The sequence below is a fragment of the Manis javanica genome, chromosome 2, assembly GCF_040802235.1.
Source record: "Manis javanica isolate MJ-LG chromosome 2, MJ_LKY, whole genome shotgun sequence".
Taxonomy (NCBI): domain Eukaryota; kingdom Metazoa; phylum Chordata; class Mammalia; order Pholidota; family Manidae; genus Manis; species Manis javanica.
The window spans coordinates 143,410,200-143,677,097 of NC_133157.1; the positions used below are offsets into that span (position 1 = coordinate 143,410,200).

The 266,898-nt window shown below is 41.0% G+C and overlaps 4 protein-coding genes, 1 long non-coding RNA gene, 1 other non-coding gene and 1 pseudogene across 10 annotated transcripts; 4 read left to right on the forward strand and 3 right to left on the reverse strand.

Annotated features, from left to right (window-relative positions):
* Positions 1–5,546: 5,546 nt before the first annotated feature.
* On the forward strand, positions 5,547–6,680 carry MOS (MOS proto-oncogene, serine/threonine kinase). The gene has a single exon (XM_017658955.3). The coding sequence runs from the start codon at positions 5,601–5,603 to the stop codon at positions 6,678–6,680; it is 1,080 nt and encodes a 359-aa protein (XP_017514444.1). The 5' UTR covers positions 5,547–5,600.
* A 29,916-nt stretch (positions 6,681–36,596) lies between these two features.
* RPS20 (ribosomal protein S20) lies at positions 36,597–42,797 on the forward strand. 4 transcript variants are annotated; one of them, XR_012128179.1, is made up of 6 exons: positions 36,597–36,693; positions 38,538–38,662; positions 40,280–40,343; positions 41,091–41,495; positions 41,715–41,814; positions 42,582–42,797. XR_012128179.1 is itself a non-coding variant. In XM_017658953.3 (4 exons), the coding sequence occupies exons 1-4, from the start codon at positions 41,493–41,495 to the stop codon at positions 42,762–42,764; spliced, it is 360 nt and encodes a 119-aa protein (XP_017514442.1). In that variant the 5' UTR covers positions 41,339–41,492; the 3' UTR covers positions 42,765–42,797. The 4 variants fall into 4 exon arrangements, 1 of the variants encoding a protein (XP_017514442.1); XR_012128181.1 differs by having other exon boundaries at positions 36,631–36,693; positions 38,446–38,662; XR_012128180.1 differs by having other exon boundaries at positions 36,638–36,693; positions 38,516–38,662.
* Positions 41,954–42,017, forward strand: LOC118968594 (small nucleolar RNA U54). The gene has a single exon (XR_005056327.1). It is a non-coding gene; the product is annotated as a small nucleolar RNA U54 (small nucleolar RNA).
* Positions 42,798–49,208: 6,411 nt separating the features above from the next.
* LOC108396204 (nuclear receptor coactivator 7 pseudogene) lies at positions 49,209–71,954 on the reverse strand (annotated as a pseudogene).
* A 4,946-nt stretch (positions 71,955–76,900) lies between these two features.
* Positions 76,901–84,136, reverse strand: LOC140848092 (uncharacterized). Its single transcript, XM_073230375.1, has 2 exons — positions 83,707–84,136; positions 76,901–78,620 (listed from the first exon to the last, which is right to left on the reverse strand). The coding sequence occupies exon 2, from the start codon at positions 78,557–78,559 to the stop codon at positions 76,901–76,903; it is 1,659 nt and encodes a 552-aa protein (XP_073086476.1). The 5' UTR covers positions 78,560–78,620; positions 83,707–84,136.
* Positions 84,137–95,534: 11,398 nt separating this feature from the next.
* On the reverse strand, positions 95,535–216,081 carry LYN (LYN proto-oncogene, Src family tyrosine kinase). Of its 2 annotated transcripts, none has more exons than XM_073229536.1 (13): positions 215,853–216,081; positions 161,491–161,564; positions 158,433–158,478; positions 157,468–157,573; positions 155,893–155,991; positions 155,666–155,769; positions 155,014–155,163; positions 153,749–153,901; positions 142,364–142,546; positions 140,641–140,717; positions 111,131–111,284; positions 108,756–108,887; positions 95,535–100,080 (listed from the first exon to the last, which is right to left on the reverse strand). In XM_073229536.1, exons 2-13 carry the CDS (start codon positions 161,557–161,559, stop codon positions 99,878–99,880), a joined length of 1,476 nt encoding a protein of 491 aa, XP_073085637.1. In that variant the 5' UTR covers positions 161,560–161,564; positions 215,853–216,081; the 3' UTR covers positions 95,535–99,877. The 2 variants fall into 2 exon arrangements, with proteins under 2 accessions (XP_073085637.1, XP_073085636.1); XM_073229535.1 differs by having other exon boundaries at positions 161,428–161,564.
* Positions 216,082–243,165: 27,084 nt separating this feature from the next.
* Positions 243,166–265,456, forward strand: LOC108393910 (uncharacterized). The gene is made up of 3 exons (XR_001852330.3): positions 243,166–243,283; positions 243,359–243,518; positions 261,600–265,456. It is a non-coding gene; the product is annotated as an uncharacterized lncRNA (long non-coding RNA).
* The last annotated feature ends 1,442 nt before the right edge of the window (positions 265,457–266,898 follow it).

Consider the following 266,898-nt stretch of genomic DNA (forward strand, 5'->3'; position numbering starts at 1 on the left):
GAAAAAGATGAGGTTAAGTGATCTACCCAAGATCACCCAGCTGGTAAGTAGTATTAGTTCTAGGATTGGAATCCACACCGACCGCTCCAAAGCCCAAGCACTTCTCTGCCATGTTAACCTTCCCACTACAGTCCTACATACACCTTATGAGATTTTGTATCATAGTCACATAACCCTTACATATTCCTTTATTTTCATTTGTATTCTTTTTTAATTTTTTAAATTGAAGTGTCATTGATATACAATCTTATATTGGTTTCAAATATGCAACACGGTGGTTCAACAGTTACCCATATTATTAAATCTTCACCCCCTCTAGTGTGGTTACTATCTATCAACATAGAAAGATGTTACAAAGTCACTGATTATATTCTCCATACTGTACTACAATCCCCATGATCAACTTATATTATGATTGAGAATTTTTGTGCCCCTTCATCCCCCTCACCCTCCACACCCACCCCAACCCCTCCGCATGGTAACCATTAGTCACTTCTCAGTGTCTACAAGTCTACTGCTCTTTTGTTCCTTCTGTTTTGCTTTTATATTCCACAACTAAGTGAAATTAAATGGTGTTTCTCTTTCTCCTTCTGGTTTATTTCACTGAGCATAAAATCCTCTAGATTCATCCATGTTGTTGCAAATGGCAGGATTTCTTTTCCTTTTATGACTGAATAATATTCCATTGTGTATATGCACCACATCTTTATCCATTCATCTATTGATGGACACTTAAGGTTGCTTCCATATTTTGGCTCTTGTAAATATTGCAGCGATAAACATAGCTGTGCATATATCTTCTTAAAGCAGGGATTTTGTTTTCTTTGGGGAAACTCCTAGAAGTGGAATTACTGGGTAAAATGTTATTTCTAGTTTTAGTTTACTGAGGAAACTCCATACTGCTTTCCACAGTGGTTGTATGAATTTACATTCTCACCAACAGCGTAGGAGGGTTCCCTTTTCTCCACATCCTTACCAACTCTTGTTATTTTTTGTCTTTTGGGTAGTGGCCATTCTAACAGGTGTGAGGTGTTATCTCATTGTCTTGATTTACATTTCCCTGATTATTAGTGATGTAAAGCATCTTTTCATGTGCCTGTTGGCCATTTGTATTTCTTCTTTGGAGAAGTGTCTATTCAGGTTCTTCACCCATTTTTAAATCAGGTTATTTGGTTTTTTGCTGTTAAGGTGTATGAACTCTATATATTTTGGATGTTAATCCCTTCTTATATAAATCATCTACAAATATATTCTCCCATACTGCAGGTTGCCATTTTGTTCTGCTGGTGTCCTTTGCTATACAGACCATTTGTATTCTTATATTGAATTTTAAGAAAGCAATTTTTAAACAAAAAACATACTAGGTAATAAATACTACTATTGGCCAAAGTTGCATTTATGAATTGAAATGTATATAAATATAAAATTAACTCATTCTCTACTCATATAATTTTAGCCAAGACACAGTATCTCATTACTAACCCAAGGGATTAGTGATACCTGATGCAATAGGAGATTCTTTAATCTTTGTGTCCATGAAAACCTAAATGATAGTTGTAAAAATCAGAAATCAACAAAGTTTTCACAGAGAAATGATCCGCGGACCCATATATATCAACAGAAATAAAATATCTAAACAAATATTTTAGAGAAGTGGCAATTTGTTTGGACTTGCCTTCATCACCAGATCAAAATACATTGTCTTATTCTGTTGTGTTGGATGTCTGACTGACAGTGAGTAGAATTAAATGTAAGCAACCTCCCCCAAGTGCTTTAAGCCCTCCCAAATTTTGGTTTGGTTTAATTTCCATAAAATAAACCCGTAATTTAATAAATCTCCTTATGCCAAGATGAAATTTTGATGGAATCTTTGTCATCTGAAGAGGTAATAAAAAGTTTATCCCCTCAAAATGTAGAGGAAAGTTAATATATGTCAAGTAGTAAAATGTTATACCTGGATTTTGTGTGGGTGTTGTCAACTTTACAAAACATGTAATTTCTTGTGATCTCTCATCTAAAAATATTCACTTCCATGGCTAATTTTAAATCTGTTTCTTAAAGAGGTTCCCTCCATTTGTATAAGCATTAGGCTCCACAAAAGTTGGATCTGCCCTAGACCATGTTAGAAAAACTGAAGTAGCTCTCTATGCACCAACGTGATTAACAAATCGAAGATAAACTGCAAATTATAAAATTCAAATTTCAGAATAATATCAGCAGTATAATCCCACTTGTGTAAGAAGAAATGTTTTAATGTTTTTCAAATTTGGCTTTATCATCCTTTTATTTTGCTAAAGCATATGTATTCACTTACTAGTGTTTCAGTTATTTAAAAAAAAAAGGCAACAGTGAATCTTCTACCTTAATTCACGCTTGTAAAGAGCAGCACCATGCTTGAACGACGCCAACGCGCCTATTCCTGCCTAACGTCCCAAAATCGGGTTGTAACCTGAGATCACTGAGAAACGGTCCCCCGTGGTGGCGCCGTAGTCACGGCGCGCGTGCGCACACAGGGCCGCGGCCGTTCGGACGTGGTCGGCGCCCGCGGGGTTTCCTGCGTTGTTGGTAGGGCATTTTTATGCCTACCTAGAGATTCTGTGACGACTCTGAATTGACATGAAACGACAGTGAAATTCTGTGTATGCAAAAGGGCAAGGAAAGGAAGCAGCTCAGCGCACATTTGACCTTGGTAGCAGCCCCCCTGGGGGTGTCGGCCCGGCCCACGTGCTCCTGGGCGCCCTCAAAGCGCGGGGACTTCGCTGCGTCTCCGGCCCCGGAGTTCCGGGGCCCGTACGTCGCGCCCTGCAGCGGCGAAGTTGTGGGTCTTGCTGCCTAAACCGGAGCCGCTCCGCCTGGGTGGTTAGGCTGCCGGGCTTGCCCCGGACCACGCGCTAACCAGGCGATGGCGCGGAGACCAGAACTTCCCTCCAGCAGTCAGCGCTCCTCGAGCTCGTTAGAGGCAGTACAGTTAAGTGAGCTCTCCATCATATCTTGGGATAAGCGTGATGTTTGCGTGACACTTAAGTATTTCTTAATAGTCATGCTGCCTAAAAAGCTGAGAAAGTAAATCCTGAGAGCCTTTTTCCTCAGTCAGTAAGGCGCACAGGGTCTATTTTCTCTCCATTGCTTCCTGTGCAATTCTAGGGTAGATCGTGCCTACCCTGTTATCAACAAATTTTTATTCTTTGCCTTTATATGGGAATGACAAGGTTATTGCATTTTATCAGATTCGTGTTAACCCTCTCATTTTTAGTGTATAATAAGGCAACATGCTCCTATTTCCTTAACCTCAAAAATTTGAAGTGCAGCAGAAAGTACTCCAATTTTAAATTGGTTGTGCTTTATAATAAAATGAATTATTTCAGCTCTGGTAGGGTACATGCAAAATGATGTGACTTGTTATATAATCTTTAAGATAATAGCACCAATCATTCATTTTTCAAAGTCTAATTTTATTTAAAAATAAAATTCAAAGTCCGAGTTACATACCATATGAGATACTAATGAAAACATAGTACTCAGTACATTCACAAGCCCCGAGTTCATTATGTTGGTCATTTGCCAATCTGTACGTTTAAGCCAATACTGTCCAACAGCTCTGTTTCTTCTTGGTATAAACCCTTATACATTGTTTCTCATGAGTTTAATAAATAATAATTAGCATTTAAGTATTGTTTATAAGGCCCTAATCTACCTATTTGGAGCTGTTAATCCAGCAATCCTGAGGAAGGCAAGTTCTTTGTTCTGATGATGAGAAACAAAGGACAGTAAGAAACCCAAGCTATCTGGCCCTGAAGGCTGTTTTAAAATGGATATTCACATGATAACAAGTCACATCATTTTGCATTTCGTGTAATATTGAGGAGGTCAAGTCACTGTACTGCCCTTATTTGGCTAATACAAAGCACTCCTAATAACCATGTTAAAGTTTCAGAGCCCTAAATTATAATCCCAACTATGTGATGGCTATTGAATAAACTTTGCAATGAGACTTACTATAGAATACAGTTTTATTACTTTCTGATTCTACTATTTACTGTCATTTTTTTATATTTGGGGTTTGATATAACTGCACGGAACTGCTTTTCTACTAAAATATTTCATAGTTCACATTTTTAAGATTCTGTTTTGATTAATCTAAACAGGGCTCCCCTGTTTTTATTCCAAACTAAAAAAGTTTACTTTGATAATTATCCAAATTTCTTACATGCAAAGATTGAGGCTCAAACAGGTTAAATATTACACACAATATCACATACTAAGGCAAACAGGTAGTATAAAATAGAACTCCTATCCTAGGGCTCAATACATTTGAAATGACTTATGTAAATGCCTTATATATTAACATACCTTCTCAGAACCAGAATACACTTCATAAGCATAGACCTATTATCATAAAAATGTGGTTACATTATCACCTATGTGCTCTAAGTACAATAGATCTTTACCATTTTTTTAATGCAGATCCTAACATTTTCCATGTGTTTCTAAGTCAACAGGGTAATAGTGTCTTTTTTTCCAGAGATATGAAATGAAAATGAATTTTTTATTATAAAAAGTAGAAAGGAAGAACTTATGTTGGACAGCAAGACCCTGAATTGAAATTTCAACATTTGGTTCTCCACATTACATATAGGGACTAGTGAATCTGTGCCATTTTTATTTCTTTAGATTTTTCCTCCTAGGATTCCCTATTTGTTATTATTTGAAGCTCTGAACCATTTTTATTCTTTTTTTTTTCTCCCCCAACTCTGCTTTATTACTTCCGTACCTCATTTGCTGCCAAGTCGAGAATCTCTCTTGCAAGGGAGCTTACTGGATGGGCCCAACTGCCTGGGAAGGAAAGTTTGTTAGGAAGTCAGCATGTTGCTAAGAAGTCTTGCTAATTTGCTGTATAAACTGAATGGAATGTCAGAGAATTTTCCTTTCCCCATGAATTTAGGTTTATGCTTTTGACCTGTATCAATAATACTATTTGGATTGATTACTTTTTTTAATGCATATATGAATGTTTCACCTAATTAGCCCTAATAGGTTAAACAAATGTCAGCTGTTTGCATTTCAATTCTTTCTGCCAATAACTGCTGGATGTGATTTAATGCAGCTGCAGAATAACACTGACAATCATTATAGCCTGCAAAGTGTGAAATAATTTCATTGCATTGTTGTGGTCGTGTGGGAACTGATAATGTTCAGGGGATGAGACTTGGAGTGGGGGAAAGTGGGAGGGGGGAGGGGGAAGGGAAAACCAGTTTTATTATAATTAAAGAAATAGTGTATAAGAGAGATGAGTCCCGGGGCCGCTCGGAGCTGTTCATGCGGTGAACTCTCAGAGAGCTTGTTTTTATAAGAATTCGTTGTAAGTGTTGAAGAGAAATGCCTTCATCTGAAGGGGATTATTGGGCTTCATTCTAATTGTTTTCCCCATCTGATAAAAGCCCTTGCTGAGTACACAGCACAGATGTGGCTCATTTGGGGGAAATGAAGAGGAGAAAAAGCTAGGGTGGGGCAAGGAGAACTCAGTCAACTATGCTTCCGATCTTGGAGGGTTCTTTCCTTGTCACTTACCTGAGCCGCTGTGGGGCCCGCATTGAAGGGCAATGCCCTCACCCCTGCCACGGCGCCCCCACCTTCCCGGCGACTTCTCCCCGTCACTGGACTCGCGGCCCTGCAGCAGCCCCTCGGAACTCCCGGGGAAGGCAGGGAAGCTGTCCCTGGGCGGTACGCCTCCCAGGGCCCCGCGGCTGCCACCCCGGCTGGCCTGGTGTTCCATTGACTGGGAACAGGTGTGCCTACTGCAGAGGCTGGGGACCGGGGGCTTTGGCTCCGTGTACAAGGCGACTTACCACGGCGTTCCGGTGGCTATAAAGCAAGTGAACAAGTGCACCAAGAACCGGCTGGCTTCCCAGCGCAGTTTCTGGGCTGAGCTCAACATCGCAAGGCTTCGCCATGCCAACATCGTGCGGGTTGTGGCTGCCAGCACGTGCACGCCTGCAGGCTTCAACAGTCTAGGCACCATAATCATGGAGTTTGGTGGCAATGTCACCTTACACCAAGTCATATATGGTGCTGCCAGCTGCCCTGAGGAGGCGCAGGTGGAGGTGGTGAAGCCTCCCTGCTGTGCTGCCGAGCAATTAAATTTGGGGAAGTGTCTGAAGTATTCCCTAGATGTTGTGAATGGCCTGCTTTTCCTTCACTCACAAAGTATTGTGCACTTGGACCTGAAGCCGGCTAACATTTTGATCAGTGAGCAGGATGTCTGCAAAATTGGTGACTTTGGTTGTTCCGAGAAGCTGGAAGATTTGCTCTGCTCCCAGATTCCTCCTTACCCCCTAGGCGGCACCTACACCCACCGAGCTCCAGAGCTCCTGAAAGGAGAGATTGTAACACCCAAAGCTGACATCTATTCTTTTGCCATCACCCTCTGGCAAATGACTACCAAGGAGTTGCCCTACTCAGGGGAGCGTCAGTACGTGCTCTACGCTGTAGTGGCCTATAATATGCGACCGTCTCTTTCAGCAGCTGTCTTCACAGACTCCATTCCCGGGAAAAGACTTGAGAAGATCATCCAGGGCTGCTGGAGGGCCAGTGCTGTGCAGCGGCCGAGTGCAGAACTCCTTCTGGTTGACCTTAACTCTTTAAGAGCTGATTTGGCTGACTCTAAACCTGCATCAAGATAAACTTTGGTTTTTGTTTCTATTCATTTTTGAAGAAGTGAATGTGTAGAAGGAAAAAAAACATATTTGTAGGATAGATTTTTAGAAAATAAAGTTACTAAAAACTCTTTTAGTCTCAAATGTTTTTTCTAAGACAAACAGCAGAGCTGTAAACTAGTGGTCATCTTAATACTGTAACTAACATTCTTTTACGGTTATACGCTTTGCTTTTACAGCTTGTGTGCTTACTGTAACAGTCCTATAGTAGTCCATTTACTTAAGTTTGTTATTGATGAAATCAATTTTTCTAAACAGAACTGAATTGTAAAATGCCAAAATTTTCTACAAATTCAAATATGTTCTATACCCAGCACCTAACTCTAAACAGTCTGCTTGCGCCCATACCAAATAAGTAAAAACTTCTTGTGAAAATGATTTTTTTCCTGCTCCTCCCCCCTTCCAAAATATTCGTATTTACCATGACCTTCATACAGAAAACACAAATTGAGGTAAATTTATTTTTCAAGGAATAATATCTTAAACGATTTCTTATGATATTTTGAACTCATGCCTGCCATGAGTAGAAAAATTTTGCTAAAATGCCTCAAAACTGGATCTCTTTTCCCTGCTATTTGGACTCAGAAGTCAATGACAAAGATTATGAGATGTGAGGAAAAAAATAACACTGAGGAACTGTAATGTTTAACATTTGGAGGGAGGTGAGCAGACAAGTAGAATTAGATGGCCTGTTCTAGAAATCAAGGCAATGGCTGCTGGTACACAAGATTTAAAAGAACGAGATGACTGGATATTGTCATTATAAAAAGACTGACAACACTGACTTCTATCTAGCAACAGCAATTTCCATGAATGGTGGAGAGCAAGGCCATTACAGTGAACTAGACATCTATGGCAAAGGCTTGATGAGAAGCTGAATTTGGTCTGTTAAGGAAGAAAAAAGAAGCAGAAACCTTTAAAAAGGGTAAAGGTACAGAGAAATGTTTTGGATTTTTGGTTCGGTTGAGTTTTAGGATGAAGGGAGCGAATTTATTTGTTAGAGAAGCAAGAGGAGACAAAGGTAACTGGTAAAGTTTAAAAACCTGTGAAGGAAATCAAATGTAGTACCTAGGGATAGAGATCATAACCATGGAGAGAACAAGCATTTCTTCCTGGGCCGTGTGCAAAAAAGCCTGGCACAACCACCACTAAAGGTAAATTTTTGCATAGGAAAGAGAGAAACTGGGGAAGTTCACATCTGTGGACTTCTATTTTTCTTCTGTTAACAGTGATTGTTAACATGGTCTACAGAGTGAGACCATAGTTCAGAACTGTGCCTGAGAGAAGCAAAAGGGAGCTGTCCATGACTGTAAAATACTGGTACAGTGTTGCTAGCTCTGTCCATGTCACTTAGCAAAGCATCATATACCAATAAATAATTCCCTCCTCTGTTTATTGTAGCAATAGGAGTTCACCATGGCAAATCTCAGACAATGGATCAGAAAACATTACAATGGATCAGATTATTCCATTAAGTGTGTTAAGTGAGATTCTAAAGCCTGTGAAATAACTCACAGCAGACTGTCAGTGGGCTGCATGAGGATCCCCTAGTAACAGCATAAAAGTCCAGAATTCATGGCCAGAATGAACATGACCACAGCTTACATTCAGATCTTCCCTTCTCCTGGAAACCATACAGAGTAACAAAGAGAACAGGGAGGGGGAGCCTCGGAAACTCCATAGTCAATGAAACTAGGAGACATAGAAAATGTGTAGACTCCAAATGTATGTGGTGATGTGCAAATCCTGGACAGCCCATGTAAGAAGAGTAGGGGGAGCACCAGGGGATAGCTCAGGGAGGACCAAGAAACCTGTCAGGGGCAGATCACAGAAACCCTTGGCAAAAATAGATGTCCTGGTGCCCACTGTGAAGTGCAAAATTTGAAGAAGAAACTCCTGAGAACAGGGCTGAGATCTGAGCAAGCTGTTTACAATCATTCGCAGAGAAGAGGGAACAGAAGGTGTATAGGAGGGATAGTCTAGCTGTGGCAGAGCTCCGACAGTGGCAGCGAAAGGCGCCTTCTGAACATGAGAGGGGCACTCTGGGGGCGGGGTCTGGGAATGCAAGACAGGTGCAGAAGCCTCCTGAGCTGAGTTTGCTTGAAAAGAGAAAAAGGTATGGTTGCCTGGAGCAAGCCCCAGAAATGCCATATTTGTAGGAAATAATGATGGCCTTTTAGTTACAGAGAAAGGAAGCCTTTGAGATGTAGGAAGACTACTGCAGTGGGAGGTAGAGGAAGCTCATGGATTGTTTCATCTGTAATAGCTAAGAAGCACAGGAAATTATTAAAGTAGACAAATCAAGTTAGAGGTAAAGGCATATTTAACAGTACAAAGATAAGTACTGAACATACACTATTGACTTAAATTGGGGCAGAGGAGGGGAGGGAGAAAGGGGTACAAACTGTCAATGCTATTATTGTTCATAGAAGTAAGTTCATAAATGTTGTCTAGGATTAAGGAAATTATATATAGGTAAATAATAGAACAAAATACAGCAAATACCCTTTCTCAAAATCAGAGCTACCAAAACAAAAGAAAAAGGCAAAAGAGCCAAACATAGAATGAAAGACAACAATATAAACTATAGAAACAAAATAATATAAAGCATCAGCTTTAAGATCAAATATCTGTCATATCAATAAATACAAATGGCTTAACTCACCTATTAAAATCTCTTTGCTGTAAGATATACTACTTTTTAAAATATAGTCCTAAGTTTTTAAATAAAGTATGCACCAAAACATACCAAGTAAATGAAAACCAAAAGTAGGAGCCTCAATTTTATCAAAGACAAAATGGAATTGAAGCCAAAGAAGGATATTTGATAATGTTACAGAATACAATTCACAGTAGAGAAATAAGTCAGGAATAGCTGTGAACCAAGAACCAAATACCATAGTAACAATTTTCACAGACCAGAAATGACAAGCAAAGTGAAGCACTGTTTATAGCAGACTGATTTACTTCTCCCTGCTGAAAACTGATTAGATGGGCATGAAATTAGGGATGATGTTAAAGACTTTGACAAAATTAGTAGTATACATCTGGTGTTTACAAAAGCATTGAAGACCCTAAAGAAATAAATATAGCTGATTTTCAACCAACTGTGGAAAACTGATCTATGTATGAAGAAAAGCACAAATTCTAAAATCTAAATATAGTAGAGACAAATAAAATAGAAAATTAACAAAATTTTAAGAGCTCCTTTATCTGGACATTTTAAAACTCTTAAGTAACTGAGTGTCAAAAGAAAATGCAGATCAAAACTGCAGGAACTCTAGAGAGCAACAATAATGAAAACACTTATGTTAGAAGCCATGGGAAAACAAAGTCAAAGAAAACTTGTAGTCTCAAGTAGTAATATGAGTAAAAAAAGAATAAGAACAAATGAATTCAGCATATGAGTTAAAGTTAGGGAAAGAACAAAAAAACATTGGGGGATTTTTAAAACAGAAATTAAAGTAGATTTAATGGGTTGAATGAAGTAGAACAAGTAAATGAATTAATAAATACATAAAATAGTTAACTAAAAATCAACAAAACAGACAAACCAGTAGCTTGACCTAAAAGAAGTAAAAGCTCATATGCACAAAATTAGAAATAAAGGGTGAATAATGATCAAAAGAGGAAAATTGTTTAATATTTTTTTTAAGTTTAAAAATGTATTTCTAGTTAACATAGATTAAAATTGACTTCTCGGGGGTGTACAGTTCTATGAGTTTTAACACATATATGGATCTGTGTAACCACCATGGCAATCAGGATACTGGACAATTCCATCAGCTGCCGGACTCCTTGCACTGGCCCTTTGTAATCATCCCACCTCTACCCCTAGCCTCTGGCAACCACTGATCTGTTCTCCTTTGCTATAGTTTTGCCTGGGAAATTGTTTAATTTTTAGAGAAAACTCTGCATAGCTCTAATGAAATAAATTTGCACACCTGGAAGAATATACATAGTCTAGGAAACTATAACTTACCAAATCTGGTCCCAGTGAAGACAGAAAAATCTAAACAGTCCAATTTGTAAGAAATAGAAAAGGTCCAATCCTTTCCCGCCCTGCCTCAGAAGGCATAAGATCCCTGGTTCCACTGACATCCACCAAACCGTAAAGACCAGGTTGATGCCACAAAAAGTAGAAGGAAAACTTCCAAATTATCTTTAAGAATAACATTTACACTTAAGTCTGATAAAGATTGCCTTTAAAAAGAAACTACAAACCAGTCTTATTTTAACTATCAGAGTAAAGGCTCTAAATAAAATATTAGCAAACAGAATCCAACAATTTAAAAAATCATGCACATATTCATGATTAACAAACATGCACAATTAGTAATGTGGGCTTATTCCAAGATGCAAGGATGACTCAACACTAGGAAATCTATTAATTCATCATATCAATTGGTCAAAATTAAAAATAAGAATGTATACTGAGAAAACATTTGACAAAATTGAGTTTTCATTCCCAATTTTTAAAGAGACTAAAAAAGAGGAATCCTTAACATGATTTTTAAAAACAGTATACATACCAATGTTAATTTCTTTAGTTTTTATAAATGTATCATGGTTATATAAAATGTTGACATTAAGGAGAGCTAAGTGATGGGTATGCAAGAATTCTCTGTACTATCTTTGCAACTTTTCGTGTTTCTAAAATTATTATGAAACAAAAAGTTAAAAAGTTATAAAACACACACATATGCATTTCAACCCAGTAGCCATCACCTTAATAGGGAATCACTGGGAACATTCCCACTACAGTCAGGAAAAACATAAGAATGCCCACCACTGCCACTCCTACTATCTAACATTTTATTGCTCAGTGAAATTAGAAAAGAGAAGAACATCTAAGGTCTACAAGTTGTAAAGAAATATGGAAAATTAATTCTGTTTGTGGGTTTTATTTTCAGGATGTATAATGGAAAAAGAGAATTAATAGAAAAACTCGAGCACTGAGAAGATTGTGTAAGATAGCATGATACAAAATTAACGTGAAGTCAACAGACATCATCAATTAAGTAAACAAAAAAGTTACAATTTATAAAAGAAGAGGATTTCTTTTATAGTAGCAATGAAAAAGAAAATACTCTCTCTGACACATGCATAGCCTACATAGCTGCTGATACCCGCACCAGCAGATGGGATACTCGGCTAGTGTGGGAGGGACATTGGTTGTACACAAGAGGGTTGAAGAAGTACGCTTATTGAGAATAATGGGAGCCAAGTTTCATAATTGTTGGAGAATGGGTCAGCAAGTACAGAAAGCAGGAAATCTAGAATAAATCATATTTCATTGGATTGAAATTGGAAGCATCACTGTGAACTCATAGTTTTAATAGTGATAAATAGATACAGAAATAGACAAATGTGTATATGTACATACATGTATTTTCTAGCTCTGTCCTTTGAGAGGCCCTAAAATATGACATTTTGAAGCAGACTTAGCACCAGGTTTTAGTTTCTGAATTCTGTTATCTACAGCAGAAGGAAGTCAGAGCTTCTTGAAGAAATAACTGATTCCAGAGCAGGGAAAGCGAACTAACAATATCTCATGCCCCTAACAGGGAAGTGCTCCAGGAATGAGAGGGACATGTCAAAAGACACAGGAACTAACTCAACAGATCTCCTCTGGCCAAAGCTAAGACTATTTGAGCATTACAATAATAGAAAAAAAAATAGGAATGAAATAGGATATAAATAAATAAATAAAAGACAAAGGAAAGCTCTACCGTACAATAGAATGCAAATGGATATTAATTGCTAATAAGTATAAAATACTTATTAATTATCCTTATGGTGGAGAAATGCTGCTAATATTATCTTACAAATGATGTAGCTAGATAATAAACTATCTTAATCAAGTTAATATGTATCACCAGTAATGGGACAAATAGCCTTTATATGCCTTCTGATATGGTGCACTGAGAAAAACAGTACCACTTCTGTGGTATTCCTGGGAAAGATATATAACTATATAATCAGACTCAAGTCATAAGGAAACAGCATATGAACCCAAATTAGCCTGTGTACTTCAAAACTGTCTAGGTCATGGAAGACAAGGAAAGATTGAAGAATGTTGCCCTACAGAATGTACAGAAAAAGACTCAAACACATATGGGAATTTGGTTCCATGTAGAAGACATGATAAACTAATGCAATACATAACCCTAGATTGGACCACAGTCCTATAATAGACATGATTAGGACGACTGACACAATGTGAATGGCATCTCTGGATTAGATGGTAGTATTACGTGATAGTATATCAATTTCTTGATTTTGATAGTTATATTAGTTATATTGGAATGTTTCCTTGTCTTTTAGAAAATACTGAAGTACCTAAAATGTATTGAGTTACCAATGTCTGAACTTAATGTCAATTGATGCAGAATGAAAAATAATTATAAATATATGTAGAGAGAATGATAAGGTAAATGTGGCCAAATTTAACAATTGGAGAATCTTTACTGAATGAAAATTTGGGAGATCTTTGTATCATTCTTGCAACTTTTCTGCAAATTTGAAATTATTTCAAAATAAAGCAATTAAAGTCAAAAGAAAATACCCAGGTATAAGCTTTAAAAAAAGTGCAAAATATTTACAGGGAAAAGCTTAAAACACTCTTAAAAAAAGCATATAAGAGGCCTTAAATAAAACAAAATGAAATGACTCAATAAATGTGGCTATTCTTCCTAAATTAACTTTTAGATTTAAAACAATTCCAATTATATGTGTGTATGTATATCATATATATGTGTGTATACATATATACATATTATATATAGATATCCAAATTTATATTATATGTATCTCCAATTGGAAACCAGGCAAGCTGGCTCTAAAATTTGTATGGAAAATAAAGAAACAAAAAGAGCCAGGAAAATTCAGAAAGAGATAAGCTCAAGGGAGCACTAACCCTATCAAATATTTATATACTATATAAAACCTAAGTCATGAAAATATTATAGTATGATGTATAAAGTACAGAGACCATTGAAACAGAATAGAATGTCCAGAAAAAGACTCAAACACATGGGAATTTAGTATATAATAAAGATGGTATCTTAAATCAGTGGAGAAAAGAGGGACTTTTCAATGACTTATGTTGGGACACTTATGTGGCCAGCTGGAACAAAAATAAGATCTAGACCTCACAATATACACCAGGATACATTCTCAATGGGTCAAAATTTTAAACTTAAAAAATGAAGTCATGAGAAGTACTAAAAAAAAGAGTAAACTCCTTTATAACAGTAAAATGGAAAAGTCAAGAGCGATAAAAGAAACAATCTTCTCAACTACAAAAAGGGGGAACACTGCTGCATGAAAAAAAAGACAGCAGTATGAAAAAGTCAAAAGAGAAATAACAAATTGGGGTAACGTATCTGTACTTCAAATCACAGTAGTCAATTTCCCTAATATAAAAAGAGCTCTTAGAATTATATAAGAAAAAGAACTAAGGAAAATTGATTCACAGAAATGGAAACATGAATATCCTTAAATATATGATATGAGAATTGTTAGTTAAACTTACTCTGAGATACCATTTTCCATTATGGGAATTGAAAGCCAATCACCAAAATCTAAAAATGTGACAAAATGGGTGAGACCTGGGCAACCAGTTCCTCTCAAATATTGCTAGTGGAAGTACAAGTTTATATAAAGTTTATGGAAAGTAATTTGGTAATATCTATTAAAATTACAAAATCATTTACCCTGTAATCCAGTAATCCTACTTCTGGAAATTTATCCTGTTGATGTACTTATAGGTATATGAACAAATTTTTATTCACTGCAGCATTTTTGTAATGTAAAAGATTGGAAACAAGTCAAGTACTGGTTAGATTATAATAAGAACTGGTTAGATTACAAAACATCTGTATAAGAAAACACTATGCACAAGAGAAAAAAAGAATGAATAAGCCTTTTACTGTTACTGAAATCTGCATAATATATTTTTAAATTAAAAGCAAGGTGCAAGATAGTAACAAATGCAAATGAGTATACCTCGCACTATGCTTCCTTTTGTCAGAGAAGGAAGGGAAATAGGAATATATATTCATATTTGCTGTATTTGTGTAAGAACTCTCAAAGGAAAAACAAAACAAAATTAAAGTTAATATATACGGAGGAAAAGAGATGGATGAGACAAGAATAGTAATGAGAGTTATTGCTGCATATCTTTTATATTAATTTTGTCCTTGAACCATGTGAATGTATTACCTATTCAAAAATAATAAAATGTAGTAGAAAGAATATTTAAAAATAAGATCAATCTCAATTTGCACAATTTTGCCTTAAACCACTTTGCATCCTGTCTCCGAATTGCTCCTTTCTTCTGTACATAAACCTTGCCATTCCCTTCATCCAGCTTTCCTCAAGCCAACTAAATCACAGTAAACATACTTTGAATTGTGCAAATTTCTTTCTTTCTGACTTTTCTCAAGTTCAAAGCGGAGAGCAGCTGACTGGGTCATGGCCTTAAAGGAAAAAGACTACAATGCCCCAGACTAAGTTACATCCTTCTGATAAACTTCCCCATCACACTCCACATTTCCTACACAACACTTATCACTCTTGTATTACTATCTCCAGTGCTCAGAAAAAAATCATCATGATTACAAAATTATTGAGAGTATTATGTACCAGGGACTGTAAAATGTTTTAGATATCAAATGAAATCCCCACAACTACCCTATTTACTATGATTATTATTTCCTTTTTGAACATGAGGGGACAAAGACAGATTAAGAACTTGCCTAGGGTCACACAGCTAAGGGATAGGGCCAGAGCCCATGTCGGTAACTGTCCCACGCACCACCTGGAATGGTGGTAATGGCAGGGATACCCTGCTCTGAGCTTCCTTACTTCAAATGTTTAAACAATTTATTTTATCTAATTCGTAAAATTACTATTGAAGGCACTACTTGGGACAAGCATTTGAATAATGTAGTTGACAATGATTATTTAAAGGGAAGCATAAAAGGCATTTGAGAAATATAATGTGCTTATATATAGCTATAATAATGCAACATTGTGTGCTGGTCTAACCAAAGCTACAATGTAACAATGATGGAAAGATGGATGGAAGGGACGTGTGGCTCTAGGTTCTGGGGATAAGGGTGGGAAAGAAATGAAATCCTAATCTTCCAGAAAGTAGTCAATAAGTAATACTTAAAACTAAAAAAAAATTAAGAAAGGTCCACATAAGTCTGATATTTAGAGGTACAAACTTAGAAACCAAAACCAACAGCACAAGGGAGTTGCAAATAGTATAGCAAGACTCCTAGAGTTGATGTGGCATCCTGGAGCACCTCCCTTTTTTTGCAATAATTCTTTACAACAAGCTGACTCTTTAACTGATACTCATGTGTGAGTGATGAAAATTAAAATTACATTTTAGAAATAAAATGAGTATGTAGGTGCATCTCAAGAGGAGGAAGATAATAGGGATGTATTTGAATGTGCTCTTCTATTAAATGAATTTTTAGAAGCAAACAATATCAAAGTGATTAAATATTCTTTTTGATTACTTTGATACTTATGAATCAACTCATTATGTGAAACCCATACTTTTTTATAATAGAGTAGTAAAATAGTATAGGCTTGCTCAAAAGGGGAAAAGCATAAAAAGAGGAACAAGCCACCCATTCAGCTAAGGAAAGCAGAAGCAGCTGAAAAGGACTAAACTAGAGCAAGACAGCTTCCTGAACACTGTTGAGCAGAGCATCAAATTACCGACAGGAAAAATCTAAAGGTCTACGGAATAATAGAGCACAGCCAGAAATTTAAAAGGTAAGGAGGAAAAAACTTGACAGAATAGTGGCAGCCAATGCCAGAAGCAAGTCCCCCTACAGAAGAGTCAAGTTACAGAATTTCGCTGACTTCAGAACGGCAAGTAGATTTTCCCCCTTTCAGGAACTGTGAATCACAGAACACATTGTACAGTCAGTCTGACCAAACATTTGTCAAACATTAAGTAATCCTTACTTTAAGTCCTTCAGAAATGTTGATTCTGCCTCAATCTGAGGAATAAACCATTAAAAAGAAAAAAGAAAAATTACTTGTTTCCTCACCTATTTCTCAAATGAATGTCTTAAGGGTCACTCTAGTCTACTATGTGTCGATCAGATAACTATTATTGTCTGCTGGAGTGTATCTTTCCATAATTATTTCAGAATTTCCTGCTACTGTAACTTGAGTGAGAATAACCCACCACCAGGGTAATAATTCTGTTTCTGTGATAGTCAGTTGAATTCAGGCTGGAGTGTGCAGCTTGTGGATTGTTCAGCATCTCTTCTGGCTTTCTTGCTGGGCACACTGGGCGGTTCTGGTACTCAGTAGCACCTCCACTGGGGTATTAGGAGAGGAAGTGAAGGAGACACCGTCAACAGTTTATTTTTCCAACAAGTCTGCTATTCCGTATTGCCTCTAATTAGGTTCGAGGACCACTTTTAGATTTCATTCATTGTATTCTCCCTTCCTCGCTATTTTACAGATTCCTCCTTAGGCAATAAAAATTCAATTTTAAAGAGTTACGGGTTTTTTTTTAACTCTTTTAATGAGGGCCCTGGAGTCAGGTCAGTAGTTGGAACCTACAATTTCAGGCATCAGTGAGGGTGGTGGGAGCCCCTGATTGGGAATTTATTCCGAAAATTCACTAGGGCTAATTCCTCCCGATCCCTCCACCTCTCCCGATAGAAAAGAGTAAAAGGCAACCAGAAAATAACAGCTTCTCTTTAATTGAGGAGGAGATGTTGAAATGGAAAATAAATTTACGTGAAGAGAACGTCAGAGCAAAGTAGCCTAGGCTACCCTCGGGACTGAAGGGAAGATCCTCAGAGGTGTCTTCCAGGAAAACGACCAGTGCGGAGTGAAGGGATGTGTGAGCAACTGAAATCAGAACAACTGAAACGAAAGAGGCGCCAGGGGGCGCTCCCGGCTAACGGCTGGGGTAGTCTTTTCCCTGATTCTGCACATCTAGACGTCGGCAGAGATAACAGGGGCACCCGCTCCTGGGGAGAAGTCAGGACCCTAGTAAGGGGACAGGCAGCTAGTGTCTCCCAGCAGCGGGAAGGAGTGGAAAGCCCATCTTCCTAACTGTAGCTTGGGCTGCTGTAGCCCAAGAAAACAGAGGCTACGTTTGAGATTCTTCCATCTGACAAAGTCAAGGAAACCAGTCATGCTTCCTGTTTTCAAGGAGCTTTTAGCCTACCACCAATAGTTTTACTAAAACTATATATTTTTTTGAACAAATACTTAACATACCACATGCCAAAATTATTTCCAGATGGATTAAAGAGCATCTGTAAAACTGGAATAAAATAGAATCAAGTAGTTAAAATAAATTTGGAGGAGAAAGTGATTTCTAAGTTTTGTGAAATCAGTGAGAAAAACTACAAAGGAGATTGCCAGATTAATTACATAAAAATTATGACTTCTGAATTTTAAAATATTGGTAAATAAAATACAGACAATGGGATGAGAAAAATATTTAGTTAAAATGTGACTGGCAAAGGTTAATTTTTTTTTCTTCAAAGAACACATGCAAATAAAAATAAAAAATCGTCATGGAATAATAGATAAATAGACAAAAATCAATGAATGATAAAGAAACAAATTAGGAGACAAATATGAAAAATAGGGAAATGTTCTCATAAAAACTTGAAGAACTTCAAATTAAAAATAGGGGTGCCTTAAAAATACACATATGCAAAATTCAGATGGCCAACAGGCACATGAAAAGATGCTCCACATCGCTAATTATCAGGGAAATGCAAATTAAAACCACAATGAGACATCACCTCACACCAGTTAGGATGGCCAACATTGAAAAGACTAAGAACAACAAATGCTGATGAGGATGTAGAGAAAGGGGAACCTTCCTACACTGCGGGTAGGAATGTAAATTAGTTCAACCATTGTGGAAAGAAATATGGAGGTTCCTCAAAAAACTAAAAACAGAAACACCATTTGACCCAGGAATTCCACTCCTAAAAATTTACACAAAGAAAACAAGTTCTCAGATTCAAAAAGACATATGCACCCCTACATTTACTGCAGCACTATTTACAGTAGCCAAGATATGGAAGCAACCTAAGTGTTCATCAGTAGATGAATGAATAAAGAAGATGTGATACATATACACAATGGAATACTATTCAGCCATAAGAAGAAAACAAATTCTACCATTTGCAACAGCATGGATGGAGCTAGAGGGTATTATGATCAATGAAATAAGCCAGACAGAGAAAGACAAGTACCAAATGATTTCCCTCATTTGTAGAATGTAACAACAAAGCAAAACTGAAGGAACAAAACAGCAACAGACTCACAGACCCCAAGAAGGAACTAGTGGTTACCAAAGAGGAGGGGTGGAGGACTGTGGGTAGAGAGGGAGGGAGAGGGGATTGAGGGATATTATGATTAGTACACATGGTGTGTGGGGGGAATCACGGGGAAGACAGTGTAGCACAGAGGAGACAAGTAGTGACTCTGGCATCTTACTACACTGATGAACAGTGACATCAATGGGTTTTGGGGGGGACTTGGTAATATGGATGAATGTAGTAACCACAATGTTTTTCATGTGAAACCTTCATAGTATATATCAATGATATCTGAATAAAAAAATACACACATGCAGAAATTACAGGATTTTCCATATTGCTGGTGACAATACAGGTTACTGCAATTTTTTGGGAAGTAGTTGCAGTTTGGCAATTATATCAAGAATATCAAAAATATTTTATTCACTGACTCAGTAATCATGTTTCTGGAAATCCATCCTAGGAAATATCACAAAATAAGCATTTTAAGCAACAGAATGTTCAGTAAGAGCCAATTTGTTCTGGAGAAAATATCAAAAAAGGTAAATGTATAGAATGGTTAAATAAATTGCAGTATAACAGTTTGATTCAAAATGTTATGATTGTGAAAACAGAAATATCTATACTACATTGTTAAGTGAATGGGGAAGAGTACATAATTATATATCAGTTTGATTATACATTTTTAAAAGTCACCAAATAGTTCTTGAAACATACAGAGAAAAATAAAGTCTTGTTTGGGGCTGATTATCTAGGAGTACTGTGGATGTTTTCTGTCTTAATATTTTAAAACATTTTTTAATCAATTTCTAAAAATTTACAATATAAACACTTTTGTAAAAATATATGGCCACAACTTGCATTTCTATCCATTAACAATGAACAACCAGAAAAGGAAATTGAGAAAATAATTGCATTTAAAATATCATCAAAAAGAATAAAATACTTAGGAATAAATCTAATAAACAAGGTAAAAGATTTGTACCCTGAAAGCTACAAAACACTGTTAAGAGAAACTAAAGATGATACAACAAGAAAAGCATTTCATGTTTATGGATTGGAAGACTTTAATATTGTTAAGAATGTCCATACTACCCAAAGTCATCACAAATTCAATACAATCCCTATCAAAATCCCACTGAAAAATTTTCAGACAGGAAAATTCATCCTAAAATTCATATGGAATTTAAAGATTCCCTGAATAGCCAAAACAATTTTAAAAATGAAGAACAAAATTGAAGGTCTAACACTTACTGATTCAAAACATGTTACAATGCCACAGTAATCAAAACAGTGTGGTGCTGTCATGAAGACAGACAAATGGACCAATGGAATAGAATAGAGAGCCCAGAAATAAATCCTCACATATATGGTCAAATGATCTTTGACAAGGCTGTCAAGACCACTCAGTGGGGAAAAGATGGCCCTTTCAACAGATGGTTCTAGAAAAACTGGATATTCACATGCAAAAGAATAAAACTGGGCTCTTATCTTATACTATGTGCAAAAATTAAATCAAGATGGATTAAAGACCTAAAACTATAAAATTTCCAGAAGAAAACAGGAGAAAAACTTCATGTTACTGGACTTGGTGATATTTCTTGGATATGATGCCAAAGACACTGGAATGAAAATAAAAAAAGGACAAATGGGACTACATCAAACTTAAAGACATCTGCACACCAAAAGAAACAGAGTGAAAAGGTAATCTAGGAATGGGAGAAAATTTTGCAAATCACGTATCTGATAATGAAGTAATACCCACAATATGTAATAAACTCCTACAACTCAGCAACTAAAATCAAATAACCTGATTAAAAAATGGGCAAAGTACTTGAATAGACATTTCCTCCAAAGATAATAAATGACCAACATGTATATAAAGAGAAATGCAAATCAAAACCAAAATGTGATATCACCTACCACCCTATAGAGTGGGTGGGATGGTTACTATTTTTAAAAAAAGAAAAACAGAAAATAGCAAGTGTTGAGGATGTGGAGAAATTGGAAACCTTGTGCACTCTTGGTGGGATGGTAAAATGGTGCAGCCTCTGTAGAAAACAGTATGAATGCCCCCTCAAAATTTAAAAACTAGATCTACGGTATGATCAAACAATCCCACTTCTAGTAAATATCCAAAAGAATTGAAAGGAGGGTCTTGAACACAGATTTAAACAACCACATAAATTGCAGTATTAGTTACAATAGCCAGGAGGTGGAAACAAGCCATATATCTATTGGCAGATGAATGGGTAAACAAAATGTGATACATACATACAATGGACTATTATTCTGCCTTAAAAAGGAAAGAAATCCTGCAGTATGCTACAACATGTGTGAAGCTTATGGACATTATACGTAAAATAACCCAGTCATAAAGAGACAAATACTGTATGATTCCACTTATATGAAGTATTTAAAATCAAATTCATAAAACAGGAAGTAGAATGGTTATTACAAGGGGATGAAGGAGGAGACAAAAGGAAGTTGTTAATGGGAATAGTGTTTCAGATTTGCAAGAGGAAAAGTTCTGAAGATCCTTTCACAACAAGGTAAGTATATGTAACACTACTGAACTCTACACTTAATAGTTAAGATGGTAAATTTTGTTATTTTTTATCACAATAAAAAATGAAATAAATGGCTTATTAAATACTATCCATATGCTCCCATTTAAACTGAAAGTTTTTCAGTCATCTCCACTCCAAGCCACGTTAATACCATCTTGAAACATCTCATATCATACTTCACGACTTCCATTTTATGAAATCAGTGATCAATTCTCTGCCTTAATTGTTTTTTTAAAAATAGCTTTATTAAGATAATTCACATATAATACAATTCACCTATTTAAAGTAGATAATTAAATGGTTTCTAGTACATTCACAGAGTTGTGCAGCCATCATCATAATCAATGTTAGAATACTTTTATCACCCCCAAAAAATCTTTGTACCCCTTGGTAGTCACTCTACTTTCCTTCCCCTCCCCAACCCTTAGGTAACTTCTAACTTACTTTCTGTTTCTGTAGCATTGTTCAATCTTTAATTTCCTGTAAATGGAATCTTATACTATGTGGTCTTTTGTGACCAGTTTATTCACTTAGTCTCATGTTTTCAAGGTTCATTTCTTTGTCACATGGATCTGTACTTAATTCCATTTTATTGCAAAATTACATTTCATTGTATAAATATAACACATTATATCTACCTGTTCATCAGCTAATGGACTTTTGGGTTGTTTCCTTTTTTCTTTCTTTATGAATAATCTTGCTATGAACATTTGCATACAAGTTCTTGTGTAGATATGTTTTCATTTCTCTAGGGTATATACCTCGGAGTGGAATTGCTGTTTCATATGGGAACTATTTTTAACCTTTTAAGGAAATGAAAAACTTTTTCCAAAGCCCCAGAACCATTTTACATGCCTACCAGCAGTGTATGAGAGTTCTCAGTTTCTCCACATCTTTGCCTATATTTGTTATTAACTCTTTTTAAATTGTAATCATCCTAGTAGATGTGAAGTGGTATCTCATTATGGTTTTGATTTTAATTTCCTTGATGGCTAATTATGTTGAGCATCTCTTTATATGCTTATTCACATTCATATACCTTCTTTTAAGAAATTCCTATCCAGTTTTGTTGCTCATATTTTAATTGGGTTATCTGTCTTATTATTGAATTGTAAGAGTTTTTTTATATATTCAATATACATATCCCTTATCAGATATGAGTTGCAAATATTTTCTCACATCAGATGGTTGTCTTTCACTTTATGATAGAATCCTCTGCATTTTTTATGAAGTCCAGTTTATCTTTTTTTGTTGTTGAATATGCTTTTGTTGTCACAACTCTAAAACCATTGCCAAATCCAAGGTCACAAAGATTCATATTTTCTTCTAAGAGTTTTAAAGTTTCAGCTCTTACACTTAGGGCTTAGATTCATTTTGAATTAACTTTTTTACATGATATAAGGGAAAGGTCCATTTCATTCTTATGCATCTGAGTATCCAGTTGTACCAATGCTATTTATTAAAAGATTATTCCCTCCACCTATTGCACCCCTGTCAAAAATTTACTGTTTATGTATGTGAGGGCTTATGTCCAGACTCTCAATTCTATTCCATTAAGTTACATGTCAGTACCACACTGCTTTGGTTATTGTCGCAAGTATTAACATCAGGAAGTATGAGTTTTCTAACTTTGTTTTGTTTTTGCAAGATTGTCTTAGAATTTGCATATGAGTTCTAGGATAAGCTTGATGATTTCTGTAAAGAAACCAACTGGGATTTTGATAGGGATTGCACTGAATCTGTATATCAATTTAGGGAGCATCGATACTTTGACAATATTAAATATTTCAACCCATGAACATGGATATATTAGAACTTCTTTAATTACTTTCAACAATGTTTTGTAGTTTCCAGAGTACACATTTTTTACTTTTGTTAAATTTATTCCAAAGTATATTATCCTTTTCAATACTATTAGAAAAGAAATTATTTTCTCAATTTCATTTTTGGATTGTTCATTTCTTCAGTTTCAAAATACTATTGATTTTCATATATCGATCTTGAATCTTGCAGTCTTGCCAAGCTAATTTATTAGTTCTAGTAGATTTTTTTAGTATTTTTTCATATACAAGATAATGCCACCTGAAAATAAAATAGTTTTACTTCTCCCTTTCCAATCTGGATGAATTTTACTTTGTTTTCTTGTCCCATTGCCCTGGCTAGAACATCCAGCGCAATACTGAACAGAGACCATCAGGGTGGGCATCCTTATCGTGTCTCTGAACTTAGTTGGAGGGCTTTCAGCCTTTCGCCATTAATTAAGATGTTACCTGTGGGTTTTCCATAGAAGCCCGTATCCTGTTGAGGAAGTTCCCTTCCATTCCTAGTTTGTTGGGTGTTTTTATCATAAAGGGGTGTTGAGTTTTGTTAAATGCTTTTTCTCCTATGTCTATTGAAATGATCATGTGGTTTTTGTCCTTTATTCTAGTGATATAATGTAATAAGTACATTGATTGATTTTTGGATTCTGTCTTCAATCTTACCTGACTTCCAAGCAACATTAACACAGTTTGAGCATTCCCTCCTTTTTGAAATACTCTTTCTTCTCTTGACTTCATTATCTTATTTTTCTTACCCCATGGATTCCTTTTCCTCAGTCTCCTTCCAAATGCTGAATACCAGGGCTTTGGCCTGACTCCTCTTCACTTCTCTTTCTTCACACTCCTTATATGATTGCATCCAGTCCTATTTTCATCTCCATGCTCGTAGGCCCCCAATTTATATTTTCAGCCCTGATCTCTTCTTTAAGCTCAGAGCAAGATTCTACTGCCCCCTCCATGTCTTCATTTTCTATTGACAACTCAAGTTTAACTTAATCAAAACAAAGTGATCATTTTCCACTCCTTTCCAAATCTTCTTTAGCTCAGTTAATGTCTCCAAAATGCACCCTTTTGTTTAAGACAGTAACTAGAAGTCATATTAATTCTTCTTTGCCCTCCATCATTCAAATGCAATCCTTTTTACTTCAAAAATACAACCCAAATTCAATTATTTCTCATAATAGGCCTGGTCAAAGCCACTAATATCTCTTTTTTTGGTATTTTGGACAACTGGAAGAGTTCCCTAGTAGCTTGCTTTCTTATTGTCAGTTCTCTAGGAAGCAACCTTGTTTAGGTATTAAAAATCTAAATCACATCACACCACTTCCTAACTTAAAACTTCCATTGCCTTCCCATTCCTTCATAAGATCCAACATGATCTGGGTGTAAACAACCTTCAGAACAGACCTCTCACCCTTCTTCCTCATTAACCATGTCTAGATACCATCCTTCATTCCATCCTGTAATATGCCAAGCTTCTTCCTGCCTTAAGGAATGGCTAGATCTTTGTCATCATTCAGAATTCAGCTCAATTGTTTTCTACCTTGAATATTTTATTTTAAGAAGCAGCAATCACACCTCACTTCCCAGTCCTTCTCCAGTCTATACCACTTAACTTTAATTTTCTATAAATAAATATCACTATATGAAACATTTCTATTTATTTGCTTACCTCTCTAAAAACTAATCCATCTTCACCCACTACATAGTGTAATGAATGTAAGCTCCATGAGAGAAAACGTGGTCTCTACAGCATCTGACCTTAAAGAGTATCTGACACATAGAAGATGTTCAATTAACATTTGTTGAAGGAATGAATGGATGTGAGAGATAGAAAATATATAAAAGTTGAGTACCTTTCCTGAAATAGTTTTGAAAAAGAAATATATATTCATTCATTAAAAATAGATCTGAATATCTACTATGTACCAAGCATTTTCCTAGTAGTTGGGATTATAAAGCTGTTCAACTGTCTTTACCTTAGTTCAGACCCTTACCATTACTTTCCTTAAGTTCTAAAATAATCTCAAAATGTTTCTTATAAACATTTCAAATATATACAAAAGTAGGGACACCAGTAAAGTCAATTCTCAGACTTAACAATTGCCACAGAATTGCCAAATGTTTCATTTAGTTCTTCTTTTCTTTCCACTTTTTTATTTGCTGAAGTACCTTAAAGCAAACACAAAGACCATGTCATTCCATTCCCCATCCTTCAGTAAGCATCCCTAAAAATATGGGTGTTTTCCTACATAACCATAAGGCCATTGTCAGCTTTAATTAACAATACTTTCTTGCTAATAGCTAATAATCTGTCAACAAATTTCCTTAATTGCCACAAAAATTTGTTTTATGGTTGTTTTTGTTTGAACCAGAGTCCAAGTAAGGTGTACACATTGCCTTTAAGTGTTCTTTTAATCTAGAATGCCCCACCCACATTGTTTGTTTGTTTATTTGCAGAAACCAGGTCAGTTTTTCTATAGGATGCCTCACATATCAGATGTGCCTTTTGGCTTCCTTGTGGTATCTCTGTCATCCCTCACATTGTCTGTAAGTAGAATTTAGGTTTTGTTTTTGTTTTCTGGTGGGGGGGGAGAATTAGTGAAAATTCTTGGTATGGTTACATGAGTGTATACACATGTCAAAAAAAGCTGTACACTAAGATTTGTGCATTTTATTGGACGTACCTCAATTTTTAAAAAGTAGAGTTTAGTTTTAGAGCCTTGACTCAATTCGGGTTCAGCTTCTTGGGGAAGACTTCATATGTGGTACTGTGTACTTTACCCCAGGAAGAACACATTAGTTTTCCAACCTTTAAAGATGCTAAGATGGATCAATGTGTTCAGTAAAGTCTCTCCATTGTAAGAGAGATTCCTCTCAACTATTCTCTCATGTGATCGTTCCACCCATTAAGTGTTGCCTAATTCAATTATTTAATTAAGAATTGTAAAATGGTGGTATTCTAATTTTATCATTCCTATTCTATTTATTATTTGGAATTCCTCCATTAAGAAAGAACACTTCTATATAAAATAGGGCTATTTGATGGAATACAGTATATATAAGAAAATCAAGATAAGTGCTTAATTTTTTCCTTTAAATAGCCAATTTCAGAGTAAGGAGTTAGTGCCTAGTTACTAGGCATCCAATGAATGGAGCTATTAGAGTTCTTTTTTCTTTTTTTTTCTTCCTCTGTTGGTTCTTGTTCTCATTCTCTCTCTCTCTCTGTCCCTTTTAATATTACTGTAAATTTATTTGTTTTTGTATATTCAATATCAATTCTGGTCATTTTTTTTCTAATGCTCAAATGGTCTCATAACTAAATAAGGAAGCTTCCTCATACTGACTCATATTCTTTTCATATATCCATCTCTCTTCCTTGCTTCAAATGTCCCAAGCACAACTTGTAAATTCCTGTCCAGATCCAGAATAGGGCATTTCTCCAATAAGCCTGGGATTATTTTAGTGGGAATTTAGACACCACAACCCAGGCAATAGCTTTGCTCTTTGTTACTGGGTTGTCATTGCTTGGTCTCCTGTGTGGATAGAGCCAGGAAATGTGTATTTTTGAAAAATTTTAATAAGATAATTTAGTAAATATATGTATCTTACTATCTGGTGATTATAACCCAATAAAGCAATTAAAAACAAAAATAAAATTAATGCACAGCAATAGGCTCTATTTCAATCACTTTTTTAAGTTTCAACATTGGTAAGATAAAGTTAGCTGAGTTTTATGTGGAAAAGTATATAGCACATGGCACACTGCCAAACACTACTCAGATTTCAACAAATAACTGCTGATCAATTGTTCTCCATGTAAGATGTCTGTAAGAAATATCAAGAAACCCTAAGACTTTTTTTAAGTGAAATAAGTAAGTACGTGTGGAAAAAATAATTTGAATCCACCTGCCTTAAAATACCAGAATAAGTCTCAGAGGAATTAATGTAAACAGTGAAACCTCAGAAGCACCATAATAAAACCATTGGGATTTCAGAAAATGAGTTGTGATAAGGTAAGTATGACCCAAAGCCCAAAGCAATAAAAGAAGATTAATCAATTTGACAGCAAAAAATAAAATTTATGCATAGTAAAAGCCATCATGAACAAAAGTAGAAGACTGACTGACAAACTGAAATTATCTGCAACTCTAATCACAGATTAAGGGCTAATTTGCATAACACAGAGTTCCTACCAAATCATTGAGCTGAAGACTAATAACCTAATAGAAAAAATGGGTGCAGGATATGAACAGACAATTCATAGCAAAGGAAATACAAATAACTCTAAAATATATGAAATTTCCTTAATTCACTCATAGTTCCAGAAACATACATTTCCATGAATGTTAAAATGAATGGGTAAGTGTAAAATTGGTCAGTTTTACTAAATCTTGGTCCTTGTCCTTTTAACATTCTGTGTGGTTAAATGGGAGGTATACACAAAGTGCTCCCGCTGCATGCTGCAGAGTGCTGGTTGTTTCGAAGAAAAGCACTTTACAACTGAGTTGCAAGCTGAACAAGCCTCTTTTCTCATGGAACTTCATTTTTACTGGAAAAAATCAACTTGAAACACAGACTGTGATTATTCAGACATGAATATTTAGCAGACATTCCCTTGAAAATGAAGTGAGCCTGTCACTTCAAGGAAACAGCAGCCAATTGCCAATAATAACTTTTGAGCTTTCAGGCAAAAATTAGGACTTTGGAAAACTTGTATCTGCCACCATGAATTTCATACTTTCCCAATACTTAGGTACTTTTCTGACAAAATGAGTAGTGATGTTAATGTGACTTTCTTACATTATGTGATTTTTTTTAGTCAGTTAACCAATATTTTCCAAATAACCAATACATGATATTACAAAATCATGCATGAGTATAGGTACAATATCCATTCAAAGTACAAAGGAAACTCATATGGATTTAATGTAAGAGAATACAAAAAGGTCACTGAATAGTATCAGATTCACATTGTAATTCGGCTTTAAAAAATTACCACTTACCTGGTTTGGGTGTATTCAAGAAAAATATCCACAAATATCTGAATATGTTACTAAAATCCATCTTCCTTCTCTAATTATACATCTGTGCTCATGCAGATTTTCTACACTTCAACCAAAACAACATATTGTAACAGATTGAATGCAGAAGCAGATATGAAAATTAAGCTATCTTCTATTCAGCTAGACATAAAAGAGATTTATAAAAAAATGTAAAAACAATGTCACTCTTCTCACTAAACTTTTGTTATGGAAAACAGTTATTTTTGATAAAAATATATTAACAATGTTATTATTTTTAAATAATAAATGTTTGTAAATTTCCTTATTTTAGTCCTTAATTAGCAAATACCAAAAGACATAAGTCACATAAACAAAAGCTCCTTGGTTCCTCAATAATTTTTAAATATATAAAAAGTTCTTAAGACCAAAAAGTTTGAGAATCACTGTTCCAGAAAATTATAAATTGCCAACACTGTCCTCAGAAAAGAGATAAAAAAGTAAATCAATTACCATAGAAGAAATTAAAGTTTATAATTGCCTCTCAGTAAGACATATATTTTATCAAATCTTTAAAGCACACATCACCACACGACTACAAAACTCCTCCAGAGCATGAAGGAAAAGTTTCCAAATTTGTTTCTTTGATGTCAACATAAAGTGAAACATACACCCACACCCCCATCACCCCCACACACAGATCTTACAATCTTGTTTGTAATATGCTTTGTGAAGAGATTTATTCCAGAAATGCAAGAATGACTAAATATGAAATTTATTCACCATATTAATAGATTTAAAAAATCATACGAACGTCTGCTTAGTAATTGAAAAGGCATTTGATGAAATTCTAAACCCATTCAAAAATAAAATCATGAAATTAGTAAAGGAAACCATTGGGTAAGTTTTTAAAAATAATTTCAAAATGTGGAAGGTCTTTTTAGTAATTAATTTCTTAATAAGTTCCAATCCAGTAGGGGTATACACATGACAAAGTTTTCATTTTTCCTCTAATTACTAGTTTCAATGGCAGTGTGTCAAATCATCTTTTCCCATCCCTTAATAAAAATCTGGGAGTGCATTACTTTCAGTACCTTTAGGGTATTAAACTCAGACCAATTCAGTTTAAAACTCTAAACTGATCAAATTCAAAGCTTTCCCCTCCATTATCACCAGTTAGACCTGTACTTGAGTAGAGACCATAAAATAATCCAAAATGTTGCACTCTTGAGTGGAAGTTGGCACTGATAATAATTACACCTTGCTCATGAACTGAGGCTGTCTTGGCCAAATCAGATCAATGGCCACGTTAAGTCAAAGGACTTGAAATGGGGACAGGGGACATTCCTCTGCCATTCTAAGTTTCCTCCCCTATGGATTCTTGCTGGGGAGCAGGGTGGAGGGACAGAGTAGGCAGCAACTGTCTTGCATGCCTTGCAGTACGTTGGTGGTGACAAGATTACGTTTGGTTCTGCTTGTTTCATATTGCCAAAGGCAAAAGCCTTCAAAGTTAGAAAATCGCCTAGTTCAACAGACTACAAATGAGAAAACGGAGAACCATGCAGAAGAAATGACTCTTGTAAGGTGGCCTACCTTGCAATGAATGTAAGCATGTCCTCACAACCCCTGTCTAATGTCCCCTTTGCTGCCCTACAGCTGCTTTTTTTTAAATTAAGGTATCACTGATACAATCTTTTTTTCCTTCTTTTTATTAAGGTATCATCTTATGAAGATTTTACATAAGCAACACTGTGATTACAACATTCACCCATATTATCAAGTGCCCCCCCACACAATCCCTTGCAGTTACTGTTTATCAGCATAGTAAGATGCTAGAGAGTCATAATTTGTCTTCTGTGCTTTACTGCATTCCCCACAACCTACCTATATTGTGTATGCTAATCATAATGGCCGTTAATCCTCTTCTCCCTCCCTCCCCACAGACCCTCCCAATCCTTCCCTTTGGTAACCAACCACTAGTCCCTTCTTGGAGTCTGTGAGTGTGCTGCTGTTCTGTTCCTTCAGTTTTGCTTTGTTGTTATACTCCATAAATGAGGGAAATCATTTAGTACTTGTCTTTCTCTGCCTGGCTTATTTCACTGAGCTTAATATCCTCCAGCTCCTTCCATGTTGTTGCAACTGGTAGGATTTGTTCTCTTCTTATAACTGAATAATATTCCACTGTGTATATGTACCACTTCTTCTAGGTTTATAGTATTCTCTAATAATTATTTGTATTTCTGTGGTGTCCATAGTGATTTTTACTTTCATTTCTGATTTTGTTTATTTGTATACACCCTACTTTTTACTTGATAAGTCTGGCTATAGGTTTATCTATTTTGTTTATTTTTCTTGAAGAACTGGCTCCTGGTTTTATTGATTCTTTCTATTGTTTTATTCTTCTCAATTTTTTAAAATTTCTGCACTGATCTTTATTATGTCCCTCCTCCTACTGACTTTGGGCCTCATTTGTTCTTTTTTTTTAGTTTCATTAATTGTGAGTTTAGACAGTTCATTTGGGATTGTTCTTCTTTCTTGACATAAGCCTGTATTACAGTATACTTTCCTCTTAGAACTGGCTTCACTACATCCCACAGGTTTGGGGCTTTGATTTGTTGTTTTTATTTGTTATTTGATTTGTTGTTTTATATTGCTTGATCTCTGGTTTTATTTGGTCATTGATCCATTGATTACTTAGGAGCATGTTGTTAAGCCTTCATGTGTTTATGGGCTTTTTTGTTTTCTTTGCATAACTTATTTCTAGTTTCCTACCTTTGTGGTCCTAGAAGATGGTTGGCACAATGTCAATCTTTTTTAATTTATTGAGGTTCTTTTTGAGGCCTAGTATGTGATCTATTCTGGAAAACATTCCATGTACATTTGAGAAGAATGTGTATACTGTTGCTTTTGGGTGGCTTGTTCTGTTGATGTCTGTTAGGTCCATCTGTTCTAATGTGTTGTTCAGTACTTCTGTCTCCTTATTTATTTTCTGTCTAGTTGATCTGTTCTTTGGAGTGAGTGGTGTGTTGAAGTCTCCTACAATGAATGCATTGCATTCTATTTCCCCCTTTAATTCTGTTAGTATTTAGTTCACATGTTTAGGTGCTCCTATGTTGGGTGCATAGATATTTATAATGGTTATACATATCCTCTTGTTGGACTGACCCCTTTATCATTATGTAATGTCCTTTTTTGTCTCATTACTTTATTTGTTTTAAAATCTATTTTGTCTGATAAAATTTTTGCTACCCTGCTTTTTTCTCCCTATTGTTTGGATGAAATATCTTTTCCATCCCTTCACTTTTATTCTGTGTATGTCTTTAGGTTTGAAGTGATTCTCTTGTAGACAGCATATAGATGGGTCTTGTTTTTTTTATCTATTCTGTGACTCTATGTCTTTTGATTGGTACATTCAGTCCATTTACATTTAGGGTGATTATCAATAGATATGTACTTATTGCCACTGCAGGCTTTAGATCTGTGGTTACCAAAGGTTCAAGGGCAGCTTCCTTACTATCTAATAGTCTATCTTAACGTGCTTATCACACTAGTTCAAACACAATCTAAAGGTTCTTTTTTCCCCCTCCTGTCTTCTCCTTCTTCTTCCACTCTTTATATGTTAGATGTTATATTCTCTACTTTTTGTGTATCCCTTGACTGACATTGTGTGTAGTTGATTTAATTTTGCTTAGTAATTAATTGGTCTAGTTCCTTTACCATGGTTTTATTTTCTCTGGTGATAGCAATGTAGCCTAAGGAGCACCTCCATCTAGAGCAGTCTCTCCAAAATATACTGTAAAGACAGTTTGTGGAAGGTCAATTCCCTCAACTTTTGCTTATCTGGAAATTGTTTAATCCCTGATTCAAATTTAAATGATAATCTTGCTGGGTACAGTATCCTTGGTTCAAGGCCCTTCTGCTTCATTGCATTAAATATATCATGCCACTTGCTTCTGGCATGTAAGGTTTCTGCTGAGAAGTCTGATCATAGCCTGATGAGCTTTCCTTTATATGTATTCTTTTTTCTCTCTGTGATTAATTTAATACTCTGTCCTTGTCCTTGATTTTTGCCATTTTAATTAATATATGCCTTACTGTTGTCTTCCTTGGGTCCCTTGTATTGGGAGATCTCTATATTTCCATGACCTAAGAGACTATTTCCTTCCCCAGATTGGGGAAGTTTTCACCAAGTATTTCCTCAAAGACACTTTCTATCCCTTTTTCTCTCTCTTCTTCTTCTGGTACCCCTATAATGTGAGTGTTGTTCAATTTGGATTAGTCGCACAATTCTTTTATTATTATTTTCATTCCTAGAGATCCTTTTTTCTCTCTGCATCTTAGCTTCTTTGTTTTCCTGCTCTTTAATTTTTATTTCATTTACCATCTCCTCTACCTCATCTAATCTACACTTAAATCCCTCCATTGTATGTTTCATTTCAGATACTGTATTTTTCAAAGTTTCTATCTCTTTCTTAAAGTCTTTCCTGAGACATTGAATATTTTTCTGTAGTTCTGTGAGCATGTTTATGATTTTTACTTTGAAATCTTTATCAAGAAGATTGGTGAAAATTTTTTTTGCTGTTTCTATTTTCTAGTGTTTCCTATGGAATAATAACTTTGTGTAGACGGTGCCCTCTAGTGCCTAGCTCTACTCTCTGGTCCTGTGGAGCACCTGGAGCAATGGCAGGAGTTGTAAGTGAGCAGTGCCAGTATCTGCGGGAAGGAAAGAGCTCTTTACTGCTTCCCAACTTCAGTGCCTGCCTCCACTGCCAGGGCCAGTGGGCCGAGCATGCAGGGAGGAGTGTCTGTGTTATGCCCCATAGCTGCTCTAGGCAGCACCACCCTCTGGTTGGCCTGGTGCAATGGTGGGTGCAGCAGATTTGCAAGCCGGTGCTGGTTGGGAGGGAGAAGCAGCAGGCTGTGTATTGCAGTTGGGGCTGCATTTCAAGCCAAGTTAATGGATCATCTGAAGCTCCTGAAAATTCCCAATATGCTGAGCTGAATGTGCTGGGATGATTTTGCCCACCTGCCATTTCTCCTGAGCAGCAAGCTCTGTGTAATCCTTGCCCCTTTAGCAGCCCTCTAGCTGTTGGTAAATCTTTCAAAGTGCCCACCTTTCTTTTGTCCCAGAGCAGCTGTTTGTGCATACCTGTTCTCCACAAGGGGCTGGAATCTCAGTCTTTCCAAGTATTCTGCCTGTCTTTGCTTTCCAACCCCACTAATCTCCATGTAGTGTGGGTTCATGCTCCCAGAACAGATCTCCAGGGCTGGGTGTTCAGCAGTCCTGGGCTTCTACTCCCTCCCCACTACATTTCTGTTCCTCCATCCTGTGCACTGGGGTTGGGGGAAGGGCTTTGCTACTTTACCCTTTTCTGTGAGGTCTTCTCTTCCCCAGATGTAGGCAGTCTGTTCTGCAGCCTTTGGGTTGCTCTTTCAGGATTAGTTGATTTGTTGTATTTTCATGTTTTATATGGTTTTGGGATGAGGTTTCTGCCTCACTTCTCATGCCACTATATTTTTCCCCCAAATCCTACACCTGCTTCTTTTACATGTGTCTATCAGAGCCAGGACCAGGGTGAGGCTCAGGGGTACTTATCTCAGGTGGTACATTTAAGAAGTTACCAAAAACTCAGTCAGTAATCAAGAAAAATAATATTGAAGTGCAATATTCTTAAGGAGCAAAGTATCTCATGACAAACAATATCCACAATTTTAAACAATGGCAGCATAAGTGTTAATGACTTTTCCTTCTGCCTTAGGTACTAATAGCCATAGTACACATGGATTTAGATGTCTAGTATCCATCTCAGATTGACCATGTCTAAAACAGAACTCTCCTTCTCCATCCTCCACCTGTCCCTTCTCCAGGCTTCTCTGGCTCAGTGAATAGCCCAGGTCATCAGGCTCAAAAACCGAGAGTCATTCTCGATTCTTCCCTTTTCCTCTCTTGCTACATCCAAACCATCAGCAAATGATAAACAATTTACTTCCAAACTACATATCCAGTCTCCAGTTGCCTTTGTGTCTCAGGCTCCCACTCTCATACATACCACTAAGGTCATCTCTATCTGCCATAGCTTCCTAACTTCTTGTTTTCATTCTTGTCCTCTTATAAATACCTCTAAAACAGAAATCTGATCACATCCCTCCCCTGCCAAAAACCTTCGGGTGGTATATTGGACAGAATTGTGTTCCCCAAAAGACATGTCCCATCCTAACTCCCAATACCTCTGAGTGTGACCTTATTTGGAAATAGTCTTTGCAGATGTAATTAAGTCAGGGATCTTGGGATGAGATCATCCTAGATCTAGTGTGGTACCCAAATTCAGTGAGTCAAGTCCTTATAGGAGAAAGGAGAGGGAGATTGGACTCAGAGACACAGGAAGAAGGCTGTGTGAAGATGGATGCAGAGATTGAAATAATGAGTGTACAAGACAAGGACTGGTAGGGGAGAGGCATGGAATGGACTCTCCCTCAGAGCCTCCAGAAGGAACCAACCCCACCAACACCTTGATTTGGGACTTCTGGCCTCCTGAGCTATAAGCGGACAAATTTCTGTGTTTTAAGCCACCAAGTTTGTGGTAATGTTTTACAGGGGCCCTAGGAAGCTAACACAGGCACCTTTCTGTTGCACTTATAATGAAATCCAAGCTCCCGATCCCACTTTGCAAGGTACTACATGACCTGGCTCCTGCCATCTCCATTCACCTTCTCTTTCAACCACTGTGTCAGAGCTTCTTTGATCCTCAAACACAACGAGATTACTCCTACCCTAGGGACTTTGCTGCCCCAGCTTACTACAAGTTTGGCTTCTTCCTGTAATGCCATCTCTGCTCAGATGTCACCTCCTTAGTATATAGGAGGTTGTTCCCTTTAGCAACATGGATGAAAATGCCACATACTTTCCCAGCACCTTGGACATGGCCACATGATCTAAGCTGTGCCCATCAGATGTTGGCACAAGGAAACAAGGAACCATGTAGAAGCCCTTCTAGAAGGAGTCATGGCTGCAGCAGCATGTAGACCCAGTTTCCAGGGGCAGTAGGGGTAACAGCTTCAATACAATGTCCTGAAGCCACTCTTCAGCACAGCTGGGGTCAAAGGAGCCTGACAACCTCAGGGCTCAGCTGAGGGTCATGACTGGGGCATTGCTCCTGTGGCATATCTTCTAAGGCTGATTCTCCAGCCCTGCTACTTTCTTATGCCTCAAGGGATACAGAAGCAACATTTTAATCTGCCTCAAGGGACGCAGAAGCAGTTTCTATAGCTCTGCATCCAGGACACTTGACTGATGAGCCTCTTTGTAGGCCCTCCCTGACTACACAGCCTCTACACCCACCATCATGCTCCACCCACTCATGTGGTGGTATTTTCTTCATAGAATTTATCATTCTCTGCACCTCTTACTTGTTTCACAGTTATCTGTTTCTTCCACTCAAATGTATGCTCCATAGGGCAGGAATGAAGCATTGAGTTTTCCATTGCACTCTCAGTGCCTAGAATTCTGCATGGACACAGCAGTCAGCCTGGAAGTATCTGTCTAATGAAAGCCTTCATCAAAGAAGTAGGAAAAAACTGCTAAACTAAAAGTGGGTTTCAAACGATCAAGAGCTTAATTGTGGAGAATTAAGATCTTTCTGTGAATGTATGAATTTGACTCTCAAAGAACTTTAAGAAAGGCATTAATACTGCTCTAAGGTTATTCCTCAGCGCACAATGCCAGTCAGAGGTACCTGGAGATGAGCTGGTGGGATGAATTCTTGGAGCCTCTAGATTGTGGGGAAGCACAGCCTCTGCGTTGTTGACAGGGAAGCCATGTTTAATGAAGGCAATGAGAAGGAGCTCAAGGACAGGTATCTCTTACACAACCAGCCTGTAATTCTATGCTCCCTATAACAACATTAGCAAAGCAGTTTGGTATGTCTGATCACATATTGCCTCAGCTTGCCCTTTTGGGACTCCTTGAAGACCATTTTCATTTTATTTCATCAGGATAAAAATGTGTATATACAACTTAGGACAGTAATCCTCCTTACCTGACATCTTGCTTTCTGCGGTTTCAGTTGCCTGTGCTCACCTGCAGTCTAGAAGCAGATGATCCTGCTTCTGACATACCATCAGAAGGTCAGTCATAGCCTAGTGTTAGGTCACAATGCCTGCATCATTCACCTCACTACATGTGTTACCATCTCACATCATCACAGGAAGAAGGGTGAGTACAGGACAGTAAGGAACTGCAAAGAGACCACATTCATGTAAGTTTTACTATATTGCTATAATTGTTTTACTTTATTATTACTTACTGTTGTTAATTTCTTACTGTGCCTACTTATAAATTAAACTTTATCTTATGTATGTATGGAAAGGAAAAAATACAGTGTATGTAGGGTTTGGTACTATCTATGGTTTCAGACATCCACTTGGGGGCTTGGAATATATCCCCTGTGGATAAAGATAACTACTGTAGTTATCTATCGCTGGACAAGTTACCACACATTTAGCAGATTAAAACAACACATATTTGTATCTTAGTTTCTGTGGATCAGAAATCCAGGCTCAGCCTAGGAGGGTCCTCTGCTCAGTGTCTCTTATTAAAGCTACACTCAAGTTGTTGCCAGTGCTAAGGCCTCATCTAAAAGCTCAACCAAGGAGAGATCTGCTGCCAAAATCTCATGGTTGGTTGCTGGTCCTCACTGGCTATTGGCCACAGGCTGCCCTCATTTCCTTGCTGTGTGGGCCACTCGGTTCTGTGGCTTCCAGCAAGGCAGCCTGCTTCATCAGGATGAGCAGGGTAGAGACTGCTAGCAAGACACAAGTCAGAATCTTATTTAACCTATTATGTAAGTGACAACTCAGCACTTTTTCTAAATTCTAGTGTTTAGAAGCAAGTCACAGGTTCCTACACTTAAGAGGAGGGGATTCCACAAGGATATGAAAAACAGGCAGCAGGAATCACTGGGAACCAAGCCACAGGCTGTTCAACATAAAAAAGCAGTGTAGTACAATCAGTGGGTGGTGAAAGCTGGAAATGATATTATGTGACAAAAACAGACCAGTCATTTTTCAGGTTGTATTTCAAGAAACATTAGAATATCTATGCCTGCAGGCCTAAACACAGGAGGATAGGGACAAGGGGACTGTGAGGCCTCATGGATAAAACATTCAGCTCCACCCCTATAGAGAATTCCATGAACTCTACAGTTCAATATGATTGAAAATTACCAACCCAAATTAGGTTCCCTATGAATCAGCCTCAGTGAAAAGCTCTTACTGTGTCCCTAGTTTTGTCCCATTGCTTGCTTTTGGAACAATTTTAATGGATAAATAGAGTAAACTGGCCTTGGATATCTATGGAATTTTGAACTAAAAAATGAAAGACTTTTAAAAATGGATATTCTAGCTTATAATATATGGACATATATTAGTAGCTCAATACAATTTCTGATCTCAACCTAAGTGAAATATAGAAAGCCCTTTTTGTCATTTATTTAACATAAAATAATTTTATGCCTCTCAGATACAGTACCACTAGTAATGATAAAGACAAGGGCTAACACATACTGAGAAATAAGATGGTGTAGTGGCTGAGTGCCACAGATTAGGCTGCACATGTTAAATCACTGACTTCTCCTGTGACCTTGGGCAGGTCACTTAACCTCAGCTTCCTTATACATAAAATATGAATAACCGTACTTACCTCCCAAGGTTGATGTGAGGCTCAAACAACCTGATGTTAATATAGGTAGTGCACCTCCAACAGTGCTGGCTACTATCACATACCCAGTACTGGTCTAAGTCCTCACATGCCATCCTCATAAACCACAAGGAACTGGCTCCACATTTTGGTCCCCTGCTAGTACAACACAGGTAACCACCAAAGTTTTGTACTCTGGTTTTCATTATTAAATTACTTTAACTTAGTTGTATAAGGTAAAGAATTCTGTAAAAAAAAATGGTCTGAACAGACTCATTCCCGTTCATCTAACAATTTGCCTTTATTACTTCAGTTGTAAATATCCAGATATGTACCATGAAATGAGTGTTTTTTAACTGCTGTTAATTTCCTTTTGGAAGTAGTATGATGATACTGTCATTGCAGCAAAACACCAGTAGATGGCTGTCCACAGAAAGACAGAAATACCTGCAGTAAAAGCCCTTAAAAGATAATTTTAGAAGAACTACAAAAATTAGTAAAAGAAGGCTATGGATATAGATACTGAAAAAGTAAGTTTGTAATGGACTTAAGAATACTTTTAAATTTTAAAACAAAATGAGTGTTTAATTATATTTTTCACACTGAAATCTTCACTGTACTGCTGGAAGAAGAACCTATTTGGGCATAACCTTCCCGAAGTGTAATTTATTTAATACCAAAGTATTTTTAATATACTTATTCTTTGATAAATTTATCAAAGAATATCTAATAATTTATCTAAGACATTAAGAATGAGCTATATAGGAGTGGTGCTCAGCTGGGAGTGATTTTTTCCCCCAAGGACATTTGATGATGTCTGGAGATGCATTTAACTATTACAGCTGGAGGGGAGGCATCTAGTGGGTGAAGATCAGAGATGCTGCCAAACACCCTGCCGTGCAAAGAACAGCTCTGCCCCACCCCCCGACACTCCAAAAAAAGAATCATCCAGCCCCAAATGTCAATTGTGCTGAGACTGAGAAACCCTGATCTAGAAGCCTGTACTTCATGATATTGTTAGAGTAAAAAAATGGGAAAACATGCTAAGTGTCTAAAAATAGAGGACTAGTTCAATAAGTTGTGTATGAACTATCTATATAATTCAGTCATTAGAAGGGGTATCGCAGAAATGTATTTTTTGTGACAAAATATTCTGTGAATAAACTAGATTACTGGACTGTGTATAGAGTATGAGTCCATTTTTAAAAAGAGAAATACATATATCTGAAGGCATAACTAGGTTGTTTATCTCTGAATGGTGGCATACTACATTTTCTTCTTCTTTTTGGCTTATTGCTAATTCATACTTTTTCTCCAATGCATATCTACATCAAATATTAGAACACCATATTTTAAATAGAAATTTGCAGCTGTTAACTTTCAAGAGAAAACTGCAGCAAAGTATTTGAAGCTAAATGTCATAAACTTTAAAATGGTGATAGTTTTCTTTACAGTTGTCTAATATTATCTCAACCAGCTGTTTCCTTATTTCCAGTCACATCAACAATTTTTTTCCCCATATGTGCTGGGCAATATGTTGCCTTTTTCAATACTAAAATTGTTTTTCTATAGTCAAGGAAGTTAATTTGTTCACCATTTCCTTTTTTTAAGGGGAAAGCAAGACAAAGAATAGATAAACCAGATTTGTCATCAAAGAAAAACTCACAGATGTACTTTTCAAGCACTCTTTTGTTCCTGAGTATTAGTAGAACTTAACTACTATAAGCTTTTCCTGAAGATCATCTTCACCTTTAGTACTAATGCAGTGGTAGCTGCTCACATTCCAAAGAGCTTAAGTAGTTGCATTTTTGTCACTTTTTGCTGATAACCATACCAACAAGTTAAAGCCCTAAGTTATGAAGTCTCATTTAGGTTACAGCTAGTAAAAATAAGAATCCAAGCTTTTAGATTTTCTGCTGCAAATTATGCTAATATATTATTTACAGCCCATGAATGACATTTTAAGATAACTGAACAGGAAAAATCAACAAAATTTAATATTTAAATTAATTGTTAAAAAGCAGTAAAATCTAGTACATATTATTTGTGAGACAAAGAAGGCCAGCTATTAGCCATGCCCAATTATCACCAAATAAGGAAATCAATGTTAATATTTGATACAGTTTCAAGTATAAATTCCCTCCAAGGAACTTAAGAGAAAGGCTCAAGAAGAAGCCCTAACCGGAGGGTCAGAGCTCTGTCATTCACCAGGTAGGTGTGTCTGAGCAAATAACTCTTCTGCACTCAGTGGTTCACTTGTATAATGATGAAGTTCTGCACTCCTCTGTCCTGTATCAAAACCTGTCTCACCATTTCATTATACCTAACCCACTCAGTCATCTATAAGCATAGATGTCCTTGTTATTCTCCCTCTCCTGGCTACCCAGGTCGGTTGACCACTCTGTTTTTCCACTGTACTTGGTTCCATAATTTATTACTTAGAGAAGCTCAGTAATTAGAAAGATCTTGAAGGGTCTTATCCAGTATTATTTTATCCGAACAGAGGAGATAACATATTTTAGAATTAGGTAGATAGGCTGGGTAGGTCTCCAGGGTGGGCCTCCACATGCGCAGCATGCTGCAGGATCATCTGGACAGTGTGGCATTTTTGACCTCTTTCTCGGAAGGGGACATATCCAGGTTCAGGTGCTTGCCAGAAACAGACTGCAGATGCTTCTGCCGGTCTGGGAAGCCAGAAGATGAAATATCACGGAAGTATATTTCAGGCTATGAAAAATAACTGCCATAGTTTTAAAAATAGCATGCCCCGGTTATCAGTAATTTTTCCTAATATATCCACATGAGTTAAACTCAGCTATTCTGTGATCCACTTGCTCAGAAAATGAGTGATTCGTTTGTTTGGGAAGCAAATTTTGCATTGTAAAAACCGCTGGAGTCCTTCTGACTTTGCAGAAGCCAGGATAGGCGCACTAGGGAATAGAGTTTCTCCGGTTTTAGCCCAGGTCGCCATCCCCTTACTATCTCGGCCTGCTGGCCAGAGGACGGTGACGACTGCGCTGACGGAGACCCACCTCGAGGAGCTCCGACTCCTCCGGGCCGAAAGGAGGCGCCCGCAGCTGCGCCTTTCCCGCCAATTCCACGGTGCTCCGGCCTCTGTTCGCGCAGCCGCCTCTAGAGCCCGCGGGGCGATTCTTCTTCCGGGGCAGCGCGTAGAAGCGTGTGGAACCCGGATGCAGACGCGACGCAGCTATATAAGCGCCTCGCAGACCTGTCTCCTTTCTTTTTGAAGACGACGTGGTAGATGGTGTAGCGGAGATTTACTCCGCCCGCTCCTGCTCCTGACTCACCGCTGTTCACTCTTGCCGAGGAACAAGTCGGTCAGGAAGCCGCGCCGCAGCCATGGTGAGTCGGGGAGCAGTCCCGCTCGTGCAGGATGCGGCGGGACTCAGTCCGGGGGCGCGCGCTCCTGGGGTCTGATGAGGGGATGGGTGACGGCTGTAAGAGAACGAGGCTCACCTGGTCCGTAGACGGGCTGGCGTAGTTGTGGGACCCGGGAAGGAAGCTCGTCTCCGAAACCGACATTCAAAGTTTTCGCTGCTTTTCTCTTTTGTGTAATAATAGGCTTTTAAAGATACTGGAAAGACCCCCGTGGAACCGGAGGTGGCGATTCACCGAATTAGAATTACTCTGACCAGCCGCAACGTAAAGTCTTTGGAGAAGGGTCAGTACAGTAGTTTCGGGGTAAAATTTTGGACAAAAGGCGATAAACTTGTAACTTTAAAAAATTGATTTAAAATTGACAGATTGTTTATAGATTAAAAAAGCAAAGTAAGAATGACCCACACTTTGATTATCATAGTTGGCGATGAGGAGATAATGACTATTGAACCTGGTGATAGTTTTATACGCTATTCTGAGCCAACAGCAGTTCAAATTTATTAAGATGACTCTATTTTGAACGAACTGAGATGCTTTTATTTCCCTGTAGTATGCGCTGACTTGATAAGAGGTGCAAAGGAAAAGAACCTCAAAGTGAAAGGACCGGTTCGGATGCCTACCAAGGTAAAATAAGTCGCAGAGGCACGAAGTAGGAGTTGCTTACGGTTTTGGTATAGATTTGCCCTGTAGGGATAAAAAGTTCAGTTGCAGAAAGTTTTATCTAATGGTAATAATACAACAAACGCAAATGAAGATTACTGGTAGCATTTGGTTCCCGTTAAGTACCTGTTTTTCGAAGCAACTGTCAAGCCTTTTGCTGCTTTGTTTAGTGTGTAAGGCTATGGTGCTTTACAGATGCTGGCAACGGGGCGCTGTCCAGGCTGAGTGAAAATGGATTTTTCCTTATAAAATTATAGTTAACCTCAAAACTTGTTTATGTCATGAATGCCCTGGGAAATTTTCGTGTGGAATACTTAAGAACTGGTTTTCCACTTGGCTTGGGGATAAGCATAAAGCCGTGAATGTGGTTTCCTTTGTCTTTTGTTGCAGACTCTGAGAATCACTACAAGAAAAACACCTTGTGGTGAAGGTTCTAAGACTTGGGATCGTTTTCAGATGAGGATCCACAAGCGTCTCATTGACTTGCACAGTCCTTCTGAGATTGTTAAGCAGATTACTTCCATCAGTATTGAGCCAGGAGTCGAGGTTGAAGTCACCATTGCAGATGCTTAAATCAACCTTTTTAATAAATTGGTTATCAGTTAAGTTCTGTTGACTTTTATTCATAATACCTACAAATCTTAGATATTAGATGGGTAGTCTGTTTTTGTTCGATTTCCTGTAGGCCACTAAAGCTAAAGCATTTTATACTTGATATCACTTGAGAACAGAGTTCTATTAACTAAGCTGTATATGAGACCTTGCCATGGATGAATGTTAGTGTAGTGGTTCATAACTGGCTATATATTGGGGCTTTTCCGAAGCAATTATATGTCTGGGTCCTACCCCAGTAATTCTGATTTTTATTGATACAGGGTGGTACAAGTCTTAAGTTTTCTAGGGTGATCCCAATGTGTATAGTACTAGGTTGAGAAGAACCGAGTGCATTAGAGGGCAAGTAGCTAATTGGGAAAAGAGATGTTCCAGTTGTGGCTCTGCTAATAAATATGTCATTACTTTTTTTAGAGACAGGCTAAAGACTAAACTTGGCAAATTTTCAATGTTTTGAAAACCCTGGCCTTTATGGTAATCAGTTTTACAAATGTGTCTTGATAAGCCTTTAGATTAAAAGGTGGAAAATAAACAATCCCAGTACTTTTGTTGACATTTTAGGTTATATCTGTAGTATATTTTATGTATAGTCCTTGCAATTACTTTTTAACTGTTAAGCTCTGCTTGTGCTTTCTTGAGTACTCATTGTGTAAATCAGGAAATTGAGGTTTAACTTGCCAATGTCCTGGAGTTTGATAGTAGCATAGCTGAGATCTGAAAGGGTTCATGAATGGAATCCATCCTCTTGGTGCCCCATTGAGGTATTAAAGCTTTTACTACGAAATTGATAATCAGATGGACATCCTAAGTGCCTAGTTTTCAAGAGAAAACTTGCAGAAATGTCTGATAAAGACATCTTTATTACAAAATTCTCTTTGGAAAATTCATGTTAACATTTATTAATAGGATGCAAGTGCACACTTTTCATCTCCGTTTGGATCTAGGCCTTAACTTTTATGGATATGCGTCTGCAGACTTCAGTTAACCATCTATGTTCAAATTGACCTGAGCTCAGATTTTTCCTAATTGTATTCTAGACCACTTTACACAGCTTGAAGTTGACATGGCTAAAATGAAAATACAACCTCACAATAGCCGCCTCATTCTGTGTTCCCTTTCTCCATCCGTGGTCTGCCATGCAGCTACGGGATCACTGAAATACTGGAATCCTCATCCATCCCTTAGCCTTTTCCCTGCCACTCCTTTACAGTGTCCAAGTCTCTCGTTTTTTTTCTCTCAGCAGATGTCTCTAAAAAGCCAAATGTTGAACATAAGGGATTTGAGTGGAACTGAATGGAAAGAACTATGCCGAGGTGGCTGAACACAAAATCTGAAGTATTTTTAAAATACAAATGAACTATATAAAAAGTTTTTGAGGTTAACCATTCATAACAGCATTAAGCCAAATCAGAACACTAAAACCTAAGACTGTCCAAAAAACATACTATTTCGAAAAGAAATGGTATACAGTATTAGTGTTCAGTTAGGCTCCTGAAGCCAGCAGTAATCCACTCTTTCTACAGAAGCTGGTGTTCTTGGTTTAACTAGAAGTAGTCTGTGGAGGAATTACTAACCAAAAGACAGTAATCTGTCTTCTGACCCAAGTTTTAAGCATTTTGTACATTAGGGAGTGCTTAAGAGCTGCTTTAGTAGCAGTTAAGATCATCTTAGTGTCTGCTAATCTGTGGACCCCAGATAGAAGTATATACGCGCTTATTCTAATGACCTCTGTTGAGGTAAAAAGGCTTTGGCATACACTCAGTACCCTGAGAACTGGTTGAAAACAGCTTAATTTTATGAAAACTGCCTCTGTAAATAAGATGAAAAAGCAGCCTTGCAGCTTTCATGCAGTGTGAATTTTAATCGATGTGTGCCAGAAATGACTATGTTAACAATTGTAATTTTTCACATTCTAATAATTGGAGTTGTACTTGAGCTATAGGCAATACTTAGCCTGTAACAGCTAAAGTCCAGTGCTTAAAATTTTGAGAACTGCAGTTCTTTAAGCATTCAAAAATAATTACCTGGAAATAACTTTGCAGGGTCTTTGAATATTATTAGTAATGAACTAAAGGTAGGTTTAATAGTGTTAATGATGTGAATGGTCCTGAGAGTTGGAAGCCAGCTTGTATGGATTAGGGATGTAAAGAAAAGTTGAAAATGGGAGGCCTCTCCAGTCCTTCATTCCCTTTGGATTCACAATACTGCTTCTGTTTTAGAAATGGGAGCTAAGTGTAAGGCAGCAGAAACCACCATGGCTGCTTATTTCTGGATCATTTCTTCACCTGACATCACTAAGTGTGTATGTGCAGGCATTGTGGATAGAAAGTGAACAGGCAAGAGGTAGAAGAAGAAATTCCCAACCATATAGTCAGATATGCTCCAACCTCAAGTTACTTGGTTATGTGTGCTTGATAATGTATTTGACTTCTTTGAGTCCCATTTCTAATGTGCAAAATGAGGATACTTAGGTTACTGTGTGAAGGGCACGTGGGTGTTCCTTTGTTTCTCTGGGAGACATTTTTCAACCATACCAACACTGGCCTTACTAAAGGCATAGATTTCTCACAGTGACCTTGATTCCCACAGGTTAAGTTCACTGCTGGCTGATGGAGGTCAGATCACTTCAAAGGACACTGAGAAGTATACTTGAATCCCCAGAGGCATGGCCTTTCTAACTGCATCCTCCATCAAAAAAATGACCAAGTTTAACTATTGTGCAGAACCTGGCAAAACCAAAGGTTGATCTTTCAAAACTAAGAGGAGCTAAATTAACCATTTCCTTTATCCTAAGAAGAATGTATTTCATTTTCATAGCAAATTAGGCTCTTAGAATGGGAGAACAATCCTCTTACACATTTTGTTTATAAACTGCTTTTCCTTTTATGTAGAACCCACCCCAAAAGGTATTGATACTGTATTCTTCAGAACCTTTCATGTACATATAAGTGTAATTATCTTCTCTTCATCTAGCTGTACAAAATCTATACCTATTTTTTTAAATATAAAAAGACCAATAATAAACATTTTATAAATTTTATATCTCTGGGAAACATTTCTATATCTGCACATACCTAATTTGAGTATTGCATTGCATGAAGTCACCTTAGTTAAATCAGACCTTTGATGGTCTTAACAGTTCACAATTTTCTTGCTATTAAAAGCACTTTCAATAAATACATTGTTAATATGTCTGTTCACTTGTGCAACTATGGATGATCAATTTCTGGAAGTTAAATTTCTGAATTTTGGTTGTAGATATTTTTATATAGTGGCTGATAATAAATTAGGAAGTAATTTAAGAACAGTATGTGCATGTATGAATGTTTTTATAGGGTAAAATAAAAGGAGTAGATATTTCAGGTATAGGACAAGGGCATCAGAATTTTTAATTTTAAGATAAAATCAAGTTGATGCCTTTAAATGGTTGTGTCCACTTATATTCCTACCAATAGTGGAAATGCAGTAACATCCAAAGGACAAAAACAATCATGAGTTTAGCTCTTTCCTCCATTTCATTTTCTCTTCTAGGACTCCTATTAATTGGATGACCTGGAGGTCCTGTATGTTTCTTGGCTTGCTTTCTATCTATCCTCTCCTAGTCTTTATTATACAACGTAGGAAATGTCCTTGGCTTTCTCATCTAACACTTTCATTGATTTAATTTTTCATTTTGATAATTGCGGGGTTTTTTTAACTCCTGATTCTGGAAAATTTCAAACAGAAGTAGAAGAAGTAGTATAGTGAACCCACTCAGCTTTAAGAATTGTCAACTGATGCCAGTCTTATTTCATGTGTAACTCCGTCCTGTTCCCCAGCTAACCCTCAGATTATTTTGGTTAATCCCAGACATTTTATACACACATTTGTCAGTGTCTAACTTGAAAAGATGAAGACATTTTTGTTTTACAGTTCAGTAATGTTAATGTTCATATTGCTGTGCAACAGATTTCTAGAACTTTTCCTTCTTGCAGTAATACTGAAACTCCATCCACTGGACAAACAGCTCATTTTCCCTCCCCACAGCTTTTGGCAACCACATTCTAATTTCTGTTTCTATGAATATGACCACTTTAGCTACTTCATATAAGTGGAATCATACAGTATTTGTCTCTTTGTGGTTGGCTTATTTCATTTGGCATAATGTCCTTAAGGTTCATTCTTCTGCCATGTGACAAGATTCTCTTTTAAGGCTGAATAATCCATTGTATGTATATAGCACATTTCTTCATCCACTCATCCCTTTGTGGATATTTGGGTTGCTTTCACATTTTGACTTGTCAATAAGCTACAGTGCACACAGGACTACTTTGAGAACTTTGAGCTCCTGATTTCAGTTCTTTTGGGTGTATAGCCAGAAGTAGGATGGCTAGATAATATAGTATAACTTTTTGTTTTGATAAACCTCCATAATGTTTTCCACAGCAGCTGCACTGCACCATTTTACATTTCCACCAAGGGATGTACTTCACAGCCTCATCAATACTTATTTTCTGCATTTTTGATAGTAGCCATCCTAATGGATGTGAGGTGATACCGCATTGTGTTTTGATTTACCTTTCCTTAATGATAAGGGAAGTTGAGTGTTTATTCATATGCTTGTTGGCATTTTTTGGAAGTTTTTTGATTAAAGATTCAATCTCCTTACTAGTCTCTTCAGACTTTCTAATTTCTTTATAATTCAGTAGTAGTAGGTTGTTTATTTCTAGGAATTTGTCCATTCTATGTTATCTAATTTGTTGGTGTATAAGTCTTCATAGATTTCTCTTAAAATCTTTTTTATTTCTGTGGCATAAATTATAATGTCCCACATCTCATTTCTGATTTTAAGTATTTTCTTTTTTCTAGTTAATCCAGCGAAGGGTTTTCCAATTTTGATATTTTCAACAGTTCAACTCTAATTTTATTGATTATTAAATTGTTATTCTATTCTCTATTTTATCTCTTCTCTAATCTTTATTATTTTCTTTCCTCTGCTAAATTTGAGTTTCATTCTTCTTTTTCTAGTTGAGTTATAAAATTAGATTATTGATTTGAGATCTTCTACATTGTAAGTGTAAACATTTACAGTGATAATCTTCCCTCTTGATACTGCCTTCATTTCTTCCTATAAGTTTGTTTTATTTACATTTTTATTGGTTTCAGGATATTTTCCCCTTTGTGAATTTTTGACCCACTGGTTTTTCAAGTGTACTGTTTAATTTCCACATATTTGTGAATATTCCACTTTTTCTTTTGCTATTTTTTCTTTTTGCATTTGAAGTGACTTTATTTTCCCCTTTATACTTTCAAAAATATTTCCAAAATTTTCAGTGATATATCCTTTTTTTATTGAAGTGTAATTGATACACATCTTATTTTGGTTTCAAGTATACAACACAGTGGTTCAACAGTTGCCCGTATTATTAAATCCTCACCCCAACTAGTGCAGTTACTTTCTGTCAACAAAGATGTTACAGAATCATTGGCTGTACTACCAACCTGTGAGCAATTTATGTTAAGATTGAGAATTTTTGTGCCCTTTTATCCCCTTCATCCTCCTCACCCACCCACCCCAGCCTCTCTCGCATGATAACTACCAGTCACTTCTCATTGTCTATGACTCTGCTGCTGTTTTGTTCATTTTATTTTGTTTTGTTTTTAGAGTCCATAAATAAGTGAAGTCATATGGTATTTGTCATTCTTTACCAGGCTTATTTCACTTAGCATAATACCCTTTATGTCCATCCATGTCTCAAGTGGCAGGATTTATACCTTTTGTATGGCTGAATAATATTCCATTGTGTATATGTACCATTGATTCTTTACCCATTCATCTATTGATGGACACTTTCGTTGCTTCCATATCTTGGCTATTGTAAACAATGTGATAAATGTAGGGGTGCATATGTTTTCAAATCAGGGATTTTGTCTTCTTCAGGTAAATTCCTAAAAGTGGAATTACTGGATTGTATGTTATTTCTTTCAGTTTTTTTTTTTTTGAATGCATAAATTCTTTATTCAAAATATTGGGCTAGCACTGCATTACATATATTTAGTATCCATAAATGAAGGGCCACACATTTCTGATTGGACAATACTGTTTTAAATAGAGAACACAGCATGTGGATATGTTCTCACAAGTATAATATGGACTAAACTAGGCAGGAGTGAACTATATGCAAAATCGCCATTTGTTTGTTAATAGCATATGGTTGCAAATGGCATAAATGGCGAATGTGACCATCATGAGACATTACTGGTATCTCACACCAACACGTTATTTAACAAGCAGATTAAGGTTAAACTGCAAATATGCGGTTAACCAAGAATTCTCAATAGGAGAAACTGGGTGAACGCACACCCAAGTTACAGATTTAAGATTTTATATCATTTCTTTAAACTTGCTTGGAATGTGAGTGGAATAAAATCATTGTTGATCTGACAGGAGGCCACTTGGCAATTTGTTTTCTTTTATAGGTACTCTAAAATAAGAGAATAATCTAAAGGGAATATTCTGCCATCTTAAGGTTAACATTCTAGGACTGGTTTTATTTTTTTTAATGTAGGTATATAAATATTACTTATTAATAATTTTTCCTTTCAGAGAACACTAGGAATATAAAATTTATGATAGACCACTTCTTAGCTTTGGCTATTGAAAATTTTTTCCATTAGCAATCTTTGGCTTTCATGAAAGTTTGGCAATCAATAATGGTAACTTTTTAAGGAGGTTTTATTTTATTTTTTTTAAGAAAAGAGTTTTATGATGTGAAAATGGGTTGGTGTTAAAAAATAGGTTTTATTTTTTATTCCAATTTTTGTATGAATGCATTTCTTTGCATTGCTTTTTCTTAAATAAAATAATCTAGAAACCAAGACAATTGGGCTAATTTGACACTTTATTTGATATAAAATATGCAGAAACTAAAACACTCAGTCCATCTTAAAATAGAGGCTGTTCATTATGTAAAAACTTGGGGAAAATTATGCCAAAAACACTATGAAAATAAAGTTTTGTTATTAACACACAACTTTATAAGAAACAAAACATTTTCTTTTTCAAAGCAGGGCTTTTTCTAAGTCTAGGCTCATAAACGTGTCCATTCATGTAAAGATCAACTTAGGATGGTGAGAAATGGCTTATTCTTGTTTACACAATTATGTTAAGAGTGGGTAAAACTATTTTTAATGACTTTAAAGTCTTTTTAATGATTAAATGGAAGCTGGCCTATAATAGTAAAATCAATGAACAATGGTAAGGTGTTTTTAAAAATTCAGAATTATGCATACATATGCTGTGTAAGACCTATCACCCTAAACAGTCAGGGCAAAAAAAATTCAATATAAAACTATATCAAACAAGTAGGTTTGGTGCCAAAACAGCACAAAATGTATACATTTCTTTGTTTCAAGATTTGACACATTAAAAGAAAACTGCCAACACATTTCAGACAATATTAGAAATAATAAAACAGGTTTGAAAAAATTCATTCCCTTTGTGCTATGCACTCTCATTTTTTCTAAATGAGACTAACCTTTTCCATGGCAAACAACAGTATGCTGTACAATTTGGTAATGAAAATTATGTTGATAAATATACAGGGCATGTATATATTTCCACAGTATTTTTTTTCACAGTTACCAAAAATAAAAATTGCATTCAACTCATACATCTATATTCTGATTCCTCACTGCATGGACTGGAAGGAAGCAGAAGTATAAAGTGTTCCAACAATCTGGACTTCAGATTTCTTCTTCATTGTCTGCCGTCCACCTGTACCTTTCCGAATGTCTCTGCAATGTGATCATGCTCTGAGATGATGGCAGAAAGAAAGTATTATGGTAGGATGAGGCAGTCTGAGCTGGAGCTTCATCTTCCAGCCAGTTTTAGGAGGCCTGATTGAACCCAGTCTTTTAATGTTATATTTTAAGGCAGTCTGAATTTCACTCGAATGTCCATACCTCGAGGTCCTGAATTACGAAGTTTTCTTTTTTGGAAAGGATATCATTATTGAAAGTGCTGCAGGAGTTGCTTCGTCCATGGTATAAATCAGCATCTGGCCATAAACCAAATCGGCCCCCTCCACCTCCAAGCTCCAAAGAACTTATGTCTCCATTGATAAAGTATGAGTTTTCTCCACTCCACTTAAAGACCTTGAAGTTAGGGCTAAATGTGTAGAGGAAAGTTTCGCCTGTGCCATAATAGTGGTCACTAAACTTGAAAGGATGAGTTGCATATGCTCCAAAAATCTGATTATCCATATCTTTGATGACCAGTAGGACAGGACTGTCTAGTGATGCCGACTTCCGATAGAGTCTTCAAGCTGGTTCCATGCTCTAATGTGCTGTATGCAAGTCTCCATGGATACCCTTGCACCCTTGCTGGAAGGCGTCGGGCCAGCTGCTCAATGTGCATGTTCTCCAGGAGTGCACTGTGGGGCTGCAGGACTGGCAGGACCACCTCGTCATCATCTTCATAGTAGCTGCAGGTGCTCTTCCTGTGCTTGGCCTCAACGGTGATGATCTCACAGCTCTTGGTGGACGGCTCACTGAAGAAATTGTCGATCATATTCAGTTCTTCCTTTTCAACCACCACAAAGCCTTGCTCTTTGGCATCTTTCCCATAGACGTCAGGAGACCATTGAACAAAGAAGGTGTACAAGTGATCCACCCTCTCCCGAGGAACAGCAAACCAGTATTTTGGTTGCTTTTTTCGTTTGCCATACTGCTGAACCATGGCTGCAGTGTGAGTGGCAAAGGATTTTCTCATTGGTTTTCCTACTTTAATGCACAGAAACATGGGTGGAGTCTTGCTTTTCTCTTCTTTTGAAGGAAGTATATCTTCAATGGGTACCTGAATTCTCTTTAATAGCCGTAACTGAATTTCAGATTTATTATCCATTTTTGCACCCTCACAGCTGTTGTCCAACGTAGGTTCCGAAGAGAAGTCTAAAGATTCCTTACTCCTATTTTCTTCTATAGAAGAGGCCAGTTGCAGTGGGAGGGGTGCTCTGTCTTTCACCCACGTTTTATCTGGCTCTTTATTGCCCTCAGTTGGGGCATCACCTGCCTGGGGAAGAGAACTACTAAGGGTGATGTCTATTCCCACTTGCCCAATACTTCTGCCATCACTTAATTCTGCCTTCTTTTTGGGGCATCACCTGCCTGGGGAAGAGAACTACTAAGGGTGATGTCTATTCCCACTTGCCCAATACTTCTGCCATCACTTAATTCTGCCTTCTGCAAGTTTTTAGATAACGGTGGCCCTTCTTTGTTGTTATTAAGGTAATATTCAATCAGTTTAACTATCTAAATCTTCATGTATATGCAGTGTGTTTTCCACCTGGCTTTCTGGGGAACCAGACTGCTTGCCCACCTCTGGCATTATATCTTGCTTCTCACACGTTTCTAAATCCAGGGCCCCCCTTCAGTTCAGCATCACTCTCAGGTCCTGACAAATTCAGGGCCGACTGCACCTGCATTTCTGTGGCAGAGGCGACTATTTTGACTTAGCCTTCCTTAGCTCTTCCGTGTCAAGAGAAAGGCACTCCTTTGAGGGGTCTATTTTGTCTAGTCCACTATCAGTTTGAAAAAAAGTTCTTCCAAGTCAACGAAGTCATCATCTTCCCCTAAAAGGGAATTTTCTTTGGCTATAGATTCAAATGCAGTGTGAGTATCAGAAAGCTCCTTGCAGACCTTGGTCACTCTGGGAGAACCATCGGTTGCCTCAGTAAAGGATTCCAGTTTCTTTAAACTGCCTGACACAGAGCTGTCTGGGGGTTTCATATGTGTGTACTCTGTTGACTTCTCCGAAGTGCTTGTTGATTTGGAATCTGAAATGATGGTCCTCTCTCCATTCTGCTGCCGTTTTTCCTTGTTGAGAGATTTGAACTTACTGAATGGGTTGATATCCTTTTCTGAAGCCAGGTCTTCCCATTCTCCAGGCGATGGCAAGGCATCTTTGATCTTCATGTGGGAAATGTCATTGTAGAGGGCAATGGAAACGACCTCTTCCATGGGACAAATGAGGCCATACTCTTCACACCCATTTTCAATGACCAGGGGATCGGACTTATGAGGGTCAAACATGATGTTGTTAGGGGTGACAATCATGACGCCTCCGACCACACCCTTTCCATCAGTGAAGTATCGACAATTCATTTTTAAAAATTTTACCACGCCTGGCTCATCTTCAGACGTGAACGATAAGACTCTTTCAATGGGTTTTATTAATGCCTTTCTTGCTAAGTCAGCATCAGGCAATTTATCATATTCTGCATCTGAGGATGAAGGAGAGACAGTAGCACCAGGACTGGATGATAACTGTAAGGTACTGGAAGGAAAGTTGGCATCTGGCACAAAAAGGACCTGGCCTGGAACAATAGTATGTGTGAAAAGTTTATTCAGTTCTACTTATTGGGAGTGATGTTAAACTTCAGTGCTATGGAGTTCAGGGTGTCCTGGCTTCCAGCAGTGTATTCCATGGTACCGTGTGGCTTCTGAACCACCGTCTTCTTCTCTTTTTTATCATGTGCCTTGTTTTGATTGTCATCAATACTATAATATCTCTTTAGTTCTGTACGCCTGATCTCCTTTAACTGATTATTTTTTCTCTTTTTTTTCTCATCAGTAACATAGTCCTCTTCCCCAGCAATGTTACACTTCTCTTGTTTTAAAATGACTGTATTAGCATCTGCTTTTCCAGTATGAGCCCTTTAGCAGTAGCTGAGGCTGTCTCTGCATTTTGCTTAGCTTGTTTTTTCTTTTTCAATCTACAGGGCGGGGGCGCCGGCTCCTTGGGTCCGCGAGAAGGGGATCGTGCGCACGCATTTCTGGAAACGGTGGCCTCTGCTGCCCGGGGCGGGGCAGCGCATCCTCTGGGGTGGGCGGAAGGAGGGGTCGGGGGAGGACCGGGCGCCGAGGAGGAGCAGCGGCAGGAGGAGGAGCGCCGAGGCGAGCGGCCGCAGCCAAGACTCCTCAGGCCTCTCCCCAAGCTCGGCGCTTTGCCAGCCCTGCAGCTGCGTCCGCTGTCAGGGCATCGACCGCGGCAGATCACGGGCCGGCCGGAGGCGGGGAGCTGCGGGTGGCGCGATGCGGGGCAGGCGCCCGCCTCCAGCTCCGCCCAGCCCGCGCCACTCTCGGCGCCCCTCAGCCGCGGCGGGAGCCGGGGAGCTCGGCGGCCCTGCTTTGCGGCTTGGGCTGCAACCGCGGCATTCTCGCCGCCCGAGCGACCTCCGAGCTGGCAAGCTGGGCACCCTGCCACCCCCGGCTTCTTTTAGTTTTTTTAAGCACCCTCAATACTGCTTTCCACAGTGGTTGTGCCAATTTACATTCCCACCAACAGTGCAGGAGGGTTTCTTTTTCTCCACATTCTTGCCAATACTTACTATCTTGTCTTTTGGATAATGGCCATTTTTACTGGTGTGAAGTGATATTTCATTGTGGTTTTGATTTTCATTTCCCTTATGGTTAGTGATATGGAGTATCTTTTCATGTGCCTGTCAGACATGTGTATTTATTTGGAGAAATGTCTTTTCAGGTGTTCCACCCATTTTTAATTGGGTTATTTGTTTTTGATGTTGAGGTGTATGACTTTATGTATTTTGGGTATTAACCCTTATCAAATAAATTGTTTATAAATATATTCTTCCATACTGAAAATTGCCTTTTTTGTTTTGCTCATGGTGTCCTTTGCTGTACAGGTTTTTAATTTGATGTCCCACTTAATTTGTTTTTATTTTGTTTTCCTTGCCTGAGGAGATGTGTCCAGGAAAAAATTGCTCATGCTTATATGTTCAAGAGATTTTTGCCTTTTTTCTTCTAAGAGTTTTATGATTTCATATCTTAGATTTAGGTCTTTAATCCATTTCAAGTTTATTTTTGTGTATGGTGTAAAACAGTGATCAGTTTCATTCTCTTCAATGTAGTTGTCCAGTTTTCCCAACACCAGTTATTGAAGGGCTTTCTTTTTCCTATTTGTATATTCATGGCTTCTATATTGTATATTAATTGACCATATATGCATGGATATAGCTGGATTTTCTATTCTGTTCCATTAATCTATGGGTCTGCTCATGTGTAAGTACCATACTGTTTTGATTACTGTAGCTTTGTAATCCAGCTTGAAGTCAGGGTGCATAATCCCGCCCAGCTTTGTTCTTTCTCAGGATTGCTTTGGCTATTCGGGGTCTTTCATGGTTCCATACGAATTTTAGGATTACTTGCTCTAGTTCGTTGAAAAGCCATTGATATTTAGATATGGATTGCACTGAATCTGTAAATTGCTTTGGACAGAATGGCCATTTTGACAATATTAATTATTGTTATCCATGAGCATGGGATAGATTTCCATTTATTTGTGGCTTCTTTAATTTCTCTCATGAGTGTTTTGTAGTTTTCATAGTATAGGTCTTTCACCTCCTTGGTTAGGTTTATTCCTAGGTATTTTGTGCTTTTCGATGCAATTGTAAGTGGATTTGTTTTCCTGATTTCTCTTTCTGCTAGTTCATTGTTTGTATATAGAAATGCAACAGATTTCTGTGTATTAATTTTGTATCCTCAATTTTGCCGAATCCAGTTATTCTAATGTTTTTTGGCAGAGTCTTTAGAGTTTTCTGTACATAGTATCATGTCATCTGCAAATAGTGACACTTACTTCTTCCCTGCCAATTTGGATACCTTTTATCTCTTTATCTTGTCTGATTGCCATGCCTAGGACCTCTAGTACTATGTTGAATAAAAGTGGTGAGAGTGGACATGCTTGTCTTTTTCCTGCCAGCAAGGAGAAAGTAGTGCCCAGAGCTCGTTCCCACAGGCACCTCCCCAGGTGGGCTGAGATAGGGCCAAGGAAGCTAGGAAAGCCTCCCTCTGACTCCAGGCAGCAAAGTCTGATGCTGCTGGTGGAGCTTGCTGTATGGTCAGGTGGGCAGATGCACAGGGAAGCACCTTGGGGCTGAGCTGCCAGCAAGGGAAGAGTTTCTGGGGCTCCCTCTCACACCTGTCCACTTGGGCTGAGGGAGAACTGAGGAAGTTTCCACTGGCTCTTTCTCCTGCAGAGAGAGCTCTGTCCAACTTCACTTCTCTGGCACCCTTTGTGCTGCTGGTAAATCTTGAAAATGGTTGCTTCTGTTTTGGGTCTCAGCAGGACCTACAGAATGTGGTTGTCCACAGCAGCAGGAGTCTTAGCCTCCCAGAGTGCTCCAACTCTCCCTGGTGTCCAGCCCCATTAATCACCAAAGCCTGATGCAATGCGGACTTGTGATCCCAGAGCAGATATCTGTCAGGAGCCGGTCCGAACCGCCCATCTGATGGCACAGCGCAGACACCTGGAAAGAAGGAACCGCAAAGCGGACTTCTGTAAGGAATATCTCCTCTATCTCCCCTTATTATTATGTTGTTTGGAAATGTTGTTATTGGTCACTTACACACCTAAATTGAAAAACCAAATTTAATATAATAAAGTTGAACTTTAGGGGTCAGTCCAACAAGAGGATATAATGATTATAAATATTCACCCAACATAGAAGCACCTAAATATGCAAAACAAATACTAGCAGAATTAAAGGGGGAAATAGATCGTAATACATGCATTTTAGAAGACTTTAACATACAACTCACATCAATAGGCAAGATCCCCCTAATTCTTCCAGATGGTAAAGATACCTCAAGACAACTGCTGGGCATAGAAGCCACGGGGCATAAAGCTGCAAAGAAGTAAAAAAAAAAAAAAAGCTTTTCAAAGAACATTGCTTCTCTCTCACCAACTTAACATCTTCCTGTATGGCCCCAGAAGATGACTGGTTAGCCAGAGACAGGTAAGATTCCATGGGAGGAACGAACTAAGACAGGCACAGTCGCAGGGGGGCCATCAGGTGAACAGTAGGGGGTCAACAGGTGAGGCTTAGAACCTCATCCTCCCCAGTTTTGAGAGAAATCTGCACCCATGGCTGTTTTGTTGCCCTTGTCTCGCTTGGATCAATACCCAGTTTATAGGCATGGATCTTACAGTCTACACTTGCTTTTCTACTGCACTAAACTATTTTCCATCTTTATTTTACATCAAGATTTTAAAATCTTATGAAAAAGTAAACTGTTAAACAGCTTTCTATTAGAAACTAATCTTTATTACTTTTACCTACTACTTCAACATTTTGTTAAAAAATAATAGGAGGGGGATGTGGAGAAGATACTGGAATCAAGTATCAAGTTATAATAAATAAGAATTGTTTGAGTAGGTTCCAGTTCCCTTTCCCCGCCCAATTCGGCCTCATGAGTAATTTCTAAATGACTCCTAGATCTGTTGGGTCTCAGGGAATAAAAGAACAATAAAGGAAAGTCACCATGAATGATTGCATGTAAAAGGGCCTGGCATAATTACAGAGACTCTCCCAATAGAAAAGATTACTACTACAGATATTACTGTAAATGGTTTAAGGAAACTTTTAAGACAGACATGCCCCTGCTTACCCTCCTAGGAAGAGAAGTGGCCTGACTGGGTCCCTATGCCTTCTGATTCAGTGGTCATTATCCCCTTACCTCATACCCCCCAGATGGAACGCTTCCATCTCTACAAAACTGGGCACCTACCCAAGAGTGTACAGAGTCTTCAGTTCCCACAATTACAATCAACTTAGTCTTGCTACACTGCTTTAATGATACACCGTTTTGATGTTTTTCTTTAAATCTGCACGTAATGCTCTAGACCTAGAAAAATAGTTTTAGCTATATTTGTTAATCAGATGAATAGTAACCATGGCTATTTTAGAATCAATAATAAGGGAACTGCAAGTAGGGCCCAGGCCAACCAGGCAGTGAGGGAACAAGTCATGTTTGTTCCAAGACCGCCAGGGAAGCCAAGCAAGCATAAGTGCAAAAATTAATGATTGCTAAGATGCCAATAATCTAATCTTTACAGATTGACCTTTGTGTGTACATTTTTTCTGAAAGAATCAAATTATCTAATCTTTGTGACACTGCATACTCAAAACATACATAACGTTGCTAAACTTCAATAAAATAGGCCAGGCTCAGCTTTTGCTAGTGTCTGTGTCCTCATTCATTCCGTCAGTCGCCGATGCCGTCCATCCTTCAGGGACTCCTGGACTTGCTGGAGCTGGACTCTGGCAGATCTCCAGGGCCAGCTGTGCAGAGTTCCTGAGCACCTACCTGCTTTCCCTGTTGTGTTCCTCTTTCTCTTGCCTGTGGGCTAGGCTGGGGTAAGGGCTGGAGTCCTGATTCATATGGCTCTGCCACTTAACCCTTCTCTGTGTGGTCTCTTCACCAGGTGTAGGTGGCCTGTTCTGCAGTCTTCAGGTTGTTTTCAGGGTGAGTTGTATTTGCTGTTGTTGCTTCCTTTTTGTGTGTGTATGGAAGGAGGTTTCTGCCTTGCCATCCTAGTCCACCATCTTTTTTCCCCCATCTTGCTACTGATACTTGGTTTCATTTGATTGTAGTCAGAAAAAAATACTTGATATGCTTCCATTCTTAAATTTCTTAAGTCTTGTTTTGTGGCCTAATATGTTGTCTGTCCTGGAGAATGTCCATATGCTTGAGAAGAATGTATATTCCTCTGTATTTGAGTGGAGTGTTTGCTGTATGTTTGTTAGATCCACTTGGCCTACAGTGTGTTCAAGTCATCTTTTCCTTACTGATTTTCTTTTTGGATGTTCTGTTATTGAAAGTGGGCTCTTCTGCCACTATTTTTTTGTGGTCTATTACTCTCTTCAATTCTGTCAATGTTTATATCATAGATTTAAGTGTTCTGATGTTAGGTGCTTATATAGAAATGTTTTATCATCTTGGTCAGTTGGCCCTTTTTGTTATATGATGTCCTTCTGTGTCTGTTGTGATAGTTTTTGACTTAGCTAATATTTTTGTCTAATATTAGTATGAACACCCTTGTTCTCTTTTGGTTACTATTTGCATGGAATATCTCTTTCTGTCCTTTCATTTTCAGCCCAGATGTGTACTTATATCTAAAGCTGAATGTTTTGTGGATAGCATATAGTTGAATTTCACTGGGTTTTTTCAGTCCATTCAATCAATCTTTGTCTTTTGATTGCGAAGTTTAATCTGTTTACATTTAAAGTATAAACTAATAGTGAATGACCTTCTATTGCCATTCCATTGTTTTCTGTAGGCTTATAGTTAATCTCTTCTTGTCTCTTATAACTTTCCCTATGTTTTGTTGATTATTTTGTAGTGTTGTGCTTTGATTCTCTTCTCATTTCTTCTTGTGTATTTCCTGTAGACATTTTCTTTGTGGTTATTATGGGGATTGAATAAAACATCTTAAAGTCATAACAATCTGTTTTAAACTGATAACTGCCATCACATACAAAAACTCTATTAATTTACACCTCTGCCCTTCCCACTTTATATTATCAGTTTCCTCAACTACAGCTTTCATATTGTATATCCATTTAACATCAATTTATAGTTATTTTTATGCTTTTGCCTTTAAATTGTAAACAAGCATTAAAAGTGATTTATGCACCATTATAATATTACATGATTCTGTATTTGTCCATTCATTTCCCAGAAAGCTTTATATTTTCATACGGTTTTGTATTGCTGTCCAGTGTGTTCTTTCATTTCAGTTGAAGGAATCCCTTAAACATTTCTTGTAGGGCAGGTCTTGTGTTGATAAACTACCCCAGTTTCTGTTTTTAAACCTTAAATTTCCCTTCATTTTTGAAGGACAGTTTGCCAAGTAAAGTATTCTTGGTTAGCAAGTTTCTTCTTTCAGCATTTTAAATATATCATCTCCCTTCTGGCCTATAAGGTTTCTGCTGAAATATGTTAATCTTATAGATGCTTTCTTAGATATGACTAGTCACTTTTCTCTTGCTGATTTCAAGATTCTTTCTTCATACCATTTGACAGTTTGATGTGAGTCTCTAGATTTATCCCAGTTGGAGTTTGTAGTTTCTTGATTTTTTTTCCATTTCTTTCCTCAAAAGTGTAGTTTTCAGCCATGTTTCTTCCAATAAGCTCTCTGTGCCTTTCTCTCTGTCTCCTCCCAGAGCTCTCATGATGGCTACACTGGCCCCCTTGGTGGTGTCCCATTCATCTCAGGACTCTCTTCACTTTCCTTCTTTTTCCTTTTTGTTCCCCTTACCCAATAATTTCAAATGACTTGTCTTCAAGTTTGCTCAGTATTTCCTCTGCTTCATCAAGACTTGCCATTAAGTCTCCCCAGTGAATTTTCCCATTCAGTTATTGTATTCTTCAGCTCCAAAATTTCTGTTTAGTGATTTTTTATAGTTTCATTCTTTCTTTGATACTCTCATTTTGCTCATGCATTGTTTCCCTGATTTGGTTTAGTTTTCTATCTCTTTTATCTAACTGAGCATCTTTCAGATAGTTGCTTTGAATTCTTTAGTTCTCTAGGGTTGGCTTCAGGAGATTTATTTTGGTCATTTGATTGGGCTGTTTCCCTTTTCTTTATATGCTTTGTGATCTTTTACTGAGATTTGGGCATTTGAAAAAACAGCCATCTCTCCCAGTCTATATGGACTGACTTCATTCATACAGGTGAAGACCTTTACCAATCATCTCAGCTAGAGATATGGGGGACCTCTCAACCCTAGGATGCATCTTTAGGCTTGTGTATATGATTTCCTAGTGAAAGAGGTTTGCCTGTGTTTCTTTTCGGGACGCTGTAATCTTTTCCTCCCTCTGGTGTCTGTCTGTGGTACTGCAGACTCCCAGTTAAACTCCAAGAGAACATGCCTTTATTCTCAGTGGTCCCTAGTATGGCACCCGAGATGTACCACTTTTCCATCAGTGCTCTGAGTAAGAAAAGGCAACAAGTCCTTCAGGTATCCCCTAAAGAAGCCAGAACACTGGTCCTACGTTCCACTATTTTCTTTCCCTTCCAATAGAGAAGCTGGGACTTTTCTTCTGATCAAGCTATGCTGCACTGGAGAGGCAGAAAGGCTAAGGCAGACAAAACGCAAGAAACATTCTTATTACCCACTTCAATGTGACTCTTCTTGGCCTCCCACTGATCTGTTCCTGAAATCTTTTTTTTTTTTTTGGTATTATTAATCTACAATTACATGAGGAACATGATGTTTACTAGACTCCCCCCCATCACCAAGTCCCCCCCACATACCCCATCACAGTCACTGTCCATCAGCTTAGTAAGATGCTATAGAATCACTACTTGTCTTCTCTGTTGTACAGCCCTCCCCATGCCTGCCCAACATTGTACATGCTAATCATAATGCCCCCTTTCGCCCTCCCCCCACCCCCACTTATCCCGCCCTTCCCTCCCATCCTCCCCAGTCCTTTTCCCTTTGTTAACTGTTAATTCATTCTTGGGTTCTGTAAGTCTGCTGCTGTTTTGCTCCTTCAGTTGCTGAAATCTTTTAACTGATTTTTCAAGTTCTCACAAAGACAATATGGTTCAAATATTGTTAAATTGGTGGCCCTGTGATGGAATGAAGGTCTAGGGTTTCCTGTTACTCCATCTTGCTGATATTGCTCTAAGGACTCTTTTTGAAACATAATCAAAAGCATTATCATACATAAAAATAATATCTCAATATCCTTAAATATCCAGTAGTCTTCACATTTCCCTGTGTGTTTTTACTGCTTATTTGTTTGACTCAGGATATAACTGGTTGGTGTGTTTCTTAAATCTCAATCTAGTCATTCCTCTCCATCTAAGAAAGCATTTAAATACAGAAAGGCCTCACTTTGCACAGTAGCATGAGACCAAACAAAATGAATATACAAGCTGAAAACATGCAAAATGATATTAATAATCAATGGGAAAATAGCAGGAGTAGCAGTACTTATTTCAGGCAAAATAGAATTCAAAACAAAGAAAGTAACAAAAGACAAAAAAAGACATTACATACTGATAAAGGGGTCAGTCCAACAAGAGGATATAATGATTATAAATATTCACCCAACATAGAAGCACCTAAATATGCAAAACAAATACTAGCAGAATTAAAGGGGGAAATAGATCGTAATACATGCATTTTAGAAGACTTTAACATACAACTCACATCAATAGATCAACCAAACAGAAAATAAATAAGGAAGCAGAGGCATTGGATAATACATTAGATAAATGGACTTAACAAATATCTACAGAACATTCCACCCAAAAGCAGCAGGATACACATTTCTTTCAAGTGTATGTGGAACATTCTCCAGAACAAATCATATATTAGGCCACACAAACCTCAATATATTCAAAAATATTGAAATTGTATCAAGCAGTGGACCACAGTAGTATGAAACTAGAAGCAAGTTACACAAAGAAAACAAAACCTATAAACACATGGAGGCTAAATAACATGCTTCTAAACAATCAGTGGATCAATGAACAAATTTAAAAAATAATAATAATCAATGGGAAAAATTATGGTTGTTCCATGACCTGTAAAATTTTTGTAAAACATTAAAAGGTCTTTTAAGTTATAAATGTAAAGGGAAATGAAAAATAGTAAAACTAACATTTACTATACTGACATCTAAAGCATCAGTAATATTGAGAAAGTATTCTGTTTCTGTTAAAAGGAATCAAACCACCCAAACTCATCAATTGTAGTTTGAACAGTACTTGCCTTATTCTCATCACGTAACTTGTAGACAATTTTTTCTCTGCCTTAGCAAATGTCACATTTCTAACTTTGGATCAGCTTCCAATATTTTATCCTTGGTGCTTCCAGTGTCATGAAATATTTTTAGATTCTCTTTAATACATAATTTTTTTATAGTATCACTCCTTTGGGACATCTTCATCCTTTTCATCACAGTTGCTTTCCTTATGCATGTCAGTAAGTTTGCCTTCACTAAGTTCCTTTGGCTGCATATCTCCAGGGTCCCAAATATTGGGCCTGTCAACATGCCAGTGGTGCCCTATTTCTTCTGTAACCCCATTTATGTTTGATTCACATTATACTTCCAGCATTCTCATTTTTTGTTTTTTTTGTTGTGGTTTTGTCTTTGTTGGACAATTTTCTGTTCTAACTCTTCATTTTTGTGAAGTGCTGTGTAGGTTTATCACTGGGATATGAGGCAATACAACTACATGCTTTGCTGTCTTTGTCAGAACAAATAACAGAAGCACAGTGACCCAACACTGGGCTTTGAAAGAAATGACACAACTAATCATTGATCATTATGTGTGTGTAATTTACATAGTGATTTGTAGACTGAAGAGCTAGCCATGAAATTTGAACTTTATGTGATTACTCATAGTTAATATACTATGGTAACTGATCCTGGAACTCTGTGGTTGCAGGACTGCTGTTATTTACCTAAACTGTGATAACTAAAACCCATGCTTATCAGAACCTTGCAAAGTGAGGACTGCTTATTGGTCTTAGAACTGTCCTGGGTTTCTCAGGGGGCAGTAATCTATTAAATTTGGCTTTTCCCTTTGAAGCTACTATTTTGCCTTTATGTCTGAGAATCTGATTTTTTTTATTGGTAATTAAGATATTTAAGCTTTTCTTTAGGTACTGGTCTGGATTTTCCCCTTTTATGTAGATAGGCCTTGTTCTCCTCCATTAGGAGGATTTGCATGGACCGAAATTCCTTTAAGGGTGTACCAATAGAGAGCTGACTGTTGGGGAGCCATTACAATGGACACTGCTAAAATGAAGAGCAACAGTTGTCACAGTGACACCTCACCCAGAGGTTATTCAGCTTAGAGATGCATATAAGCTCCCTTTTGCTCTTAGTGAAGCTGGGGCTGTGGGGCAAGCTGATGGGCAGAGGTGTTCCCATGACACCCTCTTACGTTTAAGTTAAGCCCCCACGTGCAGCCTCCTCCTGACTCCTGCAATCTGCACCCAGACGGCTCCCGACCCCAAGCCACCAGAGCCCCAGGAAGAGCAGGCCCCAGCACCACACCCCATCAGAAGCAAGCTCTGGGTTGTGCTTCCTCCTCTCTGATGCTGCTTTCACCAGGCCTCCATCAACTTTCTGAATTCTAGAAAGTTGTTGAACTCACGAGTCTGTTTCTATTCTCTTTTTTTGTTACTGATAAATTCCTTGGTTTTCCTCTGTGATAATTTCAGTGAGGTCTCTAGGCAGAGATGAAGCAACTATCTTTGCTCAGTCTGCTACCATGAGCTGAGATTTAACTGGTTCTCAAAGTTTCTTGAGCATCTACTTTATGTAGATAACTCATCCAGGATACTTCGCATTATGAAGAGAAGAGGAGCATAGGACAAAGGTAAAGGGCTCCTGAGCCAGACAACCTGGGTTCCAAATTTGGCTCTGTTCTTTTCTAGCTGAGCCTTTGTGTATGTTACTTACACTCTAGTGTCTTAGTTTTCTCATCAATAAAATAATAATAATAATAGAAAACGCCTCGTGAAGTTGTTTGAAGATGAAATGAGTTAATAACCTTAATTTACTTAGGGCAGTGCTGGCATAGACTGAGTTATGTAAGTATTTGAAAATGAGTAAATTTGAATTTCAGGAAACATATCTGAAAATGTGGTACCTTGAATTTAACTCACTCATATTTGATAGAGTTCCCTAAACACAGGGAGGTTTAATTTTTTTTTTCTGCTTAGATATCAACTACGTTCAGTAGCAACAGCTTTTGCAGTGAAATACGTAGTCAACAAAAACTAAGTGTTTAAGTTGGAATGACTGTATCCCTGACAAGACTCACAGGCATCATAATCATAGTAGCAACTGAAGTGAATTCAGTTAAGTCCAATTAACAGAAGCAAGAGATACAACCTGGTAAAGGAAACTCAATGAAACAGATTCCAGACATGTTTCCTCTTATTTTTATTAATCATTGTATTCTCAAGATATTTTGGCCAAAGGTTAAGAAAAGTAAGAACTCTACCAATTTAAAACCCAACAAAAAGACCATAATAAAATATTTAGCAAAAGATTTAGCCCTAACAAAACTGCAATATTTTTTGAAAAGAACTGTTGACATTGTTTTCCTATAAGCATTTGTCAGGTGTTTTTAATCATATATTGTTCACTCTTTGTTCACTTATGATTTAGCACACGTATATTATCAAGTCTCAAGTGTGTTTTCATTTCTAAAAGAGTCAACACTGAGTGAATATTTTTCAAAGACAAATCCCATTAACTTTTGCTTTGAAGGAAATGAGGGAAAAACCAAAAAACAGAAAGCATTGTCTCTTAAAATGGAGGAAGGAGAAAGAAACCATACATTAAAAGCAGTAAACTTAATTTATCACAATTCAGTCGATTGTTGCCACAATGCCAGAAAATGATATTAACAAACACATATCCCTTAAAGATTCTTTTGTTTTTCCTTTGAAACAATCTCAAACTTGCATAACAGCTGCAAGAACAGTACAAAGGACTTTTTTGTCAACCATTTGGGTAAAAGTTGTCAACATGATTCCCCATCAACACTAAACACTTCAATGTGTATTTCCCACACACAAATACATTCTCCAACACAATCGTAAAACAACCATCCAAGTTAGGATATTCACATTGACGCATTTACCATCTCATCCTCACGTCTCATTCAGCTGACCTAATTCTGCCCTTTCCGGCACAGGGTCTGACGAGTTAGGCACCACTTTGAGTTAACAGGTCTCTTAAGTCTCCTTGTTGTCTGGAACAGTTCCTCGGGCTTCCTTTGACTTCCATGAATGTCACATTTGCAGATTGCATTCACTGTAATCTGGATGCCTTGTTCACCCATTCAGGCTGCAGCACCTCACTCAGGGCTGACTCCTGCAAGCATGCCCTCTTCCTCTATCAGTATCTTCCCACTTGGGTGTGATGCCCTGTGCGGGCTGCTATTTGCCTGCCACCACAGGGACACCCACCCCACCCTGCTCAGGCTCCCCACCCATGCAGGCACCCTCCTCACCCCACTGAGGCACTGGCACCCTGCACATGGGAGCACCCTCCACAGATACCCAGTTCACTCTGCCTGGGTGCTGACACCCCACAGGGCCATGATACCACCCCATTCCCTGTGTGAACTGTCACAGTCAGTGGCTGAATGGCTTATGAAAAGAGAGACAAGGGGGAAAAGAAGAGGATTTTCTTTATTTTTAAGGTTGAATTATATTCCATTGTATATATGCCACATTTTCTTTATCTCTTCGTTGATTAGTAGACACTTAGGTTGTTTCCACCTCTTGGCTACTGTGAATACAGCTGCTATGGACATGGATATGCAAATATCTCTTCAGGACCCTACTTTCAATTCTTTGGGATAAATTTCCAGAAGGATTGCTGGATCATAAGGTCCACCATCACTTGCTGCGTGGACTATTGCAACAACCTCCTTGCTAGTCTCCTTGCTTGCACTCTTGTCCCCACCTCCAAGGTCATTCTATTTTTTTTCATGGTTGGTAAAATTATCTTTCAAATAGTTAATCAGATCATGTCACTTTTCTGTTTAAACCTCTCCAAGAGAGACTTCTAGTTTCTGCTTGGGATGTAAGAACTGGAAGGAGCCATTCCCACACTTACAACAACATTAACAGCTGCTGCACAAACCTCAAGTTCATGTCTTTTCTGGAACCCGTCAGGGAGCTGAGGTCCTGAGGCAGCCACCTGGCCAATCTAAGGGGAGAAAGGTGCCTTCTGGGAGAGACAGGATGCGAGCACGTGGTTCCCCAAGGCAGGTGCGGCTGTTAAGAAGCAGCCAACATTTTTTGCCTTTTATAATTTCTAAGTTTCAGGAACATCTCAATTAGGGAATGTTATATTTTGAAACATAATTTTACAGATAACTGAAGTTTAACCCTTGAAATTCCAAAGCTTTTTGTCTTATCCATTCTCCATGGAACTCTTCTGAAATGTGCAATGCTTTCCTCTGCTTTCTTGGATTATCTGATTAGTAGGCTTTTATAGGCTAGAGGGTCACCGAATCTCAGGTGCTTTACTGTGCTATAAGATCGTCATATTTTCAAGGAACATTGCACCATGAAAGGCCATTGAATTCATTTAAAGAGACGCTGCTGTAGCTGTTCTCTTCCTTCAGGACAGCCTCTAAAGGCTGTATTTCCCAGTGACATACTCCCTAGTGGAAAAACTGCTCTTTATTACCGTAGCTCTCAGATGGGAAGTATCAGAAGACTAAGTAGGAGTGGAGCGTACTGGAACTCATCCAGGTCCCCTGTTGGTCTTGTACCCATACGGTTGTACTCACCTGTCCTTCCAAGGCTTTGAGAGCATTTCTGAGGGGCTACACACTCACCAACTCAACTGTGCAAGCCCATCCAGATTTAGTTATAGTGCTTCCTAGAACTCTGTATGGTATTGTACCATGAGCTCTTACTTGGTAAAGAGCTCTTTGCTTAGATATTTGAACCTCTAAAAATTTGTGGACAGACTCCAGTGAATACACTTTGAAGTTAGAGGCAAAATTTTATATGTACTTATGTCTGACTTTTCTGGAAAGAAGATCCAATACTTATAATCATATTTCAGAGGGAAGGAGATGGGCTAAGATGTTAACTCTCTAACTCCAAAGAAAAAGAAGTGATAAAGAATTACATGTGTTCATGTAACTCAGTTGGAGCCAAGCATCAGGTATAAGTAAATTCATAGAACGAAGAGGAAGGGTTACCTCTGTGGGATTCACTCCTGAGGCATATAGAAGGGTATATCACACTCAGGTTATAGTGCTCCTTATGCAATGTCCCACACTTGGCTTTTTCTTCACTTACATGTCATGGACATGATTTTATTTTTATGTTTATTCAACTATTCTAATCTTGTAATGATTGCATAGGATTCCATTGTATAGCTATACCACATTTTAATTATCAATTACCCCATTGATACATATCCAGATCTTTTATTATAGTTATTTTTTGTCATAAACAGTGCAGCACTCCATATTATTGTGCATATGACATTGCACAATGTGTGGCAGTGCCTTTTTGCTCATTCCTTTCCAACACAGGGTATTATTATCATTTGGGCATTTTCCAGAATGATAGGTGGAAACTGTGTCTTGTAACTTTTGCTCTTTATTCTCTTAAAGAGTTCCATATACTTATGGATTATTTATAGTTGCACTTCCATGAAATGTATGTTCACATCTGCCCTGATAAGTACATTATCTCTAGGGTGGTAAGTCTTATAAAAGTGAGAAGCCCAGAGTGTTATGGAAACAGCTCCCATTTACCAATGGTTTCCTACTCTACTAGTAGGATGATATCTCCCCTACTAGTAGGATGATCCTGGTCTAGATTGAACTACCCATGTCTCTATTTTTTCTTTTCAGTCATTTTTTGCAGGATCTGTTAAGAACAGCTGGAAATCAACAGAAAATTTAACTGCCAAAAGACTAACGATGCATTGATACACTAATATATATTAATATCCAAAATGACATTTCAGGAAGTAATAGGAACAGAGCAAATTAGGGAGCAAAAAGTTCTCTACCATAACCCCCAAACTGAGCATGAACTACTTATGTCTTATAGTGAAAACTTATAAAACTACAAAAGGGTTGTGATTTTTAAATACAAACTTTGGGGTTTTATTCCTTGAGTAATCTTCCTACAAGTCTTTAGAACTTAGTCTATTTCTTTTAATATTTTACTTGATTCATCAAGAGTATATTAAGAATTTGTTTCCATGAAAAAAGGGCTGAGATCTGTGTTACAGGCAATGCTTGGTCATTCATAGGTTTTTCTGTGAATTTCAAGATGGTTTCAGTTCAGTGGGTATTTGTTTTATTACCAGGGTGAACTGCCAGGACCCCAGTGACTCCTGAAGGCACAGGGACCCAGGGAGGCTCAGTTTAGCCCACAGGCAATTTATCCTCTAAAAACAAAGCAAACGGTCTTTCTGCCATATGATTCCTTTTATGTGAGATTTTAGAAAAGGCCAGGCTATGGTGACTGAAGGTAGACTGGCATTGCCAGGGGGCAGGGGTGCAAAGAAGCATGAGGGAACATGAGGGATGATGATAATGTTATACATCTTGACTGCGTTGGTGGTTAGATGACTGTGTAGGCAGGTCAAAACCCATTGAACTGCACATTTAAAATGACACTTCAGTAATTAGCTGATGAAAACAACAGCAACCCTCTGAGACACCCTCTCTTACAATGGGTGGGAGAGCTGAGAGCACAGGCTGAACCAGCTCCCTCCTTTCCTTCCTCCCCACGTGTCCTGCAGACCTCCTTCACTGGAGATGTGTGGCCCAATGACCTGGACATTGAGCCCCACTTAGGGGGGCCGATTGCTTCGCTTCTCTCTCTCTCCTTGAGGCTCCAAGGGTGCTGTGGGGTGTGTCAGCAATACAGCGTATAATGAAGGGAGTCTGGAATCTGCTCACTCTCATCTCCTGCCTGGGCCTTCTTGAGAACCAAGGGGCATCATACCAAACCCCTGGAGACCATTTCCCCATGTCCTTCCAAACACAAGTCGGTGTCATTCCTTCTTCCCCTTTGCCATTTTGCTATGACTGGGGACCACACATCAGGGCATCTACCGTGGTGCGGCCTGAGCCCTTGTGTGGAATGGTGGCATTAAACCAGCCCTCAACACTGCCTTGCCCTCTCTGCCAAAGCAGTTTATTTGAGAATGTCTCTTCAGTTCTCAGGAGGTTCCATAATGCACAGCACAATATGTCTTTATGTGATTTTACTAATCCCAGGGGCCCAGGATTGGCATGAAATTTATTACAGCAAATTTGAATCATTGCAACAACTTATTTACAGCTTTGAAGAGATTCCTGAGGCAGATTTTTGTACGTGAAAATTTAGTAAAACAGCCCCTTGTCATTAATCTGCCTGGGCAGTTGGGGTTGTGTTCATACCTGCAGTGATGTATCCTCCAGGCCTCTTTTAATTACAAATGTCAGTGACCTATCAATGGCACAGAAGGTCATTAAAATGTTTTAAATCTACTCAACCCTTAGAGGATATCTTTATAGTTATTATAGTTATATATGAAATTTTGCAAACTCTGAACGATTCCTGAAGTTGACTATGCAACAAACACCAGAATGGTGGCATGTGGTAGACTGAAGTCCTGCTTCATTCGGTCAACATGGAAATGTTTTTATTGTCCATAATTTATATTTATTTTTAATATAAACTTACAGCTCCATTATGAGATACCATTTCTCAGAGAAACTAAGTCCACCATCTGTTCTGATATTGAGAGAGGGGAGGTATAGCTGTTGAAACTTCAAGTTCTGAAGAGAACACAAAGGAAGGGCAGAAGCCGTTGGAGTTTGGACACTAGAGGACCAGACACCACTGGGTCAGGACTTTGTGATTTCTTATGGCATAATGTCTATTTCTCTATGACAATAAATCTTTAAAGTGGAATGGGCCTTATTTGCATCTTTGGAGAGAGCAGAAACTGATGAGAATCCTGTTTTGGAGGACAAAAAGCTCAGAGCAGAGACCCAGCAGCGGCTGCCGTTGAGAGGAAAGTGTCCTTGGGACCCTCAGTGAAGAAGAAAGGGGGCCGGTCTGGGCTCAGGTGCAGGGAGTAGAAAGTGTGCCTACATCATGGTCTGAGGGCTCATGGTTGCCTCGTGAGAGGGGACATCAGATTTCAGGTGGCAGGAGCCCCACCCAGACCTGCAATGTGCCTACTGGATGCCCCGCATTTCTGGCTTGTTAGTATCTTCAATGTCATTTTCTGAGATATGAAAAACAAAATCGTTTTGAGTGTCCATTCTGTGTCAGACACTGTGGCAAATGTCTTCACATGCATTGGCTCATTTACTCCCGCATATAACCTGAGGCCGATGGCATTACCCTCAGTTTACTGATGAGGTTTAACTAATGAAATCCAGTCACAATGTAACTGTCACACCTGCCCTCCATGGACAGTGATGGGGGGTCCACAGTGCACCGGGCCCCACGGTTTGCTCATATGTCTGGTCCTGGCAGGGCAGCTCCCCTGGCTCTGCCCACACGCCTCTGCTGTTGAGGAGCTGAACTCGACCCTCCTCACCCAAGGACACGCTCCTTACGAGAGCATCCTAGTCCAGCAAAAGATGATTCCTTCCAGTCCACTAAGACTGCAGCCCTCTCCTCTTCGAGTCCCAGCCAGTTTTCTGTTCTCTGCTGATGTTGGAGTTGGTGGTAGAGAGTCGCTTCTCAAGGTGCTTTGTCCAGACAGAACTGTCTCTCTTCGGCAGTCTTTTTTATTCCCTGTTTGCCTCCCCAGGTACCAATACCCTGATGCTAAGAGATCTTACGATGGTTGAAAGCCCTTAAATCTGTGAAAGTACAGAGCATTTAGGATACAGTCTCAAAAAGAAACGCAGCATGTCCCAAGCTTTTATTAGATGGATAACAGTAATTGCAACATTTTCTTTGTAATGTCCTAGAATTTGAGAAGAAAAAAAGCAAAATCTTCAGAATCATAAATAGTTGCCATAAAACAAAAGCCTGTCCATCGTTGATTGTTGTAAAACTCAGGCTCTCTTCTTCTGGGGCCTGGGGGGTCACGAAGGTGCTTTCCTGTAACAGAGGCAGAGTTCGTCTCCGTTGGACGTTTGCCCTGATCCTTGGCCGGCTTCAGCACAGGGAGGACAGCAACATGACTGCGTGGTGATGGTGCTGATAGGTTCATGCTATGAAAAGGAAACGGTTTCTGAAGGGCCTAAAACAATTGTGCCCAGTATATGCCCGCAGGGGAACACCCTAGTCCCTCATCCCGGGACTTCTCAGGCCTTCCTCCCAACTGCTCTGTGGCAGGCAGGGCACCTGTTTCTTGTGCGCATCCTCTTGGGCGGTTTCCCCCTTGCTTGGGGCCGCACAGGCAGAGGCTTGTGAATTACTCTTCTTGTTTCCATGTAGAATCTCAGCACAGATCAGAGCCATCGTAGGATCACACTGGTGACCTGTCCCAAATGCTTATTTTCTGCTCCTGTGTCATTACTTCCTCAGACAGCTTCACTTCCTGTTAGTTTCAACCACTGGGAAAAGAATTTGGCCTCTTTTCTTTACCAGGGGAAAGCCAGCTCTGTTCTACCTCGTGTGTGTTACCGTCAATAAGATGGGACCTGGAGAACAACAAAGCATGGCTGACCTGGGACTGCTGCACAGTGGAAAGGCACCTGGCTTGTGCCTCTCTGTAGCCGCGGTTCCAGGGCAGGAGCTGCGGTGAATTGGGGGGAGGCAGGTACACGCTTCCAGGTAGGAAGGGAACACAGTTCCTAGGATCCCCGTGTTCATCAACAGAATCCATCTTGTCCAAATTCTTGGACTGTGGCTTATTACCATGTAGTCCTCTTGAGGCTAAACCTTTCAGGAGAAAATATTCTATACATCTCTGCTGTGTGTTTTCCACTTCAGGACATTTTCTGTTTTCTTGATGTCACTGTTGTTTTCTAGTACCTGGATAGTTTTAATATTTCCAGGACAAAGACATCAATTAATAAGATGGGGTAAATTGTCAGCTGTCACATCATACCACCAATATATTATTATTTAAATTGGAAAGTAATTTGCTTGATTTCAGGAGAAATGGTAAGCCCCAAACTTAAGAGAAGTGAAAACACCAAACCAAAAAACTAGAACAAATTATAAGCTGTGTAAATTGTTATCAGTGCGTTTAAGCTCTCTACCAACTAAATCTTAGTGAAATCTGAAAAACAAAAACAAAACAAAAAAACAACCTTACCTGGAAGGTGATTTCTTAATAAAAGGACACACCTCTTAACTCAAGGTCGATGGGAACAGCACTTCAAGGGCCTCAGTGTGTCTTTGTGACCAGAAGAGTGAAGAAGTGTCGTCCACATTAACAGCTGGCATGGGTTTTTTGCCACCTCTACTTTACACCAAGTACAGAGGAAATTAGGGGGGAAAAGTAAAGTTTTTCCATTCATATTCTAGACAAACTATTACTTTGGTTATTCATGACTGAAAGGTGCCAATTATTTCAGCTGTTTCTTTTTATGACACATTTTGAAAAATCATCCAGGTTCAAAAACAATGATTAACTAATCATTTGAGTTTTTTCACTTAAGACATTTTAGGCCTTCATTGAGCCCATTTTTTCCTCTTTTACTGTTTATTCTTAATAAAGGTATAACTTTATGAATAACAACCTGATATTAAAATAAGTATGGACTTATTAAGCAAGGGGACTTGATGTAAGTGTTGAGTTAAATGTAAATAACACAATATTAACTTGTCAGTTTCCAGAGCTGACACTTGGAATTGAGATCCTGTCTTAGAAGTCTTATTTTATAACTTTTAAAAAGTGACTCTATTATTACACTTTTTTCTGTATTTAATTCCTGATAAAATCTCTTCGTACACATTAGTTTTGGACTGAATTTTTGAAAATAGAAATGGGGGTTTAATAAACAGAAAGATTCTAGGCTGAAATTATAAATGAAACCAGGTCATTTAAATTTAATTACTCGAGTCGCTCGAAATTACGCAAACTTTCTGGAGAAGTGAGGAATATGCTTTCGTTCATTGTTCTCAATTTTGAAGTAAGATTTAAGGTCATGTATAATGGTAGAAAGTAACCAGAACCATCCACCATGGTTCGTTTATTCCTCTATTCATTTACGTAACTGAACACGAGGTGGCGCTGTGCCCCGAGGGAATTAACCAAAATTGAAAATCAACTGTATTTTTAATTAAGTCTATTGTCAGGGGCCAGTTTGTTATTTCGTGTTTTCCACAAGTCTGATAAAAATATTCCCTTGTCTTTTTGTCCTTAATAAAGTTTTAACTTTATAAATAAGCATCTACACTTGAAACAAAAATGGACTCCCTGAATAATGTAACTGAGATGTTAGGTAGAGTAAATGACAGGATAGCACCTCTCACTTCACAGTACTGAGAACAGACTTGTGGAACTTGCAGACTTTTGTTTTTGTTGTTGTTAAAAACTTTATTTTTCTGACAGTTTTAGATTTACAGAAAAATTCCAAAGACAGCACAGCGAGTTCCCACGAACCCTGCATCCAGTTTCTCCTTTTATTAACATCGTAACATTATCAGTAGTCACAAATAATGAACTTACAGTGATACGTGATACGTTATTATTAATTGAAGTCGATACTTTATTCAGTTTTCCTGAGTTCTTACCTGATGTCCTTCCCTGTCCCAGGATCCCATCCAGATTACATTACATGTAGTTGTCCCGTCACCTTAGGCTCCTCTTGGGTGTGACAGTTTCTCACGTTGTCCTTGTTTCTGATGACCTTGATGGTCTTGAGGGTTACTGGTTGAGTGTATTATAAGATGCCCCTCCGTGGGGATGTGTCTGATGGTTTTCTAGTGACTGGAGTGTAGTCAGGCATCTGGGGAGGAAGACCCCACACCCTCATGTCACCTTAAAGGTACACACTATCAACACTATAAAATTCACCTTGATCCCCTGGCTGAGGTAGTGCTGGTCAGGTTACTCCACCCTAATTTGGCCCTTACCCTCCCTTTCTATACCATACTTTTTGGAAGGAAGTCACTGTGCGCAGTGACTTAAAGCGTGGGTGTTGGGCTTCACTCTTTGAAGGCAAAATATCTACATAGATCATTTGGAATTCTGCATGGGAAATTTTTCTTTTCTCCTCCATTTCCTTATTTATTGAATAATTTATTTATACCAGTGTGACTTCATGAATATCTATTTTACACTCTGGGTGATAATCCAATACTACTTTATTTTGTTCTGTGAATTGTTCCAGCTTTGGCCCTTGGGAGCTCTTTCAGTTGGCTCCTCTGTCGCTTTGACAACCCCTGCAATGTGGGTTTTTTTAAAAAAGCGACTTGTTTGCTTTTTTAGCAGATTTTCTTTGGTATACAAACGAGATTAAGCTCCATTATTCTGTAGCATTTCTCTTTTCCATTATTAAAGTAATATGCAATAATGAAAATTGAAAGATGAAAGAGAAAGAAAAAAAAACCCAGTTCAATCCTCATTATTTGAATGTGTTCTCCTGTTTTATTTTTTCTTTTCTTTTCCATTTTTATTATTTTGCATACTTTTTGACATTTCCTTTCTTAAAATATAGGTCTAATCATTCTTTTAAAATAATTTAATGTTCTGATTATTTAATAATACATCACAGACATATTCCTGCTTTATTACATATACAGTTGACCCTTAAACAACACAGGTTTGAACTGCACAGAGCCATTTATACATGGAATTTTTTCAACAGATATATTGGAAAACTTTTGAAGATCTGTGATAATTTGGAAAAACTCACAGATGAACTGCATAGCCTAGAAATATTTTTGAAAATTAAGAAAAAGGTATGTCATGAATGCATAAAACATGCCTAGATACTAATCTACGTTATCATTTACTGCCATGAAATCAATAGTAGGCTGTTAGTAGTTCACTTTTGGGGGAGTCCGAAGTTATATGTGGATTTTCCACTGTGTGGGTGTCAGTGTCCCAACCCCAAGTATTGTTCAAGGTCAACTGTATATCTTAACTCAATGTCAACTGTATATTGCCTAAAATGGTCTATATGGTTCAATTAACCTTTCCTTTGTAATTGACTTAAGTTGACCCTTAAGTATCTTCTGTGTGTTGCATGATTTTGGATGCATAGCAAGTGTTCACATACAGGGACTGAATCAATGGGTTATTTAGAGAGTTTAAATATCTTTTAATTATAGTGATGAAATAAGTACATTTGATCCTGAAAGTTGTTTAAGCATTCTACCTTATTTCACATATTTAAGATTTCTAGAAGTTTAGCTCAGTCCAATAAGAGCATCAATATTTTTGAAGCTCTTGACTCATAATTAAATTTTACAAACTGGGCAAACGGTATGAGGCTAACCCATGGAAAGAAAGGGAAAGATGTTGTCCAGACTCTGCAGATAAGCAAGGGGTCCCTCACTGAGAACTGAAACAGGATGAGCTGATTTAAGGGGAATAAGACACTTCATAGAAATGATGTTTAATTCAGAGCCTGGATGCTGCCCTTCTGGGCACACATTCTCACTGCTCTGCTGACACTCGGAGAGATGATGCAACTAGTTTAATTCACCTTAGTTTAATATAGGACAGAGGACAGGGATCCATGTCCTGGGCAGTCCTGGTCACCTGCTTTCCCCAAGAGGTCTCAGAAATGGGCAGAGTGACAAAATTCACATTTCTCCCTAAAATTTCTACTTTATTACACTACTGTGAGGTCCAAAATGTTCATTAAGAAATTAACAAAGATACCCAAAAACCTCAGAAAACACCAGAAGCTAGACTGCTAATTTGCTAGGAGGTGGTATATTAAAAGAATGAAAAGAGATTTCTTTCTGTCATTTTTTTGGTGGGCAGGGGGTTTGAAATTATTTTTCTCTCAAAGGAGAGAGACCAGTCCTTGTTTTGCATTACTTGGTGTAGTAACATGGGAGTTTCCTGGTGGGGTTTTACATTCACATTGTCGCGTGCCCTGTCCTCACCGGCAAGAACAGCATGCAACAACAGCAGGATTCTTCTGCAGAAAGCTTTATTCTTCAGCTCTTTGTGAAACAAATGAGTTGGGCAGGACCCAGAGGGGAAGGAGAGGCTTGCTTATATAGTTCTCATGCTCTGACCTGGTTGGTGCGGCTCCATATGCCTTATTAGCATAACCATTTGGTGGGTCTCATTGGTCCTTATGCCAAGGCGCAATTAGCATGTAGTTTAGTGGTGTGGGATGATTTGTCATTAGGAAGTTCGGGGCCTTCCGGCTGCCCTGCATTGGGCGCTATTTTCTGAGCGCGGCTGCCAACATCTCCCCCTTTTTTGTCTAACAGAAGCTCAAGGCGGAACTTGCCAGCAGAGGCGGAGACAGAGGCCTGACCTCCATCATACTTCCTGATGCCCCCTTTTTGGAGAGGGGTTCTGGGCATCTACCCCTATGCAGTCAGGCATGCCTCTCAGAGGGGTCCAAGACCTCTTGCAGTGCTTTGCCTCGCATCCTCTGGCTGGCGTTGGGACCGCTTGGTACAAAGGGTTTGGACCCTTTTTCTCAACCCTCTTGCACCATGAGCTTCTTAAAGAAAGCTGTGATTAAGCATTGAGGTACTCGGGCCTGGTGCAGTGCCACATGGGCTCAGGGTGCAAGAGCTACTTCAAGCTAAAGCCGAGCTTCCTTCTTAAGCATGTTGAGCCACACTTGGGGAGAGGCGCCAATGTCTATCGCCATTAGGGCTTGAGCAAGGATCACCTTGTCCTGCTTATGTTGGTTGCGGAGTCTGCATAACAACCAGAGTAAGAGCATGAGACCTCCAAGCAGGAATGCCCGCCCACTCCTTGACGTGGGAGAGAGCTCTGAGGAACCAGGAAGAGAGTCCTTCCGCTACGGAGATATCTAGACGGGTGGAGTTGATGTGGATAATTTCTCGCCGCAGCTCTTCTAGTGTCCCATCGAAGTCTTGGGACCAGTTTCCTGAAAGATACTGGGACAGGTCTTGTGACAGATTAGCTGCCCGTGTAAAATTTTTATATTGAATGCTAGTGATGCAGAGGGCACGATATTTCTGCTCACATCCCAATTGGGCCATTTGCCAGAGCACCTCCATTTGTTCCTCCACGAGATCTATGCGTTGATTGAGGATCATTATTCCTCCTTTCAGTTTGCCATCAAGTGTGGACTGTTGGTTCAGGGCAGAAGCTACTGAGGCTGCAAGGTTATTGAGCTCTGTAGCCGATTTGATGGAGGTGTCTAAAGCTATACCAGCGGCGGTGGCTGCGACCGCGGTCGCGGAGATCAGGAGCACTATGGCGGCTGTAACACCGAAATCGCGCCTTTCTCGAAACAGAGTCATGGTGTTAGGGGCGTCTACGGGAACAGGGACCCAACGGGGGATGCGGACTACCAAAGCATTGGTAAAGTTACGCGCATCCCAACACTGAGACAGAAAGCAGGTTTCATTGGAGCAGGAGTCAAAGCTACTATTGGATAAGATAAACAGAAATGGGGGGTATACGCATACTGGAGAAGGTGGAAAAAGGGAATTAGGTGACTCTGGACCTGATTTTGCTGAACACGTGTAGTTCTCGTTGTTATGGGTCATGATCATGTTCCAGTGTGCGCGCATGTGGTTATTCTCGCACCAAAAGGTGATATTTTTTACACCGATTCCCCCACCCTGGAGGGCAGAAAAGGGGGAGAGGTCGGTACACGAGCCATTGACTCCACACAGCATCCATTTATGGAAGGGGTTCATGCTCAGCTGCTGACGAAACTCGCCTTCGAGCACCTTTACTGGCCACCAAGCCTCATTGGCTGGCCGTCCCTCCATATCTGGGGAGATGGTAAACTCCTGCCTCTCAGTTGCCCACGTTACTACAGTTGACTGACAGTCAGTCCAGGGCCACAGCTCTCCCTCATAGTCGCCCACACAATGGGAGGCATATTTGGGTTGACGAGGCTTGTCGGTGGAATTGTTCCTGGGAGAGTGTACAAATGTGCCATTGATCCAGAGAACCATCTGGTGGATAGTCATGTTCTTATAGGACGGGCTCCCTTCCTTATTAGGCCCTTCAAATTTAGCTGACATAACGGGGAGGCTACTGGCCTCTAGAATTATGTCACTGAACCATCCGTATTTCCTCCGTTTCAGGGAGATACAGCCAGCTAGATTCTGAGTGGTGAAGCATAATGACCCATTAGTTACGAAGGATCGGTTTTCTCCCAGGGGAGCTACTAGGGTGTCTTTAACTAAGTAGGGCAAGTTCATACTAGCATTGGTGGTGAAAAAGCGGGGGAAAACGGCTGCATTGAAATGGACAGGCATAGGCTTAGGAAAGGCAGACAGGATTCCCCATCTCAATACTCCCTGAGTCGGGGTCTCCAGTGTCAGGAGCAGGGTCAGGAGGTACAGCGAAGTCATCTCCTTTGTTTAGGACTTTCCTCGTTAGGCGCTCCGGGATCCAGAAGGGATTTTCTTCACCCTGGGGGAAAACACACACAGCTCCCCTGGATCTGATTATGATTGGATCCGGGCCCTTCCATTGGTTAGATAACACGTCCTTCCATTTTACTAGTTCTTGTGGGTCTTTTGGCCACTGATTATGGCGATCCACTGCTGTATGGCCTTGAGCATCCAGATTCAAAAAATTTATAGTGAAAAGTGCTAGGGCTATGGCAGTTTTTGGCGTGGGGGGTATATCTTCAATTCCCCCTTTTTGTTTAAGTAAATAGGATTTGAGCATGCGGTTCGCGCGTTCCACAATCCCTTGACCCTGTGGGTTGTAGGGAAGGCCAGTGATATGTTTTATCTCTATGTGATGACAAAATTGAGCAAATTTTGTAGAGGTATAGGCTGGGCCATTGTCTGTTTTCAGAATCTGCGGTAACCCCCATGCGCTCCAAGCTTCAAGGCAGTGCTGGATGACATGGGAAGCTTTCTCTCCTGACAATGGGGAGGCAAAGATGACTCCTGAACAAGTATCCACGGATACATGTACATATTTCAGTTTCTTAAAAGACGAAATATGCGTCACATCCATTTGCCAAACTTGTAAAGGCCTAATACCTCTGGGGTTGATCCCCACATGAGGTGCGGGAAGGAAGCTGCAGCAGTGTTGGCAGCTAAGGACAATGTTCCTAGCTTCGGCCCTGGTTATGCTAAACCGCCTGCGCAGCATTTCGGCAGTGACATGAAACTGTGTGTGGAATTTTGAGGCTGTGGTGACAGGGTCTAGCAGGGGAAAGGCTATGCTTCTGGTTGTGAGGTCTGCCAGGTGGTTGCCTTGGGTCATAGGCCCGGGAAGGCCTGAATGTGCTCTGATATGAGTTATATACAAAGGAGATTGCCTATGAAGTAGTGCTGATTGTATCTGTTTGAACAAAGTGGCTACCGGGCTGGACGCTTTAATTAGCCCGGCCACTTCTAGAGATTTGACTGCATTAACTACATAACAGGAGTCAGACACAATATTTAAAGGTTCAGGAAAGATTTGTAGGACCTCTAAGACTATGCGACATTCCACTATTTGTGGAGTGTCAGGCGTGTAGCCTTTTGTCACAACTTTGCCATCATGGACATAGGCACCTGTGCCTGTCTTAGACCCGTCCGTGTAAACTGTTTTTCCATGAGGCAGCGGGGTTAGGCTAGTGACCCGAGGGAATACTAGGAGATGATTTTTGGCGAAGTTGATGAGGGGATGTTTAGGGAAATGATTATCAAAGGTTCCTGAGAAACTGTAAGCAAGTATGGCCCAATCATCGTTCATAGCACATAATACTTGTATTTGTTCTATGCTGTAAGGGGTTATAATTTTAGCTGGAGCCTCTCCGAAATGTGTCATGGAGGTTTTTACTCCTCTCAAAGCAAGTTTGGCCACGGCTGCTGGATAGTACTCTATTGTCCTAGCCTGAGAGGCTTGGGGATGAATCCAGATCAGTGGGCTGTGCTGCCATAAGACTGCTGTTGGCAGCTCTGGGGTGGGAAGGACACACAACTCAAAGGGTTCATTCGATTGCACTCTATTTAATTGTGCTGTCATCAAAGCCTGTTCTACTTTGCGAATGGCTTGTAATGCCTCAGGTGTGAGGGAGCGCGGTGACGTTAGTTGTGGGTCTCCTTCTAGGGTTTTAAATAGTGGAGTCAATTCAGTGGTGGGTATCTTTAAGTATGGGCGCAACCAATTAATATCCCCTAGGAGTTTTTGGAAGTCATTCAAATTTCGCAATTGATTATGTCTTATCTCAAGCTTTTGGGGGCAAATTACATCTGTGTAAATGGTTGCTCCTAGGAATTTGCTAACACTAGATTTTTGGACCTTCTCGCTTGCTATATTCAGTCTCTAATTTTCTAGGGATCTAGTGAGATCTATATATGCTTCTTCTATTTCCGCTGGTTGTGGGGAGCAAAGAAGGATGTCATCCATGTAATGGATGATCTTTAGCGTGGGATAGGTCTTACGAATTGGGTCTAGTGCTCGCTGAACGTACAGTTGACATATGGTGGGGCTATTTGCCATTCCTTGAGGGAGGACCTTCCACTGAAATCTGGCATCGGGTTGTTCATGGTTAATAGCTGGCAAAGTAAAAGCAAATCTTTCCCTGTCCTTGGAGCTTAGAGGTATAGAAAAGAAACAATCTTTAATATCTATTATGAGCACTTTCCATTTGGCAGAGGCTTCCATTTGGGTAAGGCAGAGAGGAGTGGCAGTCCCCGTTGTACGGGTCTAAGCATTCTCATTTGAGCATTTACTGCTCTCAGATCATGAAGCAACTTCCATGATTCTGACTTTTTCCTGATTACAAATATGGGTGTGTTCCATGGGGACACAGAGGGTTCTAGGTGTCCCACTTGGAGCTGCTCTTGCACTAAGCAATGAGCTGCTTCTAATTTTTCAGAGGATAGGGGCCACTGAGGAACCCATACGGCCTCCTCTGTGAGCCAAGGTATGGGCATGGCATCTTCAATGGCCCCTATGAAAAACCCAGGCCGTGACGGTCATTCTTTACTTTGGGCAGGATGGGCTCTATGTGTCCCTGTTGGTGTTTCCCCAGCCCCTTGCCAGGGATGTATCCCATGTCTATCATCATGCCTTGGGCGGGGGTGGAGTATTCATTAATGAGTTTGAGGCCTAAGTCTCTCATGACATCCCTCCCCCATAAATTGACCGGTAGAGGGAGTACATAAGGGGTGACTGTACCCTCTTGTCCTTCAGGGGCTCGCCATTTCAATGGTTTGGCACTAATTGAAGGGCTTGACTCATATCCTAAACCTTGTAATGAATGTGAGGATTGGGTCACAGGCCACTTGGAGGGCCACCAGGTTGCAGAGATAATACTTTTATCTGCTCCAGTGTCTAGGATTCCCTCAAAGCTCTTTCCCTCTATTTGAAGAGTTAATTTTGGTCTGTCTGCTAAATCTAATACTATGAAGGCTGAATCTCAGTCAGAGGAGCCGAAGCCCCTTTCTCCCCTCTCCGTGTTGGTAGCAGGATAATTGGCGTGGAGACTAGGTAAAACTAAGAGCTGGGCTATGCGGTCTCCCAGAGATATAGGGTAGATTCCTCTGGGAGCCGAACACATGATTTTTACCTGTCTTTCATAATCTTGATCTATAACTCCGGGATGAACTACCAGGCCTTTCAATGCAGCAGAAGAGCGCCCTAGGAGTAACCCAATGGTATTTGGTGGTAGGGGGCTTTTAAAGTCTGAAGGGATAGGCTGAACTCCCATCTGTGGAGTCAACACTATTCTGGTGGTGGCACGGATGTCCAATCCCGCGGAACCTGAAGTGGCTCTCCTTGGGGGGCCTGGTTGTTCCCGAATGACACTTGCGTGCTGGTTGCCCCATATATTTGCGGGCCCTGGTGACGGGGGCCCCTCTGGGCGTTTTTTGGCAACTCTAAGGGTTTCCCTTCTATATCTTTAATAGACCGGCACTCATTAGCCCAATGCCTGCCTTTCTTACACTTAGGGCACAACTCAGGGGTCTTTTGGGTTGTTTGTTCTGAAGCTGGGCTCCTACACTCTCTCTTTATATGTCCTAATTTCCCGCATTGAAAGCATTTGATACTTCTGTTAGTGATCCTGGCTTGTTTGTGGCTCTGTAATATGGCCGCGGCTAGGCCCGCATTGGTGAGTGGCCCTCCTATTTCTCTACAGGCTTTCAACCAGGCATGTATCCCTTTTTGTTTCCAGGGTGTTATCGCCTGTCTGCATTCCTTGGTACATTGTTCAAATACTAATTGCTCCACTAGGGGCATTGCTTGTTCCTGATCTCCAAATATTCTGCCTGCGGCCTCCATCATACGAGCGACAAAGTCAGAAAATGGCTCACTCAGCCCCTGAATAATTTTTGTCAAATTGCCTGATACTTCTCCTTTGTTGGTGAGGGCTTTCCATGCCTTGGCGGCGCACGTGTTTATTTGTGCGTATACCTGTAAGGGGAAGGCGGTCTGGTCAGCTACCCACTGTCCTTGGCCCGTCAGCATATCATATGACCACGCAGGCTGTCCTTCGGCCGCGTTTGCGCGTGCCTGGGTCATGCTGATATCATGCCACAATGCCTTCCATTCTATGTATTGCCCCATACTAGAAAGGCATGCCTTAGTTACATATTGCCAGTCTGCGGGTGTCATGGCTGTCTCTGTTAATCTCTCAACTTGTGCTATGGTATAGTTAGCACTGACTCCATAAGCCCGAACGGATTCTGCTAACTCCTTAACTTGTTTATGGCTCAGGGGCTGGTGAGAGCGTACGCCATTATCCTCAAATACAGGAAACATTTGTCTAATTGCCTGAAGAGTATCTGGGTGGCAAAAGGAGAGTGCGCCACTCACGTAAGGTGGCGGGGCAAAGGGCGTCGGGGGACACCCTGCTTTCATTTTTTCCTTGGTCCGCTTTTCAACTTTGCTGGTTCCCTTACTTCTACACTCTGCGGTTTTATTTTCTTCCCCTTCCTCTGCGGACGTTAATTCCTCCTCAGATTCCCTATTGGAGAGTTGGAGGTCCCTCAACTCTTTCCAGGGGTATTTACTATTTTCTCCGAGGCGATTGTCACTCGCTTCTCGGGGCTCTTTCGCTTTTGCCCTAGGCGGGCTTTCTCCCTCACTCTGAAGTTTCTTTACCTTCTTTTTTGTGGCCTTTTTTCGGCCGCGCGCGCTCTCTGTTTCCTGTTCCGTTTCTGACATGCTCTCTTGGATATCTGTCAATGCTCTCTGACCTTCTTTTATTACCTTTTCACATCTCTCATCTTGCAGACAAGCTCTAATCAGTTTCCAGAGGGGCCTGGTGCCTCCCCTCAGGCTACCCTCCTCCTCCTCTCTATCAAGATCTTTCCCCAGTTTGTCCCAGCTCGGGATTGAGAGGGACCCTGAACAAATGAACCAGGGGGCCACACGGTCTATCTCCTTCACAAAAGATCCTAAGACTTTGCTGGAGACCTTCAAGTTTCGCTCTTTGAGAGCTGTCTGCAGCGCCGTGACTAATGACGGTGCATTCCCCATGGTGCCTCCTTATTTACAGAGAACCATCAACCATCATCCTAAAAAGCAGGGGCCTCTCGGAACTTACCCCTCCGGGCTTTCTTCTGACCTGCAGTTCTGAATCCTCTCCAGATGTCTGAAGGGTCCTCCCTGTGCCAGTGATGTTCTGGTTCCCGGGATTCGGCACCACTTGTCGCGTGCCCTGTCCTCGCCGGCAAGAACAGCATGCAACAACAGCAGGATTCTTCTGCAGAAAGCTTTATTCTTCAGCTCTTTGTGAAACAAATGAGTTGGGCAGGACCCAGAGGGGAAGGAGAGGCTTGCTTATATAGTTCTCATGCTCTGACCTGGTTGGTGCGGCTCCATATGCCTTATTAGCATAACCATTTGGTGGGTCTCATTGGTCCTTATGCCAAGGCGCAATTAGCATGTAGTTTAGTGGTGTGGGATGATTTGTCATTAGGAAGTTTGGGGCCTTCCGGCTGCCCTGCATTGGGCGCTATTTTCTGAGCGCGGCTGCCAACATCACATTTTAAACCTTATGCACATTATTGCATGTTGATTTGGGGATGTGTATTTGGGGGAACCATCCCCAAATTCTCTCTGTGAGAAGCCTGAGGAATTTTCACTTCTTTTTCTGCCTGAGGTTTCCATCAAGTGAGAGAGCCCTGTGTTTAAATTCACAGCCCCTGTCCCAGAAATTTGTGTGCATGTGAATTCACTCCTTAAAGGACTGTTTGGCTACACTCTTGATTAAAATAAGGAGAAAAGTATTTATTCTTACTCAACCCTTTGAAGTTGAAGGTTTTAATCTAATTTTTAAGTTTTTCATACTCTTTATTTCCTACCACAGACTGAGCCGCTGTCTGCTGTATGGTTTGGACATTTTTAAAGCTGTTGACAGATGGGAAGCTGCTGAGGAGCTTGAGGACAACAGAAATCACTATGGGATGTGTTCCCTGGGCAGCTGTGGGGGGACGCGGGTGATGTGTGCCTAAGGTATTCTTTAATATGGAACACATGCCAACCAGGCCCATACCTAGCAGGTAATGATCAATATTAGCAAATTAAACAAATGAATAAATAGTTGATAGTTTATTATTATACATTTCCCATAGTCGGTTAATTCAGTCCTGTTTCCTATCTGTGAGTTCTGGTGTCTTTAGAAAAAAGAAATCATTTTAACTGACAACAACAATGAAAATACCACTGTCCCTGAGGAGTGTGACAAGAAATAAGGAGCATGTTCCATCTCCCAAAATAATTTTCTTTTTAAAAAGGAAAAGCTTGACATACTTACATATCCCTTGGAATAATGGCACTGTGGAAGGCGATTGCTGCTGAGGATAGTGACTCCCTGTGCGCGCATAGTAGTGGACATGTGTGTGCACATGACGGCGGCCGAAAACACATGCGCTCAGCGTGTGTTCCCATAAGAATGAAAGAGGACTCGGAGCTACTGTCATTGCTGTGGAGATCTCTTCCTAGTCTCCATTCTGCAGCTACTGTGACCCTCTGGCCTTAGCCCCTGATGGGGCCAGTGGGCAGTTACTCAGTACAGCTCTGTGATTCTGATGCTCCGCTCTGCTCCTTTCCATTTTTGGCTTAAAATTATCCTTATATTAGGCCCCACCCAGCCGTCAGCTGGAGACCACACCTTGCATGAGCCTCTATGTGCTGTATTTCCACTCACTACACTTGACTTCACAATGCACAGTCTGTTTGTACTCTGAATCTCTTGACACTCTTTCCCACTTACTACCACCAACACAGTCCACTGTTGACAGGGATGCATTTGGAAGTCATTTTCTCAGTTGAAATGCAACAGTCGTGTGCACCCAGCAGAGCAGGTCTTGAGCAAACTAAGGCTCCAGGAGGTTCAAATGGTCTTTAGGTTGGGCAAGTCAGTGTGCAGTCAGGCCAGGGCTAGGCCCGGCATGCTGGGTCCCTGTCCTGCAATGTGCAGCTGCCAGTGGGGCCTGAGGTGGTGAGCGGCTGTGGATAAAGTGAAGGTTCCTATAGCCAGGATCCTCACCTGAACCCAAACTACTTGATGATCTAAGTGGGCTGCTTCCACAGCCTAGGTTAGGCTACTGCTTCCACACTGGCAGGCAATAAGCTATTATTGACTGAATCACTATATCAAAAGTTCAGCCCAGTGCTCTGGGTGGAGGCAGAGACAAAGGAGGATTACAGATCTGCAGACTGTTGGATGCAGATGTAATTCTAGTGCTAGACCTATCACCAGGAGAACAAGCCAGTTAATAAACTCTTTCATATAAAGGTCATTCCATTGTCATTCTTCAGCCTCACTGAATTCATAGTGAACTTGCCCAAGGTAAGACAATTGGTGATGATGGCAGAATTCATTGTTGACCAAGGAAAAGGACAGGCTGCCCTTATGGGAGGGGTGCTTCAGTGGGCTGCCCCTGTGAATGGGGAGATAATTGATTGTCCCCAGTGAGTACATGATGAGGTGGCTTGCTGCCTAGGGGGCTGGGCAGGTGGAGGTGATACCTGAGGCAGTAGAGGTGGCTCTTGGTATAGTAAGTAAGTACTTTGAGAAACAGAGTGCCCATGAGGCAGTGGGGACTGTGAGTTGGCTGTTTCTCACTGTATTAAAAAAGTCTACAGATGAGAAGAACATGCTCCTGAAAGAGAACCAAGAAATGGCAGCATGAGAACACAAGCTGCGAACTGTTGTGGATTCATTGAAGATGATATGGCATTGATATGAGAGGAGGCAGCACAAGAATGCCATCTGCAAGGTGCCATTGAGGAGGTAAAAAATTTGTTGATGACTAAAATGGCATCACACAAAGTACTGTGGAAGAGGTAAAGGCCATGAAGGAAAAGGATGCACCCCTGCAAAAACCGCAAGAAGAGGCAGTGTGAGAACATCAGCTGCGAGGTCCAGTGAAGGAGGTAAAATATTCCTTACAGAATGAGACAGCAGCACTGCCAGGTGCTCTGAAGGAGGCAAAGGCCATGGAGGAGAAGGACATACTCTTGAGGGAAGTACAGGTGGAGGTGGCACAAGAATGCCAGCTGTGAGGCATTGAGGTGAAGGTAAGAGAGCTGCTGAAGACAGAGGTAGCACTGCTGTGAGGGACTGTAGTAAAGGTAACAGATGTAGCAGAGGAGGCACTTGGGGGAGGGGAGAGAAAGCTGCCAGCAGCCTCAGAAATGGAGGAGCTGGAGAAGGATGAAGGGCACCAACCCTTCTTCTATTGAAAGCATGCCCAGTGGTTGTAAAGAAAATAAAGACAGAACAACCAAGGGTTCCTCCAGGAGAGGGGCAGCCCCCTCCCCAGGTCATGGAGCACTCTGTGCTCCGTCCCTGTACTCAAGCTGAGCTGGTGGATTTGGGCTCCCGGTTTCAGCAGAAGCCCTTGGAGTCAATACCAGCTTGGCGCCTACATCTGTGAGATTAAGAGGTGGATGGAATTGTTCTGTCGGGATCAGAGATGGGAAAGCTGTCTTCTCTGACAGTGCAGCCTGCCTTGAGGCAGCGATTACAAAATGCACATCAGACCCCAGGGAGTCACTCCCTCCTTGATTGGCTTATGGCTGCACTTCGTGCTGTGTGGCCCAATCCGTGTGATCTGCCATCCTCCCCTGCTAGATGGCAGAACATATGCTGAGCTCCAACGGGTGTTATGGGAGCTAGTCATAGAAAATGCCATCTATAGTCCAGAGAATTATGACTTAGGTGAAAAGTCTTTTCTGTAGGGATAAGAAATTTTGTGCTTCAAATGGCTCCCACATCCCTCTTTGGGTCTCTAGTTGCCATTCTTGCCCCTCACTTAGGGCAGCCCATAAGCTAGGTTACCCATACAGTAGCAAACTTAGGAGAGGCTGAAACAATGGAAGCATGAAAAGAAATAAGGTCTGCTACTGAGAGCAAGAATTTAAAGGGCCCCATGAAGATAATGAGGACCCATATGTGGGTTGATTGAATATGGGCAGAAACAGACAGAAGGTAATTAGATGGGAAGTCCAATAGGATCTTACTAGAGCTATGGCAATGGCTGAAACCAGAGCAGCAGTTCCAGTCATTAAGAACAAATAGGCAGAGGCCAGAGCCAAAGTCAGAAGTCCAGCCTGTGTGTTTACAAGACTTCCTGCTGGACAGCAAGCCTACCTCACTTGAACCCACACAGGAAGATGATTGAGGAACATGGTTTGATTGAGGGGAAGATCGAGGTACCTGCCCTGAGAGACTGGGGGCGGGGGACTGGAGGTTACGTGTTGAAATATCTATACAGTGGTCTCCAGTGAACATATAACACTTCCTGGTTCCTGTGGACACAGGGGCTGAATGTTCTCTGATTTATGGCAACCCTGAGCAGTTTCCCAGGACCCACACTATTATAGGTGGATACAGGAGTAAGGCTACCAGAGTGAAACTTTGGGAATGTCCTTTGGGAATAGGGCATCTACCTCCAAATGAGTGTACTGTGTACATCTCTTCCAGCCCCAAATATATTATGGGAATTGATATCCTGCAGGGTCTATGGTTGCACACCACTGCAGATGAGTTCAGACTGACAGTACATGTGGTGAAGGCAGTTCTGAGGGGACATACTAGGCATCCGCTCTTAGCTTTCCCTGTGCCTCAGTGGATGACTAATACCAAACAATACAAATTGCCTGGAGGGCATAAAAAAATTGGAGAAACCCTCCAGGAACTGGAAAAGGTGGGTATTATAAAGCCCACCCATAGTCCTTTCAATTCCCCAGTATGGCCAGTTAAAAATGCCAGATGGCTTCTGGTATATGATAGTGGATTGCAGAGAATTGAAAAATGTCATACCTCCTATGAATGCTGCCATTCCCTCTATTGCAGACCTGATGGAAGGCATGAGCTAGGAGCATACCATTATGTGGTAGACCTTGCTAATGTCTTCTTTTCCATTGACAATGAGCAGGAAAGTCAGGAAGAGTTTGCCTTCACATGGGAAGGATGGCAATACACATTCACTGTACTTCCACAGGGATACCTCCACAGCCACACCATCTGTCATGGACTTGCAGCCCAGGACTTGGCAGCATGGAGAAACCGCCAACGGTGCAGCTGTACCATTATATTGATGATGTCATGCTCACATCTGATTCTCTTTCAGATCTAGAAGGTACAGCACCTAGACTGCTGCAACATCTATGGCAGAAAGGGTGGGCTGTGAACAGCACCAAGGTTCAGGGACCAGGTTTGTCAGTCAAATTCTTGGGGGTCATCTGGTTGGGTAAGACTAAAGTTATCCTGGAAGCAGTTATAAATTCCAGGCCTTTCCTACCCCTACAACTGTGGCATTGTTACAGGAGTTTTTGGGTCTTCAAGGCTGCTGAAGAGTGTTTATCCCTCACTTGGCACAAATTCTGAAGCCCTCATATTGGTTGGTACTAAAGGGCATCAGGTGGGACTGAGATGAGACATGTGCATCTGCCTTTACTATAGCAGAAGGGGCAGTCATGGCCGTGCAGACCTTGAATGTGATAGACCCATCAAGGCCCTGTGAGCTAAATGCTCATGTGACTGAAGACAGTTATGGCTGGGTCTCTGGCAGTGGCTTGAATGAACTCACCAACATACTGGATTCTGATCACAACTCTGGAAAGGGGCAGAGGTATGATACACCTTACAATTGGTTGCTATATATCACACCTTGCTGGCTACAGAACCCATCACTGGAATGACCCCAATAAAGGTAATACCATCTATCCCATCAAGGGGTGGGTATGAGATTAGACCCAAAACCAAGGAGTGGTGTGGCACAAATGCCTACACTGGCCAAGTGGGGTGCATACCTACATCAGTGTAGCACCCTTTCTAGAAGCCCCTTGAGTGAAAAACTCCAATGCTTATTGGGCCAATTACATATCCCAGTGAAAAGCAGGAAGAATTTACTTTAGAACCATTAGTAGCAGAGAGTCCTTATTGGGAAGGAAATGCCTCTGTACACAAAGATTCATGGTACACAGACTGCTCCAGCCATGGGCAGCCCCCAAAATGGAGGGCCATAGCTTTCCATCCTAACACTGAAACAATGTGGATGGAAGATGGTGAGGGGAAGAGCAGCCAATGGGCAGAGTTGTGGGCTGTGTGGCTTATGATCAGCCAGGAGCCCTCTGCACTGACAGCTGGGCTGTCTATGGGGGCGTGACCCTGTGGCTACCAACATGGTACCATGCCAACTGGATGGTTGGTCACTGACCACTTTGGAGGAAAGAACTGTGGCAAGACTTATGTGCCTCTGGTCAGACCAAGACAGTTACAGCATATCATGTGACAGGTCATTTGCCACTGCCATCCCCAGGAAATGATGAAGCAGATGAATTGTCCCAGGTACATTGGCCAGAAGGAAAGCCTGCCTCTGATGCAGCCCAATCATCATGTCAGCATTTGTTGCACATGGGCAAGAGACAATGTGGGCTGTAGCCTATTGGTGGGGCTTTCCTTTGACCTGTGAAGAAGTCAGCAGAGCCCGGCAGGAGTGCACTGTATACTCTAAAAAGGACTTACACCAATTTCCACAGCAAATGGGACAATAGTTAAGGGGCTAATACCCCTCATCAGGTAGCAGATAGATTATATTGGGCCTCTGCCCATGTCAGAAGGGTACCAATATGCCACAACTTGTATGGACACAGCTACTGGACTTCTGATTGCTTTTCCTACATGTTGTGCAGACCGATGACCAAAAGAGGCCTGGAGCATCTCTTTGCCACCTATGGCTTACCACAGGTAACTGAGAGTGATCAAGCACCCATTTTACTGGACATGCCCTGCAAGAATGGGTACAACAGTTGGGAATCTAATGGATGTTTCATGTGCCATACAGTCCTACTGTGGCAGGCATGATGGAGAGGTATAATGATTTGTTAAAATCTGGACTAAAGTCAGACACCAATAGTCTGCAGGGATGGTCAGTCCACTTATGGACAGTGCTATGGCATTTGAATGAGAGACCCCAAAAGGGAGCCCTGAGCCCCATAGACATGCTAATGCATATTGCTGCCTCCTGTATACAATTGCAAGTACAAACCAAGGAAGAATCACTGAAGCCAAGGGTTGGCCACCAGAACAATATCTTGTTGCCAGCACCAACTGCACTGAACAGTGGAGCCTCCATTGATGGACATGCCCCTGGACATTTCAACACATGGGCCAACAATGGGCTAGCTCTCCTGGCACCTTGGGGACAAGGCCTGGAAGCTGGCCTCCTGTATTCCTGGAGTAACAGCAGAGTGGCCCCCAAAGATCACAATAGTATGTCCTGAATAGCCAGAAGGTAGGAGCATCTTACCAGGGAGTTTTGTTATATCATTATGACCAGTGCATGCACCTCCAGTAACACTATATATAGACCCTTCAGTAATCCCATGGGGAGAGGAGTAAAGCTATGGTATCCTAGATCTGGATGGGACCCCTTCCTGCTACAGTCCTATCACAGGACTACTTTCTTGCATGCATCCTACCTGACGGACAAGATTTACCTATATTGGTGTCATTAAAACACGTGTCTTATCACCCTTAAGGTCTCTGTGGATTGGGCACACACCCTGGCAAAAAACTACTACTCACTGGGGTGCATGGAGCACTACTAAGTGTGAGTCATGAACTCAACTGAGTAGAACTGGTTTTAAATATGGCTGAAATAACCTCCTCAGGCTTGAGGATTATTATAATTTTTGTTATTAGGAACCTCCTCTGGCTTGAGGATTATTATAATTTTTGTTACCTGTATCAAAATCTTGTTGTTTCTTAATTTTTGTTATCATCTCTATGTTGTTATCCTCTGTTGATTTCTCATACAGGGACCATTATAAAAGACTGAGAGCATAAAGACTATGAGGTGAGAATCCTGGAGGGGTGGAGTGTGGATAAATTAAAGGTTCCTATAGCCAGGATCTTCATGTGAACCTAAACTACCAGATGATGTAACTGGCCTGCTGCTAGGCTACTGCTTCCACACAGGCAGGCAATTAGCTATTATTGACTGAGTCACTATATAAAAAGCTCAGTCCAGTGCTCTGGGTGGAGGCAGAGATGAAGGAGGATTACAGACCTGCAGACTGTTGGGTGCAGACGTAATTCTAGTGCTAGACCTGTCGCCAGGGGAACAAGCCGGTTAATAGACTCTTTCACCCCAAGAACATTCCACCATCATTCCTGTCTCACTGAATCCATAGTGAACGTGCCCAGGGCTGAAACCCATTGGCAAGACAGTGGGCCTTGATGTTTGTTTTAGGGGAACATGAACATCACAACTGTGCTGTATGGAGCTGGCACAGCATGAAGCCCACCAGTTGCCTTTTTAGCCCATACTGTTTCCTGAGAGACTGTTATGGGTGAATTGTGTCCCCCAAATCCATACATTGAGGGCCTAATCCCAGGAATTCAGAATGTGACAGTGGAGAAAGGAGGGTAACCACGTGAGGAAACAGGGAGAAGGTGGCCTCTGCAGACAAGGAGGGAGGCCTTCGGAGAAACCAATCTTGCCAACACCTTGATCTCAGACTCCCAGCCCCAGAATTATGAGAAATTTCTGTTGTGGTGCTGTTATGGCAGCCAGAGCAGGCCAGGGCCCTGAGCTGTAACACGTTAGTCTACATTCGCTACACCAGGAGCATCCCCGGGGGTGAGGCAGGAGCACCCGCCTGGAGGTGAGCAGGGCCCAGCCTCTAGCGTCCGGAGGCCCTGCGGCTCCACATCAGCGGCTTTGGCGGCTCTGAGCCCCACTGGGCTCCTCCCCAGCCAGTGCACAGGGACGGTGGCTGCACAGCGGGCAGAGCATCCACCCACCATCTCGTCCACACTCACTTCGGTGGCTCCCACCCCCACCTGCTGCCTTCACGGCTCTCTTCTGTCACCTGGGACACTGCCACTTGCCGGAATAGATGGAGCCATCAACTCGGCCCCCCCTCCAGAGCCCCATTTCTCTCCCTCCCTCCCTGCTTTCACCTCCTTCTCTTTAGCCCTCTGACCCTTTCTCCCCCCACTGTTCCCCACATTAGCTGGCACCAGGGGCGGGTCACCTTGGGATGCGATTCCCACACTCGGGGAGCTTAAGCTCCTCTGGTGCCCAAATCCCACCCTGCTTTGCCTTGTTTTTGTCCTCCTCCACCTGATGGAGGCCTTGGACACTGTATCTTAATCGTGTTTTGTTTTTGTCTACATTCTGATTCTTGGACATTGGGAGCTTGCTGAGCCTGCAGGGACTTACCCTCCAAGGCCAGCCAATTCCTAGAGAGCATGAAGGACTCCCCTGTGAGCATGCCTGTCACGTGCAACCCCTGCCACCTCTATCTGCTGTCACACTCAGGGCCACTCTCCCCCTGCCTAGTCCCCCAGGGCCAGGGGCCAGACCCCTAGGGACTCCCTGGCCTGCTGCTGACACTCACTGTAGCCATCCTGCACCTGCTCACCCGGCCTTGCCTCCTGCAGAACGCTGCCAGGGGTGGCCCAGGGTGGCTGAGGTGCACACTCTTCTCTTGAGAACTGTCACACTATCTTTTCAGTGGCTGTTCGTCTTCTTGTCTGTTGACCTTGCTGTAATTGAGTGACAGTGAAGCCTACACTGTCACACAGGGCTGCCAGCCTCATCCCCTGGGCCCTCCCTGGGTGCACACTCTTAGCCCACCTACTTACTGCCTTCGCCACCCTGTTTTGTCTTTCTTGCTGGCTCTGCTCTTCTCTTCCTGACTGCAGTCTCCCAATTTTTCTGTTTTCCACAGTATTCTCTTTCACCAGCCTCTCCTATATAATTTCACCAGACTGCTGCATTAATTGGCTAGGGCTGCTGCAAAGTACCACAAACTAGGTACCCACACAACAGAAATGTTTCATCTCACAGTCCAGACACCAGAAGTCCAGATAGCAAGGTGTCGGCCGGGGATTCCTCCCGAGGGGCTGAGGGAGAATCTGCTCCAGGCGGCTCTGCTCGCTTTGCGGCGGCGGTATTTCCCCGTCTCTGCAGGGAGCCTTCCTGCTGTGTGTGCGCTCTCTTGTCCTGATGTTCTTTTTGAACCAATTTGCTGGATTGAGGGGCCTGCCCATGATGTCACCTTAGCTTAACTAATTACACCTGTAACAACAACAACTCAGAGAAGGTCATTCTCTGAGTTACTGGAGGTCAGGACTGCAAACGATTCTGAGAGGATATAATTCAACCCATAATAGCTGCAGCTCCACAATCCAATTCCCCAGTTAAGTTTCTCAGGGTTAAAATTTGAGTACTTCCATAAACATCACAGATGGGGGGAGTTGTTAGAAAAACAACATGGATTTCTGCATCCCACCCCAGATCTAGAGAAACACAACCCCTGCGTGTCAGGCAAGGCCCTTGGATGGTCTGCTTCCACAGTGTTGCCCCTCCTACTGGGTCAAGCATAGTTGGGAGCTGGTTTCTCCTCCACAGACACTGCCATGATAGCCTCCTCTTGGTGTCCTATCTGCACATTCCTCACACTGCTCACGGATTGGACATCATCACATGCTTGTCTGACATTCCATTTTCTTAATCATCTTCATAAGCAGGCATCTTGATATCATGTCTTTATTTCACAAGCACCGATTGACTTAACTATGTGCCTGGCTCGTAAGGAAATTCTACTACTGCATTTATTCCCCATAACGACCCCACTTTGCAGCTGAGCAGTGAGCAGAGTCAGGGTGGGAAGGCATGTAATGTGGCTCCAGTTCATGGGGTGACAGCTGCGTGCTGGGCTTCCTGATGGAGGCTCTCAAGTGTGCAGTGCTGCCACCAGCTGGGTCTAACCGACTCACCTGCAACTGCTCACATGGGACTCCACGTTTTTGCCAAGATACAGCTTCATCCAGGTTGACGTGGAGTCTCAAGGGGTGTCCAGGACTAGGAATTCCCCTTGCCTTTGGGCCCTTCCCAGACTTTTTCCCCCAGAACCAGAAACTCAGAGGGGCCCAGTGATCTGTTATAACCAGGCTTCCCGGTGATTCTGACCCTCTCTCAAGTGCGAGAACCAGGCCCCAGTTCTACCAGCTGGGGCTCTGTCCTTTGTTGCCTCCCACAACTCTCTGCCCCTGCCTCTTCCATGCTGCACCCTGTCTCGGAAACTTCTCCCCACAGTCTCATTTTTGGCTACTAGCACCTTGTCCCCTTTCAAAGCCAGTCTTAAACGTTGCTTATTTATGAAGCCTTTTGTCTTCACCTCCACGCCTGCTCTTGCAACCAGCTCTGCGATCGCTCCTCAGAATGATCTTTGCATTTTGTACCTACTTTTTGTCTTTTATAGTAATTTTTGTGTTCTATCTGTATCATCACTATTCCTGTCCCCTTAAAGCAGGCAATTTGAGGATAACTGGCTGCGTCCCTCACACACCCACACCAATTCCTTTGCTCAGGGAAGTGTTCAATAAAGCATCGCACTGAACAACTACTATTAGCCATCTGAATATCTTATTTAAAGTCAAGAGCACTGAGGAAAAGGAGATTGAAAGTGATGTCCCACTTTGAAAAAAAAAGTGTCTTTGAAAGGATGATTCAAAATACAATTATTTGACAGAGCAAATGTTTTAAACTGATTTATCCTTCCACCAAAACATCCCTGCTGTGGCTTCCATGGACTGCTAGAGACTTCCACATTCTATGTGCCCACAGTTTTCATGCATACCCCACTGCCCACATCAAAGTGACTTTTCCAGGGTGGTCAAGATTTGAGAATTTGCCATCAAGCGCACAGAACTGAATGTGATGTTCCCGCCTGTTTGTTCGGATTTTCGTTTTATGAAAGAGCCTCTCTTTGGGGCCTTTTTGAGAGCTCCTGACCACTCCTGGGCTGCTTGAGCAGCGAGAGCGCATTGGTAGCTTTGTGGTCAGCTAAAACTGTTAGATATTTTTTCCCACTTGAACTGCTAAGTATCAGACCTCTCCAAGGTGTATTTGATCAGAGATTATTTTAATGACTGATTGTTTCAGAGATGCATAAATATTTTCAGCTTAGAACATGGCTGCATAAAATGGGTTTTATGCACAATCCTCATGCCGCCATCTGAGTGGATGCACCTCTGAGTCTCACACATTCTTCAAGCTCTTTGGGTCCAGATCCAGCCCCTTATCCACAATCCCAAAGTCTGGAAAACTCTTTAGGTCAAGTTTTTTAAAAAACTCATTTGATGGCCAAACTTGACCTGAAGCTATTTTTTAGGCTACATTCATTCCACTGAGTATGAATTCAGGCATTTTTCTGCAAAACATGTTTTATGTGATTAAAGGGTTATTCCCCCATGTTCACTGAAGGTAAAGCACCAAATAGTCAATATAGTCATTGCATTAACCTTTAGATAAAAAAAAACAAACTTGAAATAATAATAACACATCTGACCCTAACAGTAGTTGATGAGAGTAAGGATTTGTTGTCCAAGTCCAGCATAAGTACAATAAAAAAATTCACAGATTATTCCCGTCGTCGTGAATTGGTATCTGCATTTGGTGCTGTAAATGATGTCACCTTTGATTCTAGAGTTCTGTGTTAATATTGCACATTTGCCAATCCAGGTTATTTCTAATTTTTCCAATGACTTATAGAGACCACTAAGAATGCCTTTATGATTTCCATATTTTAGGGGAATACCAAAGATTACATGATTTTTGAGAACCCCATGTCATTTCTGGTACTCACTCTTACCTTAAGTATTTAGTCATATGAACACAGGAAATTAAATTGGATGGCTTTCCTCCTATACATCTATCAGATTAGCATTTTCTGAGATAAGATTTATCAGTTTAGTGCAACTTCATGTTACAAAATGAAGCATAAATGTTATCAAAGCGTTTTGTTCAGAATGCAGTCTCTGTAAATTGCTTTTTAAAAAAGTGAGTGGTGAGTCGAATTCTTGCATGACTTTTCTTCCTAAATTAATAGAAATTTTCCCTCACATCTGTGTGACCTCCAATAGAAACATTCTGTAAGTACTTCCTTTGCCCTGAGAACACCCCACTGCGTCAGGGAGATTCACTATAGAGTGACTTCTTTTATTTCACTAGGATGTAGCATGAAGTGAAGCCAGGTTTCTCCTTCTGTGGCCTTGAATGCAGCTGATTTCTCGGCTGTTAAATAGTGACAGAACTGTCCATACCTTCAAGGGGTGTTGTGTGACTCAGATGTAATTTTCATAAAATGCCAAAGCACAAAGAGGCCACTGAGCAAATGGTGGGTGTATGTGTATCTTTGTGTATTTGTAATCACCACTTACATCAGGAAAAATGGTTAAGTCCATCCTCACTTCATCTAAAGAGTTCAGTAGTCAAAATGTAGGACACAGAGAGCTGGAGTCCCAATTTAACTAGGCAGAAACAGAAAACAGGAGGTGTAATCTCATTTGAGCATGTTTTTGGATGAGAATGCAAGAAACTAACTGGTGGTAGAGTATGAGTTAAAATCATAAAGCCTGGGAGCTGAGCTATGGAGTTTTTGTTTTAATTCAAATGCTGGTGTTTCAGTACTGAGTACCTTTAGCAGCTGCTTCCCCAGATGTAGTTTGTTCATTCCAAGGGAAAGCCATCATTACAGGCAAAATTGGAAATGAGTTTATGCTTACAGCTCACTGCCCTTGATCTATCCCTCTGTGTAAGCAAGTAAGTATGGGGCCTCCTTTTATTGACCTCTTACACACTCTTCGGACAGGGTCAAGTCTCCTGCAGTAGAGTATCTCCTCCAAAAGAACACCTGGGCAATATACTTTCCAGTGGGGCTCTGACAGACCCCAGGGAAGCTGCTTGGAGGGCTGAGGGAGCACCAAGTGTTGCCTTCTACTAAGGACATCAGCGTCAGTTCTACAAGTTTTACTTCAGGTTCAGTGAGCTTCAGGTTCATAATGAGGGAAAAAGGAACATTTTCTCCTTCCTGCTCTTCTCCTACATCCTCTTTTGGGCAACAAGCCATCTGAGGAAAGAGAGGGTTGGTTTTCTTTTGAGCAGATAATTCTGCAAATGGGTCAAGCCTAGGTATAAAAAGTCACCAGGGAAGCTTTTCAAGTTTACTGATGTACATCCCACACTGCAGAATAACAAAGGCAGGACCTTGGGGGTGCGGATAGGCATTCTACTTTTCAAGTGCTCAATAATGACCTGGAACATGATGATGGAGGCCATTCTGCTCACCACTGGAGTCCCTGAGATTTACGCAAACCCCTATTCAGCCCCTCACTGTGCCCCTCAGTCATGAGGAGGCTGGAATCCTGCTGCCCAAGGAAGACTGTGCTCTCTGTCCACTGAGTCCTGTGTGGCTCGGGCACATGCTGAAAGGGGGTTGATGAGGTCTCAAGGCAATGAAGCAGACATCTGGAAGAAAGGCTCACATACCACTTGAGAGATCTGCATGTACAATGGAAAAGTAAGCAGAATTGAAAGAAGAAAAACAAAGTTTAGTAATTTCTAGAGACTTCTTTTTGCTTTAGGGATTCTTTATACTTTCTTTCCACGTAATATGTTGGGTCATATGTGGAATTCTGAAATAAAATGTGGACAGGTGTGTGTGTGTAGAAAACTTAACCACTGTGAATCAAGCAACCAGCTGTGCAGATATTATATGATGATGATATTCTATCTCTGTGAATATGGCAAATCAAGAATTTGTGAATCCAACTTGTGAATCAAGACTTTTAGAAAGGACATTAAAAAAATTTTTCACAGGAGAAGAAGTTAAAATTTAGGAAAAAGTAGGCTATCTCTTCCCCTCAGCACCCAACAGCTAGCCACACATACAAAATGAAATTTTAATGGTGCCTGCTATGCCTATTTGAAAATAAATCCTATGTGGTACCCAACAGGGATGCTCAGGTGTCCAAGCCATCAGCAACTCCATTCTCTAATCTGAACATGCTCAAAGGATGGGGGTAAACTTGTACACATTTTTAAAACAATGTAACTGTATGAAATCACCTCTCATTTTCCTGGTCTACACTCATTTATATGTTGACAACAACTGGAAATGTTGAACACAAGTAAAAAGCTTGAGATGTTACTGGGCCAGGTGTATTAAAATAAAATCAAAAAATAGAAATATTAGGTATATACACAACAGCATAAGTGAAACATGATGTGATATAGCATTTCCCAAAGTTACAGTAGAAAAAATTTAGTAAACGAAACCTCCTGTATCCCTTGCTAAAGTGGCTCATCTGAGCCTCCATAGTCACTCATTTTTCCTTCATATCCATGTATAGTCTCACACACATTCTTATTCAATTTAGAAAAGATCTGAATCACAAAAATAGCCCCAAATGTCATTTTTACTTTCTAGAGTACAACTAAAATTAACATTTGATCATTAAAATAATGTTCAAATCATATGAAGCGATAAAGGAAATTCCTATGTTTCTTAAGGCCCTGTAAATTTCTGCAGATTAGAATCTTATTGTTCTTCCAAACTAAATTGTCAAAAGTCTGTATACAGGAAATTGTGGAATTGAAGAGCTGGATTGTTAAAAATATTCCTTCTTAAGGTGGAGCAGTCCCTGAGGCTCTTCTCCTCTTCCTGGGAGGCCTGGGTGAGCCCGGCAGCCGGCGGGGAGGGTCCAGGACGCGCGGAACCCACTGCTCTGCGTGCGCACAAAAGACGCTACGACAGGAAGCAGACCAGACGAGTACTGCGGAGGCGGCTACACACTGGGGGCTCTGGGCATCTTAGTGGAAGGAAAATGCTTGACAGTCTTAAGGTTTTAGGGGGGAGGGGATATCAATGAAATCTGGGAAATATATTTTTAAGCTTCTGACTTCACCTGCAAAATCAAACACGTTGGGTTAGTAATTTCTTAACAAATAAGCCAAAGCATAGAGAAAATACAAAGGTGTGTCATACGCATCTCGTTATTTCGCTTTTGCAAATGAGTTTATTAGTTCTACTATTTGGGATTCATTGAGATGTACCTCTTGCCTTTCATGATGTCATAGAGCTCATCCGGGTCATTAAGATGACCTCTAAACCTTTGAGTTGCATATCGAATTGTAAACGAGAGGCCAATGTGGGTGCCTTTCGAATAGAACTGGTGTTTTCTCAGAAGACTATATCCCGACGTTGGTCTAGTAAAGCCGGACTGCCAGCTGGGAGTCGTCCAAGCCGCAAACCAGTGGGCGTCAGCCTATGAGAAGGGAACACTTTTCCACGTAGAAAGCGCTCTTCCTGAGTATTCCGGCCTCACACCTCGTGCGATCAGCAATCGCTGTTTTTTCCTCTTGAGGGAGGCCGCCATCCCTGCCCATGGCTCAGAGCCCGCCGCCCTAAGGCTGCTGCTGGTACTGCCCTTCCGTGGCCGTGTAGAAATCATCCAGGACGCTCTGCAAGTAATCGAACGTTGGCCTCTCTTCTGCCTTCTCTTTCCAGCACATTTTCATGATGTCATAGAGCTCATCCGGGCAGTTCTCCATGCGGGGCATCCTGTAGCCCTGGGACAGGGCGGTCATCACGTCCGCATTAGTTCTCCCTAAGACAGAGAAAACCACGGCATTTAGAAAGCTGCCTGAGGGTCAGGCACCTCTGTAGTCTGTTTGCACATCCTGTGTCTACTCTATAAAGCTTTCGCAAGACTTGGAGGCTCTTGTGGGCTCAAGACTGTCACCCCAAAAATTCCTATGTTGAAGTCATATCCCCCAGTACCTCAGAATATGACTTTATTTAGAGAAAAAGCCTTTAAAGAGGAAATCAAGGTGAAATGAGACCTGCAGGTGGGCCTTGACCCAATTTGACTGGCGTTTTTATAAAACATTAGGACGCAAAGAGCCGATGGGGATGTGTGGGCAGAGGCAAGGCCGTGTGCAGCTACAGCGAGAAGAGGCGTCTGCAAGCCAAGGAGAGGCTTCAGGAGAAACTGCGCCTGCCTGCACTGTAAGCTTCCAAGACAGTGAGAAAATACATTTCTGTTGTTTCAGCAGCTCAGTCTGGGGTATTTTGTTATGGCGGCCGTAAAAAACTGATACGGAGGCTAAGGAAATTTCTCTAAGCAAATTTTATAAATTTATAAATTAAAAACTATAAATTTTAGTATGAAGGGAATCAAGACAGCATTCAGTTTGCCAAACTGAAAACAGGCAAATGCGATAAGTAGAAGACAAAGTTCTCTTACTGTGAAAAATGGATACTGTGTATTTGTGACAAAATGACAAAAGGGCTTTGGACTTGACTAACAATTTTAACAAACTACTCAGGCCCAATCCTACCCCTTAATCTCAGTCTCCTTTGTAGGATTTTTTTTCAGCTTCTAACTGTAATACATATACAAAAAAAATCATTTCCACATACAGTATCTCATATCAATATCTTTAAAAAGTCAGTTTTTTGCTGTAAGTTGATTTAGAGAATTCAGGATCCTTAAATCAGCTAGACCAATTGATTATGTCCCATCATTAAACTGCCTCAGTCTTCAGTATGGGCCAGAGTCCAAGCTCACCCTGACTCTGGAATGTGTGTATTCTCAACATCCAGTGAGGGAACCAGGGTGCTGCTCACTATTCCCACTGCAAGAAGACTGGTAACAGAGGATGGTTTTTAATACAGTCAAATGTCTCAGAGTCGTTCAGAAGCTGAACTGTTGGTCTTTGATACTGAGCTTAGCTTTAAGGGAAAAGGATCATTTTAATAATATTCTCCTGCATTATTAAAAGGGGACAGAGAAATACACTCATTGAGCAGTTTTAGCAGTACTTAGGCACATCTGTTTTGCCTTTTTTATGGATATGTTATTCTGGAGGGATATGAGCTCCTCTAAAGAGGAGCTGTATTTCCTGCAGACTATATTTTCATGTAGAATATCTGCAATATCTGGTATATAAGGAACTCCATTCATTACAACCAATTTCCTTTCCATAGGCACAGATTTTACCACTAGTGGTCACTTGAAAAATCTAAAAGACAGCGAGAAGCTTTAGGGGAAACATCTCTTACTGGATTTGAGACAGGACCATTTGAATTTATTCTTTAATCAGTATTTTTCAAATTGTGGGTCACCATCCACTTACGATCAAATTAATTTTTTTAGGGAGCTACCAGTATTTTAAAAACATAAATTTTAACAGAATAAAATAGAAAAGATCAGCATGCACTGTGTATAGTGCAAGTTAGTGTGTTTTTGTGAACTTTGTTTTATATATGGAGTGGGTTTCTGTATATATCTTACTATGGGTCATGATCAGTGACCTTTGAACGTCTCTGCCCTTAACTATCCTTTTTTCCTCTAAAGGACACCATGACTGAAGGGCCCTGCCTGGATTTAAACCCCTGAAAGAAGATGAGATAATTTGTCTTGAAAGAGCCTTGGTTTTAAAATTGATTCAAGTGAACTTTATAATCATTAAGATCTCTTGAAAGTTGCTTGCATGGAGAGTTAATTTTGCTCAAGTCTACTTCTGAAACACCAGCTTTAAATATCTGTGTACCTGGAATGTTCTAACTGGAAGACTTCATTTGATTCTCATTGCTGGAAGCCAAGGGCCCAATTGGCAGTACCTTCTTTATTTGGGGTTCTAGTGTTCACAAATCATGTGGCTTCAGCACTGCTTTGGCCCTTGTAACTAGCCAAACTCACTTGAATACATTTTAGGAGAAACATCTGTGTTTACTTTTCCATGGGTGTTGGGTAAAGTTCTGGGATACTCATGGAAGGACTAATATCCAGGACGATAGACATAGCAGCCCACTTGCAAACTCAGTTAGGATTATTTCTTTCATTCTCTTCCTGGAGAACCTCCAGGTGTATAGAAGGTCATAATGTGCCCACAGAAGATCAGCCTTTCTAGGCAATCCCCCCACCGCCAGCCCTTCCTTCACTGGATTTTTTCTTCCTTGTTCTTACATGTTCTCCTGACTCTGAAGAGCTCTCAGCGACGGAGAGACAGTCCATGGGTGCTCCTTCCTGCCTGGGGAATTTGACTTAACAAGAGGAATTAAAAGAAGGAAATCTAATGCCTATCTTTTTATGTACAAGTAAACCAACAAACAAAATAAAGCTATTAAATGACAAGTCTTATGAAAGAAGAAAGAGGGTGGAGAGAGACCCTAGATTAAACCCAATACGTGGTAATGGGTCTGTGGGTAGGTTAAAGAAAGCAAACACCCATCAAGCTGGTGATCTTACAAGGAAGCAATTTCCTCTTCCATCCTTGATTCTTTCAGCAAGCATTTACTGAACACTTACTACAGGTCATGAGCTAGCACTAAGCTCTGAGAGATACAAGGATGACTAAGAGAGTCTTGTCCTCAAATGGCATACAGTCCAATGGGGAAGATGCCTTCAGGAGAGGGAGCTGGATGGGGAACATCTAGAATCGTTAGGAATTAGCAGACTAGAAGTAGGTGAAGAAGCACAGGAAAGAGAAAAATGCAGTACAGCAGAGACTGGAGAAGGAATAGGGGGTTAGCAACAGGAGATGGGAGAGCAGCAGTTGCAGAAACCATGGCCGTCTTGAAAGACAAGAGGCCCTCCATGTGCGTGTGAGGGAGGAGGTGCCAGCCACCAGGAGCTCACAGTCCCCCACCCAATGATACTTCTAAGAGGGCAAGTTATTATTTTTCTGCTTTGCGACGGAGGTGAGCATTCGCAGCAGAATGAGTTTCCTGATTCCGATTTCCACAGAGCGTTTAGGAGTGTAGATATATCTAACAAGAAACAGAAGCTCCGAAGTACAGAGAACAGACTGGTGGTTGACATGGGGGAAGCAGATTGAGGATGGGTGAAATAGGTGAAGAGGATAGAGATACAAATTTTGAACTATAAAATAAATTAGTTATGAGAATGAAAGTCCATCACAGAGAAAATAGTTAATAATATTGTAATAACTTGGCACAGTGACAGATGGTAGCTACACTTATCACAGTGAGCATTTAGTAATGTATGTAACTGTCAAATCACTACATTGTATACCTGAAGCCAATATAATACTGTATAACTCTATTTCAACAAAAAATTTTAACAAGAAACAGCCAGGTAAGACATGATACTTCAGAAAACCTTGTTATTTTCAAATCTCCTTTCTCTTTACAACAGCAAGGCAAATCAAGTCTAACTACAAACATTCCATTTTCTTTAGAAAATTCATATATAAATATTCTTGCTGTTTGCTTTTAACACAATGAAGTAAAGATCTTTTGCCCCATCTCCTTTTTCCCCTTCAATTCATCCAAAAGCAGAAAGAGAACAAGAAACAGAAATTTAAACCCCATCTTTGATGAAACCAAGACACCTGTCAGCCAGAGGCAGAAACTAGTCTGAGCCAAGAAGAGGAATGTGAAACCCGAGTGCCTGCAGGAGAGGGACACCAGCGACAGGAAGGATGGCACATCCCACCAAGCCCTGGGAAGGCACCAGGGAGTTCCCACACATACAAAGGAATGGATGAGGTCAGTGGCCACACACAGGATGGCACCCAGAGCCCGCCTGGCAGGTACCCCAGGTCATGCTGGAGAAACAAGGGAGAGAAGCTCCATGCTCAGCAGTGCCAGGCCCAGGAGGTGGAGGTACAGTGTGGAACAGGAGACTGCGAGTGAGGAGAAAGGCTGAGTGTCAAGGAGTCAGATGCTTCTGACACATACCACCACATGGGTGGACCTTGAGGACATCATGCAAGTGAAGAGTCACAAAAGGACAAATACCATAAGATTCCACTTATAGGAGGTGAAATTCATAGAAACAGAAAGTAAAAGAGAGGTTACTGGGGGCTGGGGGATTGGGGGAAAGGGAATTAGTGTCTAACAGGCACAGAGTTCCAGTTTGGGAAGATGAAAAAGTTCTGGAAACGGATGGTGGTGATGGCTGTACAGCACTGTGAGTGTACTTAATGCCATTGAATCATACACTTGAAAATGGTTAAAAATGGTACATTTTATTCTATTTCTATGTTAGCACAATAAAAAAATACAACAATACCAAAAAAGAGACATGCCCCCTCCCCAGTGCACCTCCAGAACGCTGATGGCCTGGCCAGTGCTCCGCATGCAGGGCCTGGACAATACTCCTCTGAAGGAACTAAATGGTCCCAGAGATCAGAGCTGAAGAGACCGACCCACGAGGGTGCTGACAAGGCAGCCTGGTGGTCCAGAGACCTTTGTTCCCACAAGACGTCTCATCAGAGGAAGGGGGCAAGGCAGGCCTTAGTGCAGTACAGGAGGGCAGAATGACACAGACAGTTGTCATGAGACTCAAGGGCTCACTCCAGGAAGTCCACCATCCTACCCACGAGGGAGTCAGAAAGAGAACAGAAAGTGGAGAGGAGGATCTTTTCAAAGAAGCAACAGACACCAATTTCCCAAAATTGAATGGCTATGAGTTTCCAAATAGAGGGCACAAGTACCCACATGACACAGAAACAACACACGGGGCACCCCAGGCGCACTGCCACGACGTAACAGGGATGAAGAGAGACCCTGGGTTCCTCCACAGGGAAAAGGAGATCTGAGACAGAGGACTGGATTCAGAAGCCATCAGCCTTTGGCCCAGCTGCTTAGGAAGCTGGATTCAGTACAGGATAATTTGTTTAAAATTCTAGGTGAAATATTTGGTGTATGGCATTCATAACATAAGTATATTTGAAAATCGTACTTATCTAGGGATTTCATTTTATTTAGGTCATGAGTCTCAAGAAAATGCCCTATTTGGGAATGCATTCTGTCTTCTAAGTATGAATTAGAAGCGGAATATTAACTTTGATGCCTTAAATTTCTGAGAGAATGAACCCAAAAGTCATGTACAGCAACAATCAGGAAAAACTCTCTTTTCTCATCCGGGGCTCACTTATTAGTGGAAACAGAGAATGCTTTAGGGAAACAATTCCTCATAGCTTTGGGTCTATGGGGGGCAAGATTTTAAAACACAACAAAAAATTGTTGAAATGGACTAACTATAACTGAAGACAAAGGATTTTTCAGATTTTCCAAGAATACGATTAATAGGTGCAAAGCTTTTCTCTAAAAAGTGTATTACGAAAAAGCCTTTTCCTGAATTGTATTTGGTGTGTACAGAAGTTTGTGATATTAGATGTGCCTGCTCAAAATATCTATTTCAATGAGTAGGACTGCCAATGGGAATGACACTCCCACATTATCCTACCACATATTTAGTATTTGATTACTAGAAACCTGATAAGTAACATACACTGACAAAATTGTATATTTCATTCTGATTCCCAAAAGTTTGTTCTGTAGTGGTGATAGCAGTTTTGGCTTCCAGCCAATACATGTATATGATACACCTTTAATTATATATGCATGGATATTCTTAGACTGATCAATCCACCAGAAATTGATAATATTGGTTGCCAATGGGCAGTTGTGTGGCTGAAGAATAGGGGTGGAAGATACACCTTTTACCATGTACCTCTTTGTATCTCTTGAATTTAGAATCACGTGACCAATACTTTTACTCAATAGTAAGTAAAATGTAAAAAACTTCATGTAAGAAATAATAGTATTACTATAATATTTAGAACTATGACTAACAAATACTAGAATAACCAAAATTCCTGTAAGTACATGCCTTTGAGGAACATTAGAAACTTAGGCCAGGGAGGGAAGTTTTCACTAGAAACCTTTTCATACTACCTGATTTTTTAATATTTTTTTAATTAAGGTATCATTGATAAACAATCTTATGAAGGTTTCACATGAGCAACATTGTGGTTACTACATTCACCCATATTATCAAGTCTCCCCCCAACACCCCATTATATTCACTGTCCATCAGCTCATACTACCTGATTTTTTAATGTGCATATATGTTACTTAGACAAGAATTAAAGTATTTAGTAAAAACATAACTTTAGAAAATTAGGAACTTCAGAAATTTATCAAGAAGAAAATATAACTCATTATCTCATTGCCCAAGAATAGTAACATTTTGGTGTATTATACTTTGTTGTCTATTTTTTCCCTTCGTAAAATGTGTTCACTTTATATGCGATCTTACTTCTTTTTTTTTTTTCCCCCTCCTTTCTGGTATTCCCTCTTTATTTTGCAAAGCTAGGTATATGCTTCTCAACAACTTTTAAAACAACATATCCAGAACTTTTCTAGGTAAAGAAAATATTTTCAGAGGATTCAGTTATCAGTGGGGTCTCTCCCATAAACAGTGTTATAACTGTGATGGAAATGGCAGGGTTTGGTTTGACAATTTCTAGGCCACCTGTGAATCAAGTCCTCTGGTAGTTAGAATTGTTTCATTCTGTTCACATCTCCAGATCAGGAATCGGTGCTAGTAGCTGGCATACACCTCTGGTGACTGGAAACCCTCATCAATTCAGAACCCCTGAAGGTATCCCAGCCCCCCAGTCCTTACAAAGACAAGGTAACTGGGAACAGAGGAGTCATTGCTTTATGGTGGGTCCTATTGTATATATGTATGTATATTCTCACCATTTTTCCTACTGGTTCTTTTATATCTTTGATGATTTTTTACCCTCAATATTTTCAAATGTGGGCACTGAGCACAGTGGGTAAAAGAGAGGCTGGGAGCACACAGACCCAGGGTTCAGCAGCAGCTCCGCAGGGAGCCAGTGGCACAGTTCCGGGCAGTCTCCTCCTGAGCCTCAGGGCCTCATCTCGTCATTGTGGAGCTTGTCATACTTATCACACAACATCATTTTGTGAGTTCAGTGTTTATTTGATCAGGTATCAGATTATACATATAATCTGAATATATAATCTTCACGTATGGATATATACATATCTATACAAAGATATGTGCTTGCCGCCCTCAGATATATTTTGAATGAAGGAATGATGGTATAGATTTTAATGGCAGATATCAGGATCGATCACGAAATATTTTCCCCATTTGACAGGAGTGTTATTCATTAACATAAGTGCCTAAAGAGAGTGGCAGTCAGAATATGAAATGCTGGCACAAGAAGGGTTTCATAGGACAGTCACCTCTCTGTGCAGGCACCCCCCAATGCACCCCCTCGGGGGAAGGCTTGCTTCCAAGCCCTCTGGCTTCTCCACAGCTCACCCCCAGTGAGGGTGACCAGAGCACCAAGACCACATCCGCCCAAAGCCTTCCAGAGCTTCCGTCTCACACAGAGCAAAATACTGAGCTCTTCCAGGCCCTCTAGGCTCCCGCATCCACTCCCCACAACACCACGGCCTCCTCCACCACGCTTGCCTCCTGCTTTCTCATCCACAGCATGGACACTAGCTGGAGAGTAAACAGGTGGGTCATTCATTCATCCATCCATTCACTCCGCACTTACTGAGGCCCAAACCAGGTGGGCTCTGGCTCGGAGTCCCCGCTGCTGCCCACATGGTCATGTAAAACTAGCAGCCCTCACCCTCCCACTCACTAACCCCTAAACCATTTCACACACATTCCACAGTGCTCCTCACCATCCTGCCATCTGTGGTCACTTTAGTGCCAGCCTCTCCCACTAAAATATTAGCTCTCAAGGGCAGAAGCTGTGACTGCTGCATTCAGGTGTCTTGAGAGTGCCTGCCGCCCTCAGATATATTTTGAATGAGGGAATGATTTAAACATTAAATTAAGTTAACTTTAAATTCACTTTATCCACTAGTTATGCAAAAAGACAAACATCAATAAGAATGTGCACATTCTTGCACATTCCTGCACAAACCTAGGATAGGAGGGCTGGCAGAATCTGGCTCCAAAGGTGTCCAGTGTTAGGAATTTGGAAATACAGAGTGATGTCCTCACATCTAGTAAAAGATCTAAAGGATCTTTCACTGGTAAACAGAGCTGGTTGTTTCCTGAAGAGATAGACTCCACTTTACACAAACCTCTGTTTCAAAACTAACCAAAAAGTGTCATAAATCCTCATTCCTGTGTCTGTTTCCTCCTCCATCAGGTGCACCGCTTAGAAGGGGCACCTGTGTCTAATATTCTAATTCAGCCTCATATCTGCAACACCTGTGATGGTGCCAGACACATTTTAGGCATTAAGCAGTGGAATTAATTAGCAAAGGAAAAGAATATGCACTCAATCAAATAAGAAGGCAGAGAAGCATCCAAGCATATTTTAGACTACTTTCCACTAAAGACAGTCAAAATCAAGTTCTAGCACAAATGGTTTATTCTTAGCTTTTTTTTTTTTTAATGCCTCATGCCATTTGGCTTTTTTCTCAGATATACCATTTGAATGGAAATAAGAAAGCAAATGGTACCTGGGTAGGGAATTTTCCCATAGGTGACGATTTCATACAGGAGAATTCCAAAGGACCACACATCAGACTTAATAGTGAAACATCCGAAGTTGATGGCCTCTGGAGCTGTCCACTTAATGGGGAATTTGGCACCTAAGGGCAAAGACACATGAATCTTACTTGGTCTCTGAGTTGAATGAAACAAAAATTCACAGGCATGTGACCCTTTCACTTTCCTTCTTTTTCAGAAAATTTTAACTTTATTTTGAACAGGTAACATACACATAGTACAAGATGGAGTGGTACAATATGTTATACTAAAAATGTTTGCATCACTCCTTTATTTTCCTTTTGGAGATTTCCCTTTTAAAAAGCAAAGTTTCTTGAGTACTTCCCAGAGATATCTTCAGTAGCCCACACTGTAAACATAAAAGATCATGTCACAGAATGTAAAAAGCATTTATTCTTAGCTTGTATGTTTATCCCCCAGCCCCAGCCTCTAAAGCATATATCTTTATGTTCAAATGTTCTCTAATGAACCCATACTGTGTTTATATAGAATACATATATCTGCTGATGTGTATATTCTTGTGGATCAATCTCTTTTATGTCCATACCAATGGGAATTTTAGATGCTCCTCCCATGTTTCATGTTTGCATTGATAGGAACAAACATTACTACACTTTTAGGAATTTGGTAGGATGATGGTCTGCCCGGAATGATAGTGATGGAACTAGGCTTCTCCTAAGGAGAAGGTGAGGCTGAGGACACTTAGCCACGTGGTCACATGAGAGGCAGACCCGGCGTCATCATGGGGAACCTACAGGGTCAGCTATCTCATGTGAGCCCCTCACTCGCAGTGGCACACGGGCCTTAACCCTGGAGCAAATCAGACAGCCTGCTGGGAGGGGCGGGGCCTGTACTGCTCAGCCTGGGTTTGAATCTCAGTTCTGCTGTTCCTGGCTTGGTGTGACTCTAGCAAGTCACTTACTGTCCTTGTGCCTAATTGGCGCCTCCATCTGTAACATGAGGAAATAACAGAACCTCTGCAGGTTGCTGTCAAGTTTTAAGTGGCCCATCAGTGTGCGTGACACTGAGTAAACAATAATAAAAGGTAAATATCATTACTGTTGCCCTGAGATGAGTAATTTAATCCAGAACCCCAGCTCCCTGCACTAAGTCACCTGTCTTGCATGAAAACAGTTATTTTTGTGACATTTCAGGCTTGTCAAACTACTTTGAGGCTAGTTGTCCTAGGTTTGAATCCTGGTTTTACCACTTACTATGGGACTTCAGAAGCTGCTGAACCTCCTCCCCATTTCCACATCTATAAGGTGGAGATAACAACAACAATACTACTACTCATTATCTAGGGTTACTGTAAAGACAGATGAGATAATGTACGGAAAGCACTTAGTGCCTGACACATTGCAAATAGTCCATTTTAGCGATTATTTTTTAACTACTTTTCCCCAAACTGTTCTCTGAATGCCTTCTTGCAGAGCATAATTAAGGCCAAAGATGAGTTATAACCTACTTAAGAGAACACAGGTTTGAGGCAGGAGGAGAACCACCTTAAACATGATGGACACAAGAGATGCTAAACAAATCAAAACGAAATTTTCAATCTCTTTGTCACCTTCATAAACCCTGTGGAATCTTCTGGAAACAACACTCATGTAGTTAAAAGGAAATAATCTTCGTTTAACAATTCTTAGGAATGTCAAGAAAGCACTTGGCTCTTTCAGACAAGAGAAGGCACTGCAAAGATTCTCAGCTTTTATGAGCGAGACCATCAGAATGCTCAGATCATAAGCAACGATGAGTCTCCAGCAGGAAAGGCCAGTGCAGCCCCGGACAGGGCCCAGCCACAGAGTGATGTGCCAGGGGCTGGGAGGTTTATGCCCCTCTGACTGCTTTTGGTTCAGGTGCTTAATATGCAAACTGAGGAAGTTAAGGAAGGCATCTTTGTAGCATTTATTTACTTCTCTGTGTGTGTTAACTTCCATGTTTTAATTTGTAATTAAAAGGCCAGAATATAGAATTATTGTTACAAATATTCTCTCTGCAGTTAAGGAAGGAATACTTCATTGGGTGAAAAGCTTTAACATACAAACAAAGAATCTTGATCTTACCAAATCTGTTTGTTTTGCTTTGTTTAACTGAATACAAACGATAGCATTCATAAACTTTATAAAAGTATCATGTGGAGCTAATCAAAGGAATAATTTTTTAAAAACACTTATTAGAACAGAACCACAAAACTATGGTACATTTTGATTATTTTACCAAATGAATTCTTTTTTAATGATTACTATTGTAATTACTTTGTTAAAACATACAAAAATGAAGCTAAACAATAACAGAACACCTGAAGATCATTCAGCCAACATACCTTCTCTTGCTGTGTACTCGTTATCTTCAATTACTCGAGCAAGGCCAAAATCTGCAATTTTGCACATGAATGACTCGGAGACCAAAACATTAGCTGCTCGTAGGTCTCGGTGAATGTAGTTCTTCCTCTCGATGTAGGCCATTCCCTCTGCGATCTGGAAACAGAAAAAGGCTCTTGTTCATAATATTCGGTAGGCTATCATTGTCATTGAGGAAAACCAAAAACATTTTATGAGTTACTGAAATCCTTCCATGTATATTATTCTGATCATTCAAGTTTTAAAAACAGTGGGTCACTCAGCCTCTTCAACCACTGGTGTTGGCAAAACTGTACAGCTACATGCAAGAGAATGAAACTGGGTTTTTGTTTAACCCCATACACAAAAGTAAACTTGAAAAGGATCAAAGACCTGAATCTAAGTCATGAAACCACAAAACTCTTAGAAGACAACATAGGCAAAAATCTCCTGAATATAAACATGAGCAACTTCTTCCTGAATGCCTCTCCTCGAGCAAGGGAAACAAAAACAAAAATGAACACATGGATATGGAGGTTCCTCAAAAAACTAAAAATAGAAATACCATTTGACCCGGGAATCCCACTCCTTGGAATTTACACAAAAATACAAGTTCTGAGATTCAAAAAGACATATGCACCCTTATGTTAATTGCAGCACTATTTACGATAGCCAAGACATGAAGCAACCTAAGTGTCCATCAGTAGATGAAGGGATAAAGAAGATGTGGTACATACACACAACAGAATACTATTCAGCCATAAGAAACAAATCCTACCATTTGCAACAACATGGATGGAGCTGGAGGAAATTATGCTCAGTGAAATAAGCCAGGCAGAGAAAGACAAGTACCAAATGATTTCCCTCATTTGTGGAGTATAACAATGAAGCAAAACAGCAGCAGATTCACAGTCTCCAAAAAGGGACTAATGGTTACCAAAGGCGAGGGGTGTGGGAGGGCAGTTGGGGAGGAAGGGAGAAGGGGATTGAGGGCTATTATGTTTAGTACACATGGTGTTGGGGGTCACAGGGAAGACAGTGTAGCACAGAGAAGGCAAATAGTGCATCTGTGGCATCTTACTGCACTGATGGACAATGACTGCAATGGGATTTGGGGGGAGTCGATAATATGGGTGTATGTAGTAACTACATTGTTTTTTCATGTGAAACCTTCATAAGAGTATGTATCAATAATGCATTAATAACAAAAAAGAAAAAGAAAAAAAGAAAAACAGTGCTTCACTTACAATTGCCATTTTGAGTCCTCTCTAAAATACCTGCACCCCAAATCTTCAACATGGTAATCACATCTCATCACAATATTTTAAATAGCTACATGTCTCAACATTTTCTAACATGTGGAGAATCTTCTTCAGACCCCACTAAGTTCTTGCACATAGATGTACAAATGTTATTACCTCAGTTTTTCAAGTGAAAAAATAGAGCTGGAGAAAGTGACATGCTAGCACAAATAAACTATTGTGGAATTGAGAACAGAAGGTCCTTGGTCTGCAGCATCTTTACTGGCAGGCTAGTCAACAGCCCATGGAGTCAGTTCCCCAGGTTCTCTCTGTACAGTCCCTCCAGGATGACCAGAAAGATTCACTGTCACAACAAAGCATGACAGCAGGAAAGAAAGATTTAAACAAAACAATAAGATGGGGGAGGTGAGACCACTACTCATTGCTTACTTGAAAATCAGTAGGTCTATAAGGAAATCAGAACCTGACTTTTAAGGAAAGTATCACTGAATTATAAAAATAAAGACCTGGAAGGAAGGAAGGAACCAAGTAGCTGTATCTGGTGAGCAGTAAGAGGAAGAACCCTGATTAGGATCATGTCACACAGGAAGGGATGCATTCTGCCGGACTCAACTGTGAAGGCCGGAGGCTCAGCCTGGAGGACCTGCTGACCCCTTCATCCACAGCAGCCTGCCTCAGTATTGCTAGTTCCAACTCTGGTTCCAGCCAGGCTGTGTTGCTTAGCAAAGCTTCAGCTTCTTATTACTGGATATGCTTCTCCCCAGCCTCTTCCTGGAAAGTCTTTCCTTTCTTGGCCAATCCCTGGGATCGCCTTCTGCCCAGAGGGCCTTCCCTGAACTCCTCTTGGATAATTTCTCTTCAGTCTAAGCCAGGCCTTAATGTCAGTCTGTACAAAAACCATTTGCACCTGCTGATCATAGCCTTGTCATTTTCATACTGTTTAAAGTACTTATTGTTGTCATGCCATCCAGACACCTCCAGAGCAAAAGCCACACCTTATCTTTTCTGTTCTAACTTGTACCTACTGGAACCTTCAAACTTGTCACCAAACCTCGTCTCAGAGCCACAGGAAGTTCTTTGGATATGTGCTGGGTTTTGTATACTACCAGAATACTATGTCATTGGCACACTGGAATTTGGCAGATAGTATTTCTGAGGTCACAAATCCTGGCATATAATATCAGTGCACTAGGCCAGTCAAGTCCGGTGAGCCCAGCAGTTTGCATCTGACACCAAGGAATGCCATCTTGAACAGAGAAAATCATAGATCAGAAAGAACAGAGGAGGTCATATTTTTTTCTTTAGTAGAAATGACAATATAACAATATACAACTGCTCTAATAACACGCGTGGCACTCGAGCAGTACAGGTAAAGTGGGCAAGACCCAGGCTGTGGGAGCCCAGCTAGGTGAACTGGGAGTCCACTTCCTGCCAGACAGCTTGATCAACCCTCATTCACGTAATAGCTTCTGCATACCTCGGCTGGAATACGTTAATCCTTCGTGTAAATCCAACCAGATTACTCCTTGCTTAAAGCTAGCCTCAGGACAAGGTCTGAACCCCTTAACTGCGGCCAGGCCCCTGTGTGACCTGGCCCCTGCTGATCCCGCCCCCTCATCCTGACCATCTTGCCTCCTGTGCCCTGACTTCCACAGTGCCTCCGCTTAGACCATTCGCTCCCTCTCCCTTCTGCCCGGCCCATTCATTCTGCAGGTCTCAGCTGAGATGTCATTCCTCTAAGAAGCCTTGCCTGACCCTCCTTCTCCTCTAATGAGTGCTGGCCCCAGGACTGCCTGCTCCTCACCTGTTCACCCTTAGGGCAGGTACAGGGTATATACACTTCTGTTCCTGAGCATATGTGACGTTCCAATAATTATACACAAACCAGGTCAAGAACCCGAGAAAGTCCAAGTTGGCTGCAATCTCCTTTAGGCCTGAACTTGCAGTTGATAGCAGCAATTAGGAACCTGTGCGGGACACCCCCTGAGAACACTGATGGACCCACACAACGTGTGCTGGTGGCATGGGCGGAGCCTTTAAGACATGACACTGAGGACCCATATCTCTCACTCTTTAATGATGAGCTCATTAAGAAAAGCCTTCTGGGAACTTGTTGGTAAGGCTTTTATCACACCTACCCCAGTTCTGCATTTATACAAATCCAAAGGCATTTTTTAAGATGATTCTTTGAAATAATAACAGACTTGCAAAAAGCCCAGGTTATTTTGGTTTCTTTTCCATGTTGGAACGCTTTAAGTAGCTCATATTCCAAACAATAATAATAGTATTCACCAAGACTGAGACTTGAAACAGTAGCATTACCAAGTTGAATAAATAATAGATATGGGCAAAAAACAAAAGCTTTCAGATGTGACTTGTTTCTGAGTTCAAAAAAGACTATAACTCTCTTCTTAAATAAAAATTCTTTCCCTGGTCTATATGTGTTGTTCTTTTTTTTTTTTTTAACCTTAATCTCTTTTTGTTGTTGTATTTACTTTGGCTAAAGTAAATCCTGCTCTATTTTGCAACAGCAGGAAGAAATCAGAGACTCTTTTGGCTAATGGAATCTAGGATGGACTTTTTTCTCATGGAATACTTTCTTCCTCCCCCTGGCCACTTAATCTAACAGTTTTCACCACTACAGAAAAAGCTGCCATATAACTATGTCACACCAAGGCTCCCTGTCCATGGGGCCCCATGGAGAGGAGCACTCAACCCCCATTTCCTACTGCTCCCTTGTTATGCAGAAAGGCTGACTAGTGAAGGGGTTATATGGCTTTGCTGGGGACTGCTGAGCAAAGAGTTTGGTCCAGGAGATGTTCTGTGCCTGCAGGTATTTTACTGTGATGATGATGATAGGTAGGTAGGCAGATATATAAATGGATAGATAGGCAGATGAAAGGATAGACAAATAAATTGATAGACAGATATTAACAACCATTATTTCTTCCACCACTAACTGAGCACTTATGTACCAAACACCATTTCACATCCTTTACACCCAATTCATGTTTCATCTGAAAAACAAATCTACTAGTGAGTTTTATTTCCCTTGTACAGATGCAAATGAGGCTCAGAAAAGTACGAGAATCTGCTGAACGCCACAGGGGGAGAGAGCCAGGATCCACACCCAGGTTTGTCTGGCCTCAGTGTCCATACTCTCAACACCACATTCCATAATGTCACATCAGCAAGACAGCTCAGTGTTGGGTGATAACTAGATGCTTCTGGGACTCAAATTTTTCATCAGGAGAATACTTTTTACTGAGAAAAGAGAAAAATACTATTGAGATTTCCTCCTGGAATTTGTTGTTGTTAAGCCCAAATTTCACCCCTCAGAAACAGTATCACAAGCTGTCCCCAGGTAGAGTTCAGAATGTCCACCTCAGGAAGTACATACCAGCTTAGTCTGGCTTGTCTCTGTCTACAACAGTGTTTTTCAATCTTTTCTCATCATTATTTCCTAAGGAGAAAAGTTTAATTAAAATGCTAGATTTAAATTAAAGTTAGCTTTAACAGGAGGAATTAAATACAAAGATAAAAGATTTCATCAGATAAGTCTGAGCTTTGGAGGGCCACAGACTATTGTAATATCTAAGATATTTTCACTGCCTTGGGGTGATCTTGCCCTGATTTTGAAGGCTTCATCTAAAAGATACTGAATGGAACAAAGAAGGTTTAATGCCAGTTTGCCGCTGGATTAAGAAGAGGGATATAAGATGGATGATGACATCTTCTTGGCTTGGATGAGGTTAACACTGTCAGAATGAAAGCAATGGGGCTAAAATCGAACAGGAAAATGTTTTTTCATCTAACTACCCCTTTAAGTTGACAAAAAGCACTAACTTCTTTGGGGACTTTGATGGGCTGAATGGAAATTAGTGCAAGGGTTGAAAGTGAATTTAATTTCCCATCTGTGCATTCAGTGGTTAAATCAACTTCTAACCCTTACATCATTATTTCTAACTCTGGCTATGTACATGGGAGCCTTTAAACAATACCACTACCCAGGCCTCACCCTAAACCAATTAAACCTGAAACTATAGGACGGGGCCCTCCCGAGTGATTCTAAAGCGCAGTCCAGGTGGGAACCGCTCCAGGCCCCTGCAACACTAAGTGGGGTCCTCGGACCAGGAGCAGCCTTGGCATCATCTGGGAGCTTGTTAGAAGCAGGCATTTTGGACTCTGACCCTGACTTATTCAATCAGATTAAATTTTAATAAGACTCCAGGTGATTTGCATGCACGTTAAAGTTAGAGAAGCACTGCACTAGATCATACACTTTTAAGCTATTCTAGAATTTAAAGTTCTAGATAGATTGGAACAAAATCTCGGTCTTGGCACATTGCCTACAAGTACCTCACGGTGGATTATTGTCCTCAGAACACTTGAGAAAGGAGGTCGCAGTGCAGCTCAGCTTGGAACATGTGTCTTGAGCTTCTGTTTTTCTAATAACTTTGGAAAAAGGACTTGTTTGGCCTCACAGCTGGTGGACAGGGGACGTTGGCATGATTCCCTTTGTATCACAGCTCAGGGCTGGGCCATTACTTAGAGGGCTTGGGAAACTGGTTTAATCTTTAGATTTTAAATCACATGGAAAGATTCCTTTATCTTGGGCTGTGCCAGCTTCATCGTGCCAGGCCTGGTGACATACAAATGAGAAACCTCAGCTTCCCAAGCCACCTGACACTAAGAAATGGCCAAGAATGCCTCTTACCTTCACTTACTAATTCTTGTCTCTGTGTTAGAAAGTATGTATGTGATGCTACTGGAAATGTGAAATAAAAAACACCACATTCCCTAAAATGAGAAGAACCATGTCAGACAGCAAATGTTGGTGATGTTTTTGTATCCCTGATGTAGAACTAACTGAAGTGTAGATGTGATCTGCAATTCTCAGGTTCTTCAGCTCTAATGGCATGGCAAACACACATTTCTTAGTTCCTCTTTTTGTGCCTTTAGTGGAAATACATGATGATGACATTTTCTCCCTTTGATGGTCATGTGTGTGTGTGCACTGCTGTCCTGGGTGAACAGAGAGGAACTATTAAGTTAGAGAGTGAATCACTGGGATCCTAACCTGAGTCAGAAACCCAGACAGGTTCTGGTGAAATTCCAGGCATCTAGTACCTAGTGAAAGTTGTAGGCATAGAAAGGCAATCAGAAATGAGTTTCCTGAGTTAGAGAGCGGTCTTATCTTGTTGGGTGATAAATAAACAGACTTCCCCATCTCATACAATGCAAGTTTTTCAGAGAAGACTTTCAAATGTGCTGTGAGTGAAAAAGGAACTGGCTACCAGGTATCAGCCAATCAGATTCCTGCAGGTTGGAGAACTGAAGGGGCTACCAACACATGTGCCACCAAAGAGAAGGAAGGCCTCAGGGAACATCTAACCCTAAATGTGCAGGCCTGCTCTCCTGCTGCTGGGGTGGTAGGAAGCCTCAGCTGCCCTGACAGAGGCCCCCTCCAGGCCCCATGGCCAACTCCCTCCAGGGGGACGTGACCCAGCAATCTTGGGTGGTGGAAGAGCTGGGTCAGGGATGGATTTCAGACCCTCATCAGCATCTCAGAGGGCCGTCATGGACACACACTCCACATGGCAGTGTTGCCAGCATCTGTCTATTTGTCAGTATATCCATATCTGTGTATGTGATTTTACACACACACACAGTACAGATAGAACACACATCCATCAAACACTAGAGCCTCTGCTCCCTCTGCTCACCGTCCCCTCCGTGCACACACTATATGCTTATGGATGTGCACACTTATGATGGGCAGCATGGGGCAGAACACAAAATCTAGAGTCTCATTTACTTTGCAAATAAATGTTTTTCCAGGTACAAAATAAGAACGTTAGATCAGCCCGAAGTCTTCAGAAGCATTTGAGTTCAGCTGACTTGTTCAAACTCCCTCTCCAACATCAGTGCTTAAATGTCAAGTCTGTGTTCCTACTCCCCAGATGAGGAGTAGACATGAGCAGTCTCAGCAGACCTCTTCACACACCCTGGCCTTGACTGCTCCAAGGACACAGGTCCCTCCTTCTCAACGATCTGTAGCTTTGCGTCACCAAATACATTTACTGAGAAGTGTGTTGACAGGGACCGACTGGGGCCTTGCAGTACCGTTATATTGGGGTAGGAAATACCTAACAATTATGACACTGAGTAAGTATCAGATGGGCTTAGTCTACGTGGAATACAACTCTGGAGAAAAAAAAGTCTCAAACATGTTCTTAGAAAGAAAGCTGAGCTCAAATAATCTCTCTTGCGGGTGACCTTTGTTGCTAGCGATGACTGTAAAGGTCACTCATCTTCTGCTGTTTTTCTTAGAAGCCCCACCAGAAAGCTGCCAGCCTCCCATCCCACACAGCAGGCCCTGGCTTCCAGCAGGCTCTCAGGCTGAGGGCCACCAGCAGGCTCCCTGGGCACGGGCTCTAGGAATGGTTTGCTCAGCACACATACTGGGCTGGTTTCACACATACTGGGCAGTGTTTGAGTGATGCTTTGGACAAGTACCGAAATGTCTGTGCAGATGGCCTTGTCCTGGAAGCCTTGCTTTAGCACATGTGTGTTCATCCTAATCACTGTCACTCTTCTGAGAAACTGGCAAATAACAGACTGTCTTGTGTAGTTTGTTATTTTTTTTATTTTAATGAGAAGAAACCCACATTTGAGTCAGATGATGGGGAAAATGAAGGAATGACAGGAATGTAGTCAAGGGACCCGATGTGATCTCTCAAGCAAAGCGAAAATCTACCCCAGGAAATTCCAGCTGAACTGAGAAACTGGAACTGAAAACACAGCCGGTCGTAGAATTGGCTGGTTGGAAAACATTTGTCATCTACACAAACAGTGAGAGAAATTGAACAAGAAACCTGCCAAAAGGTAGGAAAGAATGAAAATCTTTTTTGTTGCTTTACCTATTCTATTAGGTGTTACCTACTTCACTCTTTAGATATGTATTTTCTTCCTACACCTGGGAAAAATAGAATTCAAATCATTGTTTAAAAAAGCCCTAGGAAGCTTGTGAAATAACAATAACGACAGTGTTAGTAAGTTGGAGTGGAACAAAAGAGTACCAATGCGGTAGAACTGACAGTGCCTCTCTTGGGTTCTCAAGTCCCCCTGAAGAGTCTTCATAACAGGGAGTCCCTAGAATCAGTCCCAAACCGAGCTAAAAACACCATTTAGTGACAACAGAAAACAGAATATAAACAGGGAGTCTGCAAAACAGGGAGTACAGCATTTGTTTGATAACACTTCCCAGTTTTTATACAAACACTTTCCTATCCTTCGTACTAGAGCCCTATACTCTTTAATCCATAATTTGGATAGCAGAGGGATGGAATAGAAAGCTATGTTTTGGGGTCAAAATTTCTTAGAAATTTTCTTTACCTTTATTTGGTTATTATAATATTCTTCTTTCCAAGCAGAGCTAAGAAATCACTAATCTATTACTTTGATAATGGTGGTATGATGTATTGGCTACTTTCTCTGACCAGGTACCTTGCTAGGCATTTATAACCCTTCAAACAAGCTTGTAAAATAGACAATATTCATAGTAAAGATGAGGAAACAGACCTGGAGAAGGTAAAATTTTTCCTGGATAGATTTAGATTTGAATTTAAGTCTGGGTGGTCCCACCACCTGTGCTCTTAACCGTTCATCCATACTGGCTTCTTCCTTTACAAACTGGTACAAACAGTGGGATGCTCACACTGCTGACAGTAGGTCAAAGGAGGGAAAAGAGAAACAAGAAAAATAGAAAATTTGGAAAGTGGCCATCTTAAATTTGCACTCTTTCAGACTACCGTCATGGTGCAAAGATGAGGGCGGCGTTTGGCATATACAAACTAGGGGCTGATGGGGTTCCTGTGGACTGTTCAAAATTTAATAAACCTAACAGCATGCCAAGGACCCACAATGCCTCAGGGAGACATGATTTCCAGAGAGCAGCTTCAGTCAATAACTGTATTTAGATCAGTAAGTTTCCATGAAAGACATCCACCTTCTTTAACAAAAAAGGAGGGACTACTTACCAAGTAATTCCCAAAGATTTTCTCTTGCAAAAAACCTGTTGGACCACTTCATATCCATTAGGATAGCTGTTATAACAACCAATGGACCTGTTGGGCTCTGTTGGTGGAGATGTAAAATGGTGTAACCGCTATGGAAGATAGACGGGTGTTCCTCAAAAAATTAAACATGGAATTACCATATGATCCATCAATTTCACTTCTGAGTATACACCCAAAAGAACTGAAAACAGGTATTTGTACAATATCTAACAGATATTAGTACACCCCTGTTCATAGCAGAAGTACTCATAATAGCCAAAAGGTGGAAGCTATTATGTCCCCACTTCTACACCGATTTTGCTGTTACTGCGATGACCTAAAGTGTTCATTAATGGCTGAATGAATAAGCAAAATGTAATGTAAATATACATAGTGACATGCTACAACATGGGTGAACCTTGAGGACATTGTGCTAAGTGAAATAAGTCACAAAAGGGCAAATACTATATGATCCCCTCATATGAAGTACTTAGAGTCAAAATCCAAGGACAGGAAGACTGGTGGCTGCAGAAGGTCGGTGGAAGAATGGAGAGTTGTTTAGTAGGCACAGTTTTAGTTTTGCAAGATGAAAAAAAGTTCTGGAGGTGGATGGTGGTGATGGTCGCACAACGTGAACATCCTTAATGCCACTAATTGTGGGCCTAAAAATGGTTAAAATAGTAAACTTTATGTTTTGTGTGTGTTACCACACTGGAAGCTTCCAGCTGTAGGAAAGCAGGAGCAGAACCTGGCAACGGTTTCCTGATGTGGGGAGAGCAGCCAGCCCTCACCCGCCACCAGCCATCACCCGCAGCCGTGTGGCTTTCACCAGCGAAAGGCGTAGGCAGCCCAGGGCGTGCTGGAGTGGGGCACTGGGCCCACCCGGGCAGGACCCAGCCCCCTGGGAGGCGGCCAAAGCTCCTCCCAGATCACTTCCTCCCCTAGGCTGCTCCTCAGTCCGACCTCATATAAACTGGGCTATGATGTGAATATACACCTAGGGACTAGCAGGAGGTAGAGAGGCTCCCAATGATGCCTCAGAAGAGAGTCAGACAGTTGTGACTATGGAGCAGAGAATTTAAAATTTTTAAATGAGCAATTTGGGTTTATGTAAAAGTTGTTTCTTCTCAAAGCCTCAAGTTTTCCATTTTGCAAAATGGTGATAATTGTATCAACCTAGTAGTGTCTAGATGAGATTGAAAAGGAGAATGGAAGAATGCTCAGTGCAAGACAGCTATTAATTATTACTATCATTAAGAGTACACTATTATTAATAACAGGACCAAAGCCCGGATTTGGGTCATCATAGTGAAATGGTCTTTTAGAGCCACAGAGCAACTGACAGGAAGCTGCCCACGGGCACACAAGCACAGCCTCTGGCATGTGGCTGGCAGCCCCGGGCTTTGCTATGTCCCTTTTGCTGAGTGGCTGCTGTCAACCTCCGGAGGAGCTCATGTTGGCCTCTGCTTCCACTCAGTGTGACTTCACACCAACTGCCTCAGGGCATAGAGGGATGATCTGCTAATGATCCCATGCCCTTACCCTCCCATTCATGAAAAAGACTTGCCACTTCTGCTCGCCCAGGACATGGCAGTGAGTAAAGGACACCTGGGGACTGGAACTCTCCTTTGCTTACTGTCCCCACTTCTACACCGATTTTGCTGTTACTGCGATGACCTAAATGAACTACTCCTTGGTCTGCTGATGAGCCATGTTTACCACTTTGAAAAGAGAAGGAAGCAACTTGCCCAGTGGGTGGAAGGATGAGAACAGTCACTGGCTCTTCTTCCCCAGCCTTTGCAGAGGGTAGGAAGTGTGGCTGGCTGAATGCCAATGGCCTCGGAGGCAGAATGCAAACTGACCGATATACCCCAAAACACCTCAAACTGAGAAACAATTTACTCAAATACCAAATTTTGCTCAGTGAAAATAAGCTGTGACTGTCAAGATACTTAAAAGCATTCATACTCTGACCTTGTCAGCTGGTGCCTGAGGAGTGGGTGGGTGGGGGTGCTATATCTATAGCAAGGAGATAAAGTGACGTAAGTGAAGATTTGTCCACAGAAATGTTTTGTATTATTTATGCACATTAGTGAAAATCGAGAGATGCTCTAAATGTTCATCTTTAAAGGAATATTAAGGAAATAATGACATAGTCATAGAATATTATACTGTAATAGGTACATATATGTTTACAGATAACTTTTTTTTAAGTGAAAAATTGTAACATTCACTTCAATAAAACAGCTCATATGGTACAAACCTAATGCGCAGAGGAATAATTTAAAAGGATGGATAATGAAGAGATAACAGAGAAAAGTGGGCAAAAGGCTTACAGAAAGAGTTCCCAGAAAACAAAGAATAAATATCAGAAAAGATGCTTGACCTCACCTATATTAAGTAAACACAAACTACACTCATGAAATACTAATCAGACTGGGTTAAAGTGTTAATAATACCTAGTTTGGGGAAGGGAATGAAGCAAAAGGTACTATCATTTTTTAGGAAGACTTTTAGAAGTAACTATAAAAATTTTAAGTGTATGTACTTTTGGTACAGTAGATCTGCAATAGAGAATTTATCCTTCAAACATGCTTGTGAAAGTCTACAAAAATGGAGAAAAATCATCACCATACACTGATTGTTACAGTAAAAACAAAAACAAATAAAAAAATCTGAGAAAATAACACAAATGCCCATCACTAAGGGAATGGTGATATAAATGATAGGCCCTCTAAAGAGGAGAACACTAAGCAGCTTTAAAAGAATGAGGAGGCTCAATCTGTCTTGATATGAAGAGACAGACAAAATATATTAAGCTACAAAGTTCCAGATTATACATATTGTACAATTCCTTCTGTTGGGGGTGGAAAAGACCACAATCTATTCTGGCACCTGGAAAGATGTGTTAGAATTGTTAAAACTTGGACCAAGGGGATGGGGAATAAGGTTTTTAGTTTACAAGTTATAGTATACATTGATTTTCCTTCTTTTTTTATCCATATCAATACTAAATTCTTTAAAAAATAAAATACACCTGAAATATAGCATAAGAACACACAAAAATGTTTGTAACAGAGTGCTATTTTTTTTAAAGTTCTATAATAAACATGAATTGGTTTCTAATAAGAATGGAGATCTCACAGAGATCACATTTCCCAGAATTTCCCAGAGTAAGAATGCTTGTTTTGTGCTTACGTGAACTTGGAAAGACTTCTGGGGTTATTCACTACACACTTATACAATCACATCAAATAATGTATGTGCCACAGTTCAAGAGAAAACGGTCAGGGATGTAATATTGGAGCTCCACTAAGATGCTGTGCCCAGAGAACACTCAGCATACTGAAGAATGGAGGTCAATGTAACTCTGAGGCAGGGTCTCCCACTAAGCCAGAGAGGACTGTCATTCATTTGTCATCCATTTACACGGTCCTGCCCACCTGTTCTAGGAGCAGCAGGCAATTCAACACCATCCCTGCCTCATGGAGGTTACTTTCCAATGGGGCAGACAGGAACAGATCTATCATAATCTTGATTCATATATCAATCTTTTTGAAATAAGTTTTCAAAATAACGTGTGTTTGTGAACAGAGCCCATGAAGGTTTGCTCCAGGAGGGCGTAGCGGGGCCTGGACTGGCAGAATTGGAGGAGAAAACACATTCAAGAGATTTGCTCAGGTAGAATCCCTGAGTAATGGTCTGGGGAACACTTACTGGTCTTCACTAACTTAATATAGTAAGACAGGCACAATTCCTCGCTAGAAGCTGCAGCTTTACGATGAGGAAGCATTACTTTCTAAGATGTGTGACCTAGAAAAATGATCACTCAGTTCAGTCAATACTCAATGGCAGCGCTTCCGAGACACCTGTGGCTCATGCTGGGCCTGAACTCTCAATTACAGATACCGAGGCAGGGGACCCAGAGGTTTCTAGATTTCTAACAAGAAGCCCAAGGTGGGTCATATGATAAGGCAAGTACATGAAACCTCTTTCCATACAAATAAAAGAATAAAAAATTTATGAAAAGAAGGAACTTTGGAAAGATAATATAGAGCAAGACTAACACTGCAGGCAAATGGCCACGATGGGGCTTTTGGCTCATATTCTGAGTGTGAGGCAAAGGGCAACTGGGGGACTGAGGGGAGCAGGTTGTTGATCTGATGTATGTCTTCAAAGCCACACTCTGGCTGCAATGTTACAAATGGGCTCTGGAGGCAGCAAGAGCTGATGCACAGGACTGACCCATCCTGAAAGCGCATCGCATGTCCCACTTGGGTGAGCGCGACAGCAGCGTGGAGGAATCAGGAGCGTGCAGCCAACCAGGTTTGCTGAAAGATTGGATGTGCAAAGTATGAGAAAAGAGTCAAGAATGACTTCCAGGTTGGAGCCTGACGACTAGGATGGAGTTAGTGGAACAGGAGAAGACTTTGGGACAGAGGGTGGTTTTTGAAGGGGAAAAGATAGGCACTCAGTTTGGGAAGCACTGAATTTGATGTGCCTGATTCACATCCACGTGCATATGCTGCGTGAGCAGTCAGCTCAGGGCAGCAGTTCAAGGCAGAGATGGAACTTCAGAGTGGTCAGGGTCCAGACAGCTGTACTGGGATCAAACTGTCTACCCCCTCAAATTCATGACCACTGGACACTCAGAATGCTATCTTATTTGGAAATAGAGTCTTTGCAGATTTAATTAGCTAAGGAGCTCAAGAGGAAATCACATCCTGGATTTAGGGTGGTCCCTAAACCCAATGACCAGTGTCTTTATAAGAGAACGGCAGAGGGGGTGAGTCACACAGATACACAGCAAGGTGGAGCAGGAGGCAGGCACTGGAGCGATGCTGCCACATGCTAGGGCGCTCAGGGGCACTGGGCGGCAGGGGCAAGGCAGGATTCTCTTCTAGAGCTTTTGGACGGAGCGCAGCCCTGATGATACCTTAACTTAGCACTCTGGGCTCCAGGACTCTGAGAGAAAAAGTTCCTGTTCTTTGAAGCCGGTTTGCCGAAATTTATTACTGTAGCCCTAGGAAAGGAGCGATGCTTTTGCTGAGGTCAGTATGGAGACAGTGGACGTCCAAGAACTAAGATCTGGGACCTTCTCACATTCAAATGTTGGGAGGTGAGGAGGAAACGGCAATGAGATGGGAGAAAAACCAGAGGATGGTGTCCGAGAAGCCAAGGGAAGGGAGCCTGTCTGGGAGGAGGGAGAGATCAACTGCACCACACGCTGCCGGGGGCTCCAGAGAAGGGGCTGAGGGATGGCCCTGGGCTGTGTCCTGGGGCTCAGGGCCCCCTCACGAGGGACTGAGGGATGGCCCTGAGCTGGGTCCTGGAGCTCAACCCATCACTTGTCAAGACCTGCTGGACTGAGGGGTGGGGGGCCCCAAGCAGGATGGGAGGAACCAGGAAAAGGGAGTATAGCCCTTCCAGGACTTTGGATATAAGGGGAGGAGAAAAATGGGGGCGTTGGTAGCTGGAGAGGAATGTGGAGGAAAGGGACAGGGTTCTTACAGTTGCTGTGGGAGCAGGGCAGGTGAGGGGAATGCCAGCTTGGAGTTCCTAGAGCAGTGCCTTGAATGGTGAGGGTGCAGTGCAGGGCGGCTGTCACATCGGTGAGGACGGGTGTGGGGCTCTCTGGGCTGGCGCTTCCCCTTTCCCGGTAGAGACAGTGCGGAGAGCACTGAGCAGAAAGGGCAGGAGGACTTAAGGTTTGAGGACCAAGAAGGAGAAGGAGAGGAATAATTATCTCGGAGAGTGTGGTAGGGTTAGGAGGCACCTTGGTTCCTGGTCTGACTCAGAAATGCAAAAAGCCAGCACACAGCATCAGCACCCGGCGCAGCTGCTGTGGGGGTGTGGGGGCAAAACAGGTAGAGCTGGACTCCAACGGGGTACAGATGACAAGGGCAGAGGGCAGTGGGTCTACAGGAGCCGGGTAAGGAGGAAAGAGAGACACAGGTGGGTGGAGGTGCGGGAAAAGGTGGGTTTGAAGGGCTGGAAGTGCTGGGAAGGGGCTGGGATGGGTGGAGGTGGAGGGTGAGCCAGACAGGTGGGCGCTGGGACTGGAACGGGGGTTAGGAGGGGTAGAGCACTTGGCCACAACCAGGCTCTGGGGACAACACAGTCCTGGAGGAGAATCAGTCAGGAAACAGAGAGGCCTGAGTTTCAAAGTCTACTGCATGGATCCCTGTGAAGAATGGCAGGGTCTCCAGGGCTGGAGACAGAGTGAGCCGGAGCAGGAAGGCTGCAGGGTAAAGTGTCAGGGATCTGAGGACACAAAGGCAGGAGCCACGGCGGCCCAGCGGGCCTCAACGCTGGAGTCCTGGCGGGGATGTGGGGGCGGGGTCAGGGGAGATGGAAGGTCTGACTCTTCCATGGATAGAAGGTATGAATATGCTCTTCATCAATAAATGTGCAGGTAACATACAGCATCGCCCAGATAATTACTCTGTAGATGCTGAAGGAGAGGTGAATAGAATAATTAACAGGAGCTGGAAATCCCGACTTTTGAGGAAGAATCTGCCAGCCCAGTGGCCTTGAATCCCAGTATTATTGCCTCTGCCAGCAAGTGCAGGTGCAGATCAGGAGGCTTCCCCAGACCCAGGGAGAGGCCACGAAGGGCCTGAATGACACCGTGGGAGGAAACACCTGTGCAGTCTTTCCCCCCAAATTAAATGCATCCACTGCTGGTGTCACCGTTAAATATTTTATTTATAATTTCTTATTCCTCCTGGCATTCCTTAGCCTGCAGAGAATGCAAAACAAAGCGGCTCTCTGTCTTTTCATAAAGACCCTGATACTTATATTCTACTTCCTTCTTCTTTGCTCACTTTCATTTAGACCGATAAGGTTAAGCTTTGTGCAGGAAAGTAGTCACAGAGGAAGGGGAAGAAGAAATGTATCAGGAAAATACTTTATGGTTAAATACACCTGAATTGTGACCCAGAAAACATTATAAAACACATGTTCTTTTCATTACTTGTTCAGAGTTGTATGAAGCTAAGAATTTACTGTTTTAAACTGAATACAGTCAGTCCCCACTTTGGTCCTTATAGTCATTCACCAAATATTACTAGCACCTACTATATACATGGTGCTCTGCCAAGTGCTGGGGATACAAAGGTAAACAAGGATTTACCAAAATATCCAAACTGCAGGACCGGTTATGAAAGAATCAGGCAGGAGCCAAGACAGGGAAGAAGGCAGTGGGTGGCGACATGGAATGGAATTATTTTAGGAGAGATGGTCGGGGAAGGTGTCCTTGCGCAGGCGGTGGGGCAAGGCATGGGGTAGAAGTTTGTTTCTAGGGGTGGGCTTGGGAGAGGCACTAAGATAGGAAGGAGAAGGTTTCAAAGAAGGCAGATGTTGGGGAGTTGTGCCCACAAGTCATCAGGACACTTTGCAGGTGTGATGGGAATCCTTTGAAGGTCCAAGTAATCCAACTGGTGAGATCACAGGCATAGAGACAGAGAGTAGAACATGGGCTGCCAGGGGCTGGGAAGTCAGTGTTTAGCGGGTGGGGACTTTCAGTCTGGGAAGATGAATATTGGGGCCGGGTGCACAGCAGTGTGAATGTACTTAGTGCCACTGAACTGTACATTTAAAAATAGCTAAAGTGCTAAATTTTTATATTACTTATAACTGACCACAATAATGCAAAGGATAAATTTACCCAGTTGGCTCTGGCCACCTGTGGAGCTTGGAAAGAAAAAAGCCAAGGAGATGCGGGTAGGGCGGTGAAGAGGAAGGTTGACTGACAAAATACAAAGGGAGCACTTCCACTGGTGAATCATTTGTTGTTTATCCAAAATTCAAAGGTAACCAGGCACTCAAAATTTCTACTGGCCCAATCCAGCAACACCAGTTAAGGGGCAACTGCAGTCAAAAGAGAGGGTTTGCTTGCCAGCTGCCCACGGCCAGAGGGTGCTCAAGGAGATGCTCACCTCCTGAGGGCTGCAACCTGCTGGCTGATGGACAGGCCCCTGCACCTGTGGGCTCGTGTGGTGCCCGGGCAGGGCTCTGGGGCCTGGAGGATGAGCAACACCTAGGAAGGGGTCTTGGTGTGGGGAAGGGAAAAGTGACACTGTGGCAGGGGCCCCATGGGGCCTTGGGCACCCTTAGCCACCGTCTGGTGGCCCATGGTCGCTGTGGTGTCCTTTGGTCCATTGGCCAGGACCTCAGGCTGGCTGCTGAGCCAGAGAGGAGATGCCTCGCATGCCGCAGCCAGGAGGTCAGACACCAAGTCCCAGAGGGGGACACCTAACAGGCTCTATCTGCAGGGCGGAGGCTGTGAGACCACCACAATGACACCAGGGAAAATGCATTCCAGGCACCACAGGGCCCTGGAAAACTCTGAAGGCCACAACAAATGAGGATTACATTGGGGAGGGGGTACTTCCAGCGATTCAGTTTAAAACAATGTCTAATGTTGTATTAATAAAACCCCATGAACAATGTAACACAAATGTCTTAAAGCACATGTGCCAAGGATGGGGAAAGAAACTGTTCTACGGAACTGTATTTCTAAAAAGACCATTTAAAAGTCAGTCTTAAGGAAATTTTGTTTCATTTTCTTCTTTGACACACAAAAAAAAATCAGTATGAACTTGCTTTTAAAAATGAGGACTAGGAGGAGGCTCAAGAAGGCAGTGTGAGTAGGGCGGCGGAAATATCCCCCCAAAACCATGTATATTTTTGAAAATACAACAAATACAACTATGTCTAAAAGAGAGAGCAGAAGATACAGTACAACAGCCAGGCTACATCTATGTCTGCAAGAACTCAGCATCTCACAAAAAGGGTAAGATACAAAGCCATGACCTGGCCAGATCTGAGCACTTCCCCCACCCCAGGTCACTGGTGGGAAGAAAAGAATCAGAGTGGGGAGGGAGTGGAAACACAGAACTGCTGAATAACCAGTCCTAGTAATATGCACTGGGAGCACAGACACACATTGCATGATGTACTGGGTATTAGAGAAATGGAAAAGTAAAATCCAAGACGGAGACTGTGGGCGGGTCCCCACAGCTGGCTCCCCTGGGACAAAAGAAAAACAGGTGCTTTTTGAAAGTCTTAAAGGTACAAGGTCTCAACAGCTGGATGGAATCATCCTGGCACACTCAGCCCAGCAGGCTGGGACTCCTAAGGAACTTCAGGAGCCTTAACGCCCTGGGTGACAATGCAGCTCCGAAGCCCCGCAAGGTGACAAACAGCCTGCCATTCATTCCCACTGGCCAGCGCTACAAGCAAACTGGCTGATCCACCACATCGGAGGAGCAAATGGAGAGTGGCCCTGCCCACAGCAACCACACAGTCTTCTCCCAGCGTGCAGCTAACTGGGACAGACCGAGAGTCTGCCACTGGTGCACAGCTGCCCGGCACAGAAAGAGGAAGCCGGAGCAAGGCACGAAGGGGCGCTGTTCTCTCAGGAGAATACACCCAGTGCACCTGGCACTCCCCACAGAACTCTGGGCTACCCCGAGAGCTGCTCCGCACATGGCAGCTCTGGAGATTATCCCAGGGACTGCTCACTGTGTGCAGGTAACCGACAGAGGCAGGGGAGAAGGGCAAGGTGACCAGCAAGCAGGAGGGGACATTATTCTCCCAGCTGACACACATGCCACCTGCCTATGATGACCTCAATTGACATGAAAAGGCAGAAGAATCTGGTCCAGTCAAGAATCACTCTAACAACCCCAAAGAGAGGGCCTGGGGAGAAAGATATAACCAATCATCCTGAAAAATAATTCAAAATACAGATCATAATTCTGCTGATGGACCTGCAGAGAAATATGAAGGAGCTAAGGGATGAGGTCCAGAGGGAGATTACAGAAATGAAACAATCTCTGGAAGGACTGAAGAGCAGACTGGATGACATTCAAGAGACTATTACTGAAATAGAAATCAGAGAACAGGAACACAGAGAAGCTGAGGCAGAGAGAGATAAAAGGATCTCTAGGAATGAAAGAATATTAAGAGAGCTGTGTGACCAATCCAAACAGAACAATATTTGCATTATAAGGGTATCAGAAGAAGAAGAGAGAGAAAAAGGGATAGAAAGTGTCTCTGAAGAAATAATTGCTGAAAATTTCCCCAAGCTGGGGGAGGAAATAGTCTCTCAGACTATGGAAGCCCACAGATCTCCCAACACAAGGGACCCAAGGAGGACAACACTAAGACATATAATAATTAAAATAGCAAAGATCAAAGACAAGGATAGAGTATTAAAGGCAGCCAAAGAGAGAAAAGAGTCAAAGGAAACACGAAAGAGTACAGAATAAAACATCTAACATATAAATAATAGAGGAGGAAGAATAAGAAGGGAGAGAAATAAAGAATCATCAGACTGTTTATAATAGCTTAATAAGAGAGTTAAGTTAGACGGTTAGATAGTAAAGAAGCTACCCTTGACCCTTTGGTAACCACGAATCCAAAGCTTGCAATGGCAATAAGTACACATTTTTTGATAATCACCCTAAATGTAAATGGACTGAATGCACCAAGCAAAAGACACAGAGAAATAGAATGGATAAAAAAGCAAGACACCCCAACCCCGGGCCAGATGGATTTACCGCTGAATTTTATCAGACATATAGAGAAGTCATAATACCCATTCTCCTAAAAGTCTTCCAAAAAATAGAAGAGGATGGAATACTTCCAAACTCATTCTATGAAGCCAGCATCACTCTTATACCAAAACCAGGCAAAGACCCCATTAAAAAAGAAAACTACAGACCAATATCCCTGATGCAAAAATACATCAAGAGGATCATACACCATAATCAAGTGGGATTCATTGCAGGAATGCAAGGATGGTACAACATTTGAAAATCCATCAACATCATACACCACATCAACAAAAAGAAAGACAAAAGCCACATGATCATCTCCATAGATGTTGAAAAAGCATTCGACAAAATTCAACATCCATTCAAGATAAAAACTCTCTACAAAATGGGTAAAGAGGGCAACTACCTCAACATAATAAAGGCCATATATGACAAACCCACAGCCAACATCATAAGTGAGAAGCTGAAAGCTTTTCACCCAAGATCAGGAACAAGACAAGGATGCCCACTCTCCCCACTGTTATTCAACATAGTATTGGAGGTCCTAGCCATGGCAATCAGACAAAACAAAGAAATATAAGACATCCAGATTGGTAAAGAAGAAGTTAAACTTTCACTGTCTGCAGATGACATGATATTGTACATAAAAAACCCTAAAGAATCCACTTCCAAACTACTAGAACTAATATCTGAATTCAGCAAAGTTGCAGGATACAAAATTAATACACAGAAATCTGTTGCATTCCTATACACTAATAATGAACCAGCAGAAAGAGAAATCAGGAAAACAACTCCATTCACAATTGCAGCAAAAAGAATAAAATACCTAGGAGTAAACCTAACCAAGGAAGTGAAAGACCTATACCCTGAAAACTACAAGACACTCTTAAGAGAAATTAAAGAGGACACTAACAAATGGAAACTCATCCCATGCTCTTGGCTAGGAAGGATTAATTTTGTCAAAATGGCCATCCTGTCTAAAACAATCTACACATTCAATGCAATCCGTATTAAAATTCCAACAGCATTCTTCAACCAACTGGAACAAATAGTTCTAAAATTCATATGGAAACACAAAAGACCCTGAATGGCCAAAGCAATCCCGAAAAGGAAGAATAAAGCAGGAGGGATCTTGCTTATCAACTTCAAGCTCTACTACAAAGCCACAGTAATCAAGACAATTTGGTATGGGCACAAGAACAGACCCACAAACCAGTGGAACAGAATAGAGATCCAGATATTTACCCAAACATATATGGTCAATTAATATACGATAAAGGAACCATGGACATACAATGAGGAAATGACAGCCTCTTCAACTGCTGGTGTTGGCAAACTGGACAGCTACATGTAAGAGAATGAAACTGGATCACTGCCTAATCCCATACACAAACATAAATTCAAAATGGATCAAAGACCTGAATGTAAGTTATGAAACCATAAAACTCTCAGAAAAAAACATAGGCAAAAATCTCTTGGACATAAACATGAGCAACTTCATCATGAACATATCTCCTCGGACAAGGGAAACAAAAGCAAAAATGAACAAGTGGGACTATATCAAACTGAAAAGCTTCTGTACAGCAAAAGACACCATCAATAGAACAAAAAGGCATCCTACAGTATGGGAGAATATATTCATAAATGACAGATCCGACAAAGGGTTGACATCCAAAATATGTAAAGAGCTCATGCACCTCAACAAACAAAAAGCAAATATTCCAATTAAAAAATGGGCAGAGGAGCTGAACAGACAGTTCTCCAAAGAAGAAATTCAGATGGCAAACAGGCACTTGAAAAAATGCTGCACATCACTAATCATCAGAGAAATGCGAATTAAAACCACAATGAGATATCACCTTACACCAGTAAGGATCGCCACCATACAAAAGACAAACAACAACAAATGTTGGCAAGGTTGTGGAGAAAGGGGAACCCTCCTACACTACTGGTGGGAATGTAAATTAGTTCAACCATTGTGAAAGCAGTATGGAGGTTCCTCAAAAAACTCAAAATAGAAATACCATTTGACCCAGGAATTCCACTCCTAGGAATTTACCCTAAGAATGCAGTAGCCCAATTTGAAAAAGACTTAAGCACCCGTATGTTTATCACAGCACTATTTACAATAGCCAAGAAATGGAAGCAATCTAAGTGTCCATCAGTAGATGAATGGATAAAGAAGACATGGCACATATACACAATGGAATATTATTCAGCCATAAGAAGAAAACAAATCCTACCATTTGAAACAACATGGATGGACTAGAGGATATTATGCTCAGTAAAATAAGCCAGGTGGAAAAAGACAAGTATCAAATGATTTCACTCATCTGTGGAGTATAAGAACAAAGGAAAAAACTGAAGGAACAAAACAGCAGCAGACTCACAGAACCCAAGAATGGACTAATAGTTACTTACCAAAGGGAAAGGGACTGGGGAGGATGGGTGGGAGGAGAGGGATAAGGGGGAAAAACGGGCATTGCTGTTAGCAGACATAATGTGGCAGGGGGTACGTGGAGGGCTGTACAACACAGAAAAGACAAGTAATGATTCTATAGCGTTTTACTACACTGATGGACAGTGACTTATGGACAGTATGTGGGGGGGACTTGATGATGGGGGAACTCTAGTAAACATAATGTTGCTCATGTAATTATAGATTAATGATACCAAAATAAAGGAAAATGAGGACTATACAATTCCAGTCATAATAATAGAAATAAGTTGCCTGAGGCGTGCGGTGGGGAAGGACCAAGTGCGAAACAGGAAAGAGAAAGGAGGAAGGGGGTGCAGAGCCAGCGGGCATGGGGAGCAGGGAAGCAGAGTGGAAACCAGGAAGGGAAACAAGCCAAGCGTTTGGTTTCCACCTAAAACCTCCACCCTGCAAACGGCCCAGCCAAGCTCTCCAAGGCTTCCCTCTTGAAAAACCCCAAAGGAAGCTCCTCCACACCGACCAGATGCTACCCCTTCCTCACAGAGCCGACCCCACGACCAGTTCCCCGTGCCCCAGGCTGGCCTTCCCAGGTTCTGCTACCCAACACCCCACCCCCGTCCTCTCCAGGAAGTCACCAAGGCTGCAGGGCCTCTCCTGAGTCAGCCTCCCAAACTCTCTCAGCTCAAGTCCCCCTTCCAGGCCCCAGATCCTGAAATGAAAATACCTGACCCCCTAGGGCATCTTGGCCTGGGAGTCCAATGCGTGTCACATCCAGCACAATAAAAACGATTTTGTCAGCCAATAGCCCACCCACTGACCTGATGCTCACAATGCCAATTTACCTGCTGCTCAATCCAAGCATCTGGGTACCATTCTCCACGTTCTACTACACAGTTTTATGATGCGGAGCGCCAACTCCGTTCGGCTCATCCTCTCTCCCCGGGACCACCGGCCGCTTGCTTTGCCCCTTGCTTTGCCCCCTCCTCGTCGTTTGCACACTGCAGCCAGGCCAATACTGAAAGTACAGATCTCACCATAGCACCTTCCTGCTTAGACGTTCAATTGCTCCCCATTATTCTCAGGAAATACGGAAAACCCCCACCAAGCAATCTGCTGCAGATTCATGACTGAGCCTCTCACACCTGCTCTGTGGGCAACACGGGGAAGCCACTCAGTTGAGAGGTTTAATTCTCTCCAGACCCAGTGTGGACTCCATCAGCTTTCAGTCCCCCACCAAGGCACTCTGCGGCTTTGGAGAGGGGGAACACGGGGTGCTGAGGAACCTAACTCTGGATTGAAAAATTTTATAAAGAGTCTGTCTGTCTCAGGGTATCCTTTAAAGGTGAGCTGTGGGCCGGAACAGACTCTGCTGCTCCTACTGCATTCTGCCCTCCCTAGTCTCAGGTTTGGGGAAAAAAAACAGCAGTGAAACAAAAGTGTGGGCGTAGAGAAGCAGAGAGCCCCATGGTTCCCCAAAGAGTCTGAATGGGCCCCTTCCTACAGGGAGCACCTCGATGTGCGCAGGCTGGCTGGGGAGGCACCGACACACATCACAGTGAATGTGTGCAGCCCCCACTGGTAACCCACAGGCAGCAGCCAGCTGAGGAAGTACAACTCTCACTCCTGTGATTCTCTCTGATTCTCTCTGCTGAGCATGACCATTTTTTTATTTTCTCAAATACATTTTTTCAGAGTTCTCTATAACACAGTTAACTGTTCCTCTTATGTCGTAAGTGTTGGTCATACATCTAGTTTCCTTAATGCTCATGTCTGTGTCTTCCCTCCCATTCTCTCCACACATCCCTACTTGCACCTCCTTGCCCCCTTTTCTGTGTCCTTATGCACCAAATTCCCTCGAAGACTCCTGCCTATATGCAAACCCTTGTCAGGCTAGCAGGGCTAACCTAGCTCTTAGGTCTCGCTGTCCAGGAAGCCTACCCTCAGGCTGTTACCCCACCCCACTGGGTTCCACGCTGCTCCACTGCTCTGAAGGCAGCCTGCAGCGCTGCCCCACCCAGCCACTGCCCTTGCCTGTCACTCTTCTGCCTCCCACACGGAGCCCAGACGCCTTGAGGCAGGACGCGTCTTGTGCATCCCACCCCTGGCACATGCCTATCTGGGCTCAGTATTTGTTTGTGTGTGAAAAGAGGGAGGCACACCAAGAGGGGAGGTGAACAGAAATGAAAGCAAGCTGAGGGCTTAAGCAAAGATCAGCTGGAATTTACACTCTGCTGCTCCCTGCCAATGGACAAGTGCTCTCATCTCCCTTACAAAGTGTGAGCAGCCGGTAATGAGCTCTGCCTGCTCATGAACAACTTCAATTTAATTCCAGCCTTGCAGGCTCCCAGGATGAGTACCCACAAAGGAAATTATTTTGTGACTTACAGTAGCACTGACCAGAAATTGCCCCCCTCCCACTGGACAAAACAATAGCAAGTTAAGAGGTGGATCTGGCACGCAGACCAGAATACCACCACCTGCCCTTTACACTGGCGTACAGCTGCTAGAAAGTTTTCCAAGCAAAAGTAAAACAGGAATAATGTCTTCTGCCTTATTTACTATTTTAAATAGCCAGACATGGGTCCTCTGCTCAAATATGCTAAATACCCCCACTCCCACCAACCGATAAATAAATAAATAGTTCTTTTTTTTATACTATTGTTAAACAAAAGTTTCCTATCCTTTCAAATTTTTTAGGAGACAGCATATGATGCAGTTTTGCAATTCTGACAGTAGTTCTACTTTCGTTTTGTCTTATGTACATTTTCACGGCCAAAGTTTAAGTCTCAGACACAAAATTCATTATTCATAAGAGATAAATAGAGCATTTACACGCCTAACACCTGCATACTCCATTCATGTGATGTATTCATACTCCTTTATTTAGGGCAAGGTCAAAATGTTACATCAATGTCATCTGAATACACTCAAAATTATTAATGAAACTTTTGGTTGATAATTCCCATAGATACTCAAAGTAGAGGGAGAGTTTCTTAGTCATGGAATATTAGAGTCCAGGCTGTGGGAAACCTAATCTGTGCCTCTCATTTTAGTATCTCCTGACTGATTAAATAATATTTGGAAAGGGAAACCCTTGCAGTAACTCTAGACTGGGACGCACTAGTCTGTTGGTGGTAAATCAGGTCTGGGTGTCTGGAGGGGGATGTTCTGGAGACGTTTCTAGAGTACTTGCCAGTACCATCAGATGTGAGTCCCCTCATTTGCTCTCTTTGTAAAGAACCTAAAAGATAGTTAGGTCTCCATTTTCCAGCTCATTTTCTATCCTCCACCCTAGAACTGTAATATAATGAAGCAACTAAACTTTCACTAATCAGCATCAACTCAGATTGTTTTATGGACTTAATGCATTACATCTTTCAGTGCTGCCCTTTTCCTCCTCTGAGGAGGCTTCAATGCTTGTAAGAAGAATTAGGAATTCAGGGCCTCAATACAGAGTCCTGCATGCGAATGGCCATGTGAGAGGTGAGATTAAAATTGGAGTGCAGAGGGCATGTGGTGAAGTGCACACAGAGCCTGTTTGATCTGAGGTTTCCTCTTATCACTGAATCTGATCCAACAACTCAACGCAATTCTTCCTCCAGTTTAAGGAAACTGGATGTGACTGACTCAAGGATTGAGCATAATCACTAGATGCATGTGACAGAAGCATCTTGGCATGGCAATAGAGATTTTTTGGAAAAAAATAAAAGTGGAGGCTTTCATTAATTTCTGATAAGCAAAATCATAAAGGGGGAGAAATGCATCTCAGCATAGTATCAGGTACAAAATGATCACAGGAGAAATTCTGATCCTGGAATGACTGTGGGGTGCAGAGGAGAGAATCAGTTATCTAGACTCAGAAGACCCAGGATGGAATCCAGAAGTTCCACCTATTAGCTCTGTAATCTTGGACAAATCCAAGGTCATTTTGTCATTTGCAAAATGTATTAAACAACTATCAAAGTGCTTTCAAGCTTGTTGGGTTCAAATTAGATGATGGAGTAGAGGTGCTTTACCAAATGGAGGAGTTAAAGAAATGTTACTTGTTACTGTGATTTTAACAACACTGATTTTTCAGTTTTTATTGAAATTTTACTCACTCATAATAGTCCATTTCATTTTTGGTACTTTTTGCACTTGACAGATGTGGTCACCAAAGAGCAAGAAAGCTTTGATTTACTTGGCCTGAATTACAAGATGATTTATCTGACTTCCATATTGCAACTGGGCATTTCTCACTTCTTTTTTCTTCAGTATTGCAAATCTGTGACTCCATTTCCACTTCAGATGAAGGAAATGCCCACAAATTTTAACCCCTTATCTTTTTCCAAGTTCATCTTTCATTTCTCACATGAGGCCAGGCTGGAAGATAATGGTGCAAGGTCTCTCTGCTCTGGGAATAACAAACTTCCTTTGCAAAGGGGTCATTTCCCCATTTTAGCACAAAGAGCACAAAATTGCTTCATTTATTACAAAAGGAAAAGCAATGAGTAAAGCTGTTGTAGTTGGGATTATCTGATCTCTGCTAATTAAATGGAGAGGAGGGTGAGTGGGCTGAGAGAGGGGTTGGAAAGGGTGAATTACGCCTGGACTCAGAGGAGCCTTCAGAACTCATCCTGAGACAGGAAGTGATGAAATCTGCTCTCAGATGAGCTGAGAGTGTCATGTGCACCCACCCCACCTCCTGCCTCAGCTGGCGTAAGGGGAAACTGGTGATGAGACAGTAGAGCATGGGGAAGTAGGTCATGGGGAGTGGGAAGCAGAGGCTGGAGAGAGATGGGGGAAAAGCCCCACTGCTGCCCCTCACCCTGTTCCCATATTCCTCTGGGGCTGGGATGAAACACACTGGCTACTTCTACTCTCCATCTCCCATTGTGAAAAACTGCTGAAGTTAACTATATCCTCTGTGAACACTCAACTTCCCAAATCAATTCTACTCACAGTGCTAACGGAAGAAGGAAGGTATGAAACATTTTATCACCCGGAGTTCAACTACCAGATGGACGTATATAATTCCTCCACTTTACCCTGGACTCCCCTAAGTAGTCCAGTGGAGGAAAGGTACAGAAAAGGCTAGAGTATTCAGTATCTGGCACCAGGTATCCTCTGTCACCTTGGGCCAGCTTTCATAATGTTTACTGTTCTCATGTTCTTCACTAAGGAAAAGTGACAAAGTTAATTAGTGGCACATGATAGACAGGAAAAGGAGATAAAATTCAGAGATGACTCTTTTTGTATAGGGAGAGAATTTAAGAAAGGTACATGAAGAAAGGGCGTGGGGGAGAACCAGTCATAAAGAGAATTGATGGCATCACAGATGCAAAATCAAACACAAAATATTTTTGTCACACATGTGACAAAATAAAGTCCTTCTCCAGGTAGAGTTCACATCCTGATAGGCAAGACTTCTACCCAGAGATCTGTAGACACAGATTGGGCCCATGGACAGACCGGAACTGTGACCACGCAGGCCGCCAGGCCACCAGTCCCTCTGTCCAGGCCCAGGTCAGCTCCTTTCCCTTCCTGAGAAGCAGGTGTGGCAAAGTTGTACTGCTCTCCTCAAGTCTCCTGTCCGATAGGGGATGCCCAGTCACAGCTCTGAATAGAGGGCCTCGTTTACCTGTGGCAAGTGTGACACAGTTTATCAGACTTCTGCTTTCTCCATGTCCTGACTACCTAAGTGGGATGCAGAGCTGCATGCATCCAAGTCTCCTTTCCTCTGACTGGTTTTCACCCTGGGGGATGGCACCCTTTTTGTCCCATTGAGCCTTTCAGGGCAGCTGAGACAGTTTAAGTAGAGGGTCAAAAAGTTAGGGCTGTTGGACTCCTCCCCTTCCCCAAGTTCCATCACAGCAGTTCTGCTTCTTTCCATAGTAGCATAGGGGTTCCAGAACACATTTGAATTTCCCTCTCAGAAAAGGAACTTGCCAAGTTCTGGGAAATGAGATGAGGGCTGAGCAGGGTGACACCACTTCACACCTTTACTGGAATGCTTGGCACTGTCACCCCGCTGCTTCCTCAGCCTCCACCCGCAGGCCCTGAAGTGCTGTGTCCATGCCAGTTTGTGTGACCTGACCCTCAACAGCATCTCCGTAAAGTAGGAATTACCATTCTTTTTTGATCAGTGAATAAACTAACCCAAAGAGGCAAAGGACTCCCTGAGCGTGGCGTGTCATTGAGCCGGCACACTCTGGTCTCCAGATGGTGAGCCCCGTCAGCTCTGGCCACACGCCTATGGCAGAGGATGTGTGCTGATCCTGTCTTACTTCAAGTACTGTACCTGTGTGCAAATTCAATCCTTTGAGCTCATCTTCCCAAGAAGTCCTCTCGATTTCCCAACTAAAAGAGGGTCTGAGGGAAGAAGTGGGAGTAATGAAAGGAAAATCATGAAGACCACCCTTTCATAGAACTTCTAGAAATCTTCTGTGCTACTTCCAGCTTTATCGTACGTGGCTTCCAAACATGAGCCACCATGGCAGTACTGAGAAATAAAACATGCAAATTGCTGAACATGATTAAGGGACACAATGAAACTATTAAAAGTCAGTAGCTGGCATCATTCAAATGTGCATTTCCTTGATACACCAGCCATATTATTGGGTTTCAGGGTAACTTCCCTCTGCGCTTAAATATACTTCAGGAAACATGAGATTCCAAAGAAAAAATAGTCACAACCTTCAGGCTAGTACTACAAATCCTATAAGAAGGAATTCAAGGGGGTGGGGTAGAAAAAGAATATAGTTCCTGTGTTTTCAAGAATACAAAGACTTAAACGTATCAGCACATTAAATTAGTAATTTAAACACCACGTACATATCACATATAAGGTGCTATGCTTACACTGCATGGGACGGCTTCTCCAAAACGCAGCGCAAAGTGGTCAGTTCAGCTGCCTTGTTTCTAACACTCGTGTGGACATCACAATAGAAGAGGTTGACGTTGACTTGTCTTAGAGAAGATGACATGCACGTCAAAACTCAACACACCTGCGCACATTCGTGTGCATCACCCAATACTGTCTCCAAGCAAGTGCACTTTGGAAAGCCTTTTTCTCAAAGCCACTACAGAGAAACAGTCAACAGGAACGCGTTTTTCCCGAAACAGTTTTGCCGTGAAGCTGAGGCAGGGAGTCTTTGCAGCTGTACACACACTGGCTTTGTGGTACTTTACCTGAGCAGAAAAGTCAATTAGCTTTGGAAGTAGCACTTTGCTCCCTTCATCACTCTTCAGGAAATCCAGCAAACTGCCTGTTGGTAAGGAAGAACAAGTTAGTGCAGTCTAAACACACTACAAAGCAAATCAAGCAAAATCCAATGATCGTTACTATTAGTGGTGGGGGGTGGGATCCCCACAGAATGACTGGTTTTTTAATTCTGTATGGTTACAATTGAAACCATAATGTTGCTTATGTGAAACCTTCATAAGATTGTCTATCAGTGATATCTTATTTAAACAAAAAAAAAGTCCCTGGCGTGGGGGGAAAAATATTATTGGTTAATTAATTCAACAAATATTTACTGAATTCATACAGAGTGTCTGATCCTGGACCTGGATTCTGGGCTATAACAACCTAAGCCATGGGGGCAAGGTCTTTTTTTTTTATTTCTGTGTCCTTTTTTGGAAGGACTCTGAGTGACTAATATTCAAAATATCTACATATAGTAATAAGAAAATGCAATATTCATCTTTCTAATGTCTTCAGCTATGACATCACACTATAGTCTCCATGAAGAGATTACTGGATTACTGCTTACAATCCTTTCTTTCCTGTCTGCATTCCTTCTGATGATTTTTTTTTTTTTTGAGAGGGCATCTCTCATATTTATTGATCAAATGGTTGTTAACAACAATAAAGTTCAGTATAGGGGGGTCAATGCTCAATGTACAATCATTAATCCATCTCAAGCCTAACTCCCGTCAGTCTCCAATCTTCTGAAGCATAACGAACAAGTTCTTACATGGTGAACGAATTCTTACATAGTGAATAAGTTCTTACATGGTGAACAGTACAAGGGCATCATCACAGAAACTTTCAGTTTTGATCACGCATTATGAACTATAAACAATCAGGTCAAATACGAATATTCATTTGATTTTTATACTTGATTTATATGTTGATCCCACATTTCTCCCTTTATTATTATTATTTTTATTTTTAATAAAATGCTAAAGTGGTAGGTAGATGCAAGATAAAGGTAGAAAACATAGTTTAGTGTTGTAGGAGAGCAATTGTAGATGATCAGGTGTGTGCCTGTAGACTATGTGTTAATCCAAGCTAGACAAGGGCAATAAACCACCTTCTGATGATTTTTAAAAAATTATTTGGCAACTTAATAATTTCTCTCCTGAACTGGAGAAAAGTGTGATTCAAACCTCTTTATCTGAAGGTGGTAACAATGGGAGAAAAGATGGTTGCTTGAATCTTCTTCTTCTGTGATTCTTTGATCACACAGGGATTTCATCTAAATGAGTTTTTAAAGTGTTAACATTTTAAAGTGACAGGCTGAATATTTAGAGAATTCTACAGAGAAAAATGAACTAGTTTTAGGATTTTGAGAACTCACATTTTAAATATGTAAGAAAAATACTCTTATTTGAAATATATATTCATTTGTTTTACAAATACTTATACTTATTGGGGCTCTATAGATACTGGGTACTATTCTTGAAGCTAATATGTATAGGCACAAAAGTGGAGAAAAAAAAGACTACATATAAATTTTATAACACTGATTTCTTCCAGTGAGGTGGTTTATGAAAATGCTCTGTTTTCCCATACTTCCTGATTCTTTGGTAGTGAGCACAAACTTATTTGAATATTCGTGAACATTCAGACATTTTACTTTTTGAGGCTTCAGGCTTTTAAAGCCCTGGGTCTTGGGGCTGGGCTCACCTTTGGCCATGTACTCGGTGATGATATAGATGGGCTCCTCTTTGGTGACCACGGCATACAGCCTCACCAGCTTGTCGTGCTGAAGGGTCTTCATGAGGTTCGCCTCTTCCAGGAATGCCTGCACTGACATAGTGCCTGGTTTCAGGGTTTTTACAGCCACTTTGGTACTGTTGTTGTAGTAACCTAGGAAGAAAGCGCAGAGAGGGCACGCTTTACCCCAGTGAAAGTCCAAAACTACATGCAGAGTTAGAAGAAAATTTAGTTTACAGACAGAACAAAACTTATATAAAACTCTACATAATGCCAATATTAGGGGACGAAGAGTATACGAATTCTCTGTACCATCTATATAAAAACATCTAAAATTATTCCCAATCAAAAGGATTTTATAAAATAGTAGTTTAAAAAAAAACTCTACATGTACTTCATCAGACTAAGATTATTCTCTAATTAAAGAAATGTTTTTTATCCAAGACGCACCCCCGGCCCCACTTAAAGCTTTATACACATACACACACAATGGTCTGGAAGAAAATATACCAAAACGCACCAAATACTCGCTATCTCCAATGGTGCAATTAATTTTGTTCATCATTCCTCTAACTACTTAGCAATTTTTCTACAATGAATATGTGCTATTTTTATAATCAGAAAAAAAGATTTGCACATTAAAAAAAGTGCTTATATGTACTAACACTAAAGTACAATATACAAGTGTCAAATAAGCATTCCCCAAAGTCTTCAAAGACTTGGGTGATTCCCCATGAACAGAGGGTTTTGCATTGAATGTCTGGGAACCACTGCCTGTCACCACCTCCTCCACCCAGCAGATGCAACAGGAATATGAGAGCCCTTCAGGGAAGAAACCCATCTGCTGGTTAACCTCAGCACTTCCTACACTTTCCTGACCACAGAACATTATGAAAAACCATACCTTTTCACACCCCATGGAATGCACTTTGGAAATGCTGACTCCTAACATAGCTCTCCCAAGGCATGACTTTTCTGGGACCTGTCTCAGTGATATGCTTAATTCTGAGCCAGATTTTGTCTTAGGAAAGCATTTTCTCAGAGGTTTGACAAAGCAGAACTATAGATATTCACATTCCCCCTTTCTTCCCTCTGTCCCCATACTTCTCTTGGAAGTACAAAGAAAAAGGTGAGGAGATAGTGACATCTGGTTAGGACCATGAGCCTCCCAGCAGATGACATCTACCTGTACTTGCTCTGAGGAAAATACAACTCTAAGAAATAGTGATAGAGTGTCCAGTCCCCTTGTTTAGGTCACATAATTATCTGTATATGTACAGCATAGAGAGCTGACAGCACACTCAGTAAAACACCAACAGTGATGATCTCTGGGTGGTAGAATTTGGGGTGATGGTTAGTTTCTTTTATTGATTAAATTTTTGAATGACTATTATCTCTTTTTTAGCCAAAGGAATTACTTTTAAAAAGAAATGTTTCTATTTTCACACCTTCAAGTGGGCAAGAGAAAGTATTAGTTTACAGTTAACAGTCAACCCTAGCTAAGAATTTTTCTTCTGATCATTAACACTGATTTCTGTTAAAACTATTCCACTTTCACTTGCATTTGTAGCTTGCAGTCCCCTGAAGAAAAATGAAGAATGCAGTATATAAAATAAAATGTGTTAGAACATATGGATAAGACAGTAATAAAAAGCTAAGAAAGTACCATTATAGATCATTTTCAAAAGCTACAATCTATACAAAATAATTGAATCATGAATATATTAAGTTGATTTTCCACCTAAATGCATAATTTCAAGCAATATAACCTTTCACATGACTCTTAAGAGTAAAGTTAGAGTAAATTCCACCACCAAAAGGCCTTTAATATTACCCTTGAATCAAGGAGATTCCATTATATTGTACAGAGCCACAAAAGACCCTGAATAGCCAAAACAATCTTGAGAAAGAAGAAAAAAGCTGGAGGTTTCAAACAGTACTACAAGGCTATAGTAATCAAAACAGTATGGTACTGGCATAAAAATAGACACACAGACCAACAGAACAGAATAGAGAGCCCAGAAATAAACCCACACATGTACGGTCAATTGATATACAATGAAGAAGGCAAGAATATACAAGGGGAAAGGCCAATCTATTTAATAAATGATGTTGGGAAAATTGAACAGCTATAAGCCAGAGAATGAAACAATCACTGTCCCACATCATGTACAAAAACAAATTCAGATTGATTAAAGACATAAATATATGACCTGAAACCATGAAACTCCTAGAAAAAAACACAGCCAGTACACTCCTGAAGAGTAACATTAGTAATTTTTTTCTGGATGTTTCCCCAGGCAAGGGAAACAAAAGCAAAAATAAACAAACGGAACTACATAAGGCTAAAAAGCTTCTGCACAGGAAAGGACACCACCAACAAACTGAAAAGGCAACCTACTGAACAGGAGAATATATTTGCAAATGATAGGTGTTAAAGGACTAATATCCAAAAATATATAAAGAACTCAACACCAAAAAAACAAATAACCCAAATAAAAATGGGCAGAAGACCTAAATTGTCTTTTTTTCCAAACAAGATATCCAGATGGCCAACAGTCACATGAAAACATGTTCAACATAACTAATCATCAGGGAAATGCAAATCAAAATGACAATGAGATATCACCTCACACCAATCAGTATGGCTAGTATAAAAAAATTCAAGAAAAACCTAGTGTTGGCAAGGCTGTGGAGAAAAGGAATCCCTCATGTAAAGGGAATGCAAACTGGTGCAGTCACTATGGAAAGAAGTATGGAGGTTCTCAGAAAACTAAAAATAGAAATACTGTATGACCCAGCAATTTCACTTCTTGAATTTACCCAAAGAAAACAAAATCACTAATATAAAAAGATACATGCACCTTATGATTACTGCAGTATTATTTACAATAGCCAAGGTATGGAAGCAACCCAAGTGTTCATCAATAGGTGAATGGATAAATAAGAAGTGGTACATACATACAATGGAATATTACTCAGCCATAAAAAAGAATAATACCTTGCCATTTGCAACAACATGGATGGCCTTAAAGAGTATTATGCTAAGTCAGACAGAAAAAGACAAATAGCATGTTTCAATTGTATGTGGAATCTAAAAAAACAAAAATAATCAAAAACAAAACAGACTCATATGCAAGTGCAGAGAACAAACTAGTACATGACATAAAGGATGAACATAATAAGTGAAGATGATAAAGAGGCACAAACTTCCAATTATAAATAAATAAGCCATGGAGATGAAAAGTACAGCAAAGGGAGTATAATCAATAATATTGTAATAATTTTTTATGGAGAGAGATGGTAACTACACTTATCATGGTGAGCATTTAGTAATGTATATAATTGCAGAATAACTATGTTGTACACCTTAAACCAACACAATATTGTATTATCAACTATACTTCAATTAAAAAAGTTTCCATTAAAAATTTTATGACAAGTTTATAAATAGATCCTCAACTACATGAATATTATTAGCAGCAAAGCAGAGCAAGAAAACATACTCTTTGATACATGTAACTGACAAAGAAACAGTGTCCAGAATAAATGAAGAATTCCTACAAATCAATAAAAGAAAAAGAAAAATAGATGGGAATTTCAAAAAATAAATACAAATGACAAACAGGTGAAAGGAACTCAACCTCACTAGTAATCAGAGACATGCAAATAAGGCCATAGGGAGAAACTACCACCCAGCTTGACAACAATTACAAAGTCTGACAGTACAACTGCAGGTGAACACGTGCCCTCTTGGTAGGGAAACTAGGGTGGTGTTCTTTTCTGACATTATCCTGGGGAACCACGAAGGATGTTGACAGAGCAGCCTCCTTGCATGTGTAATAAGCTTGACTGACAACACACACACACACACACAACACGGGCTGTGCTGACCCGGGACCCACATCCTTCCAGGTACAACTCTGGCGGTCAGGAAGTGGGATGCTGAGAACTTCTGTACTTCGCTGCTAAGAGTCTGAACTGGGACAAGCACTTTGGAAACTTGTTGGCACTATTAAGTAGAGTTGAGATTCCTATTTTTATGATCCAGCAAATCCACTCCTGGTCACCCTAGGGAAACATGTGCCCTTAAACCAGCACAAAAATGTTCACAGTGGCACTGCCCATAGTAGTCAAAACCTGGGAATAACTCCAATACCATCAATAAACAGTGAAATCAATGGATAAACTCTTCACATCTTGAATACAAATAAAGCACACACTGCTATGGAGCAATGAAGGTGGATGAACAGCAACTACACCCCAAAGCATGGATGAATCTCACAAATGCAACATTGAACCAAAAAGGGAGGACATAGTAAAGGAGTTCATTTGGTACGATTCATTTATGTAATGTTCAGAAATAGGCAAAACTAAACTAGAGTGTCTGGGGGTGCATATCCCCATCTACACAAGTAGTAGAAGTATAAAAAAAGCCAGGAAATTATTACAAGAGTCAGAGTAGCAGTTGCCTTTGTGGTTAGGAAGGGGTAAGTGGAGGCTTCTGGGCACTGGCAAGCTTCCACTGTGTGATCTCAGGGGTCACCACACAGGTTTTCATTCTGTAAGTATTTATGATATTGAATATTTGAGTCTTACACCCTTTTCTGTCTGCTTTTTGTAACAGAGCAATAAAAGGGAAAGAAAATGATTCCCCTTTTGTCATCAGAAAAGCAATGGAACTTATTGAAACTTTTACATAATATAAAATTATGGTAAAGGATGAAGAAGAAAACAATGCTTTCCAAGGGTAGGGGAAAAAGTAATCAGGAAATCTACTACAGCTGCTAAAGATATCAAAAATGCTGATAAGGAGTTCAAATGAACAGTGAATAAAACAGCTGTGTAGGACACAGCTGAAGAATGGCACCAGCTTTTTTAGGGCTGTGGCACTTAAACAACAGGGCAGGTTTTCATCTTGCACTAAGGCATGATTTTTATTCAGCACTAAGTATCAAATTGTACTTTATGAAGATATATTCTGTAGTGTGCAGGTTCAGTTAACCTAGCCATGGGGGTTTATGTTGGCATTACAGATGGAAATTATCTTCTAAAAAAATCTTTGGAAGTTAGTAAAGGATTTCTTGCCATCATTCAGGGAGCCGGTGCAACAATTTGAGAAAGTTCCAAGTCCAGGTGTGACTAATGTTGGAAGTGTGTGAGTACTACAAGGGAGGTGGTCCTTAAAAAAGATGCATGTAGTTAATTTGGGAAGTTGGCTGGTGATGAATTTCAATGCAATTGGCTGAAATAAAAATTTACCATGCAAAACTCAATTCCAAACAAGTTTCCCTTCTTCCACAAAGTCTTTTCATAGACCAAGAGGTAACAGGAAACACCATCCTTAGCTTCACTGATCAGTGAGTTCCCTTGGAATCCAACAATCCACAGAGGAAAACATATCACCAAGCCAGATGTCAAGAGGATCACATGGACAAGAGGAAACAGCTTGAGGGAGAAATTCCTCTTTGTTTCACCTCCTCCCTCCTCCCACCCAGAACAGATCACTTCCTAATATTTATTCACTGTATTTCAGAACAAAAAATTCAGACTATAGAATGGGACTGGTAGTCTATGAACCATTCCTCATGCTTTGCAAAAATACTAACTTAGTTAACTGACATAATTTGTAATGTGTTTTTCTTTGTCTACCCATGAGAAAAGCTAGCCTGCTGTCCCTTGAGAAACCAAAACTAAATTCTGGCAGCTCAAAGGTGCCGACCTTGGGTCCTACCAGCCCCAGAACAGTCAGAATGAGAAGCACAAACACATGGGCAAGGTGCCAGCCCTTGACTGCTGATTCATAGCATAACACCACCAGTCATTATTCTTTTGGTTTTATTCCCAGTATTTCTCTGCTAAATGCATTCAATGTATTGACGTTATTTCCATAGCTAAGGGGATGCTCCCTGCCTGACAGCCAAATTCACAGAACCTATCCACAAAAGATCCCAGATCAAAATTTTCTATTTCTTTTCTCTTCTTTCTTTCCCTCCCTTTCTTCTTTCCTTTCTTTAATATAAGACTAGAAGGAGAAAAGCACAATAAAAAACAACAATCGATGTCAAAATCATCGCAATGACACTATGCTATAGCTTTGAAAGAAGTTACTATTGGGAGAAACTGGGTAAAGGTTCCATGAGATCTCTTTGTATTATTTATTATATATATATGATAGCTTTACTGAACTATAAGTCATATGCCATGCCACCTACCCATTTAAACTATACATACATTGGTTTTTGTATATTCAGAGTTGTGGGACCATTACCACAATCACTGGGACATTTTCTTCACCCCCAAAAGAAGCCCTGTACCCATTAAGTCACTCCCCCATCCTCCCACCCCCTCTACCCACCAAGCTGAGGCAACAACTCATCTACTCTGTCTCTACAGATTTGCCTATTCCAGACATTGCAGACAAATGGAATCATGTAATTCCAACTGTGGTCCTTTGGGTCTGGCTTCTTTCATTTAACTTAGTGTTTTCAAGGGTCATCTGTGTTGCAGCAAGTGTCAGCCCTTTACTTCTTTGCACTGCCAAATGATATCCGTTCTATGGATACACCACATTTCGTTTATCCATTCATCCACTGATGGATATTTGGGTGGTTTACACCTTTTGGCTATAATGAATAATGTTCTTATGAACATTTGCATAAAATTTCTTTTACACATGTGCACGGACATATGTTTTCATTTCTGTATTATTTCTTACAAGTGTATGTGAATGTGTAATTATCTCAAAAAAAAGTTTAAGAAAATAAGAAACAACCTGTGTGAGTGGGTAAATCCTGGGCCATCTATCCTCTATTTCATAGCCTTACTCTAATGTTACCATACTTTATAATAAACTAAGTATTTAAAAATAACAGTGGCTCTTTGAGTGCTGTCAACTGGGCTAAGGGCTGGCCTGTATCATCTCATTCAATCTTTACACTATACCTGCAAACTAGGTTCTATTGTAACCCCATTTCAGATGAGCCTCTGCTGCCTCCCTACGCTAAAACATTATTAGCAAATCTATTCAAGTGATGAATTTTCACAAGATTTTTACCTTTTTTCAAAGAGTTTAAATAAAAAGTAACACTCTGAAAAAAAAAAAAAAAGTAACCCTCTGGACAATTGCATATTTTACAATGCCCCTGTTCTAAATCTCAGCTTCTTTCAGGCACCACCTGGATACATGCCAAATAAAAATTCTCTAAAATCAGTGTGAACTTTCAGCACATGGCCCAGTAGGAAGCCCATGAACAGGAAAGGGTGAGAAAGGGCAGGAGGATCTGGTGTATCTGGAATTGGAAGCAAAGAGGTTGTCTCAGTCCCAGAAAGGTCCAATGTGCTTGAGCTCCAGGGGACAATTTCAGGACAGGGTTGAGCCTCTCCCGATGGCACTGTGGTGGGCAGGTCTACTCAGGCATGTGCCCCCTGCTGCTACGTTCCTCTTGACTTCCACTGGCTTACACGCTCCTCATGAGCTGGGCTGGCAAATGGCACCCATGGGCAGCACCCTCGTGGAGCTGGTTCCCATTCTACTTGCTAACAGCCCTCAAGAAAATTTTAAGAAAATACAAGAGGACTACCATGATCTCTTCCCCCTCAGTGATAACTTCCCAGAGCAGCGGATCTGACCTCTTGGGTGAAAAGAGCACACAGTGTGATGCTTTTGTCCTGATCTCACAGTTGGACGAAGGAGACGGGAAGCATACTCCACACCATCACTTCACACACGCGGCCGCTGCCTTGGAGCAGACAAGTACACCCCAGCTCAGCTCCTTCTACTTTTCTCTGCATGATGGTATGCGATTTCTTTTCCTGGCAAATCTCCATAGGAAGGTCTAACTGGATTATTTACAGTTTGGAATCATGACTGAAGTTGGGGAAAATCCATTGAAATACAGTTGCCAGTGACTATAGTCAAACACAGTAAAATGAAAATAATGATAAAAATAGAGAGCACAGAGCTAAGCTCTCCAGGAAACATCTCAGGTGCATCATCCCATTCCTCCTTTCAGCAGCTGATGAGAGGGTTGTTTGCCAACTTTCCTGATGAGGAAACTGAGGATAGGGAGGCCAAACTAACTTGCAGATCGTTGAGCGAGCAAGAGTCCAGTTCTCTGGGCTGCCTGACAGCTGGCATCCTCACTGCCTTGAAGGACTTTGGGCAAGTTGCTTATCTGATTCTCAGGGTCCTCATTTATCAAGTGATGACGAGAATTCCTCTTACAGTGTAATTGCAGTGAGTATACGAGGTAACTGATGAAAATGAGCCTAGGGGGTAGCGGGTGGGGGCAGTGACACTATAGCTGAGACAGTCCTTTCTCCCTCCCCCCATTCTCCTTCCTCCCCCTCCACACTTGTCATCGTCTCCCCTCTCAGGGTCAGGGGCAATGCAGAGAAGAGCGAGCAGGCAGATGGACTGAGAGACCTAAAGGACAAGGCAAGGTCACAATGAATGTGTACTTGCCGGCCAATCCTCTCAACAAGTAGACAAGGCTGGAAAGAGGAGGCCAGGGACGGAGGGCAGAGTCCCTGGCTCCCAGAGTGAGCCCGTGGGGCCGGAGTAGACATGTTTAGGGGAGTGTGGGAGGGACACAGGGACAACTGCAGCTTCTCAGAGAAGCTACAACTTCTAAGGGGGAAGAGAATTCAACATGAGCACAGCACGCTGAAACCACTTGGGGAAGTTCTTTTGGATCACAGCGTAATTACACAGGCTTGAAAATATCCCCACAGATTATCAATTAGTTACAAAAGGGAATTAAAAATTACACTTACAGTGGGAAAATCTGGTGGACTTCCTTAAAAATCAAAGAAACGTCAGCAATAATGGTACCGGCGAATATTCTGTGCCTCCCATGGATGCACTGGGGACCTAGCATTGCTTTATACTTAGATGCTATTTGTGCACAAGGGCATACTCTGAGCCAAATCACAGGAAACATCAGGGAAATCCAAGTGAGGGACATTCTACAAAACAACTGACCTGTGTCCTACAAAATGCTGTCATCATAAAAGGTGAAGATGGGCCAAGGAATGGTTCCCGATTCAAGGAGACTAAAGATGTATTAACCAGATGCAAATACACGATCCCAGAGTTATAAGGTCATGACTAGGAAAATGAGGGTTTACATTAGATGATACTATGTATCAACATTTAATTTCCTGAATGTGATCATTGTATTCAATCAGATAACGGCCCTGCTCTTAGACACATGTATTTAAGGTGCCTTAGGAGCCTTAAGAATTTAAGGGTGAAGAGTCGTCACATCTGCATTTACTCTCAAGTGGCTCCACAAAATAACAATATATACATGTGTGCGTGTGTGTGTGTATATATAAAAAAGATAAATAATATATAGAAAACTATCAATTAGTGAATGTAGGAGAAAGCTATACAGTGTTTATTATACTGTTCCTGTCCCTAGCCCTTAGATTTTTAAAAATATTATAGAAAATAAATGTAAGTATATGGGGGAATAAAAAGGGGTCTTTTTTTTTTAATGAGCAGATAACAGCTTGGTGGTTCCTCAAAAAGTTAAACATAGAATTACCATATGATCTAGCAATTCCACTCCCAAAAGAATGTATATAACCCAAAACAAATGAAAACTTTTGTCCTCATAATGATTTGTACATGAATGGACATAGCAGCATTATTCACAACAGTCAAAGGTGGAAACAACCCAACTGCCCATCAACTGATGAACAAGTAAACAAACTGTGGCACAGCCATAGAACAAATGTGATTCAGCCATGAAGAAGAATGAAACTCTGACACCTGCTACCACATGGATGAACCTTGCAGGCACTACACTCAGTGAAATAAGCCAGACGTAACAGGACAGACAAGGTATGATTCCCCTAAGCATAGCCACATTCACAGAAGACAGACGTCAAATGGTGGGTGACGGAGGTTGAGGGGGAGGAATGGGGAGTTGGCCGCTCAGTGGCACAGGGGTTCCTTCTAGGGTGATGACAACGGCTTGGAACTACAATGAGGTGCTGGTTGCACAACAATGTGAATATAATAAATGTTACTAAATTGTTCACTTTAAAATGACTGATCTTATGTTACATGAATTTTTCTTCAATAAAAAAGAAAAGAGCAGAGAGAGAAAAGAAGGAGGAGGGTATCATGACACAGGCAGCAGCGTGTGAATGGTAAGAGGCCACACTGAGAGCGAGCACTCGCACCGGCGAATCTGCCGACGGGAATGGAAAGAGAGCTGATAGGCATTCTGACTAGTTCTGAAATCCGCCGACCAAAATGGAGAATGTGAGGCTGTACTGATTATAGCTGTTGACCTGAATTCCGTAAAAACGTTCACAAAGGCTTACAGTGCAGTAAGGGTTAACTGCAGGCTGGGTCAGGATGTGCCATATTGAAAGGACGCTTTGGCTGAAGCAGCACCAACAGGAGAAAGTGGGCAAAGCTGTGATCCCAGGGGCAAAGATTTTAGAGGAAACACCTTTGCCTCATAGACCCCTAGACAGGGAAGTGCGATGACCACATGGCTGCAGGGGCTGCAAAGAGTCTTTAGTTCCCACTCAGCTGGATGCACAGGTTTTGTAAGCCGTGTAACCTCCACCCCGCTTCCTGCTCCTTAGAAATCATGTTTGCTCTCACTCACACAAAGCTGGCACAGAAAAAGTGATTTGGAAAGATGTGTATGACCTAATATGCTATCCTTTCCAGAAGTCACTGCATTTTCAATTAGAATCATGAAGAGCACATGATTTTTTTTCTTAAAAAGGGTTTTTAAAAATTCTTATCACAAAAGAAAAGGAAGCTCACATTCACTATAAAAACTTTCAGAAAGACAGATGGGCAGAAAGAATCCCCTGGAGAAAGTCGCTGCCATAATTTCGGGGTGACTCTTGCCAGCCTGAGAAGGGAGTACTTAATGATAAGGGGTGATTCATTAAGGATGGCTCTTTGAAAATTTTTGGAAACTTCCTTGGGGAGACATTACAATAAATGTGAGGCTTCCTATTAAGCCTATGAGCAAGGATGGTCCTAAACCCAAGTGTATTTTTCCCTGAGATGGAAGTAAATGTCCCTCACTTAAAATACAGACCAGAGAGTCTGGTAATGAAGGAATCAAGAAAGAGTAGGCAGAACAATTGGGATACATAAGTGTTGCAGGCTTCCTCATAAACATTCATTCTAAAGGAGAATTACTAAGTAAGAGGAAGAGTCTCCTCAAGTAATTGGTGGACAGAGAGACACAATGGAAATAGCTTCTGATACAGGTTAGCATTTGGCTAAGAAAACAAACAGATATCAACTTGAGCCCTTATTTCTCCTGTTGTCACATCTGGAGTGGACTGGCTGCAGAGCCACACACTCACCCATCCAGACTTCCCCAAACTGTCCAGCACCCAGCCTCTTCACCAACTTAATGGACTCCCGTGGGATCTCCCAGGCATCTTTATCCCATGGCTTTTGTGGTTTGGGACTGATACATGCCTTCTCCAGTCTTCTGCACAAACCATCCGACTGCTCTAATTTGAAAGAGAAGAGAAAGGATAAAGAAGTCATACTTTTATATTTTACCAGTATTCTTTGAGGAAGTTTCAACTATTGGTCTTTTAATTTCCAACTTGCCATAGTCTATGAACTCAAAATGCTTATGGGGTTATCTTTTGTATAGTCATGACTTTGAAAGTCTTAAATGAAAGACAATTTAAAACATACTTGATTTTATTCATTAGCACTGCTAATCTATTTAAAACAAATAAAACAAGCAGATAAAAGCTAACATGTTGTCATACTTAATGAAATGTAGGTTTAGATTACTGCGCCCATGTAAGTACCTCAGGGCACAAAAGCGTGGACTTGATGATGTCACCAGGGACCCTCCAACCCAGGAAGGCCAGAGAACAGTAAACACTCACCACACATGCTCTAAGTGAATAGAGATGACAGAGGGGGAGGGAGGATGCCACAAAATCTGGGGTATATTGCTCTTTCCATATTTTAGGGTCTAAGCAAACTTGTAAGGTGTATTCCCTTGGAGCAGGCTGTAGCTGTAAGCAGTAACAACTGCCCACCGCAACCAACTTTAATCACACTGGGAATGAACTTAATGGCTGGTCACAGGCCCAGCTTAACAGGCCGGTGGGCGGCACTGGAAATGGACCATGGACTTGCCACTTCTAAATATTTTGTTTTTGTTGTTATTTCTGTTTTCTTTTACCAAGAGTAGGCATTACTTTTACACACACACACTTCCTTGGTGAGAGGTGAGGTTTTGCCTAAATAATAATGTAAGAGGCTCCACAGAGATCTGCAAATCTGCATTCCTATTCCAGACATTTAAAGATGTGCTGTAAAAACACATGTGATGTGAAAATAGTATATTCATTTTTATCTTCATAGTGTTGAACCATTAACTGTCAAGCAGCAAGGACAGAGTGGGAAGGACTGGGATAAGTATTCACAATGATTTTGTACATTTCAGTATATATTAACTTGGAGTTAATTTAGAGTATGATCCTTTGGTTTTATGGAAAAGAAATGTGACCTATAAAAAAGTTTAATGTAAGAAAGTGTTTGATATCATATACTTTCATAGTAAGTATTTTGCTTTGTCCAGCCCTCAGTATTTACTTACTTTGGTAATGCTTAATCATGTCACTAATACAAGGAAATGTGATTCGTGGAGAGATGTAATAACCCCCATTGTCCAGACTTCTAATTTTGTAGTGCTTAATGACATCACCGTGCACAGGGTCATAATCTCTGACAGACAGAGAATAGCTTCCTGTGGGGGAAAAATACAAGTAAAGATCATGCTTATATTTATAAATAAGACCTGGATTGTACAACATTGCAGTACACACTTGGCCATAAAAATGTATAAAATATAAATTACGAATACAGTCCATACTTTTAAAAGTCCTATAAAAAGTCTACTTGACAAATGGAGCTACCATTTGGTTTGCCATGAAGTTTACCAACATGCCATTTTCTTTCTTCATGATGTTTATTATTTTTCTAAACAGAAAAATTATTTGATTTTCTTTCTCTTAAAATGTCAGGGTTTAGCCTAAATAATAATGTAAGAGGCTCTGCAAACACAAAGCTGATAAGAAATGGCCATAATTGCTTTCTGTGTTTAGTAGCACAATAAATCGTTTCTGTGTTATGTGTTATCAAACTATAAAAGTTCACTACGGGAATATAACATACATCCTTTTTACAAAGAATTCTATGAACGATTCTGTAAACAGTGCTTCAGTAAGAGGGCTTAAGCCACTTCCTACCTTTTAATGTTTCACTTTCTCTGATGAGAAAAGATCCAGCACTGTTCCCTGGGGCCAGAAGCTGCCTTTCTGCATCTTTCCTGGTTATATCCTTGAAAAACCACCTGAGAAGACATTTTAACACTCCATGGGTGTTAGGTTCCAGGGAAGGAAAAAGACAAAGAATAAACAAAAAACTCCAACAGGGCAAACAAAACCATCAGAGGTGACAACATGTAAGGACTCACTCTTCTGTTTCCAAGGTGTTGACTTTGGCTACATAGTTGCTGGGGATGAAGCCCTCTCTCTTTGTTGAAAGGGATTTAGCTTTCCACCACTCCCCATGCCTGGAAGAGAAATAGCATCAAAGTATCTGTATCCAGTGCCTCAGGAGCTACAACAGCAATTGTCTTAAGGAGTTTTGGGGAAAGAGTCCCAGAACCCCAGAATTCAGTGGCAACGTTCACTCCTCTTGCTGAAATAAAGACATGTTTAGAGACTGAAGCAAAGGGAAACAGTGCGGCCACAAGTGGGGTCCTTGTGCTCAGTGCTGCACTAAAAAGAGTTGGGGTGAAAATGGTCCCCAACTTGCAGAAGCAAAACGTTTGTAATCCCCTTCCAGCATCGCTAAGAAATGCTTCAGGAAATGGGAGTTGAGAGGATAATAAGCCATGGTCTGTATGTTACAAAATACTTTGTTAAAACCCTTAGTTTCTACAGATGACCACCACCGAAAACCATGAAGTAATTCCCAGCAGGTGGGCCTCATCAGCATGTTCTGCTCAAACGTGGAGCTGGGGAGCTGGGGACAGTGAAGGAGGGAGGAATGGGTGGGTCCCTGTGCGCCTCAGCCATGTTCCCCTTCACATTCCCACAGGCAGATGGGATCCTTGTCTGCAGGACATAAGGACAGCTACAGCTGGCACCAAGCTGCCGCCCTGGTGTGCCCCTCCTGCATTCACGCATACGCACAAACACATAACCCTCACATCAACCCCGTGACAGAAGCTTCGTGGTTCCCGTTTTATAAGTGAAGAAGCTGTACAGTCGAACTGACTTACCAAGGTCACACAGCTATCAAGTGGCAGGGCCAGGACTAAGTCCGAGGTCACACTCAGCCAGTGACAGTCACTCTTACCTCAGCGATAACTGCTCTCAACTATGGAACACCTTCTACTTACTCAGAGAACTCCCTCCTCTACCCTGGTTGGCCGGCCAGGGTGACTATGCGTACAGTTAGTAGCAGCGAGCTAGGATTCAGATACCTGAATTCCTCCTCCTCAGTACTGTTCTGAGCCTCGGTAGTCTGAGCAGAGCCACAGCTCTGTGAGTCCGCATGGAGAGGGTCAAGGAAATGATGTCTAAACATTTTCACAAAAGGGTTACAAGCTTTGAGTAGGGACTTTTCCAAAATGACTGCTGCTTCAGTCCAGTGCCCTTAAAACTCAAACCAGTCTGGCCCCATAAACCCAGTATGAATGTGAGGAATAGAACTAAACAAAAAATGGCATTGAGATAGTGTGCAAATGCCACACAGACCCAAACATTTTAAGATGGCACAGATGGACACAGAAAGAAACTGGTGTCTGTCTTCAAAGCACTCCTGGAGAGTGCTCACAGCCAGGCATATGAGGAAAATTCCTTCCGATCTACTCCTGCTGCTCCCGGAGCCCTGCTGGCCTCAAGGAGGTTGGGGGTCTCCTGCCCACCACCAGAGGGGGGTCTGGCTATAGCTGTGCCAAGGGAAGCAAAGAGGGGGAGGGCTGTCTGCAGGACTTGGGCCTGAGTAAGGGGCAGCGGGCACTGTGCCTAGTTGCACTTACTCCTCCAGGACCTTCATCCTCTCTCCTTTCTTGAAAGACAAGTCATCTGGATGGATGCCGTCATAGGGGTACAAGGCTACCACAATGTCTCCTTGCTCCTCTGGATCTAAAAATGAAGGATGGAAGCAAAGACCTTCAAGAATCCATCAGCAGAAGCATTTTAACAAAAGCTCATCAGGCACAAAAGGCAAGAGAAAGGCAACGGGAAGAACGATGCGGGCTTCCCTCCCAGTGGGGCTCAGGGCCGCCATGGTTGACAGGAAGTAGCACACTATCCACGCTGGGTACCGTGCTTGTTATCTCAAGTCATACAGACCGACAGCTATAATTAAATCCAAGCCTATATTTAAGAAATGCTACAATGATGTTCACAGCAGCATTATCACAACAGCAAAAAAGAGGAAACAATCCAAATGTCCAGTGATGAATGGATAAACAAAGCGTAGTGTATATATACATGTGCGCGTGCACACACACACACACACACACACACACACACACTCACGGTGGAATATCACTCAGCTTTACAAAAGAGGAGAATCCTGTCATGTGCAAAAACATGCATGAACCTTGAAGGCATTATGCTAAGTGAAATGAACCAATCACAAAAGGGCAAATACTGTATCTCCACTTATATGAGATTCCTAGAGTATCAAACTCATGGAGCCAGAAGAATGGTGGTTGTCAAAGGCTGGGAGGGGGAAGAAAGGGAGTTAGTGTTTAATGGGGACCAAGTTCCAGTTTAGGATGATGGAAAAGTTCTGGAGATGGATGGTAGGGATGATTACCTGATAACATGAATATACTTAATGCCATGGAACTGTGTACTTAAAAATGGGTAAAATGATAAATATGTTATGTGTATTTTTCCACAATATAAAAGTAAGTGAAATCACCCAAGGCAACTACTTTCAGCATCTCTACCAGTAAAGGAAAGAAACTACCATGTTCCTATGCAAACATACCTTTAGTCTGAAACCTCTGTCCTGGTAAGAGCTGAGATTCTGGAACCTAGGAGAGAATGTTTGTTAGAAAAAAATTTTACAATTAACTTTTCATACTCATATTCTAACCATAGGAGTTGAGGTTTAGTTTTGGTAATTTATAAGCTGGAAAGGAGTACAGAGAAAAAATTCTGTACAGCTGTGTCTTCATCTGCACAGCTAAGCAACGTGTCATCGACACCAGACAGGACTCTCCTCCTAAAAGGTGCCATTGGCCTATGGAGGCAGGACACGAACAGGGCTCCAGACTGGGGCTGCCTGATGCTTGCCCAGTCATCATCCTCCCTCTTGTTTGGTAACAGATCCCTAATATTAACTGGGGTGGCAATTTGTCCAGCTAAATGACTATGTTTCCCAATTCTCTAGCTTTCTAGGCAGTTCTGGAGGGAAGTGTATTTATAAACAAAATGGTTGTGGCTTTGGGGACACTCACCATTTCCCTTGCCTTCTTTCTGTCTGGAGACATGTGACAGCTGGAAAACACCAGGGATGGCAGAGCGAAGACTGGAGGTGGCCTGGAGTTGCCACCCTGGTCCAGGACTGCTCATCCCCAGGCTTCCCAGACTTGTTTACAAAACTGTAATCAGGGCTCTGTCCCTGGGAGCTGAGAACAAGTCCTAACGGGGCCAGGCCTTCTATGCTGACCCTGATTCCATCGTGGGGACAGATGGCATCCCTGTTATTTTAGTTGGGAATGAGTTTCAGGGAGGCTTCAGTGGCACAAAGGCCCCCTCAATTACCTTTTAAATCAAATTCCTTTTTCTTTCCATGACCATGGGAGGATGTATAAGATTTTGTGGGCCCCTTTTAAGGAAGGTATGGTCAGAGGCCTATACCCACAAATCGTGTGACTTCTCTCTTTGATTAAGTGACTTAATGGAATGGGACCAAAACAGTTTGTATTGAAATTTAAATTTCTAATGAAAGTCAATGCATAAAATCTCCAACTGTAAGGCTGGTGGGGCAAAGGGATTACTACACTCCCTGGCATCAGGAAAGCTTGGGTCCATATTATCCTTCAAATCTTATTTCAAGAAATTAGATACTGACTTTTAAATCATTTGTATTTGCATAATTAGGTGTATGATCAATTATAAATAATTTAGAGGAAATAATTAGAAGATGAGAAATCAGTTAAATCATTTTGAAGCAGCAAGCTGATTTTCAAATATCACCGAGTCCTTAATAAACAAATGTGTTAATATACTTTTTATAAGACCAAAACACATCTATGCAACTCATTCACCATAACTTTCTCCCTAAAATGTCCTTACAGCATTGTTGAATGTGCATGGATTCAACTTCATCATCTCATCAGATCACCACCTGGAGTCAATCCAGGGCATGCATTTTGGCACGTGTGGCACAGAGCGGAGAGTGTTATCCGCAGCCAGGAAACAAGGCGTTTATGACCATGGAAGACACAGACTGTACTATACCTGAGGGCATGGGAAAGTCTCAGCCATGTCTACTGCTTCTGCTTTCTGACCTCATCTTTAACGACCTTTACTCTTAAGAAGAGGAAAAATGATGGGTAAGTTTGTCTTTTTTGCTTTGTTTTTCTGAATAAAGGACATCTTGGTTCATCATTAAAAACAAAGCAAAACAAAACAAAAACTTGGGTTTTAAAGCATGTAGAATATATAGTATGTGATGCCAGAAAAGGTCAGATTCCATTTATGAGATCTTTGAAGTCTATAAAAAAACTATTTGTGGCTTTATTTTCTTTTAATCATATTTAAGTAATACTGTTCTATATCTATACCTGTTTATGTAATGTTTTCAATATTATATTTATATATACTTGTTATCACTAAATTATTAAAGCTATTAATAATCTTATACATTTTGAGTTTCTATATGTAAATTGCATTAATTTATCTATCTATCTAGAAATATATGCATAACTAATTAATAGCATAATGTATATTCACTTTTCATCTCCACTTCCTTTTAAGAAGGCCAATGGTGAGTTGTCAATTTCAACAATGACATGCAACTTTGACATATGTCACACCTGCAAGATAATGGGGAATGGTGGGGAGAGGGCTGGCAGAAGGGCTTGATCACAATAACACACTTCTAGAAGGCCAAGGCATTTACAAACATGTCAGACTAGAGACACTATGAAAACTCTTAATGGCATAGACAAAACTGGAATAAACTGCATCCAGAGTAAGTGCTGAGGAATTCCATAAAAACCAGACTATAGGAAAATATACCTATTTATAGTGAGAGAATAGATGGAAAGGATATAAGATTTGAAATAAAGTACATTTAAGGTTTTAATTTTTCAAGTCTCTGTTCCTCTTTTCCATGATATGTGGTACAGTATTAGTTCCTCTTTTTCCAAGCATTCCCTAAACACACCTAACAGCACATCATTCATATAAAATTTCTGGTACAGATATTTGTCCAGGGTTAGGGGGCAGAATTAGCTGTGTTTTCTAAGATCTTTTAATGTTCTATAGTAACTCATGACAACTTCAGTATCTGTACTATTTTGAACTAATTGAAGAATGTCAAGATGCGATAAAGCATGATATGCCAAAGGTCATATTAGCACCTATTTTGGCTTCTGACTTGAATCCAGCATTTTCTTCTGCTTCCAGACCACTGCACTGACCTCACTACTTATCCTAAGTCACACAAGCTCTGATAGATAAACATCTGTATACATGAGTGGGTCTTTGCACCAGTGATGTGAAAGATGATTGTTTTCACCTATAAAAAGGTGGCCAAGGCCCTTTTATTGTATGAAAAGTGGCCTGCTTATCCCTAAAATGTTTATAAGCTCTTTAAAGGATTAAGTTATAAAGACATTATCAAAAAATATTTGAGGCCCAAGTAATTATGTGATTTTGTTTGCATGCACATGTTCCAGATTTGGTGTTTAAATTATGCAGCCATGCTTTGATCCTGCTGTGGGAATTCTCTCCTGAGACTATCTACTTACTGGCCTTTGCTGTTTATTGGACGTTGGATCTCTCACATAAATAGTTCGGTCAGTATTACGTACTGGTTGAGTCTTCAAATCTATTCCATCGTCATTCAGATTGTCTTTCCTTTTTGATTTTATACATCCCATATTTCCTGTTGGAATATAAAGCAATGACATTGTTTTACCATTCTAGAATGGCTTCAAGCCACCAAAATTTCTCCATTAACAAAGAATAAAACAACGCATTTTTATCCTTTAGCATAGATAGTTTAACAAATTCAAAAGTAGATATTGTTTACAAACCAGTTTGCTTGTTCATTCATTTGTTCATTCATTCATTCAGCAACTATTTACTGAGCATCAATTTTATGTCACCAAGACATTATTCTTTTCCTAAAGGGGATCATGTTCTTGTGGCAAAAATGTGTGTTTGTGGAGAGTCAGGGACTGTGGATGCACAGGACCTAAGAAAGGACATCTAACTCAGGCAAGAGGAAAGGATGTGGTCAGGGGTTGCATCCAGAAGGGAACACTGAGTCCGATGGGAGGGCCCAGGTGCAAAGGCAGTAAAGGGTTTCCAGGAAGAAGGAACTTCACTGCAAAGTACTGAACCTGAGATGACATGGCCTCTTGAGGGAACTCGTTCAAGCTGATCCTTTCAGGGCATTAGTTCTATAACGCAAAACCCTTTAGCCAAGGAGCAGGAAGGGGTGGCCAGGAGTGGATGGACAGGGGGCACACCCTGGGTGCAATGCTGTTTTTCTTTACCCTGGACTAATGACACAACTGTAAGGTAAAGTGAAGCGGCTGGAAGCCTCAAAGGCAAGCACAACTGGGAGCTACAGAGCACAAAACCTGACTCCAGTGCAATGTGGCCTGGGGCCTAGGAAAATGGTATGGCCTTCACCAAGCCTGGAAGAAAATGAGAAGACAGGTATTGGAGAAAAGATGCTTGTAGGAACATCCAAATGATCAAATCCAGCAGGCTTGTCAGTAATCAGATATGCAAGTGTGAAAACCAGGAGAGATGGCAGAGCTGGAGGCACCAACGACGGCCTCAGCAAGCCAGAACCAGGCAAAAGACTTAGGAGGAAGAATGGACGGTGGAAGGGGACTTACTTGTGCTTGACCAGCACGGAATGACATGACCTTGCTTCTAATGCTAAACTCTTTCATTCACTTACTCAGTTAATACCAACATGTGTGGAACACCACACAAAGCACACAAACCCTGACTCACAGTACAGCCTCGTGGTCAAATCTGCACATTAAAAACAAAACGCAATCAGCTACGAGCTCCGTTGGAAGGTCCTACATGGTAGTGGTGACCAAGCCGAAGGAACATCAGAATTATCTAGACTTAACAGAACAGATTCCCTGGACACATTCCAGGAAATGCTCTTGAGGTCCGATGAGGGCAGGGTGCTCCCCACCAGATCTGTGTAATTCTGAAGCACTGCCGTTGGGGACACTGCCCAGAACATCAGAGGGAACAGTGTTGATTTCGGGGAGATGACTTGGGGAGGAGGCTGTTGAATTAGGGAGCATCTAGGGCGGGTGGGGAATTGTTCTTAGGTATATCCCGATGTTCTCTACACTAGCATCTATTCCGCATTGTTGAAACAGCTCATCTCTGCCCTGTGTCCTGCAGGCCTCCAGTTGGTCTGTGACCTTCAACTTGTTTATCATTTCATTATTGAGGTATGAAGGCTCTAATGGACAGCCACACCTCTTTCTGAAACTAGCAAACTGTAGTTCCCAAAATAAAGGGGAAACAAGAACTTTGATTCAAAACAGCTTTTTTTCATATGCTAAGGTTTTTGAAATAGAGAAGGGCTTGAAAGTTGATCCGTAAATAAACAGGAGAGTTCTTTTTCACCAGTCCCTCTACCCTCCCAAATAGTTGGGTTTACCTATCAGCCGTTAAAACGGTGCTATATAAAGGACGGACAGGGCACCGGCCGCGGTCTCGCGCGCGGCATGCGCCGCACCCCACCCGTCGAGCCGCCCCGAAGGAGGAGCCCTGCCGGCCCTGCCCACCGGACGCAGACCCTGCCCCCTCCCTGCCCCTCTCAGGCGGTGCCACAGCCCCGCCCGGCCTGGCTGCTCCTCCCGTTCTGTCTCTGGCTTTGATGTGGACGCTAATATTACCTCCCCGGACAGGTCTTCACCAACCACCCGTTGAAAAGGGTGATCATTCTTCTGCCCACTCCCCACGCTTTACACTCTCTTTTTCCTTTCACGCCCGATGTTCCAATACATGTTGTATGTATTGTCAGCTCTCCTACAGAAAGCAACCCAGAACAGGGCCTGTGCACCACAGGTGCTCAGAGCAGCACATTTGTAGAAAGAGCAGACAGAGCTGGGATAATTGGGGAAATCTGAATATGTTTGAACAAGAATGTAGGGAATTGTTCAGCTTTACAGGCGTGGCAAAGGTGGTGTGGTTTTGCAGGAGAATCCCGGTATCCAGGAGCTGTTGGCCAGGACTGCAGGGATGAACACTCATGCTGTCTGCGAAGCTCAACATTTTGGCCAAAAAGAACAAGAGAAGAGGGTGGAGGACAAATGTGACAAATATTTAAAAAGTAGTGAATCTAGGTGAGGACATTCTTTTACTTTTTAAAATAGATTTGGAATTTTCAAAATTGTAAGTTAGAGAGGGGAGAAAGTAGGAGGGTATTATGAACAACTCTATGCAAAATATTGTTCAAAATGTTAGAAACCCCTGGGGTGTGTGTGAAATCAGGAGATGAGATTAGGAAAGTACTTTGTGGTATGCTCATCATATGTCATGCCAAGCAAAGTGGCCTTTATTTCAGCAGGAAGCCACAAAAAAATTTTAACCAGGGAAGATGATAGGAGATCTCCACTTATGAGTGAGAACTCTTTAGGAAGTGATGAGGGAGAAGAGAGCTGAAGTGGGAGAAGGGAGACACAGACCCTGCAAGGGCCCCAGGTGGAGAGACGGTGGCAACTGCCCAAGGGGCATGGCCATGGAAGGAAGATGAAGGGTGAAAATTAAAAGCAGGTGGATGTGTGAGGGGGTGGAGATAGTTAGTACCAGGATTATCATTTATTTATGCCTGTTTCATGTTTTTGCCTCTCGCATCACCATGGCCAACTGAGAACCAAATATATATACTGTAGATGAAAACAACTAAAATTCCACTCCACATAGGTCACCGTGCACCCACTGCTCAGGCTGAACGGGCCTCTGCTGGCCACCCACCAGACAGGAGCCTTGTGTTTGGGGCCTTGTGGTTTATCCACAGTTCAGCAAGAAAGCTCAGGGAATAATACTTTAATAAAAAATTAAAATAAAATAAAGAAAGCTCAGGGAGTAACCTGTTGTGACATGGGGAAGAGCAACTTGAACTCAAACCAGGTCTTGCATTTAATTCCTTACGCTACAGGAAAAGTAGAAAATACAACGTACACCCAACAAAAACTGAGAAAGTGGTTACACATGCTTGCAAGTGATATGTTACATTTTACAGTGATTCACACCTTAGTATTTCTGAACTGAACACGTATAATTTTCTAAGCATCTCAATCCTCAAAGAAACTCTACCACTCAGGTTTTATTAGCCCCACTTTACAGAGGAGTAAAACTAAGCTCAGAAAGCTTAAATGACTGGCCCAAAGCCACAGTGCGAGTGAGTGGTGGCACTGGGACTCACCCACAGCTTCAGCCTAAAGTCTGTGCTCTCACCATTGTGCCATATGATGGCTATTTTGAAACTTGTGTTTTATCTACTATTAATGATGCCCAACAAAGAGATTATTTTTAAAGCCTGCTTCTCAAAAGGATTGGAAATGCTTTTACACAAAAAGGCAATAATGAGTTTAATAAAATGAAAACAAAGAATTCTCGCCAAGGAAAAGAGTTCATTGAATGCAGGCAGACGTGGTGACATGGTGGGTAGTAGATTTTTGCTGTAGCAAGTTTCCTGGCAGGAAGAGCAGAGCACAGCATGGTCACTGTGCTTTCACAGGGGAAGGGGAAGTAGGCCAGGCCCCTCATGGGGAAGCAGGGCACCAGCATGAATTCTAGGGTTTCTTAAGATAGCCTTTTACATGAAGTGCTGTTGATGACGTAGTTGGCAATGTCTTTAATTTTTTTTAACAGTAAATGAAGGCACATTTTATATGTGGGACTTTGGGTTAATAATAATAATAACCAAGGTTTTGATATACAAATACAACTCTGGTATGTGTATCACACATGCTCAAGATGATGGTATAAAATGACACAGCCCTTTACTCACAAAGGGACATCCACCAAGAAGACATCCCGGAAATGGGAGGCAAGTGCTTCTCCAAAATTGTCTTTCACTGAGACAAATATCCATTGGGGTGGGTGACTCATCCTCATTTTAAGGGCCTTAGAATACTAAAATCCTTTAAAAACAAAAACAAAAGACAGACCCTGGGGTAAAAGATGAATTTTGACTCCTTGTTATCACCCTGCTGCCTCTACAATTATCCACTTGCTCAACAAAGAAACAACTGTCCATTTAGAATTTCACTTATAGGGATTTTTTTTTCTCCAGCTTACTGAGATATACTTAACATATAACATGTATAAATTTAAGGCATACAACACGATAATTTGATATACTCTCTATTATGAAATGATTGCCACAATAAGGTAAGTTAATACCTCCATCACTTCCCAGTTACCATGTTTTGTTTTTATATTTAGAAGTTTTAGAGTATTTGTTCTTTAGGTAATAAGGGTGCTCATACTAATGTTATTTATATGATAGACAGACAATCTAGGCATCCATTTATAGGGGATAGTTCATTAAATTAGGTCGGGTTAACAAGAGATATTAGCATAATTCAGATATTCTTGACCATCAATCATTCCTAACTGAAGAAATACACTAACACACAATTACACACACATATTCATATACATATTTAATATGCACAGAAAAACATCTGAAGAGATAACCACCACCGTATTTATTAGATTACAAAGTCTACCTGTAAGGTGTAAGATCCTATGTGGAAATTTTCTCTTAAAAATTCCTATGGAAGACATTACAATTTGCAAACTATTTTGGAGTAAGAATTGTGGAGGTGGATTACTGAACTCAATCCTGATCCATCAGTTATTAACTGGGTGATCCTGGGCAAGTTGCCTAACCTCTCTGTGCCTCAGCTTCCTTCTGAAAAAGAGATCATTTTGTCCAGCTCATTAGGTTGTTATGAGGATTAAATTAGTTAAATTAGTTAATATTTGTAATTTGTTAAGTACATAAATAAATGTGGTCAAGTGCTAGTTTTTCCTCAAACATTGGAAGAAAAACAATCCCATAATGAGAAACACACAGACAACCCATACTCCACCCCAAAAAGAGGAGAAGAGAAGCACGTCTCCCATCTTACTGGCAGGCTGGCACATAGGCCCCCTACCCCACCTAAAGGCACATTTTCTCCCTCTCCCTCTCCTCCACTCCTTACACAGTTGCCATGTCAACTCTGCTGCCCACTTTTGAACTGCATGATGACCTGAATGTAAATGTATGTATCACTCTGTGATTAAGGAGAGGGGAGAGAAACAGTGCAAAGAGGCTCCTGTGTTTGGATATAACTTAAATTTTGGGTAGTATTTTGTTTTTCATCATAGGTTTTGCAGGTTAAAAGGTATCCCATCGTATATATTATATTTTAACCTATATTTTTCAGCCTATTATATTTCAAGTGTTCACAAATTCAACTTCCTGTCTGCTACATGAAAGTTTTAAAATCACTAATTTCTGGTAATTTCAGAGCTTAAAAAAAGCAAATATAGGAAATTGGATGCCACTTCCCCCTATGAAATGTGATCTCTGTTTTAACACCTAGTTCACATCCAATCCTAGATGTTACAATTTAAAAACAAAGCTGCTAGGATTTAACCCCTCAGAATCTAAACTTCTTGACTTTACGAAGTGCTACAAAAGAAACCCCGTTGATACCATGCTTAGTTTTTATTATGACTTAGGCATTTTGTGCCTTTATTTCAACAGCCACCAAAAAGAAGCTAAAATTGTTTTTTTAAAAAACTTCACCACAACTTCCCAAACTGGAATGCTTTAATTTGCATTGAGTTTTCCCAGCAACAAGTGAATTACTCAGTCAAAGGCATGTCATGGGGAGCTCTGAGGTCTCCCTCCTTTTACTGACCTTCTCTTTTCTGACCCTGTAATATCAAGTGATCGTTCTGGAGTAACCAAAAATGCAATAGGGTAGGAGACCAACAGTGTGGGCAGAAAGCATGGAGTTTCCTCTTCTGTAGCCAGCATTGTCAACATAAGGAAAGCAAAGGCCCAGAGGTGAACCAGGGCTAGGTGATCAAAGGTCTCAGGTAAAACTGGAACTTGGCCCATCGGCTTCAAAGCTGCACCCACCCAAGGCCTTGCTGCCTCTTTCTGAAGTGAGCTTCATCTCCAGGAGTTTTCTGAATTAGGGAGTTTAGGACGGAAGAGAAAGAAAGCCCCAACAATACAGAGATCAGTGGTAATGATCCCAAACAAAAGTGAGCTTCAAAAGTAGGTTGAGTTTGACTCAAGAATAATCACAGGAATTCATCCCTAACATCAGGTTCTCCAGTGCTCACACCTACATTCCAGTACCAGTTGTTTAACTCCAGAGATTTACTTTGTCTGGCTACACAGAAACCTTTTAGACACTCTTTGTTTTCTTTTCAAGAATGAGCCTTTAAAGAGGCAGTCTGTGCCAGTTGCAATGTTTTCTCCAAACCACCAGGTCCTCAGAAAAATCCTCACTGGTAGCCTCAGATGGCAGAAGAGGAGAGAGGCCAGAATTTATCTCCACAATCAACTCCATCAGTACCTAACTTAAGTGCTCATTTTCTTTTGTCTATTTTCCTAAATTCCTTTTGAAAGGGAGAGAATTGAGAAGGTTGTCACCAGACTCTCTTTACTTTGGCAACTAAGATTTTTGTCCTTATATACATTTTCAAACATTCTCGATGTTTTTCCTCCACAAAATCTCCCAAAAAGCCATTGCTGACACAGCTGGTAAGATCTGCCTGGTTCTGGGGCCTGGCTTTCTAACTTGCCCAGCCTCAAATAAGGTTTCAGTACGGTACTACCTACCAGCAACAGTGGCTGGGGCAATTAAGTCAGTGTGGCTTTGGCATCTGGTGACCCTGTCTCCTACTTTTCCTCTGGGTTTCATATCCAGAGCAAGTCCTTGGCAACTTAGATGACACAGCTGCCTGCTGTATGGCAAGGATTTCATCTCGTTTATGTTATGGCTATCATCTCTAGTCTGTGACAAAGAGGAAGTCCTCAGGATCCCCCTTGAAGGGTAGGGATGTGGTTTACAAGAAGTGAGAAAGATAAGCCTGAAGAGCACTAGAAAGAGTAAGACTGGGACAAAACCTGTGTAACCCCCCCCACCCCCCCACTGTTACAATAAGCCCCAGTTGGGAAAGAGAGTAGGGTGTTGGCTTCAAGAACTTCTGGATGGCTCCAGGTCCACCTCCCTAGACCCAGGCAGGAGGAGGCTGTAGGTCTGACGGAAGGGCTGTTTAGCTCTTTGCTTGTCATCTCACACAGGGAGAAGCACGGAGGGAAGATGGAGTCAAAACCATACAGCCAGAGGCTCCTGTCATTCAGCCTGTTGAAAGTCTTAAAGGGGTTCTAGATGTTTCTGAGTGACCTGATGTGATCTAGTCAGTCTTGGGGTGGTGGTCAGTCTAACAGTCCCCCAAATCACCAGTGCCCAGGCATATGTCAGCAGGTATACAAAGGACAAGGAGAAAATCTGTGGCTTCTTTCTTCCCCTAAAGCACAACAGAAACCCTGTATCTACTGAAAGAGTTGGGGAAGGAATGGGAAGGACCAAGCTCTTGCCTTAAGGAAGTGGGAGTCCTGATGGAAAAGATTCAAACCCTGCTGGTGAACTTAAGGCTATTTTCCCACCTGCTGCCATTCAGAGGCCTGAAGAGAGAAATAGAGAATGTGATGCCTTTTCCTGACCCCTGTGTTTTTGGCACAGCTGAAATGTAGTTGTAAATTCTGTAAGCCTGCTACACACAAATTGCAGTGGGTTCTGCAATTAGATGGTGGTGACGGTTTTACAAGCTGATGAGTATACTGAAAGCCACTTAATTGTACACTTCAAAAGGGTGAATTTATATTATGTGAATTACATCAATAAAAAATTAATTTTAAGCCCCCTCCCCACCCACTGACAAAGAGATGCAGTTCAGTTATGACTGGTTTCCTGAACTTTTCCTTATGCTTTTGTGATCAAAATCTGATATGTTTTAATTTACCTTCTGTTTGTTGATGTCTTTATCTGGTTTGAAAACATTTCCTTATTAGATGTTGTAAAACATAAGCATAGCAGCAAGATGACCCAGGGATTATGTAGTAGCTATGACTTGAAGGTATAGCATAAAAATGTGAAGTTCCCACAATACTGAGATATTCTGACATCATGAGGCATAAAAAGACAAACTGTGTTTTTCAGAACATTAATAAACCAATACAGTTTTAATGACTGCATTTATTAGTGAGTCCAGCACAAGACAATTAAAGATGTAGATGAAGGTTCAAACACCTAAAAGTTTGGAGTCTAGAGCAGAGAAGTTGACTGGAAGAGTGCAGAGGTAATGAGAGGTCTGGGGAATCAGCGATCAGGAAGCCTGGCTGCTGCTCCAGCTTTGACAGGCTTACAATTCATTATGGACAAAACCACTCTTTTCTGGATTGTAATTTCCTCACCATAAAATGAAGTCATTGGAGCAGGTATGAGAGGGCAAATGATATCATCTTTAACTTGACAATAAATATTAAAATCCCTTAAAATGTATGTACTTCTTAACCCAGTACTACCACTTCAAGTAACAATCATTTGTAAGAAAATAACTGGGCAGTTCCAAAAAGCTCTGTAAAAAGGGATATTTATAGTGGACTATGAGTATTAAATGAGTACATAAAGAAGTGTGATATTACATAAATAAAAGGGAATATTTATAGTGAACACAATCAGAAACATACTTCTTGCCAAATAATAGGTCACTGATTACATAAATGTAGAGCAGTTCTCAAAATTTCATTTCGCCCAAAGCCAGTTCTCTGAAGGTTTTCAAATTACAGGATGAACAATTTACCAAAATTTGTGTCTTTTAACTACCCATGAAGTTTATGTGATTCCCTATTAAATGGGATGGTTGTAACAGCTAAAGTTCACAGCAACTTGTATTAGAGTGGTTTTAATAGCTTAAGCATATAACAATTCTTCTCAAAAGTAACCGTTGTAAATGCTTTTGAAAATTTCTTTTAAAAAAATGTTCTATTTTTTAAAACTAAGGATATGGTACATATACACAATGGAATATTATTTAGTCATAAAAATAAAGAAATCTGCCATTTATGACAACATGGATTGACCTAGAGGCTATTATGCTAAGTGAAATACACCAGGTGGAGAAAGACAAATACTGTATGATTTCACTTACATGTGCAATCTAAAAATGAAACAAAACAAAATGAACAAAATAGCAGTAGACTCATAGATACTGAGAAGTGACTGGTAGTTACCATGGGGAAGGAGTTGGGGTGTGTAGCTGGGGTATGTGAGGGGGATAAAGAGGCACAAAATTTCAATCATAATATAACTTGGTAGTAGAGCATGGAGAATATAGCCAATGGTTCTGTAACATTTTCCTATGTTGACAGATAGTCACTACACTAGTTGGGGTGGATTTAATAATATGGGTAACTATTGAATCCTGTGTTGTATAATTGAAACCAATATAACATTGTATATCAATTATACTTCAATAAAAATATCAACAAATAAAAATAAAAACTAACAATTGTTGAGTCTTCTTAGGACTATATTAACCTAAGTTAGTAGCAATTATTAGTTTAATTATTAAAAATAGAGACAATTAGAGATATTTGATTATTAGATATTTGATGTTGATAGGGAATTATTATCACTTTTGTTCTTAATAATAGCATTAAATTTTTGTTTAAAACATATCTTTAAGAGATAAAATTAAAATATTTATGGATGTAATTTTTTAAATGGTAGTTAGTTGTAATTAGTAATTAGATATCATCTCACACCAGTCAGAATGGCTAGTATCAAAAAGACAAGAAATAACAAGGGTCAGTGAGGATGTGGGGAAAAGGGAACCTTCATGCACTGACAGTGGGAATATAAATTGGTGGCAGCCACTATGGAAAACAATATGGAGAACTCTCAAAAAATTAAAAATATAACTACCATATGACCCAGTAATCCCATTTCTGGGTATTTACCCAAAGAAAACAAAATTACTAATTCAAAAAGATATATGTACCCCTGTGTTTACTGCAGCATTATTTGCAATAGCTAAGATGTGGAAGCAACCTAAGTGTCCAGTGACAGATGAATGGATACAGAAGATGTGGTACATATTCACAACAGAATATTATTAAGCCATAAAAAAGAAAGAAATCTTGCCATTTGTGACAACATGGATGGACCTAGAGGGTATTGCTGGGTGAAATAAGTCAAAAAAAGATGAATAGCATGTGATTTCACCTGATACATGGAATCTAAAAAACAAAACAAATGAACAAAGAAAACAAAAATGGACTCAGAAATACAGAGGAACAAACTGGTGGTTGCTATAGGGAATGGGAAGGGGCAATGAGCAAAACAGGGAAGGAGATAAAGAGGTACACACCTCCAATTATAAAATTAATTACTCACAGGGATGAGAGTATAGCATAGGGAATATAGCCAATAATACCGTCATAACTTTGTATGGTGACAGATGGTAACCACCCTTATAATGGTTGAGCACATTGTAATGTTTCCAATAGTTAAAGAACTATATTATACACCTGAAACTAATCAACTATATTTCAATAAAAAAACTTTTAAATAGTAATTGGTAGCTTAAGTGTAATATGAGATATGGTTATTTCTGTAGTTTCCTAGTTCATTCTTACTTTATCCATTTTTCATTTTCAGCGTTTTAAATTAATTTTTAAAAATTCATTGACCCTAGTGGCATTTTGTTTTATTACATTTGAGGCTCAAATCTGCTTCTTTCTAGAAATTCCTCTACACATCTTCCAAATCTCAGTATGGTTTTATCCTTTTCTGCCAAATGGTTTTGCAAATAGCTACCAGATCAATATATCCTAATTTATCCTTAGAAATTAGACTTCAGCATGTTGTATGTATTGGGAATGTTTTGGTCACTTCCAATTATTTTCTGATGGTTCTAAGTTTAAATTTAAGCTTAAATTAAGTGAAAATTTTAACTTCTTAATTGCAGAAACATTAAGGTTGGTATTCCATTTGCAGAACCAGCAGGAGAACATTAAAATGCACAGAATTTTAAACAGGGAAATAACATTCAAGTAGCTAAAAGAAACAAGTCTTCCAGTATTTGATAAATTCACCAAATTGGCCTTCAGGCAATTGGCTTTTGGAAAGTTGACTAAGAACATGACACAGAAACACAAAAGAATACTGCGTAGTCATTAAAATCTGGTGGATATATATATAATTGACATAAAAAGGCATCCACAATGAATTTAAATGAGAAGTTAAAAAACAGTACACACAGTATTAATAGCATTTTTTGGGGGGGAAAGATACGAGTAGAAAAACTTCCAGGAAGAAATATCCTAAAATATCACAATGTTTCCAATGATGGGATTGCAAGTATTTTTGGTTTTGCCTTTCCAGATTCTTAACTTTTATAAGTTTATATATGTGTGTGTGTATAAAACATGATAGTTGCCATCACATATACATGATATATGCCATCACATATACACATACACATATGAAGACCTTAGGGATATGTGTTCAGCTATCCTTACCTAAAATTTTAAAAGATGTCTTACATTATGTATATATTATATATATATATTATATATATATAAAATGTACGCATAAATATACAATGTTTTTTTATTATACATATATAACATGTAATATACACACACATTATATAATATGTATATATGTGTTTGGAAAATGGAAAACATTTTTGAAAAAGTTAAAACAAAGTTAGAGAATGTGAACCCGTGACCTAAGGTCCTTCAAACTCTGATATCTGTGGGAGGAAAGGGCTTGGAGAGGAAACAGCTGGGGCCGTAGTCTTTGCTAAGAATGTAAAAGGAAACGAAATGTTTCAATCACGAAGATTTTTACCAGGCATGAGGGAAACCGCTGCACATCCAGGATATGCCCTCGAGGGTGCTCTGGAGGGACGGCACGGGCTCTGCCGGGGGTCCCAGGAAGGGACAGGCGCTCAGGCCTCCGTGGGGACACATGTGGTAGGCTCCATGCAGACCCACAAGTCCCCGCGCCCTGCCCCCTAGCAGAGCCGGGAGGGCTAAGGGAAGGGAGCTGGGGGAGGAAGAAGAGGCAGTGTGCGCACAGTTCCCTGAGGGGAGTGAGGCGAGGGTGGGAGAGGGTGCTGGCGCGGCCGGACTGCAGTGGGCAAGGGGCTGAGCAGCGCGAGGGGCCAGTCCTGACCCTCCTCCGACAAGCGTACTGCTGACAGCTAACACTCCCGAGCCGCGAGCTCTTCCCCGGGAACCTGCGCCTGGCAGGAAGCCTCTCCCACGTGGCGGATCCCGATTTGCATAACTCTCAGTTGAGCAATTCCACACAAAGACAACGGGATTGCTGAAACAAGTGGGGTTTTTGGTTTTGTTTCTCTTAACAATAAAGGGGAACACTATGAAAACAAGACGAGCTAATGGGAACTTATGTCTCATAGGGAAATGTGTCATTCAAAGGACCTGAAATGAAAATTAAGAAGTCTTAATTATGTATGTACAACAAAGAAGAGTATTAATGTAGCCTCATATTATTATGATCAACAATTAGGCTGCCTCTACTCAGAAATAGATAAAATTATGTATTTATATTCCACTTCAGGAGTTCAGTCAGCTTTACCTAAATGCATGTAGCATAATAGAAGCTATTATGAAATTAGAAAAAAGTAAAATCAAGCCCACAACAGCTACAAGAAGCTGAATGGTGTATCAGACCATACATTTCTGCACAGCTGTCAGATGTACAGTAAAATACACAAAAGTCTAGGTTTCCTGGGGCTAAAGCAAAGAGAAAAACATAAATAAATCTGCTTCTCTACAACAGGTTTTCTCAACCTCAACATTATTGACATTCTGAGCCAAAAAACCATTTGCTGTTGAGGCTATCCGTACGCATTGTGGGGACCATCAGCAGCAGCTCTGGCCTCTGCCCACAAGATGCTAGGACACTCCTCAGCACCAGTTGTGACAACCAAAAGTGTCTCCAGATATGGCCAAATGTCCCCTGAAGAAAGAAAGTTGCAGGACAGGAAATCTGATGCTCTAATTACTGGTAATGACCTAAAGTGTTGATATTTTCTGTTGTAAATTGGGGCAGAACAATTTGCTTTGTGAGTCATCAGTGAAAGACAGGTTTAATAGTTCATTCTAAAATTTAAGGGGCACAGCCAGAAACCTTGTCCAGTAGATGTCTGCCACTCTGCCTGTACAGACACAGATGCACGACACAAAACACACACACAGACCTGCTGTGTGTTAGAATAGCCCAGGAACTCTTTGTGAGAAAATCATCACCCTGCCCTTATATCTAAATATAAACTAGACTCATGAGATAAAGATAGAAGAAGAGTAAGAATGATCCCTTTTCCCTCCACCCCCCTCTTATGAGGAAACCAAGGCTCAAAGAAGTCAAACCCAGATTAATGACTAATGTATTTTCACTGAAGGTAACAAAAAAAACTCATTTTTAAAGTATATTATGAACAGAATAGTAAGCCCAGAAACAGTCCCACAGAAATGCAGCCAAGTGGTCTTTGACAAAGCAGCACAGGCAATTCAAAGGGGAAATTAGTCTTTTCAACAAGTGGTGCTGGAACAACTGGGCTTCCACATGCAAAATCATCATCACCATCATCACCATCATCATCATCACATCACAAATGTGGCTTGGGAAAATGGTAAGAGTGGGGAGATCTACAAATGTTTGATTAAAAAGTTATTGCTAACAATATGCCTGTACCAACAAAATCATCATCACCATCACCTAGACCCAGATCTTACATCCTTTACAATAAAAAAACTCAAAATGGGTACCCCAACTAAATGCTAAATGCAAAATTATAAAACTCCTATAAGATTACATAGCAGAAAATCTACATGACTTTGGGTTGGGTGATGACTTTTTAGATATGACACCAAATGCGTGATACATGAGAGAAAAACTGGTAAGTTGAATTTCATTAAAATTCAAAATGTCTGCTCTGCAAAAGACACTGCTAAGAAAATAAGACAAGCCACAGACTGGGAGAAAATCTTTACAAAATGCAAAGGACTGGCGTCTAATATAGACAAAAACTCTTTTAAGAATCAATAATAAGAAAACAAACAACTTAATTAAAAAATGAGCAAAAGGTCTGAATAGACATGTCACTAGAGAAGATACGCAGGGGGTAAACAAGCATATGAAAAGATGCTAAACATTATATCATGAGGGAACTGCAAATTAAGCAACAATGAGATACCACTACACACCTATTAGAATATAAAAAATCTGAAACACTAACAACGACAAACAGGAACTCTCATAACTGCTGGGAGAAATCAGAATGCTACACCATTTTGGAAGACAGCTTTAAAGTTTCTTACTAAACATACTCTTAGCATATAATTCAGTAATGGTACTCCTTGGCATCTACCTGAATGAACTGAAAGCGTAAATTCACACAAAAACCCATGTATGGATGTTCATGTCAACTTTATTCATAATTGCTCAAACGTGGACATGACCAAGAGGCCCCACAGTAGGTGACTAGATAAACTGTGGTACATCCAGACAACAGAATATTAGGCATCTATAAGAGAGAAATGAGCTATCAAAGGACAAAAAGACATGAAGGAAACTAAATGCACGTTGCTAAAAGACAGAGCCAATATGAAAAAGCTGCATACTACACGGCTCCAACTATATGACATTCTGGAGAAAGCAAAACAGTACTGTTTACTGGAAACACTAAAAAGATCAGTGGTAGCCAGGAGTTCAGGGCAGAGGGAGGGTTGAATAGGTGGAGCACAGAGGATTTTTAAAGCCCTAAATTCTGTCTGATACTGTAATGGTGAATTCATGTCATTACGCACTTGCCAGAACCCGTGGAATGCACAGCACGAAGTGAACCCTAATGAAAACTGTGGCATTTGTTAATAACTAGGGGATACCAGGCGGTGGTGAGCGCTGTATGGGAAATTCTCTGTACTTTCCATTCTATTTCTCTGTGAACCTAAAACTACTCTAGAAAACAAAGCCTATTAATTTTTTAGAAGCATTGTGACAGAATAGGCACAGATCCACATATTTTTGAGTGTGTCAGAAAATGGATCCTCAATTTTGAAAAGACTATTGCCTTAAAATATTTCTGCTGAGAAAAGCTGCACACATCCACATAATGTGCTCCTTCTGAACACCCAATATTCTTCACAATTATGCAGGACAAGCTGTTACCTGATCTGCTTGAACAATTACAATGTGAAATACAATAGAATTTCATTAAATTCCCTTGGCTGAGTTCCCAAACTTCTACAAATGTGGCTTGGGAAAATGGTTAAGAGTAGGGAGATGTATAAATGTTTGATTAAAAAGTTATTCCTAACAACATGCCTGTACCCATTGATCACAAATGAAAGGTGAAAGTGAATCTGACTTACAAAAATTGCAGGGTGAAGTACATCTGATACTGTGACCCTGAGTTTACACATACATATTTGTGTTTATATGTGCACAGGATTCATCAGCAGTTAGTAATTCAGCAGAACCACCACCACCAAACAATATTTCAATAAGTCAATTAAGTACAAACAGCACTGCTGGTAGGTTCACAAACTATATGGTACCATTCAAGGAACTACTGTAGAACTGTTAAAAGTGGTTGGATCTGGTAAGTAAAACTGGATGGGGGGGCATGGGGAAGGTAGGGTAGGAATCTGCCAGTTTACGGTAAAGTGTTTCAGTTGTTTTGGTTTTTCGATTATGAGCAAGTACCACCTTGAAATTGTTAGGGATTAATTTTTTAAGAGTGGCTGAAAGAACTATGTAACTAAATAAAAAATGTTTACATTGTAATATTTTAAAAAAGCAAAATAAGAAGTTTTATATACATTACAGTTACATATGAAGAGTAAAGTTTGGAAAGGAATGGTAAAATCAGATTAAATCAAAATTAAAATAAAAACACTTTTATGCTTCTACAGTGAGTCAGTTTTTATTTTTCTCCTTCTCTGTTGCCAAAATGTCTATGACAGGCTACAATGTCTTACTTTTATAAGAATGTACTTGTACAATTAAAATCGAGCACCAGGAGCCACGTGTGTGGGCCGCACACCCCCACCCAGAGAGGCCTCTCTGACTTTCCCGTTAACTGGGAGACAGGACTGCCCATGGTGATATCCTGATGTACCGCCTTCCGGCACAGCCAGCCTCCGTTTCCAATCGGACATCAATGGGGTAACGACAGCACTCGTACAGTGGTGTGCAGTGGAGATTAACTGTATTTAAGGGAGGGCAAGGCACAGAGCCCTTCTTGCCCAAAGCCTGGCTCCCACGGGAGCTTGTGGTAAGGTAGGATGGCTAAAAGCCAGGCAATGATTCTAACTTGGAAGCCCAGAGCTCATGGGGCCCAGATTTGAGACACAAAAGAAGTAAGGTGGAATGAGGACTGAGAACCAGTCTTTGCATGAAGCTTGAAGACAAAGCAGTGACTTATCTAGGGTGGTGTAGGACATCAAAAGTGGACTGGGTAAGGTCACTTTAAACTCACTCCATGAGTTCAAAAGTGAAAAAGAGGAAACTGGAGGCCATGGCTGGATCCAGACTTACTTTCTTAAAATGGGTATGGCCACAAAGCGTCTTAAGACTGAAGAGAAGAAAGAGATGGTAGAGAACAGGTTCATAACATAGTTCCCAAACAGTGTGCCAAGGCACCCCAAAGCACCACAGCAAACTCAAGGGGTGTGTGGGCTTACTTCAAACCTTCAACGGAAATGCAATAACATCCATGAGATACCATGAGAACTACTGGCTCAAGGCAGCTCAGTTTCAACATGAGATTGTACTGTATTCCTTTTAACAACCTTGTATCATGTGAAACCGGGTTTTCTGTGGTTGCTATGATTAAAAAACAGGTATCACATGAAGATAAGTGTGGAACAGAAAGTGAGGATGGTGTTGTCTAAATATGATTCCAAGAGTGGAGAAGCTGTATGACACCAGTATGCATATCCCACTATGCATAATCATGCTGATTTAAAAATAATATAAAAGTACCATTTTTGCTTTCAGTATATGTGTATTAGTTTTCAAATGGTACTAAGTTTGTATAACAAAAATATTACAATATTTGGGCCTAAACCTAATAAATGGAGGTCTTCAGTGTTTTCTACTCTAGTTTGCCACAGAAAAATTATTGAGATGCTCAGGGTGCAGTGGACCAAGAATGGGAAACTGTGAGCCTATAATTTTAAAAGGTGAGCAGCAACAGCGGGTCAGGGAGAACAGGCGGGTGTAGTCAGCCTGAGCAGTGCAGAAGGGAGATGCAGAGGTGGGCTCATGGGGAAGGAGAGACCAGGGCTCCTGGCACCAGGAACTCACCACCTTTGCATTCATATGCCTACCCGGCTGTGAGGAGAAACAGCTGATTCTCCATAAGTATTAACACTGCAGAGATGCTCCCAATTCATTTACAAAATTTTAAATATTTAAATAGCAAGACAGATACTCTTTGAATATCCATTTTTCTTAGTGGAAATTTTTCATTTATCTCATCATCCTAGTCCCCCCAGGCTCAAAGCCTATCAGCGACTCCTCGTCATCATGGAGGTCACGTGGATTTACTAGAATCAACTCTCTATCGAGCCCTGTCAGCTTCACAATATAACTGCGCCTGGTTTCCAGGCTTAGGAAAAGACATGACAGATAATAGAGTATTCTGATGGTTTTTTCTCTACATTAGTCTTCTTTCTCTAGAAAACCCTTCATAGTACTCATTACTAAAAGATCCATTTTACATTTAACCATTCTGGATTATAGCATTCACCTCTTATCTAGTCCCTACAGCATCAGCCCTTCCCTGGCTTTGCTCAATTTTGTGAACTGTATTTTCATCATGTCTCTCTATATTCAAAATTCTTCAGACTGCCTTCCATTATTGGCCAGATTAAATGAGTTAATGCATACCTTTACACAAAACCAAGCTTCACAACTGTGATGTTCTCTCAGTCATCCATTCCCTGCCCACCTCTTTGTGTAGGTCTCTCTGCAGCATTATTACAAGATTTTAGATTACAAAATCTATTTTATCATTGGTCCATTTCTCCTCACATGAACATAAGCCCTGTGAGAGCTGGGATTTGGGCCAGTTCTGTCCACTGTTGTATTGTCAGAGCACAGAACAGTTCTTGGCACCTAAAAATGTTCTATGAAAAGGCCTTTGTTCAATAGAGCACCCAGTAGAATAAAAGCTCAATAAACATTAGATATTATTATTACTATTATACCATCACCTCTACTGCTTTGACCAATACTGCAACTATTGCCAAGGGATAAAATCTCAGTTATTCAACTTGCCCCTCACAGCCTGGCCCCAATCTACCTCGCCATCACCTGTGTTACTCCAAATGGAAGACTCGTATCACAGACAGATAACTGTATTTGTTGACATGGCAGTGTCATCCTGCCTTCGAGTTGTGGCTCTTACCCGTTTAGACAAATCCTATCTGTCCTTCAAAGCCTAACTCACCCTCCAATCTTGCCTGGTTCCCACAGCTTACATCCTTCTCTCCCTCTGATGTCTTCTCTCCATAACTGACTTGGAACTTAGTCACAAGCCCTAGGACGTCTCTTCCAGTACCATGTCAACCTGTTACATGACTCTTGAATTGTATACCTGTTAAGGCATGTATGGCTCTCTCCTCAACTAGACTGTAAACTCCTTGAAGGCAGATACTGTCTATTCCGCCTCTTTATAGGCCACCCTACTTCTACCAAGAGAACACAGTGCTGCTACCCCATTACCAAGTTAGCGAGGTCAAAACACCATTCACTGAATTAAAGTTGAACTTGGAAATCCCATGGACTGTATTTTGCAGTCAGAAGCAATTCTTTAAGTAGAACCCATTATTTTTATTAGCCACAATCCATTTGACTTCTTCTAAATAGATGGTCAGTAAGTGTTAATTCCCAAAATTGTTTTAGTTTCAGACCTATCTAGACCACAACAACAACCAAAACACCCCCATTAACTGTGCTCATTCAAAGAATTTGGGCTGAAACTTACTACTTTCAAAAAATAATTTTCCCCAAATGAGGTAACAAAGGGCTTTGGGATGAGGAAATTTGTGACCAATCTGGTTCCTCTATTTATTAGTGGCCTGTGAAACATTGGCAAGTTACTTAATTAAACTTCACTTTACTCATCTGTATAATGTAGATAATACTCTTCCTTCGAGAGTTACTGTGAGAATTAAATGAAATAGCGTATGTTAAATAATTCACCAAAGCAAGTGAACAATGTGTTACTTCCCATTTTCCCTCGCTGTATACCCCAAACCAAGTAGAGCCAGATTAGAGTGACATTACTACACTTCACTGAAGAAAGGCTCACGTGACCTTTGGCACAAACAAAATTGTTAAATAAAAACTGCTCGGGAGCTTTTTTTTTAAGTGTGGATTCCACCAAGAACGAATGTGTCACACCTTTCACAGCACCTAGGTAATTTCTAATGAATCCCCTTTCTAGAGCTTACCCCCACTCCACTGAAATCTAAGTGGTCCACATTCAGAGCCTTCCCCAATGCCTGGGCTCCCCTCACCTGCTGGGCTAACCCGGGTTACTGTGCTCACTGCGCACACTACCATCTTGGGCAGGAAAATGAGTTCTGTATTTGCAGATAGCCCTTTTTCAATGGGCTTTGGGTTTTTCTCTGCTTTTGTCACCTAGCGAGTGAGAAAGGAATTCTGTTTTTCTGGCCTCAAGGAGGGCTAGGCTGAAGGACAACGGAGACAAAGGAGTGAAGAGCAGGGACCCAGCCCGGTGCCTGAGTCCTGTACTTGCCTAGCTGTACTCAGAACGAACGAGCTGCCTCTAACCGGCTTCCTTGCCTTAAGAGCCTGTTCCAAGCCTGACACCTCACCGTGTGTATTCACTTACTCCTCCAAGGGACGGGCGCATTCTCTCTCCCCACGACCCTCTGCCTCCTGGCTGTCCCCCAAACCAGCCTCATGCTGAGCAGGAAAGGGACTTGGGACTGTGATAGGCAGATTAGGGTTTTCAAGCAGCCTTGGGAAGAGGAAGTTACTTGTTCCCACGGGCCTGGGTTTTTCTCTTTGTGGGTGTGTTTTCTCTTTCTGAAACCAGGAAGCTAAATTTGCCTAATGGTTAAACTCAAAGGATTACAGATTCTTTCTTCAAGAACCAGCAGAGGCCTGTCATCCACCCTCTGAGTTAAGGCATTCCCAAATCTCCCTGACAGGGGGGAGGCTTTTAGACACCTCAGTGAAGCCTATTCTATTATTTTTATGAAAAGTACTACATGAACAGATCATTTATATTTATGTTTCCCATTCTTTTCACCAATCTTCTAAAAGTGCAATACTTAAAATATATCTCAATTTCCTAAGAAGCAAAAATTAATTTCATTTCTCCCTCCTTTATTTTTCTCCCCTTTAACATCTGTCACATTTCTGTTAATTAGCCTTGACTGCCCAGCAAGTTCTGCTTTTCTTGTAATGATTGAGATCCTCTTTCTCGCCTACCATTTTTGCTAAAAATATCTTCTTCCTTGGTAACATCCCAACATTCAACAGTCCTTCCTATCAGGGATGTCTTACTAATGTCTTCTTTTGCCGTTAAAGACACCACCCAGATTTTAACCCCCAGACAGGTGGAGAATCCTCGCCACAGCCCCGAGTAGCTCAGAATTTTAGCAAACTTGGCCCAATGGCTGTGTTTGCCAGAGAACTGTGGACACAGGTTGAGTGTGAGTCCCAAACTACTGGTTGACCTTGGGGAATTATTTAATTCCTCAGTCTCAGCTGATTCATTTGGAAAATGAGGATATCACCATTTACCCAACAAAGCCACTATAAGAGGTAACCCAGAGCACCTAGCAAGCTCTCCATCTGGGAAGGCTCCTGTCAATCAATTTCACTTATGTGTGGTTACCTACAAATGCCTTATTATTTATTCCTTTATGATCTTCCTAGATTTGTCATTAACTTTTTAAATTAAGTTCTTTGAAACATATTTTCAGCTGCACTGTTTATAGCAGTACATTCATATTTTTTCTATCAATGCATAAGGTCATGATTCTAAATCTTGGCTGTACACTAGAAAACTTGAGAGATTTTAAGAAAAAATACATGTGCCCCAGCTCTGTTGCAGACTCATTAAATTGGAATCTCTGGGAGTTAGGCCTAGGTATCAGTATTTTTAAATCTCCAGAGATAAACAAGTAAATACAAGACTTTTAGGTGATGGCAAGTGTGATGAAGAAAAAGGGTAACAGGAGAGATAGGGATGGCATGGTTGGTCAAGAAGGCCTGTGTGACAGGGAGAACAGTGTAGCACAGAGAAGGCACACAGTGGATCTGTGGCATCTTGCTGCACTGATGGACAGTGACTGTATTGGGGTATGGGTGGGGACTTGATAATATGGGTAAATGTAGTAACCACATTGTTTTTCATGTGAAACCTTCATAAGAGTGTATATGAATCATACCTTAATAAAAAATTTAAAAAAAAAAAAAAGAAGGCCTGTGTGAGCTGATGATGCAGGTGAGGCCTGCCTGAAGGAAAGAGCCATGCACAGTCACATTCGGATCAGAGGCAGCATGGCCAGTGGGCTGGGCTGAGGCACCACGAGCCGCAGACCCGTGAGTTGGGCTGCACCCGGACCACCCTGGTTCCTTCCCACGGCAAGCCCGCTGGCTCAGTGATTCCTCCAATTCTGTGCAGTTGTGTGCAGTATCCCAGCTTTCTTCCAATAATTCCCCATTTTTGTTTAAGCTGCCAGAGGAGGTTTCCATTGGAGCCCAAAGAACTTCTAATACAATTGATGATTTAGTTAGTCTTATTTATGCAGTTAGATTTGGCAAATGTGGAACTTCAAATCAGGAAATTTGGGGGGATCTATTACAACCTCTACCACTGAATATCGCAAATATAGTCTTCTAACGTTTGCTGGGCCGGTATCTTCTCCTCACTTTTGTAAAAGAAATGGGTCAAACAAAACATCCATAGATCTTTTCCAGCTCAAATTTTGTGCATCTATGAACCTGGGATCATGTCCACTTGTTGAACATATTATAAGGAGATGCTGGAGGCATAAATGCCCATAAGACATGGCCCTCTCCTCAGGGAGCTGAGCACTGTCTTCATGTTGATGAGATGATTACCCAGGGTGTGCATGTTTAGGGAACTCTTCCTTTCCTCTTTCTTTACTTCATGTCACCAGCTCATCAGCACCAGCTTCCTCTTGTGCTCACTCCCTCAACTTCACAAATTTGACAAACTTGTATCCAGTATATAAAAACTTTTAAAGTGCAGTATCAAAATAATAACTCTGCATGACCTGAGTCATCCCCCAAATTAACTGAAACCTGATTTTTTGTTTTTCTGTCTGATATAAACACCCCCACCCCACACACACTGCCTAGAGTAGCATTTAATCATTGTATCTAAACAGCAGTACTGCCATTCCCACAGAGAGGTCAGTCTGTGCTCTTCTCTGAGGGAAGAGGGGGAGGACTGTGAAATTCAGTACATGATGAGGGATTTATATCTTCCTTAACATCTGGTGCTCAGGAATCATCATCAAAGACAGGATACCCATCCAGAACAATTGTTCCAGCGTCACAGTCTACACCTCCTGCTCTCTGCTGTAAAGAGATGTGTCCATTGCTCTGCAATCCACATTTTGCACACACCCTTCCAGTGGTGTCATGTATGGAAATCAGACATAAATCTTTCTAAATCACCCAAAGTAATCTGACGAAGTCCAGAAAAAGTAAAATGTGAAGCCGTAGAGGCATGATTTTAAAATGAGAAAAGAGGAGTGCCTAAAAGCACAATGGGAAGCATGACCTCGCCAGTTCCAGCTGACTGGTATCAGAAGCACACTAATGTTGAGCACTTGCAATATTTCTCTCCAATATTCTCCCTTCCTCTCCTCAAAAACTAAAATGTTTCTTTAAAACCAATACTTCTTAAGCTAATGATCAACTTGATAACATTTTTTTGAGGACCTAGCTCACAAATAGGACTATCACAACATACAATTTACCATAAAGTGGAATTCCCAAATTGATTTCTCTAGAGCTCTGCTTTCTTAAGCCTAAGATACCACTGATTTTTATACCATTATTCTATGTACTGATAAAAAAAAAAAACAAGAGACAGAATGGCTATCCTTTTTAAAATATTAAGATGCCATTAGCTGATTTCAGAGGCATTACAATGTAACAATACGCCTGTCTTAAAGCTTGTGAAGGACAGTAGGTACACCGTGTTGAATATCCATTCTCTCATTTTAGAGATCATTATCTCTGTTGTCTTATCCTTTAATATCTTTTATTTTCCTTTCAGCAGTGCTGCTTCACATTCTCTTTAAGTTGGGAGAATTTAATTATTAGTAAAGTAAGTCTTAATGGATGTTAGTATGAAGCAGGTCTCTCTTTTTTTCCCATTTAATGGTGAAAGTGAGTAGTATTTGAAAAGCCTGGACCTTGGTTTATGTATGATAACTGTATTATCATCCTCTGTAATCCATGCTGAACTTGTTTTCCAATTCATACTGCCCTGACAATAGTTGATAAAAGTAACTTCTAATTGGACACTTCCTAGGAACCTGGCACTGTGTCTAGCACTTTCCATGGACTGTTTTACTCAAACCTGAGAGCAATCCTTCAGATACTAATATTTCCCCCATTTAACAGTTGAGAAAGTTGAGGCTTAGAGAGGTAAAGCAACTTTTCCAAGGTGACAGAGGCAGTAACCCACGGAGCCAGAGTTGGGATACATGCTCTGGGGTAAGCCCTATTTGGTCTTCAGGGAGTATTCTGAAAGAACCCCAAGAGACTGGGCTTCAGACTGTGAGGACCAGTCCCCCCACCCTACTCCAAGTGGCTGCACACTGTGGGTGGGATGTGGCCTGGCCTTCAGATACTGATAGGCAGAGGGCTTCTTAGTGGGTGGGGTGAGCTGTTCAGGCAGAGAAATAGGACCACAGGGGAGAGGCTGGAAGAAGGCTGCAGGAACAAGAAGGACAATTACAGAATATACCTGTGAAGGTAAGAGCAGAACCAACCCTGCAGACAGAAACATCTATTCAAGAAATGCTACAAGTCCCTCTCTTGATGGTTTACAGAGGCACACAGAATCAAAATTTTTGAGCTGACACTTAGGAGATCATCTATACCAGCAACCTCAGCATCTTCTAGGAACTGGTTAGAAAGGTCAACTCACAGGCCCCACTCCAGAACCACTTTATCAGACTCTCTGCAGGTGGAGCCGGCAATCTGGGCTGATGCAAACACCCCAGGGATTCTTAGGCCTGCTCAGCTTCCAGAGCCACTGACTAGCCCAACTCCTTATTTTACAGACAACACAGTGATGCCCAAGGTCCAGCAACATGGACATGGTGAAAAGACAGAATCCTAGCCTTCAGGATCTTAGTCCAGAACCTCAGTACGTTAGCATTCGGTTCTGATTTCACAGAAGTACCGATTTTCAAAGAATTTGAATTTAATAAAATGTATTAAAACACACTATCATTAACAGAATTCATCCTGGATATCAGAGGCTTGAGGATATCCGAGACTACAGAACATAATTCATCCATGGTCAGGCCAAGGTCAAAGAACAGTGAGTTGTCCAGGCAGAGTTCAACTCTAGAATGCCAGAGTGGCTGGACAGAAGCAATGTAGTGGGGTGGAAACTGAAATAAGAGGGTATGTTTTCAAAACTAAAGGATTAACAGATAAGGCTTTAAGATGGAGTATGGCCTCAGTCACCAACCCATGGTTAATATAACTATTATAAAATGTAATTTTTTCATCTAATTAACAAATCCATTTGTATTCTTCCAGTCTAATTGGATACTAGTAAATTATCCTAATTCAAAGTAGGTGAAACCCTAGGTAAACAGATGGCTAAGAGCCAATTTCAAGTTTAGCTGGCCCTGAAGCCCACTTGAATCAAATCCCCTGGCATTGTTCCCCTCATCTGTGTTTGTCTGAAACTTGGCTCCACTGTTACGAACAAAACAAACAGGGACAGGGTAGTTTGAAGAATAGCACCTTCCTCGATCTTTCTTATTTTGTTCTGACACAGTTTCCTCATGTCTGGAAGGGGAGACGGAGGCGTGGGAGAGGGAGGCCCAAGGAGCACAACCACCCCGGTGACACTGTTGTCTGGATTCCCACCAGAATTCCTGGAAATGGAGGCCTCAGAGACAGTCGCGGAGCTTGGGCTGGCCCCTGGAGCTCATGGTAGCTAGAAGGGCTGTGGTCTCATCAGGGGCCCAGGTCACAGCAGCTGATCAGACCTGACCCACCCACATGGTTCCTCCCTGAACTTGAAAGGAACCAACACTTCTGATATTAGCAAATAAAAACATCACTTCTTCACTCTCACTTCAAGGGAACATTTGCACCCTAAAGTTTGGGATCATCTCAGTACCTTTCATGTTGGATGCACAATGTACTTATAGGGGCAGCAGGATTGACCTCCAGATGTCATGGCCAGTGTTCCCCCACATCCCTCCTGAACCCCACTGACTCATTTCAAAACCCTATTACGCTCACCAGAGTTTTGCTAAACACACTCTTACGTGGCTTTCCTTCCTCTTGCTTTCCCACTGCCGTTCTCCCTCTCTCCCTCTCTCTCTGTCTCTCTCTCACACACACACACACACACCACCACCACCCATTTGCATGCTGCACGTTGCAGTTCCAGTTATCTTTCCAAAAACAACTACAATTCTCTCTCCGCTCTGTTTCCTCGTTCCTCATACAACAGAACTTGGCAAGAAGCTCCTTTCACAATGATCTACCTTCCTGATTTCATAAGCCACTCCTACCTTCTTTCATCCCATCCTCCAGGCCATGGACACCCAATACCCTAGGGCCTTTCACTCTTCCTGCATGCCTTCTATCTGACTCCCTCCCGGAACACCCCACCCTATAAGCAGCCTCCTTCCTGTTTGAAATAACTCATTTCAAATGCCACTTCCAGGGTAGACCTCCAGGGAGAACTGCACCCTCCTGCCAGTTGCTACCAGTTTTGGGCATCATACTTGCGTCCTCTTACTCTGTTAGTATCACTGGCACCCAGGATGCTGCCAAGCCCATTAGAAGGAACTCAGTAAACCTTATTGAATTATTTAATAAAATGATTTATGTGAATTATTTCTCCTCCGGGTTCTCAAAAGGCTCCTCCACTCATACCTTTAATATAGTTGGGATTCAACAGCTGCAGCATAAATCCTTTCACTCAAGCCCATGTATTCCAGATTTGTCCATTTACAAAAATGACTGGGATGTTTGTTGAAAATACAGATCCTTGGGCCTTGCACTTGTCAGGCCTCTGAACTGGAATTGCTATGGGGTTGTGGGCATTTGTAGCAAACAATACAGGTAATGCACATACTGATTTGACTTAGGCAACACTTTGACCCCTACTAAAATGTGAATACCCTTGGAAAGAGATCAACACCAAATTTAATTAACTAGTTACACCTTACTGTGAATTTCTGCTAAAATCCTTTACTGAAAGATTTATATAGAAGGGATGGAAATAAGAAAACAGCATGAATATATCAGTTTTGATTTTTGCAAAACACTCTCTGGATGTGAGGCCATTTCACATCCAAACCCTCTATAATCAAAATACATATCTAATAAACTGGCTTTATACTATATAAGAATAAAGCCAAGGTGAAAAAACTTTTCACAAGGGCCACTTTAAAATTAACTATAGTTTATAATGGACTATAATTTGTAGTCCATTAAAAAAACAGATGTTCAGATATTTAATCAGGAAATGCAATATCACAACTGTGCTTATGTGCTCTTGCTTTTTCCTCATAATGAAAGAACTTTTGTGGGCTAAAATTGCACAAAATACTTAAGTGTAACCATGGTCGGATCTCATTGTAATGCTGGATTTTATAAATATTGGGACTAAAACACTTATGAGCCTGGTTTATCATGTCTGTCCTTGACTGCCCATGGAACCACTTCACTGCAAAAATTGTTTCCTTTCATTATGCTTGTCAATGTATCCTTAAAGATGCCTTGCAAAAGAGGTGCACAGAAATCTGTTACACAGTGAAACAGAAATATTCTTCAGTCCAGTTCCTATGAAGTATATCTCTTTTCCCTACCATTTCTCTTAGCAGCAGCCTAGCTGGGGTTTAAATGTTTATTTAGAAAGTAGCTTGTTCCAGTTGTACTGTGCTCTGAATTGCTCCTCTCTCCTCCATTTGAGTAGAGAAATACTAAGCTGGGGAGAGGGAAGGCTGGCAGGGATGGGAATGGATGGTGGAACAAACTGCAGTGATTTTTGGCTCACTTGGCATCAGACTTCCACCTCTGCACTTCATGCTTGTCACAGCCTTAAAGAAGACTTGTCCACATGACAATACCCACTCCACCACACCTCCCATTTCCATCTCAGGAAAGGCACCAGCGGGTGCTGAGGTTGAAAACTGAGAGTCATCCTTGAATCCTTTTTCTCACTCCCCAAATTTGATTCCTCAGCAAGGTCCTCCGACTGACGTGCACAACCTACCTGCAGCATGACCCCGCTTCAGCTGCCCAACTGTCCATGAAACACAGGATGCCCAGAGAAACTGGAACATCGTGTATACAACTAATCACTTTTTAGTATAAATGTGTCCCAAATACTGCATTGCTTGCTGGAAATTTAAGTTTACTCTGACATCTTGTATTTTTATTTACTATATCTGACAATCCTATCTGCCCATATGCTACACACACAGCAGCATCTTTATTCTGATTAAAACCCTCTGACAGCTTTCTGCAGAATTTAGAATAAAATTTAAACTCTTTACCAAGGTCTTCTGGGCCCTTGGTTGGAGAAGGTCAGGAAGGGCCCACTGCTCACCTTTCCAAACTCTCTCACCCTCTGGCTTCAGCCACAGGAGACATCTTTTTTCTCTGCAGATACCCAAGCTCATCCCCACCTCAGGACCTTTGTACTTGCTATCCCCGCTACCTGGAACTCTGTCCCCCTTTGTCCTCCACATCATTCAGATCACAGCTCAAAGAGACCCCCAACCAACTAGCTGAAGTAGCATCCTCCAGCATGCACAGGCCCTCTGTCACATTACTCAGTCATTTTCCTCAGAGCCCTCCATCCAGGCTAAAAATATTTATTAGTAGATTGTCTTTTTGTCCTGCCTGGCAATGCAGGCGCCATCACAGCAGAGCTTTGTCTCTTTTGTTCCCTGATTCCAGAGCTCTGACAACTGAACTTGGCATTTAATAGCACTTTAATATGTTTGCTGATGAATGAATGAGTGAATGAGTTTCCCATCATGAGGTTTCCTTAAATTCTAAGAAGTCTTCACTTTTGCATGTTCAAATTCTACAATATGTTGACATCCCTAAACTACCTTTGCTGCACCAAATTCAGGCTTTTTTCCAAGGAGTGAATGCATATTTCTATCCACTGCATGGTGGTGCAAGTTCAGAGTCATCAGGAGCAGTATCTTAGCCGGTATGAGGTGATAACTGGTGCAGTCACTTGAATGTTTCATTGTATTTTAAACTTGTAATTTAAAAAACTTAGTAGAAAGCCAATAGACCAAGGTGTAAATATGAATGCTTATAAAAAGCAGAGAAGCCACACGCCCAACTCAACTCTAACAAGATGAAAATCATGAGGTAGCCTGAAAGCAGGGACTTTTTACGTTTGAGCAAAACTCTCAGTTTGATGTCAACTGGTAGCTTTATTGTGAGGAAAATGCATGAAATTAGAGGCCAAGGGTGAAATGCTGAACTATGTATTGAAAATTAAGTCTAAATGGGAATGTGCAATTAAAAATGGCACAAGCTGCTTGGCTGCCTGGGAATAGAAACCCTTATCCCATATCACTCTATTTTTGGCTTTCAGGCTTAGGAGAGGAAGAAGGGGCTGCCTGGGGACCATCTGTGGCAGCGCTAAAAAAGTCATGTGGACAGGTCCTTTAAGAGAGCAGCATCTGAGAGCCCCTCATTATTTTATAATCCTTCTTATTCCTGGGGATTGTTGGAGTTTCTGGAGAAAAACCTAAAGTTTTATTTGCAACTCTTCTGAGCTGCTAGGAGAATATTTTCTGCAGTCATCCACGCCTGTTTGTGTTGTTTAGATAGACAATTTGAAGGCAGGACAGGAAACCACAGGGCACAGGAGGAGGGGAAGTGCTTAAGTCATGGTGTTCGGTGTGGGAGTCCATAACTGATTCCAGCAAGAAGGCAGAGAAGAAAAAACACACAAACTAAACAGAAGCAAACAGTTCCAGAAAGTTATGCTAAATGCTCCCCATTGCAAGATTCTATATCCTCAAACAGTTTCTTTAACCATTCTACAGATACAGTTGTTCAAAATACAGGGACATATTTTCTTTAAGAAAACCTTGGGAATTCACATGCCTCAACAACCAAAAAGCTAATAACCTGATTAAAAAATGGGTGAAGTATACGAACAGATAATTCTCCAAAGAAGAAATTCAAATGGCCAACAGGCACATGAAATGATGCTCCACATCACTAATTATCAGGGAAATGCAAATTAAAACCATAATGAGATACCACCTCACACCAGTTAGGATGGCCAGCATCGAAAGACTAAGAACAACAAATGCTGGCGAGGATACGGAGAAAGGGAAACCCTCCTACACTGCTGGTGGGAATGTAAACTAGTTCAACCATTATGGAAAGCAATATGGAGGTTCCTCAAACAACTAAAAATAGAAATACCATTTGACCCAGGGATTCCACTCCTAGGAATTTACCCAAAGAATACAAGTTCTGAGATTCAAAAAGACATATGCAGCCCTATGTTTATTGCAGCCCTATTTACAATAGCCAAGATATGGAAGCAACCTAAGTGTCCATCAGTAGATGAATGGATAAAGAAAATGTGGTACATATACATAATCGAATACTATTCAGCCATAAGAAGGAAACAAATCCTACCATTAACAACCACAGGGATGGAGCTGGAGGGTATTATGCTCAGTGAAATAAGCCAGGCAGAGAAAGACAAGTACCAAATGATTTCCCTCATTTGTGGACTAACAAGGAAGCAAAACTGAAGGAACAAAACAGCAGCAGACTCACAGACTCCAAGAAGGGACTAGCAGTTACCAAAGGGGAGGGGTTGGAGAGGGAGGGAGAGGGGATTGAGGGGTATTATGATTAGTACACATGATGTGGGGGGATCATGGGGAAGACAGTGTATGACAAAGAAGACTAGTAGTGACTCTGGCGTCTTACTACAGATGGACAGTGACTGCAATGGGGTATGGGGGAGACAATATGGGTTAACGTAGTAAACACATTGTTTTTCATGTGAAACCTTCGTAAGAATGTGTATTCATAATACCTTAATAAAAAAAATATATTTGGAAAAAAAAAACCTTGAGAATGTACCAAGCCAAGTTCCAACCTTGGGACCATTTGGCATTCACACACTTTCATGAAAGGCTTCCTGACATGTATGCCAGAGAAAAGAGGACGAGCAAGACCAGGAGTTAAGGGAATAGTGGGAGAAACAAGCAAATGATAACAGTGATGAGACATGACAGGTGCCATCATGGAAGTATGTTCAACATGTTTCAGGACCACAGAGAAAAGCAGATGGTCCAGAATGTCAGGTTGGCATCACATTGCACAAGGTTAATACCTCAGTTAGAGCTTAATTGGACCTTACCATATGACATTATTTTTAATTTGCTTTTCTTTTTTTTATCTTTAAGATTATTTTTATTATGTTATCATTAATATACAATCAAATGAGCAACACTGTGGTTACTAGATTCCCCCCATTATCAGGTCCCCACCACATACCCCATCACAGTCACTGCCCATCAGCATAGTAAGATGCCATAGAATCATTTCTTGTCTTCTCTATGCTATACTGCCTTCCCCATGCCCCCCCTACATTATGTGTGCTAATCATAATGCCCCTGTTTCCCCCTTATCCCTCCCTTCCCACCCATCCTCTCCAGTTATTTTGCTTTTCCTACTGAGACAAAATTTTTATAGTGTTCTGGAGGCGCATGTGATGATGGTTGCAGAACAATGCAAATGCCCTTAATGTTCTAGTATACTTACAAATGGTTAAGATGGTGACTGTTATGTTATTTATATTTTACCACAATAAAACAAACAAGAAAAATAAATTTTGATTATCCATCCCAAAAAAATGTATATACAATGAAAGGAGAAGATCTTAAAAGCAGTATGAGGTCAGTTTTGACACGTCTACATGTACCAACCTTCTCAAACAAGATCAAAACATGCCTTTCACCTCAGACAAGTGCCCTCATGTCTCCCCTTTCTGATCATTGTTCTTGTACTTCATAACAAATGACATCATACAGTATGTCTTTCTGTCTGACATTTCACTTAATACAATGTTTTTAAGATTCAACCAGTTGTTACATGTATTGGTGCCTTCTTTTTGAGCAGTATCCCATTTTATGAATATATCATCCAAATTTATTGAACCACTCTTCTGACAAAGGATATTTGAGACATTCCCAGGATTTTTAAATACAGATTATGAAAAAACTGCTATCTGTATCATTGTACATATCTTTTGTGCTCAGATGTTTTTATTTCTCTTATGTAAATTCCTAGAAGTGGAATAGCTTGGTTGTGAGGCAGGGATATATTGGATTTTATACCTCCAAAGGGTTCCTTGTAGCAGCTGTACCATTTTTCACTCCAGTCTCCCTACGTCCTCACCAGCACCTCAATATTGTTGGTCTTTCCTTTTAATGGGCAGACGGCTACAGAAAGAGGAAGATAACTTTGGGCAGGGCAGGACTGCTGGTTTCTCCTCCTCCCTCAGGCTGGGGGCTTACAGCCCTGGCTCAGCAGCTTAAATTGGGGTTCATTTCACTTCTTTCCCTTATTGTTTTAACAGAGCACTTTCATGGACTCTCTCACAACCCACCCTGATAAGGAATTCCAACAGCAAAAAAAAGCAGCTCAGAGATGGGGATAATTTGCCCAAGTTCACAAGGCAGACCTCACCACTCCAGTGCTCTAACCAAACAGATGTTCCCATTTCTGAGTATACCAGTTGACCCGTTGTATGTAAAAAGAAAAAAAGCAAACTACTGACTGTCGGGTCATGATGGGACCATGCTACATCATGGCTTCCTACCACGAAAGCCTTCCTCACCCACGGGTTGCTTTCAGAGAGCCCCGGCTCTCAGGAAGTCAAGACGAATGGGTACCCCCCAGAACTATGGGGGCAGCATGTCCCAGGGAGAAGGGAGCAGGACCCTGCACATGGGAGATACTCCAGCCTGAACATGAAGTTCCGAGAGTGAGAGGAGCTCTATGCACCACCACATACCACCACACAGCAGAGCCCAGACAATGTGGTGGTAAGAGAGGCCACCCCAGCAGCTGGCATGTCCCTGTCACTCCAGACGCTTCTCAAGGATGTGGGAGAGACTGAGGAGAACAAACACTCTCAAGCCCAAGGAACCATCCACCCTCCTCATGGGCACCCATAGTGGTCACCCTTCCCCAAGTGGTCACCCTTCCATTGCCATCCTAACTCCATACCTATCTCCATACAAGGGGGACCTGGAGGTAGCTTTACTAGCCAGGTAGCTATTCCGGGCACATCTCAGCACTCCAGGACATCTGGCATTTGGTGGGAACCAGCCAGATATTAACATGCTCACCCTAATTCATTAATCTGAATGATTTTGTACAAAGATTCCACAATGGTTGGATTTAGTGAAATGGTCCTCGACCTTTGTACACAACCAGGATCTTGAGGAGAGCTCTTAAAAGTGTTGATACCTGGGTCCCCCACTATTCTCATTTAATTGGTCCAGGTGCAACTTTGGCATGTGTTGGTTTCAGTGCTCCCCATGGATTCTAATGAGCAGCCAGGGCTGGGAACCACTGCAAAGGCCCTGCACTACCACCCACCTGCTGTTGAAAGAGCAACATGCAGTACCACAGTGCTGGACCCCTTACCGAATGCTGTACTCCACGTCAGAACTGAAATCACAGCAGTGGAAATGCCATGGATAGTTTAAATTCAGGTACCCTGTTGGTTAACTACGACAGCAGTTATCCCATATGGCATTACAGTTCAATGCCCTTGTTCAAGACTGGAGATTGGAATTTATCCATTGCCGTCTTAACTCCATACCTGAACTCAAAATGGAAACAATGCTCAGGGAACCAAAAAAAAAAAACTGATTGATAGGTAGAGTCCACAACTGCAAACACATTTATTTCTTGATATGCAATCAAGCTGACTTTCATATCAATTTCTGCTTCTGTGAACCTTATTTTTGTTCTAGCAACCTAATAAAAATGGAAAGTTACTTATTTCTGAATTTGGTTATATACAGCCATAAAGAAAATGGTTCTACTCACAAAGAATTAGCACTGGAGTATGTTTTATGGAAAACATAATTCACTTATACTTATCTCAGATTTATCTATTATAAAACTATCACAATCATTTTCCTTTATTTCAAGAGTCATTCTACCTCGTTTATAATCTACTCTCAAAAATTAGGAATATTTTTACAATTGGTAAAACACTGCTACTTCATGTTTTAAAACTCAAGATCTTCATAAAGAGCAAAACACTTTAAATTCTTCATAAACAAATAAGTCAGGCTAATCATAAAGAGGTAACAAATCACTTTCAAATGGGAGAGCCTCAAACAACCTCAGTGTATTCATTTTAGGCTATAAACCCACATATAGAAAAGAACTTATAGGAAAGAACAGCTTCCCAGGAAAAATCTACCCCCTGATCTTAAAGGTAAAACTTAGAACAGCAGAAAATTTCTAACATGCTCATTTCACAAAACACTGACAGTCAAAAACATGGGAAGTGATTCAGTTAGTTATTGTTCTCTAGTTGAGGCCTAGTTCATCTTTTTTGGATTTTACTACAAGTCTTGCATAAGGAAGCCTTAATAATTTTCATTGTTCCTAGATTGTTCTTTTAAAGGCTTTAAATAAATACCTCAAAGAAGGGCTCTTCTCTGGATGTGCACTGTGAAGACATCTCCCCATTGGTATAAATTTGGTGAGATTTTTTTTTTTTTGGTTGGGGGGAGGGTGAAAGGGTTATACTTAACTTTATTCTCACAGTGGCAGGTCAGTCACTAAAATCCCATTCACTCAGAGTGAGTCTGCAGGCAGCAAGCCGGTCTCTGCCTCCGGGCCCCTCTGTCCACACAGCCATCCTCCGGGCCTCTTTGCACAGTCGTCCCGCACAGCCATCCTCTGGGCCTCTGTCCTTGGTGCTGCCACCACTCCAGCCTCTGCTCTGCTCTCCTGCAGCCTTGCAGCCGTGCTACCGTGTTGCACCCAGAGCACTGGGCGGAGCTCTTTATATAGAGTCAACAGCCATGTAGTGCCCACAGGTGTACAGTCAACCAGGGCCAGGTTAGAATTCTGGCCACAGGAACTCTCATTTTATCCACATTCCACCCCTCCAGGATTCTCTCCTCTCAATCCATGTGCCCTTAGTCCTCTGCAAAGGTCCCTGTGCAAGGAGGCTTGAACATTGTTCTCCAGCCTCTCCAGCAAAAGTCTTGCAGACACACAGGCTGGACTTGTGGCTCTGTCTCTGACCTCTGCGTCTTTGGTCTTAATGGCTGGAACTGCTACTCTGATTTCAGTTGTTGCCATAGCTCCAGTAAGACCCTATTTGGCTTCCCATCTAATTTCCTTCCATCTACTCCTGCCTGTATCAAATCATCCCACATCTGAGTCCTCGTAACCCTCACAAGGCCCCTCAAATTCCTCCTGTGAGTAACAGGCCTTATTTCTTTTTGAGCCCCTCAAATTTCTCCTGTGAGTAACAGGTCTTATTTCTTTCCAGGTTCTCATTGCTTCAGCTACTGCATGTCACCACACATTTTTAATTTTTATTATTATTTTTTATTTTTTTAATTTTGGTATCATTAATCTACAATTACAGAGAGAATATTATGTTTACTAGGCTCCCCCCTTCACCAAGTCCCCCCCACATACCCCTTCACAGTCACTGTCCATCTGCATAGTAAGATGCTGTAAAATCACTACTTGTCTTCTCTGTGTTGCGCAGCCCTCCCCGTGCCCCCCACGCACTATACATGCTAATAGTAATGCCCTCTTTCTTTTTCCCTGACCTTATCCCTCCCTTCCCACCCATCCTCCCCAGTCCCTTTCCCTTTGGTAACTATTAGTCCATTCTTGGGTTCTGTGAATCTGCTGCTGTTTTGTTCCTTCAGTTTTCCTTTGTTCTTATACTCCACATATGAGTGAAATCATTTGGTACTTGTCCTTCTCTGCTTGGCTTATTTCACTGAGCATAATACCCTCTAGCTCCATCCATGTTGCTGGGAATGGTAGGATCTGTTTTTTTCTTATGGCTGCGTAATATTCCATTGTGTATATGTACCACATCTTCTTTATTCATTCATCTACTGATGGACATTAAGGTTGCTTCCATATCTTGGCTATTGTAAACAGTGCAGCGATAAACATAGGGGTGCATCTGTCTTTTTCAAACTGGAATGCTGCATTCTTAGGGTAAATTCCTAGAAGTGGAATTCCTGGGTCAAATGGTATTTCTATTTTGAGCATTCTGAGGAACCTCCATACTGCTTTCCACAATGGTTGAACTAGTTTACAGTATGGTGAGATATTTTTTAAATGATGATACATCAGCACTGATTCATTTGGCTTTTCTAACTCCAGAGGCTTTCCTGTGTCTGGCTGGTAATGAATCCACTACCATCTGGGGCAGTGTATTAACCCAAGTCACAGTCCCATGTCCTTTTTGGGCTTAGGTTTTCCTCATCTGTTTATCTTTGGCTGAGTGGCTGAGCCAGTAAGTACAACTAGATAATGACTTAGTACAGGCTATGTAGCTAGGTGCTCTCTTCTTGCTGCATCCAGTTCCAACTCAGAAAGATCTCACAGGGTTGGTATAAGATGGGGCAGAGGTTCTATGGCCTGCAGGTTCTTAAATGCCCAGCTACAAGTCCAAGCTGTCACTCAGTGGGGTTTATTTAGGTGTATGCCCCATGTTCCTTCTGAATTGGAATGAAAGGTACTGATACAAGACTCCCCCAGCTCCACCGTCATCCCCACAGAAAGCAACCCCCACCAAATAAATACCAAGGTCTAAGCCACCATACTCAGGACCTGTTAGTCCAGGTAAGTTACCAGGAGTGACTGCAGTTAGGCCATAAGGTGTATGAAGAAAGGATCCTACAGGAGCCCAAGGATGAGCACAAGGGCTGCCACTGAGATTAAACAGCTCCTTTTATATTAAGTTAATGTCAAAACTCTTCATTTATATACACTTCATCAAGATGAGAAAATTGGGGTTTTACTTAGTCATCTGATACCCCAGTAATGAAAGGAGGTAGAGGGATCCTAGTACATCTTCCCATTTAAAGGAAAAGTTAAAGTTCTTCCATTTTTCTGCCAACTTCTTTTCAAAGAGCTATCATTCAAAAATGGGAATAGCCATCTGTAAATACAGGAGACATTCAGTCAGGGAGGCCCAGGTGCTAAGTAAAAGCATGGCCTTTTGCTTAGCACTTGGTACTTCCCAGGGAATAAACTGGTTTAGCTCAGGCATCATAGACACATTCTGCAAATGCCACAAGGAAAAGAGAAGGGGAATGACCATAAAATGGCTACGTGACTCACCTGATCTGTATATTCTTTACTGATTATACTATCTTTTGCCATTAGTAATCTATTAACTCTAATCTTAAAAACTTTTCAAAGTCCAAGATTTTGTAGCAGCATTTTAAGGTAAAGAGTTATGAGAATGTAAGATACTGGAGAACTACTGCTTAATGGGAAGAAAAACACAAACTAGGTAAGTATTTAGCAAAAGAAAATGTGAAGAAAAGCCTTAATCCAAACATGATTCAGTCTTAGCTATAAAAAAATTCTTTGCTTTGTTTCACTTTGCTTTGCTGGAAAAGGAAAATTTATTTGCCAACAAACAGTGACAACTGTAGTTGATAGAAATGAGTTGCCAGCTGAAGTTAATGTACATAAATTCAACTGGCTTAATTTTATCACGTTTTAAACTCTTGATTTAGTGTTTAAATTTTCAGTGCAATTTCAATGAATTTTTTTTCTTTTTTGTCTTTTTAAGCCATGACCACAGTAAAAATGACACCAAATTGGCACAACTGCGGGCTCTCTCTTGCTCTGGCTATGCCGACTTGTTCTTAGCATCTGGGCTTTTGTCTGCCCCATGCCAGAGTGGTTACACATTAGATTCCTGTAGCCATAGAGTTGAGCTTGAGAGAGACAGACTTCTTGGGTTCAAGTTCCAGCTCCATCTCTCAGAGCTACTTGATATTAGGCACATTCATTAACATTTATCTGCAAAAAGGGTATGGTCACTGTACCAATTTCATAAGGTTATTATGAGAATTAAATGAATAAAAATTTTGCAAGTGTTTAGAATAATAAATGATAAGAGTGTGTACTGCATCATATTTTTGCTGTATCATATTTATTATTAGTTTTTAGGAGAAATTGTTTTCCTACATTTAAATTTAAGTAAATGTATAAAGTCAACTTGATAAACTAAAGTCAAGGATGTCACTTTCCTTATATTATAATCATGGTTTTTTTTAAAGTAACCCTTCAAAGTTAAATAAAATACATCAGTTTGGGAGTCAAGCTGGCACAGGCTGCATTTACTTAGTAACTAAAGGAGTAAATTACTTACATATTACCTCTGAGTCTTGGTTTCCTTATCAATAACATACCTTGCCAGGAACTGGTCACCTCACAGAGGACATGTACCCAATAATGACAGCTATTTTTATTAGGTAGGTGAAAGGTAATAACTACCTGATACAAAATTAAGACAGGCGCTAACCATGGTGGCATCATTATAAAACTCTTCCAGTTAAGAAAGAAATTTGCTTTCCCTTCTGTGACAAAACTAATCATCCATAGCTCTTTTCTTCTCCTTGATCCTTACATATAAGTCTTTTGCCTACAGAAAATAATTTCAGATTGGACCCTGGTACTCATCATTAGGTGGTTAGACTGTCCAGCTTTAATGTTCTAAGAGCCAAAGAGCTCCTTTAGCTCCTTTGGACACAGAGGAAGTAATGCCTGGGAAACTTAAGTCATCCTGGTGTGGGTTTCTCCTTTGTCCATCATTCATATAAAACATTCTTTCCTTTTAGCCACACACTGTGCTTCTAAGCTTTAACAAACATTTCAAAACACACTGGCTCAGGTCCAAGCATGCACCTAGGTTCAAAGTACCACAGCCTTTGCAAAACCTTTCCAGTAATTTCCATAGAGTTGCACAGAACAAGCTCCTTAAAGACTGCAATGGCCAAAAATGACTACCTAAAAGAAAAGCAAATATTAAGTATTTGTTAAGCCTCTATTATGTTTCAAATACATCCACATAAACAATCACAGCTGAACTCCAAGAAATCTTCTATTATCAACTGTCACATAACAGATGGCTACATGGAGATGACCAGAAGTTAAGTAACTTGCCCAAGACTATACCTCTGAAAGTGAGACTTTATACCTGCAAATGTGGAGCCAGGTCATATGACCGGCTCTGCTGTCCATCAGTCCTCCCTCTCACAGTGAAGGGAATGAGGAAGAAGCATTGGCTCAAATGATCACATTTTACTTGACACTTGTGAGAGTCCATGATTTTGTCCATTCTCTCGGTGGGGGAGCCAGAACTTCCAGAGACCACGCCCTCCAAGTAAACCTACAGGTGCTGACGGTGACAAGAACCGCCATCACCCTCCAGCAGCAGAATGCAGCAGGACAAAACTACTCTCAGGATTTCAGATTCAGCTTCCCAGGATTCACTCCCAAGTAAGTTTGATTCCAGTGTGAATACATAGGAAAAATGGAAGTTCCTATGGCCAGGATCCTCACCTGAACCTAAACTACTTGATGATGTAACTGGCCTGCTGCTAGGCTACTGACTGCTTCCAGAGGCAATAAGCTATTATTGTCTGGGTCACTATGTAAAGAGCTTTGCCCAGTGTTTTGGGTGAGGCAGACAAAGGAGGATTACAGACCTGAAAACTGCTAGATGCATACATTGATTTAGCGCTGTGCCCGCCCTATAGCCTGGAGAACAAGCCCAGTAATAAACCCTTTTACCCCAAGAACTTTCCATTGTCATTCCTGTCTCACTGAACACATAGTGAACTTGCCTGAGGCTGAAACTCATTGGCAAGACAGAATAACACTGCCCTTTCTTATCTGGGAGGATTCTCATGGAAAGTACCTTTATTCAATTTCAAGAATAAGATCTAAAAGACAAAAACTACTTTGAGAATCCTTCTTGATAAAAAAAACCTAAGATTTCCCCCCAACAATATTAAGCTTTGCAGAAATTGTGTTACGAATTACACCTCAAAAATGCCGCAAAGTTAAAGTAATAAAATTGGAAACAGTTCAGTCTGGAAACCATCAAAAGCCATGCACAAAGTAACATTAAAACCAGTTACCTGGAATTCACAGCAAGAGAAAGTAGATAGGTGGCTGCAGAGGACAAGGAGGAAGTGGAGGCTGGAGGAAATGGTGAGTGACTGCTCATGGGGATAGGATTTCTTTTGGTTGTGATGAAAATATTCTCAAACTGACTGTAGTGATGGTTGCACAACTATGAATGTGCTAAAAACCTCTGTATTGTATACTTAAAATGGGTGAATTACATGCTATGTGAATTATATCTCAATAAAGCTTTATTGTAAAAAAAAAAGGCCACATACAGTGTGATTCTATTCATATTATATTCTGGAAAAGGCAAAACTATAGCAACAGAAAACAGATCAGTGGTTGCCAAAGATTAGGTGTCAGGGGCAACACATGGGTGCTATTTGGGGGGTGTTAGAATTTTTCTGCATTCTTATTACAGTGGTGCTTTAATGAATCTATTTAAAATCATAGAACTGTATAGCAAATTATAAAAGTTGAAACAACACACACACAAAAAAAGGATTTTTCTTAAAACCAAATCCACTTTCATGTAAATTTGTTACCCTTTTTAAAAGAAAATAATGTTTATTAATCATAAATGTTATTCTGATGGCTTAGTGTGGTATATCTCTTCTTTACTAAAAGTATTTTGAAATATTTGAGTACATAGTAAGTACTAGATTCTCCATTAGATTAGGGAAGAAACCAAGGCAGAAAAGGCAAATTGAAGAGTGATATAGGAGATTACCAGCCAGTGTTGTTAGAAGTTGGGGTCCTATGCAGTCAAGCCCCTAGTAAATACCACAGGTGGATTTAGAGGTCTGCTTATCATGTGAAAAGCTAGTCCCTGATCTCAAGGTGTTTTTAATTTAATAAGACTTAAAGCATTCTGAAATTTAGGAGAAGAAAGTACTTTTTAAAATACAAGAGTGAAAACTTTACTTTCCTTAACATCAAATTTGAATTTTCATTTCTAGTGTGAGAGAAGTTCCATTAATCAAAACTCAAATGTACTAATGTCTGCCCTCATCTCCTTGTCAGTGGAAAACAGGCCAAGACTGCTATGAGGTCAGTCTGAGGATATGCGTGCGAGGGCACAGAGCCTGCACAAACCAGCTCTCTGGTCCCTGCACCAGCTGCACCCAGGTTGTCACACCATTACTTCGCTGCCACTCTATAACCAGGCGCCACTTACATGGAGGGAAAGGAGCCTGAGGGTGCACCTCTACCAAATAAGGCAAGGATTTATTTATCTTTATCTACAAAAGTAGGATTTTTTTAATTGCTTTATCTCTCATGCTATAGGACTGCCTAATAATAAAAGGAAATCTTTTCTCTTTTCCTTTTGCCTAGAAGGCAAGAAAAGGCAAGGGGGCACTAAAGTTTAGTCCAAAACAATAACCAAAGTGTGTAGTGAGTTAAATTTCTCCTAGAATTTTCAAATTCATTACCTCACGTAATGCTTGTAACAACTGGATGGGATGAGGACAAGCATGTGATTGCTGTTTTCTGTATCAGGAAAAGGAGGCCTGAGAGCTTAAGGAACTTGGTCTTAGGCCCAGAGACTAGCACATGACAGAGCACAGACTGGAACCCAATCCTGACTCTCAGGGGTAAGCGTGACATTATGCCACTCCTCAGACACCCCCAAGTCAACGATGCACATGTGTTTCTCTGAAGCGACTGCTCTGTCACTGATGCACATCTACATCCTCTCGCCAGATAAGTAAGGAATCCAGCTACGTTGCTTCTCCATCTGTGCTTTTTTATTCTCAATTGAGGAACACTTCTTCACATGAGGATGGCTTGGCTCTGGCCAGGCTCCTTGGCTGAGCACTCGCTTCCCTCCGTCCCCAGGATCCGCTCCTTTTGCAAACCTTCTGTAATGTACAGCTGCCAACAGAGATAAGAATGTGAACATGCAGTGATGCCAAGTGTCATGAACTGTGGCCAAGGGGAAGTGAAACTGGGGCTGGGGCCACAGGTGGTCCACCATCGGCTCCACGTGTCCTTCTGGGGTGCGGCCATTCCTGCCCTTGACTCAGACCACAACCTGTGGCTCTTTCACTGGAAGACAGGCACATCGGTACTGCCCTGTCGTGTATTCCTCATATTTCATATTAAATGGAAATGTATACTCCTTATCCTAGTTTTAAAAAACTATTTTAACTTCCTGAGTGTAAATGGAACATCTGTGCTACTTAGAGATGGTGGATGTGACTGCAAGTCAAAAGCATGCATATGCATGAGCAGTGAGTAGCCAAGAAATGTTTTCTGAATGATCAATAAATGAAGCATGACTTCATGGAATAATAAATTCCACAGGTCAAATTATGGCTCTCTCACTCACCCCCAACAAAAATACATGTCAAAACTACACAAAGCAGAACAAATAGTCAGAAATAAGGGGGCTGTGTTCCTTCACATTAGAAAAATGAGTCCTTTTTTGTTGAGGAATATCATAACTGAATTCACAAAACCAGTTAGTACTTTCAAATGTCTATGCACAGACTGGCTTTGTGTCACATAGCAGGATGTTTGATTACTTGTGGGTCACTGGAAACCACCCTTATCACACCCACATTTACAAATTTGCATTTATAAATTCACTTAGCCGTGCAGAGATGGCTAGAAAAGCAAGCTATATATGGCTAGTGCCATCTCATTTTACTAACTAATGTTTGAATAAAAAGGTATTTAAATGAGAGTCTGATCAAACTCACATGTGAGAATTTTAGCAACTGAATAGCCAGGGTATGAAGCAGGGCAAGAACTTGCTCTCCAATTGAACTGAAGTAATTCAACACACAGGGAGGCACCGGAGCCTGCCAAACCCACAGCTTGAGAACCTGTTTATCTGCCAAACCAAAGGGCTTTGTACTGCTTTTTCAATTTTTTACATTTATTATTAAAAAGCTGACATAGGAAATTAAACTAGAACTAGAAGCAGGATGATAGACGCCTTTGAGAAGGGAGAGTGTTGTGGGGGGGAGGTCGAGGGGGCCCATTCTACTTTTTGATCTGGGGGGTGGTCACTTTCTTAAATTCCTATGTGTATGCTTCACTTAAATTAAAAGAGAAAAACCACTCCTGTATTGGAGACCTTTTTTGAAAACCCTTACCTACTATGTAATTTGGAATCAGTGAGTACATGGCTAGACATAACAGAATTATCAAACCAGAAAGCACCTTTTAGAGCCTTCTAGTTCAACCTTTTTTATAAAAGGTCCTGTAAGAGAACAGCTTAGTCTGTGCTTACAAACTTCCAACATGAAGGGCCTCTTCACACCCCAGCAGGGACCCCTGCAGGCAGCGTGTGTTGTGAGGAAGCACCTCCTTGCTCTCTAATCTTTGTAAAATTCTCCCTCTCTCACACCACAGCCATTTCAGTATCTCATCGGCCATCAGTCCACATGGCCCTGGATTAAATGATACAGAGTTAAAGACTCTGCCCTTTCTCCCTCAAAAAAGTGAACACCCGGCAGGTTAATGGGCAAATCCCCAGTCAGTATAAGGGCAATTTATAAAACTTGGTGAAATATCTACTAGACCACCCTCGTCTATTTGTACATATTTCTTCTTATCAAGCAACTATTGGATGGTTATTTTTAGAACTGTGATAAAATACACATAATAAAATTCACATCTCAACCATTTTAATTGTACAGTTCAGTGGTATTAAGTACATTCATGTCTTGTGCAACCATTACCACTATTCCTCTCCAGAGCTCTTCACCTTGCAAAACTGAAACTCTGTCCCCACTAAACACTAACTCTCAGCCCCCTGCCCCCATCAGCCTGGCACCCACCATCCTCCTTTCTGTCTCTATGAATTTGATACTCTAGGCACCTCACATAAGTGGAATTGTACCGTACAGATGGGTCCTGACTTACAATGGTTCGATTTATGATTCTTCAAATTTACAATGATGTGAAAGTCACCCACATCCAATTCACCCCATACTTCCATTTTTGACTTCTGATCTTTTCCCAGGCTAGAGTCGTGAGGTCACAATCCTCTGGCGGCACGGGGCAGTGGCAGCGAGTCACAGCTCCTGACCAGCCATGGGATCACCAGGGTCAACAACTGATACACTTATGACTGTGCTGCACCCATACAACCATTCTGTTCTTCACTTTCCATTCAGGATTCAATAAATAACACAAAATAGTCAACACTTCATTATAAAATAGACTTTGTGTTCAAAGAGTTTGCCCAACTCTGGGTCCAACATGTTTAAGGTAGGATGCACTGAGCTATGTTGGACAATAGGTTAGGTGCTTTAAATGCCTTTTGACTTAACGGTATTTTCAAATTACAATGGGTTTATTGGGCTGTAACCCCATTGTAAGTTGAAGAAGATCTGTATTCGTCCTTTGTGACTGGCTTATTTCTCTTAATGTCCTCAAGGTTCATCCATGTTTTGGCATGCGTCAAGAGTTTCCTGACTATCTAAGGCTGAATAATGTTCCATTGTCTATATATATATATATATTATATATACAACCTGTTGTTTGGCCATTCACCTGTTGATGGTCGCTTGGGTTGCTTCCATCCTTCAGCTACTGTGAATAATGCTGCTATGAACATGGATTAAAAATATTTCTTTAAGATCCCACTTTCAGTTCTTCTGGGTAAACTCCCAGAAGTGGAATTGCTGGATCATGTGGTAATACTATGCTTAATTTTTTGAGGAACTGCCACACTGGTTTCCATAGCAGCTGTACCATTTTACAATCCCACAAGAAGTGTACAAGAGTTCCAATTTCTCCACATCTTTGCTAACATTTATTATCTGGTTCTTGTTGTTTTGGTTTTATTCATTTATTTTTATTGTAGCCATGCTACACAACTTTTCTTTTGATAATAACAATACCAATGACTACCACTGGCTATGTGCTTCAAGTGTAGCTAGTTCTGAGTCAATTACATCTTGGAATCCTCACAATCAACCTCAGAGATTTAAATATAAGTACCTGAGACTAGCTAGCAAGGCCAGAATCTTGCCAGCAGTCCCAGAGCCAGGAAGGGACATACCTGGAATTTGAGCCATAATATGATTGACTCCATATTCTGTGCTCTCACCTCCTCACATATTGCTTTCCTTCTTACCAGAAATTTTTGGTTTCTGGAGACTGATTCAGGTGTCAAGGGATCTCCTGAGCAAGAAGGTTACTGTCCCACCCATAACCACAGAACATTAATTTGTCAGCCTTGTGGTCTGTGAACAGCCCAGAGAGAACAGTGTACCATAAATCTTTCTTGGGCAGGAACAAAACACTTATTAATGTTTGTTTCCTCCAAAGCACCCACTACAATGCCTAACACACAATACTCAATAAATAGACATTTTAAAAATAAATGGTGGTTATAGAAGCCAATTATCAGCATTAATTCCACAGCAGTCTATGTGACTAGAAGAAACATTTCTTTGCTCTACTGATTACTGTCCAGCCCAAAGCGTACCCATTCACGAACCAGTCATTGGCAAAAAGAGGAGCCTTGACCAGTCAGGGCCACCCTGGAGGTGAGGATGGGAAAACTGCTGAAACCTCAGTGGAGAAGATGGATCCTGAAATGATCTGGGTTCTCTTAGGAAGAGAGGTGGGGTAATAGCACTGAATGGGTAGGCAATCAATAATGTCCCTCCACATCCTATATCTACAGGCGCAATAAACAGTTATTTAACCAATGCAACCATGTCTGGTTTCAAATGTATCAAAACCATTCTGCCAGAGGGAAGAACGAGAATCAACAGGCATAAACTATGGAAATAAAATATTATAGCACAAGAGCAAAAGCTTTCTAATATCCACAACTGTCTAAAAATGAAATGAGCCACTTTGGACAACAGAACTATCGCCATCACAGTGTTTCTCAGAATGCGGCCCCCATCACCTGCATTAGAAGCATCCGGGGCAGATACTGACAGTGGAGACCCAATGTACGAGGGTACACGACTGCCCTCTGAGGACAATGTGTAAGCACACAGCCAAAACCTCCTCCTGTGAAGTTCTATGATTCTAATGTTGGATGCCAAGGTGCACAGGTAGTATTAAGAGCCTAGCCGCTGCCATGCAACACCAGAAAGGACAAGTAATTTCCTAAATTGGACTATTTAGTACCACTTTAGTTGAATACTTATAACTATAGCAGCAATGTTACAGAGTTGAGAGTTATTCACCAAAGTGTTCAGAATTTTTTTGTCTATTAGACTCTTCAAAGATTATCCATTTGTAAAGGAATTTAAGGGAAATTACAATGAAATCCTCCTTTATTGGTTATCTTATTTAAAACTTTTTAAATAATGGAAAACTAGAAAGCAAATGGTATGTGACCTGTTGTGAGATTTAACTTGTTAACATTTCTTTTTTGCATACATTTGGCATCCCTTAAATTTAAAATAATTTGAAAAGTCAATGTGGTCCATTGTCCAGACAGAAAAACACCAACTCTTAGAACTCTAACAGTACATTTGATTATACTGGTGACTATAAACTCTGTACTGAAAATTCATTTGAAGACAGGGACTGTGTCCATTACCATGTTTATCTGTTACACCCCAGGTTATGATGCTTCTCATTATTTAAGGATGCAGTTCATCCCTGTAGATGAGGCAGAGGACTCTTCCCCTTTCTGGGATCCCCAGCCTCTTTTACACTTTTGTATTTCCACTTAAAGCCACCAATTGCTGAATTCCTCCTCCCCCTATCAGACCTGGCTCAGGCATCTTGTTCTCACTATCACTAAGAGCCCTTTCCTTCTGCATGCAGAGCACCTTGGACATACACCTAGGATGGCACTCGTCACATTCTGTGAAAACCACATCTATGTCTCCACACACTCACTCCTTAGGGTATCTGCAAAGGCAGAGACCATCCTGCTCACCCTGCAGCCTCTGGGCTTACAGACCCCACTACCTTGTAGGTAGATCAGAAGTCTAACCGGCAGAACACCTGAGCCTCCAGCACAGGGCAAACACTGCTAAGTGGGATGGTTTATAACTGACTCCCCACTAGACTGAACTGTCATCAGGCTGACAGTACATAAACTTTTTACTCAGTATATTTTTTTGAAGTAAGGAATGAACATAGTTCCTCCCCTCTAAGAGGGAAGCACATAGTCTACTAGTAAAAAGAGCTCCCTTTTATTATATGCCTACTGTGTACCAAAAACAATATTAGGAAATTACATATTAGCTCTGTAATTAAAGCCACAAACCTGAGAAGGAGGTATTATTATCATCATTTTATAAATGACGAAGTAATGAGAATAAATAACTTGTCTAAAGTCAAGCACGGGAGTCTACACAGAAGCTCAGATCTAATTTGGAAGCACATTTTTTTCCCAGCGTATTATACTACCTCCCTGAAAATTTAAAATTAGCAATCCCTCATAGGCATTGAATAAAGTAGATATTCAGTATACTCTGATCATGCAAAGTAGTTTCTTGAATAATCGTGAAGTTATGCCATTTTAACCAAATATTGCTGTTCTTAGTTATGGTGATGTTTTTAATAAATTAGTTTACATATCATGAGAACAATCCCAAAACCAAACTTCTGCTTTACAATGCATTCTCCTTTAAATCAAATGGAAAATACTGACAACCCCATAGAAACTTAGACCTCAACTCCAAATGGCTTATTTCTTCAATAGTGTTGCGATCATTAACAGCATTTAGGTAAGTATTGGGCAAGATCATTACAGTTTAGGGCAATTACAAGTACCTACTAGCTAATGACTAATGACTACAAGTTTAAGCCTTCTGCTGTTAAGGAAGTCAGCAACAATGTTACTTTTTAGCACCATATTAATCTTGGTGGAGGTCCCTGTTATTCCCTCTGTTAAACATCCACCTATTTAGAGCACTGAGTGCTCAATCTCTCTTCATTATTTGGCGCTATTTTTAAATATCCCATTATGAAAGAGTTGAAGCAAGAAGTTGATGGTGATGGGAAAAAACTGGCTTCCCACTAAAAGGCTCAAATGATTCCCCTTCATTTACACAAAAAATCTAATATTTAGTGTTCTGCACAAGGGTCCTCCATGCCTTACGGCCACTTGGCTAGGAAGTATTCTCTGGCCCACAAACCATCCCTGAGAACAATCCATCTGTTCCTTCTCCCACTCACACTGCCCCCTCCCCTTCAGGATTTCCCCAACATCCACTCATTTGTCCCCCACCTTCTGACACTGTGCCTGACCCACAGAAGGTACTCAAGGAATGTTTGCTTTGTGATATTAGCCATTCTGACTGGTGGGACGTGAGATCTCATTGTGGTTTGGATTTGCATTTCCCTGATGATTAGTGATGTGGAGCAACTTTTCATGTGCCTGTTGACCATCTGTATGTCTTCTTTGGAAGAAAATGTCTATTCAGGTCCTCTGTCCATTTAAAAAATTTTTTTTGTTTTTTTGATGTTGAACAGTATGAATTCTTTATATATTTTATATATTTTGGATCTGACAGGGAGGGAGGTGGGGGGATGGGCAAAATAAGTGAAGAGAACAAAGAGGTACAAACTTCTTATTATATAATAAGTCATCAGGATGAAAATACAGCATAGGAAATATAATCAGTAATATCGTAATGACTGTCTGCTGACAGATGGTAACTACATTTATTGAGCTGCACATTTTGTAATGTATAAACTTGTTGAATCAGCATGTTGCACACCTATAATATTGTATATCAACGACAATAGAAAATAAATGTTTGCTAAATTTAAGACTAAATATAACTAAACATAAGAAATCGACACTTCTTTAAGAAAACATTATCTTTGTTTACAACATTCATAGCACATTAGTTCCTTCAGGGGCAGGTCTGTTTATAATATATTCACGGAAGTATCATAATGGCCACTTTTGTCCCAAAGATTCCCGACTGTTTCTACCTTCCCTCCGCAGTCATGCTGGCTTCATGTCATTGCTCACTAGACCTCTGTTTTAAAATGTGTAAGCGGTGCTCTTTTTTAAAAAGTAAAGGTGTATAAAAAAAATTATATACTTCATTGTATAATTCATTATATTACTTATTAATCTCCTATATCATCTTAGGAAGTGTAAATGTATTTTAATACTATTTTTAAAGACATCTACAAGGTATTCCACTGTATGGATGTATCTTTATTTGTATTTGCTTAATAAACCTACCTAGGGATTGTTGCCTGTGGAATGGCCAGGCCCACCTCTGTGCATTTTAAACTCTGAAAGGTCTCCCCAAGCTGGCCTCAAAAGGACACGCCCCAACAAGTTAAGAAGAGGCAGTCTTTCACCAGATTTTGTTCCCTTTATTTTTTTTTTTTTCATACAGGTAGATGTGCATTTGGGCAAAAGATAAAAGATGTCTCCTGATACAAGTTTTGGTCAAAGAAGTTTGAAACAGTTACTGCTCTATCCCCCAAAATTTAACAGAAGGCCGTTAGCTGAAGTAATTTTAAAAAACAGAACTGAACCATTGTAGCTAGGATTAAGAAATTATCATACTGCCTGAAATTAAAAGATTTCAAAACTTCTACTTGGAGTTTAGTAATAGTTTCCATTATGGGGAATTTCAAAATGTCCATCTGTCTGAAAAAAGTCGCTGAAAAATCAAGCACAGCCAGCATGGGCTTCACCAGAGAAGGGTCTTACAAGGATGATGAGGTTCATTCTTTTCTCCCTCTCCTTCCCTGCCAACCCTCCAAACTCTCTCAAGGCAAAATGAAAATGAACAGAGAAGAAGGTGGTAGAAAGAACCTTGAGGCAAAAGCAGTGCTTGGTGGAAAGAAGGCGGGGCTGCAGGCAAATGACTGGGCCTGAGGCCTTGGGGGAAGTATTGCTTCCCGCCAGCCTCTGCGCGGGCCTCCTCTCTCAAGCCTCTGCTGCAGTTTGGCTGTCCGTGACGCAGCTTCCCCGTGGAAAGCAGAAGTGGTCCTCCCTCTCCAGACCATCTCTCTGAAACAAGTTTCTCTATCTGCCTCAGCCCCATGGGGTTGACATTTACTGGAAGAGTGGAGGCAGCCAGAAAACCAAACAGCAAAAGGACATCTTGCTTTAGCCACAGGCAGAAGGAATCCAGACCTACCTCTCCAATCTCACTGGGTACTCTCACCAGCACCGACGATTGGGCCCAGAGAAGTCACTACCACTCCCCACCAGATGTACCAGGAGTCAGGGAGGAGACTGGAAAGACTCAGCATGATGTGGAGGCAGGAGTAGTGAGAGTGATTTTCTGTGGAAGGGCAGGGTGCCAGGGAGGTCCAGCACTATTCAATTTCCCCTGACGCGTGAACTACATAAAGGATATGGGAATAAAGACCCTGGACTCCATGAGTGGCGCCCCCTCGCTGGCGTTCTACAGCGCAATAAGAGCTGAGCCTAGAGCGTGAACAAACACCACTCAAATGTTTTCTGCATTATACATCTCATTTGTGTGCCTTTGTGGGACACCATTTATACATCTTAGTATTATGAAAAATGAACACAGTTACAATAATGAGGCTAGCCCAAAATCTTTTCCCATGAACAGCGGGCAGCCCTTAATCACATCAATTAAGGGTTTGAAAGCCTTGTAAGAGGCAGGAGAGAGTTGGGGCAGGGAGATAGACAAGAAAGACTGGAAATATGCAGAGGGTTAATAAAGCACAGTAAATAACCAACACTTTGGACGAGTTCTATAAAAACGCAGACTATATCTTGAGGGTAAATAGAACTTTCAAGAAACAGCTCTGTGGCAAATAACTAATGCTGACAGCTTATTCAGGACTAAGAGAAAGTGAAGTACAGAATAAGACTAAAGAAAAGGCCCCAAAATGAAGAACAAGCCTATGTTATAGGCCCCTACAACTTGTCAGCATGGATGAAACTTTTTAACACATCAACCCAAGTAACTATTTAAACTTACTATTCTAATTTACAAGAGAGTCCTTCCAGCTAGTGTAAGCCAAAGATTCTAATTACTGTTCCAAAAACTCTTAATTCCTCAATTGGCAGATTTCCATACTATTTTTTTATACTTGGGCTTCTCCTCTAAATGGGAACTTACTAAAAATAAATTTTAGACATGATGATAGAGTGAACTCAACATTTCACAATGTAAGTATCAGGAAACTAAGCAGCTGTAAGGTCTTTCAGTATTTCTGACAAAAAACAAAACAAAAACAAAAAAAACCCTACCATACTTCCTCTTCTGTGTCTTTCTCTTCATTACCAATCTTAAAGATGGGAGGTGGTGTATGTCTTCTGTAGGAGTGTGGGCTTAGAATGGCACCTTGCCCATAGCAGGTGCTCAGTGAATGGGGTGCATGTTTGAATGTGCATCGTATGGGCTCTGCCTCCTTACTGGTCCCTCAAATGATGCTCTCACTGTTACAACAACCACACAAGGAGGACCATAGGTTCATGAGAGGCACCTGTAGCAGAAACTGGAGAGAACCCCTTTGCAAAATATTACTTGGGCACTTGTGTGTTAATCAGTAAACACCTGAGAGCTCCCAAGGCAGGCATGAGAGCGGCTCTGACAGCAGCCAGTGTAAGTGTGACGTTGGCAGTTATCAGAGCTCCCCCCTCCCCAAGCAGGAAGCAGAGCTGAAAGGCACAGAAATTCATCTCCCTAGTTGCCTGAGGGTCCATCTGCTCATCTGTCCTGAACAGTTAGCCACCTAGTTCAATTACCAAGTGATAGAAGAAAATTAACTTGTGGTTCTGCTTTTAAAGTGTTTATTAGTAATTAAGTACCTGCTACAGGTCCAAAGGCAGAAAAGTAGGAAAAGCTCTAATGCTGAAGCCGAAAAACACACTTAATCCACCCAACAATGCCACTTAACCAGGCCTGTGACCTTAGGTGCGCCACTAAACCTATTTTTCTATGTCCCTGCCTACAAACCCTAGGGGACCATGAGATATTCAAATGAAATCAGAGTTCAGGCAGGCCTCAGAGCCCAGGACAAGTGAAAGGTGTTAGCACAAGCAGCACTAGGAAGAGCCCAAAGAGGTCTGAGGACATCTGGGCCCAGTATGTCAGTGATCAATGCCCCAGCCAAGGATTGCGGTGGCCTTGCAAATGTTAAAACTGTCTGAGGACATGGAGGTCATTGAGATCAGCAGTGTGAGTGAGCTGTGACGACATTCCATGCTGTGGACATGTCCCAATATATTCTTATTTATACAGATTTAAAATTAGTATGGTTTGTTTAGAGATAATATGGTTCAGTTTTGTTAAATTATGACTCCAGATATTCACCTGAGCCAACTAACATTTCAGACGTTTTGGTGATTCATTTTTTAATACAAAAATAAACAATGAAACTAAAAGGCCTCGAAAGTCGCTGATTCTCAAGACTGTTGGACCACTTCTCTGCTAAGAGAATGCTCTTGGGATTGGAGGGATATTACAAATTCTCCACCTACCTTTGCAACACCAATGACTCTACTATAAAGTGGGTCTTTTGACTAGGCCAACTACTTCTGCCGGCTACATCTTACACTCTGAATAGAGCCCTTTTTCCCAGTGACACAGCGGAGTAACAGGGCCTGAGTAGAGACTCCTGCTTAGTACACCAGTGCTGGGATCACTTGACAGTTAAAAAGTCCTGTAAATCCAGTTGGGGCACCAGGACAGAGACAGCAGGTGGGCTTGAGAGCCTCAGGAACCTGCCCTGCTTCTTGGCCTTGCACAGAGCCAGGCTCAGAGCACACCTTCATTCTCTCTGCCAGGTCATCTTGCCTCCGTGTCAGGCACTGAGTCTGGGGTTTTGGACAAGACAGACAAAGTTGATTTCATAGAGCTTTGCAGACAAATAGTAATACAACTCTGGTTACTGCTATGAAGGAAATGGTGGCTGAACAAATGGCTCAGGTAATTTACCCCAAATCACAGCTTTGGTCAATGGGGAAGAGACCTAAACTCAGGTTTCCTAGTTCTTGTTTTCTCTTCCCTTAAGCGGCTGCCCTCCGCCCTTCACTCAGGAAGAGGGGTCACCCCAGTCACCAAAAGCCTCTGGTGATCAAATTACATTTCCCCAAGCCTCAAGACATTTCCCTTCCTACCTCCAAATGAGTGCCAGGGACTCAGGGCACCTCATCCTTTGCCAGCAGAGCTTACCTCACTCAGCAATTCAGAATCCTTAGTAAATGTCTGTACTCTTTCAGTCCCTTCCCCCACCCCACCCCCATCCTATCCCCACACTGCTTTTTTAGGTTTTGCCTGTACAGAGAGAACACCCCTGTGCTCCTGAACCCTACTGATGAGGGTGCAGTCAACAAGTCAAAAGTAAGTCAAACGTCCTTATTGGCTAATTCTTACGGTGAGTCAGATTCCTGAGCCCGGTTTTGGAACAGCAAATCTCCCGTGTATTTATTATGCAGATTTATTATTAAGTCAGGTGGCTAAATTGGACATGTAGCCTTAGGTTCTATTTTTTTTTTCATTCATTCACTCATTTATTTATTCATTAGTTAGTTAGTTAGTAACCTTAGGTTCTAAAATCAAGAAATTGCAGAGAACCAGAGAGCCTCGTTTTCAGGGGAAGAATTTGCAATCAATAATAACAGTGCCCTTTAAGGAATGCCTAAGTACGTGCTTGGGGCTTCACGGTGCAAGTCATAGTTCAGAAGGTAAATATGTAGGCAACTCGAACGAGGAATTTCAATAATAGGCTCAAGTTCACACCCAGCTAGGCAACTGCAAAGCTGGATTCAAGTCCGTTTTCAGAGAAGGGGGTGGGCCTGGGGTAATTAAGACACAGAAAGAACTAGAGAGGAGTTTCTAAGATGGCATAGTAGATGGGTGGATTTGGGGTAATTCAGTGGGGGGGGGGGAGAGAGAGAGAGAGAGAGAGAGAGAGAGAGAGAGAGAGAGAGAGAGAGAGAGAGACGTTGAGAGGACGCCACCACCCGCAGAGATAACGATGGGGAGTGGGAACTAACGCTTACACCCTTCCCCCAGGGCGAAGGAAATGCAAGCCCTGAATTCTTAAGATAACTCTTGCTTCCTCCCAGCCGCCGGGGGCAAGGGACTGGCTCTTCTGCACGCGCGGAGGCGCCGGACTCCGCGGTTAGTGCGCGCCAGCCGCAGCAGCAGCCCCTCGACGCCGCACTCTGCCTCGGGCTCCCGACGTGGCAGCTGCCCGCAGGCCTGGTAAGCCGGGCTGGGCCCGCACCTTGGGGCCCAGCACCCAGCCTGTAGACCAGAGCGTGCAAGCCCAGGAGTCCCCGCCAGGATGCCCGCCGCGCGCGCTCCGCGTGGACAGGGACTTCCCCGCCTCGCCAGGAGCGGCCCTAACCGAGACTGCATCCGGCCTCGGGGCCGCGCCAGAATGACCCGTCGGGCGCCCGCCGCCCGCCTGCACAGCCACCACGCCCCTGCGAGCTTGGTGGAGGGGACACTTGCGGAGCTGCCGCCCCCGCGTCCTCGCTCCCCCGGGCTCAGTTGCCCACAGGCACAAGGCAACCGGCTGCCCTCGCCGCCCGGGCTGGGAGCCGGTGCGGCCACCGAGCGGCGCGCGTCCCCTACATCCGCGGCCGGCGCCGACCCTTCTCCCCACCTCCCGGCCCTGGGTCGGCCCGGGCCGGCGCTGGCCACTGGCACCGCCGCGGCCCTCGGCCCACCTCCAGGCTAGCGCCTGGGACTCACCAGCTCCGGGTGAAAGTGGCGGGGCAGCGACGGCGGCGCTCCACGGTGACTTGCTTCAGAGCGGAGCGCGACGGGGCGGCCCAGCGGGCCCGCGCAGGGAAGGCTACGGGCTGGGCACCGCGCGCGGAGCTGCGGGCTAGGGCCCGGGGTCCGAGAGGCGCGGCCGCCCCGCCTGCCGCGGACTGGAGGCTGCAGCGCGTCGGGCCCGGAGGCGCCACCGCCGGGGAGCGAGCGGCGGGCGGCCCAGAGCGGCGGGAGAGGAACTGGTTGTCGCTGGGCTCGGCCGAGAGGTTCCAGCTACTTCCTGGTGCTCAGATTTGCATACTGCGCCCGGAGGGCGGGGAAGTGACCGTTTGGCCCCTGCCCAAGGTTTGGGGCTTTGGTGTGGCCGTCGCGCTGGGCTGTGAGGGCACAAACCCTGCTTCCCAGTGTGCAGCCTGAGAGCGGCGAGTCGCCTCGGGCCCGATTCCCCAGGAGAGAAGGACAGAAGCACCTCCAGGAAGACCCTCTGGAGCCTTGGCGTCGCAGCACTTCGACGAGACGTCCCGCGTCTCCTTTCCTTCCCTGGTAACCTACTCCTAAGGTGTTAGGAAGTGGGGTGTCCGCGGCAGCAGAGGGAGCGCGCTCTGATCCCCAACATTTGGGGCACACATCCTCTAAATAAAATGTGCCGGGGTGATGCTCAGGGTCTGAGTTCTAAATAATCAGCAGAGTAAGTCCCCAAGGGAGTGTGCACAGAGATGTTCAGGGTATTGTGGGGACCCGCGGCTGTGGAGTTAAATGGCCTGATGTTACACTACTCAGTTCCTATATTTTTGAGTACCTCCCGGGAAAATGGAAATCGGGGTGCTTAACTCGCGGGGTTACCGAGAGGAGGAAGTGCCTCTGTAAGGGGTTCACACGGTGCCCAGCACACACTAACCGGCGCAATGTTAAACTTTTCATTCCTGCCATCTCTGCAACGCTCTTGGTACAGAGCAAGTGCCTAACCCGTTTGTTGAAAGAGTGACTGCATCTTTAAGCTCAGGTTCTAATTCAGTGAATGCCACTTACAAATCCACTTACAAGATAAAAGATTAGTCTCAGGCATTGTGGGTGACCACTTGTTCTGAGCATGCCTCGGCTCACTCTTATCCCAGCACTTCACTGCACTGTAGAGTTCACAAGGAAATAAAGAGCGACCTGTAGGAAATCTGGTGTTTGTGTTAATAGTAGCAGACACTTACATACAGCCTATCCGGTGCCAGACACCCTGCAAGCACTCCAGACCAATCAATCACCTTTCATTAACAATGTTCCTCAGAGGCTGGCCCCACCTGTAGCTGCAGCCACCATCCTCTTGGTCAATTCAGCCACCTTGTAACATAAGCCTAAATTGCAGTCATTTTGTTACTGGTAACAGTAGGAAGGTGTTACAGACTACTGCCTAAATGAAAACAAGTAGGATGCTTTGTAGTTTCCTGCTGAAGAGGAGGGATGGGCCACCTGTTGGAAGACGTTGCAGGTATGGGTGAAATCTGTCTAGATCCTGTGGAGTAATTCACTACGGGAGGACCTATTTCCTGGACTTCAGGATGATCTCTCAAATATATTGGTCCTAAATATCTACAATTACCAATGACCTTGAGATCCTGGCTAATGGCATGTCATAAACAAGAGTGGGACACAAAATGTTTGGTGTTAGTTAGTCCATCTGAATGTTCTTTCAGTATTTTTTTTGGTAAAATGTCTTGAAGGGAGGAACAAAGCATCATCAGACAGAGATGGGCTTGCCCTCAGCTCCACCACTTCTAACTTCTCGCACAAGCATCCTAGCTAAGGATGCTCATATCTCTATTCCTATTTGGAAAAAAAACCAACTATGCTCATTCCCATTTCTCAGGCTGTATTCATATACCTTGAATACTTCCCCCACCCACACTCTGTATTTATCTTTCCACCTTAAAGTCCTGTGAAATTTCCATGTCTCAGAAAAGTTGTCCTTAAAGCTATCATTGGTATCCTTTTCTAGACGTCTAGACTACTTACAGTTGGCATCATTCATTTTAAACAGGACATACATACTTTTAGCATATTTGCCTTATTCACAAGGCAAAATTATAACTTTCTACCCCCAACTGCTGGTAAGCAGTAAACCGCTCTTTGGAAGACATTGCTTCTTGCGTATTTCTGTCCCACTGCACCTCTCAAAAGTTCTGTTACGTGCTGTAAAATACTTCATTAGTATTGCTTGATTAGTTCACTGATTGACGGACTGAGTTGTCTCAACAGTATTCTCTATTGAGAATTAAACACAGAATGGAGTAATCAGAGGCAGGTTACAAATCACAAGAGTTTTGGGGGTTAAATTTGACAGGGTAAATGCTGTTGAAGAGGGTAAGCCACATGAGTGAGGAGACAGGCATGGAAATGGTATCAGCTACATAGAGTTAATCCTTGTTTATTCAGATCCCAGATTAGCAAATTCACCTGCTTGTTAAAATTTGTTTGTAACCCCAAAATCAATACTTTCAGCACTTAAGCCATTTGTGGACTTGAGCACAGCAAGGAAAATTTGAGTCCACACACTCCCATCCCCAACCAGCTGTGGTCAAATACGGCAATGCTCTGCCTTCTTGTTTTAGCTCTTGTGCTATAAACAAATGTCCTCTGGGAGCATCTGTTTAGTGCTTTTTTTTTTCTTTTCATTTTTATGCTTTTTGCTAGTTACTTCACTATTTAAAATGGCCATTTTAAATAGCTCCCGAGCCTAACAGCATAGTGCTATCTAGTGTTACAAAGCACAAGAAGGCTGTGATGTACATTATAAAGGAAATACACGTGCTAGAGAAGCTCCCTTCAGGCGTGAGTTCTGGTGCTACTGGCTGTGAGTTCAATGTTAATGTATCGACTGATATATATTAAAGTTTCTTTAAACAGAAACCCACGTGTATTGATCACTTGATGAAAATGTGGTAGCCAGAGGCTTCCAGCAAGCTAATGCTGTATTCCTCCTAGGAACAAATGGTTCACAGTGTTAACTAATTCATTGTTTATGGCAACTCCACAGACTGTAACTACTGCAAATAGAGAGAATGGACTGCACCTAAGAACATCCTATCATCCACTGGGAGAAAAATGAAATGCCTGACCTCAAGAAAATTTTCCTTCAGCACAGACCTTCATTGTCAAGTACCTGATTGTGGCATTTACAGCTGAGACTGGTCATTCTCTGCACTCACTGTCCAGGCAGCCCTCCTCACCATCTGATCCGCAGCCCATCCCTCTGCCACAGTGTGGATTGCCCCTGGTTCCCCTTCCACTTTTCTGGGGGATGCCCCCCAGGGGTTCAGATTCCTCTGTGCAACTCAGGGACTCCTAGAGATTGTGTGCATGAGGTTGTCTTTGTGGGAAGGGCAGAATGGACTTTCCATCTGACTCTTGCAAGCATGGCCACAGACTAGAGGCCCAAGCAGCAAATACTGTGGAGCAGTGGTGCTCAACCCTGGTGGCATGGGAGAATCACCTTCCCAGGCCCTACCCAGATAATTCAGTCACAGTCTGGGGATAGAGTGAAGGGCACCCAATCATCAGTGACCGTAAGCTCCCCAGGTAGTCCCAATGAGCACCTAAGTGTTGGAACTACTGGGAAAGAGCCCCAACCAAACATCCTGGGAGAATATGGGGTGTACCTCATAAAGTACATTCAAAGTGCTCTCACCTGATGCCTTTGGGACCTGTGAATTGAAAAGTGTTTCAAGTTGGGGAAATCATAAAAGTGATGTAAATGTGCCTTAAACATTTAACATGAACTTGAACCTAAATATTCATTCACTACCAACCTCTTGTGTAATCAGGGCATTTCCTCTGAGTATGAGTCCCCTTTGTGGCATTCTGTGTCATCTTTTTTACCTAAACACACCCATGATACCTCATCTCTGATTCCAATTACAGCTCTTGGGGAGGGAAGCTGGGGAAGGGCTGGCCAAGCCCTCGAGCACACAATTTCTTATCTTCTATATGCTCTTCCACCTCTCAGCCAGCAGAACTCTGCTTTCACCATTTTACCTGCGATTTTTTTCCCAATATGCAACTTAGGTTACGTAAAAGCACCTGTTGCACGTTTCTATTTAATTAAATTGCCTATGTAACAGCAGGCACACAATGACCTCCAGACCACTGGAAAAGTAGCTAAGTCTTGCAGAGAGCAAGGTTCGCTTTGCTGGAGGGATGAGGTGGTGTTTTACCAAGGGAAGCAAGAGTGTTGGTTTGTCTGGAGTTTGCCGCCAAAAGGTCAATTTCTGAGGCTTTCTGCCATAGATACCAACCAGAAACTGGGCAGATTGTTTTATGGTAAAGCCTTGAGAATCAATCCTCACAACAACCAAGTCTCATTTTCTACATTTGTTAAATAAGAAAACAGGGCAAAAGGGCACAGAATTGCCCAAATTCACCTTGCTGAAGCAGCGCACACCAGATCTGAGCCCCGTTCTCTCTGTCTGACTGACATCCAGGCTTGAGCTGATACCCTTTGACAACAAAGCCTTCTATGAAGTTCAGGTTATTTCAGCCTGAAATACCACAGAAACAGCACCGTGTGCCAAAAGCAAAGAGTGCTAAATCCTGGCTGAGTCTTTCTTCATTCTTTCACATTGTAAAGGAATGAGCCAGCTACCTGAAAAAGAAATTACTAAAACTGAACCAAATAATAATGGTAATGACAGCAGTAACATATTTGAGATTGTAATCTTATCAGATTTACAGCAAAGTTCATTTGTCACTTGGGGCACAAGATTGTTCAACGTGGAAATTAGATGAAAAAATAGTAAACTATGTGTAAAAATTGTCTTATGTAATCAGACTGGAGTCTTGGGGGTTACTGGGAATGTCGGGAGAGAGAATGACTTATGACTTCCTTTTTGTTTTCTCTCTGAGGGAGGAGGTCCCAGGGCCACCTTCCCTTCCTTTCCTACCTTCTGATCCTCAGCAGGGATGCCCAGCCTCTCAAATAAAGCTGTGCTCAGGACCCTGGTAGCTGCTCTATTCCCAGATCTAATTCTAGAGGTGCCAACCCTACTTTCTAGGTGCTCTTAATGGTATCTGGTAACTCATATATTTAGCTTTTCATAATCTCAGACTTTAAAGTTCCAAGAACAGCACGAAGAATCAGCATATACCCTTCAGTCAGATTTGCCAGCTGTTAACATTTAACTGTATTGGTGCTCTATCTATCCACAAATTTTTCTGAACTGTGGTTTGAGGGTAAATTGAAGACATGATGCCCCTTTGCCCATAAATACTTCAAATGTGTATTTTCTAAACACAGAGACATTCTCTTATCAGGAAACTAACACTGATACAATACTATTAATTAACCTATAGACCATATTCAAATACTAACAATTGTCCCAAAAATATACTTCGTAGCAAAAGAAAATCTCTGATCATGCTTTGCGTTGGGTTAATGTGCTATTTCCTCATAATTAGATTGAGGCCATGCATTACTGGCAGGAGTGTCACTCAAGTAAAGCACTGCTGTCTTCTCAGTGCCACTGTTGGGAGGCACAAATGGTGTTTCTCCCATTACTGGTGAGATGAACTTTGATCACTTAGTTATGGGTAGTATCACTTACTCTCTCTACTCTAAAGTCACTATTTTCCTTTTATAAGTAATCAGTATCTTGCAGGGAGACACTTTGATATTGTAAGTTTCCTATTCTCCATCAAAATTTACCCACTGCATTGATGACTCTTGATTGATTCACTTACTACTATGATGGTTGCCAAATGGTGTATGCCTTTTGAACAAAAAAGAAGTTTCCGGGATTGGATTGTGACAGTTAAAAGAGGTTGAATTAAAAAAAAAAAGTAGCAAGGATCAAACAGAAGGGCATGAAAATCATTAAATTTTCATAGCAGCATCATGACATAGTTTTATTCCTGTCTTAAGGTCTACTGGCATTAAGCACATTATGGAAGTTCAGATGAAGGCAGAGGGTGACGGGTCATGTGGTGCCCACATCATGAAGGAAAGTCAGTGTACTTCAGAAGCAGGGCTTGGACCCCAGGGAGGGGTTGCTTGGACAGGGCTGCAGAAAGATACCTCCTCCAACTCTTAGACAAACTTGGCCAGTTGCTCAAAGAGTGTAGACATTGTTCTTGAAAGCTGACTGTAACTGAATTCTTTCTCGAACATGCAGCTCCACTAATCACCTGGAATGTTCACAACAATAAACAAGTCAGTTAGCAAGGGGGGCAGTGGATGAAACAGCAGCCTTCAGGGGTAAGCAGAGGCCATGGATCCCACTTTCAGAAACTGGACAGGTGTCTGGTAGGGTGGCAGATGCAGACGGGTTAGGGACTGGCAAATGCATGGTTGTAGTGTTTCCAGGCTTTCCTGGTATGTTTTCTACTCCATCTTCTTTTAAGCTCACCTTCTGGAAAGCAAAGGCTGCCTGAATAGGTTAGGGACTATGGTGACCTGAGTCTGTCGGGGAGCAGGACTTACCCAGTTGGCTGGATTCTGGTCCCAGAGGTGTGGGTGGAGGCTTTGGCCCTGCTCACCTGCTTCTTCTGGTTCAGGACCTGGAGACTGACCTTAGCAGAGGTTTTCCTCCTTCCTAGAGAAAGGACTGTCTCATTCCATCCATTTTCTCTGTCTCTCACCTACTGCCACTGCATCCCGATGCCTGGAAACCTTCTGTCCTAACAGCAACCACCCCCAGGGCCTCCCCAAGCCCCACACTAGGACCTCCATTTTTAGAGACACTTGTACATATGTGTATGTGCACAAATGGTTATGGATACCAGGGGATTAATAAATCAAAAAGAAAAGTCATTAAAACCTTTTCAGGCTACAAGAAATTTTTCATGAAATCTTGTTTATGCATAAATTATCACAAAGCAGAATTTCTTAAGATGCTTATCAAATATTAATAGGTATTACATGGAAAAAGTATTCACAGATAACATGGTTTGAGGATCTTGAGTTGAGCCTGTCTCCTAGGCTCCAAGTAGAACGGTGAAGTCCAACAAGGAAAGCGCTCAACTGTGTGCATCCAAGGTCATGGGCCCAGGTGCTGAGTGTGCCAAGACATGCCCTTTGGACCAGCGCCGAAGAGAAGGCACAGCAGCTACGCATGCTCCCAGAGACCTCTCCCTGTAGCTCGCTGCTAGCAGGGCCTGTCTGCAGCCCTGCACCTGCGCTGCCACCTTGATCCCTGTTACTGATATGACAGCAAAGTAGTTTAAATTGTGAGCATGAAAGTGGTGCACACGAGGTTTTGCACTCCTGTCCCAGGATGAAAACAAACCCAGCTTCCCTCCCAGAGCTTTACGACACTTTGTTGACAGAATTGTCCATGATAACCTGTCAGGGTCTCTTTGGGACCTGGCTAATGCCATCACCCCACATTCACCCACCCACCCTTTCTGTTCTTGTTGCTGTTCACTGAGTACCTCCTGTGGGCCAGAAGCAAGAGGGCATGCTGAATTCAGCTCCAAAAACATAGCAGTCAGGTGAGGACACAGCCAGATGAGGACGTTTATGTGAAGCCAATGATGATTTTATATTCTGGTAATAACATTCTGATTGTCTGCATTGACCAGTGCTGTATCATCTTTATGGATGGATGGGCATATTTCATCTAGTGACCATCTTGGATGTTGCGTCTCAGACTGTGTTCCCTTCTTTGGAGGAACTTAGCCTCAAACACACTTTCGTTATTTGCCCTGGTAGGAGGCACCACTGAATCCTTCAGTGCCCTGTAGAGCCCGCCTGATAACATGCTTTGCTTATTGCCACTTTTTGTACACACATGGCCACCATTGCTTTTATAGCAATCAACAGATTCAAGGTATTGGTGTGCTTTGATATGAACCCCACTGACTTATCTTCGCAAAGTTTGTCAGACCAATGAACTAGTGATATCTGGTGCCCAGCTCAAGTGCTAGGGGAGACTTCCATGGCTTCATTGCACACATTTTCTTTTTCCTACCTCCACTCCAGGAAAGTGCAGAGAATGCAAAGTATTCCTACAGATCTCTCAGTGAAATCGCAACCATCCTCTAAAGATAAAGTTCATCCCAGGGTGGGTTTATGGTTTTCTCTGAGTCTGGGTGTGTCTTTTGATCTAAGTAGTTTATGCGTGTCTGTTCCTCGGAAGTCTTGTTTATTTTGATTAGTTATTGTTAAGCTCTGAGACTACCACTATCCTAAAAATACAACTGTCCTATGAGATAAAATATTTGGTCCTTACTTAGGGGTTCTTCAGATGTGATTGTAGATAGGACTCAAAGTTACAAGAGGAAAAATTCACATTAATAAAGTTAGAATTGGGGGAAGGGAGAAAAACAAAGTTAGAATTTAAGGTCATAGCTATCTTACCAACCTGCGGGAGGATTTTGACTGAGCAAATAAGATTTTGAAACTGAACTGCTTATTTACAAGGCCCAAGGATATGAGAAGAGGTTCTTCTGTGTTTACTGAGTAAACTATACTTAATTTGATTGTTTGCTCTTCTATACAGTGACCACATCTAGCTCAGACAGTACTCTCAAGGCAGCAAAGGAAGCAGTTTCCCAGTTTCCCACAAATGAAGAAATGATGGCATGACATTGGAGAAGAGATGGAAAGAGGAACAGAAGCACAACTAATACTGTAAGTTGGCGGGATCCTGAGGATATTTGTGTGTGGCACACTGATGGACTTTGTCTTTGTTCTCACGTCCTCCTTTCCATCCATCTTCAATGGCATGTTTTTAACCGTCCTTCAAGGACCAGTTCAGATGCCACCTCATCAAGGAAGCCTTCTTCAGATTCACTGCATCTCTTTGTCCAGTGAGAGCCCATGGAAAACTACCTCGAGCTCTTGTTGACACTCCCTTTATACCTTTATTCTCTATTGTTATTTATCTACAAGGAGTTCCTGCACCAGTCGGTGAGCTCCTCAAGGAGGATCCAGCCTGTTTCTTTTGTTTCATTTTTATTTGTTGTAACTGTAAGCACTAAGCATAGTGGACATTAGCAGCAGGTACTCAGAGCATTTCCCAAACAAAGAACTCATGTGGCATCAGAGCCTATTACTGCTGGGCAGGAACCCAGAGAGCTAGCGTTGGTTAGTGGGGGAAAACCTTCTATTAGTCATTGTGACAGGTTGAATTGTGTCCTCTCAAAAGATATTGAAGGCTTGATCTCCTGTACTTGGAGATCAATTCATGTGACCTTTTTTGGAAACAGGATCTTTGCAGATGATCATATTAAGAGAGGTCATTAAGTGGGTGTCGATTCAGTGTGGCTGTCTTTATAACAAAGGAAAATTTGGACACAGGCCTGCACAGAGGGAGAATGCCATAAAATGATGAATTGCAGTGACACATCTACAAACCAAGGAATACCAAATATTACTTGGAAACCTCTAGAAACCAGGAGAGAGGCATGGAGCAGATTCTTTCTCACAAATTCAGAAGGAACCAATCCCATGAACACCTTGATCTTGGACTTCTGGCCTCTAGGTCTATAAGGCAATAAATTGTTGTTTAAGCTACCACTTTGTGGTACTCTTGTTACAGTTGCGCTAGCAAAGTCCCTGATCTATAATAGGAGCTGGATAAGTCACTTATATATGCATCATATATATATATAATTCTCACAGTAATGTTTAAGAAACTTGCTGTATCCTGTCTTACATTTGATGCAAACAAGTCATAGTGGGGTTAAGGAAGTTTTCCAAGATCACACAGATGACTCACTGCTAGTGAGTAGTAGTCAAAATTTGACTTTGAGGTTAGCTAACCAAGCCTATGACCTTTCCACTGCACCATACTGCCTCTTCCCATCTTCCTCCATCCTAGTTTTTCTGTCTTTAATGTCAAGATTTGACCATCTTATAGCAATGAATACCTAGTATAGTGCTAGCTACACTTACAGCATTCATATTTAGGACCTCTGTATTCCAAGAAGTGGGAACTGGAAATATATGCAGGCTCAGCTGTAATATTTGTGGGGCCATTTATGAAATGTCCAAATAATATATGTCTAATATGTCTAGTGAAAATCAAGTGACAAAAAAATATTCATCTACTCTCTTACCTTGAAAAATAAACTCTTGTGTTAGAGTTCTCCAGGGAAACAGAATCAATAAAATATAATAACATTAGTCATTAGTATTTTTTCAGAAAGAAAGATATTTAACAGAATTGGCTCATGTGATTATAGTCTGGTGAGTCCAAAACTGCAAGGCCAGCCAGCAGGCTGGAGACCCAGGGAAGAGTTGATATCGTAGCTCAAATCCAAAGGCAGTCTGCAGGCAGAATTATCTCTTCCTTGGGGAATCTCAGTGTTTGCTCAATGAACTGGATGAGGCCCACCCACACTAGGGAGGGTAACCTGCTTTACTACTGTTCAAATTTTAATCTAACCTAAAAAATGCCTTCACAAATTTACCCTAAGAATGCAGCACTCCAGTTTGAAAAAGACAGATGCACCCCTATGTTTATCGCTGCACTATTTACAATAGCCAAGATATGGAAGCAACCTAAATGTCCATCAGTAGATGAATGGATAAAGAAGATGTGGTACATATACACAATGGAATATTATGCGGCCATAAGAAAAAAACAGATCCTACCATTCTCAATAACATGGATGGAGCTAGAGGGTAATATGCTCAATGAAATAAGCCAAGCAGATAAAGACAAGTACCAAATGATTTCACTCATATTTGGAGTATGAGAACAAAGGAAAACTGAAGGAACAAAACAGCAGCAGATTCACAGAACCCAAGAATGGACTAATAGTTACCAAAGGGAAAGGGACTGGGGAGGATGGGTGGGAAGGGAGGGATAAGGTCAGGGAAAAAGAAAGAGGGCATTACGATTAGCATGTATAGTGCATGGGGAGCATGGGGAGGGCTGTGCAACACAGAGAAGACAAGTAGTGATTTTACAGCATCTTACTATGCAGATGGACAGTGACTGTGAAGGGGTATGTGGGGGGGACTTGGTGAAGGGGGGAGCCTAGTAAACATAATGTTCTTCATGTAATTGTAGATTAATGATACCAAAATAAAAAAAAGAATAAACTCCTTTTTGTGCATAATTTCTGAATGACAAAAAAGCATAGGAATCAAATGATATAAATTGTATTTGCTTTTTCTAAAGAAAAGTTTATTGAGGAAAATACTTCTTTCTTTTCCTTACCCACAATTGTTTTGTCTGTTCAGTGAAATAAACTTTTAATAAAGCTTCAGATTTTCCTAACAACAACAACAAAAAATGCCTTCACAGCAACATCTACATTGATGTTTGACCAAGTATCTGGGAACCATGGCCTAGCCAAGCTGACATATAAAACTAACCATTGTAGTCTTCAAAAGGACTGGGGAAGGTAGAACTGTCAGACTTCTTGGAGCTGAGCATCAGAATGTGGCCATGCCAGGAGGGTTGGCTGAAGACCCCAACCTGTGAGTTACCACCCACTCCCCTCTCTTCTGCCCCTCACTCTAAGCAGCATTGCATATAGGTGTGTGGTCTTCCTAACCCACATATCCAACCCCATAGACAGCTGGCCCTTGGCCACCTCTTGGCTGGGGTGGGAGACATGCTGCTGTGAGGACTGGAGCATCTGGTCTGCCTGGGGATACTGGGGCAGGGACTTCATGGCCTGTAGTCCTCACAGCATGCTCTGGAAAGGAGCACAAGCTCCAGGAGGGCACAGATGCACAGACTCCTCTCTGGAAAAGCATGGCCTTTGCCACATGGAAAATGGGGCCAGGCTCTCCTTGCTGAGCTGCCAGGAAACCTGCATAATCATGCACTCTGGCTTCTGGGCATGAGATTCAGGAAGCTTAAGTGATGTGCCTCAGGGACTCAACTCATTCGATGCAGGGCAGGCACTACTAGCTACATATATTAATTCCTAACCACAACAATCTCCACTGTCCCTCCCTGGACACTGAGTTTACCTTAATCAGAGATTGTTTGGGAGACCCCCTGCAAGCTGCCTTCAGGTATAGGCTATGAAACAGCCTGAGAGCGAATGTGTCACATGGGTGGGTCTTTCCAGATTCCCATAACCACTGCTCTTGAATAAAATATGAGGTTGGCCATAAGAAATTGCCACTTTTACAAATAAAAAATGGTTGAATACTGACAGTTTTACATGGTGTGACATCCAATGAAAGTATCATCCTTAATACTAACTGTGTCTTTATTACAAACATAGGCTAGTCTTTCAATAAACTCCATGGGAGATAAGACAAAAAGCAAAACAAGATGTTGATAAAAAGAAAGACTGAAGATGAGATGGAATTACACTTAACCTCTCTGGGTTGGTTCTTAGTGAATGAAAAAATAACTTTGAACCAATAAGGATGAGGTCAGGCACACAGAAACACAGCTCAGCTCATCCGTATTCTAACCTCCTGCCTCCCCCTTACTCTGGGTGTGTGTTTTTTGGAGGGTGGTTGGAACCCACAGATGGATTTTGCTTAAGTATCTGAAATGTTTGAGCTGGAAAGAAATGAGGAATGAGATGGTAATTGTGATAATACTGGGTAAGACACATAATAATAATAATAATAATAATAATGTTTTATACATTCTTTTAGAATATATTACTTCATTCATCCTCTATGAGAAGTTTTTGAGGTACAGCAGTGGCTGTGATTTCCCCATCTGTCTTTCAATAACCAACACTTATTAAGTACGAGACATTGCTCAAGGTACGTTACATAGATTATGTCATTTAGCCTTCAAAACCACACTGCCTACAGTGACTTTTATTCTATAAGTGAGGAAAGAGTGACACAGGAAATTAAGGGACTTAAGTAAAGGTCACAGAACTGGTAAGTGGGGAGCTGGGACTCAACTCAGGTCTTCTGAGCCAGAACCAGGGTGTGTGCAGCCCACCTCCGTGTATGGGTAAAATTGTAACATTTCCAGAATATCTCGCCTGGATTTAGTACATCTGCATATCAATAGGCATTCAGAGGTGGAAAGAAGTATGGCTTTAGAGCATTTGCATCATTCCTCAGGGGTGGAGAGAAGTTCATCTCCATATCAATGGGTGATTACCTGGGCAAGGAGGGTTTATCTGTACCTGAGAGGAGAAAGGAGGGCCAGTTTTGCTGCTGCTGGAGCAGGAAAGAGACAGCCTGGGACTGCAGCTTGTGAGCAATAAATGGATTTTAAACTTTATTTCTCCTTTTGACTGATTTCGGTTTTTAGAGGTATTTTGCCCCAGGGTTCCCTCTCCCTGGACTTTACACCATGCCGTCATTCAGGATGACCCACCTCATCTGTTCATTCTCTGTCTCAAATGCAGATGGCACTGGTCACATCCCAAATCCGTGTTCACAGGGAACCCTGCACATCCTCAAGCTGGGTACAGTGTCTGTCACCTTTACATGCCTGTGCCCAGCACAGTGCTAGGCACATAAAGATGCTTAATGAATGCCTGTTAGATGAATGAATTTTTTAGCATACTAAAACTTAATTTTATAAACAAAATATTTTATGCTTTTATGCATCAGTAGTCTAAATTCTCTATGATATCAGCTGGCAATAAAAATAAAATTTTTTGATAGAAAAAACACTGTATAGGAATTATAAGACCTCAGTTTTAGCTCTGCCTTTTACTAGTTATGAAACATTGGTTTCCTCATTTTAAAAATGTTAGTGAAGTATAGTTAATATAGAATATTGTATTGGTTTCAGGTATACAACGCAGTGATCCTATGGTTTCCTTGTTTTTAAAGTTAGAGGTTGGTCTGGCTGCATGGCACCTATAGTAACTTTCAGGCTTCAGATTCTATGCTTCTGACAGTAAGACTTACTGTGAGGACTTTCATTGCCAGTTCAAGGCATTTTACCTAAGAAAATCATTCATTGTGACCTGGAGCAACTAATGAAGCAGCATAAAGCATATTTTTGCTTAGGCCAATCAGAAGCAGCTTTTCATTTCAGAAAGAAAAATCCTTTAGGGGCATCTGCATGCACAGGAACTGGTAAGAAGATTGTCAGTATTCAAGACCTTAAGCCTTCACCAGCTATTAGGAACGCCTATAAACCAGTCGAACTAGATGCTTCTGTTGAACAGAAAGAAAGAAAACCCTACAATGACCAGAAACCAACACTAAATCTTCTAAAGTCCCTTTACATACAAACGTTCTGAGATCTGAACCTGAAAGTCAAGAATACCGCTAAAGTACAGGGTGCAATAAAGTGCATTCCTGATCGAGTGCAATGGTTGTAAGGTTATTTTCCAATCTTTATTCCCTAAAAGAAAGGTGCGCCCAAGGAATAGGCTCAGGAAGTGACTGAGAACTAATCGAGCTGTAATAATCAAACACATTAGGCTAGAGACTGAGGGAGAAAAAAGTTAAATTTTAGGATAATTTATTAAATGATGTTGAAGAGGCCATAATTGTGTCATATGTACATGTATATTTATGGCCTATATTATGATGCATGTGCGACATAAGTCTGGAAACATGAATGAGAAATGGAGCAGGGTGGTGCCCCAAGAAGGAAGGCTCCATTGGAAGCAGCAGGAAGATTGAGCCTGGATTTGTTCAGCGACAGGATTTAAGTTCAGGACAGCCATTGGCAGAGCTCTTCCCTTGAGAAGTAGGATTCAAAGACGTGATGACCTTTCTGAAAACTGAATTGTTTCCATCTTTCCCATTAATTTGTACTTCTGCATGCCTTGCATTGCACTAATCAAAAAGCAGTGGCCGAGCTAACAGAAATGACTGAACTGGTTAATAAACTAGGAATAGGATTAATGATAAAATGAAAATGAAAGCTGTAACTTTTATTGACCCTTTCTATACATGATTGCTTCACATTTGCCACACAAAAGCTCTATGATGTCACCTATTTTTAATACATGCTTCATATGTATAAAGCCACGATCTATCTTGGGGAATACCATGATTCTTATTATAGGCTCCAATCATCTCTGGGTAATAACACTACTCATTTTCTCTCCCCAGTAGAAATCTGTCAAATTTTGTGGCTATTTTTCACTTGGATGTTACAGTAAAGAATCAGAGAGCCAGGAAAGATCAGGAAAGGGAATGTGGTAGCTGACTCCCGATGGCCAGGAATATACAGGGGGCTTCACATTTTTGATTGCTTGATCTCACTGTGAGGATGTTGAGGAGCAGAAAAGGGAAAACCCTGTGTGACTAGTTTTAAACTAGTAAATTAGTGGTTCCAGGATGGAACACAGGCTTTTTGACTCCAAAGTGTGTGGTCATCTCATCACCCCACACATGCTTCATTTCCATCATGCGTCAGTCAGGACACTCACTGTCTGTTGTTTTATTTATTACTTCTCACAATAATGATTTGCTGTTAGTATTAATCTGTAGGTTGCAGATGAGAAAGTAAGGATCAGAGAGGATAAGAAACTTGCCCAATATCACATAGTCAGGAAGTGGCAGGAAAGAATAATTATCAAAATCATGTATTACCTTTGTATAAATATATTAATATCTACAATTTAATGTTTGATCAAGTTCAGCTAACTACATGTTTATCCTCAGGGTTAGACTGGTGATGATAACATTTGGTATGAAATACAATGCTTAAGAAATTTGAGGATATTTGTGGAAACCAAATACAGCTAAATTTTTTAATGTTTATTAAGGGTCATTATCATTATCAGGTATAAAACCACCAATTTTATTCTCTAAGTAAAACCTAAATAATAATTTCTTAATTTCTTAATTGTTCTTTGTTTTTATGCCTGTTACTGACTTTTGTTTCTTTCTCGTGAATCCTTAATCATTTTCTGGCCCAACATGCTGCTGTCTTTTTGATCTGATTAGTCTCACCATTCTATTGGGAAGAAATAGAGCCATTGCAAAGCAGATATGGGAACTCTGCATAAAATAACATGTCACTAAAACAGCATTATGTATCCTTTAGCCTTTCAGAGAAGTTCCTTATTTCCAGTAAAAGCAAAACATGATAGCCAAACCAAGCATGTGGTGAGAGTGGGAATAAAGGGAAAGGAGCATATGAATGAATAAAAATCCATAGAAAGGGGATTTGTGCTCTAAAATAAAAATCTATGTTATCAAATACAGTAAGCCTCTGATATTGATGCCAGGGTTCTTGTTTGTGGAGTCAAAGAATGAACTTAGCAAACACTCAAGGTAGGAGAGCCAAATGCAGGCTTTTATTTAGAAATAAAATGAGAGGAAAGAGCTCCTGGCTCACGCCAGAAGGGGACAAGGGAGCCCGGGGTGCTGCACTGTCTGGGGGATTTATAGGCAGTTGAGAATTTTGGGGAACTGAGGGCTTAGGGTATGGGCTTTTACCACCTGCCGTGCCCTCAAGGTGGACTGGATTGCTGTCTGTTTGCTAGGGTTGTTTACAGTGAAGTCACTGGTTATGCTGATACCCTTGCAGAATACTCAAAACATTCCAGGACAAGTTGCTTGTGGCCTTTTGACCTTTAACTGATCTCACTAAAGATGTCTATATTCCTAGTCTGGCATCTTTACCCTAGAGAATTAATGTGACCTTGACTTTGCATAATGCTGAACACAGAATTTCGATAGGGACTTTATATTATTACATTGCTTTGACTGTAAATACCTTGCCTTGCTTTTTCCAGAGGCCCTCACCCTGCTCTGTCTCAGCCCATGGTCCCTGTCTCAGTATCTTTAAAATTCTTTTCTTTTTTTTTTTGACAAGATTGAAACTATAATTATACTACGTTTTACTAGCTAGTTAACATTAGGTTGTCTCTGTATCTTACTTATGCAGAGCCAAAAAAGAAAAAGAGAAAAAATTGGAAGTGCTGGAAAACTGTGCAGCAACTACAGGATGTCCTGCTGCATTTATCTGGTTAGACAGACCCATGACTCACTGTAAAACTTGACACATCGGAAATGGTTTTATTGTGTATGGTACTTTTCTCCCCATAAATATTAAACACATGCATTTGAGGATAACAAGCTATATTTATCCTAATATAAAGGTATCTGCTATGATTCTTTTGAAATGAAAGAAATGTAACATTAGACAAGTAGATGGTGATAACCCAGACAGTAAGCAGCATCAAGTCAGGCTTTATATCTGAACTCTTGAAAGCTCTGGTGGTTCCACCCTCTCAGATGTTGATAATAAGTGGTGGGAGGAAGATATCTCTTGGTTGAATCTGTTTTACCATCATTTTGCAAAGCTAGGATAGCACTTGCTCAGCTTCTCCAAAAACTTCTAAAAGGACGCTTTAACCCTTGAGCCATACAAGAGTGATGCATTGCAAAAACTCCCCAGTAATCAAATAATAAGAAAAAGAAGAGCAACTTTACAAAAATAAGAGATGACAACACTTTCTCATTGGGATGAAGCAAAACAAAGACACACAAAGGTGTCTTCTTCCTCCTCTTTTTAAAATTGTAGTTTTTTACACCATCTTGTTTAGGTTGTTGAAACATCTCCTCTGCACAAAACCTTCCTGGTTGCATTACCTCAAGCGATCTTTCTCCTCTCATCATACAGTGGCTGTCAAAGTACATTATTTAAAAAAGAAAAATTGACAAAGAAAGAAAATTTCCCTGAGTCCCATCATTGAAATTGTTAAATGACAAAATGTAACTGGTTTCTCACACTTTTTATCCATATTCAGATATTGTCCTGGTTGTGCACATGTTGTAGGGTGTGTTTGTCTGCTGGTGTGTGTGTGTGTGTAGGAATGTATCTCTGTGTGTGCAAGGGTGTGTGTATGTAGGGAAGGGTGTGTGTATGGGTTGTGGATGTACAGAGATGTGTGTGTGCAGGGTGTGAGATTCTGGAAAGACAGTTGTGTGTCTCATGCGTGTCTGTGCTCAGGGGTGTGTGTGGGCATGGATGCATACGTAGGAGTGTGCTGTGTCTCTGTTTATGCGGGAGTGTGGGGATGCAGGGATATGAGTATGGTGTGTCACATGAGTGTGTATAGGTTTGTGTGCATGCAGAGACTTTGATATGTGTAGGGGTGTGTAGAGGGAGTGTAATGTCTGGGAAAGAAGTTTTGAAAACTGGGTCAGCTGTGGGGAGGGGGTGGGGGAGACTTAGAAAATAGAAAATAGGGTGACAGTCTTGAATACTGACACAAGGAGTGGTGGCTTCATTTAGCGAACACTGGGGACTCACTGACCAGGCTAGGGCAGGTGGGGAGGGACTGGCTGCTGGTGAGCTGCTTTTTTGTGGATCAAGGGGTTGGATTTGATGGTAGGTGTGGGTGGGAAGTGCAGGATGAAGAAAGGGTGGACACTGTCAGCATCTGAGCCGCCACGTGTGGGGAGATAGAGGCCAGGTTATCCTGCAGCCAGAAGGCAAGCCTGATGACTTCGAACCCACTACACCTCAGTTTATGATTTTTTAAGAAGGAAAGGACAAGTTTTCATAGGACTGGTATGCGGTTAAATGAGACACGAGTCATGAAGGATTTAGCATGGCTCGGCTTGTGGGAAACTGTTAAGAGTTAAAATCAGGGGAGAATAACTGGAGGAAGAAAATTCAGGGAAATGCAATGAATGCTGGATTTTGGCAGAGAAAGCAGAAATGTTCTGTTTTCGACCTTTCAAATTCTTCCTACTGCATTTCATTCAGAGTCAAAGTATGAATGCCTGCAGACTGCATGGAGTAAACATTCAATATAACCCAGATTGGGGAAGCCAAGTGAGGGAAGAACAGTTCCTGGGAGAACCACGGTGCACTATTACTCATGCGGGGAAGGGCACACTGGCCACCCTGAAGAGTGTGTCTCACCAAGCTGCTTCTACAGCAGCAGCAGGGGATGGTGAGTCACTGAGATTTGGGAGGGGTTAGAAATGCATCTCCAGGATGAAGAGCTGGGTAAAGACTGATCGCCAGTCCAGAGTGCACCATGAAATAAAAGGGAAGTGTGATGGTTCATGTGACCTACTGCTATCCAAAGAATGAGTGATGGTTTGTCTGAAGAAAATGGGTTCCCCTTGCTCCAATTTTTAACTTACGCTCTCACACCAATTACTTAATCCTCCAGCCTATATATCTATAAATTGAAGTAATGAAAGTTGCCATTGATCTCTTTTTTCCTGATTCTTCTCCTGGGCTAATAAGTACTGATGCAGAAGTTTTTGTATACATTATCTCTTTTTAATTTTCACACTCATTCAACATCAAGCTATCATTGAGCATTTGTTATGTGCCAGGAGCCCTGATGGTGTGATTATCCTCATTGTATAGCAGAAGAAACTGAATTTCAGCCAGATCGAGTCTTGCCCCAAACAGCCCACCTCTGCAACCTGAGCCCCTACTTCACATACCCCTTTCCAGAGTGGGTTCAGTAGAGCCTGACGCAGAGAAGCTTTGTGAAAACTCCTCAGCACAGACGTAAATTATCCTGGGCCGAGGAAGATCAAGTAACACCCTTGTGTTATCCAGCATAAAACACAAGCAGGTGTGGTGGTGGCTCAAGATAGTGAACCTCCCTAGCTACCTTCAAAGGTGTACCTTGGGGATATTGTGGGCTTGGTTCCAGGTCACCGCAGTAAAGCAAATATCGCAATAAAGTGAGTCCAATGAATTTTTTTTGCTTCCCAGTGCATATAAAGCTGTTTACACTATGCTGCAGTCTACTAAGTATGCAATAACATTATTTCATTTAAAAAATGTGTGTATCTTAATCAAAAACTTAATTGTTAAAAAATGCTAATCATCATCTGAACTTTCAGGGGTCATAAACTTTCTGCTGGTGGAGGCTCTTGCCTCAGTGTTGATGGTTACTGACTGATCAGGGTAGTGGCTGCTGAAGGCTGGGGTGGCTGCAGCAGTTTCTTAAAATAAGATAACAGTGAAGTTTGTTGCATCAATTGACTGTTCCTTTCATGAACAATTTCTCTGTAGCATGTGATGTTGTTTGATAGCATTTTACCCTCAGTAGAACTTCTTCCAAAATTGGAGTCAGTCCTCTCAAACCCTGTGGCTTTTCAACTAAGTTTACATAATATTCTAAATTCTTTGTTGTCATTTCAAAAATCTTCAGTGTCTTCACCAGGAGTAGATTCCATCTCAAGAAACCACCTTATCTGTTTGTCCATAAGAAGCAACTCCTCATCTGTTCAAATTTTACCATGAGATTGGAACAATTCAGTCACATCTTCAGGCTTCACTTCTAATTATAGTTCTCTTGTTATTTCTACCACATCTGCAGGTACTTCCCCCTCAAAGACATTTATGAGGGTTGGAATCAACTTCTTCCAAACTCCTATTAATCTTGATATTTTGACCTCTTCCCATGAGTCACAAATTTTCTTGATGGCATCTAGAATGGTGAATCGTTTCCAGAAAGTTTCCAATTTGCTTTGCAGATCCATCAGAGGAATCTACGGCAGCTCCAGCCTTGTGAACTCTATTTCTTACAAAATAAGACTTAAAAGTTGAAATTACTCCTTGATCTATGGGCTGCAAAATGTGTTAGCAGGCGTGAAAGCAGCATTAATCTCATTATACATCTCCATCAAAGTTCTTGGGTGACCAGGTGCACTATCAATGAATAGTATATTTTGAAAGGAATCTCTTTCTCTGAGCAGTAGATCTCAACAGAGGGCTTAAAATATTCAGCAAACCATGGTGCAAACAGATGTGTTGTTATCCAAGCTTTGTTGTGCCATTTATAGAGCAGAGGCAGAGCGGATTTAGTACAATTCTTTAGGGCCCTAGGGTTTTCAGAAGAGTAAATGAGCATTGGATTCCACTTAACGTCACTAGCTATGTTAGCCCCTAACAAGAGAGTCAGCCTGTCCTTTGAAGCTTTGAAGCCAGCCATTGACTTCTCCTCTCCAGCTATGAAAGTCATAGATGGTATCTTCTTCCAACAGGAAGCTGTTTCACCCACAGTGAAAATCTCTTTCTTAGTGGGGCTGCCTTCCTTACTGATCTGAGCTAGACCTTCTGGATAATTTGCAGTAGCTTCTATATCAGCACTTCTATGTTATAGACATGGCTTCTTTCCTTAAATTTTATGAACCAACCTCTGCTATCTTTCAACTTTTCTTCTGCAGTTTCCTCCCCTCTCTCAGTTTTCACAGAACTGAAGAGAGCTAGGGCCTTTCTTAGGATTAGGCTTTGGTTTAAGGGAACATTGTGGCTGGTTTGATCTTTCCAGGCCACTAAAACTTTCTCCATATCATCAATAAATCTGTTTTTCTTTCTGATCATTCAAGTGTTCACTAGAGCAGAACTTTTAATTTCCTTCGAGAACCTTTCCTTTGCCTTTATGACTTGGTTAACTATTTGGCACAAGAGGCCCATCTTTCAGTCTATCTCAGATTTTGACATTCCCTCCTCACTAAGATTAATCATTTCCAGCTTTAGATTTAAACTAAGAAACATGTGACTCTTCCTTTCTCTTGAATACTTAGAAGCCATTGTAGGGTTATTAATTGGCATAATTTCAGTATTTTTGTGTCTCTGGGAATAGGCAGGACTGAAGAAAGGGAGAGAGAGATAGGGGAATGGAGGGTAGTGGAGCAGTCAGAATACACACAGCATCTATCCATGAAGTTCTATATGAGAAGGGTTCATGGTGCCCCAAAACAATTACAATAGTAACATCAAGGATTATTAATAACAAATTCATCATAACAAAAGTAATAATAATGAAAAAGTTTGAAATATCATGAGAATGACCAAAATGTGACACAGACACAAAGTGAATAAATGCTGTTGGAAAAAGGTGCTGTGGCAAAGTAAGGTTGCCACAAACGTTAAATTTGTAAAAAGTGCAATATCTATGAAGTGCAATAAAGTGGAGTACAATGAAGTGAGGTATGCCTGTATCTAACATTCTCCACCCCAAATGTTGCCTTGTTAAATGCTGAAAGCAAAGTGGGAGAAAATATTCTCTGGTCTTTTTCAAACATTGTGCACATGAAGTAAACTATGGAATATCTGGTTAAAAACCAAGTTTAAATTTATTATAAGGTGAAATTACTTTAATAACTTTCTGGTTGATTTTGAAGTTGCTGACAAATTTCAGCCTAATGAATATTAATTTGTAAGGAAAAAAAAGATGCATAAAATAATGAAGAAATTTGTTTCTGTTCTAATCCAGTTTAGATATTAAGAAAAAAAGTGAGATTTTTCATTAGTTGTAAAACTGACAATACTGTGAAGCAAAGAATTGAAATACCTTATTGTTTTTGCTTAGCTTAAGAGTCAATCTTAAATAATGATTTTTATTTAGTTAGAATTTTTATTAAGTTAACAAATTCTAAATGGATGTTTTCAGGACATTTAAAGTAAGACTGAAATAATAAATTAGCCATAATTGCATTACAGATATTATGGAATCTAGGTCAGATAACCTGTTGAATACAAACTGCACAGGCCTCTGAGAATGGCCTACAGGAGAAGGATTTCTGAACTGAGGACAAACTTGAGCCATTGAAATTTACACGGTGCTTCCCCATCAAAGAGGGATAATCATAATCTTGTTTGTTTCCTTTATAAAATATTTATTATTGTTTGTTTGGTTGACTTAAACCTGATTTCTTTTGATTTAGGACATATAGACCTTTGCCAAATTGCTGATTTTTTCTGGTAAATTAACAGTTATAAGCTGAATTGTATCTACTCCCTAAATTCATGTATTGAAGCCCAAACCTTTGGTATCTCAGAATGTGACTGTATTTGGAGGTAGGGCCTTTAAAGAAGTTTTTAAGTTAAAATGAAGTCATATGTGTGGGCCCTAATCTGGTATGGTTGGTGTCTTTATAAGAAGAAGAGATTGAGACATAACACAGACCAAGGGAAGGCCATGTGAGGGCACTGTGAGAAGGGAGCATATCTACAAGCGAAGGAGAGAGGTCTTGGGGGAAGCCAAACCTGCTGACACCTTGACCTCAGACCTCAAGCCTTCACAACTGTAAAAAAATAAATTGCTGCTGTATAAGGCATGCAGTCTGTGATGTTTTCTTACAGTAGCCTTAGCAGACTAATATACCAACCAACCAATAAACAAGCAAAAACCAGGAAAAACCAAATCCTCTGGATAGAAGCCAAACCGAATGACAGCATTGCTCCATCATCATCCCCAAATAGAATCACGTTAGAGACATAGAGACAAAGAAATAAATGTAAACACAATGTATGTATGTGTGTGTGTGTCTATGTGTATGCATGTACATACCAACACTTTTGTTTTGCTCACCATGAGGGCCTGGGAGCAGTGAAACCTCCATAAATATGAACACACTCAGTGCCTAGATCTTGATTTCTAAATACCAGTCTCCTCTAAAAGGGTACAGGACTCCTTGGAGAAATGGCCAATTCCAGGGAAAGTACAAGCAGAGGCTAGAACATCCTGTTGAGACAGAAAACAAATAAAGTGGCTTCAGTGTCTTTTTGACATATCCCCATCATTTTTTTTACAGTACTTTCTTATTTATTATTATTAATAATATTTTCAGAATTTTTATTAAGGTAGTATTGATATATACTCTTATGAAGGTTTCACATGAAAAAATAATATGGTTACTACATTTACCCATATCATCAAGTCCCCACCCATACCCCATTGCACTCACTGTCCATCAGTGCAGTAAGATGCCACAGAGTCACTATGTGCCTTCTCTGTGCTGCACTGTCTTCCCTTTGACCCCTCACACCGTGTGTAGTAAACATAATACCCCTCAATCCCCTTCTCCCTCCCTTCCCACTCCTACCCACCCCTCCCCTTTGGTAACTACTAGTCCTTTCTTGGAGTCTGTGAGCCTGCTGCTATTTTGTTTGTTCAGTTTTGCTACTGAAGTCACTTTAAAGGAGCTGCCACTTGACAAATCTAGGTCAGTTTGAGTACAAAATAAATAATGGGCTTAACAAAGTATAATGGATTATAGGTAACAGGTGATAACTTGTTGAATACAAATAAATGATGAGTTTATGCTGATATGTGAATTCAAAGTTTGATGAGGAACAGAATATTGGCACAGTGTCAAAGTTTCTCCCCACACAGTACTTATTAATTATAAAGGGAAGAAGGGTAACTGTTTAGTGGAAAAGCCTGGCAGACACCAATTTCATCAAGTGACCATGGCAATGAGGTGAACTGGTACCATCGTGACCTGGTGGCTGGCATATACTGAGAAGGACACAACACCACTTCAGTGAGGTTCCATCAAGGAAGTAGAACTTTAATCAGGGGAAGAAACGTCACAGAGGCCGCAATTGCGGGACTTTCTACATTTATTTCTACAAAATAATTGGCAAGTAATCTTCAAAAGGGTCTATGTCATGGAAGTTAAGGAAAGATTGAGGAACTGCTCCAGATAAATGGTGCTAAAGAGACTCAATACCTAAATGCAATGTCTGACTCTGGTCTGGGTCCTTTTGGTCTGAAGGACAATATTGGGACAATTGGCAAAACCCAAATGAAGATTGAAGATTAGATGGTAGTAATGCATTGGTATTAATTTCCAAATATTAGTTGTTTTGTGGTTAGTAGGAATTGTACATAAAGTCTTCAGGGGTGGTTGTGGTTTAATATAGGTTTTATTATTACTTAGGAATGGTAATGCAAACAGGTCAGGAGACGACAGCCATTGAAAAGATAGTTTGATTCCCACAATTTCCAAAGAAGGAGGCATGCCATGCCCTGCAGGGCCACATGGGGAGTCAGTAGGAAGGCAGAGGGAATGAGGGAACATTTGGACAAGAGCCTTTACTGTGGTTTCTACAGGAACAGACAAGGCAGGGTGAGCAGGCCTAGGATTGGCTAGTTTGAATCACATTAGTGGGCTCCAGGGCTGGTGGCTATCCCTGATTGGCTGTAGGTGGCCCTGTGGTGAATAGAGCAGGTGGCCAGCAGCCCTGAGTGCAGGAGCTGTGGACTCTGGATTGGTAGGACTGCACTGAAAAGCATGCTTGCTGGCAAGTTGTTATCTCTGGGAACTGGCTACCCTGAGAGGCAGTCCTTCCAGGAGCAGCAAGTCCCCCAAATGTCAAAGCATCAGAAGACAGAAAATAAAAGATGGGGACAGTGGGTCAGAAGAAACAAAGTCTTTGTATTATACTTGACACTTTTCTGTAAGCTTAAGATTATTTTGAAATTCTAAAAATAAGAGAAATGATTTATAGGTGTGCCCACCCTTCACCACTGAACTTTTGGAGGCAAGTGGGATATCTTACTTTGCAGTCCCAAGGTGTCCAGAACATTCTAGTAATTACCATGTGTTGGAAAAAAAAGAGTTAATATGCTAATGAGTGAAACAAAAATGTCTTGCCATTTCCCTCTGAGTGTTTTGGTTACCTCTTCTGATGCAACCGTTTTAAAGTGTCTGTCCTCTCCATGGGGAGGACAGTTTGCTTTACAACTTGCATTTTTCTCCTAAATCAATGTTGACTACTTTTTCAAGATTCTCTTGCAAGTACAGGAAACCAAATGTAAAATCAAAGCACCTTAACTTTGTCATTCCTCCTTCTTTTGCTGCTCGAAGTCTACTTAGACCCTAAAAAGTACAAAATCAGAATTATTCTTACAGGTGCTAACAATAGCCTTCCATTAATTTCTGTCCTAGATAAGAGGTCATATTTCCTCAAATGGGAGTTATGGTCTGGCAAACAGAAAATTTTCAGTTAGGAGTTTCTGGAAAATCTGGTTATCATCTTTACATGAGAGGGAGAAAAGTTTCTGGCATGAGTCATAGAACACCACCGTGCAGAAGTGGGGGCATTGGAGGCTGTGCTGTACCAGCTGCGAGGCTGAAAGCAGGCGGAGGAAACTGAGCAGCTGGTGGACGGTCATCCCTCCTCCCTTCCCACCCACCTACCCTATGGATCCTGAAGATGCTATGGGCTGAGGGACAAGGGGTAGAAGGAAGAAGAGATGCTCCACAATAATGAGCATGGAATGGAACAGAGGTTCCATGGTCATGCATCCACCTGATTGGGCCCCCACTCCCCAGTCTGTTACTACTGAAAGATGACGATGGTCTGGGACATATAAGTCAGAGGCCACCAGAGCTACCACTGTGCCACCCCTAGAGATATGGTAAAAACCATATGTGAGGTAGGGGCATGAATAGATATCTTCTCACTGAAGATAAATTCATGGAAGATGGACCCATAGTGAGATATTCAGGAAGTGAAAGAGCTTTGAGGTCCATGATTATTTGAAGGGGACACCAAAGTGGGATTATTCAATAGGCGGACTATGCAGGTGTACAGAGGACTAGCCAAATGGAGCAGGGAGAAAAGGGAAGGAGGAACAGCAGGAAGGAGGGAGGGAGGGAGGGAGAAACTGCTCCAAATTTGACGCTAGAGAAATCTAGAATGAAGTGATCTTGTTTCAGCATTCACTGATTTTTGTGTTGTATGGCTGACTCACCTTTTATGTTTGTTTTGCATGGCATGTGGAATGGGAGCTAGTTTTTGGGGTTGAGGGACACTTTGAAGACAAGGGGAAGTGACTGCCAGAGCTCCTGGTGCCACAGCCAGTGATGGCAGTGAGCTCAAATGTTGCACTGAACTTGTGAGGTGCAGTTTATGTTTGCAAAGATAGCTCTGGCTTTTCAAGACTTCAAAACAAAACTTCACAGTTGGGGTAAAGGTTTGAAGAGATCTGGAAAGCTTCAGTTTCTCAAGCCTTTAGAAAATTTTAGTTACTTGCTGTGTGTTGTAATTCTCATCCAGTTTGCCTTGAACAACCATTCCCAGGGCATGTCTGCTATTAATATGAGAGACTATTCCTTGAATCACCTTTTTGGGAAGCTACAGTCCTCCAGGGACTGAAAATAGCAAAGCAGCGTGTCCCAGTTTCTAAGGCATGGGGACAACAGTGGCCTGGCAGATTCCCAGCAGACACCTGTCACCACAGCAGCCCTTTGGGCTCCTCCTGTAGAGGTTCCCACCAGCACGGAGCTCTGAACCCTTCTGCTGCAGTCAGCATGGCGTGCTGGGTGACCCCTGGCGTGGCCATGGCCATGCGGGACTTTTGCATAATTTGCGGTCCTCTCCATGCATGTCCAACCAGAGCCCTTCCCAGAACCTTAGCAGATGGTTGGCTCTGTGCTGTGTTCCTGAAATAACACTCTGCGCTTGGAAGAGAGATAGTCAATTATCAGGAGCCATCTGTGTTTGGGTGTCGCTGCCTGCTTCCTGGCCCTTCTACAATCAGGAACTGCCCCCGGACTGTGCTGCGCTCTCAGCAGTTGGTATAAATCTAGCATCCTATGGCCTTGTCCGATAACTATCCACCTTCATAAATCTACAGCTTAAATATTTGAATAAGAAATTGAAACATTTAGTTGATTCATCAGATATTCTGGCAAGATGAAAGCAGCCATTTGGGTGGCCCCAGGTTCCACCCTTTCAGCATTGTGTAGCTACACTCTGAGATCTTGTTCTTTCTCCCTCCACCTCTCATCACTTCCCAGGCACTGGAACACCTAAAAGGGGAAGTCTTACCTGGTGGGTAAGCCATAGTAAAAGGATAGGATTACTCTTCACTAATTACATGTGAAATTAATTTTTTCTCCTTTTTAGGCACCAGAGGAATATGAATTAGATAGAAATCTAGACAAGATTGGAGCTGAGATGCCTGATTCTTCGGTCAGCTTTACCTTCCCTCAGCTCTGTGATACTGGGCAAGCCAGACTCCACCTGCCAAGAGAAGGCTGCGCCCAGTGACCCATGCATCTTCCTGGTAGGTGAGCCCAGGTGCATATGTCTCTGTAGGAGGGGCTCTTAACTGCTCAGCACTGAACACTCATCATGGCTGCTACACTTTATTTAGGAAAAACCTGAGATGGATGTGGGGTTCCTTAGGGGGGTGACATAATTCTTGTGATAAGGCCTGGGGTTATTGAATGTAAAGTGGGCTGTGAGGGCAAGGCCGTGCCTCCCTGTATGGAAGAGGGTCCTATCTGAAGATGGCCGATCACAGTGGTCCATTGGCTTGGGTGTAGATGAGGTGACTGTCTCAGACTGAAGAGCAGAACTGAGTGGGAGGCCTGTGAGGGAGCTCAACCATCCCTGGACAATTACAAGGAAGCAGGCAAGTCCCCTGGAGAAGGATCCTGCAAGGTAGGGAATAAGGCTCTTGTTTGAGCAGCAACATACAGTGGAAATAAAATGTCAGTTGCATGTATCATTCCTAAGGTTTCTAATACCCACATTAAAGAAGGTAAAAAGAAGCAGGTGAAATTAATTTTAACTATGTAATGTATTCTATTTCTCCTGAGTATCTAAAATATTATCTTTAAACATGTAATTAATATAAAAATTAGTAACACGTTTTGCATTCTTTGGGAGACTAAGTCTTTAATATCATGTGTTAATTTTCCACTAAAAGCACATCTCATTTTGGACCAGTCACGTTTCTGGTTCTCCATAGCCCCATCTGACTGTGGCCACCCCACTGGACAACACAATGCTTGCTGCAGACTCAAAAATAGCTGAGCAGTCCATCCCTGGGGCCCCAGGCTCATCCTCTGAAAACACTATCAGAAACCCACTTTTTGTGGACCAGAGCTGTAAAGTCCCTTCTTAGGTGTCCTTCCCTTCGTTTTAAAAACGCCACGCTGCTGTGTTATACTAAGAAGAGAGTGGGAGTTCATTTGTTTGAGCCCCATCTGGGAATACTTAGAATAACACTGTAAAGAGAAGTGGCCTCAGGCTGGGAGCTGGGGGTGAGCAGTGGATCTCCAGAGCTGTCCTCCCAGAGGGTCCCACGGTCCCCGTCCGCTCAAGGCTCTTTTCCCACCATGTTCTGTGGCTACGGACAGGAGAGCAGTAGAACCATTGCCCTTCTAGGGGATCAGAGAAGCAGGGCCTGAAAATAGATGAAGATGCAGGGAAGAGGAAATAAAATCACACTCATACATGGGAGATACAGGTACAGAAACATCAAGCTGTTGTTTGTAACTCAAAACCTAAGGAAGCCACAATGGGGTTGCCCTCCATATGGCACAAATAGCTCAGAGTGTGTTGCACACCTCTGGAAAGAATAGAAGCTGCCCCTCGCAGACCAGCGCAGGTAGGCGCGCCCAGCCTTCAGCTGCATTCCGCATGAGTGGGTCCCAGCGGCCTCCAGACTGAAACAGTCAGGATTATCACCGCCAGTAATAAAGGCAAGAGTTACAGTAATGAATCGGTTTGACAAAACTTTTGACACTCAGTCATCGAAAATAGTATCATAGGTAGTTTAATTTCTAAAACCAAAACAGTGACAAAATATAATATTGCTGGGAATATTCTTTCTGTCCGAACTTGATTGCAGAACAGGCATTTGAGAACACATCTGAAACGGCGTCATTTAAAGGTCCCGGAGAGCAGGCCTTGGGGCGTAAGCTCATCTCGGAAAACCAGCAATTTAGAGCTGTGGCAACTTGCTGAGCAGTTCCAGTCCAGCAGACACCCCTGCCCTTAATCCCCAGGGTGGTGGCGCCCAAGGTTACTTCAGAGTCAGGTGAGGGGTGCGTGTGCCGGGAGCTGCCCGCGGTGTGGAGCCGCCTCTTTGGGCAGGCAGAACCCTTCTGAGTTCCCATTCACGGGAATAGCAGTGCCTTGTTCAGCGACTTGAGGTGGGGAGCTTGTAGGGACGACCATGGTACCCTGAAACCCTACCGGGGTTTTTCTTTGAAATTGTTCTGGGCTGGGAGACTGACGACAGGAGTCAGTGAGGTCTCAGGGGCCAAGGAATACACCACACAGAAGGCATTCAAAAACCTGCCTTATCTTCGCTGGCCTCCACCCTCTCCCTCCCTTCCTTGGGGCCAGAGGCCTCTCTGTGCCTGGCAGTTGCAGCCACTATCTTCCCCCTTCCCTATCTCTCCACCCCTACCCTGGATTCCTCTGGGCTCAGCCTGAGGCCCTGACATTAAAAATATGGACTGTACTTACACCTCTTCCTTAAAGTACATTTCTGCACATTTTAGATATATCTGCATATGGAGAGTTTACTCGAACTATACAAAATACCTTCCATTTCTTTAGATGCAGAATATTCTGCATCTACACACGCACACCACAGAGACTGATGCTGAGTGGGAAAGGACATCATGTTTTCACAACCCCTCTGAGATCTTACTCAGAGGAAGTCGTTCATTCCAGCTACATTTCATGAGCCTGACTTTGTTGGAGGTACTGTGCGAGGCTGTGGGGACACAAACACACCTGTCTGCTCTACCCGGAGGGAAGCCAGCTTCTTCATCAGAATAAGGTCTCTACAAGTCATAGGGTTAAATGTACCCATTAGCTAAGGTAGAATTAAAGTCTGTGGGCAGTCACATTACAGATACACCTGGATAGGTATTCAGCATATTATTAGTGAGTGATCAGGTTAGGAAAATAACCTAAGTTATTTTAGGGAAAGTTTTAGCTAGAAGTTGAACAGTTTTGGGTTTTGGTTTTTAATAAACTTGCAAGGGGGTTGGAGAGGGAGGAAGAAAAAGAAAGGAAACTTGCAAGGCACTTAATAACAGATACTAGAAACTGACCCGTGAAATCTATAAGGTAATTTAATGATAACCTAAATGGCCTCATCCAAATTAGGAAACAAATCAAACCGTGGGAGGGGACAGTGAGCTTGATGTTGTTTCAAAGCATCAAAGTTGCACTCACCACAGTCAGACTGTGTGGTCCCCCTAGTGCTCAGCACTACTCTGAGTTTGCAGCCCCTAGGAGCAGGGCAGGGCACAGGATTAGGCCTTCGCAGTGCCTTGGGGGTTCCAGGGGTCTCATTCCAGGGCCTATGGCAGAGACCTGATTTTAATTCATTTTCCCAAATAGTTAACTAATTTATTGGAGGAAAAGGAAATCCATGCCCTAAGGATGTAAGTGCTTCCTGGCTGCAGGTGTTTAGCAGCAATTATCTACTGGGTTTGGGATGAGGGGAAAGCTTGCATCCTCAAAGAAAGGCAGGACAGCCCCCACAGGCCCCTGGCCTCACCCTCCGGCCTCCCCATAGACAAAGCATGGCTAAGCCACCTCCTGCCCCCGCGCCCTACAGAGAGGGGGCCAGCTGTTAGGCAGCTGGCCAACCAGGAGGAAGCCCAGGGAATGCAGAAGTGAGATCATTTCAGCAACCTAACGAAGGGCTTAGCTACCCTGGCTGTGGCCGGAAAACCGCAAATGGAAAAAGAAAGAGCTGCCCTGAGAAACCTTTGAGAACTTGCAGTAAGCGCACAGGATCAGTACCAGAGCTGATTGCTGTACCCGAATTAAAACAAACACCATTCTTTGTGATTGCAGGGCTCCCTCTCCCGCGCTAGCCCAAGGCTCTGAGCCTTACTTACAAATGGCTCAGCCGAGAAAAGGCAAGACTTGTCCTCCTCTTCACTGTGGTTTTCGGAGGAGGGCGTGGGTGAGTTTAGTGAGTGACGTTTGGAGGGGAGAGGATGAGGATTGCTGGGCTCGGCAGTCTGTGTACTGGAGCTTGCTGCTGTCCAGGCTGGCTCCTCTGGCTCTGTGCCACCCGCCACCTTAGGTTCTGGCTCTTAGCTCGGTTTCCTCACCTGCAAAGCATAGCCACTGGTGGCGCTTCTCTCCCTGGCCTTGGAGAAAAAAGGAAAGGTAATTTGGTCCAAGAAAATCACTTTGGGAAGCCTTAAGCACTATTTCGATCCTTGGTTAACTATGAACTAAAAGAATCACTCACACAGAAACATCAATGCCTAACCCAAACTAACTTTCCCCCTCTCTTTTCTCACTTCTTCTTTTTCACAGAATCAAGTTACACATCTTGTTATTAAATTAAGTTAATATACAGCTAGTGAGTTCTACAAGGACATCGAGCTAAAAAGGTTTATGTTGGAACACCCCTAAGAACCTTCCACCTAGTTGGGAGTATTAGTTTGTTAGGGCTATTATAACAAAGTGCCACAGACTGGGTGGCTTTTAAATAACAAAAATTAATTTTGTCACTGAACTGGAGGTTAGAAGTCCAAGATCAAGGTGTTGGCAGTTTCTACCGAGGTCTCTGCCCTTGGCTTATAGATGGCCTTATCCTATGTCTTTGTGTATGCTGTGTCCTAATCTCTTCTTATAAGGACACCAGTCCTTTCCTATTAGGGCCCACCCTAATGACCTCATTTTATTCTGATCTCCTCTGTAAAGACCTCATCTCCAAATACAGTCACATGCTGTTATACTGGGGACTAGGACTTGAACATGAATTTTGAGGGACACAATTCAGCCCATGTAACTCTGGGAGGAAAATCCCAGGGCAAAATACCTCTAAAATTGAAATCAGTCAAAGGGAGAAATAAAGTAAAGAAACCTGCTCATTTTTACAAGCAGTTACCCCGTCTCTCTCTTGACCAGGCTGCAGCAACAGAGAGCTCTACCCAACCTCTCCGGTCCAGAGAAACCCTTGCAGGCCCTTGTGATTACCTTTTGATATATAGATGGACTAATTCTCCCCACCCCTTGGAAACACCTATTGATATGCAGATGCACTAAAGTCAGGCAAGAGATTCTGGAAATATTACAATTTTACCCATAGCCCATGAGAATTACCAAATAAATGGTATAGACTAGGAGTCCAGATGTGGCCATGGGCATCCCTGAAGAATCAGAGATCCTTTTTATGTGAGGCTCAGAGATCCACACATGCAAATCTTCTCTGGTTCTTTTGGTGATAAGCTGCTTGCAAACTCATGGTATTTAAATAATTTGCTATCTCCTAGTTAAAGAAATTCAATAAAATTCATAGTTTATTTTTATGTCTACAGGATATTATATCAAATATTCAAATCAAATGAAAAAGTCCAAATAATCATTTGAATAAATAACTTTGCTTGTTGAAAACTGTAACTAAGTTTATTATAATTTAATTATTTTTCCCCCTTTTCTCCTTTCCATATTCTTTTGGAATGGGGAGGGTTCACAAACTGTGGAGACTCTCCACTGTAAGTGAGCCATGCCATTGGGGCAGGTGATAAACACTGACCCAAGGGGCAGGGGAGATCTTAGGCCCTTGGTTGGCTGTGGCCTCCCTACAGACCAGGGGGCCTTAAACCTGGGACATGGTGTATCAATATACCAGTGGACTTAGTTGCACCATATTGTCAGAAGGGCTCCACAGAACATCTCTACTGAATTTTACAGTGTTTCTACAATAGTTCTAAATAGTATTTCTCTAGGTGTATATACTGCAATCTAAAAATTCACTCTTTCTGAATATCTAGGATATTATTCAGCTCGACTCAAGAGTACTTCAATGAGCATCCATACTATATATAATTTTGCATTTAAATCCTTACTCTTGTGTAGCCTTTTTTTTAGTGTAAGCAAAATTTTACACTCTCTGGACTTATGGTAATATTCATGGCTTGCTTCTGGGGCTTAGTCATTAGGATTATACTCAGCTCCTGAGCTGGCATGGCTACTACATACTCTTTCTTGACACACACACACACACACCCTCACTCACTTCAGTAACTGGTTTTCTCTGTAGGGGAACACAAGGCAAAAAGAAGGAGCAGTAAAATCAAAAGCTAATGCAAACCTGGAGCCTAAGCACTTCAGTAAGCATCAGGAGTCTCACCAATGAAAGCCTTTGCCATTCTTGGTAGGATTTAATGGGGTCAATGATAAGGTCTGAGTTGCCACCAGAGTAAGATAGAGACTTAAGGAATTATTTCAACAACTCCAGATGAAATTTTGAATAATTTTGCTAAAACCTTTAATTTCATTTTCTATACTATCAATTTTAGCTTACTGCCTAGAGAAATTGTTTCTTTCTTTCTTAAATAAGCATTTCAGAGACCATCATGGGATAGGGAGTGCATATTTGGCACTTGGTGTACAGAATAAGATCAAATATGTACTTTTCATCATTTTTTCCCCTTTGGGTTAATTCCTAAATGTTTACAGATTAAGTTTTAAAATTAATTTTTGACTTATAGCACTACTAGAAAACCAGAAATGTAAGTACTTGTTTTATTTATTATTTTTGTTTAACTGAATGGAATGGGAAATTCCCAAACAATAGTGAAGCTCTAATCTTGTAGTGAAAAAGAAGCCATAGACAATATGTACATGAGTGGGCTGTGTTCCAATAAAGCTTTATTTATAGATGTTGAAATTTGAATTTCATTTCATTTTCATGTGTCATGAAATAAAATGACTTTCTCCTTTGAAAAACTATAAATGTATAAACCATGCTGTCAAGCCTTACAAAAAAGGTAGTGGGCCAGATCTGGCCTGTGGGCCATGGTTTGTTTGCTGACCTCCTGACCTAGAAGAACTGAGACATCTCAAATATTTAGCGCTCTCCTTTGGATAGTTATAGGGAATTGAAGGAAAGGTACTGCAAGGTAAGTAAGATGAGGTATACCAGCCAGGAAGTGAGGAATTCTTGCTTTAAGTATTTCTAGAAACTGGATGTGGCCATAATAAGTCTCTAATTTTGGGGTCAAATCCTCCCCCACCCCTCAGATTGTACTGGCCACTGTTGTGGGATGGCTTTCAATAAGGGCCACACATGTTTTGAATGAAAAACACCTGCTTACAATGCTAACCAGACTCAAAGGCAGAAAGCATAGCAAATGAAATCTTTTCATCCAAGCAAGCTTTTCCGGTAGTGAAACTAGAAAAGCAGTAGCACATACTGATGAATCTGTTTTCATGTTTGTACCTGAGGGCACGACCCAGTGATCCCCAGGAGTGCCTCCGCTCTGAGTTGCTGTGCAGGAGCCACCAGGCTTCCCAGGCAGGGAGGCTGGCTCATCAGTCTTCCATGTTGTGGCTCCATAACTACCTTTCATGTTGAATCCTCATTCTATAAATCCCATTTTTAAGAGTTGTTAGGGAAGTAATAGAATTAACCTCTATTTTTTTAGCACTTTCACAATGCTACAGTGTCATTATCTTCAGCATCCTCATAAAGGTCTTACTTAGGCTTGGAGGCAATGCAGTGTCTGGAACAGCACTATGCGTAGTAAATCCCGCAACTGTGAGAGCTGCTTGCCTCCAGCTTATGGTCAAAGCAAAGGAGGTTCAGCAAGACACTGGCTATAAACGCACGTGTGAGTGACTCTGAGACCTTCACCAATATACTATACTACACTGTTTCTCAATTTATCTTCCCATGTTTTGTGAAGCTAGAATTGTTTTCTCCATTGTAATAAGCAAAGAGTCAGAGATGCCAAACAACTTGCCCAAACTGGATCAAATTACTCTCTTGTGACCTCAAGGCCAATGCTGCACTTCTTCATGATTAAAATAACGTGATCAGTAAGGGAGGGTTTTAGGTTTGAAAATGAGAAGAAATAATAACTCATATTCATGCCACTACCTTTACTCATTTGCAAAAAGAAGAGAATTTACGAAGTTCTTAAGAGCATAGTTTTTATTTATCAAAAATAAAAGGTTTCTCATTAATTTCCAAACAACCATCTTTTTAAAAATTGAGATATAACTGACATATAAAACTGGATTAGTTTTAGGTACAAAACATGATTTTATATATTTATATAAAATTCATATATAAATATTTTATATATTGCAAAATGATTATCCCATCAGTTCTCTCACCATACATAAATTTTTTTCTTGCAATGAGACCTGTTAAGATCTCCACTCTTAGCAACTTTCTCCTTTTTAATGTTTTATTCTTTTTCTTACACGAGTTATAATTGACATATAACATTATATTAATTTCAGGTGTACAACATGATTTGTTATTTGTAAACACTGCAGAACAATCACCATAATAAGCCTAGTTAACATCTATCACCATTGTTACAAAAACTGTTTTTCTTGCAGTGAAAACTTTTAATATTTACTCTTATTAACTTTCAAATATACAATACAGTATTAACTATGGTCACCATGCCATATATTATACCCCCAGGACTTAATTATCCTGTAAGTGGTAGTGTATACCTTTTAACCACCTTCACCCTGCCTCTGGTGAAATCTGTTCTCTGTATATATGAGTTCAGTTTTTTTATAGGTTCCACATATAAGTGAGATCCTGCAGTATTTGTCTTTCTTTTACTTACTTCACTCAGCATGAAGACCTCAAGCTTCATCCATGTTGCTGCAAATGGCAGAATTTCCTTTTAATGGCTGAATAATTCATACATATATGTGTGTCTGTATATGTACATATATGTATACCATATATATATCACATTTTCTTTATCCATTCACCCTTCAGTGGACATTTAGGTTGTTTCCCTATCTTGACCATTGTAAATATTGTTGCAATGAACATGGGGGTGTGGTTATCTTTGAGATAGTGATTTCATTTTCTTCAGATAAATACCCAGAAGTGGAATTGCTGGGTCATATTGTATTTCTATTTTTAATTTTTTGAGGAAACTCCATACTGTTTTCCATAGTGGCTGCACCGATTTGTATTCCCACCAACAGTGCACAAGTGCTCCCTCTTCTCCACATCCTCACCAACGTGTGTTATTTCTTTTTGATACTAGCCATTCTAATGGGTGTGAGGTGGTACTTCATGGTGCTTTTAATCTGCATTTGCCTGAGTATTAGTGATGTTGAGCATCTTTTCATGCACCTATTGGACATTTGGATGTCTTTAGAAAAATGTCTATTCAGATCCTCTGCTCATTTTTTAATCAGACTGTTATTTGTTCTTATTTTGAGTTGTATGAGTTCTTTATATATGTGGATATTAACCCCTTATCAGATGTTTATGAATATATGACAGAAAATATGATTTGCAAATATTTTCCCCTATTCCATAGGTTGCCTTTTCATTTTGTTGGTTTCCATTGCTGTACACAAGCTTTTTAGTTTGATGTATCCCACTTGTTTATTTCTGCTTTTAGTGTCTATTTCAAAAACTCATTGCCAAGAGACTGATATCAAGGAGCTTATCCCCTATGTTTTTCTAGTTTCAGAACTTACATTTAAGTCTTTAATCCACTTTTGAGTTAAATTCTGTGTGTGGTATAAGATAGTGGTCCAGTTTCATTCTTTGGCATGTGGCTGTCAAGTTCTGTTAGCACCGTTTATTGAGAGACTATCCTTTATGCATTACATACTCTTGGCTCCTTTGCCATATATTAATTGATTATATATATGTAGGTTTTATTTCTGGGCTCTTATTCTGTTCCATTGATCTATGTGTCTGTTTTTTGACAATACCATATTGTTTTGATTGCTTGTAATATAGTTTGATATCATGACATGTGATTCTTTCAGCTTTATTTTTCTTTCTCAAGATTACTTTTGCTATTTGGAGTCTTTTGTGGTTCCATACAAATTTTAGGGTTGCTTGGTTCGTTTCTGTGGAAAATGCCATTGAAATTTTGATAGGGATTGCACTGAATCTGTAGATTGCTTTGGGTAATATGGACATTTTCAACAATATTCATCCTTCCAGTCAATGAGCATAAAATATTTTCCCACTTTCTTGTATCTTCTTCAATTTACTTCATCAATGTCTTAATAGTTTTCAATGTACAGGTCTTTCACCTCCTTGGTTATATTGATTCCTAGGTATTTTATTCTTTTTGATGCAGTTGTAAATAGATTGTTTTCTTGATTTCTCTTCCTGACAGTTCATTATTAGTATACAGAAATGCAACAGATTTTTGTACAGACACACCTCCTTCTATTGTACTTCACTTTACTGTACAGATACTGCTTTTTTTTTTTACAAATTGAAGGTCTGTGGCAACCCTATATTGACCAAGTCTATCAGCATGATTTTTCCAACAGCATTTGCTCACTGTGTGTCTGTTACATTTTGGTAACTCTCAAAGTATTTCAAACTTTTTCATTATTATTATATTTGCTGTGGATCTGTGATCTTTGATGTTACTATTGTAATTGTCTTGGGGTGCTATGAACCATGCACCTATTCAAGTTGGTGAACTTAACAAATATGTTTGTTCTGACTGCTCCACAGACCAGCTGGTCCCCCTTTTCCTCCCTCAGACACAACAATCTTGAAATTAGGCCAATTAACATCTAAGGGTTCAAGTGAAAGGAAGAGTCAATTGATGTAGTAAGCATCATTGTCTTATTTAAGAAATTGCTGCAGCCACCCCAATCTTCAGTAACCACTACCCTGATCAGTCAGCAGCTATCAATGAGGCAAGACCCTCCACCAGCAAAAAGATTATGACCTGCTGAAAGCTCGGATGGTGGTTAGCATTTTTTAGCTATAAAGAATTTTTTAACTTATTTTTATTAAGGTATGATTGATATACACTCTTATGAAGGTTTCACAAGAAAAACAATGTGGTTACTACATTTACCCATATTGTCAAGTCCCCACCCATACCCCAGTGCAGTCACTGTCCATCAATGTAGTAAGAAGCCACAGATCCACTATGTCCCTTCTCTGTGCTACATTGTTCTCCCCGTGATCCACCACACCATGTGTACTAAACATAATACCCCTCAATCCCCTTCTCCCTCCCTCCCCACCCACCCTCTTTGGTAACCAATAGTTCATTCTGGGAGTCTCTGAGTCTGCTGCTATTTTGTTCCTTCAGTTTTGCTTCATTGTTATACTCCACAAATGAGGGAAATCATTTGGCATTTGTCTTTCTCTGCCTGGCTTATTTCACTGACCATAGTATCCTCCAGCTCCATCTATGTGGTTGCAAATGGTAGATAGAATCTGTTTCTTTCTTACTGCCAAATAGTATTCCATTGTGTATATGTACCACATCTTTATCCATTCATCTACAGATGGACACTTAGGTTGCTTCCGTATCTTGGCTATTGTAAAAAGTGCCGCAATAAACATAGGGGTGCATATGCCTTTTTGAATCTGAGAAGTTGTATTCTTTGGGTAAATTCTAAAGAGTGGGATTCCCGGGTTAAATGGTGTTTCTATTTTTCGTTTTTTGAGGAACCTCCATATTACTTTCCACAATGGTTGAACTAGCTTACATTCCCACCAGCAGTGTAGGAGGGTTCTCCTTTCTCCACATCCTTGCCAGCATTTGTTGTTCTTAGTCTTTTTAATGCTGGCCATCCTTACTGGTGTGAGGTGATACCTCATTGTGGTTTTAATTTGCATTTCCCTGATGATTAGTGATGATGAGCATCTTTTCTTGTGCTTGTTGGCCATCTGAATTTCTTCTTTGGAGAACTGTCTCTTCATATCCTTTGCCCATTTGTTAATCGGGTTATTTGCTTTTTGGGTGTTGAGGCGTGTAAGTTCTTTATATATTTTGGATGTTAACCCTTGTCAGATATGCCATTTACAAATATATTCTCCCATACTGTAGGATGCCTTTTTGTTCTGCTGATGGTGTCCTTTGCTATACATAAACTTTTTAGTTTGATATAGTCCCATGAGTTCATTTTTGCTTTTGTTTCCCTTGCTCGAGGAGATGCATTCAGGAAGAAGTTGCTCATGCTTATATTCAGGAGATGTTTGCCTATGTTGTCTTCTAAGAGATTTATGGTTTCATGACTTACATTCAAGTCTTTGATCCATTTTGAGTTTACTTTTGTGTATGGGGTTAAAGAATATAATCTGTTTCATTCTCTTGCATGTAGCTGTCCAGTTTTGCCAACACCAGCTGTTGAAGAGGCTGTCATTTCCCCATTGTATATCCATTGCTCCTTTATCATGTATTAATTGAGCATATATGGTTGAGTTTATATCAGGGCTCTCTAGTCTGTTTCATTGGTCTATGGGTCAGTTCTTATGCCAGTACCAAACTGTCTTGATTACTGTGGCTTTGTAGTAGAGCTTGAAGTTGGGGAGTGTAATGCCCCCTAGGTATAAAGAATTTTTAAAGGTATGTACATTGGTTTTTTAGACAAAGTCATTGATTCTTAATTGACTATAGTATTATGTGAACATAACTTCTATATGTACTGGGAAACCAAGAAGTTCAACTCAGTGTAATGCAGTATTCACTTTACTGTGGTGGTCTTGAACCAAACCTGCAGTTTATCAGAGGTATATCTGTATATTCATTTTGTATTCTGCAACTTTACTGAATTCACTTATTACTAACAGTTTTTTTTGATGGAGTCTATAGGGTTTTCTATATATAATATTATGACATCTGCAAGTAGAGACAGTTTCACTTCTTCCTTTCTGATTCGGTTGCCTTTTATTTCTTCTTCTTGCCTAACTGCCCTGGCTAAGACTTCCAATACTATGGTGAACACAAGTGGCAGGAGTGGTCATCCTTGTTTGTGATCTTGGAGGAAATGCTTTCAGCTTCTCACTAGTGAGTATGATACTAGCTGTGGCCTTGTCACATATGGTCTTTACTATGTTGAAGTACGTTCCTTCTATAGCAAGTTTGTGGAGACTTTCTATCATGACAATCATCTTTGATCCCTAATTTTTCTTTAAGAATAATACTTACTAAGAGCAGCTAGTTCTTATCACATGCCAGACATAGACAGCACTTTACATTAACTCATGTAATCCTCATGGCCACACTGTGAAATAGATGTAATTATTATTACTGTTTTCAGCTGGAGAAACCAGAGCACAAAGGAGGCTCCATTTCTAGATTCATCTCTGTGTTTTCACAGGTCTGGGGCAAACAGGGTTCCCAGTCTGTTAAGTCTCATTTGGGAAGAAGAGTGCAGTAGTTCTAAAAAGTACCTGAGTTCGAATCCTAATTCCCTCATTTACCAGCTCCTTGAACTTGGGCAAATTAGTCTTCCAAAACTTCAGTTTCTTGATCAGCAAAAATGAGCAAACTACTGTATACTTCACAGAGCTCTCACATATGTCAAATTAGTTAATAATATAAAAAGAGAGCTTTCAGAGCAGTCTCTGCTCATCCTGAGCACTGTGTTATTTTGTTTACCACAGTTGGAGTTGGCTCCATGGAGCCATTTCCCAGCCCTGATGACTTATATTGATGTCATCCATTTTCTCTACTCTGCTCCATGTAATGATCAATGGCTGGCCTGGCAAACAGTTCAATGAAGTGATGCAAATAAGACCACATTAAAAACTATAGTTGTACAATTATGTAATAATATGTATTATAAATATTAATGTATACCCTTACATAAATCTTGTTTTACCTTTATGTAAATCAAGTACATATTTATACTTTTGTATTTTTTTTATTGTAGTAAAATACGCATAAAACTTACCATTTCAACATGTATATGGTTCAGTGGCATTAAGTCATTCACACTGTGCAATCAATACCACTGTCCATCTCTAGACCTTTTTCATCATCCCTAACATAAATGCTGTACCCATGAAACACTTAACTGCCCATCCCCTTCCCCCACAGCTTCTGGGAGCCACTCTTCTACTTTCTGCCTCTGTGTATATGACTGTTTTAGGTACCTCGCATTAGTGGAATCAGATGGTTTTTTAATACTTAGATATATACACTGTGCACCTGTGGACATGAGTTAGATGTCACCCACATGCTCCACTCCATTTTTTCCCTCCTCCTTCATTTTAAAAATGAACCATCTTTGTTTTTTCATGTGGAAGAAAAGGCTCCCCAAATCTGGGGGGGATGGTAACCCACACTTTGGGACTGGGAAGTAGTGGCAAAGAAAGTAGAGATCTCTTCTACCTTGGTGGGCCCTTCTACTTTCTCACACATTTTATTCTTTACCCATGTTTTTCTGGACTGTTTCCATATGATGGTGGGAGTACTCAAAGCCATGGCTGGTGGTTTTTAGGCCTTTACTATTGATGGGTGAATCTTGTGCACAGGAAGTTGATGGCACTCTGTGTATTTCTTGTTTTAGTTGGGATGCCCTCAGCTGCAAGAAGAAAAAATCTGATGCAATTGGCTTTGCTAATAAAGGCAATTCATTACAAAGTAGAGTTCACCAGCAGTGTGGTTTGGACCCAGAGATTTGTGGCTGTGGTTTATTCTTGGCAGTGGTTCTACCCAGGGGCTATTGCTTCTTGTTTACATCCTCTCAACCATATGGAGCAACTCCTATCTTCCTGTACATAGAAAGGACTTAAACTGTGTGTCCACTTCTGATCAAATTGTTGTGAAAGGACAGCTGGGACTATCCAGATTGGCTTTGACCCTTAAAACAGAGGCTAAAGTCCGTCCACCCAAGTCACATGGCAGGGGAATTCAGGATCCTTTAGGAATGGCTGATAGGTTGGTAACCACTAGAAATATCCTCTATGATAGTGCATGGGTTATTAATGCAAAGGCATGTATATTTTACTTCCTTCAAAGGACAATTTAGGGAATATCAAGTCAGAACTTAAAACCTCCCTTATCATCCACTGACTTGGGGTATTGATTCAGGTACTGATTTATGAGCCTTGTCCTCTGCCTATGACGTGATTCTACTTCAGGAGCTGAGTGTTGGATTTGGGCTTAAAAGACCTGAACTGAAGTTGTGGCTCTAGCTCTTAATAACAAATCTGCTCTTAGAGCTAGGCCCCAGGCCACATACTGCCAACATCAAAACACTGAGAGGCACACAGGATGTGGGCCTCTATTGTTAATCTTGGCCTGAGTCTTCCAAGAAGTAGTGGCAAGCCTGGCCGTGGATTCATTGCAACTCTCTCAATCTCTGCTCCTGTGTAAGACAGGGATGAGCAGTTACTAAACATTCTCCTGGGTCTTACAGGCAAACCAGGGAGAGAGCCAGCTTTGTGAAGGTACATGAGAACTATGAGAGCATCACACACAGATATTGACACAACATAAAGTTGCTGCTATAAAGATTTTCTGGAAGGAGATAGACTGATTTGCAGGTTTTATTTTTTCCAAGTGCCCAAATATGTAGTTTCAATTACAGATTTTTTTCAAGATTCATGGCTTACTTCTTCAGCTGGAGCACGTCTCTTTCTTCTAGGGTGAGAGAGTTTTAAAAGTTGTCACGTTGCGGTTACCATAATTCAAAACCTAAAATACTATTTTAAGAAGAAATTAAAATAAAAAGTTTAACGTGAGTTTAATAATTATTTGAAAAGTAGTAAATAGGAAAATTTGGTCTTTAAAATTCTCCTTTCGTGTATGAACAGTAAAACATCTGACAGAGCAAGGCTAGAAAGTGTACTCAGAATTGGCACTACTGGCCTCATGGTGATGCGAAAATCTCACTAATTTGTCATTTTCATTAATAGAATAGGAAAAGTAAATTTACTTTTAATAGTCCTGTTGGATATGATTTCCCAGATCTGATGAAAATGTTCAGCCTGCCAGAGGGTGTATGAGGCATACATAGTATTTCGTAATTCTAGGTGGGTGTTGCCTTTCTCGTAGGCAGAAAGGGGAAGTCAGTGGGTAAGTGAGCAAGCGCTCCCAAGAGCTCGGGGCAGGAGACGGAGATTCAAGAATTACATGTGCTGTTCTTGATTTTGAAACTAACTCATCACATGATTTCGGTTAACCTCAATTTCTCTAAACTGGAAAACGAGATGACACTACAAATACTTGCCATGTATTGAATGGTGCAATATGTAAGAAGAATTTTTTGCCATCTTTCCAGGAAAGTCCAAAAGGCAATGATGTGACTATTCTAGCTGAAGCTATAAAAGGCTATGATCAATAAAGGGTTTTTACATTTTAGCAGAGGTTTTCTGCTCAATGCTTCAACTGAAAGAAGTGGTCCATAAACTGTCATAGGACAGTGTGAAGGGTCTTTGGGTGAGCAATGCAGGGGAGGGACTGATCCCACAGATGGTTGAAAGCAGGGACTGAAAGGCAAGGAAGTGACAGAGAAGGCCTCCTGAGGAAGTGATGTCTGAACAGATATTGGAAGGCTGAGCAGCATGAGCAAAAGCTGGGGGAAGTTAGAGCAGCACCATCAGGGCTGGGTGGCAGGATGAGGAGTGGAGGGTGACCAGCGAGACTGGTGCTAAGCAGTAGCTAGGCCGAGCTGACCTTCCAGGTCATGGAAGGCACTGGATTGTGCCATGGGGGCAATGTGACAGAGGATTCGGGAGTGATACTCAAGGTTTTTCCTGGGGCAAAGAGAAGAATGGAACAGCCATTAAAGAATTTTAGGTTGGGAGAGATGGGTTCAGACTTAGAATTTAGAAAGAATACTTGCTCTGGCTGCAGTTAGAAGATTGATGGGCAACATCCCTGGAGTCAGAAATGAGCTAGGAGACCATCAGTGCTAGGGATGAAGGTGGCCTAAACAACAATATTGTCAGTGAGAATCAGTGGCAAAAAGATGGTTCACCAATTATTTATTAGTTAGAAAGTCTGGCTGATTAAGTAGGATATCCATGATAAGCCAAAACTTAATTTGGTCAACCAAGTGGAACTGTAGCCTCCATGGCTTGGTTACCATTTTCTACTGCCATGAAACCAATAATCCCACAATTTGGCAGATTAAAACAGCATGCATGTTTACCTGTTTCTGTGGGTCAGGAATCTGAGTGCAGCTTAGCTGGCTGTCTCTAACTCACAGTCTCTGAGATTGCAGTTGAGCTGTTGGCCGGGGCTGTGGTCTCATCTGAAGGCTCCACTGAGGAGGGATGTACTTTCAGGCTCACTCCTGTGCTTGTAGACCGGCCTCAGTTGCTTGCCACAGGGGCCTCTCAGTATGGCAGCTTATTTCTCTCAGGGTGAGCAATCCAAGAGTAAAAAAGTATCCCCAAATGGAAGCCAGTCTTTTTGTGACAGAATCTTAGAACTAATTTTCTTTACTTCCACCAAATTCTATTTGTTAGAAAAGTTAATAGGTGTAGTCCACATCAATGGGGAGGAGACTTACACAGTGGTGTGACCACCAGGAGGCAAGGATCCCTAGGAGAGCCTCATAAAGGCTGTTTACTCATTAGCAATTATACCTTACATTGAAGACATCACCTTACCTTAGGTTGTCCACTAATAAAGATTTTGGAAGGTACTATTGCAAAATGATGTAAAATTCCAAAGAGAAATAATTATGAAAAGGTAAATTGGTTATTAATGTCTCATTATTGGTATTAGTAGGAAGCACTAATGATTATCTAATGACAGTACACAGCTCTACTTCTCCTACTCTGTGGCTTTTTATCCAATTTTTTGTATGTCTCTTTTCATGCTACACTGTTTGCTGGTCTTATTTTCATATGCTATACTATAAAAATCTCAAAACAGATGGTGTCTCAGCTGTTATAGTTGTCTGGTAAAATGCAACTAGAAACCATTTCTCTCTAGAGAGAACAATACCAATTGGCAAGACTGCCACTAGAATCTGAGGAGAAAGTAAAAAAATAAAAACTTCTTTGTGGGAAATTCAGTTCTTAGAAGATAAGCAATAATTGCTTTAAACTGGTTTACATTTTCTCCAACAGAAGAGCATGGGGCCATTCTAATGAATGGTATCTTTTCTGGCACAGATGTTAATTTTGTGGGCATAAGTAAGTACATGTGTTGAGTCCATGCAATAGGGAGAGAAAGAAGAATAAACAGCCCAAATGGGCTTGGTCCCAAAGGGCAGAACTTGAAATTACCCTTTCCAGCCACTCTTAGTTCTCTTGGGCTCTTCTCCAGTGTTTGTCTTGAGGCTGAACAAGAACAGAGCAGGACAGTATCGCTGTGCATGAAAGAGCAGACAGGAATCACAGGACCTACTGTGATCAACCAAGAGGTGGTAGCAAGACCTAAGAAGGGGGGCGCTCAGAGTGTGCTATTTTGTGCTAGAGATTATACCACAGAGATTGTTTTGAACTGTAAAACCTTGCAAAAATGCATTTATGTTTTCATGGTCTTAACAGTTAAATGCAAATAGTTGTATAAGGTTATATGAGTGATGATACAATTTACTTAGCTATTCTTCTTTATGGAATATTGGGTTGTTTTCAAAATTTTCCTTATATGCAATGAATGTCCTCAAGTATATGCCTTTTTTTTTTCTCCCTTTAAAGTATTTCCTTAGGATAGATCCTCAGGAGTCAGAAAAGTTACACAAAAGGAGTCTATCTGGATTGGACTATGGGCCAGGATCAAGAGGCCAGGAAGGATGAAGGTCATGTCCGGAGGCAAAATGGAAAGGGACAACTGTGCAGCCAGTCCAATCAATGTATCAACGTGGAGGGCCTGGGAGGAACAGCAAAATCCAGAGATAAGGCAATAGACAAGAAACCAGGGACGATAAACTGTATTTAGAATGAAAGGTACCTTCTGTAACTTAAATCCTGGAGTGGTGACCAGAGTCTCAGGTGAGCTTTAAAGGGTTCTAAGCCATCTCAGATTCTTTTCCATTGCTTTTGCAAAAGACACTAATGACAAACAGCCCATGAATAAATGAGAGTTCCAGTGAAACCACTGTGAATGAGTGAATTATTTTACCATGAACAGGTTAGCATTGGATGTTACTATTTTTAAATTGTTAACTGATGAAATATAAACTGGTAATATAAAAGTTGCTTTAATTGTTATTATGAATCCAAAGTCTAGAAGCACCTGGCAAGCTTATTTAATAAATGCTTATTGGGGAAAAATATATTTCTTGCTGTTGCATACTATTTAAATTAATGTTTAGATGCTTTTTAAATATCCATTTCTTAGGAAAATAATTTAAAGAAAATGCATTTGAATGAAGGGGGCATACCTTACAATAGAGTTAAACAGTCCTACTGCCTCTTGCTGTAGTACAAGTTGATAAGGGATTCCCCAGAATGATGGCCTTTCTGATGGAGCCTCTCCTCTCTACTAGCTTTCAGGGAGAGGCTGCCAGGCCTGAAAGAGCTCAAGCAAATTCATCCAATATCCATGGCTACTCTAGGCTCAGAAACAAGTGGCTTGTTTAATACAATAACCTTCAACATATACACTTACTATTTTTAATCTGCTACTAATTCTTCATTATTTAAAGGATTAAAAATCATGAATACATTTCAATTGGGACAATTAAGCTATCACAACCTTAACTTAGGACTTCATAAGCTCTTATTTGAAACCATATTTCTAGTTGGAAGGAGGAAAACTTTTATATTTCATCCTATGCTGTTAATATTCAAATCTGATAATTTCACTTTCCAGCTTAAATTCCAATGGCTCACTCCCAGCTAAGGATGAAATCTTAAAATTCCTAAGCATTTTTACATTTAATTCTAACATACCCAAAACTTCAAAATGAAAGTGTTTTTTGTTCTCCAGAACTATCTCAAGGGGAGCCATTAGCAACTAACTAACCACATGTAGCTACTAAATAATTGAAGTGTAACTGGTACAAACTGAGATGTACTTTAAAATACACACTGGATGTTGAAAACTTAGTAAAAAAAAAAAAGTTAAATATCTTCCTAATGGTTTATTTACATGTTGAAATGATAATATTTTCAATATAAATATATTATTAAAGTTAATTTCACCTGTTCTTTTCTATGTTTTAAATGTGGCTATGGAAAGTTTAAATTACATTTGTGGCTCATGTTACAGTCCCATTGCACGGTGCTGATATAGATGACTCTTATTAGTACTCCTCAATATTTCTACCAGGCATCTTGCAATTTCAGAATGCCTGTAAATCCAAGATGAAGATTTAATCTCCTCTTCTCCTGCAGAAAAGATAGTTTTGCCTCCAGGAACTCAATGTCCACTGGGGAGAGTAAGGACTTGCATGTGGGGCTGCCTCTAACCAGCCTCTCCTGCAAGTCTACCTCCTAAACCCTCTCCAATGTGCTGCTCGCCTTGGTCCTCATCACCATACACACGTCACTGATTGTGGGTGAGGGCCTCCTCCCATTCCTCCTGCTTCTGCTCAGGGCCAAATCTTGGGTTAGAGAGATACATTTAAGGTGGGCTCTTCATCCAGAGTCTCTGGAGCCCTACAGGGATCATGGATAGAAATCAGGTGGTCTAGGAACATATAACAAAACCAAGTTCCTACTTAGCTGTGCTCAGCCATCAACAGAAACAGATGCTTTCATGTAATACTCTAAGTAGTTGTCACAACTTTCTTGAAATACAATTTACATGTCACTACTTGGAAATTGTGGTAGCTAGTAGACCCTCCGGCAGATTTCATTTGATGTGATGAACAAATGCTAAAAAAGGCTCCCACTGTATTCAGGATATAGCCAGTACTCCTCAGCACACCGTGCTTATTCTTCTGCAACTTCTCCATGAATGTCACATTTACTGATGCCAAACTGTAACATTCTTTTGCCTATGTATCTTCTAAATGCTGTTTCGTTCCTCAGAATGTCTTGTCCCAACTTGTTAACCTGGAAAATTACTACTCTACCTCGTCCTGTGATGACTTACCATGCTGTTCAAAGGGCAGCCTTTTCATGGTATGCACACCATGTTATACTCCCCAGCTCCTTACATAAATAACAGGGGACTGTACCATCTTTATCATTCATCATCCAGTCTATTGTTTCAAGTGTGGTATGTAGCATTCTTTTAGGAATTAAATAGATGAACATTTTTATATTAATGTACAAATATTAAAAGGGGTAGTGATTTCTCATTTATGGCAGTACTTGAAATTTAAATAAATTTTATGTTTTAGAAAATTAGCTGAGTTGAAAAAAACTACCAGTAAAATGTGAACATATGAACATAGATGTGGCAACAGTATGATGGTAGCCGACAACTTTGCCTGAAGTTTGGGGAGCACTGGCCTGGCTGAAGTCCTGCCTTTCTGTGGTTAGGCTGTGACCTGGCAGGTAGATGAGGGCTTAGGGAGCATATCTCGTTGCCGCTCTAATCCCTCTGCTGTTTCCCCCAGAATTTGTCTGGGTCCACTTCTGGGTAGCCTTAGATAAGATACTAACATTTGGGAAAAGAGTGAATTATATAAAAACATTTTTTGTGATAATTTTTCAACCCTTTTCTAACAGAAATTTTAATAAAATGAACAATCAAAGAATGAAAGCAAATAGAACAAGATAATGTATTAACTTTACATCAACAAACAAAAATCTAAGTGAATGGATTATTTTCCACGTAACTGGAAATCATTAAAAAAATTTTTTATGAAGGCATTAAAAACCTGATTAAAAAAGATGATTTAAAAATGCTACAATCAAAGTATCTTGCTTAAAGAGGTATCAGGTTCAATTTTCCTGGAGTTCTACCAAGGGTTCTGTGGACAGATAACACTAATGCAACTTAGGACACAGGAAAAAAAGGAAGACTCCCCAAAGCATTCTGCAAGAATAGTCTAACTCGGATACCAAACCCCAGCAAGGTGCACAGAAAATAAACACAAATTAAATAAAGTAAATTTATCAAGTGAAGTGCAGAAGTAAACTAAAATAATACATTGTGATAAAGCAGAATTAATGATAAAATGCAGATATGGTTAAATAATTTGAAAATTTTTAAGTAATTTAGTATTCAATAAGAATAAAAAGTCTAAGAGAGAAGTCTTTAATTTTAATGCAAGCTACAGTAAGATTTAATAGCAATGCTTCTATCCTTTTACTGCAAAATAAAAAGCAAGGAATAAGTACCATTATTGTAACATTCCTGGCAGTCCTAGCCAAAATGCAACAGTAAGAGTGAGCAGTAAGAGGCATACATACTGGCAAAAAGAAACACACATGTGGATGTCATGACTGCCTATGTAGAAAAGCAAGATCAATCAATTGAAAAGCTAATAGAAGAACTATTAAAAAGAGCTCAGTAAGGTGAATGGATATAAGAACTCAAAAGCGTTGTTACATATGAATAATATATCTATTAGAAAATGTAACAACAAAAAATGTCCCATTCAAAATCAAACAAAAAGTGTAAAATACCAAGCAATAAACTTGGCAAAAAAAAAAAATGCAAGACTTACACAACTGAAATGAAGCTTTAAAGAGACGATCAGAGTAATGGAAGGAAATGTTAAGTTTTTGGACAGGAAGATTCAATGCTCTGAAGATAACACTCTTCCTAAACTGAAAATTAAAATTCCAAAGGATTTTAAAAATTGAACCTGACAAATTCAAGCTCATCTAAAAAAGTAAAAATGCTCAGGAAAAGCCAAGAAAAATCTGAGAGACTGATGATGGGGGAATTTGCAATTATCAACACATATAACAAAGACTATGGTAATCAAGAACATAGGGCACAGGAATGGACAAATGAGCCATAGAACACAAAGAATTCCAGAAACAGAGTTACACATAGAGGTGAGATTTCAAATCAATGGAGAATATTTACCTCATTTAACAGAAAATGATGTAGCAATTAGCTATTCACCTGGTGAAAAAACTGGATACTTAACACATGCATTTGGGTAATATGTGAATTGCTCATATCTCACTAGTAATCAGGACATGCAAATTAAAGTAACTTTGCTGATAGATTGGTAACAGCAAGTGAAAACAAGCAGTGTTTTTCAAGGTGTGGGAAAAGAAGCCCCTTTCACTCATAGTTGGTGAGAATATACATTTTTGGATGGTGACTGGTATGCCATACCAAACATACAAGCAAGCATGTCCTTTGACCTAAAATTTCACTTTTGGAACCTACCCTCGAAGTATCTGCAATTACAAAAACTGGGAACAATTTGAATGTTCACAGGTGATGGTTAAAGAAATTCTAATGGATTGGCACTATGTGACTATTAAAAATGATAAGCGCAAATGTGTATATATGGATCTGGAAAAATTTGTAAAACATATTAAATTAAAAACAAATTAAATGTCAAAATAATATAATCCCACTCCTTCATGTGCACAAGCATTCACTGCACAGGGAAAAGTCTTAAAGGATGCATATAAAGTGTTGGCAGTGAAGGGAATGTGAATGTGAAGATGGGGCTGGAGAGGAAGGGCTCAAGGCAGGGGATAAGGTAGGGGATGTGAGAAGGTAGTCAGTTTGTGAGGGTTCACTCTGTACTACTTAAATTGTTAAAATACGTATTCAATAAAAAAATGTTTTTAACAAGTTTTGCAATTTAACAAGGAAAAAAAAAGACAGTTGAACTAGAACAAGGGCTGCTAGCTTTCTCACTTTTCTTTTATCCCAAGCAGCTCCAGGGGCTTTATTTTTTTATCTATTTTACATATTTGACTTTGTGGTAATATTTTATTTGAATATGGGGGCTGCTAATCAACTAAAGTTCTTTTGAGTACTAATAACCTGTAAATAAATCTATAAATCAGTTATATCTGTGCATGATTAGCAGGCAGGAATATTTCGATTTTGGTTAGGCTTCCTATTCATATATTTTCAGGAAGACAAGTTAGTTTTAATATTAATATACAAGTAAAAAAGCAT

What these genes read in the sequence shown, in the direction of transcription:
- MOS (XM_017658955.3), top strand. Translation starts at nt 5,601, where the DNA reads ATGCCCTCACCCCTGCCACGGCGCCCCCACCTTCCCGGCGACTTCTCC.
- RPS20 (XM_017658953.3), top strand. An exon ending in CGTAAAGTCTTTGGAGAAGG is followed by an intron (nt 41,815 to 42,081) that starts GTCAGTACAGTA and finishes ATTTCCCTGTAG; the next exon opens with TATGCGCTGACTTGATAAGA. An exon ending in CGGTTCGGATGCCTACCAAG is followed by an intron (nt 42,156 to 42,581) that starts GTAAAATAAGTC and finishes CTTTTGTTGCAG; the next exon opens with ACTCTGAGAATCACTACAAG.
- LOC140848092 (XM_073230375.1), bottom strand. Translation starts at nt 78,559, where the DNA reads ATGACTTCGCTGTACCTCCTGACCCTGCTCCTGACACTGGAGACCCCG.
- LYN (XM_073229535.1), bottom strand. Translation starts at nt 161,559, where the DNA reads ATGGGATGTATAAAATCAAAAAGGAAAGACAATCTGAATGACGATGGA. An exon ending in AGGATGAAGGTCCTGGAGGA is followed by an intron (nt 155,992 to 157,467) that starts GTAAGTGCAACT and finishes TTTCTCTTCCAG; the next exon opens with GCATGGGGAGTGGTGGAAAG. An exon ending in CATGATTAAGCATTACCAAA is followed by an intron (nt 153,902 to 155,013) that starts GTAAGTAAATAC and finishes CTTTCAAATTAG; the next exon opens with AGCAGTCGGATGGTTTGTGC.